The 288,358-nt window shown below is 41.8% G+C and overlaps 8 protein-coding genes and 1 long non-coding RNA gene across 14 annotated transcripts in view; 4 read left to right on the forward strand and 5 right to left on the reverse strand.

The window, feature by feature from the left end:
• Positions 1-17,169: 17,169 nt before the first annotated feature.
• faxcb (failed axon connections homolog, metaxin like GST domain containing b) lies at positions 17,170-50,211 on the reverse strand. 2 transcript variants are annotated; one of them, XM_028580854.1, is made up of 7 exons: positions 49,905-50,211; positions 48,013-48,134; positions 36,412-36,547; positions 34,698-34,894; positions 28,382-28,599; positions 21,592-21,708; positions 17,170-20,834 (listed from the first exon to the last, which is right to left on the reverse strand). In XM_028580854.1, the coding sequence occupies exons 1-7, from the start codon at positions 49,938-49,940 to the stop codon at positions 20,524-20,526; spliced, it is 1,137 nt and encodes a 378-aa protein (XP_028436655.1). In that variant the 5' UTR covers positions 49,941-50,211; the 3' UTR covers positions 17,170-20,523. The 2 variants fall into 2 exon arrangements, with proteins under 2 accessions (XP_028436655.1, XP_028436654.1); XM_028580853.1 differs by lacking the exon at positions 49,905-50,211 and having other exon boundaries at positions 48,013-48,272.
• A 603-nt stretch (positions 50,212-50,814) lies between these two features.
• Positions 50,815-65,951, reverse strand: coq3 (coenzyme Q3 methyltransferase). Its single transcript, XM_028580481.1, has 6 exons — positions 65,350-65,951; positions 63,220-63,357; positions 58,904-59,003; positions 56,565-56,831; positions 52,167-52,326; positions 50,815-51,344 (listed from the first exon to the last, which is right to left on the reverse strand). Exons 1-6 carry the CDS (start codon positions 65,541-65,543, stop codon positions 51,154-51,156), a joined length of 1,050 nt encoding a protein of 349 aa, XP_028436282.1. The 5' UTR covers positions 65,544-65,951; the 3' UTR covers positions 50,815-51,153.
• A 1,349-nt stretch (positions 65,952-67,300) lies between these two features.
• pnisr (PNN-interacting serine/arginine-rich protein) lies at positions 67,301-75,111 on the reverse strand. The gene is made up of 12 exons (XM_028581572.1): positions 75,009-75,111; positions 74,337-74,445; positions 73,992-74,168; positions 73,063-73,316; positions 72,506-72,668; positions 71,915-72,105; positions 71,665-71,799; positions 71,480-71,579; positions 70,845-70,898; positions 70,215-70,409; positions 68,160-69,267; positions 67,301-67,667 (listed from the first exon to the last, which is right to left on the reverse strand). Exons 2-12 carry the CDS (start codon positions 74,422-74,424, stop codon positions 67,634-67,636), a joined length of 2,499 nt encoding a protein of 832 aa, XP_028437373.1. The 5' UTR covers positions 74,425-74,445; positions 75,009-75,111; the 3' UTR covers positions 67,301-67,633.
• Positions 75,112-75,238: 127 nt separating this feature from the next.
• On the forward strand, positions 75,239-82,598 carry LOC114557876 (uncharacterized). The gene is made up of 2 exons (XR_003692857.1): positions 75,239-75,433; positions 81,283-82,598. It is a non-coding gene; the product is annotated as an uncharacterized LOC114557876 (long non-coding RNA).
• usp45 (ubiquitin specific peptidase 45) lies at positions 81,621-127,527 on the reverse strand. 3 transcript variants are annotated; one of them, XM_028581576.1, is made up of 18 exons: positions 127,220-127,527; positions 125,741-125,864; positions 125,002-125,171; positions 124,005-124,105; positions 123,559-123,659; positions 112,226-112,377; positions 110,744-110,839; positions 109,510-109,574; positions 94,825-94,912; positions 92,204-92,285; positions 91,704-91,795; positions 91,008-91,064; positions 89,793-89,924; positions 88,423-89,077; positions 87,565-87,662; positions 87,304-87,390; positions 85,874-86,018; positions 81,621-83,782 (listed from the first exon to the last, which is right to left on the reverse strand). In XM_028581576.1, the coding sequence occupies exons 2-18, from the start codon at positions 125,841-125,843 to the stop codon at positions 83,652-83,654; spliced, it is 2,355 nt and encodes a 784-aa protein (XP_028437377.1). In that variant the 5' UTR covers positions 125,844-125,864; positions 127,220-127,527; the 3' UTR covers positions 81,621-83,651. The 3 variants fall into 3 exon arrangements, with proteins under 3 accessions (XP_028437377.1, XP_028437376.1, XP_028437374.1); XM_028581575.1 differs by having other exon boundaries at positions 88,423-89,074; positions 109,510-109,640; XM_028581573.1 differs by having other exon boundaries at positions 109,510-109,640.
• A 4,990-nt stretch (positions 127,528-132,517) lies between these two features.
• tstd3 (thiosulfate sulfurtransferase like domain containing 3) lies at positions 132,518-137,220 on the forward strand. Its single transcript, XM_028580727.1, has 4 exons — positions 132,518-132,899; positions 133,022-133,189; positions 133,668-133,827; positions 136,998-137,220. Exons 1-4 carry the CDS (start codon positions 132,758-132,760, stop codon positions 137,044-137,046), a joined length of 519 nt encoding a protein of 172 aa, XP_028436528.1. The 5' UTR covers positions 132,518-132,757; the 3' UTR covers positions 137,047-137,220.
• A 1,180-nt stretch (positions 137,221-138,400) lies between these two features.
• Positions 138,401-143,840, forward strand: LOC114557615 (vimentin). 3 transcript variants are annotated; one of them, XM_028581177.1, is made up of 12 exons: positions 138,616-138,622; positions 138,928-139,184; positions 140,088-140,247; positions 140,445-140,594; positions 141,098-141,217; positions 141,342-141,437; positions 141,527-141,661; positions 141,753-141,863; positions 141,968-142,078; positions 142,211-142,335; positions 142,444-143,370; positions 143,557-143,840. In XM_028581177.1, the coding sequence occupies exons 2-12, from the start codon at positions 138,961-138,963 to the stop codon at positions 143,648-143,650; spliced, it is 2,253 nt and encodes a 750-aa protein (XP_028436978.1). In that variant the 5' UTR covers positions 138,616-138,622; positions 138,928-138,960; the 3' UTR covers positions 143,651-143,840. The 3 variants fall into 3 exon arrangements, with proteins under 3 accessions (XP_028436979.1, XP_028436980.1, XP_028436978.1); XM_028581178.1 differs by having other exon boundaries at positions 138,401-139,184; positions 142,444-143,376; positions 143,557-143,640; XM_028581179.1 differs by having other exon boundaries at positions 138,401-139,184; positions 142,444-143,386; positions 143,557-143,632.
• Positions 143,841-150,328: 6,488 nt separating this feature from the next.
• prdm13 (PR domain containing 13) lies at positions 150,329-155,820 on the forward strand. The gene is made up of 4 exons (XM_028581644.1): positions 150,329-150,472; positions 151,807-151,938; positions 152,046-152,166; positions 154,331-155,820. Exons 1-4 carry the CDS (start codon positions 150,329-150,331, stop codon positions 155,818-155,820), a joined length of 1,887 nt encoding a protein of 628 aa, XP_028437445.1.
• Positions 155,821-236,795: 80,975 nt separating this feature from the next.
• The window catches only part of me1 (malic enzyme 1, NADP(+)-dependent, cytosolic), a 152,712-nt gene continuing 101,149 nt past the window's right edge, over positions 236,796-288,358 (reverse strand). Inside the window, exons 4-14 of the mRNA XM_028579465.1 lie at positions 284,308-284,383; positions 281,595-281,756; positions 255,415-255,518; positions 244,066-244,175; positions 243,284-243,381; positions 241,851-241,964; positions 241,151-241,256; positions 239,542-239,684; positions 239,248-239,421; positions 238,973-239,071; positions 236,796-237,376 (exon numbers count right to left, since the gene is read on the reverse strand). Of these exons, the coding sequence (XP_028435266.1) occupies positions 237,209-237,376; positions 238,973-239,071; positions 239,248-239,421; positions 239,542-239,684; positions 241,151-241,256; positions 241,851-241,964; positions 243,284-243,381; positions 244,066-244,175; positions 255,415-255,518; positions 281,595-281,756; positions 284,308-284,383 (1,354 nt within the window). The 3' untranslated portion in view covers positions 236,796-237,208. The remainder of the gene's footprint in view (positions 237,377-238,972; positions 239,072-239,247; positions 239,422-239,541; positions 239,685-241,150; positions 241,257-241,850; positions 241,965-243,283; positions 243,382-244,065; positions 244,176-255,414; positions 255,519-281,594; positions 281,757-284,307; positions 284,384-288,358) is intronic.

A 288,358-nucleotide genomic window follows, 5' to 3' on the forward strand; every position in this document is an offset into this window, starting at 1 on the left:
CAGAATTACTGGAGAATTAGGTTATGGTTAGGGTGAGGGTAAGGGTTAAGATTAGGCATTTAGTTGTGATGGTTAGGGTAAGGGGCTAGGGAATGCATTATGTCAATGACAAGTCCCCACAAAGATAGTGAAACGCACTATGTGTGTGTGTGTGTGTGTGTGTGTGTGTGTGTGTGTGTGTGTGTGTGTGTGTGTGTGTGTGTGTGTGTGTGTACGGTGGTGGTCACATTTTGGCTGGCATTTGCATAGATGAATGACTTGTCCGGTCACTCTGTCTCTGCAGTGCTACGAGGCTCTATTGTCAAAACCAAAAGAGCCGATCATCTCCACAGACCCGCGGGCAACCAATCACGAGTTCAGCTCTCATTAGCTGGCATCCATTGTGGGTGACAGGAGGAGATAATTACCTTTGACTACAAGAGCTCTTGCTCTTTTTCTCCCAATGGAAACAATACTTGGCCTATCATGGAGACTGTGGGCCACTTTAGAGATAAAAAAAAATAAAAAATACACCCCAGTGTGACTAAATCAGTGTCTTTTTTTGATAGGAGGCATGACTATGACTTGCAAGGTGGTTTGATTGTAAGACTTTATAGTTCCAAAATATGTTGAATAATAAGTTACACTTTGGCATCAATGCATTAAATCCACTGCTTGGACGTTTCTACAAAAAAAGGATGAACTCTTCAAGCAATCCCTGTACCAGTTTTTCATCATTCTTTGTCTTAATTGATCTCTGTCTGAAACAGACCCATGCAGCTAAGACCACAACACAGAAACACATCAGAGAAAAGGATGCACCCCTCCACACACACACACACACACACACACACACACAAACACATACAAAGACACACAGAGTGTATAAACAGTGCCCAGCCAGATTTAGAGTTAACAAGATAGGATGATGCGAATGAGGGGCAGTGGGCATGCTCGGTGATTGACAGGCCGGGCCGCTGTCGGCTCCTCCAGGCAGGCATCAGCGAGCAGCAGCCCTGCTACTGTCAGAGCTCTGTTCTGGTCCACTGTGCCACACATACATATGCACATGGCCGAGCTCACACAAATGCAAATGGAGATGGACACACACGTAAAACGCACGCACAGCTACATGTGTATGCACACACACAGAGACACAAGCACACTTTTTCTTTTTCTTTCCGCGTCACTCACACACACATCCATGCACTCACACACGTCCTGTCCCTCTGCTATGCCCCAGCTGTCGAAAAGCCAGTTAGATAACGTATCTGCTGCTCTCCTTCCTTTTTGCATAGAGGCTGAGGAGCTGGTTATTGCTTGTATAGAACAGTATGCTTTTCTCCCAGCTGCAGCACGGTCAGCCCACATGGGGAAAAGTCTCATGAGGCTCTGAGAATATCCAGGCATGCCTGCCCATCTTGGTTTAGATTGAGGCAGTGGTAGGCAGCCTTGTACTGTAGCTAACCTTCTATTTTAATGGAAAAAAAACACGTAGCAATGCATCATGTGTATTGTCCTACTTTATGCACTGTGGGACTTTGCCTACACTAAGGAGTTGTAGAGCTTGTGATTTATAAACGGATCGTCATAAGTTATAGTACAGCATAATTTACCTCAGACAGGTCTGTGGTCAGTGCCATTATAAACATGACTTCCAGATGGCAGGGCATTTATTATTCACATACATTTAAATATATCTGAGAGTCCAACATGTTTTATGCATTTAGGCATGTCAGCAGTGCAAGCCCTGTATGGGCAGTTAAAGTGTGAAGTACCTGCGACTGAGAGGGTTGCATATGATTGACAACAGAGAGTTGTCAGAGAGTGGAGTGGGAGTTGGTGGTGCAGTTGTTCTCACGTGAAGATTTACTTTGCTGTTAATCATTCAGTAAAAGGAGACAGGGTTGAGTGCAAATGTAAAACTGTAAGACTGAATAAGCAATGTATTAAAATAATGATAAACGTTTTCATGTGTGTCCGTTCCAGAGTATATCCGAGCCTTAAGTAAGAGTAAGTAAGTATCTGACACAAAAAGCATCTGACACAAAAAATCCTGGTGTGACTATGTCGGGACCTGATACTTCAGACATTGTCCAGAGTTGGTATGTGAAAAAGGCTTAAGTCTTCAGTGACAGTGCTGTTTTACAGGCAGCATAGAGTCGACTATTATAGCACAAACTTCAAGGATCTCAACATTCCCATATTGCAGTGTTGCTCTGAAATCTGCTCTGACATCTGTTACATCCACACAACAGAAGGACATAGGTTAATAATGTGATGAGCCGTTGATGGCTCCTGACAGCAGAAAGTTTCGTTGAACCCAAAATGTTTTGTCACACATTTCTGCAGAGTGACTTTTAGACCTTAGCTTGCACTGTGAGCAGTTAGTCTAAGACAAGATTCTTTTACGAATGCTTATATATTTAGTGTTTGTGTTGCTGTGCTTTTTACCCTGCAGGCCTGAACTGAAGCCAACATCATCATGAGGTAATGTTTAGTTTTGCTTAATTTCCCCTTGCCCTCCTATTAATATTTATCATGCAAGGTGAAGAGTTCTGGTGATAAAGGTATGATGATGCTTGTTTGTTCAAAGTCTCAAAATGCATGTACTCTATCAGCCTGTGTGCATCTCCTCTCTTTGTTCAGATGATCCCCGGGGTGCATTAGAAGTCGCAGGGTCAGTGTCTCCTCTGTTTGCCTCTGAACTCGCTAACACTGGATTTAATTAGGCCTCTAATCAGCCACTAAACACACAATAAAATGAGACAATCTGTATCTGTTTACCTCCCTCTCAACTTTCTAACACACATACACACACCAGTTTGCATATTTGCATGTTTAGTTGGTAAAGAAAAAAAAAATCATTTATCAGGGAGAAAGATCAGGGTCATGACTCCTCTTCACACCCGATTCCCTGAAACCAATTAAACTGTCGGTCGGTGAAGTTCAGTTGGAGGACACCGAGTGGAAAACAATGGCAGATGACAGCTTCTCTCCGCTATCTCTGGCTGGGTTTTCTTGCAGCAGTAATTATATTTGCAGATTCTGTCATTAGGACAAAAAAGCCGGAGAAGTTTTGCAATCAGTCAGATATATTCAAACCGTTCTGCTAAATGGCATTGTCAGATTTTGGAAACAGAGTCAGATGTCAGAGATTCTGATGGAGGTCAGACCTGAGAGAAGACTCAAACGATGTACAAGATGTGATCTGCAATGGTAAATCAATTGTGCCGGCTTTATGAAATACAAAAGTTAGTAAAGTAACGTGAAGCATTCATAACTGTATAAACATAATTAATGACTGATGTCAATGTCTTTCATTCAAACTCCATTCCCAGTTTGTAACCTTAGCATTTCTATTATAATTGTTACTCCCTTAGCCTGAGTTAACCCTAATGACATCATCAGGGTTATTTTCCTAAACAGGGACAAATTTGAAATGAACAGTGTTGGGCAGAAGCGTCTATAAAGACATGCATGCCAAGTAACCAGGACTACAGTTGAAAATTAGCCGTCTGGCTAACACTGGTGCATTTACAGAAATGTTGATTAATGTGCATTGTCCTAATAAAATTAACAACTAACAATGCCAATAAAAAGAGGTTTTAATTAGAAATATGTGGATGAACATTTGAGAGAAATCAGTATGGATTACTGCAGTTTTAAGATGTGCAAAGAAATAAGTTAGAGATACAGCAGTACAGTGTTCATATGAAATGAACATATACCAAATATAGAAAATATATTCAATCAAAACTAAATGGAAAAGATGAAGTAAAGTAAAAACATTTTTGAAATCAATGCCACAGCATGTGAAAACAACATATTGCAGCTTAACATTACCATATGCATTTGGTGTGAAAAATATAGGCAGGTAACATATGCACAGATTGGTACGTAAGGTGAAAGCAAGGTGACTCTAGTTGTGTAAAAAAATCAAAAATAATCAGGAACCGTGCTGTATACAGTACACAGAAGCCGTAAGAGTGCAAAGCGTATCTGCATTGCTGCTATTGTCATTATGAGTAATCTAAACCAAGGGAGGAAGTTGTTTAAAATGAGCAAAAATATCACTGCAGTGGCCAAACCTTTGATTTCCATTTAGCTTGTGTTCCTCCTCAGGCTTGTGAAGGCTATTTCACATGCAAACCTCCCCTTTGCTACTCCCCCAACCTTTTTATTCCCCAACCCTCTCATCCCCTCTCCACCCCATTTGCGCCAACAATACCCCTCTCACCGCACCGCCCCACTCTCAACCGGCTTCTGTGGAATTTATTCAAATATTTTGACATTTCGCCTCCCCTCACTTCCCGAGCAGAAATGATTTGTGACAGCTGGAGATGGGCTCGGTCGGAGGAGCTTCCTCCAACACCCTGCCTTCTTTTTTTCCTCCCGTCCTTCTTTGTAGAAAGGCTGATTTTTCTCTTTTGACTCCTATCTTCCCCCCCTCCCCCTTTATTCACCGCCGCTCCTCCTGTCAGCTGGTGTAGGCCTTGAAAGCTCCTCTCCTCGTTGTTGTTTTTTTCTTTTTTCATGTGATAGACAAACTGGGTGATATATCTCTATTTGTTGACATTGTGTTTGCAGTCTTTTTTGTGCACAGTGCCCACCTACTGTCTGATCCTGTGTGACACCATGTATTGGCAGCACGGAAGGTAATCCTCCTGTGAAACAGCTTTCATCTGAATCCTCTGGGGCTACAGTGCAACAAAATGACTCCTTTATTTATTTATTTTTATAGAAGATGAGAATGTTAATTAGATGATCACTATCATACAGTATGGTCACCTGCAGGATGATGTGCACACAGTAGAGTAAGTGAAATCTGAACTACCATCAGTTTCAAGGTGCCTTATTTCCCACATGCATTTCAATAGAAGATAAACTGATAGAGCATCAAAATGAGGAAGTGGTGCATCAGGCGATGCAGACTACAGCGCAGTGCACTGACAACAAAGACTCTATTTGAATAATGCTGCTCATTAGTTGGGGTACAGGGCCTTTTTCTGTTGGCGCCTGTCCCTGGTCACTTTGCAGCGCTGCGATAGACAAACACACACACTCAACACCAAGGTTGTCATCCATCACCGCGCTGAGAGAAAGGTACAAGCTGCCCAAGACAAATGTGTCTTTCTGTTTTTTATTTCCTCCGCAATGATTAGACATTTCCTTCCGGTGGAGTATCACAGCATCCACACAGAGAGAATAAAGTGATGCCAGCTCTCTCATACTGTACACGGTGCCTTCTGAAAAGAGCTATTGAAGAAAGATCTGAAAATCCAGTGGAGACTTGAGCTGCTGGAAATCCTTTATCAGCTCTGGTATCAGCACATGAAACAATAATGAACCTTTTGGCTCACCAGACACAAAAGTGTCAGTACAATTTTGGCAACCAAACAGGATGTTTCTTTTGAGTTAGTCATATACTGGACTCTCAATTTCTCTGTTAGGCTTTCTGTTAAAGGAATGCTTCGACATTTTGAGAAATCCGCTTATTTGCTTTCATGCCCCCCCGTAGCTGCAGTTTTATCGTCACTGTGAGACAACTGTCTGAGACTTCGAGAAGTTACTGCACCCGGCCAAGAAATAACACCCTCCCAAAAATACAACACCACAATGTGTCATTTTTACACAGCCTATACGTAGGTGGCCTACGCCGGTGTGAGGATTTCTACTTGTGCACTGGTGTGTCTGTGGCGTTCTAGTGTATATCTTTAAGAGAATAGCAAAGCCGGTAAGTAGTGCGTGTGCGTGTGGGGAGAGTGTGGACGAGTGACGGAGCTTTCTAACCTCCGGTGGATTTGTGAGGACTATGGTTAACTGCTCCTCAGATCTGCAGGGTAAATCCAGACAGCTAGCTAGACTATCTGTCAAATCTGAGTTTTCTGTTGCACGATTAAAACTACTTTTGAATGTACACATGTTCGACCTGCCCAAGATGATTGTGATTGGTTTAAAGAAATGCCAATAAACCAGAGCATGTTTTTCTCCCATCCCAGAATGCTGTGTGGACTAGCCACACCCTCCTCTGCAGCGCTGTGGAGGAAGGTCTGGCAATGCGAGACTAGCTTCATATTTACATTTACTGTCAGCAACCAAGCAAATGACCAAATTTACCAAAAATATTGAACTGTTCCTTTACCTCTACAGTCTACAATTGGGATGTAAAGGTATAACCACTATAAGCAACGACACTCAGTATCAGGAAAATCCATCTGCAATGCACATGCACAAGCACATCTCTAAGAGAATTGAATTATTCAAGGGATAATCCTTTATGCAAATGAAAATCCTAAAAAATAAATCATTTGATTTAAAAAAAGAATACAGGAACATAGTGATTGTTTGAACAGACCTGAGGAAAATCCAACTGTAGCTCTATAAAAGGAGAGAATCAGTCATCTGCCAAGGACAGCCGGAGCTAATAAGTGTGTAACATGATAGAAAAGAAAATTAGTTCATAGCTGTCATCTTCTTGATGAAGAGGCAATCCAAATCAAAGTGAATCATTCCGTGAGGAGGATTGTGTTTTGGAATTCAAACGGGCAATGCTTCAATATGACAAATCAGCCAGTGTGGTGCATGTTGATTGATTCCATCCATGAAAACCTAATAGATTTAGCCCTCTGTGAATTTGGCTCTCATTAACCTCGCAGCGTTTTCATATGAGAATGTATTGGAGCCATTTTATCCACCACTCAAAGGCAATTCACTGGGTGATAAATCCTTTGGCTTATCTGGCTGCAGGTGACAGCACAGCAGAGCACTGAGGCTGACTGGGGCACAAACACACAGAAACACACACACGCTCACACAAATATTCACATCCCACATAAACACATGTACACACATTCTGCAGACACACACACACATTTTCTTGAAGGGGTCGCCATGGTGACCCACGAGCGGAAAAACCTTGTGATCCAACCGGAACCGAAGACATGCTCCTCGACCCAAGCAACGAGCCGCAACAGAAAAATCTTCCTCTCAGATCCCTGAAAAAGAAGAGGAAGAAGAAGAAGAAGAAAAAAAACAGAATTCAATTACACAGTCGAAACCCACTCCTTGCCCTCCGGGAGTGATATCAGCACCATTTAAAAGTCTGATTACTCACAAAACCAATAACATTTTGACTCCTTGGTAATGGACCAGTAGATTAGAAAATTTAGATTACATTTAACTGCCTGTAGATTCTCATTAAAACGCCACCAACTAGTTAGAAACAATAGGTAATTAAGAGTGTAATGAAGCGCAGTAGCGTTAGCGCACGTCGGGCTGTATGCTACTCTTGTGGGACCCAGCTTTACTTTGCACTTATCCTGCAGCAAAGCCATACCAGCGTCTCATTTGGGCAATACGACATATTTAATTAGATTAATGAATTTCGGTGGTGTCTCCGTGGGGTTGGCTGTGCTCCTTGCGGTGACAGTGTATCAACAGATTATGTATTAGGGGAGGCCTGCATGCTGCAGGCAGGCTGGTGTAGGTTGGTCCCTCGACAGAGGCGCGACGTGTGACAGTTTGGGTGGATCCTGTCTCAAGTTTACTCCTGCTAAATTGTCAAATGCAAATAATCATAAAAAAAAAAGTGCTGCAAGAGTAAACACAAACTCGTATCCTAAACTCCAGATTTGATTTAGCAAAGTAAGGCCTATTGAATTAAACATGGTTGATTGTAACACAAACAGAGGCACGAAAGCCCACGGTGATAAATGGGTTAGTGCCCGTGTTTGGCTTTAAGCTAGTCTCTGTGGCTCTGGCTGGCCACAAGTAAATGCTTTTACACAAAGTAAAGACTGAAGGAAATGAAACGGGGCATAGGTCTCTGTGGCCGACACAAACTAGTTTGAAATACTACAGCCTCCTGCAACAGTAATCACAGTTTTTGTTGTGAAATGTAAATTGAACTCTGAAATGCAGATTACACAGATACGCCAATGAATTTGAAGATTTCAAATACTATATGAATGATTTCATGATACTGTGATGTGTTTTACAATTAAACAGGCTAGCTGACAATTTCAGTCCAGTGTTAGGTTAGGCAACTGAAATAACTTTCTGTAATAATGAAGATTAGGTCATGTTTTCCGCAGTGTAGCATGAATATGCGTGTCCTTGGAGTTTGTGTCCTCCACCCTGACACTTCTGCATACCATGGCAGCATTTCAGTGTCACATGGCTACCTTTTTGTATCAAGTCTGAGCTCACTCAATCCTTTTGTGTGGTGGAGACAGACAGTAATTCTCTCTCAGCTTTCACACGCAAAGCACAAGGCAGAGTGCTCATTTCACAAAATTCCAGGTGACCAGGTTTTTGCCTTCTGCCTAAAGCTGGAAGTTAAGTTTACTAACTTTTGCATTACTTTCACTTCATTTTAAGCTTAAGCTCAGGTTTACATACATGTTTCTGCTTTTTAATTTAAGATCAAGATGTATATAACTGTAAGCTTTACCTTGAAGTGTATAGCTTTCTTTTTAGCTGTAAGCTATGTTTCAGCTTTAGAGTTAGCTTGAGGTTACATTTTAAGTTAAACTTTAAGAGTTGAAAGTTTAAATCTAACTAGATTTTAGTTTTTGCTTTGTTTTACAGTAGCTAAGATAGGTATTCACATCTCTAATTTAATATGATATTTACATTACACTTTAGGTTTGACTTTGGCTGTAGTTTTAACTTTAAAGCTACAGTATTTTTCGTGTTTAGTTTGATTTAGAATTGGACACATAACTTACTTTGTCTACAACCACATTTGTACAACACTTGACATTTTACAAAAAGAGTTTACAACTTAAATGTGCAAAAGAGAAAAGGAAAACACAAATAACCTCTTTAACTTTCAATCACCTTTAATGAACTGCTTTTGATTGGTGCTCTTTAGAGCTGAAGTCATTAGCAACAAACAACTCTGGAGAAATATTTACAGGCTGTCAATATTGAGCACACCTTTCTGTAGTTCCAGTGCTCGATGTTGTCTATGAAAACATGTTTAGACCGGTTTTATTTTGTAGTATAACGCTGCCCTCTATAGGGATGGATCCTAACTGCACTGCATCGATCCTCAAAACATAAGTTGTGCGTTATAACAGCACTACTGATTTACACATCAACACAGAGAGAAGCTGAGAAGCATTCCCCTCAGTTGAGCTTTATTCAGTGTATACTGTAAATGGCTGGCTTTATTATAACTTCTACACTGATTTCAGTGACACACGCAGATGTTGAACTGTCTATGTGTGTATACACAGACTGTATGTGAATCACAAGAGGACTATGTCTAGAAAACACTCTCATACACATACACACCGCCAACCTGGCAGAGTGTTTGTGCTTGTAAACACTTGAATAATTGAGCCAGATTAAAACACACCGCCGCTCCAAAAAGAGTCATGGAGGAAGATGAGGAAGAGGAGCAGGAAGAAGAGAGAGAAGGCCCAGATGGCCCAGTGCTGATAGACTCAGAGACCGGGAGCGAGCAGTGTTCTCTGAAGGACGAGGTCTTGTATTGTTGTGGCTGCGAGGGCCGCTCTGTCACACGGCGTACCAGGGGTCCCCAAAGAGCCAGGGTCTTATGGTGTCAGTGTCCCCCCAGTCCTCATCCCCAGCGCTGGCCTATTGTCATTCCTGTTTTTTAATTTCTCAAACGCAATCAAGTGTGACACAAACTGTTTACCTAGCGTGTCTGCCACAACCAGGAAGAGAAAAGGAGGGGGAAAAACCGACACACAAGCAGGATCTCAGCACAAAATAATCCTCCATAATACCAGAGAGTTTAAAGAGGCTTTGCCAATACCTCCCTGAACCCCCATCCCCCCCACCACTTCTTTTTGCTCTCATGAAAAAAGGGGGGTGAGATAAAGAGAAAAAAGGGGGGAAAACAAATCAGAAGAAAGCAGTTAAATTTGCCCCTCAGTCTCGCTTGGGATTGCTAATTATTGTTTTTACATTACAACAATTGGGGTATTAGGGCATAAGTGGCTGGAGATAACATCCAGAGGAAGGCGATGGGAGGGAAAGGGGAGAACAGGGGAGCATGAGGGAGAAAGATAATGGGTCGACAGAAGGGAAGCTATGATAGGGTCTTATCCATGGCGGTGTCTCTGTCTCTCTCTCTCTCTCTCTCTCTGCTACAACACATCACAGTATCAAGAGACTCACTGACTCACTCTGTCTCACAGCATCTTAAAAAGGGAAGGGAACTTGACAAGGAAAAGTTTTAATTGTTGGACAGTTTATGGATCGCCAAAAATCAGAGAACGTGAAGGAGAACTGAAGTTACCACATCCACGATAGGATACTTCTCTGCACATTTGACATAAAACACACAACTTTAAGACCTCGCATGTATATATATGTATATATACACATATACATATACATATACATATACAGGTAAGAATGTTAATCAACAGGATTGAGGATTTATTTTATTAACATTTGTATGTGACAGAGGTCACTCAGCGATGAACCCACAGAGAAGTATTACTTAATTACAACTCTGCAGTTTTCCTCAGTTCTACAGAGCTGTATAGCAATATTCAACTTATTGTTTTGACTTTCGAGCCTGCAACTGCACTGTTTTGGTTTTCATAGGGTCTTTTCAGCCACAGCAGGTTGACAGCTGACTTTATTCTACCTTTTTTAGCATTTACAGCAGACAGATACAGTTTGATGAATATAATGGAACAGCTAAAGAGACATTTTCCATTGTAGTTAGTGGGGACCAAAAACAGAGCTAAAAGGAGACTGAATATTGGACATTCTTCAGGTGGCCAAGAACCCAGCTCCACAGAGATCTTCAAGGTTGTAACTTTAAAGGGCAACTATTACATTGCTTTTTCAAGATAATATTTGTATTTTGTGTTTGTACTAGAACATGTTTACATGCTTTAATGTTAAAAAAAAGAACTGATATTCAAGACTGCACTACTGTACATGTATTTTTGTATGACACAGATGCTCATAAGCATACATCCACCAACCATCAAGCCTATTAATAAACCTTCTGAAGCTGATTTTAAACATGCAAAAAAATCCATCCAGAGGACTGTTTTAGCACAGACAGTCACAGTGATTTGAAGAGAATATGCTAAGAGTGTGTAGGATTGACACAGAGTTTATTGTGAACATGTACTATAGGTGGCGGGGATGGTGGTGTGGGAGGTAGCCACCGGCTCCAGTAGTCCAGAGAGCCACAGATGCTCCACTGCCCATGGCTGCTGCACCTGTATTCACCCTCTGTATGAGACGCTCTGTAGGAGCGTCTGTCTCTTTAAGCCCCTCTCCCGAAAAGCCCAGTCTGCTCTGATTGGCCAGAGTGTTTCCTGGAACTGGCTCTGCATTTCACTAGTATCAGTTGGAGCTACTGCAACGGATTAGAGTATATAGCAGGACTTTGCACCGTGAAAATCCACAATAAAGGCTTTTAAACCAAATACTACACAACCGGACATATCCGGCAGTAGTGTGACCCGAAATTGGGGAGAAATTACCAGCAATGCCCGCCAAAATTACAGCTATGTCGCGTTAGCATGCAGCTATTTAATATTTCGCACTAGGCTAACTAATTTGAATGGAACGAAACAGCACTTTCTACCGTTGAAAATGCAGATAAAGGCTTCTGAACCAAACACTGCTGAATCTGACATGTTTCAGCAGTAAAGCGACCCTAAATTGGCACTAGAATATAGCAGCACTTTCTACAGTCAAAAATGACAGATAAAGGTATTTTAACCAACATACTACATAACCGGTAACGTTTCAGGAGTAATGGGCCCCGGAATTGAAGAGAATTTAACAACACTGGCAGCCAAGATGACATTTTACTACCATTAGCATGTAGCTACATACAACAATGTTTAGATATGACAGAAACTACAGAAAAGCATAATTTGTCCACTTTAAGTCACATTCTTTGTGCTCATGTATGACTTATTCGCAATTTTCTTTTCCATTACACTTTGTCTCATTTTGTTGCTTTTGATACACTAACTTTTCCACCCCAACCAAGGGTAAAATCTTTTTTTGTGATATTTTGAGTTTGTTTTTCTTCGTTTTAATTCAAGGTTTTTTAAGCTGTCACGGCATAACCACAACCCTGGGAAAAAACTTGATACTACTGTTACTTGTCTAGGGGCTTCCAGAGTTTTGGCCGCCCGTGCATATGAATCTACAGAGCTGAACACTCGGCTGCCAGGCTACAGGTAAATTGAATGGGCCTACCTGAAGTCCTTTTGGCTCGGTGCTGTTCCACTCCGTCACCCGACCAGCCCTCTCTCTGTGGTCTGGTGCGGACAATAACGTTAACACAACTTGATGGGGGATTCTCCATCTTGACACAAAGAAGCACATGTCTCTCTTCCAAAATCCCCAGCTGTTGCGAGCAGGTAAGCCACACCCACCTACTACCCGGCAGCATGCAGAACAGCCAATAGAAAGATTGTGTCGTGACATTCCTTCCCCCCATAAACAAAACAAAACTTCACAGTAGACTAACATATAATGAAACACTTATCTACAAGATCATTATCATCATTTACCCTAAACTTTCTCCTTAATAAGAAAGGCTTACTCAACTTCTGCTTCGTAAGGTAAGCCACATCCAGTAACTCGAAGCAGAAATCAGTTGGATGTTTACCCAGCAGCCAGCCAGTGAAACTATAAGGGACTGTAAAATAAGATGGGTATCATCTGATTTGTGGGAGTTTATTACTCTATTATTGAGACAGAGAGAATATTTAGAAGTCGACTCTGGCTTGTATTAGTTGCCGGACAGGTGTCAGAGTGCCTCAGTTTTGTAAGAACTACAGCAGCTGCATATTGGACTAAACAAAGACATCTTATTGCTATCATGGGTAGGCCAGAGAAAAGCTCATTGCAATGATCAACTCTGGATGTTATAAAAGTACATTGGAATGCATCTTGGCTATACTATGTGAATACAACAAAGCAGATTTTGTGACATTCTTGATATGTGAATCAAAATTAAGAGAGAGAACAAAGACTATTCTCAAATTATTGACTGTAAGGCTCTGACACAATATGCAGCCATCAAGATTTATGGCAACATTCATTAAATCATTCATTCTGTTTTCTGAACAATCAAATGTGGGAAGCTGTTACATATCCAGTGACAAACTTCTGACAACCAGTTCCCTGCTTTCTCAAGCTGGGATGGGTCATTGGTTGTTACAAGAATATAGATTTGTGTATCATCGACAAAGCCATTAAATGTATATTGCAATTTTGTGAAGATGTGACCAAGTGGCAGCATGTGCACAAAAGAACAAAAGTGGTCCAAGTACTGATCCCTGTGGAACTCTGTATTTGTATTTGACCTCAGAACAGGAAGATACAGTATTATTGTACACAACACGGGGTTCTGTCAGACAGTTATATGACACAATATCATCTAACATAATTCATTTTGTTTCAGTAAAGCAAACTACTACACACATAAAATACTGGAAGGTAAATTATGAGTACTAAAAGGCAGGTGATGGCTTGTGTCCCATGGGAGAGAATAAAGCCTCCTGGAAGACACACACAGAAACACACACATACACACACACACACACACACATTGACTTTTATCCCGTGAAAGAGCAGGCCAGCCAACGTCATCTGGAAGCTTCAACATGCCAATGAATAAATAAAGCTGTAATTAGTAAAGAAAACAGCACCACCTGTTGGTGTAGCACCCATGTGAACCCAGACCATTATAGGGTGCTCTGGGAAACACCTGAGCCTGCAAAGGCTGTATGTTAAAGGGTTGGCACACATGCACAGTGTGTGTGTGTGTGTGTGTGTGTGTGTGTGTGTGTGTGTGTGTGTGTGTGTGTGTGTGTGTGAGGAAGTTTTTTCATGTGGACCTGTGTAACCATGTGTGTGTTGTATGGCTTCCATTTGTAAAGAAGCTTACCGAGCATATGTGTTGGTATTGTGATTGCATATGTGTTTGTGTGCTCCTCCGTGTGTGTTTGTGTGCTCCTCCGTGTACATGTGTGTATGTGAAGGGGTCCAACTGCGTGTCCTGGGGCCCACCTGGCAGCGCTGTGCACATTCTGGGGCCTGAGCAGCTGGCCTGGGGGCTGGTGAGGGTGTTCGGTGAGGGGGAGGTTTGAAAGCGGTGCGGGGGGTCTTCCATGGCCCCTGTCCCACCAGACCCAGACAGTAGGAGGCAGATGGACAGGCCACAGCCACTGCCAGAGGGCCAGAGGGGCCACGGGGCCAAGGGAGAGGGCCAGCCAAGACCAACTGAGCTCACTCATGAACACACACATACACACACACACACACACACACACAACCACACACACAGTTACAGATTAAATACATGTAAAACACAAAATGTAATGAATTTATACTGATTCTAAGATACTAATTATATAATTTGTTTTCATCCATTTTTTCTTAATTGCAAAATGTTACATGATGGGGATTAAACTATGTAGTTGTTTTGTACAGTGCAATGCATGTGTTATGTTATAATTTACCTTTTTAGTTGCTCCACTAACACCTGAAAATGGATAATTTCACTTCATTGCAAGTTGGACCTTATTTTTATAGGTTTGGCCATCATTTATATCAGCTATGATAGCATTAATTGTTGAGATCTGCGAATGCAGCAACATTGCCACAAATAAGTTTGACAGGGTAAGAACACGAGTAGTCAGTCAAACCCCCAGGTTAGCCAAACTTATTTTGCTAGAGAAAATGAAAGCTGTAAGTATCACCCAAACAGCCTGTAAACAACCATCACAGTTTACAGACTGACTTTCTGGTCAACTTTGACCTACTGTGCTTGCTGTTGTTGTTGTTGTTGTTGTTGTTGTTGTTGTTGTTGTTGTGCAGTGAGGGTTTAGATATTAGAGACATTTTTAATGCACTGACTTTCAGTCTCACTCACTCCAATATAAAGTAGTTAATTAGTTGAAGGCAACCTGTCTGATCGACCTATGCTTGTGTTTCTGGATGTCACTGTGATCCCAGATCTTAGCAATTTATTTTGATGAGTACAATGTTAACATAAATAATGAAAATGCATACCTACAAAAATAAGATCCAAGTTGTAACAAACTAGAATCATCCTTTAACAAGTCCCAACATTTCCCACAATGCCTTTTGGATATGGCCCAAGAATGGCTTGGAACATATAGAATACAAGCTGCATGTTAGGCTACTTGTCAACTGCAACTAAACTTTGTGAACAAATTGGTATTAGTGCGTCTTCGACAACTGATTTTCCCTGTATGAGCTCTACTTTAAAAAAACTACAGATAACTGCAAAACAAGAAGGTGCTGGAAGTAAAAAACAGTAAAGAATGAAGACCAAAACATCTGCACACTTCTCTCTATTGCAAACAGCCAATTCATTGTCCAAACGTTTGGCCGCATAGCAGTGATGTCAGAGTATATTTTTAGACAAGCTAGCTACATGTCTCTAGGGATGTCGGCCTGTCAGTTGGTCAGTAGGTCCACTACTTTTGTTCAGACTGAAATATCTTGACAACTTTTGGATTGATTGCCATGCAATTTGGTAGAGCCATTTATGCCCAACACAGGTTAAATTGTAATCACTTCAGTGATGTCCTTGACATTTCATCCAGCCCATTCATCAGGTCAAAATTTCAAGAGGTGAAGATGGTAAACAGTATACCTGCTATAATCAGCATGTTAGCATTTTCACTGTCAAAATGTTTGCATTTTAGCAATTAGCTCAAAGCCCCACTGAACAATAGCTTTAGAACAGATGAATGACACCACTACAAGACAACAGAGAAAGCAGGTGTGTTACAATAAAAAATCAGAACAGAATAGAACCCACTTTAGGTCTAATTGATATTCAAGACTGCACTACTGTACATGTATTTTTGTATGACACAGATGCTCATAAGCATACATCCACCAACCATCAAGCCTATTAATAAACCTTCTGAAGCTGATTTTAAACATGCAAAAAAATCCATCCTGTTTTAGCACAGACAGTCACAGTGATTTGAAGAGAATATGCTAAGAGTGTGTAGGATTGACACAGAGTTTATTGTGAACATGTACTATAGGTGGCGGTGATGGTGGTGTGGGAGGTAGCCACCGGCTCCAGTAGTCCAGAGAGCCACAGATGCTCCACTGTTTGTGTGTTGACTCTCTGTAATTTGTTTGCTCTAATTTGTTTTGCCGTGCCAGGGGAGTTCAGATTTTAATTTTGCTCTGTGTGTGTTTACCCCTCTTTGTGGATCGCTGATCTGTTAAGCATAGAGAGAGGGAGAGACAGTCAGTGTGGAGGGTGGGCTGTTCAGAGAGCCAAATTAAAAAAGGAGCAGTGCAGATTGTTTTAAGCTCTGGCAGCCCCTTCAGGCCCAAAGGCCTCGCTCGCAGCCTGCACCTGCTCCGTCCCCCGGGAGCCTGGTTCCTGATCCGTGGCCCTCGCTTCTCCTCCCCGGGCCCCTAGCCCAGCCGCCTCCTCCTCTCCTCTCCTCTGATTCCTACTCCTACTTTTAATGTCTGCTTTTTCTCCTCCCCATCCACTTCTTTCTTTTTCCTTCCCTTCTGCCACCTCCTTCTCTTAAACTAAACCCTCCATCTCTCCCCTCCAAAAACTCCTTATGCTTCTTTCCTCTTTCCTCCTCCCCAGTGACTTCCATCTATTCCTTCATTCCTCAGTGCTGGCCTCTTCACCCCTTCTCTCCTCTCCACCACCTGCTCCTCTACTCCTCTTTGTCCCTCCTTCTCCTCTTGCTCCTGGTTACTTCCACGTGTTGTTGTGCCTCTTTGCCCTGGCTCAACTTCCTCCTATCCCCCTTCATTGTTTTCTGGGAACCTTTTCCTCTTCCAGTTCCTGCTCCTCTCTCGTCCTCGTCTCGTCTCCAGCAGCTGGCAGACTCTTAATCAGCCCCCCTCTGCACCTGAATGATTGCGACTTGTTAGCCTGATTGAAAACACACAACCACACACACATAAAATACAGTCAGAGCTATGACAATATAACACAATCTGGTGGCTATATGATTACTAAACTACAGTGCAGAGCTCAAGAAAGCAGCATCATGACACCAACACCCTTTTATTAACCCAAGACACATAATAACGATGCAAATTCAACTCATAGAGGCATGTTTAAAATTGTCACAGCTATTCTTTATTGAAATCATGTAGTCGCTCCAGTTTATGACTGCACATCCATAGGTAGTTTGATCAGTCAGTCAGCTCTACATACAGTATGGTAGACTGTGTCACACATACAATATTTACATTACCCCAGAAGTAATGCTATGACATGGTTCTAATTAACAAGACATTTAGTTTTAATATGGCTTGTTTGAAGCAGTCCAATTCTACATGATGCCCAGACTGGATGAGGCGACTGAGAAAAAGCGCACAATCCAGACGAGGGCGGGTCGGGATGCGAACCACAGGGCGACATGATGGAAGAGGGTTGTCTCTGGAGTCCAAGTATCGGGATCAAACTCTGGCCTTCTGTCACTAACTCATCTATTGCATCTATCCAGGCTTCTCATTTAAAGGGTCACTTCACCCAAACTGCAAAAAAAAACATAAGTGGTATGTAGCCATGCAGATAGTGTTGGGCTTGAAGTTGGCATGGAAAACTTGTTAGCAAGCAGTTACATCTAGCAGACACGGAGCAACATTAGCATTCACTCAGTCGTGTTTCTGGCCACCTGATAAAAAAGTCCAATATTCCCTCTACTTTGTGCTCTCCACCAACTCCTGAGGGAAATATATCCCTCTTATGTGGCTAAATGCTCATGGTCATCAACTAGTCACTAACTTCGTCTGTTGCTGTTTGGTGCAGAGGAGGTAGCGTACGATGGGTTTTAAAAACTTTTTTGTTTTTTGATGCACATGTCCATTATTTTTACAGTCTATGGTAAAAACATAAACAAGGAGTAAGATGCTAAAACGCTCTGTAGAGCTTAGGGAATCTGCGGAGTAAGGTGATAATTCTCTGTGGGTTCATCATTACAAGTGACGGCCCCTTTCACATTACAAGTTGTCATTTGATCCTTAGTTAATATACAAATACTGACTATAGCAGTTTTAAGTAAAAGTCCACAGGTATCCACAAACCAAGTCACTTTTTATTCCAAATTCAAACAACCGTTTGAATGAGGGGGAAAAGCATTTTGGGTTTGACAACATAGTTGGAAAATCCTGGATGAAGATAAGGCTTGTAAACTATGTTACGGTAACATTACCACGAATAAACAGAACGCCAATTTTACATGGTGGTTTAGGATTACGCTGCAAGTGTTGAAAGGAATCACAATGATTTATGTGTTAGTCATCATTTGCTTGAACTGGATTCTTTCGTGATATTACAGTTTTCATTGGATGTAAGAAATCCAAAGTGACAGGATTCGCAAAATCTTACAGACACATATCTCAAAACCTGGAGAAATAAAACCCAAACTATCTGAATGGCTCAATACCATGAGATTTTGGTGAGAATGTTTTTTGTAATTTGAGTGTACTGACCCTTAAACTTAAGTCGCATCTACTCTATATGCACCACAATCTTTATACAGCAATCATATTGCCATTACGAGCACTTCCACCAAGCTTGACGTGACAGACAAAAGTGAACACTTCCCGAGACATTTTGGTCCATTTTATACCAAATGTTTTTGAACTAGCGATGTTCAGTTCTGTTTATTTGGTATTCTGACTGTCTCTGCAAAGACCTCATCAACTGCTTCATTGATGACATTCACGCCCAGTAAGATTCACATACACGACATACAGTAAGCAGCACAGTCCCCTCGCAGCACAATCATTATCAGGACACTCAACGTCCTGTAGGCTACTACTGATATACACATTTATGTTTCCCTTTCCTTTGGCCTACACTGTTCTCTACCTCCACAGCAGAATGCTCCCATTGAAATAATGTGAAAATAAATTTCCACTAGTGCAAAATAACATCTCTCTTTGGGAGCAATAAGAAAACAAAGTTTAACAAAATATATATTTGACACATAAGATCCTATAGAAAGAAAAATAAAGTGGCACAGATAAAAATTATATCACAACAAAAACTGTTGCAGACTATTTTCACCCATTTCTCTAGTCTTAAAGAACTAAGGCTGATTTGTTGCTGCGCTCAGTCACAGTGTGTAAGTACACAAACGTACGCACATTACACCTGCACACAGACTGACAGGTTACCTATGAATGGGAACCGCAATATTAAAGATTAGGACTGAAGGAGAAACGATTTGCTGTGTCCTCAGGGTGGATGTTACAGAATAAAGGAGGCATCAGGCTGACATCTAGTGGTCAAATATACAAATTACAGATCTGAAGAGATGTGGACATCAATGATCGAAAGCTCGAACGTCCCCAATAACAAAGCAAATCATTTCTACATGGAGAGAAATAAGGATAATAACCAGAAAATTAAACAGGCACAAATCTGCTCCTCTTTCCTTCTGGCCTCTATTCCATAGGACTATACATAGGATTGCATCTAGGGTTGTGGCCTGATGGAGACATACATCATGTTTTGATGTTGATTTGGGCTGGGTGTCGTTCAAAACACTTTTGATTCAGGTACCGATACCATTACCGTGACTTCAATACCGGTTCCTCAACGTTACTTTTTTCGATACCAATTTTATAAAATCCATTTCAACATAAATAAATTACAACATTATGGCACAAATATTTGTATTTATTTTTCAGCTTCACCTTTTACGATGTGTAACGTTAGACAGCCAATCGCAAGTAGCATGTTGGTAGAAGCATATTGGCTCACTGACACTGATAAGATTTGCTCCTTCGGTATTGGAATTTGGTATTGAATGACGTTACTCAATCCTAAGGAGGCAATTCAGTCGGTGCCTAAAAAGTATTGGTATTGGTATTGGTACCCAGCCCTATGTTTTGATACAGGTTCTTTTCGCATACAGTAGCATAAAGGATCAATCTAGAGCATGGACTAGCACTAAATGTCATCTGTGTTTCTTTTCCAGCACACAAATGCTTTACAGCCGAGACACAGCAGCTGTTCCTTTCAGCCACATGATCAATCTCCACCTGTTCCAATGGGTTTGTGCGTTAAGACACATGGCAGAGTGGTGATTAGTTGCATCGTTTCATAGCAAGTGAAGTGCATCCTGCCTCGTCTAGACCACTATTCTGTCGCTGCCGCACTTTTCAGGAGATGAGATGTTTCCTTTGTGTTAACCTATCAAACCAGCTTCTGCATCTGAGGACGAGACAAATAAGGCAAAGAGAAACTGCCACTGTGACAGTCCTGGTGTTACAGGAGGGGTGAACCATACAGTAGTATGTGTATTATGAGGTTCAGTTTGTATGCTCTGCATATTAATACCCAGTCGGTCCATCAGCAGGGTTTATCATCTTGGGTATTAGAGGTCGAGGAGCTGGAATATTCTTTCAGCTGTGAGAGCTGCTGTCTGGAAATCTGTCCAGACTCCCCCCCTTTTTTTTTTTTTTCAAGCTAACAGACACAGTTCTCGTCTCCTGTCAGTCTCAATCTTTCTGTCAATCACGACCATTCTCAGGTCAGACCTCCAGGTCCGGAATTAACTCCTCCTTCAGCTGAATGTCATTTTCAGATCCCGTGCCCACGTCCGAGTCAAAGAGCGAGTGGTCAGAGTCCGGGGAGTGTGTGTGCGTGTGTCCGGCCGAGTGGCTGCTGGCGTCGCTGTCGTCCAGTGTGTCAGTCCTGGAGAAGATGCCAAAGCCTGTAGGTGAGCCGCCGCCGCTACTCTCACTGTCTCCATCATAATAAAGATCCTCCACATCCACAAACCACTCGGGCCAGAACCTCCTTCGCATCCGCTCGCAGAACATGGCCAGGTTGATCAACTCTCCTGTAGAGACATCAGACACAGCAGGTTCACATGAACAAGCTTCTACAGGTAAAGTTCAAACCAGCAGGAGGGATCACTGGTGATTACTGACACTGAGTCTGATACAGAGGAAGACAATACATCTAGGATACTTTATTTATTTATTAAAGATGATTTTTTGGGGCTTTTCTGCCTTTAATTGACAGGACAGCTAGGTGAGAAAGGGGGGGAAGACATGCATGAAATCGTCACAGGTCGGATTCGAACCCTGGACCTCTACGTCGAGGTATAAACCTCTCAGTACATGTGCGCCTGCTCTACCCACTGAGCCAGCCCGGCCACGATCTAGGACACTTTATGAGGCATATTTTGTGTTATCTTTTCAATATGAGCCCTCTCATCATAAACAATGTCTCAAAACAACAACAGAAAACCTTAATCAGTGACATTACAAGCTCTGATTCTGATCTCTTAAAGACAAGAGACCCAAGTGTTCCCCACTCTCTGCAAGATTTGAAAGCAACAATCGAAGCCTGTGTCAGCAGCACTGCATTGAAGTAGAATATCACTGCCATCTAGTGGCTGGAACAGACAAATACATCTATGACAAAGAAGCAAGGAAAACTGTAAATGATGATGTTAATTATGCTTAAATACTGCAAAAGAGGGTAATAAGAAAGCTCAACCTGAAGAGACAGTATCTATTAATTCATTCATTTAGTTCATATGTGTAATATACTGTTCCACTTATGTCTGAGTACTTCACAGGCCCACTGACCTTTGATGAGTTGCTCCAGCCGTGACCCGGGCAGAGTCCACATAGCCTGGGCTAAATGCCCAAACACTGTGGCATCTAATGTCGACATCTTAGAGCCCATGAAGTACTTCTTATCTCCTACAGGACAGAGAATAAACAGCAATTTGAAGTTTTGATGCAGAGATTATTTTTTTTACTCTTTTAAAGTATTGTTTTAAATTTGAAATAATATGGAAATAAACAAGATAAAGGTGGTTAATTGGCGATAAAAACCTTTATTAATTTGTTCCCAATGTTTTATGTGGGAAGTAGGCTACCAAAGCCCTCTCAGATGAACTCAAGTAGCCTACCCTTTCATTCCATTGATTTTAAAGTAGAGGACCTCCACTGGAGGTTGAGTAACACAACAGAAAGTGGATATTGTTATAATATTTCTTCATACAATTTAATGTCCTACTACTACCACCACTTCGACTAGCAGAAACTGGATCTTTCATGACTTTTAGCTAACTGTTTCAACTGTTAATCCAGAACACAAGAGAAGGTAGCCTTCAGGACTTTCTGCCAGGAAGGGTTTTGAACCCAAACCACTATCTTTATATTGCCTAAACCTAGGAAGATTTCTTGCAGAAAAGGCTTTCTTCCATTCCGTTTATCCATTACCTTTAGCTAACTATTTCAACTGTTTATGTATTACTTTTATGTCATAATTTCAACTGTTAATGCTATGTATTTGAACTGTTTATTCTTACTTAGCTAACTATATACTGTATCCATTAAAACACTCTGCTAGCATGCTTACTAGTTTTCATGCACTATGGCACAAGGTGTTAAAACACACTTAGGTTAGTTGGAGAGGTGTACAGTGCAGTCAACCTATTGATTATCGGTAGTTTACTTACCTCCTAAACACACATGTGGATTTTAATATATACTATAACATAATTTACATTTTTTTCAAATGATTTGAGCTGCTAAAAATGTGTAAGCAATGTTAATGAAACAGAAAACACTACAGTAAGGCCAAGTACAAATAGTTGATATTATTAAGTATCTGTGGCCTACTGGCCTTAGATATGACGACTAAATCAAGTGCATTTGGACATTTGGTTAAAAAAGTGACTGGGAAGCTTGTGACTGGCAGGTCGTTGGTTCAATCCCCAGACCGGCAGGATAAAATCTGGGTGGGGAAAGTGAAAGAGCAGCCTCCCTCATCACCACCACTGAGGTGCCCTTGAGCAAGGCCCTCAACCCCAACCACTCCAGTGGCCAGCAGATCAGACTGTGGTTGTACTGGGCAGCTTCCAGGTATGAATGTGGAACTGTGTCAATGTGACAAGTCGTTGTTGCCAATGAGAATTCGTTCTCAATCAACTTACCTAGATAAATAAAGGTTAAATAAAATAAAATAAAAATGCTCTTCTCCTTCGCTTCAGAGAAAACTCTTAAAATAAACTGATTTCATTTTGAAGCTGAAAGACCTGCACTTTGAGCAGCAACAACACATTTTATATTCACACTTCTGGTACTTAAGTCTGGAAAGCATTAAAAGAGAAGCTGAGTGTACTGATGCTCTCACTCTGGGAATAACTTTCCGTTTTACAACAAGTGGTCGTTAGTTGAAATGGCACAAACAGATCGATGCAAATCACTTTTCATTCCAGCATCGGACTCTTTGCTCCCATCTGCACACAGATATTGTATCCCTGTGGCTGAGATCTGTTTTGTTTTTTTCTAAAATAAAAAGTTATTTAAATTTCACAATAAATTATATACAGCGGAGGCCATGGTGAACGAAGCATAGTTGAGACAGTATGTCAATTCCCCTCAAGTCCCTTACCCACCCGCAAACCAATCCAGATCAGGTCCAAACCAGACAGGGACAAACAACACAGACCCATGCACACAGACAAATTAGGGATGCACCGAATCCAGGATTCGGGTTGGGCTGAATATTGGGCTTTTTGACAGGGTTGGGTTTCTGCCGAACCTTTGAATTTTTTTCCACCGAACTGAACCCTACGGTTGCACTACGCGCGCTACGCTGGTTGACGTAATGACGGCGCCGTTGATTACGGGAAGGTGTTTACGTAGATGGACTGTTCAATGCAGTAGGCTGTGAGAAAGTGAAAATGGAACTTGCGAGCAGAAAAAGCAGCACCCTCAGCCAAATGAAGGCGACCCAAGCCGAGCCACACACCCAACCTGCAATGCCGACCTGTCCTGCCCCAGGACCCCAAACAACGCACAATATCGGCGCTGCCAAAACACCTGCGCATGAAACATCCAAAAGAATACGAGCCGCGCATGAAGGAATCCATAGACAGCAGCCAAAATGCAACAAACTCAGGTACGGCAAAGGAATGACAGTCACAGCTAAAAACTGGTGTTGACCAAACACTGTGTCTCTCTCCGGCTGTCAGCTGTTCTCTCTACAGTGGAAGCGGAGGAGCCGAATGGCCGGCTGCCTCTCGTTAGCTAACGTTAGCTTTCTAATTTCACCCACCCAACATGCCTTCATCATACACTGGTTAAAGAAAAATTGCCTAACAAATATGTCACTCATCCGGCGACAGCGATGTGCTTTCCTACAATGTGAAAAGAGCGTGTGAATTCAACATTAAGTTCTTACATTTAACTATTTTAGAGGCTGCGGACGTACTTCAGTGGTGTAGCTACGTGATAAGCAGGTATACGCTGTATACCCACTAAGAAAGCTCCAGGATTTCCATATACCCACTTTAAAATGCACAATGCAACAATAACAACATTTCATATATTTTGAAATGTCATCTGTGTTTTTCTTCTTCACATAGGCTTAAAGGGGTGATAGAATGCAAAACCGATTTTACCCTGTCATAGTTGAATAACGACAGTTCGGTGGGTAAATAGGACATACATAGAAGCTCAAAGTCCCACTGACACCCCTTTACTATGAAAATCTCATATTTTGAAACTGCTGCTGAAAACGGGCGAATCCCAACAAAGCTGGAAGTTGACGTCAACCTCCCAAAAACCGGAACCTTTGTCAGCCCATGGGTGTATTAAGAGAACGGTCACGCCCCAACATTTACATAGGCTACACAACTGACCTGAGATCAGGTAGTCTTCTGAATCTAGCTAGGTCACGCAGATCTCTGCTATTCCATTACAAAATTCACTTCTGAAACTTTTTTATGCGAGAAATCAACTACGTAAGGCTCAAATATGGGCCGTTTTACGGAAATGGATGGCTAATTGCAAATTTTATTCGACTGCGTGTCGGAGTTCAGCTGCCGGTGCTGCCTGTGTTGCTGCCTCACCTCCCAGCCTGCCTTCCTTCACACACCCCGGCCTGCTATGAGGTACTTGGAGCTCCGTCACGACTGGCAGCCCACAGCACTCCATACCCGCTCAAAGTCACCGGTTTTAGGATAATGGACTACTAAACGCTGGTGCTCTGACAGAGCTCCAGGGCCTGCAGCTCCCCTCTTCCTGCTAGCTAAATGCCCGGTGTGTGTGAGTGAGAGCGCGGTCAGCAAGCTTGTTACGCCAGCAATCTCTTACCACAGGTTCCAGTTAATCTTTTAATGTGTGTAATTATAATGTGTTGAGTTATTTAAACAAACGATTGGGATACGGGAATTACGCCAAAAATGAAGCTAACTATCCGTGATTTGTAGCTAGCTACACATAGCTAGGATTGAAGGGACAGTCATAGATAACGAAACCCCCACTGTTCACAAAAATTCATTAACAGGAAGGTGCATCCCTAAGACAAATACACACCAGTAAGGACATACAACATCCAAAAGGTTAAAAAAAAGCTGACATCGAGTGGAGCAGTCTAGAAGGAGCCCAGTCCTCCAAGTCAAGAGATAAGCTTAGGGAGTCAATGAGTTCTAGGAAATGGTTCCATGTCTCTAGGAATGTCGACATAGAGCCTTTCACTGAAGATCTAATGCCGCCTTCCCACTGGCACTTGAAATCAGCTCCGTAATACGCAATACGCCCCCAGTGGATGTCTAACTACACCTTTGAAAATCTTCAGAAGCGAAAAATGCCAGAGAGACTAGAACGACTGATGAGTTACATTTTTTGAACGCATCCGGATGACCAACTGACACGATTATTTTCACACCGCACCCATTCGGACCTGGTTCGGACCCATTCACATGTGGTCTGCGAATCTCCAGAGGAAATGAATGACTTCTGATCGTTTCGAAGCCGTATTGGAGCTGATTTCAACTGCCAGTGGGAAGGCGGCGTAACCCCCAATTTCCACCGGCTGCGGAACGTCTGCGGATCTGCTCCGGAACGGCGACGGAGTCAATAAGTTTCCATTAAAGTCAGTGGGTGTGTTTCCACTGACTGCAGAACGGCTGGGTTCCGACTCCGTCCCAGCTTTGGTGGTCCACAGCCCTCCGGAGCAGATACACAGAGCTTCTATTGTTGCCGGACGCCGGAGAGCTCCGCAGCAATTCAGCACACGGCAGATAGTGCGGGACAGGAAGTCGAGCACAGAAACAAATTAAAACATCTGGTTAATTTTCAAAATAAAATACAGCCTGCTCTCGGCGGATTATATTTCCCTGCACTACACCTTGAAAACACAGCACAGAGCTGTTTCCCCTCTAGTCCTCTGGATGGAAACTAACTGTTGTTGGTTTTGTGGTTCTATTCTACGTGAATTTGCGAGATCTCGTGGGTCCTCATGACTACAGCAGCCTATCATGGCCGCAGCCGTGCCACAACCAATCCGGACCTGGTGGGTACTGATGGACGGCGGAGCACGGAGCCGACACGCAGTGGAGCCGGTCCGCAGACGTTCTGCATTTGGTGGAAATCCCCGGTAAGCTTCCCAAGCTTCAAATTGTCGAGCCTCTTTATTCCAACAGTCGTGTGTAGGGGGGCGGGAGAGCCTCCAGTTGAGCAGGATCAGGATTATCATGTTAACGCTAAGGCCCGCCTCAGTGCAACAGGGAGGTCAGCGTCAGAGGAAATGACAAAAATGGTTGACAAAGGGTTAGGGGGGATAATGTGATCATAAGCTCTGCTCATCCAAAAAGACCAGAACATATGAGTATGGTTGGCAGGAGACTGGTTACACCTGTTACAGGCGTCCCGGACAGTGGAGTATATTTTAGACAATTTTGTGTTTGTGTAGTGGACTTTATGAAGGACCTTGCATTGGTGAGCACATATGGTGAACCATAGCCAGAGCAAGGTCCCATTGTTGGTCCGTAATATGTTCAGATCGCTCTTCTATGCAGCTTTTGTCAAAGTACGAGGGTTTGCGGAGGCTGAGCATAATGAATCGTACAAAACAGAAATGCATTTCTTTCGGTTCGGGTCTATCGCCAGAAGGGAATCAGTCAGGGTTTTGGGGGGGCGGTTTGGAAAGTGGGGGAGTGTCTTCTTGACAAAGTCCCTAATCTAGAAAAAGCAAAAGAGGTGTGACTTTGGCAAACCATAAAGGGAAGAGAGCTCTGTGAAGGACACAAATATGCCATTGTATAGGTCTTTGACACTGACAGCACCATTACTGTGCCAGGCCCTAAATGCCAGGTCTGAACTTGAAGGTGTAAAGACATGGTTTTTAAGCAGTGGGGTCAAGACGGAAGGGCCCTGTAAGCCAAAGTTTTTCCAACTTGACTCCAGATCTTGAGCGAGAGGGTTACAATCAGGCATGCGCCCACAGATGTTAAAGGCAGAGGGAGTTGAGAGCAGAGGACCGACTGCAGTGGAAGGTACCCAGACGGGTAGTGAGGTGCAGTCGTTGCTCATCCAGTACAGTAATTCAGCCAGGAGCGAAGTCTTGTGCTCTGCTAGCATAGCCGTTTGCACGGATACCATGGCGCTCAACAGCGAGTCATCCTTCTTTTGCTCCTCTTTCTTCGACCTGTTGGACATCCTTTCGACGTGGCAAAGTGCTGCCGAATATAGTTAGATATGAATGGCTAGTTGTAGCGCTTTGGCTGAACTATAGAGAAAGTTAAATATGAATAGGGTGGGAGCGTGGAAAAACTAGACTACTCCAGCATGTTGCTCACCGGAAGCCGTCCGAACTTTCCCTGTTTCATCTCTACTATACCTCGCTAAGAACAAACACAGAGGCGATGACAGATATGTGGAGGAAATAAAATACATTTACAGGCTTCTTAATTCCAGGACATGTATGTTAATTATTTATTGATATTATTAAACATGCATTTTAAGACATGTCACTGTGCATATGTATTCTGAAATAATTTGTGTCTATATAATTTGGGTCTATAGCTTCATTAGGCCACATTAGACTGCCAGAGCCACCCAACAATTTTCACTTTTGTCATTATCGCCTAGCAATGCTGTAACAAATTAGATTGATACAGATGTCATTGTCATCAACATGACAATACTTCCTGTGCTGGACTCATTGTTTTCTTTTGGCTGTCATTGGTTTTTACTTCTGATTTCCTGGGAAAACATAGCAACTGTTTTGGAAAAGTTGCCAAATTTATCAACACTTATCCACCCAACTGAGTATTTGAATACATTTAAGTCTATAAAGTGCTTTTATAAACAGAACAGAACTCATCCTACTATTACTGTAGTAATAAATGCATGTAATTCTATTATCCCAAATAAAACATCTGGTAATTCTGTTATCAGATTGTATAACATAACAATAATAATAAGTGGCTCCTAATGGAGTACATTTTAATGGAAAAGGTTTGGAGACGAAGCATTAGGAATGCTGATGCACATATACACACACACACACACACACACACACACACACACACACACACACACACACACACACACACACACACAGCCCGTTTCCTACCCAACAGTGTGGCCAGCGACCTCATGTCCTTCTCCATCAGAGCGTAGACCTCCTCCTTAGAGAAGCGTCCGATGCCATGGCCGTACATCTCCCTGCGCACCATGCTGCCGTTCAGGTGGCTCAGCAGCCACTTCAGCGTGTCGCTCAGGGGACCGCTCATCGCAAGAAGCTTCTGAGTTTCCTCCAGGTTGTCCACCCACTGACAGTAGGCTATCGTCCTGTAAGAACACACACCACCCACACACACCCACGCACACACACACCCACACACACGCTACATTGGTTACCTGATTGTGTCAGAGCAGGAATGGTCTGGCTCCAAACTACTTATATCACAGATCTCTAAACCCAGAATGATTCGCTGTAACACTTGCAGTTTGTCAGGAGTACAGTCTCCTTAAGAAGGAAGAGGTTCTTGCTCTTCTTCTTGATCTTTCTAAGATGTAACGTGGGCTGCAACTAAGGATTATTTTCATTGTCAATTAATCTGAGAATTTTGAAAAAAATCAAAATAGTCGGCAATTAATTTAACTGTTGACAACTAATCAATTACTCAATGTATGTTTGCAGCTCTAGATGTAACTGCAACTTCCCTATTAAACAACATTCACATTTCTGGTAAGATCATCATTCACACAGCAGCAGGGTCGTGAACGTTCGGTCTATTTCCAAACTGACAAAAGGTTATCACACTCAGCATGCTGTACACACAATCTCACCAGTATCAGGATCATGCTGCTGAAGGAAATGCCTGCTACCAAAGATGCTCCACCTTCTAACAGCCTCACCAATCATCTGGATCTTACAGCATCATCTACAGTAACATTTCATCTACACAGATGTGAACCAGCTTGGGGCAACATTTTAACAGCAGAAAACACAGTTCCTCAATATTCATGTCATGAAAGACTGGAGTCCCACTGTGGTGGGGGCTAATGGCCAATAGTTTACCTTGTTGCAGATTCTGTGTGCTTAGTCTTGACTTTTTAATAACATATTATTAATGGGGCTGGGTTAAAATAATTAATTGTTTGAGTGATCAGATATTGATTAATAAAATCCCCAAATTAATCTTTTAATATATGCCTTTTCACCATGGATGTATAACCCACCACACACTGTTTGGGGGTCAGTTCTTAATGTAAACATTAACCCGGTGCATTATACAAAATATTTGCGGGTTGCTTCTTGCTTGTACAGTTTACAGCATAAGTTCTCTGAGAATCTCTTTTATATCCAAGCTACATTGGTATAACTGACATTTCCCTAACCTAATTGATATTGAATCAGGACATGGTGAATCGAAATCGAATCCATTCAGGAAATCATTGGTGATACCCAGCCCTTACGGTGAGAATCTATAATTTCAGGATACCAAAAGCAATCTTTCATGCTAGCACACAATTCCTTATAACCAATTCTAGTTGAATAAAAAGGAAGTGACTGAGCTTGTCATGAATCAAACATGTAGGGTATATAGAGGTGTCAACAATAAGGCTTTCTAATCAGAGGTTCGGCCCCTGTGTCCTGTTACCAACAAAACTTTATGTCTATTGACAATTAACCTTGTCCTAATCAATAAAAGTGCGCCACCCACTTCCATCCCACTGCCCATTTATCAGCTATTCTGTTCTCAACTTGCCGCCGGGAGACAACATCATATATTCAGCCAGTCAAACTGTCAAACGGAGGAAATGCTTGGGGACTGTCGATGCCTTTCATCCAGAAATAAGTTAGAGAAGAAAAGGTGACTGTGCACACGCCCCAGACATTCCATTACAGATTTGGATTGAAAATCTCTTGGACAAAAACACCCACTTATTGCTGCAATGCTTGGCCTCTTTGTTGAGTCATTTAGATTCCGTCTTGCTTGTGTTAAAAAAGAAAGAAAGAAGGAAACCCGAGTAGCTACATGAGCCGTGGTGACATCAAGTAGAGATTTGTCTCACAGCAGTAGACAGACAGATCCTGTCTATGTGTGCAAACAAACCCTGTGTGCAATCCCTCTCTAACTCTGCCTCTATTTATCTGCATACCCTCCTTTGTGACCATTACAAATGTAATAAAGGAAACCAATAGAAGACAGTGATTTTACCTGCATTTATCTTATTACTAAATATAATAATAAGAGTAACTGTCCCTGCTATTTGGTACAGTCATTGTTGACTCTGCTCCAGCCAAGCTGCTTGTGCATGTACGCTCTAACAAGATTAAGCTAATTTATCATTACACACATGCACTTTCTCACACCACCTTGTTGGAAATAAAGACTAAGGCTCTCCCACAGCTCATCTGAAAGCCTGGAAGCATCATTCCATAATTCTGCTGTCTGAGCTGTGCTACAGCTGGAAAGGAGCCTCTGTCTCCAACCTGCAGTGTTCTGGATCACTCAAGATGACCAGTTGCTCAATGGGAATTAAATTAAAGCATCTGACCTACATCAGGTCTGGGAGTAGTGACTATCCAGAAGCCATATATTACTTCCTGTTACATTATCTGTTGTCCCAAGGGGATATACTGTCCTTTGTTTCAAGATTTGGAAAGACCCTGTTTAGCAGAGTAGAATTTCAAATCAATTTAAGGGTGTACAGTACACAGGCGATGCTTGACGACATAGTCTGTTTTTTGTCCTTTCTGCAAGATTTTTCCCACTTATGGTTGTGACCAACACAAATTGGTTGTATTTTATATTTTAAAATTGCTTTTATTGATTGGTTTAGCCACTGGGGCAGTGGAACAAGCTGATATAACATCCCCTTATACATTTGTGTATTTACACATCCAGCAGAAACAGAGCAACATTAGCATTCAATTGGAGTCTAAATTCTCCACTGTTCACCAGCTATAGTTGCTAATGTTGTCTGTCTGCCGTTGGTGCTGGGCTGGTTGTTGTACAATGCATTTATCAAAGCTTTTTCACTGAAAACAGCTGCTGCTGGAAACAAGGATGATGAGAGAGCAGTGTTTATGGGTCATAAAACCAATACAGGGGGCTAGAGAGAGGCTAAAAAGCTGCGTAGAGCTGAGTACAACTGCAGCCAGGTGATCATTCTCTGTGTATGTGTCACTAGTGACCCATTCCCATTACACAAAGTCATTTGATCCATTGTTAACGTAAAACACCTTAGATTAGTGCAGGGAATTGAGAATTGTTGAAAATATAACACTCTTTGAAAGGCTAGTTGTGTTTGTCAGTGGTGGAATGTAACTAAGTACAATTACTCAAGTACTGTACTTAAGTACACATTTGAGCTACTTGTACTTTACTTGAGTCTTTTCTTTTCATGCCACTTTCTACTTCTACTCATTTCAGAGAGAAATACTGGACTTTTTACTCCACTACATTCATCTGACAGCTTTAGTTACTAGTTACTTTACACATTAAGATTACTGCACACAAAACACATGTAGTTTATTAAAAATATTTTTCTGCATTGAATACTTTTACTTTTAATACTTTGAGTACATTTTCCTGATGATACTTACATACTTTTACTTAAGTGATATTTTCAATGCAGGACTTTTACTGTAACATAAGTATTTTACAGTGTGGCATTAGTACTTTTACTTGAGAAAGGAGCTGAAAACTTCTTCCAACAGTAGTCTTTGTTGACTTTTATCTCTAACAAATGAAAGCATAATAAAGCATAAAGCATAGTTGCCCCAGCTGCTAGTTCTTCAGCTTCCTGTTATCTTATTTTCATAGCAGCATCAATCAGAAGGGGCTCGTGGGATACAGTGAGTGTATGAACTACCCATCAGTTGCTGCTGCTGGCCAGCTGCTCTGTAGCCCTTTAAAGAGCAACCAAGACAACAAATTGCCCTTCCCTGACATAAATAATTCAATCAATAGGTCAATATGTGAGTCTAAACATGGCACGGGGTGGGTGGAGGAGCAGAGAAAGGAGAGCAAGGAGGTGACACAGAGAGGGAGGATGTGGGTTATATGCATGACCTCTATAGCTTTGGAGAAATGGTATGGAATTCCCTTTTTACAACACACAAAAGGTGCAATCTCACATTCGTATTTTATCCAATTCTTCATTTCTAAACATATTAAACAGTAAGGTTACACATGTCACATCCTCATTATCACTCCAATATGAACAAGCTGCTGTTTATGTAACAGTGGCAGTGAAACGGTATTTACTACTATGATGCTTAAGCTTTGCACTTAATCTGCGGTTCACATGCGTGCCGAACCGTAGGGGTGGTCCATCACACCACTAATGTATATTCAACATTACTGCATTTATTCATTTATAGAGAATGTATTTCTAAATAGAAAACATTATACTTCATAATGTTTAGTATTCATAACACTATTGTTTTATTGTACAAATTAGCTACAAGTATCATTGTACAGAAGTTACCTCATGTAAGTCACTCCTACATTTTTAAATTTTACAGCAAAACTTGCTCTTTGGGGAAAAAAAAGTGTGTTCATATTAATCAAACGAACTGGGCCCAATGCGAAAGCCCCCTTACATCATTATATTCCATTATAATTTATATTTTGAATTGTGTTTTTACTGTTTACTGAGAGTTTAGTGTCTTCCTTGAGATAAATAAAGATGTTTTCAAAGATGTATCAGAATGAAGGAAATTAAGTTTTGATGGTCAAAGTTTCCTGGGGAAACCCCAGACCCCCCAGTTAATATGGGTGTGGGCACACAACCCACTGGATCAAACAGTGTGAGATCAGTGTGTGTGTGTGTGTGTGTGTGTGTGTGTGTGTGTGTGTGTGTGTGTGTGTGTGTGTGTGTGTGTGTGTGTGTGTGTGTGTGCAGCTTCAAGCAGGCCTTTGAGTGGCCTAATTGCATTGGAATACAGCAGTCTGAGATCTGGCTCAAATGATGTGTGTGTGTGTGTGTGTGTGTGTGTGTGTGTGTGTGTGTGTGTGTGTGTGTGTGTGTGTGTCTGTATAGTGAAACATGGATGGAGCTTGTAGGTAATGGAAAACACTCGGAGCCCTTGTGGCCGTGTCAGGAGTGGTGAACGATTTCCTAGCAGCATGTTACTCACCCAGAGGTACTGGAGTGACTCACCACAGTTAGGAAGGCTGAAAACACTATACTGATGGTGAGGATAGAGTCAGCCTGGGCTGAAAGGCTGTATAAATAATGCTTAAAAGTTAAAAGATCCCAAAATATATTTTTTTAGCTGTTTAAATCAATCTGACATTGTTGTTTTTCAATGACATCGTAATATTGAGTGGTATATATGGACGATGTTCCACTTCCGGGATTGCTCCGGTGATGTCCCTCATTTCGACCTGATATCCCAAACCATCCACTTCCTTTGTGTTGGCATTTTAAACGCTGGTGGATTTCTGAGGACTATGGTTAACTGCTCCTCAGATCTCTGCAGGGTAAATCCAATCCAATGAGAGACTAAACATTGAGCTTAGCTGTTAAAATATGTATTTAAATATAAATATATACTTGTTACATGTGCCTCTGATGTGTGTCTTGTTTTCTCCCTCTGTCTCTCTCTCTCTCTCTCTGTCCCTCATTCTGCCCTCCTCCCTCTGCCTGTTGCACACCTGAGTGTAATCAGTGTTCAGGTAGAGTGGGGGAGGTGATAAGAAGGCAGAGAGTGAAGGGACAGAGGTACGTGGAGAGGACACCAGCAGCACACTATCACCTTTTTCCTCCACAAGGAGGTTTGTGTTTCCCAACCTCCATATACACTTAGGTGCTGGAGTTTTGTTATTTTAGTTTCTTGTGTTAGTTTGGGCTGGAGGTTACTGAGAGTTCAGTTATTCGTCTCTTTTGTTTGTTCTAGAATTAGTTTTACCATTTTTAGGTAATTTAGGGGGAGACGCGGAGAGCGACGGCCCATAGCGTGGTTGGTCCAGCGTCTTCCTATCTTTTGTTCTTTTTGGCCGGGATCTCCAGTCCCTTTTTCTTTCTCTTTGTGTGGTACTTTTGGGAATATTTTTGCATTATTTAATAAAAGCTTGTTGGTTAATTGTTAACCTTGTGTCTGGCATCCTTGTTTATAGGTTGCATCTTCCAATCCCTTTTGAGCCTTGGTTTGATTCTTTAAATGGAGGCTGTAACAATACTGTACATATAAATGTACACATTTGAGTCTGCAAATAAGTAATTTTAGCCTTCAAGTACATAAAATTTGGGAAAAGTCACTATTCTCTAAAATCTGCTAAAAGTTACTTAATAAGACTTCTCCATTAAATTCGCTGGAGACTGAAACAAGGTTGCAGCAGGTGGAATCCTAGTTTCTAACCGGTTTCTAAATACCTAGCTGTAACTAGTCCAACACTCCGTACTCTGTACACGTAGGAGTCCCCTACCAGTACAGGTGTTCCTCGACCATTTTGGTGACTGCTCTGGACACGGCTCTTTCTTGCGGCGTGAGGTTATTGTTGAGGTTGACACCCAGCTTCTCTTCCAGGAAGTCTACGATGAACTCTGACCCCGAAGCCTGCTCGTGGTTGTACTCGATCCAGGGCATCTTCCCCTGCGGCGACAGCTTCCCATCAAAGTAGTTCTGCAGAAGGAAACACCTTCATTTGAGAACTTGTAGAATTCTACATACAGTTTCTCGGCAAACTGAGCATGTTTTTGTAGATTGACAGGACAATTTGTTATGCAATGTTTTCCTGTTACTGACTTTTAAAATGGTGTATTGCAGTGGTTCCCAACCTGTGGTTTGGGATCCTTTTAAAGGTCACGCCAATGATTTTAAACTGAGTCCAATTTACTGATCATGAGGAATACTACTCAACCCGTGACAACAGTTGTATTATACCTTCTCTGACTCTGGAGGTTCAGAGTTTAAAAGACAGGAAAGCTCTACTGTTAGATGCTATTGAGTTGTGTTATGGGAATTGTAGGATCCATTGTTTATGGAGCTTAACCCATACACAGAACTTAAAGTTAAGAAAGCTTGGTCTCTGCTGCACAGATATTTAAACCAAGGTCATCCAACTTTGTGAAAGAGCAATACACAATGACTGGAATCCTTTTGACAAGATAGTAAAGCAACAGAAAACAATTTTGCTACACAGAATTATGTGTTTATTTTTTGTAATTTTGCTTACTCTAGTGGATTACTCAATCATTTCTGTTCAGGCCACTAAAAAGTATTCAGATAAATCCGTTTGAGAAGTAAAACCCCATGCAACCAGTGATGAAAGATCACAAGTAGAAATGGCTTCTTTCCAGGCAGTCGAAAACCAAATAGTTTAGGAACAAATAGTCAACGAACATGTTACGAATTATTAAGTTGGGCTATGAATTAGCCCAACTGTCATTAAGAGCATGATGACATCTTCATGGGATATGCATTTTGGTAAAACACCAAACCCAGAAATGTGTGTTACATTTCTGGAAGCCACAGCAGTTTTGCTTTGTATAAACATTGGAAGAACTGGGTAAGCATGAGCAGTCAAGGCTGAGGAGGCGACATTACAGACTACCAGAAACACAAGCTTCAAGAACAGAAAGAATACACTGAATGCTATATGACTGCCTGGTGATCTCTGGGAAGTGTGGTGCAGAAACACCACAGTAAGGAGCACATCAGACTCCTCTCCTGTAGCTCTGTGTGTAGTCTATATTCCACCAGTCTTCCCTTTTTTTTCATCCGGACGTCCATCCCCATCCTCTGTCTCTGTGTTGGCGTTCTAACCTCCGGTGGATTTGTGAGGACTATGGTTAACTGCTCCTCAGATCTCTGCAGGGTAAATCCAGACAGCTAGCTAGACTATCTGTCCAATCGGAGTTTTCTGTTGCACAACTAAAACTACTTTTGAACGTACACATGTTCCACCAAAATAAGTTCCATCCTGAGACTATTTAGCAGAGACACCGTCATTGAGTCTGGAGCCCAAGACGATTGTGATTGGTTTAAAGAAATGCCAATAAACCAGAGCACGTTTTTCTCCTATCCTAGAATGCTGTGTGGACTAGCCGGAGCCTCCTCCGCAGCGCCGTGGAGGAAGGTCTGGCAATGCAAGAGTACTCTGTGTATAATAAACTCTGAGACGGTGTGCAGAGTATCACCTGGTAGGGCAGGTCCACCATGCGCAGGTACGTCTCGATTTTGAGGCAGAAGGGTGAGAGGCTGGGCACGCCGTTCTTTGGCCTGGAGAACTGATGCAGGATGATGGCGTCTTTAGAGTCCAACTCCTGCTCCTTCCTACACAGATGAAGAAAACATCTTTAGTACATAAACAGTGTTGCTCGGACTGATCTATTTAAGTCAAATGTTCCCAGCTCAGTTTGAAAATTCCTATTGTATAAGATAACTGAATACATTTGTTTGTTAGTTTTACATATACTGGTATATTTAAATTGACAACTTTATTTTATCTGCTGTCCTCAAACCCACCTTAAATAAAATGACCTTGCTGTGAAAATAATTTTTTCTTTTGAGGAATTATTTGATTGACAATAAGCAGAAGGCAAAAGCACTTAAAGTGCTCATATTCTGCTCATTTTCAGGTTCATAATTGTATTTAGAGGTTATATCAGAATAGGTTTACATGGTTTCATTTTCAGAAAACACCATATTTTTGTTTAATGCACATTGCTGCAGCTCCTCTTTTCACCCTGTGTGTTGAGCTCTCTGTTTTAGCTACAGAGCATCTCACTTCTGTTCCATCTTTGTTGGGAGTCGCACATGCTCAGTAGCTAGGTAACGACTACTAGCCAGTCAGAAGCAGAAATGTGAGCGTGTCCTGACAGTACCTAGGTAAGGACTACTAGCCAGTCAGAAGCAGAGTATGAGGGCGTGCCCTGACCATACCTAGGTAAGGACTACTAGCCAGTCAGAAGCAGAGTATGAGGGCGTGTCCTGACAGTACCCAGGTAAGGACTACTAGCCAGTCAGAAGCAGAGTATGAGGGCGTGCCATGCTAGCAGCTAGGCGAGCATTATAACATGTGTTCCAAAGTGACCATGTTTGTCTCTGAAGTAAAGGCTGGACTATAATAGAGCTGTTTGGAGCAGTTTGGGAACAGTGTTTTCTGTTGGAGATGGTAAGTCCTTTTGGGGGGGACTTTGGGCTTTTTCACTTTGGAAGCCTATTACATTCACAAAAAAGATATATAACACAATAAAGGAAAGGGAAAACGCCAAAAAGCATAATATGAGCACTTTAACTCCCAAGCTTGTTTAATGCTATAATGGATTTCCCCACTTGGTTTAAGATACAGCAGCAAACAGCTGATTCTTCAGGGAGGAATATAAGCTTTGATATCCTTAACCCTGTTGATGATGTGTAGGAACAATAGTAAAGAGAGCATTGATACAAACTTAAAGGACAGCAATGGTAAAAATGTTATACAAATAATGTGATAAAAATAATGACAATTTGCACAAGTCTGGCTGAGAACAACTGGTGTTACTACCCATTTGCTAGGGCAGCCAGTGCTGTGAGATAAATACCAAACAGAACTCAGCAGCTAGCAGGACTTGCCGTTCGGTATCAGGCTCTAACAAACCTTCCTGGGAGGAAAGGGTCATACACCTGGAGTTTATTATAGTACGGTGACACTGCAGTAAGTCCCGGTGTCCCTGAGCTCTGCTTTTTTAAACACTCTCAACCACCCACCAACACACATTTTTTTATTTTTAGAGACTGCGGTGGCTTTACTTCATTAACTTCCAAACAATAGCTTTGTGCAGACCTACATTTTGTTTTCCTGGTGGAACTCCATGAAGATATATCCTTTCTATTAATCAGCAATGCTCAGTCAAATACAGGTTTTATGATTTCAGTCAATATTGCAACTTCCCTCGTGTAAATGATTTACTTCTTTATGTTTATGTAACCAATATGTCCCCAGCTATTAACCAAAGGTATTGTATTAACGAGAACTGTTTGTAGGGCATTTTAAAATGAGAAAAGCTTTCTTAGAAGTAGTGGTCGACCGGATTTGTTTTCAATGGGCGATATTTAGACAGCAGGGCGGCCGATATATAATGACCAATGACCATTTCATGTTGTTTTTTTGCACCTGATGAATTACAACAATAATAATAACAAATTAAAGCTGCGAGCAGCGATGGATGGGCCCTTCCTGTTGCCACCAGGGGGCGCTATGACTTTAAGTAAATATCGGCCTTTATTTGTCCTCAGTGTTGGACTCCTATGAATCCTGAAAAGTTTCGAGGTAATCGGACAACGTACACTTGAGTTACACCCACTTCCTGTTTCGGCGGCGAAATGCACAAAATGGCCGCCCCGCCACGGCCACGCCCTATGACGAAAAGTTTTTCTTTTAACAACTTTTCATCTTTAACCTCTTAAGATGGCACAGACCGAGTTTGAAGTTGATCGGATGAAATCTCTAGGAGGAGTTCGTTAAAGTACGACATGTGGAAATGGCCAAAATCGCATTAATTTCGAACATTTAATTCAAAATGGCAGACTTCCTGTTTGGTTTAGGGTATGGCTCTAATGAAGTGTTTTGTACATCTTGACATGTTACATATGTGTACCAAGTTTCGTGAGTCTACGTTAAACACACTGCAGCGGCTCAATTTTCTTAACTTTCTAGGGGGCGCTAGCGAGCCGTTTTTTGTGCGCCTATTCCCAAAACCCTTAAAATACGTACATTTTCACCAGACTTGATGCGGCCGCCAAATTTGGTGAGTTTTTGAATATGTTAAGCCCCTCAAAAAGCCAATTCATTTGACGGGAAAATAATAGAAAGAAAGAAAGAAAGAAAAATAATAATAATTCCTTCAGTTTCAATAGGGCCTTCGCCGCTGTCGGCGCTCGGGCCCTAATTAAAGCTGCGAGCAGCGATGGACGGGCCCTCGCGCCTCTGCGCGCGTCGGGGTTACCGGCGAACGCCACTCCTTGCGACCGTGCATTCGCGCGGCACTCAGACGCCGCAAATCGTCAACAATGAAAAGGGAACTCCCCGCCGAGTTCAACGATAGCTCACACAAGACTCTACGTCATACGGTTCATTAGCTGTGAAAGGGGGCGTGGCCAAAGCATAGGGGGCGGGTCCAACCATCACCAATTAAAAATGAAGCCTCTGCTGAGATGAATGATACCTCACACAAGACTCTACCTTAAATGGGTCAGCACGTATGAAAGGGGGCGGGCCAAACCATCACCGATGAAAAAGGAAGTCTCTGCTGAGTTCAATCACACCTCACACAAGTGTTTACATCAATCGGGACATTAGTAATAAAAGGGGGCGTGGCTTGAACATAGGGGGCGAGCCAAACCATCACCAATGGAGAAGGAAGTCTCTGCTGAGTTCAATGATACCTCACACAAGGGTATACCTTAAACGGTTCAAATGTTATGAAAGGGGGCGTGGCTTATGCATAGGGGGCGGCCCAAACCATCACCGATAAAGAAGGAAGTCTCTGCTGAATTCAATGACACCTCACACAAGACTCTACCTTAAATGGTTCAAATGTTATGAAAGGGGGCGTGGCCTGAGTAAGTGGTCGTGGTCATATTATAGGGGGCGGCTCAGTATCAGACGTAGACCACACATTCTGAGTTTCATGCAAATCGGATGATGTTTGTCATATAAGGCAGATTTCCTGTTGCCAGCGGGGGGCGCTATGACCAAAAGTCAATTTTGGCCTGTAGGTGTCCTCAGGACTGGACCCTTGTCAGTCGTGAGAAATTTCGGGCAGATACGACAACATACACTCAAGTTACAACAACTTCTTTGTTCATCGCTAAACACTCAAAATGGCCGCCAAGCCCACACCGTCTGACGAAAAGTTTTTCTTTTAATAACTTTTCATCGTTAAGGTGTTGGGATGGTACAGACCAAGTTTGAAGTCCATCGGATGAAATCTCTAGGAGGAGTTCGTTAAAGTATAGCACCTTGACTTTTAGGCCTACTTCCTGTTGCCACCAGGGGGCGCTATGACTTTAAGTAAATATCGGCCTTTATTTGTCCTCAGGGTCGGACTCTTATGAATCCTGAAAAGTTTCGAGGTAATCGGACAACGTACACTCGAGTTACACCCACTTCCTGTTTCGGCGGCGAAACGCACAAAATGGCCGCCCCGCCACGGCCACGCCCTATGACGAAAAGTTTTTCTTTTAACAACTTTTCATCTTTAACGTCTTAAGATGGCACAGACCGAGTTTGAAGTTGATCGGATGAAATCTCTAGGAGGAGTTCGTTAAAGTACGACATGTGGAAATGGCCAAAATCACACTAATTTCAAACATTTAATTAAAAATGGCGGACTTCCTGTTGGGTTTAGGGTATGGCTCTAATGACGTTTTTTGTACATCTTGACATGTTACATATGTGTACCAAGTTGCGTGAGTCTATGTTAAACGCACTGCAGCGGCTCAATTTTCTTAACTTTCTAGGGGGCGCTAGCGAGCCAATTTTGTGTGACTGTTCCCGAAACCCTTAAAATACGTACATTTTCACCAGACTTGATGCGGCCGCCAAATTTGGTGAGTTTTTGAATATGTTAGGCCCCTCAAAAAGGCAATTCATTTGACGGGAAAATAATAATAGAAAAATAATAATAATTCCTTCAGTTTCAATAGGGCCTTCGCCGCTGTCGGCGCTCGGGCCCTAATTAAAGCTGCGAGCAGCGATGGACGGGCCCTCGCACCTCTGCGCGCGTCGGGGTTACCGGCAGACGCCGTTCCTTGCGACTGCGCATTTGCGTGGCACTCAGATGCCGCGAATCGTCAACAATGAAAAGGGAACTTCCCGCCGAGTACAACGATACCTCACACAAGACTCTACGTCATACGGTTCATTAGCTGTGAAAGGGGGCGTGGCCAAAGCATAGGGGGCGGGTCCAACCATCAGCAATTAAAAATGAAGCCTCTGCTGAGATGAATGATACCTCACACAAGACTCTACCTTAAATGGGTCAGCATGTATGAAAGGGGGCGTGGCTTAAACATAGGGGGCGGGTCAAACCATCACCAATGAAGAAGGAAGTCTCTGCTGAGTTCAATGATACCTCACACAAGTGTTTACATCAATCGGGCCATTATTAATAAAAGGGGGCGTGGCTGGAACATAGGGGGCGGGCCAAACCATCACCAATGAAGAGGGAAGTCTCTGCTGAGTTCAATGATACCTCACACAAGGGTATACCTTAAACGGTTCAAATGTTATGAAAGGGGGCGTGGCTTATGCATAGGGGGCGGGCCAAAACATCACCAATAAAGAAGGAACTCTCTGCTGAGTTCAATGACACCTCACACAAGACTCTACCTTAAACGGTTCAAATTTTATGAAAGGGGGCGTGGCCTGAGTAAGTGGACGTGGCCATATTATAGAGGGCGGCTCAGTATCACACGTAGACCACACATTCTGAGTTTCATGCAAATTGGATGATGTTTGTCATATAAGGCAGATTTGCTGTTGCCAGCGGGGGGCGCTATGACCAAAAGTCAATTTTGGCCTGTAGGTGTCCTCAGGCCTAGACCCTTGTCAGTCGTGAGAAATTTCGGGCAGACACGACAACGTACACTTAAGTTACAACAACTTCTTTGTTCATCGCTAAACACTCAAAATGGCCGCCAAGCCACGCCCACACCGTCTGACGAAAAGTTTTTCTTTTAATAACTTTTCATCGTTAAGGTGTTGGGATGGTACAGACCAAGTTTGAAGTCCATCGGATGAAATCTCTAGGAGGAGTTCGTTAAAGTATAGCATCTTGACTTTTAGGCCTACTTCCTGTTGCCAGTAGGGGGCGCTATGACTTTAAGTAAATATCGGCCTTTATTTGTCCTCTGGGTTGGACTCTTATGAATCCTGAAAAGTTTCGAGGTAATCGGACAACGTACACTCGAGTTACACCCACTTCCTGTTTCGGCGGCAAAACGCACAAAATGGCCGCCCCGCCACGGCCACGCCCTATGACGAAAAGTTTTTCTTTTAACAACTTTTCATCTTTAACGTCTTAAGATGGCACAGACCGAGTTTGAAGTTGATCGGATGAAATCTCTAGGAGGAGTTCGTTAAAGTACGACATGTGGAAATCACTAATTTAGAACTTTGAAATCCAAATGGCGGACTTCCTGTTGGGTTTAGGGTATGGCTCTAATGAAGTTTTTTGTACATCTTGACATGTTACATACGTGTACCAAGTTTCGTGAGTCTACGTTAAACGCACTGCAGGGGCTCAATTTTCTTAACTTTCTAGGGGGCGCTAGCGAGCCATTTTTGTGCGCCTATTCCCGAAACCCTTAAAATACGTAAATTTTCACCAGACTTGATGCGACCGCCAAATTTGGTGAGTTTTGAATATGTCAAGCCCCTCAAAAAGCCAATTCATTTGACGGGAAAATAATAATAATAGAAAGAAAGAAAAAATGTACTGAAGGAAAATTTAAATTGAGCGGAAGTACATAGGAGGGCGGAGTCAGGCTAATAATCCCCATAGAATCCCCCAGAAATCAGTTGAAACAACAAAACTGATCTTGAATGTGTCTTTCCATATCCTTTTTGACGCATTTACCATTACTTTGTCAGAATTACCATCAAGAGGGACCTATAGTAGGACATATACAAAACAAGCAAACAAAAAGAAATTCAAATAACAATGTTTTCCTGATCACAACATGAAAACTTCATGCATTTATTACCATTTCCATGAAATTTAAACATGACCTGCCAAAGCTTTGTATGCCACTTAAGCAGCAAACAGAGAAAACCACATTTAATCTATAATGTCAAAGCTATGGCTCCCTGTGCACCATAAGTTATTTATGCCGCAAACAGGAAGGGGTAAAAGAGAGACTTTACAAACTAGCCTTAGTATCATTTTGCAGGCCGACAGACAGAACTTTCCCAGTCTGTTTAGCATATCTTGTCACTGGCCAAAGCTCTTCAAGTCTGAATAATTTAATAAACCTGTACTCCATACTCCACTTTTTACATTATTTCATGAATACTACAATTACCTGCCAGTTTAATAATACAACTACTTGTCTTTTTAATATATATATAACTAAAAATGATGCTTTCTAATACAGTTTTTGTTAAACCTGTTGCGTATTTTTTGTCCACCCTCAGGGATTTAAATGGCTTGGAAAAAAAACAATACAATCCTCTCAGAATAACACAATACGATTCAACAACACCCAAAACTACAGCCTCTAAAATGACCATAAAGGTAAATCAACACTTCTTTGGGTTGTAACTAGGGCTGTCAATCGAAAAAAAAAAAATTAACAAATTAATTGCACAATTTGCTGTAATTAATCGCGATTAATCGCTTTTTTTAAATTGAGACTGAAGCTTATAATAATTTAAATGCTAAATCACTTAACTTTGCAAATATGAAGTTCAGAATGTTTAATATCTTTCAGAACAACAGCAGCAACAATTTGGCTTATTTAGTCCTGCTGAAGGCTGCTGAAACGGCTAGAAACTGTCTGATTTGAGAGCAGATTTTTGTCACCGTCCCCGGCTGCTGTCGCCTGCTCTCGTCTACTTTACAGGCGAGGAGCAGTTCATCTCCAGCGAGCCGAGAGTTCAGTTCATCTCCAATGAGCCGAGAGTTCAGTTCATCTCCAACGAGCCGAGAGTTCAGTTCATCTCCAACGAGCCGAGAGTTCAGTTCATCTCCAACGAGCCGAGAGTTCAGTTCATCTCCAACGAGCCGAGAGTTCAGTTCATCTCCAACGAGCCGAGAGTTCAGTTCATCTCCAACGAGCCGAGAGTTCAGTCGCCGGCAGGGCAGTCGGGACTCACCCGGAAATGGCGAGCAGGATGAGGTGACTAGAGTCTCTCAAAATCTGACGAAAATCTTCTAAACTGACCTTTGTTGATCTGAAATGAAGACAGATTCAGCAACTGCACGGCCTATTTCTCGCTTAAAATGTTTCCAGAAACATGTTTCAGTGAACTATTTTAGTACAATATGAGATCGTATTCTGAACAGCCGCCATGACAGTCTGGCTTTGGATTTCCGGAGAAGACAAACCCATGTGACGCGTTCGTCCAATCAGCTGCCGGTTTTCATTACTTGGGCAACAATACAGTTTAGCGCCACCTGCTGTTATGGAGGCGTATTACGTTTCTCAGCCGCCACATGAAGTAAACAAACAGCTGCGTTAATTTCGTTAATATTTTTTAACGAGTTAAATATTAAAAAATTAACGCGTTAATTTTGACAGCCCTAGTTGTAACATGATTAGGTAAGCTCTAATACCCTGTTGAGTTGTGTAAAAGGCCTCAATTTAAAAGATGAAAATGAGAGTAAATCCATCAAAGCACAAATTGATTTCCCCTTTAACCCTACTGTTATGAAGCTCAGTGTTTAATCTTTTAGTTAAACTAACCAGATTTTGCCACAATCTCTGTGAGCTATCGTGTTGTTGCATCAAACTTGTTGTCAGTTGTCATTTCAGGCCAAATCGATGCAAAGAAGGTAAGAATAATGTGTGTTGATCTACTGTGGAAAAGAAACGGTTTGCGTTTGTGCCTTTCCAAATTGTGGCAACAGAATGAGAAAATACAAATACCTAAACTTAGGTGACAGTTAGGGCTGGGCGATATAGCTGAAAACTGTATCGCGATATAAGTGTTTCATATCGGTCGATATCGATAATTATTGATATTTTTTATGACCTATTTAAAATAAGGACCAGGAGAAAAATATATATTAAATTTAAACATTTTTATTTTAAACTTAACCTTCCTCTGATTATAATCCCCTCAGTTATAAAGCGGGAATGTCAACACAACCATGGAAAACACTCAAATAATTAAAATGTAAACATAGGTCTAAAATCAAAATGAACACTTAACAATTATCTCTTAACATTAAGGTGCAAACTTAAAGAATAAGTAAGAAATGCTTCATAAAGTGTAATAAAATAGTGCAAAATGTTAAATATAATAAACCTGAGAAACTATTTTCTGCAGGTTTAGTGCTAGGTTGGTAACCTGGCTTCTGAACAGACATGTCTGCCTCCGTTATTTCTTTGTATCGTTTAGTAAGGTGCTGATGCAGAGTACCTCTCCATGGTGGTCTGCTGCTTGTAGTGTTTAGTAAGGCGCTGATGCAGAGTACCTCTCCATGGTGGTCTGCTGCTTGTAGTGTTTGGTAAGGTGCTGATGCAGAGTACCTCTCCATGGTGGTCTGCTGCTTGTAGTGTTTAGTAAGGCGCTGATGCAGAGTACCTCTCCATGGTGGTCTGCTGCTTGTAGTGTTTAGTAAGGTGCTGATGCAGAGTACCTCTCCATGGTGGTCTGCTGCTTGTAGTGTTTAGTAAGGTGCTGATGCAGAGTACCTCTCCATGGTGGTCTGCTGCTTGTGCGGTGTAGCAGCTGCAGATGTTGTTGGACGTTGCTGGCGAATACGGCTGTGCTCCAAAGTGTGAGCGCGGCTAAAGTGGTAAAACTAGTTTGTGGTAGTACCAGTGTTGGTGGGGACGACGGTCTGACGACATTGGTCTGTCTACGGTCAGACTTATAAAATCCCCAAAAACTGCCATACTGACTTTTCCTGTTTTATCAACAATTTCCTCGCTCGCTGCGGCACTCACTTTCCACTTATCACTCCACGCCGGTTCTGTTATTGAAGAACACGAGACAGTGATGTGGCGCAACCAAACTTGATACTGTTACATGATTGGCTGTTAGAGTGTCACTCCCTACGTTGCTAGGTTACCAGAGAGCGAGTGCCTTTGTTCATGCAACCAAACTTGCTTCACAATCTCTGGTTTCTTCTGATGAAGAAAAACAAGTTATCGAACATTTTATCGACCGCATTTTCTATTGATATTGATTACGTGTCTATCGCGAGACATATCGTTATCGTTTTATCGCCCAGCCCTAGTGACAGTACCAACTTTGAATTTAAATGTTTTTTTCACAATGTCTGAGTTGAAAACGCATCTTGTTGTCACGTAAGGGCCCTGTTCATGTTGCACAGAATTTTTTTTTATTGCATTTAGTGTCTGTTAAGAGGCACAAAGGCACTCTTTAGAACATGCCCCCACACCTGGCATTTTAGCTAACTGGGAGCTTTGACCATTAGCTGCAGCAGCTCCAGTTTGCTAGCACCGATTTTGGTCGTTTTTTTTCCTATCGACAGTACTCTGTGACATCTAGCGATCAAGATTCAGGTAAAAATCGGCCGGATTTGTCCTTTAATTGCCCAATCTAGATAGTATCAGCATGTACATCTATGTCTGAATAGTATTCCGATGTATGTTTATTTTTTGGCATATCACATGATCTCTGACCATGTGATGTGATGACAACAGATAAGGGTTATGGATCACTGCAATCAAACACACCTGAGGAAGGCCAAATTGGGGGCCGAAACGTTGTGTGCCTTATTTTGCACTATTAAAGTATTTTTTCGGCACATTAAGCTTTAGACTTTACCTTCTTTGAACACTTTGGTAGATGTAGCTTGTGGTGCTGTTGAATTGGCCTACTGTCAGGTGTTTCAACTATTTTGTCGAACCGATGAATATCAATGAGGGTAGGCTGAATAACAGATGCAATACGGTTCAACAGCAGCCCAAACTGCCAGCCTCAAAAATAGTCACCTGTCTAAAACAGTGATTTACTGCAGGACTGTTGTATTAGACTACATTAGTTTTAGCTAGGTGTACCTAATAAACTGGCAATTTAGTGTGCAGTGTATTTATACAGTATGCACAATCTATGAACTGTAGAAGTGGGCTGTCCACTGTGCTGTGGTGCTGAAACCGATCTAGGTCTTGAAAGTCGCTGTCCACATTCACATGGTGCTGAAACCATTCCAACTCTCATCGTCCACTTTGCTTCATCTGTTCTAGGCATCCCATCATTTTAATGCGTCTGTCAGTTTAAATGTGGTGCTGAAATCTCCTTGAAGAGCCACTTAAAAAGCTCTCCGGACATTAAGGGTCTCTCATGGAGGAGACACGCAGCTGCCGCCAGTGCCAACAACACATCAAATGGCATGCACAGATGATGCCGGCCGCCTCAGCAGCATGCACGTGATTTAGCAGCGTTTCTGCACGAAATACAAGGTTACACAGATTATCACGGGGGAGGGAGGGGAGCGAAAGCACACTACCAGGCCACTGTTACAGGATGTACTTACTCCCCGGCACTGGCCTGGACAAAAATAATCCCCTCATTGACAGGCACGCATTCCCAGCACTAACAATAGTCCTGAGATAATCACTTTTCCATCGCGGGGATTAACCATATCTCGCTCATCCGCCATCATTACAAGGTAAAGGCCTAGCTGTAAATGTGTTTTCTTTAAATATTACAAAGCGGCAGATGTGTATCTCACGGCAGAGTGCATTAAAGGTCGCTCTGACTCCGCAGCGCCCGAGGAGCGCTCCGTTTCTACACGCTCAGGTGCCGACGGTGCTGGCACGGGAGCTGGCACAAGAGAGAAAACGTGACTCGTTTTTTATTTATTTATTTCATTCTCTCATCTAGTGTTGTGTCCTTGGAAAGAGGAAAACAGGGTTCTGAAACCTCAGCAACCACCGCGAGATCTGCACAGAGATGACATCAAGCGAAAGGACTCCCATGTCCATTCGTGGTTTTATCCCGGGTCATTCCGATGACACGGATCAGTCACTGTCAGCAGCTGGGATTAACAATTAGACCCGCAGCTCTGACGGCTAAATAATAAAAGAAGTGATGAGGCATGCTGTGTGGTTCCTACCTGATGGCGAGCAGTTCATGCAGTAGGTAGGCTGCAGCAGCCAGCAGGGCCCCCCCGGTGATGTACAGAGTCTTCTTCCACCAGGAGTCCGATCCCAGAGCCGACATAATGCCCCCGTAGTCCTGTAAAGGGAAGGCGATGATATAGCCATACAAAGACTGCTGCTGCTCGGAGCCGCACAGCCCGAGGGGCAGGCTGTGATTCCGCCCGAGTTCAACCACACACGGCCGGGAAGAGGCGAAGCCAGCAGCCCAGTACATCCTCCCTCCCTCGGTTACAGCACCCCCGCTCCCTTCCAGCTGTAGTCCCCGTTAGGCTTCATCTAAACAGCCGGCGGGTTGTCTACGGCATGGCGGCGGTGTGGCTAACGTTTCTCCGGAAAATCAAAAGGTGTAAACATCTTGGCTCGCCCTCCCCAGCTGGATGATGCTCTGCACCCCCCAGTCGTTCCCTTTGCAGGTTTTAGAGAGCGCTGTCAAGCTAAGCAGAAATTAAACAGCTACACTTCCGCTCACACATTTCAAAAGAAAATGCCACCGTTGGAGCTGGACGGTTTTTGATGAATTGTAGGCCTATACGACGTTCTGTCAACAACACTAATAGTATTGACATTTCACACTGCTCCAATGACATTTTATGTAAATAATAATAAAAAAAACGGTTTTTAAATCTACTGCTGAACTATTGAAACTGCTATAGCACAGGCTGCATGGTCTTTCACTGAACTGTCGGGACTCCCACTCATCCAGCATATATAGAGCCATTTCTTTCAATAGCTACACATACAGTGGTGTTATATAAATTATTATATATGACTGCAACTAACATTTGTTAATTATTTTCCAGATTCATCGTTTTGTCTATAAGGTTTGGCCTAGAGCCAAAAGTTATACATTCAAATAGCTTGTTTTGTCTGACCAGCAGTCCAAACCCTAAAAATATTCAGTTTAGTATCATATGAGAAAAAGAAAAGAAAAAAAGCGCATCCTCATTTAGAGAAACTGGAACCAGAAAATCTTTAGCAGTTTGGCTTGGAAAATAACTCACGATTATTTGATTATTAAAATAGTTGCTGATTTATTTCCGGTTGATGAACTGAGTGACTAATTGTTTCAGCTTGGAATGTTAATAATGTTCAAACTGGTTGTTGGCTTGAGCTGAGAAATGCTGTTTAAACAACCTTGTTCAGTGCTATATTAGTTTGCCTTTTCCAGTAGTTAGTGGACCTCGAGTTGGAATCCCCCATCTAAATACATCACTAGTAATAACCAATCAATCAAGGGGCTTGCTGTTTGAACAAAAATGTTTAATATCATACTTTTATTTTCACGGTGAACTCGGTCAATATCCGGTGTTATTGTGCCAAACTCTGCTACCTTGACGCAGCTGGCCTTTTGTCTGCTCCAGTGGAGGAGTCACCCCGCCCTGCCGCCTGCATCCCAGTGAAACCAGTGGCTCACCATGACACGCTGCTTATTGGCGGATAACCCTAAACGACAAGTCCTTTTGATATCATAAAATAAATTAAACCGAGTTTAGTGATCATTGGGCCACCTCACTGGAGGATACCTGCTGGAGATCTGTTTACCCGGGGTCTCTGGCCAGTGAGTGCGTGTTCAATGTCATCTTAGAAATCGGTAATTCTGACTGCTGAGTGAGTACTTCCACGTAGCTCGCCAGTATTTGAACGTAATTCGAATAGCCTACTGCATTATCAATTATAAACTATCCAGGATAGCAACCTTCAAAGCCTTCTAGTAATAAACTAATAATATTCGTTAAACGCAGGACACAGATCACCTAGCTAGAGTTAATAATTCTGAATATAATAATAATGAACACAAATGTGAAATAACACGTGATAATACAGGCAGAATGAAAAGTCTACTCACTCTGGAACAACTTCGGAAGTGTAAGAAGACATTCATCTTGACGGATAAATCCCCCGGCTGTTCTTTGAATCGGTTTGTGGAGCATGCCGAAAGGTAGATGTGGACAACTTCAAGAAAAAAATAAGAAAGTCCTATCTTACAGCACTATCGGTGACACACTGATGCCAGTAAATCAAATCAAATCCTCCGGTCAACCGGTAACACTCTGTCCTGGTCGATAACAGCTGGTGTGTTTAAAAAGAACAGGATGAAGTGATGATGTGGATTTAATCTATGTGATCTAGGTGATTGTACTTTAAAGTCCTCACTGCAGCCATGGCTACAGCCAGTTAGGTGCGCTCTCCCGCGGCTTTAGGGAGCGCGCATTAGAGCAGGAGAGATTTGTTATTGTAGACAGCTGAACCACTGTGGGGAAAAAAATCCACTGCAGACACTACTGTGTGGCAGTTCTAAAGGTTTTCCCCATTTCATTTTTTTATTATATATTATTATAATTTTAGACAATCAACACAGTGGTTATTATTGTCAACCTTATACACATTTGATAACTTCTAAAATGTGAAATAACAGAAGTATCTGAAAATCATCAACCCACAAAGTGTTTTGTTAGCTTCTGCATCAGAGAAAAACATCTTTGCAAGCACTTACAGCCTGGTTATTGGTCTCTCTAAGAACATCATGCAAGCAAGCATAACTAATTCTCCACCACAGGCTCGATTTGTATTATATAATCCTTCCACATGAGTCCCATTATAATCTTAAGACTGTCCCATCCCCGTGTGTGGACACGTCTTGGAAAGGCACTAGCATCTAAAGAGGTTTTCCAGTGTGCAGCCACAACCACGAACCATGAAATCATATCTATTGTTAGCAGCCACAACCAAATAAATCTGATGTTTCACTTTTACTGTACTTTCACTCCTCAGAAATACAACCGAGGAAATTACAATTTTAATACATACGGCAAATCACAAAATATTCCACATAAATGATTCAGATTCAGTACAGTATATACTGAAAATGATGACTTTGTGAACATAAACTCTGGTTTTAGCTCTGCTGAGTGAGACAATTAGAAGCTGCACAGCTGCCTTGTACAGCTCGTCTGAACCGCTGGTTCACAGTGAAGCAAAGGCTGACAGAAAACCAAAAGCTTAATGCAATCTCATTCTGAGTGTGACTCTGCAACTGCAGCTCATCTGAATGCATTTTTTATTTCATTTTCGGACTCGTTCTGCAGTGGTCTGGCTCAGACGTGTGTGGCTGCAGTGTGGTGGTCCTCTGGGTGGGTGCTGCTTCCCCCAGCCTGCTCTGTGTGGGGATCGTCTCTCACTTTGACAGCGTGGAGGGCGTAGTTGATGGCAGTGCTGTCAGTCCAGCTCCAGGCTCCTGATACCGGGTTGTACAGCATTCCTTGGACAGACTGCACTGAGAAACCATCTGAGAGAAGATACAATGGATGGGGGGGGGAGGAAGGATAGAGGCCAAAGAAGAGAGGGCATGACAGCAACACAAAAAGACACTTTGTTTTTATTTGTATATACCTATAATAGACATGGCATGCTAGTGCAGCAGCAGCTGACTATAGTGGCTGGTTACGACACTGAATATCAGCCTCTGAAGTTCCTAAAAAAAAAGAAATGAATGTGTATAAAGGAGAACCATTTCAACGCACTGTCTTCTTGTCTTTTTAACTGTCCATAAGGAAAAATAATGACCCTTAATTTATCCTGTTTAGACAGTGAAATGTTGCTTTATTCATTCTCCCATTTAGCTGGGAACAGAACATGATGTCAGCTCCTAAAAATGATGAAATCCCCATCTGGTGAGCCCAGTAATACATTTTTCTCGATTTAACCCAAAATCGCTGCCACTCGGAATGAGCCAATCAGTGACAGGCAATTTCTTTTCTTATTGAAGAAAAAAAAATAAACAAAGTGCTTGTACTATGGGGAGCAAACACTTTTATTAACCCTGCAGTTAATAAAAGACATCGGCGTAATTTGGAATCTCCCCAGAACCACTGAACGACATAAAGTAAAGGTATTCCAAAAATATAAATTGCTTTCCATGTTGAATTTGTATCTGCTGAACAGATTGTGTGGTTCAAACCACTTGCTGATACTGACGGAGGCTTTTACATGATTTATATTTATTCCTACAGAGCACTTGTGCTGAATTATTAACATTTGATAATCTGCTGTTTATCATTTACAAGGGAAATACTTCATTCTGTGTGATGTGGAAATGAGAGGGACTTACTGGACTCCAGGAGGCGCTCCAGCTCTACAGGGCTGATGAACTTATCCCAGTTGTGCGTCCCGCTGGGAACGATGCGCAGCAGCTGCTCGGCCACAACGATACCCAACGCGTATGACAGGTTGGTTTTATTTATAGTAGTGATGAAGAGTGAGCCGCCTAGCTGCGCATACAGAAAAGGAACAGTTTTAGTTTATAAAGTATTAAAGATTTACAGTTTCAACTGGTAATATTGCTTCACAAAACCTATTTCACAATGACATCACATCCCTACTATGTACACAAGTTAGGGGTGCACAGTATGAGGAAAATATGCCATGGCGTTGTTGAATATTGCGATAACGATATTACTAACTAACAGAAATTAGAATGTACTCCGTTCTGCTTAGGGTTGTGCCGATGGACGATATCATCGTCTGTCGTGATGCCACGGCCCCCACCCTGTCAGACACACGCTAATCCTAGTCGCGGGTGCTGGACGGGAAATTGACAAACTAGCAAAGACACTTGCATCGGGCTTTGCATTGTGCTGCGCCGGGTGCGAGATAGGGCCGCTTAAAGGAACACGCCGACTTATTGGGAATTTAGCTTATTCACTGTAATTCCCCCAGAGTTAGACTAGTCCATACATACCCTTCTCATCTCTGTGTGTGCTGTAATGCTGTCTGATGGCTCCAGCGACATCAGGCCAGCACAGAACATGCAGGTGAATGGTTCCAGTAATCCTACTGCTCCGAATAAGTGACAAAATAACACCAACATGTTCCTATTTACATGTTGTGATTTATAGAGTCACAGCGTGTACAAAAAACATAATATGAGACACAGCCGTCTTCTATCCCTAAACAAACCGGGAAATATATTCTCAGGCGGAAGAATATAGTACTTGGGTGGAGTGATATGCTCGCAGCAAGCCTGTCTGAGAATATAGTTCCAGGTTTGTTTACTGTTAGAAGATGGCTGTGTCTCATGTTACGTTGTTTTTTGTACACGCTGTGACTCTATAAATCACAACATGGAAATAGGAACATGTTGGAGTTATTTTGTCACTTTTGTCACAATTTGGAGCAGTAGGATTACTGGAACCATTCACCTGCAGGATCTGTGCTAGGCTAAGCTAATGCTGGAGCCGTCAGACAGCGTTACAGCACGCACAGAGATGAGAAGGGTATGTATGGACTAGTCTAACTCTGGGGGTTACGGTGAATAAGCTAAATTCCCAATAAGTCGGCGTGTTCCTTTAAGTTGAAGCTACTTTTGTGCAACCTATTTGTGAAAAAGACCATCAATTTGAACAGACTTGATTGGCTGTAGTGATACATTCTCTCTCTCTCTCTCTCTGTCAGTAGCAGCTTGAAGCTCTACCTGGACTAGTAACGTACATAGACTGTAAGGTATCAGCATGCGGTAAGGTCATGGTCTGCGCCCCGGCTTGGGCACAGCAGTCTTGAGCGAGAGAGAAAAAGCGTTAACGTGGAACACTATCACACTTTCCTTTCTCCCCTCATTGGACTAAGTTTGTCGACGCTACTGTGTAGGGTCGGGTACCGAAACCCGGTTTCACTATGGAACTGGCTCCCACGCAACCGGTAAGAATCGGACCAGATTAGAACGCAAATTTTGGTTCCTCATTTCGGTTCCACTTAATGTGTCGACTGAAATATTTTTCCTCTGTCGCTCCGAAACGGACGTAAAAATCACACTTTCTCTGTAGTCTACCGTTAGCTAGCTACCGTAGATGTAGGCTACTTTTATAATGCCATATCTTCCCTCTGGGCTCACCAAAACAGACGTGAAAGCATATTAACCATTCACTGCACGTGATCTAGTAAACATATTACACTATTTCAGTTTTTCAAGAATCAGTTTAGGAATCGGAATCGTTTTTAAAGTACCGGTTCGGCATCGGAATCGTAAAAATCCAAACGATACCCAACCCTACTACTGTGTGCGTGCATCAATGAGTAAGTCTGATGTCCTGTGGGTACGGGACGATGTTATGCATGATTTATGAATGTACGTTAGCAACAGGCTAATTCACCAGGGTGCTATTTTATGTGTGAGCTAATATCGCGCATCTGTTCATGTGCGCTGCAAGAGTTATGTTTCTGTTTATTGAATGTGTTATTCAGTGCAAATATAACGCAGAATGTAGTTTAATCTCAGTAATGATGGTGTATTAGGTTATTACTGTCGCGCTGTTGAAGGCAAACGTCCCACTGTACTGTCGTTACGCAGATCACGGAGATGTGATTGAGTCTAGACTTACGGCGCCGTAGTTAAGTGAAAGTGGGTCAAGTTGTAATGTACTGGCCCTACCAGCAGGCAGCAGCATAGCCATGTAATACTGTCTAGTTACAGAGGGCATTTTTTGTATGTCTGATCGTTTCTATGTTAACTGTTAGCCCATAGTAGTAGAAAAAAATATTTATATAAAAGAGATATAGTAAAATAAAAAGTGCTTCAACTAACTCAAAACATCCCAGAGTGTCTTTCGCAATGTGTTTATTGCTGAAGTTGATATCGAGAGGACGATAAAAAAAGGATTTATTGTGCAGCCCTAACACACGCGAGGTGCTACCTGAGTCATAAGGGTATTTATAGAATGGATTAGATGGACAGTCCAGTGTAAGAGACCAGGAAGGAGCAGTGCCAAACCTCAAGGTTTAACCTAGGTCAAGATGAACCATTTCTACAGGAGGGGAGGAAGAAGGAGAGTGGACAGGGAGAGACAGAGTGGAAGAGACAGAAAACAAAAGCGAGGGAGTGCAGTGAAATGAATGCAAACAATACAGGAAGTCTTGCTAAAGCATCCCGGCATAGATGCCCTGAAGCAAGACATACTTTAAGGATTTTCTTAGTAAAAGAGCAGAAGTGAGAGATTTGCACCAGAGAGAGAGAAAGTCCAGTCTAGGGTAGCCAATTCCAGGAATATTCAAGGGGGAAACTTAGCATGGAAATTAACAGGAATAAAATGAAAACATAGGGTTTATTTGCTCAGGCTATATTTTTCATGTCATATACAGGGAGAAGCAAACCCTTTACCATACCATAAACAGACATAATCCATCATTTTGCCAAATGCATACAGTGTGAAATGTGGCATGTGGTGAGTTAGTTAGCTAGCAAATTAACTAATGGGTAAAGGCGCTTAGTAGCTGACAATGTGGGCAACTGTGTGCAAACAAAGGGTTTAAAGTGAAATTATAAAAGAAATGTTTAAACTAAAGAATTAATGTCAATAGATTAATTAAAACTCCTCAATTGTCATGCTCAATCAAGCTACATCCCACATGGTAACAGCTAGCAAAAACTAGCAGAAGGTGTAAACATGTTATAAAGTGTGTACTTTGCTTCAGGCCACTATCTGTTGGTTCACTGAAATATCATAAGAAATATAAAATATATTCACTCCAGTAATTTAATCCAAATGTGCCTGAGAGCATGTAGTCCCTTGGCTCACACAGTGCAGTAGAGTTGGCAGTAGTGTGGGCTGCACATGGGATGGGAGAATGCACTGTGCATACAGAGAGTTGTACATTTACTGAATTCCTGTTTAATGGGATGATGGCAACTGATCTGTACATGTGATGAAAGAGTGCACTGCTTGCAATTCAATAAAATGGGCATTTTTAAACAAAACATGCCATAAGACCTAGTATTGTCTTGTATGAGTATTTTACCCCCAAATAAATTCATTATTAAAAGTTACAGATTTGAAATTTATGCACACTTTTCAAACTTCCTGAGCTTTGAAATTTCCAGACCCTTTGCAACCCTGGTGCAGATTAGCTGTCTTTTTTCCCTCCGGCCCACTGAACTGGGAGATTACAATCATCTGGTCTCAGTATTGATGTACAGCTTTCACTAAAGCTCGTCAAGGTTCAACGCAACCAAGACACACAAACACACTAGGGCTGTCCTCAACTAAAGAAATTCTTAGTCGACTAACACTTATACAATTTTGTTGACTAATCGATTAGTTGATTTAATTGACAGAGCTGTGCGCTTTGAGAGGTGGTTAAGACTAGAAAAGCACAATATAAATGTAGTATACAATTAATCCTGCAAAAGCACCACTTTAAATCTTGTGTTTACCATAAATGTGCTCATAAGTTTCTTGGAAATGAGTAATTAAGCATGAATAAGCATAAAAAATGACTAATCGACTAAAGAAATCTTAGTCGACTAAGACCAAAACGACCGATTAGTCGACTAATCGACTAAGAGGTGGCAGCCCTAGAACACACATGCTAACCCTATTCCCAGTGAAACACAGCAGATGCAAACAACAAAAATAACACAATCATCGTATTATGCACATTAGCACACGCTCAGATGAACACACGGACACATGAAATATGTGACATGAGCTAACACACGCTCTGTCCCGGCACACACCTTCAGCACTTGGTTGCAGCAGAAGGCGAAGGTTTCCAGGTCGGCCAGATGTTCCACCACCTCAGAGGCTACGACTGCATCAAACTGGCCCGCCCCCTGCTCCTCCTCTGCTTCATCCTCTTCTGCTGCGAGCTCCTCGAGAGTGCTGGCCCGGTAGCACACCCGCTCACAAAGGTCCGGGTCAATGGATGAGTGCAGCTGGGCTGTACCGATGCTGTCGCCTACTGGATCTATACCCAACACATTAGCTCCCAGGCGGCCTAGGGGCTTGCAAGGGACAAGGAGGAGAGAGGGGAAAGAGAAAAGTCAAAACGAGATGTACTGTATGTCAATTTCTAAAAGCAATCCCATACTACAGTAGAGCAAAATTAAGTTATAAACTATATTCCACATTATAGAAAAAAAGTGTCTTTAGCTCCATCACATAGTGTAAAATAACAATACAAGACAATTGAGGACGACAAACAGCAGGAACAGTGGATAGTGCTACTGTTCCTCAGACTACATTTCCCATAAACCATGTTACGGTCTGTGATAAAGAGGATGTTGCTGCTAGTCAGTCTCCTAATTCAACATTTTACTAGGCCTAAGCAATGTCATCTTTTTTTTTTTTTTTTTTTACAGTCATTACATTAACTGTATGTAACCTAGAACGGCAAATCAGCGCCAAATCAGGGGCGCCAACAGTTTGTAAAAAAAAAAAAAAGTTATCACACCATTTTACAGTTTTTATGCACCAGAATTATTTTAGCAGTTTTTTTAGTTTTGTTTTTACAGTAGGTTGCACACATTTCTCTATGTCGAATGTTAAATGTTCCAAAACTCTTGACGCAGTTCTCATTACCAACATGGAGCTCAGCATAGCAGCTAATGTCAAAAATGCACTCATCATATACATCTCCGGATCAAGTTATGTACCAGAACACTGACAACATTTGTCTACCAACAGTAACACTCGGTCACTCCTTACACAATGATCTAACAAACACTAACACCTGGTAGCATTACAATATGGATTATGGTTGTCTTTGTTTTCATTTATAATCATTTTGTTGTTGCTGTTTTTGCATAGACCAAGATTCCATTACAACAAAAAGAGTAGCATCTCTTTACTGCATGGATTGTGCCACCTCAGTACATGTTACAGAAATTAATCAGAAAAGATGCAACCGGTTCCAGTAGGGTTTTTTCTCAACTTAAGTCATTCCAGTAATGCACAAAACAAACATATATATCTATATATACACTAAACATACAGGGTAAACACAGAGATAGATATAAAACAGGGCTAGTTTACCCTGTCTTCCTATCCACATCACAACTTATGTTTTTTCTTGCAATACACCAGGCAAAATTTTTTTTGCATGTCTGTTAAGTTAGCTTTTTAAATAGTATGTAAGTGTGCTAAATGGACTTTAAATACACAGTCTTGGTGGTGGGTGAGCTTGAGTGAAAACCAATGCATGAAATATAAATGATGTGGACACTGATTGTGTTTTTGTGTCAAAGCAATGAAAAGTGATCCAAAGTTTAGTCCACAATGACTGCTGCACTGAGCAGCAGTGTGAAGTGCACTGTGAAGTGCTCAGAAAGAGTGAACTCTGTATAGAGAAATGTGTGTTGTAAACAACTGTTAACAGCATTTTATACCAGGGAATAAGCATCACAAGTGGTTGGTTGAATGTGAACAACAATGCCCTCTTCTGGACAAAACTGTGAACACACAGGCCTGTGTGGCGAGCTGCACTTGCCCAGGGGCCGATCTCCGCCCTCCCACAGCTGATCCCTTCTGATGGGAAAGGGGTGTAGTGACAAGACATCCAGAGACGCAACCACAGTTGTAATCTTAACAGACACTGTTTTTGTGTGTATCTGTGTCTAAATATGACAGCCTGTGTGACAGAGCCATACAAGTACAGGACCTGATTTTGTCTTGTATGTCCTCAGATCAAATAAAGGCAGAGACAGAAGCCCTGTCCTGGCTGCCGAGCTTTCAGCACTAACAAACAGATAAACAAGTTTAAATGACCGACTGTCCGCTCCACCACACTGAGACCAGTCAAATCAAAAGGGCAGCAGAATTAGGCTGACGTTTAAATGTTTTTTTGAGCACTGGTATGTATGTGAAAGGACTGGCACTATAATGCACTCAGAGCAGAATGTTACACTGAAACAGACTGCTATCTGGAGAGAAAAGAACTCAATGTGACGTGAAAGGTAGCAACTGAAACTATTGGGAATGGACAGAGGAGGGATAGGGGCAAAGCTATTTTTGTCTGCATGTCCTTGTTTGCACTGGATCTGCATCTTTCTCACAAAAGACACGTGCACCCACTTACCTCTGTGAGCAGGCCTCCTCCACAGCCGACATCCAGTATTCTGAGTCCTCTGAGAGGTTTCCCAGGGTGACGCACTCTGTGCACATTCAGCAGATTATCCCTGAACAGGTAAACCAGAAGTGGGTTAAATTTCAAATAAAAAGGACACATATCCTCCTCTTACTCCCCAACATACAGTACAGGCCAAAAGTTTGGACACACCTTCTCATTCAATGCGTTTCCTTTATTTTCATGACTATTTACATTGTAGATTCTCACTGAAGGCATCAAAACTATGAATGAACACATATGGAATTGTGTACTTAACAAAAAAGTGTGAAATAACTGAAAACATACATAATTCAACATACAACAACATATATTCTAGTTTCTTTAAAGTAGCCACCCTTTGCTCTGATTACTGCTTTGCACACTCTTGGCATTCTCTTGATGAGCTTCAAGACGTCACCTGAAATGGTTTTCCAACAGTCTTGAAGGAGTTCCCAGAGATGTTAGCACTTGTTGGCCCTTTTGCCTTCACTCTGCGGTCCAGCTCACCCCAAACCATCTCGATTGGGTTCAGGTCCGGTGACTGTGGAGGCCAGGTCATCTGGCGCAGCAGTCCATCACTCTCCTTCTTGGTCAAATAGCCCTTACACAGCCTGGAGGTGTGTTTGGGGTCATTGTCCTGTTAAAAAATAAATGATGGTCCAACTAAACGCAAACCGGATGGGATGGCATGTCGCTGCAGGATGCTGTGGTAGCCATGCTGGTTCAGTATGCCTTCAATTTTGAATAAATCCCCAACAGTGTCACCAGCAAAGCACCCCCACACCATCACACCTCCTCCTCCATGCTTCACGGTGGGAACCAGGCATGTAGAATCCATCCGTTCACCTTTTCTGCGTCGCACAAAGACATGGCGGTCGGAACCAAAGATCTCAAATTTGGACTCATCAGACCAAAGCACAGATTTCCACTGGTCTAATGTCCATTCCTTGTGTTTCTTGGCCCAAACAAATCTCTTCTGCTTGTTGCCTCTCCTTAGCAGTGGTTTCCTAGCAGCTACTTGACCATGAAGGCCTGATTCGTGCAGTCTCCTCTTAACAGTTGTTCTAGAGATGGGTCTGCTGCTAGAACTCTGTGTGGCATTCATCTGGTCTCTAATCTGAGCTGCTGTTAACTTGTGATTTCTGAGGCTGGTGACTCAGATGAACTTATCCTCAGCAGCAGAGGTGACTCTTGGTCTTCCTTTCCTGGGGCGGTCCTCATGTGAGCCAGTTTCGTTGTAGCACTTGATGGTTTTTGCGACTGCACTTGGGGACACATTCAAAGTTTTCGCAATTTTCCGGACTGACTGACCTTCATTTGTTAAAGTAATGATGGCCACTCGTTTCTCTTTACTTAGCTGATTGGTTCTTGCCATAATATGAATTCTCCATTGTCCAAAAGGGCTGTCGGCTGTGTATCAACCTGACTTATGCACAACACAACTGATGGTCCCAACCCCATTAATAAGGGAAAAAATTCCACTAATTAACCCTGACAAGACACACCTGTGAAGGTAAAACCATTTCAGGTGACTACCTCATGAAGCTCATTGAGAGAACACCAAGGGTTTGCAGCGCTATCAAAAAAGCAAAGGGTGGCTACTTTGAGGAATCTAAAATATAAGACTTGTTTTCAGTTATTTCACACTTTTTTGTTAAGTACATAATTCGTAATAATGTGTTCATTCATAGTTTTGATGCCTTCAGTGAGAATCTACAATGTAAATAGTCATGAAAATAAAGGAAACGCATTGAATGAGAAGGTGTGTCCAAACCTTTGGCCTGTACTGTACATCCATCATGAGGGAAGGTGTGTGTATTCTTAAACATCCACAGCCTAATGCTGCTAAGTATAGAGAGGTAGGCGTATGGAAGGTTGGAGACCATGAGAATCTCTTAATTTTTGCTTACACCATCCACTGTCACAAAAATCTTCCATTTCACCGTGGGCTACAGTGTCTGCCAGCTAACAACCACAAATATCCTCTGGCTACAAATTCATCCCAAGCTCGCTCCTCTGTTCCTTCCTTCCGTCCTTCCTACCTTCCCTTGCGCACTGTCTGCCGACTGTCTGCCTCAGGCATTAAACATGCAGAACAGGCCGAGATCTGGGTATACATTGTCCTCATTATAGCACTGCTGGGGTTTAGGAGCATCCATGCAAACAGTGAAGGAGAGAGGATTAGGTGTTGGCAGACATTCACCTAACTAGCTCCCAACCCCACCACAGCACAGAAAGACGCAAACAAAAGCTAGTTAGCCACAGTTTGAGTGGAATGTCAAGCCATCTCCACATGAGGAACTATTACTCACTTAAGAACTATTATGCTAGCAATGAAAAATTAATACTGACTTGTCAAATTACTGTGAAAGTGTAGTTATAAAATAAAGAGATTTTAAATTGATATGTCATTCTCTTTCATTTGAAATCATATACAAATCAAAACAAAATTTCTAATGGCATGATTTCAAGATTGCTGCAAGTATGGATGGTAGGCTAGTTTTCACAACAGTTTCAATGTGCTAAACTATTATGGCAAAAAAAGCCAAACTGACTTGCTAAATTCTTACCTTTAAACAGAAAATGCGGTCCGTTAAATACAAAGTGCAAAACACTAAAGGCTTATTACTAAGCGTACAGAATCAATTAGGGATGCACGATATGTGGAAAATATCTAATTGCGATTATTTTCCCTGAGGTTGCGATTGTTTTTGTATCATTACTCATTTTCATTGAAAATGATTAACATTGAAAGAAATTAAAATTATTATAGTGTGATTTTTGTGAGCCAAACGAAGATGTTATCTTTAGTCTGTAGGATAGCATTTGTAGGCCAGTACTTATCTGCACCACAATACTTTATTTAAGAATGGTTTGACACATATTTTGCCATTAACAGATATTGTGCCCCCCCGCAATTTGGATATTGCACCAGTCCATACTACGATTTTGATAACATTGCAATTAATTGTGCAGCCCTAAAATCAATGCGAAGTGTTTGAATGCATTTTTCCTTATTCTGGCATCTCCCCCCCTCAAGATTACTGTCAAAATGTCTGTGATTCATGATTAGAGTAAATTGTGGTTTAATATTAAATATGTTCCAGGATTAGTGGAACTTGCTGTATTTCAAGTTATTTCAGTGATTGAAATATTTAAGGTTTGGTGTGGTGAATAAAAACACAAACTCTGTGGTCAATACGGAACAGAAAAAGTAAACCAGTGAAGTTGAAAGACAAATTTGCTTTTTATGAATATAGGATTTACTGTAGGGCTGCTTGATTATGAAAAAAAAAAAAATTATAAATCACAACTATTTTGGTCAATATTGAAATCACAATTATTTAACAATTATTTTTTACTCATTGACTTTTGGAAAGATGTTGCATTTATTTAACTAAAAAAAAAACAGTGAAACAAATCAACAGTGAAAACACCTTGAACTTAATTTAATTAACTTTACTTCATACTTTTCCCCTTTAGAACAAAACACAAAGTAAGAGTTTATTGCAAAATGCAATTTGCGAAATAATCGTTTTTCTCGATTACATTGTTTTTGTCATTGTTAGGAGCCGAAATCGCAATCAAAATTTGATTAATTGCACAGCCCTAATTTACTGTAGTGTAAAGTGGAACTCAAGACTCGTAGTAACGCAGCATATTCAATAAATTGAAAGTTTTCCAAAGTCAGGATTGACTGAATCAGTGTAAGACTGCCGGAGTCTCAGAGGGTGAACAGCAACAGTGGTGCTGCTGCTGCTGCGTCTCATTTAGACACACCCTTAGGGCACACTCACATCAGGCAAATCAGGCACACTCAGACATACACTGGCACTCAATCTGTCATGCTGTCACCATAAACACACATCATCACCACCACTACCACCACCACCACCACCAAGACCACCGAGGGGGGAAGGGCCGAGCAGCAGCGGGCTCTTGGCTGGATGGGTAATGTCGTGATTATCTCGCGGGGCCCCTGCAGCACATCTTATCAATCAAAACAGACGCAGCCACAAAACATGTAGGCTACTGATGTAGCGTTGGGGCAGTGGAAAACGCTCCTGAAAATGTGCTGATGTGTGGAGGAATCCTGTCACTTTCAATTCATGCCACTTCAATGTATCCCTGATCCCTGATGTGTTGTTTTTGCTCTCAAATACCACAAGGCTGGATCTCCTCCAGGTTATGTTTTGACACAATTGCTTGACGCCTCTGCCTATCCATCCCACGTTGACAGTGACATAGGGGAGATATTGACATGCATATTTAGTACAAACACACACCGTATGAAAGGCACCCTCAGGTCATTCATGGCATGGAGAGCTGCGAATTCTCCCTGTTGGTCCCACCACTTGCTGGCCAGAGACTGGAACCTCCTCACCTCTTCGGGGTCCACTGTGGTTTGGGAGGCTGACCGAGCACTGCGCATGGTAAAATAGACAGGACGACATCAACAGTGCACAGGCCTAAACACAACACCTAATACAGGGGACACACAACAGCCAATAACACATACAACCATGGAAACATTTCTCGGGACCATGGATTCAAAAGTCCCTATCTAATAGAGCTCCAAAGATGAATCAATTAGTTTTCAACTAGGACTGGGCGATATGGAGAAAATCAGATATCGCGATATTCTTGTCCTAATACCTCGATATTGTGGCAATATTATAGGGTTGACATTTGGTGCTTTAACAAAATATCTTCACAATGAGAATTAAGATAAATAATCTTCAGTAACGTAGATATAATGACTAAGTGGATAAAAGGTAAAAAAAAAATAATAGAAGAGCTAGAACAGTCTGGGAACACAAAATGACATCACTTTACTGTAATGCAGCCTTTAAAACCAGGAAAAGACAACACTTAAGCTATTTACAATATAACGATATCTAGCCTCATATCACGATATCAATATAATATCGATATACAGTATTGCCCAGCCCTATTTTGAACTATTAAATGAATCGCAAACTATTTTGATATTTGATTAATCAGTTTCAGTCATTTTTCAATTAGAAATTCTCTGATTTCAGCTTGTTAAATGTGAATATTGTTCTAGTGTCTTATCTCCTCTGGGACAGTAAACTGAATATCTTTGAGTTGTGGACAAATCAAGACATTTGAGGATGTCACCTTGGGCCTTTGGGAAACACTGATCCACATTTTTCACCATTTTCTGACATTTTATGGACCAAACAATTAATCCAGAAAATAATCAACAGATTAATCGACCACGAAAGTAATCATTAGTTGTCTTCCTACTATCTAGATGCTTCAGAATATTACAATTGGTGCTGAAATGATTAGTCGATTAGTCCATTGGGAGAAGAAAAAAGTAACAATAGACAGCAATTCTAATGATCTATTTAGTCATTCATTTTTTGAAACTTTTGTGGTTTATCTTCTCAAATGTGAGAATTTTTTTCTCACTCACACACACACACACACACACACACACACACACACACACACACACACATATATATATTACTGAATATTAAATATTTTTTGGGTATTCTCTTGGATAACACAAATCATCTGAAGCCACCTTGGGCTCTACAAAACGGTTTGTGATGGGCATTCTTTACAATTTTCCGACATTGTTTATAACAATTGATTAATCAGAAAAGTAATTGACAGGTTAACCAATACTGAAAACAACTGTTGGTTGTAATCCTTCTTTAGCCTTTATTTACTCAGGAAAGCTTCTCTTTTGCAGGGACACACTGATCACATTCACAGGAAGCTGCCCAGTACAACCAGTCTGATCTGCTGAGGGCCCCCAGCACAAAAGGGAATGATTTATTTCCACTATCATTCCATCCATTAGGAACACAAGGGCAAAATGTATGACTATTTTGTCCATGGGTTTGATACACTTTCTGTAATAAAACATCTAAAAGCAAAAATACAATCAGGTGTTGGACCCTGGGACAAATTCTTATTAAATGTCCATGGTCTAATTTGTGTCAGTTTAGGGGTATTTAACAAGGAAAACGTTGGAAACCACTGTATAAACTACTACTAGTAAAATATAAACAGAACATGCTTTATACATTAGACAAGTTAAAGGTCAGTTTAAGTGACCTGTATTTGATTTGGCAACTTGAACCCATTCATAACGATTTCAAGAGATCAACATTTGATCCTTTAACTCACGCTTTGTAACGTTACCGTTACACATTTCGCCCAAAAGTATTAGTGTGGCAGGTAGAAAGACACAGAGCGGATAGAAAAGCAGCCACAAGGACATTCGGACGAGTGGGCTCCATGCACACTTCTCATACCACTATGGCTGCGAGCAAGCGTTGACATTTTAAGGCAAGTTAACGTCAATTAAGTAGAAGCTGTGACTGTATTGCGCTGTGAAGACAGGTGTGTCAATGCGAGACAGTCTCAGACTTTACCTGACGTGACAGGGCACGGTATTTTGCTGGGTGTTCAGACAGGCGCTCCTCTGCAGCCACAGTGTCCGCCGTTTACACACCGCAGTCCAGCTAAACCCGCTTCGTCCCGCCGCCCTCTGGAGCCCCCCGCAGCCAGTGGCCGTCCTCCGGCTGGACAGCCCTAACGTGAAGCGAGCAAACTTATTCGCGTACATGCTGTCACAACAGTTTTGCAGCTAACTACTGTAACGTTAAACGAGTAACTAGACTCATATATATATTGCCATATATGCCAATGGACTCAACGCATCTCCAACCGTTGCTGGTTCACTGCCACGAATGTGTTGATTGCACTTGAAACAGTGCGCCTGTCCTTTCTGCTCGGGGAGAAACATCGCACACTTTGGTACCTACTGTCCCGACACTTGTTGCAAAGTACCAACGGTAAACAAGTAGCTAAAAAGAAATGTTGTATATAGCATTTTATTGTGTAATAAATGGCTGATGACTACATAACATTGTTAACAATGTTAGGGTTGTGCTATGTGACATAACTTAGATAAAAAATTCCCGCAAAGAAATCGCTGTAAATTTCAACAGTGTTGGGCGCAGTAATCTTACAACCTTACAACCATATCGACAACCTCCACGCTTTTTGTAAGGTGCAAGTTTAATGTTAGTGTTGACGAACTGACCGAAGAGCCGGTAAATTAACCCGACTCGTGTCACTGAGCCGGGAGAATTGAGTGCCATACGTCAATGAACCGACTCACTCCTGTATTTTTCTTTTACTTCATTCGTGCCGTTGGCATTATATGTCAGTGGTTGGCATTTAAATGTCAATGGTTGGCCGTTGTGTAGCTGGTTTTCTTCTGCTACTGTGTGTTGTAATCTAGCTCATTAGCGCCTCCGCTGGACTGGAGAGGTGGTGCTAGAATCAATCAGGAAATGAGCTACTAATGCCTAGACCCTATGCCGAACGAGACCGAATGTAACCGTGCAACCGGCCGGCCGCTCGACTCTAATGTAACCGTGCAACCGGCCGGCCCCTCGACTCTAATGTAATCAAGCGGTGTCTTGGTTCTCGGCAACTTTGAGTTATTAACTGAGCCTTGTTTCTGGTGCATCTTAGAGGATTGTGTTCACGGCAATTCACACATTATCGATGGGGAAATACAGTACATCACATACAAATACACGTCATGTTATCTTGGTAGTTATGTTAAGTTAAATGTTAGAGAAGTGAATGTTGCTACGTGGTAGCTAGGCTAGGTTGTCACGAGGAGACCGCGCACCAGGCCACTGAACGAGACCCTAAGGACCGTAACCGAGGGTAGGCTACTGCACGAGTCTATATTCAAACGGGTGTCTAGATTCTCGGCAAGTTTGAGTTATCAACCGATAGCAGAAGCCTTTATGTCTCGTGCATTTTAGAATTGTGTTCATCAAAATTCATATGCTACATTACCAAGGGGAAAGTATTAGGCCTATATCACATACAAATACACGTAATGTTATCTTGATAGATATGTAAAGTTAAACGCGATCACCCCCCCCGCGAACCGGTGACCGAATCTATTAACTCGGTAGGCCAACGACCGTCCGATTGAACCGACTCTCGTGAAGGAGTCGGTTGTCCCATCACTATTTAATGTAGCGCACGGCGGGAAAAATGATATTACGCAGCACATTAAAACAGCGGGTCCATGGTCTCACTCACTCCCCCCGCCCCCTCCGTAATTACATCTTTCTTTCTAAAAATGTACCTCGTCTTCTAATGAGAAATGACATTAGCTTAAAGCAGCTTATTTTAGAACAAAAACCTTCAGCTGCACTAATGTGAATGGGATGACATTTTCTGGCCCTTTAAGTGTTTTGATCTCTTAACCATTTACAAATGTAACATTAATCCTCCTGATGTGTGAAGTTTGCTGTTAAATGTAGCATTATAAGAAAAGACAGCGAGGCAGGACAAGGAACACACAGTTTTATTGGACATTTACAATAATGTTTGGAGAAAAAGTTAATCCTGTTACGGTTTAAAATGATACAACTTGAGTTTTTAGTGTCCACAGAGTCTTATTAAGCTTTGCATAATGATACAAGTGAAAACTCCTACCATTCAAAAAGTCTTGTTCTTCAGTCACACTTTTAAAAATAACAACATATTTACAAAGATGAAAGATGTATGGGGGGGTGGGGGGTTCACCTACACAACTGCCTCTATAATGAGACAAGCCTGCTCAACTCATGGAATTTAAAAAAAAATGGTAAAGTGCACAGATCAGGAGGTTAACTGTGCTCCTCAGCGTCTGCTACGACGGGAGGGGGACGTTGACCTGAAAGAGAGGCGTGGACATGACATTAATACTGCACCAATCACACTTACCCACGCAGACTACAATATACAAACATGCACAACCCCCCCACCCCCCACCATACTCCCAGAGTACAAAACTGTTTATAATCTCCATAAAAACTAATGTTCTACAGCCCCCCCTCCCCTTGTGCTACCAAAGAGACTATACTAAGACAACAGCGGGGATTGTTGAGACTTCATGTGACTTGTTAGAAATTCAGAAATGGTAAATTTGCATTTGATAGATAAGACATGAATCATTAAAACCCTTTATTGCAGCAGACTTGACTTGACTTTACAGTTACGCAGAAGTGACTGCATCTGACAGTACATTTTCATAACATACAGTAAACAATTTTCCTATTTAAAATTATTGCAAATGCGTTGATTAAAAAAGGACTCCAGAGAAATCACAATGAGACATACAGTGACAAACATACAGTATGGAAAAATGAGAAAAAACGAATACTACCTTGATCGCGACTTAGACTTGTGTTTGCGGCTTGCCTTCTTACCAGACTTGTGAGATTTTTCCGTCGATCTTGAGCGACTACGTTTGGATTTTTTAGATTTCTTTTCCTTGCTAACTTCAGGGCTAGGGGATCTACTTGAGTCAGAATCGGAGCGCTTCTTGCTAGCTTTGGCGGAGCCCCTCTTGCTGGCTTTGCTATCCTGCCGGGAGTGCTTGTCACTCTGGGAGTCCGTGCATGAGTCACTCTCTCTCCTTTTCTTCGATTTGCCATTCTCCTCTGTAACTACAGAGCTTCCTTTTTCTTTCTCCTTCTCTTTGGCCTTTGGCTTTTCCTTCTTTTTATCTGACTCTTTCTCCCTATCCTTATCCTTCTTTTTCTTGTCTTTCTCATGGCTATGACTCCTTTCCCTCCTTCTCTCTCTGTCTTTGCTGGAGGCCTTCGGCTTGTTTTTGCTACTACGACTATGACTGCCGTCTCTGCCATCCCGGCTCCTTTTCCTCTCCTTATCCCTTTCTTTCTCCTTTTCCCTCTCTCTGCTGCGACTGCGGCTGTCTCTGGCCCTGGCTCTGGCCCGGTCTCGCTCTCTGGATCTGGATCTACTCCTGCGGCTCCTGCGCTCCCTGGAATCACTGCGATCTTTCCTGTGGCGGCCTGACCTCTCAGCGCTGCTGCGCCTCCTGTCCCTGCCCTTCTCACTGCGATGCCTGTGGGAGCTGTGGCTGCGGCTGCGCCTGCGGGCCTTGTGGGAGGACGAGCGGCTACGCCTCCTCTTTCTCCGTGGGGAGGAGGATCGCGATGAACTGCGGGACGATGCAGAGGAAGAAGAAGACGACGAGGAGGAGGAAGAACGACGGCTGCTGTGGCTGGAGGTGGAGCGGGAGCTGCTGCTGTGCCCGTTGGCCGGGGAATGGCTGCCGCCTCGCCCGGATCGCTCCTTCCCTCTGCCCGAGTGCTTGCTCTCGCTACCCTCCTTCTCACTACGGGACCTACGCCTCTCTACCAAGGGCTCCGCCTCCCTCTCATTTACTTCCTGTTTGTGTGGATTCTCTGGCTGGCCCTCATCATAATCCCCCTTTTCTCTGATCAATCTCTCCTTCACCATCTCTTCTGTAGAAACAAACAACAAAAGACTCATTAAAAAAAATACACAAGGAACAACGTGACATCAGGACTTCACATTTATGCACACACACACACCACTTGGATAGTGGTGTGTGTGTTCGGACGGTTGGGTTTAGGAAAACAATAACGGGGTTGGGTTTAGGAAAAGAAAGCGACGGTTGGATTTAGGAAACGTGACCCGATCCCCGGTCTCCTGGGTGAAAGTCCTGTCTTTGACCCATACACCCCGACCAACCTCCCTACGCAGATTTTCACCCTTTCGTACTACTCTCTATGGCGTAAATTTAAATAAAAATTTAAAAAGACACGCAATCGCAAGGTAATGTAAGTCAATGGTGACCAAAAGGCGTTGATAAACACGCTAAAAAGCGATTATGCATCTTGATAACACACGCCAATAATGGCATACGAACTGGCAATACATACTACATTCATTCTCTGCATGCATTTGTTCATGTTTTATAAAAGGGTTTAACCTGAGCCAGGCCATACAACAAGGATAGCAATAATATGACATCCATACAGTGATAGTAATATACATCTGTTAAAAAGAAAAACAATTAGATATATGTATTAAACGCACTGGTATCGGATCAGTACTCTAGCCTAGGTATCAAACTCGGTATTGACTGTAGTTGAAATGACTTCCCAACTTTCACACTTATTATGGTTGTAATCTTGAGCGATGTTCAAGATGAGATCAAGTCAGCACTAACTTTGATCATTTAACTCCTGGTCACGGTGAGCATTTCCACAGCTTTAAATATATATTCCACATAAGTATCAACATCTTCCTTTGTTGTTGGATTACTACTACAACTTTAATGGAAACAGAAAAAGCCAATTCATATGCAAACGTAAAAGTTGTAAAATATGCAAAAAGTTGGGGGAGTTCTTTTTTATTTTGTTCCTTGTCTAACATCGTGTCTTACCACGTGCAAGCAGAGCCTCCTGTGCTTGTTTGTCTTGCAGCTGCTGCGTCTCCCGCTCTTTGCGGCGGAAGGCATCCTGCTTCTCTCGGATGCGGTGGCGCAACTCCTCCTCATCGGTGTCGGAGGATTCAGACCCTCGCACGCTGCGCTCATCCTCGTCCTCACTCTCGTCTGAACCATAGTCACCAAGCCCACCTGCCACAACAGAACCCCCGGGTTGTTGAGTGTTGGTAAGGACGAGGAGATATGTTCTCACAATCAGGTCTCACTTTTGAAAGCCCCCAATCCCAACCCATAGTCCCAGCGAAAGGCACCTTATCCTGTACAACTTCAGATTTCACACTGATAATCCCTTTAAAAACAAACTAATACATATAATCCCTCAAAGAGAAACTAGACATACTTTTGTATTCAAGAGCATGCTTCTATCATCAAAGTGCAAAACTAAAGCCAAATCCATCATTGCGATTCCCCTAATATTGGAAAGTGTATTTGGGTGTACAGGGGTGTACTAACAGCTTTTCCCATGTTCCTATACCCTGCCATTAATTAAAAAAAAAAAAAAAAAAAAAAAAAAAAAAAAAGTAATTTCCTTCCCTCCCCCCCAGTGACAGAAAAAGGGATACTCACTGAGACCGGTCAGAGAAGCCAGTGCACTTGACTGTGCCAGCTGTTTTGCAGGAGCTTTGATTCACATCAACAACAGGAACAACATGTTAAAACACATTTTCTCAAAGGCAAGAGAGTCGCTAGAGAAGGGGGGGTCACAGGTAAAGCACTATTCACAAGAGCTGCCATTGGTAACAAGAGAAAAGAAATAAAACAACAACAAAAAAATGGAGAAAAGAGAGAGGGTTAAACAAAATTCTGCCAAACAATCCAAGTCAAACAGTCGGACGGGAGGGAAAGAACCAATCTGTACTAATGCACATGTCACTTCAATGGAGGAAGTCACTTGTTATCTACAGGTGGAAGCTGGTCAGATTCAATGCTGAGACTTTATTCACTCATATCGTACAGTCTTTCAGCAGGACCTTCAATACCATGTACCAGAAGACCACGTTTTCAAATACTGTTTGTGAAAAGCAATGCTCTGCTCTCTCTCCTCCTGATGCATTAGCAGAGAATGGTTGAATATATGCATATCAGATATACTCCCATGTTTGCCGCTCAATCATCCTAGCTTACAGGGCATCATTGAGTTTCATTTAAAAAGATTATTACGCACACATATGATGTATGAACTGGAAAAGACAAGAGCAGACCTCGAGTGGCTCTCCGGTGAGTCTCTTTGGCCACATGCAGGATCTCTTCATTGGTGACCTCGAGAAGGATCTCTGTCAGTAGGGTTTTTGTGATGATCATCTAAAAGAGGGTACATATGAATTTCATTATTTTCAATAAACCATCTCCGTCTCCATGCAGAAAAGATCTGAATGGTCAAACTGACCAGCTGGAACTCCTTTTCCTCCTCCGTCATTTCAGGTTCACTGTCCTCTGCAGGAGGCGATGGGCTCCGACCAGAAAATTCTTTCTTGATGGAGGCCTTTTCTTCGTTGTCGTCATTCTCCTCATCATCACTGTCCTGATGCATACAGAAGCATATTTATGTTTATTTAACACTATTACTACACACTATTCACACACACACAAAAAAAAAGGTAACAATTACTGTCAAGAAGAAAAACTGAGTTGCTTACAAATTTACTCTTGCGGGGCATACGTGGCCCATCACCTCCCTCGTCTGCCTCGTGCTCTTTGCCATCATCTTTGGCCATTTTTGCACGCTCCTTCTCCATTCGTTCTCGCTCCAGCTTCTTCTGCTTTTCTCTGTCCATCTTTTCGAGCCCCTCCCGGATCCATGCAGGTAGTGTGCGCCTTTTTACCGCATCTGAAGGTGAAATACCAGGTCAAAGTGAGTTCTCCAAATACTGCCATGTTGTTAAGACTGCACAAACTGCTTTTGTAATCTACTATGAGAATATTGGCCAATTTATTTTCTATCGAGTGACTCTAATGTTATAAGTACTATCACTTGAGAGATAAAAGGGTGTTGTAATGTTACCGTCGGTTACGACTTTCACATACAGGTAAGGGATGACAACTAATACATAATGGCAAAAAAATCTAAACAGAACTTAATAAACAGTAATGTACGTCTAGTCTGGCATGCCTAGGTGCGAGTCAATTTTCATACTCTGTCATAAGATTAGGAGCATTATTTTATGTTGCATAAATAATAAAAAAATAAAAGGGAAGTCACCTGCTTTGAGGTGAACAAATACACTCACCTAGCAGGGCTGGGGCCTCCTGTTTGACAGGGAGCTGGATAGGGGATCTGGGCCGCTCTCTGAAGCCGGGTGGTCTGGTATCTCGTCTGCTCTGAGGAGGACCCTGCCAGTATGGGGAGTGGAAGCTTGCGGGTGTGGGGGCGAAGGATGAGGCAGCTCCATGCTGTGGAGAGAGAGCACAAACTGAAAATTAAAAAGGGAGTTCAAAGTACAAAAGGTCCTCTGTTAACTGTGTGCGGGGTTGTTGTTGCCTTTCCCCAGATTAAGTTAGCTGACATTCATCCATCACTCCTGACTTGGGCTAGAATGTTTGTTCGTTTTTTTTTTCTCTCTTTTATTAAAGAAAAGAATAAGAAAAAATGCTAATAAATAATAAACAAACCATGCTGGATCCTCAAAAAGCCAACACTTTCCTCTGCATCTCATCAAGAAAGATAGCTGATAGCTCTAGATGCTGGGACCCGGCACAGTTTCTATGGATTGTTCCTTCTTGTGTTACTTGGTTGTCACACTAAAACCCCAACGCTTCAACAGTTTCTACTGTAGCATCTGCATACCTGATAATCAAACTGGTTCATGGCCATGGGGGCCATGGCGTAGCTGTCGGGCTGTGCCCCATACCCATGGCTGTTCTGGGGGTAAACCCCGTGGTGGGCTTCAGAGTTGAACTCCACGCTGTCCTGGCTGTTGCTGTCCTCGCTGGGGTTCACCACATCCATCGGTCCGGACCCTGGAGGGATCCAGGGCTGGTCAGGGGGGGGTGGAGGAGGAGGGGGTGGAGGAGGAGGGGGCTGGCCATGCATTCCCCATTCTGTTAATGACAACATCATTGATGTGAAGCAATGTGTACAACTTATGTTTTTTCTTCTTCTCAGTGTCTACTCAAGAGGGCTTTGGTTGGTATCCAGTAGGGCTGATTTGAGGAAAATATGCTATAACGGTATTACTTGTGATAAATAAACAGATATTAAAGTGTACTCAGCTCTGCATTTCGGCTGCTTTCAGTATTCTGCAACAAAATTGCTTGTTGAATTTAAAACAAATGAAAGAAAATCGTTTCCAACATTGTATTGAACAAGTTGAACATTGAATTGGATATAAAAAAGGAACCACTAAAAAAGAATAATAGTTACATTTTAAAGTGCAGTTTTCTACTGTTTTTTTCTTTCAATTAGCACAAAGAATCTTTGAGTGTCTGTCGCGTTATGACGCAGCCTTTCGCAAGGGGTTTATGGCGCCAGTTGATATCGACGATAAAAAAACGATATCTTGTGTAGCCCTAGTATCCAGCGGTTTATCCAAGTGCACAAATACACATGAGAGATCACATATCATGTCATAAATCACAATAATTCTTTTCAGTCTAATAAATAAGAGTAAGTCTGTAGTGAACCATTTCCAGTACCAGAAAAATAACAAAGAACAGTGGAGAAAAATAACAATAAAATAGAGAAACTTCCTAAGATTCAAAGGGTTAAAATTGTACCTGGCTGCCACATTCTGCTGAATGCTGGGTCACCCTGGAAGGCGCTGTGGTTGCCCTGTCCAACTGGCTCAAGGCCTGGGATGCCCTGGCCATTAGGCTGAATGTTCTGCTGCTCTGTTCCTGTCGACTCCTTCTGGGCTATCCATGCTTGTGCCAGAGCAGCCCAGTCTACTTGACCTGCACACACCCAGAAAATACACCCAAAGAGAAGCTCTTACAGATGCTAGTGAAACTAGTGAATCAATGCTGCTTGAGCAGTGGGAAGATGTGCAAAGATGCCCTGCAGAGGCACATTTCATTTGATGAAAAAAATGCGTTCATGGTGCATGTGCATCACTCGCTGACCTGGATCTTGCTGGTGCTGGAAGGACTGCATCCACTGCTGCTGGCTCAGAGGCCACTGCGGCCAGGGCTGTCCTCCCTGGTCCCACATCGCTCTTCTCTGGATTCACACCTGGAACATCCAGGCCGGCAAGATTTAGATTTGCACCATTAGCATCTCTTTTGCTGACACGGAGAGAGCTGCTGCAGTTTATGCGCTATAACATTACACCCGAGTCTCCTCTAACGTTAATCGCCAGAAATGAACGAGCTTTAGCTTCGATTTATGTGCTAACGTTACGTTACATCTAACGTTAGCTGACCCGGCTAGCTGTATTTAGAGACTCCCGTTAGCTGGAAACCATTTCCCCAGTTAGCTAATGATGGAAACAAACGCTATGTAGCTAGTATACGGTAGTATATGTCATTACTGACGCATGATGCTGGAATACATTTGGAGCCGGAGAAATCCCAGCATCTAAAGTTGCCTGTGGTCATGCGACTGTGAGCTAACGTTAAGGGAGCCCACCCGAGCTAACGTGAGCTAAGCTATCACAATAAATTAAAGCTAAAAGATCGTAGCACCGTGTTCTAACCGGGTGAACAAATATGCCGTTGCATTTAAATTAAATTCCACGCTGGCGGGAACGTGTAAAGGAAATATCAGCGTCGTGCTTGGAGTAACATAATCCCCACCTTTTCCAGACAGTTTCTCCTCAGCGCTGTGGCTCCAAATCAAAATGGCTGCACCAACTACTCGGAGAGGAAGTGTGAAACGAGGCGCTGCTGCTGCTGCCTTCAAAGGCGCTCGGTAATATCACCACTCAGCCGAAGCGTTTATTTGGTTATTATTTTGTGACGCTGCCTGCCTCTTAAAGCAGATTGGGGGTGTATAGTTGCACGTTCCTAAAATGGAAAGGGGAAGAGGTTCTCTAGCATCTAGCTGGTCTCCGACTCTGGATCTCTACACTGTTGCTCTGCTGCTATTGGACTTTACGACTGCGTTCGATACAGTCGACCACCAAATCTTATTGTTTCGACTGGAGAACTGTGTGGGCATTAAGGGGTTGGCCTTAGCCTGGATTAGGTCCTATTTGGAAGGCAGAAGTTTTTCAGTTCAGGTTGGTGATGCTGTGTCCTCTACGGCTCCTCTGTCATGCGGAGTTCCTCAAGGGTCTGTCCTTGGGCCGCTACTTTTTTCAATGTACCTGCTGCCTCTTGGGTCAATCCTCAGAAGTCATAATGTTTCGTTCCATTTTTATGCTGACGACAGCCAAATATATGTACCGCTAAGTTAGTCAAAAACTCTTTTAGAGTGTCTAAATGAAGTGAAAGCATGGATGGCTATGAATTTTTTGTATTTAAATGAGAGCAAAACTGAGCTTGTGTTAATTGCTCCTAGTGACTCGGCTGCTGCGGTTCCTGTTGACGTAGGTTGTCTAACCGGACACATTAGCCCTGTGGTTACTAACCTGGGTGTCAAGTTGGACGGTCGTTTAAAACTTGATGCGCAGATTGGTGCAGTGGTGAAGACCGGCTGAGGCAACTACCCAAAGTAAAACCGGTTCTATCTAGACAGGATTTTGAAATTTTAATCCATGCTTTTATCACCACTCGTTTAGATTATTGCAATGCACTTTACACTGGTATTAGCAAATCTAACATGGCACGATTACAGCTAGTCCAAAATGCAGCTGCTCATCTTTTAACTGGAACTAGAAAATTTGACCATATTACACCTATCCTCCAATCACTCCACTGGCTCCCTGTGCACTTTCGCACTGATTTTAAAATTATGTTATTTGTTTTTAAATGTCTGCATGGCCTGGCCCCCCAGTACCTGTCTAATCTGCTCGTGCCCTACACCCCCTCTCGTTTGCTCCGGTCGGCTGACCAGGTACTACTGGTCGTCCCCAAGACCAAACGTAAATCCAGAGGGGACCGTGCGTTTGCCGTGGCAGCTCCGAGACTCTGGAACGAGCTGCCTTTACACATCAAACTGACTGAGTCTTTTGGTGTTTTTAAATCTCGTCTTAAAACTCATTTATTTTCTTTGGCTTTTAACTCAGTTTGAGGGTTAACTTTGAGTTTTGTATTGCTGTATTCATTTTTATTGTTTTATTAATATTGTGTTGTGCCTCTGTTGTATGTTATTGTTTATTCATAGACTGTGTTCAGCACTTTGGTCAACAATGTTGTTTTTAAAGTGCTTTATAAATAAAGGATTGGATTGGAAAGGATTGGAAATGTCAATTGTAGCATGTTAGGAAAATAAATGCGAAGTTAATCCTCGATGTTTTAGGGGTTAGAGCAAAACAAATTAAGTTATTAAACCTACAAATAGTCAGCACATTAATCAGTCAATCAATAGGCCTATATGTTTAATGTGATTACGTTATTAATCAATTCATAATCAAATGTATTGCCAAAGTTTAACGTTACACTTGTTGCAAGGGATTTGCCTTGGTGTATTTGGTGCATACAATAAACACATCAAAAAGAGAATAAACAATAAAGCAAAGCCTACTGCTAACAGTCAAGCCTAGGCCTATCCAACATAAATACAGAAAAGACACAATAAAAGTAGTATATGTAAATAGACACTATAACAACAATGTACAATAGGCCTATCTGTTTTAGAAAGGGAAGAAGGAAGGATGTACTATACTGTCAGGGCACGCCCTCATACTCTGCTTCTGACTGGCTAGTAGTCCTTACCTAGGTACTGTTAGGGCACGCCCTCATACTCTGCTTCTGACTGGCTAGTAGTCCTTACCTAGGTACTGTCAGGGCACGCCCTCATACTCTGCTTCTGACTGGCTAGTAGTCCTTACCTAGGTACTGTCAGGGCACGCCCTCATACTCTGCTTCTGACTGGCTAGTAGTCCTTACCTAGGTACTGTCAGGGCACGCCCTCATACTCTGCTTCTGACTGGCTAGTAGTCCTTACTTAGGGACTGTAAGGGCACACCCTCATACTCTGCTTCTGACTGGCTAGTAGTCCTTACCTAGGTACTGTCATAGACAGTATATAATGGACCAATAGACCCCGTTGCTCTGGACGGAGACCAGTGAAGGCTATTAGAAGCACTTTTCCAGTGATGGCCAGCTTTACTGCGCAGCCTCCAACTGAGAGAATGTGACGTGAGCAACGTGTCTGAAAGTTGTAAGTCTTCTGGTAGCTGTGCCAAGAGAAATCTCAATCATTCCCAATCTTACAGATACGGAGACTGTAGGTGTATGTAAGGAGATAACATGGGCACAGGCTAATTATTGCTAACTAACATGCTAGTTAACATTAGTAATTAAACCTAAACAGCTCAAGTAAGTCGAAACTGCCTGCGAGCTTCTCCTGTACTATACGGTAATTCCTCTACTATGCGACAGTAAGTCACTTGGTTATGACACAATCGTTAGCCTATTTTTACAAAAGCGTCTGCTACGGAGCCATAACGTGAGGTACAAGGTAATGGAGCCTTTTATACATTGTCGTGTTTCTTTGGAACTAAACAACGGACAAATAGAGTCTTTAAACGCTTCAGATGTAAAGTTATTCGCAGTCAAGTGACGTAAAAAAAAAATGGCGGTCAGCGGAATGCTAACAGGAGGTGATGGCCAGTTAAAAAACAAAATGGCGCCATAGATGGCTCGAGTTCTGAAGCGAAGCTTACCCCCTTGGGTACTGTCAGGGCACGCCCTCATACTCTGATTCTGACTGGCTAGTAGTCCTTACCTAGCTACTGAGCATGTGCGACTCCCAACAAAGATGGAACAGAAGTGAGATGTCTCACTCTGTAGCTAAAACAGAGAGCTCAACACACAGGGTGAAAAGAGGAGCTGCAGCAATGTGCAGTATAACAAAAATATGATGTTTTTTTAAAGTTAAACCATGTAAACCTATTCTGATATAACCTCTAATACAATGTTGAACCTGAAAATGAGCAAAATATGAGCACTTTAACGCAGCCTCCTGTTTATGTCCGGAGTGGGAGGGATTGGAAAAAATCAATTTGCAATTTAGCTTTCCCCCTAAAACGTGTCAGCCGGTGTCATCATTGGATTTAGTGCATTTGCCCATTATTGTAGCTAGTCTTGTTTGAGGGAATTATGTAGCTAACCGAGTTTTACTTTTCACTATTGCTTCTTTGTTCTGAAGTATAGGAGCTTACGAGCAGCACGTAAAGGCAGCATAGATCCATTCAGATGCTAATGAGGTTAATGATAATGAGCACAATACTGAACAATTTAAAACGTGTATGACAGTCACTCAGATGATCAATGTAATTATCTATCATCTAAACATGATGTGGTCAATATCAGTTAAATGTCTGGGCACCTGGGTAGCTCACCTGGTAGAACGGGCGCCCATGTGCAGAGGCTCAGTCCTTGACACAGCGGCTCAGGGTTTGAGTCTGACCTGCGGCCATTTTCTGCATGTCTTCCCCCTCTCTATCCCCCATTTCCTGTCTACAGCTGTCCTGTCTATTAAAGGCTAAAATGCCCAAAAAAATATCTTAAAAGAAAAAATGGCATGCCTGTATGCTTATACCTCCTTAATATGATCTATTAAAACTAAACTGTAGATTTGGGCCTTTTTACAAACACACAGACCCACATGAGCATTCAGCCGGCATTCTTGCCCATTACCATTAGAGCTCAGAGTTATACTTTTTAAATGATCTACACTGTAAAAATGGTAGGCCGATATTGTCAAAACTTCTACAAGTTCAAAAGATGCATACAAAGTTCTACAGGATGTAGAGGAAGGGAGACATTTGCACCAGATTCATATTTATTAGTCATCATCTGATTACTGACAAATATAATAAACTATTTTAGTGTTGGGCTCTTGCAACAGTACTTTGCAGTAGGTTGCAGTGCCAAACAGCATACAGCATTTGGACTCTAAATGTGTACTTTAATCCCATCTTGTCTACAACATGATTAAAAAAGAGCTTAATAATGTCATATTACATTTTTGGTAACGGTAAAACAAAGTTCATTCTAGAATGCAGGATGTATCCTGTTTAAAGATCTGTATACAAATAAAGCAATGTGTAGTTGATTGACTTGATAAACTGTGAGGATGCCTGATCTTAAAAACAGAAGTTGAGAAGAATGATTTTAATGCCCTTTTCTGAAGACAAAAAACAGGGACAAGTTTAATGGGTTGAGTACTTCCCCATACAGAGTTACAGTAGTGTATGTAAGCATAAACCATAGAATAAAAGCATGGCAACCTCTGTGTTTATCATGGAATGGAATTTTCCCAAGATCTTAACACTTTTTGTAATTTTGGTTTGAAGCCAGAAGGCTGCTTACGGTATCGCACCAGAGTCCCTAAAGAGAGGCCACCTGACCACACCTGAGACAGGGACCGTAAAATAAAACAGCCTTGCATGGTAAGGAACCAGCCCCGTTCAGATGCAGTCAATCACCCACTTAGAGGCTATATATACAGCCCTCCTCCGTAGCTTTGTTCACTCCAACCATGATGTGTGCTCCCTGTAAGTTGCTTTACTTTAATGTTTGTTCTGAAGTGTTTTTAAAACCATCATGGCTTTCAAATAAGCAAAGTGGCAGTTGGTAAAGGCCACACCCCCACCCTCCTCCCGCCGGGAGGCTGGTGCCGTGCTCGAGCTTCGACTTTTCAAAATAAAAGCTCGCGTTTTGTCGGCTCGTCTTCCTTTGGTGTTTTGGATGTTTTTGAACTAAACAGTACGGCAATCATGATAATGAATACAATCACTTTTTCAGCAGATGTCTTATTTACAACACAATGTAGCAAGCTAAGCAGTTTTGTATTTATGTGCAGGCGGGATTTATTCAGTTTGAGAAATCCCACGGTAAATTGGCTGGTTAACTAAAAAGGGAGGGACTATTTTAAATAGTCGATTTTTTGTATTTCAAGAGCGTATTGCTCCACAATACGAATACAGATTGGTCACTTATTTTGTTGTATAATCACAATATTACACTTAGCAGTGGAACAGCTGATTTTGTTTGGGTTGGGGGAGAGCATAACAGTCTGAGATATATTTTATATATATATAAAAAAGACTTCAGATACAGTATTAGGGGACCACTAAGGTCTATATAAAAGAGACTTCAGATACAGTATTAGGGGACCACTAAGGTCTATATAAAAGAGACTTCAGATACAGTATTAGGGGACCACTAAGGTCTATATAAAAGAGACTTCAGATACAGTATTAGGGGACCACTAAGGTCTATATAAAAGACACATGATGGTTTCTGGTAATCCAGCCATTTCATTTATGTGCTGGTATTTCCTAAAACATGTCTATATCAGTAGAGGGCAGCATACGCTAAGCAGGCATTGGTTGCCTGGATCAATTTGAATAGCAATGATTATCACAGTAACAAAAAAAGCCAACAATGAAATACAAATACAGTACTGATGTCCGGTCGCTCTGAAGCTCTTACTGGGTCCCCATTTTCCTAAAACATCGTCTGAAATCTATTTAACACATCCTGTTTTAGGAAAGAAAGGGTTATGTGCAGGTGTTGTTCAGTGCTATGTTGGTGTTAATAAAAGTGATGTTTATGCACTGTGAGGAGCAAAGCCTGAGGCGTGTGTAGATGCTTTCATGACAAAATGTGTTGACTGGGTTATGGATTAACGCAGGATACGTGTGGTTTGGTATCAACCTAGGTGACACAGACAGTGACAATGGCGTGCATGGTGACAACAGGAACATGTAACCTCCACTGCTGGTAGATAGGAAGACAGTAATGAGCATTCCAGCATTAGTTTCTTACATCTGCCTCACACAGGGGGAGGGTGTCTTTCATTAAGTGAGATTAAATCACATCTAATGCTTCAGCAGCATGTCCCCGAGCCAAAAGCCCCCCCCACCCCCGCTTTAAAAATAGACAAATGCATTTCAGAAAAGATTTGCCATTTTTGTTGGTGGCGGCTTGACAACCTGTTTTAATGTTCCAGCAGCATGACTCGGGTGTCACAGCGTGTGGGAACAAGAGGACGTGCAAAGCGATGTTTTTGGACGTTGCCCTTTTCCTGATTCCACACCCACCTCCTCTTCACCAGCTCGCGACATGTTCTGAAGCAGTGCTGCTTTACTCCAGTCAGGGCCGATCACCGGTGAAGATGGGTTGAGCGTGGCATCCATGGATCCACAGCGACAGCCCACAGCGATGCTGGACAACATCTCGCTGAGAGTAAAAACAGGATGACATCAAGTCCAAAGCAGAAACAGTAAACCCCCCCCCTCGTGCTGTTGCACAAGGCTAACGCATCGAGAGAAAGATGAGCCTTGTAGAATATTCAGTTCATATATTAGTTTTATTTTGATACAGTTTGTAGGTATACTCATTTCAGCGTTTTCTCTTTTTTTTATAAATGAAATTAAATGATTTTCTGGAAACAAAAAGCCGTCTTGAGGAAAAACCCTGCACGCCTTAAGCACCATGATTTTGTGTTGTTTCTAGTATGTACAATTACATATACTCATTATTTTTCCTTACAGTAACTTCTACTGTACATAAATACGGTCTGTCATAAATATCCCTCTTTGCATTTGACTATGCATACTATGTTTTTTTTTTCATTTCACCATACACAGGTTTCCTAAACCTGAAGCATAGGCACTGAATTTGTCCTCGTTTGAAAATAAAAATAATCAACCTCTAGATTCTGATGCACATGTTCAACCCTTTCCCTTTTCCTGTTGTGGCAAATGGCCCAACAACCAAGAACAATGTTTTCATCTAAAATATTTTCATAGAAAAAGATGAACAGCTCATTTGACAGACATTTCAAGAATAGGCAATACATTCATTGGAGCATTAACCCATGCACATTACAGCAAAGACAGTTTTCTTCTAGTCCGGCTTAAAGCCTCAAGTTTGCTTCTTTGTTATAGTACTGTTTTGGTCAACCTTACTGATCATATAAGGGATATTCACAGCGCTGACTTTTTGTTGAACATCTTAATGGGTTTCTGAGTGCGCCTACACAGTTGCAGTACAGCTGAAATACAACAAAAGGCAGACATGGTGCTTTGTTAGTCTGATAAACATCGAGTAGGTTTGTTTGTGCATCAACACTCGAGAACCATACTCACGGCCTTGAAAGAACAAATGTTAAAGAAACTGTATGAAGTAAACTCCTCGTGTGTTTGGTTTGGATTTTCTGCTCTGACTTGCAGTTGCAAAACTTGTCTTTGGCAAATGTAATTCACTGATAGTCTTACATTTTTACATTCTGATGTAAAAAAGAAAATAAAAATATGTTCAAAGGAGGCTGTAACATAACTGTTGTGCTGTTCTTTAAAGGTGCTTTGTGTAACAATTTAAACCACTATGTCAATGTAAACTACTATTAGCTGTGATAGCTTGGTTATCATCAGTAACATAAATAAAGAGGGCAAAGGCTGAGGCTATTACCAGCCACTATTTAACACCATTGGTGCTGTATTATTAGTGCTTGAGTTTCTCAAATGAACGCCCATATTTCCCATAAACTCTGTCACGAATGATATTGCTACTTGTCCTCATGCATCAATCTCTTTACTGAAAAGAACAAACATGTCTGAAATAATTTTTCTCTTGGCATTTCTTACCATCTATAATCTGCCATTGTCAGAAACAATCAAGCACACATCGGAACAAATCTGAGCCAGTGCCACACAATGAAAAATATTTTGTGTAGAATGCAGACAGAGGAGCCAATCTTCACGAGGGTTTACGTTAATTACACTAACTATAATACTAACTCAATTTATTGTGGCAATGGTTTTACGATGTGAAAATGATACACATAGCACCTTAAATCTACATTCTCCTGTCTCTTACTCATTCACTCACTCATACATGTGTGTATCTGTACATACATACACACTTGACATCAACTAGTCAGTGCTGAGCGCAGTTTAGCATGCGATAACTCTGCTTACTTCCTGTAGTTACTGTAGAAAACTCCTTCATGCAGATACCTCAGGCATGTCATCGTGACAGACATTAAACTTAAAACAGCTCAGGTTCAGTAACACTATTTTCTCCCGAACTCTTCTTAAAGGGTAGGATTTTTAAAACATGAATTATCAGAAAATAATAACTTTAACATCTGATGTTCATCTTTTATATTTAAGATATTCAGAGGTGCCAATTTTATTTGAGAATTTGTATGCAAACGATAGTTATTCCTCTAGTAAGAAAAGTGAGCGTACAGGGAAGTCTTTCCCTTTTCTTCCCCCCACTTAGTAACAGATAGAGCATGAGGAGTAGTACAGGCATATATCAAAAACAATAGGAAGCAAAATGGAGATCTAGAGAAAAATACGTCTGCTAGACACATTACAGCAGTTCCTCGTAGAAGAGCAGGTATGCCTGAGAGTTGAGTACCCTTGACTCTGGTACCATCTGAACAGTGGTATCACTGATGTACACCCACTGGCCCTGGAAGCTGCTGCCGGCATCTCTGGCACCTGAAAACACACACACACAGACAGACAGACAGACACACACACACAGACAGACAGACACACACACACAGACACAGAAATAAGCTATGTGGTTTTGTATTTGTCTCGTGGCCGTGACGTCATTAAAGGTACATTTAAAGGCACTAACTCTTTGGTAGTGGTCTTCTGTTATTTTTTTAAGTCTGACTAAAGGCCAGTGTGTTTTCTTGTTCAGTGTACAGATATGTGGAGAAGCGTCCCTTTTACATTGTAACATTGGTCTATAGAGAAGTATGATTGCGTGTGTTTCAAAGGTGTCAGTCATGAGGGTCCAGATTTGTCTCTCAACATGTTTGTTATAAAACACAAACAGCCATGTGGGAAGCAACATGTGACTCCTGTCCATAAACTAGTTTAGCATTTGTGAAATTCATTTAGAAGTCATTTAGATTTCCTAAATAGCTAATAGGCTAATAAGCTTATATAAATGTTCGTCCCTTATCTTGATATTATAATAAAACTATAATGATGCAAATCTGTGCACTTCATTACTAAATTAGGTAAATGCAAACAGAGTGATTTGGCTAAGATACTGCACTGGGTAAAAATTGCCCTGGCAGATGTTCATCTTTCTCATCTGGAGACATAATTTATTGCTTTTTTTTCTGAACTTGCGTACTTTCTGGGCGTGTATCTCGAGCACTTTATACAGGCTGGTTTGCATAGTACAAAACTATTCATTTGCATAAGTTTGGAGTACCATGGTTGCATAGACCCGCATCAAGCTCCTGGACTATCGCCGTGGAGTTCCTTTAGTGCATTTACCGGAGGAGATATGGAGAAACTATCGCCGCGGCAGGAGAGTGGGTGTGAATGTCAGAGAGAAGTTAGAGAAGGAAAGAACATTTAAACCTTTTCTTTCCATCGATCATTACGGGGAAGGTAAAGTCCCTCGCCAACAAGATGGATGAAACAACGACTGTGAAGGTCTGGTCCGAGGACACTGAGGAAACCCTCCAGAGTGTTTCCATGTCACAGATTGGGAACTGCTCCTGGAGGACTATGGGGAAGCTATTGAGGGTCTCTCTCATTGCATAACGGTCTCCATTTCTCTGAGGACACCATTGTTCCATCCAAAAAGGTTCACTGCTTCCCCAATAACAAACCCTGGATTAACAATTAGATGAAAAGCCTTCTCAACAAAAAGAAGAGGGCTTTCAATGTGAAGGCTGTCAAAAGAATAAAAAAACAACAACTGAGAGGCCAAGAACAGCTACAAGGAGAAGATTGAGGAACTGTTTCCGCACCCTCGTGTTTGAGAGGGTCTGCACACACCCCTATGTTGACGTATGTGTGCAGCCCATAATTTGGGACGGACTGTACCCATAGCAAGCGTGCCAACTGTGCATGCTCCATCTCTTGTTCGGTACTCCAGTCCAGTTAAGGGATAAGCTTCTAGGGATTCAACTGCACCCCGACACTGCATTGTGGAGTATAGACTACCTCACTGGTCGGCCTCAATATGTCGCAGTGGATGGTTGTGCCTCTGAAGTTCTGATTAGCAACACTGGTGCACCTCAGGGAACGGTTCTGGTGCCATTCCTATTCACATTCTACACTTCTGGTCTTCCGGTTCTTCTTCCCTGTATTATGTTAATATGTTACATTGACTCTTGCATTATATTATATTAAGACAAACGCAACATAATCATACCATATATTAGTCTGGTCTACACTGTTGACATAGACTTGTTGACTGCTGCTATTAATCACACCACTGTCACTTTACCATGTCATTTTTTCTTAAAATACTTTTGTATAGTTTTTATTTTTATTCTATTCTTATTTTAGATTATGTACCTTTTATTATTTATTTTTGTTACCTTCTACAGTATATATTTATCTGTATTTATTTCTTTCCTTGTACTGCTGCAATAACCAAAATTTATCTTATCTTTATTAAACAGAAAATATTGCATTGAGTTAACTAAAGCACCTAAAGGGCAAAAAAGAGAAGAAAAAGTGAGGACTACTGCATAATACTGGTCACTTTCATGAACAGCACACAAACAAGATAAAAGGTCTTTAAGGAGCTCAAGAGAGCCAAAACCTGACCTGACAGGTTCCTGTGGTGCTGTTCTTTTTTCCTCTGGGGAGCACGCACTTTTACATATGCAGTGTAGTGGCCCCCCCGCATTGAGCCACTATGTTCGACAATCCCATACAGGTTGTAGAGGACACGTTCACCAGCTGCCAGGTTCTAGTAAAAATGAGAGAGGGTTAGCAAAAAGGTAAACGGAGCTAAGAAAAAAGGAAATATACAGAGATGGAAGTCTCCAAGAACACTACCAACTAAGCACTTTCATTACAAACTGAACTACTATAGACCTTAGTACAGAAATAGTAAAGTAGTGGTGAATGTAAGAGAGTTCAACTTCTTGCAGTAGTACCCACTGCTGAGGGGCTGTAGCGGGCTCGACTTCAGCTACAGTGAAGATATTGGTATCATATGAAACTAGACGATCTAAGAAACTATACCTACCAACCATAGCTTGTCGGAAATGGGGGCTAAATAACGCTCCAACGTAAGGCTCAATTTAGCGAGGGAAAAACTGGCATGGACATTTTCAAAGTAGGCCCTTATCATCTCACCTCAAGATATCTGAATGAAAATGGGTAATATGAATACCCATGGGTCTCTCCTTTACAGACATGCATCTTTCTCATGCAATAAACATTTGTTATTTTCTCCTATATTAAAATGGTATATTTGAATACTTCTGCCCAATGGGGTCCCTCAACAGTCTTGGGGTTGCGTTATGATGGAACACTGAGACTCTTATGGATTAATTAAGCACAAATGTATTTATGTGTGATGTTAGTCCCCATAGTAGCCATTTTACTGTAGTAAGACCATTTTTTTTAAATTTGACCTCACTGTATAAAATGACCTGTGCCTGTATATTGACAATAAGGGGGTTTCTAAAGCAGTTTCCAGATAAGAAGTGCTCCCCATTCAATCGCTGAAGTTTTTGATACCAAAACACGGCACTGATTTTTCTATGGTTTTCCTCAAGGTCTTGGTGTCTTAGTGTGGTGTTTTGGAGGGATTTCTGACAATTTTTATCAATTCCCCAGTGGTACATTTTTTTAATTTAGCAAATATGTGTAACAAATTGTATCAAGCCAGAAATTGCCGCAACTTATGAGACATAATTGAGCATAAGAAAGGGCATCATACATTTGCATCATGTTTTAAGCCCCTATACACATTCACAATTTATTTTAAATAATGATTTATTATTTATAACTAGAAAAACTTGACACGCAGTGCTGAGCTGCATCTCAAATAATTCTTTAGGTTCGCAGCTTTTAAATAATCAACACCACTTCTATTTGGCATATACTGTTGACTTTTTTATCTACCTCTGAACATCCCCTGTCCTCCACCCCCAGCCCTTTATGCTAAGAGGTTAAACATCTTTTATCACAAGTTTGACAAAGTACACTGATCATTTTTCAATTTTGGATTAGAAGTTTTATACCTTGCAGGATGCCGAGCAGAATGGAGCCAGATCCAAGATCAGGGGAAAGTCAACATGGCGGTTCACTTTTCGTAAGTTCATCCCTGCCTTGAAATACAAAAACAGAACGGCGGCACTTTAACGGCCTGTAGACCACAACAAAACCCCCACAACGTCACTGTTTAGGATATGTAAAAGACACACACTACTGCATCCAATACACTATTGAACCATCTGCATGATTGTATGGATGGCAAGAAAAGGCAGTGTGTGGCTTCTCACCTGATGGAAGCGTTTCAGATGCAATGTGATGACAGGAGGCAGCAAGGATATCAGCATTTGCTTCCTAGCACTGGTGTAAATCTTCTCCACCTTCTTGTCTATGCCAATAACACAAAACACAAATAATAATAAATGTCAGGTTTAACAGTTAAAACATCCATACCGTTTTATTTAAACTAAATCAGTCATGAATCTCTGGAAAAAAAGATTTGAGTGATTAAAAAAACACACTGAAAATAGCAAGTGTTGATTACAGGAACATCTCAGGTCATGGAGAAAATGACAAAAAAAAGTGAAATTTTAGCCTTTTATTTTGACACTAGTAAGAATTTGCACTTTCTCTGGCGTGTGCAAACACACCCTGCTACTGATGATCTCAACACGGTCAGTTGTATTATGTCAAAAATATGAGAAGTAAACTATGCCACAGGAGTGGATTAAGAAGTTTCTATGGCTGTTTTGATACTTTTTTCCAGAGCAAAATCTGGAATTGTTGGAATATATTTCAAATGACAAGAACTCAAGCTCAATATAGGAGGAAACTCCAAACTTTTTACAGCCAAGAATCAAGCCTACAGGGGATGAGAATTCAATATTCTAAAGATTAATTCTGTCTGTGGAGTGTCACTTTAAATAATAATAATTTATAATTTATACTCTTTACTGATCCCCAATGGGGAAAATACAATTAAAGGGCTCCTATGGACAACCTCTGATGTAATGATCAGGTGTATAATATTCTGGCAATAATTCTGAAAATATTTATGTCAATCATTTGCAGGTAGGCAACTTGCGGACTGTTGCTCATTCTCAAAGCTCCCAAAAAGCTCTTTATTGTTTGCGGATGTGTTTTCTTACCGGCTGAGCTGCTCTTGAGCAGCTGTTTATGTCTGCGTTCAGTGCAGCTCTCACACAGCAGCTTGTTGTTGCCCATCAGCAGTTCTACAGAGGTGAACTGGTGGAGGCAGGACTGGATGGAGCACTCCTTGGAAGTTGGTGTGTAACTGTGGGACAGCACCTGGAAGGCCCCCTGGTGGTGTTGATGGTGGAGGTTATCTCGGGACTGCGTTTCTCCCTGCTCCTCTGGAGAACAGTGTGTTGAAGGAGGGCAGTCCCCAGAAGTAAACCCAAGGTTAACTTTAGACACTGCAGTAACTAGCTGCTCTACGGCGCCACCTTGCCTCTTGGAGGACGATGCCGAGGGGGAGGAGGCAGAGAAGGGCGTAGGGGATGGAGTGAGGGTGGATGATGGGGTGGACATGTGCCCGTGGCTGGAGGGGGAGGTGCGTGGGGCCCACTCACTTTCAGAGGCCTCACTGTCGGCGTCATTACTGCTGTCCTGAGCACCTGAGTCTCTCTCACTGCCGTCTGATAGGCTGCCAGCAGCGGCCATCTTGCAGACCGAGACACCACGGGCTGATCCACCAGCTACCCCCTCCTCCTCTGGTCGCTCCGCGCTGCAGCATGCTCCCTTCTCCTCCACAGAGCTCGAAGACCTCCTGCTCTGCTGCTTCTGGGGGAAAAGAAGAACAGATACATCAGCCCCTTTCAGAGATGCAGACTCGTGGAAACTTGACATGTTTGTGTCAGGGTTAAAAAGGATCTTGATTCACTTGCTCTGGCCATCTGCCAACATAATTTTTTGCACAACTCAAATGTGAATTAAAGCATTGTCAGCAAAGGCACGTGCTACAGCAGATATACTACTTTTGTAAGGATGACTGGAAACTGACACTGAAATAAGAAAACGTATCTCTCTGGCCCCATATACAGTAACACAAAGATATAGCAAGACAGCTTGGTGACTCGTTGCAGTAAACAATCTTTTCCTTTTTTCCACCCTGTACATCATCTGAAATATCCTGCGTTGTTTATTCTGATGTTCCAGATGCCAAATATTGTGCAAGCGTTGTGGCTCTATCTGTAAGCAGAGTCAACGTGGAAATAGGGCGTGACATGGATGTGAAATACTTGAGGGGAAGTACCAAATTGGATAAATATGTAGTGATAATTACACATCAGAAAAACATCAGTTATTAGCTTACCCATCATGAAATGAATATAATGTTGGCCCATGCTTTGCACATTGCAAAAATATGTGTGTATATCTATCTACATCAGATTGCAGATATTGGAGAGAAAAAAAAACATGCAGCATGATACAGAAAAACAAAAAATGAACAAACCCGGCAGATAATTTCACTGAAAAGCATGAATATAAACAGTACCTGTCCGTTCAACTTCTTAGTGTTTCTGTTGACCGAGTGCGCTGCAGAAAGAACCTGCTCATTGTGAGTCACGTGGGTGTCTTGCTCCCGGTTGCCCTTACCCAGCTTACCAGGGTTGGATGGTTTTGATATCTGAGTACAATAAATAAAGCATCATCCAAGTGGAACCATAAACAGTATGTGGCAGAACTTGTTCTGCAAAAAACAATTAACGAGCAAAGCCTTGCATATCTTGCCATCGGTCAAATAACTGTGGCACTTTGTTTTTCTTACTCATTAGGTTAGGTATACTCTATGATAGTAATACTCATCATTCTTTAAAGTGATGGTTTGGAGTAATTTCACCCTAGGGTCCACCCCAGAAGCTTTTTTCACCTAGGTCGAACATTGGGAGAGTTAGCGTAGAGCAGCGTTATCAGCGGAATAGCTTAGTGCAGGGGCTAATGGACCCACATTTGTATCTTGTAAGTTACCCCACTAATAATGCCCGAAATGATACCAAACGTCTACAGTAGTACAAATAAGTTATGCACTCATAAAACGATGGATTGTAAAGTTTCTAAGTACACCAGCTCTCTTCTGCTAGCTCCTGCTGCTGCCTGCAGTTAGACGAGTGCTAGGGACGTCTACAAGTTACAACACCGAAAAGAGATACAACAAAAATATTTATTAATTTAACTTTTTTTTAAAGTAAGTGCTGTAGTATAACTAGCAGTAGACAAGTAATAACTGAGGTAAGTTTGGAGACATCACCTTATTTAATCATTAAATTAATAAATATTTTTGTTTTTTCGGTGGAGTAATTTGTAGACGGCCCTAAGCACTCGTCTAACTGCAGGTAGCAGCAGCAGCAGCTAGCAGAAGAGAGCAGGCAAGTGTTCATAAACTTCTGGTGTACTTACAAACGTTCCAATCCATCGTTTTATGAGTACATAACCTATTTGTACTAGTGTAGAAGTTTGGTATCATTTTGGGCATTATTAGTGGGGTAACTTAGAAGATACAAACGTGGGTCCATTAGCCCCTGCACTAAGCTATTCAGCTGATAACGCTACTCTACGCTAACTCTCCCAATGTTAGACCCAGGTGAAAAAAGCTTCTGGGGGGGTGTTTGGCTCGAGGTCATGGTGCAAGGACCCTAGGGTGAAATTACTCCGAACCATCACTTTAATGTTATATGCATTTATTTTCTTATGAACAATTGTAGCAGCTCACCCTCTCCTCTATGATGGGTAAAGATATGTCTATGAAAGCCTCCTTCACTGTGGAGATCTGAAAGAGAAATCACAGGTCAGTGTCGGCAGTATATACATTATAATGGCCAATCAGCTAATTTGGCACCTGGTGCTCTCTACCTTCAAGGATGTTCATTAGTTTTCATAGTGGCATTTGCTTTGTTAACAACTCTGAGCTCCCACTTTATTGTAAATGCCTGCTGCAGTTTTGCTTTTTCTGTTGACTTCAGAATTCCTCTGATTTATTTTTCGGTACATCCTTTGGTTGTGGGTATTGAAGTTCGAAATGTTCCCTGAATGTAACAGCTAGAAGAGAAACGGCAACTTAATGTTGGTTAGCTTCACTTCAGGTCAGTGACAAATATCTGTCAATTCATGATTTGAAAATGCCAGTCTTGCTGGAAATCGTCTGGGAATCAATCGTCCTTCCTGCAGCAATATTTTAAAGCAGTAGTGAAATAAAATTAAATATGAAAAAGATGGGGAAGCTTTCACAACAAAGTATTAGGTAGTAACTGGGTTACACATTTACTGCATTCAAAAGCTCTGAAGATCTGAAGACAAGGTTGCCTGAATATAGTGTGACCCTGTGCTTCCTAAGTGTTCCATTGAGCTATGCCTTCCTGAACCTGATTGGCTCACACAGACTATTCTACAGTTCACCTAGTACACTTACATGCTCACACTCTTCACACATAATTGTGTTGGTCAGCTCGCCTACAAAAATGCGGTCAACGAAGTTCATCTTCACACCTTCCTTTCCGTATGCTAGTGGGAAAGATAGACATAGTTTTCAATTGAACAATGTAATGAATAGTCTGTCAATTCAATCCACTTAACCATTCTGGTCACTATACCTCCAATTAAGGCTGAGAACTAGTTGTGTTAACCTGTCTTGGACTAAAAATGCATATGTAGGCTTACTTTTTGAAATTAAGATGACATTAATTGTCTAACTTTTCAGTGTTAACAGTGACATAAAGGCCAGGTATACAACTGGGTTTTATTGATAATATGAATACAAATGTGACAGTTAAGGTTTGTCGAACATAGACTAGCTCTGTCTTCCATCAAACCACACTTTGCCGGATTAGTAACCGAGCTGTATTTCCATTTACTGCCACAAGATGGGACTATTGATCTTGGCCATCTATCCACTACAGCGAGTATATGAACCTTTGACTTGGCGTTTGGTCTCCTCATCCGCTGTCTTTTCTGTGGGATTGTTGAAAGCCTTCAGAATTCCCGCTTTCACTCTCTGGACACAACAAAAACAAAATAATATAAAAATGGTCACTTAAAGTGATATTCCTAGATGCAAAACAAATACATGAATTAAAATAAAACTCACTCTGGGATATTTTTCTTGAATTCCCTCTATTACATCCATTAGTGAAATATCAAAGTCTAGCCTATAGCTCAGTTTGACAGGTATGCCTATTATAAGCCTCATTAGTGTAAAATAATTATTGTGCATGTCTAAAAACGTTACCATGTAAATCTCTTAATGAACAGTGTTTGTGTGTGTCTATATGTTCTTCACAGGGCCCACCCATTGAAGGTGACATGGTCAGTGAGTGTGTTGGCAACAGAGCTGTGAAGAGGCACAGCCACAGTAAAGCACCAATCAATAGATAATTGGCCATGGTCTATGTCTGTGGTCGAGACCAGTCAGCCCCCATCGTCCCGGGACCCACGCACTGGAATGGCTATTTAGGTCAAAAAGTCCTGTTAATCCCAGCCTGGCCAGCGTTCACCCCTCAGTCAGCAGTCAAACCAGGCTGAGGCTCTCCTACTAATTAATTACCAGTAACCCCCACCCTCCCTCTCTCCCTCCATAAAGTAACAGCGTGCACTGTCCCACACAGGATGGGCCGAGGGAGGGGGGTTAGAGGGGGTAGAGAGGGTTGCTGGTACAAGGGTGCAGGGGTGGAAACTAAAACGAAGACAGGGCGAAGAAGGACAGTCCATGCCCTGAGAGAGTAATACTTACCGTCTCAGCTAATTGGTGATAATTGACTTGGGCCAAATTAGCATATTTAGATCTCTGATACTAATGGCCAATCAACACAAACACTTAGGGCCTCTAAAAGGTTGGCGACACCCACTGCAAAAATGCCTCCCTCAGAGGCAAACACGCAGGACAGTGTGTGCATAATATTAAAACGGTAAATATGAATTACTCAAATAGGCCTATTCAAAATGAATGGGTTTATTCTGGCTCACTCAGGTATAGATTAATTGCTGTCAGTTTAAGGAAAAATATTCATGTTTGTCCAGTTTTTGGACACGCTACATTAAGAAACCTTCTATAACATTTCATATTTATTAGTAACTAGTTTAATGTTTGCGTTCATTTTAAAAATCATTCAACAATGTAGGCTAAAATGCCACTTGTGCTTGGCTGTATAAATTAGTTTCTGATTGAATGAATAGATGAGGCTGAACCCCCTCCCTCTTTACCTCCTTGATTGGATTGGGAGATGGGCTGATGTGTGTGTGTGTGTGTGTGTGTGTGTGTGTGTAGGAGGGGGCTGTGGGTGACAAGCACAATGGGACGGCCCTGGAGCTCATTCAGCAGCTGTGGGTTTCCCAAGATCACACAATGATGCCGGGTGTGCCACTTGCAAGTCCCCTAAGTGGCACAACTGTCAGTGTTCACAACTTTAAATGGGAATAGGGGAGCTCAGCCTGCGGCCCCTCCTGGGTCTGGGCCTGACCACTAAACACACCCGCTAACTTCTCCTCCTTGGTTCACATAACCACTGGTGGGGCCACAGGGGCCCTGCAAAGGGCTGCTGTAGGGTCTCCTAATTGCCCCGTGAAGGCCTGGGGGGGAAGAGGTTCTCTGTACTTGCCAAAAACATGGCACCATAAGGTTTAAACACAAAACTGGCTAGAGCCAAGATATTGGGATATGTGAGAGAACACAGCCACCCACAAACACACAGCTGAATGTCTTACACGCTACTCAAGGATGGCTTTCAAAAACACACAGAATTCCATGTGTGTTTGACATTTCTTTTTCTAGATTATTTTTTGGGCATTTTTAGGCCTTTATTCGACAGGACAACTGAAGAAACGAAAGCGGAGATAGACAGGGAATGACATGCAGCAAAGGGCCACAGGTCGGAGCCGAACCCGTGGCCCGCTGTATCGAGGAGTAAACCTCTATATATGGGCACCTGCTCTACCAACTGAGCTATCTGGGCGCCCGTGTTTGACATATCTGTTTATGGTGCTACTATCAACTTATTTTGGATATTAGCATGAACACAATTACAGCAATCCAGCAATCCAATTTTAAAAAAAATTGGAAAATAGCAAAATTTTAAACAAAAATACAATTTGCCAAATCAAGAAGAAAACAAATTAAGAGTCTACAGCCATGCTAACAGCTCTGTGAGGCTGCACTTAAGGACAGCAGTGCTTTGAGCTAAATGCTAATGTCAGCATGCTTTTCAGTTACAGTGCTAACATGGTGATGTTTAGCAGGTATAATGTTTATTATGTTCACCATTTTAGTTTTGCATGTTCACTTAGCATTAGAGTGGCTAAAAAATGAAAGAGTTTTAAATCCCCAGATTGCCTCGAGTGTTGTTATAAACCGACTAACTATGTGGTGTCTTCACTTTTAGTAAATTTTCCTATACCAAACGAAAATTAAAACTTGAGCAAAAAAACATGACAAAAGATCCCCACCAAATATATTCTAGACTTACTAGATTCTATAAAAACTATGTGGGTTCAAGCTTTTTACAGCCAATACAGATGTATGTATAAATAAGTAAGCTCACTTTAGTTTCCTCTACTCGTATGGAGTCCAGCAGGTAGTGCAGAAGCTCCTGGCTGTCTTGCTGTTGGTAGCCCTTGAAGCGCGGAGCCCTGGGAAAAAAACAAAATAAAAACATTGATGAAAGTCAAGAAAAATAGTGCGGACCTCCGCCAAGGCATGCTCTATCTCACAATGTTAATACAGTGTGAATTTTCCCAGACGCAAACAAAAGTTTAGAATTATTTGTGTGTCCGCCCTGTGATTTGGATCCGCTGCAAAATGTAATGGGTTTTTCCTTGGCCCATGCATCTACCAAGTTTCCTGAAAATTGGGCCAGCAGTTTTTCTGTAATCTTGCTGAGAGACAAACAAACCAACAAACCGAATCGAAAACAGAACCGGCGTGGTGGAGGTAATAAAGCGATCACTAGTACAACAGAGGTGTTACAGAGCTGAGCAGCGGTATAACAAAGTCACAAGTTAAGACAAGTCAAGTCATGGTTGATTAGGTGTCCATTGAAAAGAGTGAAAGATCAGTTCAACCACCTTGGACCACTCAGATTGTGTAGAACCCCAAACATCTGTATCTAATGTCACCCCCAGGTCTCTATCCCAATTGCTTTGAAGGACACTCCATCTATCTGCCTGGAAGCTGTTCAACAATTTGTAAATCTGGGAAGCAATACTTTCTTTCTGTCTAATCATGTTTTGCAGATCCCCTTCTAATTTTGACAATTTGGGTATACTCACTGTGGCAGTATAATGTTTTCAGTGTTACAAATCTGTGTCTTCAAAAGTTTAAAAACTTGCTCTATCAGAGATTTAACTCACTTTTTTCTCTTTTCAGAGATTCAAACCTGCTCTTTCAGCTTTGTGTAACCATCGTAACTCAAAACCTAAATGGGAATATCACAATAACCTGTATTAGTGATATTTAAGTACTAGAAATCAGAATTAGGTTCGGCTCTTGAAGTGAATTGGCTACGACCACTGTTTGAATAGCAAAAGTATCAAAACATTTATTTTAACATTCCTCAAGGAGTTTAAAACATACATAGAAAATACAACAATCAGAAATCCCCCCAAAAATATAGTCAGTCAGTTTAAAAGAAAAATCAGTCCAGTCAGTTAGTTCAATGTTCAACTCAGTTGAGTTCAGTTCAGTTCCTGTGTGATTTGTTTAATAAAAGGCCTTGTTTCAAATCACTACCCGGGCAGTGTGTGATAACGTTGGAGATCTCATAATCTTATCTGTATGATGTATCCAAGAGCGCGCAGTCCACCAGCTTGGCGGGTTGATGGCCACTGGTTACAGTCAACACTCCAGAATCGCCGAATCGCTGGCTCGCCGTGGAATCTCTCTCTCTCTCTCTCTCTCTCTACAGTTGCAGAATATGCACCCCAAAAAAAAAAAAACAATCGGAGATTCTTTACATATCCAAAGGAAAAAAAAGAATAGAAGAAAAAAAAGTGTAAACAGCAGTTCACAACAACCAAGGCTTCTTGACACTTCCAACTATACCAACGTTGAACGTTAACAGTGTGTTAAGTGGTACGTTTCTCTAAACTTATCTTACTCTGGGCCTGATTTACTAACACTAGCGCGGTTTGCGCTGCATCTGTTTATGCGAGTTCGTTAATAGCGCACGCTATGCTTCCACATTTTGCGTAGTATTTATCAACCCTGACACCCATCAGGCAATCAGCGTCTTTCTCCGCCCACTATACCGTAAATTGAGCTGTAACAAAGCGGTACTTGTGCTATGATACGGCTGAGTGCAGACTGCGATATTCCCACTGCTGATGCTATGACTGTTTGAAATGATCCTGATGCCAGTATATTTGTAATGTAGCGAGGAGTTTAACAACTGCTGGAATGGGATGTGAACGCTGAGTGTGGGAGATTCAATTTAATCTTTGATTTCTTCCAGTAACTCTAATATTGCACGGCTGCTTGATCTGTAATGCTAAATGATGTTGTGTTCACTGACAAAGTGTGATTCTTGTGTTAAAAATATTTTCAGTCTCGCCTATGTCTTCGTCTTGCTCATATTACTGTTGCCATTTCACCAGCGGCATGAAGGTCTACGAGGAAACTCGACTGCGGCTGGTTTAGACCTGCTTTTAAGAGGCGGAGAATTTCCCCCGCAGAATAGAGGTGCGCTCTTACTGACAGTCTTTGTAAATACCACGGAATATATAATTAGGTGCACTTTGCACTTATCCTCCCACCTTTTTGGGTGGAACTCCCACTTTCCCCACGACCCTCCCACGAACGCATATTGAAAGCGCAACTCTCTTCTCGCTCATGTGGCAGACAATCTGCGATTTTACCCAAGTGCGCCCTGTTTGTAAATAGCCCGCATCGGTTACGTCCGTCTTTGCGACCAATTAGCGCCTGGAAACAGGCGCAAACGGCTTGATAAATCTAGCCCTCTGTCTTCATCTAACGATTCACTTGACGAGAGGGAAAAAAAAGGGAAGAAAAAGAGTCTTTGCTCTTCTTTAGCCACGCAACACAGAGTGATTATGCCAACAAACACTATGCAGCGCCATCTAGGGGAATGGAGAGCCACAGCAACTACAATACTTTGGCCCTGTGCATTTTAGGTGGGCTACATCCTCCCCCCCTGAATGTGCATGCGTCTCTGCATTTGATCTGCTCCTAAAGCTGTAAACATCAGTGTGGGATGTAAGTCTAAAGCTTTTGTAAAAGCCTGGTCAAGACCATTCAACAAGGAATGCATAACTAAAGTCAATGGGTTTCCTAACGTCTGGTAAGTCAGCCGGTCGGGCTCTACCCTATGTCTAGTTGATCTTCGCACTTCTGCGTCTTCTTGTTGTTGGGCATCATTCACACTCAAGTCCTCAGGTTCATGTGGCTCTGATTGTTCATCATGGTTTTCTTTCCTCATAGGTTCCTCTTTGTCTCCATGTTCTTTTTCAGGTATGGTTTGCGCCACATCATCTTTCTCAATTCCAAGACTCATCTCATCCTCTTCCTCTCCTATGTCATTAGGAAAAGCATTACTCTCTTTCAGCTCGTGAAGCTCTCCTTTCCAGTTCCCTGTTGGCTGGAATACCTCAGCTTCGGGTCTCAGGCTTGATTCCTCAGGGCTCGCGTCGGGATCTTTCTCTCCTGAAGAAGGCCTAGGGTCATTCTGAGGGATTTCACGGACAACAGTGACAGGTGGGTAAGTTGTCACCAGCATTTCCTCTGGGTAGTCGCAATCAACTTCCTCCTCACTCTCATATGATCTCAGCGGTTCGCCCTCTTCAGATACTGGACTCTGAGCAGGTCGCACTGTGCCTTTCTTTTGCTTATGCTGACTCACTTCTGCTTCGATGGATGGAGCCAGGAAGCCACAAGGTAAGAGCATGTCACGATGTAGTGTCCTATCAGGGCCATCAGAGTGAACAGGTGCTACAACATAGACAGGAGAATCATTTATGTGTTTCACTACTTTGTACACAGTTTGACTCCAACGGTAAGCTATCTTGTGTTTGCCCCGCACTCCAACGTTCTTGACGAGGACATGGTCTCCTACTTCCAAGATGGTCTCTGTTACTTTCATATCATATCTCTGTTTGTTTTTCTGAGCGATTCTCTCACTGTGTTCCACTGCAAGTTTGTAGCTCTCCTGCAGATTTTCCTTGAGCCTTTTCACATATTCAGTGTGAGTGGTTCTGCTCTGCCCCTCTGGGTGTAGTCCGAACGCCACATCAATAGGGAGTTTTGGCTGTCTCCCAAACATTAGATGGTAAGGAGAAAACCCTGTTGTGTCATTTTTGTTGCAATTGTATGCGTGCACCAAAGGCTGTACGTAGTCACGCCACCTGGCCTTACTTTCTTCTTCTAGAGTCCCAAGCATCTCCAACAGCGTTCTATTGAACGTAGATGCTCAGGTATGCCATAGTGAACAAAGAAGCTGTTCCACAATGTCTTGGCTACGGTCTTGGCCTTCTGGTTTGCGGTAGGTACTGCTACAGCATACTTTGTGAAATGGTCAGTTATTACTAGAATGTCCTTTGTCCCGCGGCCATCAGGTTCCAAAGACAGGTAATCCATGCAGACTAGTTCAAGCGGTCTGCTGGTCCTAATGTTCACAAGACGGGCTGTCCTCTCAGCTTTTGCTTTGCGACGAATACATCTCTCACAGGTCCGCAGCTTCTTATCTATGTCGGCAGACATTTTTGGCCAATAAAAACGTGTGCGGACAAGGTCTATGGTCCTCTCAAATCCCATGTGTCCAACTGAATCGTGGAGACCTTCAGTTGAGGATTGGCAAAGCCCAAAATTGGAGCAGTTGTTAACTTTCCAATGACAGTCCTGAATGCTTGTTCACACTTAGCTGTCCACTTCTCAGCAAAGGGTGACTTAAGGTCGACAGTGGAAAAGGGCTTAGTTTTGCACTTCCGCCTTGTCGGAATGAAGCCGGCTGTGAGATCGTTGAGGGGCTTTGCAATTTTTCAAAAGTCCTTGATGAATCTCCTATAGTATCCTGTAAATCCAAGAAAGGACTTGAGCTCTTTAATATTGTTTGGTCTGGGCCAAGTCGTGAGTGCAGAAATCTTTTCAGGGTCAGTTTCTACTCCATTCTCTGAGACAACATGTTCCAAGTATTTTACAGACTTCCTAAAAAAATGACACTTCTCAGGCGATAACTTCAGCCCAAACTCCTTTAGTCTGTTCAAAACTCGCATAAATCTCTCCTCATGCTGTTCAAGGGTTTCTGAGAACACAATAAGATCATCAAGAAAAACAAGGACTTCTTTTTGGTTCAAGGAGCCCATTCATTTCTCCATAACTCTTTGAAATGTGCTTGGAGCACTGGTTACTCATTGCGGCATCCTATTGAATTCCCAAAATCCCATGGGAGTGACGAAGGCTGTTTTGGGCTTGTCTTCCTCTGCCATTTCCACCTGATAGAAGCCTGACTTCAAGTCCATCACAGAGAACCATCTCGATCCTGTCAGAGCTGCAAAAGTCTCCTCAATATTTGGCAAAGCGTATGCGTCTTTGATAATCCGAGCATTACATTTTCTGTAATCAATGCATAGTCGAATTTTGCCACTCTTCTTTTTCATGATTACAACTGGTGATGCAAATGGACTCTCAGACTTTCTTATGATGTTTGCGTCATACAGCTCTTTCAAGTGGAGACGGACAGCTTCGTAATCGGATGGGTGGATGGGTCGCACTCTCTGCTTAAAGGGTGTTGGATCAGAAAGATGGATTTTGTGCTTAACTGCTGTTGTATGTCCATAGTCAAGGTCCACACTGGCGAAGACTGCAGGAATTGAATTCAGCCTCTTTGTTATCCTTGCTTTCCACTCCTTGGAGAGGGGAGAGTCACCAAAATCGAAAGTGATGGGGCTTTCTGAAGCCACCGAGTGCAGTGTGTAGCACCCAGTCGTGGTGCTAGCAGAGGGTGACTGTTTACTCTTGGTTAGGTCTTCACTCGTCAAAGAGGTAAGTGGGGAAACAGATAACGGAGCTGTGAGTTCTGCCAAGACGCAATGTGCTGGCACTGTGACGCTGTGTGTGGTTTCATTCTTGCGCAAAACAGGCACTTTAAAAGATGTCCGTCCGGGGCTTGACATGACATAACTGCAAAAAGTCAACCCGCTTGGTAGATATGAATGAGATGGGAAATCTACCAATAGGGGAGTGCCAGGGAGGCTATTAACGTTCCTCGTATAGCCATCAACTGCCATTTTCTGGCCTGCTGGGATGACTATTGCCTTCTTGTGAAGAAGTTTGACTTTATTTACTCTGTTTTGGTCCTGTGTTTTATTCTTATACAGGCTGCGCAGGTGTTGGATGAGAACAGCATATGCACAGTTTTCAAGGACAGGCCCATCAATCTCCTCATTGAACCCTTCATACAAAACGTCCAGAGCATTAGTGCCAATGAGAATAGAGACATGAACAGAGGCACTTGAATCAGGAACGACGAGGGCTAGTGTGCTAACTGTCTTGGAGTTACCCGTGAAAAAAAACGGGGAAGAGTATATCAATCTCAATATAGCCAATATAAGGCACGGGCTGGCCTGCTGCTCCCTTTACTTCAATGAGGTTATCTAAAGGGCAGATTGGATGAGAAGCTAAGTGGGAGTCATGAAACGACTTGGAGATTGTGGTCACTTGTGAGCCTGAATCAATGAGGCACTCATGTTGAATCCCTCCGATGGTGACGTCAACTAATGATCTTGATCCAACTAATCCATTCATGAGATCATCTCTAGTGGGTCCAATGGAGGAACACTTGGCTTTTTGGTTTTTCCATTTGTTTTTAGGACTACTGTCTCGGTCATTGGCTCCAGGACGTCCCTCTACTGGAGCCTCACCCAGTTTAAAGGAGAGTCTTGCTTTGCTTTCCACTCATCCTGCTTTAACTTCAGTTCCTTGTATTTCAGGTCAACCACAGCCTTGTTCATAGGGTTCTCACACATTCTGGCTATGTGGCCGTCATCTCCACATCTAAAACAGAACCAGGCCTTGGGCTGTGCTCTAGGTGCAACCTGGGGAGTCGCTTGGTGAACTTGAGCCTCAGCTCGGAGTGGGGGTGGATGCTGGCCAGACTCCAGAACTGCAGCCTCACGTCTTCTCTCTTTTTTGGATTTATTGGTGTTGAGCTGCATTTGCAGCTCAGCAACTTGTTTCCTCAGGCTTTCAGTCCCAGATATGTATGCTTGTAACACACTGGCATTGTGATCAGTAAGGCAGGAGAAGTTGGCTACAGTTTGAACATTCATTGAAGATTTTCCTTTGGAGGTCCCCAAATGACGGCTCATATGGTCAAATTTAGTAGCTCTCGTCTTCTTCAGTTCTCAGCTGCAGTAAAAACTCAGCAAAGTTGAGGGGTTCATCAGTTTTCAGCTCTAGTTGAAGAACAAGGTCATGGTCCCAACAGCCGCGCTTGAACTGTTTCAACAGGTGCCGGTTTACATCGGACGGTCTTACCCCTTTCCTCTTCACTGCTGTGCTCAGCAGCGTCTGTAATCTCTGCAAGTAGGTGGAAGCCTTTTCCCCTGGATCCTGGTTTGTGTTCAGGAATTTGGCAAATATCTCTTCACCGTCTTCTACCAGGCCATAAGCAGACTCCAACAGCCTCATGTAGTCTCTGGGATGACCGGATGAACCTAACTGTCTGACGACATCTGAGGCAGGAGGAAGCAAGCTCTCTAATATTCTCCTCCTCTGTGCTTCAACAGAGACATGGTCATGGAACATTAGCTCTACATGGAGTAGCCATGTTTCAAAGTCGGCTTCACCTGGTGGCTTAGGCACTCTGCCAGAGAATGAACGCAACCTCTTGGATTCATTTTGAGACTTTGATGCATCATTTTTAATCACATGTTCGACAACGATGCGCCTCACCTCTGGTGGATTCAACACTTTCTCATCCAGGTCATCAGCTGAAGTGGGAGCGACTCCTCCCTTAGCTGTTGATTTAGGTTTTATCTTCGCTTGCTTGGAAGCATGTGGGGAGGGCTCTGTAACGTCATCTTTCTTCCTAGATCTACGAATGAGGGGCGTCATGCTATGATCAGAGTCAGTGTCGCTACTGCCATCGGAGTCGCTAGAGTCTGTGACAGTCTGTGTGAGTACTTTAATGCTATCAACACGCCATGTTATTTTGGCGTCATTGACATTCTGTATGTCAAAAGGTAACTTGGGCTCAATCAAAGCGTTAACAGTGACAGATTCAAATTCTACAATGGCATTACATTTATCCTCTTCTCCTGTGTTTGGCAGCCTAACTACTTTAGCTACGGTGCCATACTTTAAGGGTTTCAGTAATATCTTTGTCTGTATCAGTGTGAGCAACTCCTTGGACCGCCCTGTCTTAATACGGAATTCCTTTTCTACATCCATGTCTACACTGTAAACAGTTTCACTCAATGCAATCAGCAATAACACTTCACAAAAAAATTGGAAATAAGTCACTGAAGTAACAGTATATATCTAGAACTTTGGAATGTACATTTAACTGACTTGGTCGTGCTCAAAACACTCCTGGCTGGCTCGCCACTTTATGTAACTATCGTAACATAGGAGGAATATCACAATAACCTGTATTAGTGATATTCAAGTACTAGAAATCAGAATTAGGTTCGGCTCTTGAAGTGAATTGGCTACGACCACTGTTTGAATAGCAAAAGTATCAAAACATTTATTTTAACATTCCTCAAGGAGTTTAAAACATACATAGAAAATACAACAATCAGAAATCCCCCCAAAAATATAGTCAGTCAGTTTAAAAGAAAAATCAGTCCAGTCAGTTAGTTCAATGGTCAACTCAGTTGAGTTCAATTCAGTTCCTGTGTGATTTGTTGAATAAAAGGCCTTGTTTCAAATCACTACCCGGGCAGTGTGTGATAACGTTGGAGATCTCATAATCTTATCTGTATGATGTATCCAAAAGCGCGCAGTCCACCAGCTTGGCGGGTTGATGGCCACTGGTTACAGTCAACACTCCAGAATCGCCGAATCGCTGGCTCGCCGTGGAATCTCTCTCTCTCTCTCTCTACAGTTGCAGAATATGCACCCCAAAAAAAAAACGGCAGTTCACAACAACCAAGGCTTCTTGACACTTCCAACTATACCAACGTTGAACGTTAACCGTGTGTTAAGTGGTACGTTTCTCTAAACTTATCTTACTCTGTCTTCATCTAACGATTCACTTGACAAGAGTGAAAAAAAAGGGAAGAAAAAGAGTCTTTGCTATTACATTTTAGTTTCAATGTTTTGATATGTGACAGTAATCTAACCTGATCCCATTACAGCTTTGTGTTACATACAGCATTTACCATAGAGACTTGTCTATCACTTCTGACAGACCCAGGTAGTTACATTTAAACAAACATGTTCAATACCTTACAAGGAAAGGCTTAACAGTTTGTTATATTCTGGTAAAAGCTGAGTCAATGTATAATATGCAATCTACATGCTGCACCCCAGCTGGCAAATTAAACTAGCCTCTGCTTTAAGTTGCACCTAAAAAAGCCTTGTAACTGTAAAGATGACTCTAGCTTTAATTTATTTTCCAGGAGGACCATCTGTTTCCTGCTAAACAGTTAATAAATGTGAGAAATTAGGTACATCTCAAATAAAATAAGACACCTCTTGTTTAATGCCCCTTTTTCTACTTAGTCATTATCTTTGTTGTCTGTCTTCAGACACGCCAATAGGAGAAAACCCCCACAATGCCTTTCTCAACAAAAAACTTTTTACAATTTTGACATGCTTTTGATAAGCATGAAGGTGTCATAATTAAGCACACCATAACTCTCCATCCCAGCAAAAAGTTCAAATTATTTCAATCAATTATTTCATAGATTTGTTTTTAACCTGTGTTTAACCAGGAATGATATATTAGATCCTCATGCATTTTTCTTTGTGTAATTCCATAATTAAAAATAATTCCACAGACTTTCAATCATAATTTATGCTGGCAGGAAGTCACAAAAGGTTCAAAGACAAGGCTCTAAAATGAATAGCCAATTTACACAGTCTTTCTTCCATTGGGTTATCTTGGTAGAATACAGAGGTCCATTTCAAGGAAAAAGTGCAAAAAAAGAGCAAATAATGAAAATCAGTAGTCAAACCACAGCTGAACATGTAATTGCCATTTAGTTGGTGGATATCCGTCCTGGACATTAATGCCAGAGCGGTTAGAGGAGAGGCTCTCCTTGGGTCCGTCCCCTGGCCGTCCGCAGTGAAGCAGATGTGGGGACAGATGCCAGGGGCAGATGGGCAGCCAAGGCTAGAGCCACTGCAACCTGTTGGGTCGAACCAGCCACATAACCACAGGACAGGTTGGTCCGACGGGCACAACTTCACTGGTACTTTATGGATTACACCAGTAGCCGTCAGTTCTTCATGGTGTAGTAATAACAAATCTCCTGTCAAAGAGATCTCTTTTGTGTATTGTGGTTTGACAAGGGTTTTTTAAATGGGAATCTTGGCCACCAATTATTTGACAGATAGCCAGCACCATTTTGATAAATATTTATTAATATACACAGTAATAATATTCACAGCCATTTGTGTTTTCTGGCTGCAGTGTTTTGTAGCCATCGTTTTCATTAATGCTGTCCATTATTGAAAGAATTCACTTTAAATGAATCATCCCTCTGAGACACGCTGACATGTGGCCCAAGAATGGATATCTGTAGTTGGGGGAGAGATAGCCAACCACCTGCCCTCAACACAGGTCATAACCAGGGGGTCTGGAGGAGCCTAAAGTCGTCTCCCCTCCGACATATACAGAAACAATCTCTGTCTCTTCTGCCCTTTTCGTGCAGACATATGGAGGGGGGGAGGGGGGCTCTAGGGGTGAGGATGGTAGATAGCACACATGCAATTTATTCGCCAGCCCCAAAAATGAACAGCATGCGAAGGAATGTTTCCCTCTTGTTCGCCTAACTAGTCTGTCAATCTCCCAAGAGAGAGACACAGAGATGAATATAAAGCAAAACTGAGAAGGACTGAGACAGAAAAAGAGTGAGAGACAGAAAAAGAGTGAGAGACGGACGCAGAGAAGTATAGAGAAAAAAAATGAAAAGGTTGGTGGGGATCAGTGGGAATGAGGAGATCTGGAAGCTCATCCCAGTGGAGAAAAGCAGAAGGGCCCTGTAGCACTGCTCTCAATCTGGCCAATGCAAACAGCTGCGGTGCTAACACAATTAATAGCCGGATGAGTTAGTACCAGACACAAGGCCACACAAGCTCCCCCCACAAACACACACGCACTGTATGAGCAACACAATGCACACAAACACAGTTCATATATTAAATTCATCCATCATATCTCACACATAGGCATACAACAATGATTTACAATATGTTAATAAAAAATGTGTATTGTACAAATATAGAGAACAAAAAAGCTATACACATATCTGACTTTGTTTGGTGCCATGCATTGTACATTTCGTTATTAAATTTCCTGATTGTATCTTTACCAACAATAAAACAGGCAACTGCCTTGTTTAAATACAGGTTTTAAGATTGAGAAAAAAGGTTTACATTACAGGTTTACTGGCTGAATATTCTGCTGGTGACAGATATAAAATGATTAAAAATGCAAAGTCACATTTATGCATGCGATATCATGAGATATTGGTATATTTTCTACTTGCCTCACTAAAGCTAAATAAAGCACAATGATATGGTGTAGTATGTAGACCATACCACATCTTATCATATCACCATAACATACTCTATCATACTCTCATAGCTATACTGTTAAAAAAACAACAGGATTATCATGTTATTTGTATTCTATTTTTTAGGGGAGCCATGTAATAAGCATTTTTGGTTCTGCAGTAGTGCAATATTTGTGTCATTTGCTGCAACTTACACGATTTTAAGGATAAGTATTTGCCACCTTTTCCCTCGTGTCTCCCTCTAACAATGTATTTATCAACTTGTGCTCATTTGCATAGGTACTATTTTTTCCTATTTTGGACATTAAGACTGTCAATATCCTTATTTTCAGGTTTCCTGAAAATTCACAAGGTAGACCAAAGTGAATAGATTCTAATCATCAGATTGTAAAGTTAGAATCCCTTGACTGCGCTTCTCGGCTCAGCATATATATGCGCAAACCAATATTTCTATCACTTTTTTGAGCAACTATGAATATCTGCCTCTTTTGTTCAACATGAAAGTGGTCTTCCTTTTGAGCACATCAGCATGCCAGCCCTGCCTCTTTGAGCGTTTACTGCATTTATGTCCACGTAGATATGTGTGTGTGTCCTGGATTCCAGCCAGAGCACTAGATGAAATATATTGTTGTCCTCTGCTATTTCTATCAGGGCTGTAAGGCTTCCCACAAAAGCTGATAAACAACATTTGAAAGATGTGGGTATGTACACAGCACATGGATAGAGCAGAGAGCCAGCACAATTTTCATGTTTTAGCAATACAAGTTATACTAGTGTCCAGTGGCTGTTCTGAAAATTGAATCAGTCCCTGAAATAAACAGGTGTAGATGAATGCCTCTGTACGGCCTTTTTGTCCAGCTTATGCATTAGATATACATAGAGATTGGATTTGATTCACAATAACACAGGCTGTATAAAAACCTCTGTCCCTGACTTCAGACTCCAGGTGCCCTGGAGGATGTAAATAAATATTTTATTCTTTAATCCAGTGTGCCAACAATGGTAGTTTGGTAGTAAAAGAAAAAAAGCCTGGGTACAAGCTGGGACCCTCTCTGGCACCAGATAGAGTGTGTGGTGCTGACCATCCAACCCACATAGCTTGGCACTGGTCCAAGCCCAGACCAGACCCCTTCCGCTGGCAGGAGGAAGAGGCAGGCTGTGGAGTACTCAGCTGGTTGAGGTCAAATGCATGTGCACACACGTGCAGAAACACACATACAAACTAGGGCTGAACGATTCATTGTTTTCAATTGAAATCTCGATTTGAAATTGAATCGTAATCGCATATCTGGCAGAAAAATTGCAATTAGAATTTTTCCCTAAATCGTTCAGCCCTAATACAAACTATTGGAAAGAGCGGAATAAATAGGCTGAATAGAGCTCCAGTATTGCACATAAACACTCAAACAGGCTCCCATTGTAGCCAGAAATCCTTATTAACCTGCCTGTCAACATCAACATACTGAGAAAGACAGTGAAAGAGAAATGGAAAAGCACTCTCTGCCCCCACAGGCCAAGTGCAGACACAAACCTCTTGGTGTGACAAAAGCTTGCAGCGACAAGTGAGGATGACAGGCTATATTCACAGAGTGTAGCCATCATAAAGGTCACTAAAACGGAGAAAAATAGCTCTGTAAACAGGAGCAGTTATTGACCCTGTCCTTTCAGTTCAAAGCTTTAGACCTGACTGAATGGAAATGAGTTGCTGTGTGGAGGAGTGTATTACCAGGGGATTCCACTAGGCGCATATGTGGCGCACTCCGGTTGTGTTGTGCATTTGTTCAGTCATCCGCCATGCACAATACCACACCAGGAGCGTCTTGCCTGCCCAACTCAGAGATTTTGTTGTGGATTTTTGTGTTTCTACCATAAAAGTAAGTATTCTACATAGTTAAATGGTTTCTTGCATTTAGTCCAGTTATGAACATCATGGAATAAAGATTTGTGGCTGTTTTAGTTGTTAAAATAGTGATGCAATGGGATATACGATCAGGAGTCTCCACAGGGTTGTTATTTTGAAACCTGACTAGATGATTTAGCCCTTACACTTCCTGTCCGGCCTGTGCAACACCCTGCGGCTCCATCAAAAATATAATAAAAACATAATAAATATAATAAAATAACTGGTATTTTTGCATATAGCCCATTCGAAAAATTTCTTTTCAAGAAATGAACAAGTTCACTCAGAACAAAGACTTCTGACCACTTTTTAATTTTTGGTAAAAGTTGCTCAAAGAATTAGATCCCCCCCCATATACAGTATACCTGGATACCTTGCAGCTCCTGTGAAGATGTAGAGATTAAAATAAAGAAAATGAGTTTAAGTGCTCAACTTGATCAAATCTTGGTTCTTTCACTGTTTTTTCTTTTTAAATCAAAATTGTTGCAGATAGATTTTTTTTGTTAATCGACTAATGGATTCAGCTCTATACCTATGCAACAATGGATTTAATTAGAAAATGCTTGGACGTTTTAAAGAGGGCTGTACCATTGTTTTTCTTTTAAAATATCTAACTTCCCCACAATTCTTGTTGTTTGCTACCCTTTTGTATTTGACAACAGTGTGTGTGGATATTTGTGCTGCATATTTGCATTCACTTTATGGATATATAAAACAACATACTGGCCTTGATAAAAGTTTAGTGGTATAAGTGTACCATACTGTATGGGTAATGGGTGCTGAGGCAAAAAGTAATATATATATATATATATATCTATTTAAATGCATGTCACTGGAATAGATAAGCCCTACTTAAAATTAGACGCATATGAATGCATAAAGGTGTGTGCAACGCTTGCTGTCTGAATGCACAATTGCCTGAGGTGAAACCAGGCAACACACACACTTACTTTTTGATGAAAGCTAGGTACCAGAATAACTGTCAAAGCCGCACCAGAGATGAAGGCAGTCATCCTATGTCAAATGCCCTGGTCACCCACCTGCACCACTAAACAGTGCCCCCCCCCCCCATTTACTCAACACATGGGGTGGACCCAACCAGCAGTATACCATGCTCAAACAAGAACCTAGCCAACTGAAAATTCACACTGTTCATAAAAGAGAATAAAACTGTTCGGTTCATAAATGTAGGGCTGTTTCTGCCTGTGACACAGCCTGTTAGACCTCGCTCTGGATCAAATGTGACACAGGTGGCACAGCAGTGTGGCAAGTGGCAGAAAGAGTGACACATCAGCAGCTACTGCTACACACTTAATAAGGTACAGTGCCTGTATTATGTTTTGTGTATGTTGAGCTTTGAGTGCGTCAAAGGCATTGAGCTGGAACCAGGTGCTACCTGGGTCTGGCTGGTTAAAGTGGTCACAACAGCAGTGAGGGGATGAAAGCAGGGGAAAGCTGTGGCTCCTGTGTTGTAAACTGCTATTGTGATGATGGAGAACTGCAAAACTAACAATTATGGTACAGTTTAACAACTTCACTGACCCTGAGATAAAATATATCAATTGAGTCTGAAGCTAGTGTATCATCAAGGGGGATTTTATGGTAATTGATATGAAGAGTAGCGTCTTACTTCTGGCAGAGCTGGTTAAAGAGGATCTTGGGATTGACCGGTCCTTTCCCTGGTTCTTTCATGCTCTGGAGGAAGAGAAACATGGCCGTAGTCAGGGGCTCTGGACTAGGCAGCGTTACGGTCAATGGACTCTGGAATATGAAGAGACCAACTACAATTAAGACATTAACAAAACAGGATCCAGCTTTAACTTAATGTGCCAATACAAGTTATATAATAACAGTTTTGGAAAACTCAGAATTACTTTAGTTTTAATTATTTACTTATATTAATTAGGATGATATTTAAAAAAGTCAAAAGTAAAATAACAAAATTAAATGTAATTTAATTTTTCACAAATGCTCATAAAGAAGTTTCAAATTTACTTCATAAAACACGTTTTAAAATTAGACCGAAAGTTGCCAAAATACCAAAACATTTACTTTACATAGGATCCATTTTCAATTAATTAATTAAAACTATTTATTATCAGAGTCAGCTGTCACTGATCTAATGAATGCAAACGGGGAACAACGTTGAACTAGTCTGCAGCATTAGGATGATCATTTCAAAAGCAAAGTCATTTTTCATTTGTTCAATCTATTGTTTAGTTTGGAGGAGACAACACAGGGTTTTTCCTGCCATTATACAGTGTAGGCGTACCGCCTAAGCTTATGAATGTAAAGACAATCGTTGTCTTCTGCACGAGTGCCGCATGATGGTTCGCATACACAGTGGCACAAACAGTGTCATACACACAGCATGTTGTGCACACGGCAGCAGCTGCAGCCCACACATTAGTGAGTGGAGAGAGAGGAAGGAGTGTGCGTGTAGGTAACGTTATAGCTGTGAACGTAGCAGTGCAGTCTGTGTACAGTTTATCTGCCGGTGAATAAATGCTACAACTCCTCATGACCCAAGCCATGTTCCCTGTCTTGCTTGCTACCTGCTGGTTAAAGTGAAGAGGCTTAGCAGCCACGAAGCTAGCGACAACTTTAGCAGAGGCTAACTAACTTAAGGTGGGCTGACCTTTATGGTCGTCCAGCAATTGTCATTTTAGCGACAAGCCACTCCTCCAAGTTTTGGAGTTTTAGTGATCTCTCCCTTGCTGCAACAGACAACCACTAAGCTTCGTGCAAATAATTGCCTGACGTCACCAAAATGTGCAATTGAGCGTATGAGTTCATTTGCACCTAAATCCCAGGTAAACCCTGCTATAGCTTAAGAAGTAGAAGAGATGGACAGCAGACTGTACCACATTGGTATCGACAGTGGGGCTGATCCTCAGTTTGTAGCCTTTGTCCTTCACTTCCTGGATGAGGTCGATGAGCATGTGTGTCTGAGACAGGTTCTGTGGAGAGAAAAGAATCATTTTAAGACTGTGTTACTAACATTTCATTAACAATTTTCAATCCATCTATGCATTGAATGGCAATGGGTAAAGGTATTGTTCATAAGATCAACAAATGTTGCATGTATTATGTATTAGCATTATTCATAAAATCATTGGATCATCAAATCGATCATAAACAGTGGTTTTACTATTCATCAAATTAAAAGACCAAACAACAATTTTTTCGACAAGAAAAGTGAACAAAAAGTTATAATCCTTCGAAGATATTAAACTGTATTGATACTAAGCTTGTAGCAATCCAATGTCGTCAATTACAGTAAAATACCCTTGTGAAATGTTATCTCCACTGTAGTAGGACTTGGAAAACTTGTGGTGAGTTCATTATTATGAAAGAGGCTTTCAAATCTATCTATGATCTGTGAGTTTGAAATGACGAGAAGGTCCTTGGGTGAGGAGAGTCTGAAGCAGTCAATGCCCCTTCATGTTAGAGAAACATCTTTTCCTTCCCTTTTCCTTGTCACATCCTGGCAATGAAGACAGTTGCTATGGAAAACACACAATGGAGCTGGCATTGTGAATGCAGACACAGCTCACCCTTTGACAATTATGTGTTTTCACCAAAAAGATTGCAATTTTCAAGAAGACAATACAAAAAGACAGGGAGAGGGGAGGCAGAGGGAGGGAAAACCATGTAAAGCGCACTGACTCAAATTTCAATCAACGAGGAAGGCCCCGAGGGTGATGAACAAAATGGCGGAAAAAACCCTGCTTCATTGTTGAAGAGGCATGTTGGTTGGTTTGAAGTCACCATGACACAGCCAGAGAAAACCTGGGAAGGCTCTATAGCTGTGTTGTATGGTGAACATGCCCTGCACACACTGAGTGCCACTAGCGTTTGGGAAGGTGAATGTGTCCAAGCCGGCACTGCATTTACTTTTGCGTTAAATATACTTCAAAATGACCTCAAGGCCAAGCCTGTTTACACTCACTGTCATTGTAAGACTGGTTCACTATAGGCCAGACACCTCAGAGGCAGCACTTGAGTGTTTCCAAATTGTAAGAGGCATTCATATTCATATTGCCATGTTACCATGGAAATCCCTGTGACATATGTGTCATATGGTCTCATTAAATAAAGCAATGACATGCAACCAGGTGATGTTCAGTGAGAAATCCACCTTTGAGAAATGTATTCATGCTTCAGATGTATAATAACCGTGTGCATTACACCAACTTCTGGGATTTCCTACGGTAATTATTTTGACTAAATACTGTAATATAACTGCACCATATTTCATAATGCACGATAAAATGCCCTAAGAGTATAGACACACACACGCACAGAAAATGTTCATGTTTGAACCAACTCATAGTTATACCAACCTGCATAACAGCATTGAAGAAGCAGGTGTTACCAAGGTTATTTATGCCTTTGACAGGGACCAAGGTGCTGTTGATGGCTGGGCTCTTGCCCTTGGGCGAGTCAGTGTAATCTGATGGTTCCTCTTGCAGCTTGATGATCTTGGGTGATGCTCCTGGAACACAGAAAAAACAAAAAAGGTCAGTGATGCAATAATGTATATTTGTAAAATTATTCAATAGAAATACAAGCCTGGAAATTACAGATATATAACGGGGGATATGGTGTGTGGGTGGTCTTTGAAATTGACAAATGATTCTGTTTCTGAACCCTGATTTGGCTTTTACTTTAAGGTTGTTGTCTTTTTTGTATTAAGAATTGGCAGCCAAGCTTCAAGATAGAGCTGAGATGGTGGCAGAGTTGGTAATTTGGTTGGAATTGAGGGTAGAAGTCGGCCTCCCTTAGATTGAGATTGTGGCAGGATACAGAAAAAAATTGGGCTTAGCCTTGAAGCGAGACTAGGGCTGGGAGCAGGGTGCTGGGATGGCAGCTGGAAGGAAAGCTGGGTCATTTGGGAAAGCAGATGACAGCTGTAGAAGTTTCCACTGGTTAGTGAGGTGGGGGTGGGGGCTGGGGTTAGAGAGATGGCTCTCCAGAGCCAGCTGTTACTCCTGATCACCAATGAAAACTAACATTTAACAGTAAATCAGACACAGATGGTCAGAATCTAACGGTGACATACAGATAGTCTGCTGGGGGACACACTAGAGTAGGTAGTGTAGCTGTGCGAACTGATGGTGTGCCAGCATTTAGCAAAAAAGCCAACACCATGATGACACAATACCAATAACAGTGTTACTGACACGTTAGTAGTTACGGATTTGCTTACTAGTAAGGAATCCTGAAAATGGAGATTAGAGTAGAAGAGGGTTCAAGCCCTCATGCACAAAATGTGTATCTATGGATCTGTCAAAAACCATTACCAGCAAGTTTCAAAGGAGCAAAACAACCCTTTGCTGCCATACTCTTTGTACTAGTGATCACATAATGGATATTTCTACGTTTTTCTAAAGTTTGCATTGTTACCCAAGTGCCATAATGGTCAGGAGAGACAAAAATGTACATTAGCTCTAAGCAGCGGTTCATGTGCAACAAGTTATGGATGCCGGCATCAGGTTTTTTGTCACTGATCTGTTGATAGAGACTCCTGTTCTCCTGTAACAACTTACACATTCACATAGAACACTTAAAGTATAATTAAGTCAGAAAAAACAACCAGTGATTAATATACAATGTAGAACAAAATATGCAATTCAGTGTAATGGCATCTGCTAAAACACTACTGCAAATTTCATGAGTTGAAATATGTCTAAGCTGGACAAAATATGGATCATTTAAAGGTAACATTAATTTAAAGACTATTGTAATACTATAGTCTTCAATAAATGATAAAAAGACTTTTCACTGCTTTCTATGTTGAATTGGTAGTTGCAGTTGGGGAAAGAATGGCTGTGTGAACACACTATAACATTACATTCAGAGCGAATGAAGAAATGGAGGTGGTGCTAATGAATTTGTTAGTTAAGGGAGGGAGATGAGTAAGGCAATGAATAGAAGTTAGAAGGTGCTTATTGAGGCATAGAGCTGTTCACTCAATATATTAAAAAGGTTTGACAGATCCAGAAAATCCCAGCCAGTTGGCTTCATGCAGAATATCTTGGGCTCTATGATGAATGACAAGCTCAGTAAAGTAATACATGGTGCCTCTGATCTCTTTGGCACAACATACATTAACTTACAGTGCTGCTCATGAGTATAGGAACCCATGCTAACCTTGACTAAAAAGAGGAATCTTCTTTCAGATATTTACCTTAATGCCTTAATTTAAAAAATTAGGAAAAATCCAACCTTTAAGGACACCAATTTTCTTTGTGAATGAATAATGTAATAAATAAATGTTCTTCCTTAAAATACAGGGGGCATAAGAATAGACACCCCTATGTTAAATTCCCATAGAAGCAGGCAGATGTTTATGTTTAAAGGCCAGTTATTTCATGGATCCAGGATACTATGCATCCTGATAAAGTTCCCTTGGCTTTTAGAATTAAAACAGCCCCACATCATCACATTCCCTTCACCATAACTAGAGATTGGCATGGTTTTATTTCAGTTAGCCTAATAGTTGGTTTGATTTGCATTGAGAGATGATTTTATGGAAAGTACCCCATGCCAATCTGTAGGTATGGTGAAGGGTATGTGATGATGTGGGGCTATTTTAATTCCAAAGGCCAAGGGAACTTTATCAGGATGCATAGTATCCTGGATCCATGAAATAACTGGCCTTTAAAAATAAAAATCTGCCTGCCTCTATGGGAATTTAACATAGGGGTGTACTTGCTTATGCCCCCTGTATTTTAAGGAAGAAGATTTATTTATTTACGATACATTATTCATTCACAAAGAAAATTGGTGTTCTCAAAGATTGGATTTTTCCTAATTTTTCAATTACGGCATTAAGATCAATTTCCAAAAGATGATCATTTTATTCCTCTTTTTATTCAACTTTAGCATGGGTTCCTATACTCATGAGCAGCACTGTACTGGTATTAAGAGAGATGTAATCATTAAGGAAACAAACATAGAAAAAGGTCCATTGAATGGATATAGTTTCAATTAAAATAGTTTTTAAACATGCTCAAATGTTATCAATGCCAATTTCACTTGCTTACTTTTCAGTCAAATAATCATGTATCAATATTGAGCATATCACAATGTGTGACTAGCCAGCCACAATTACCGCATAGTTTTAAACATATATGGGTAAAATTCACAATAAACAACTCCCAAAGATTATCACTTCTAATTTAACTGGCATTAATCTGGTAAGTGAGCAGAAAAACAACGGGGGTTCAATAACATCATACATCTATACAGGCATTAATGAGAAACCAAGTGTGACATCCGGAACCCTTAACCCTTGTGTTGACTTCGGGTCAAATTGACCGGTTTTCTATTTGTTTTATATCAGAAAATATGGGACGTAGAAATAAGCGCTGAAAATGTGTAGAAGAAAAATTTTACAATTTAAAACGTTGGAAAAAGAAAAACAAACTGAAAAAGGCGTCAAAAACGTGCATGTATTACACATTTTACACTATTTGTGCTGCCTTCATGCTCCTAACGTTTGAAGTTACTGAACACAAGCAAATGCATTCACATACACCTCTAACATACAGTACATATGCTTGCTGTACCACTTGCTGAATACTGAATGAGAGACACACTGATGGCTTAAAATATACCAAATTATTAATATTTGATTGATTGAATTGGTAATAATTAACTATCTTTTAATAAGAATGCAAAATTGTGTAAGAATTCTTATGATTGTTTTAAGCAATATTGTGAGCAGTACGATTTTTCTTTTTTATCTTATGGTTCTGGTAAATGCTCATGATGTTTAAGCCCATTAAATACAAATTTTGTATATTTCCCAATACTGTTGACCATTTCTTTTTCGATGTGTGTCATAAAGTTTTAGATTGAGTTTTTTTGACATTTCACGAAAGATTCTTTATATTGCAAATAAAATTTCTTTCAGGAACTGTCTCTAAAATTTCAGATTTTGGAGAATCTTTGAATACACCAACCAGCGGAACAGTAGCTGCTCTACTGGCCACATGACATGGCAAACTAGAAATACTGCCTTGTGGTTGTATGCCTCCACCAACCAGTCAAGTTGCAGTTTACATTCATGTCTGTCCAGACTCATATGTATTGAAGACTTTGAAGGTCTGGTCGTGTCACCATTAAGTTTTTTTTTTTTTGCTAAATTAAAGTTATCACTGTATTAATAATACTACTACTAATAATAATAATAATAATAATAATAATAATAATAATAATAATAATAATAACAACTTTCATTTATATAGCGCCTTTCAAGGAATGGAAGGTTGGAGATTGGCCAATAGTTGTTTGCATCCTCTGGATCCGATGCTAGATTCTTGAGGATAGGGGTAACTGAGGCAGTTTTAAAGTAGGTGGGTAGTAGGTCAGATTCCACGGAGCAGATGATGACATCCACCATGATGGGACACAGGACAGGCAGACATGCTTTGACCAGGGCTGTAGGCATTGGATCCAGGGAGCAGGTGGAAGCCTTTGCTTTTGTGACCAGCTTGGTCACTAGATGGTCGTCCAAAGGCGTGAAGGAGGAGAGGCAGCGCTGAGGCAGATGAGCAGGGGAGGGAGCAATGTCCTGTGGTTGATTGGAATTAGAAGTGGATGGGGCACACACCAGGAGTTGCTGATAGATAAGACTTGTCTTGGCTTTAGAAAGAGCTTTTTTGTAGGAGTTCACATGTTCTTTGTAGGCTTCCAGGTGGACAGTGAGGTCAGTTCTTTTATAAAGTCTTTCCAGTCTGCGACCAGAGGCTTTCATGGAGCAAAGTTCAGCGGGGCAAGGGGGGCAAGAAAGTCTGGGCTCAGAGACAGAGCAGTGTTGTAGTGGGCGTCCACTGTGGTCAGTGCTGTTCTGGTGGTCAAGTGGGTGGCTAACACAATTGTTAGGGCTGGAGTGCACACTGATTTGATGTTTCGAAATGTAATGAAATGTACGTGTAGCACGTTGCCTAGGGAGAGAGGTGGGGACAGTAAAAAGGATTGATGATCTGAGACAGTATATTGACACGCAGTGCTGGGCGGTGTACCGGTTGATCTGGTAAAGCGGTTTAATTTCCCGTACGGTTTGAATGTTTTATATACTGGTACATAGCACCAAAGAGCGCTACGGTTGGGGCAAGCCATAAGTGTATTGAATGAGGAACCCTAATAACTGCGTACCCTTCTCTTCTCTTCGAATCAGCCAAAATAAAAAAAAAAACTGTAAAAACGTACACTGTAAGAATCCTTGTCCATAACATTCTCTGCACTCATATTTTTACTAATGGAAAAGTAGCTAGTTTGCAATACAAGAGAATAGAACAAGGAAGTTTGAGAATGGCACTGCGCTGCGCAGCTACATGTACCAAAGCTAAAGTAGCACTCTGTAGTTCAGTAGATTTTGCAGGTGCGGCTGGATGAGCCCCAGATACACAGAAAAAATGCATACTTTTTTACACCATGTAAAAAATGTGAGTTTTCCCTTTAATAATAATGTGCACATTGAGCACTTCTCCCATGTAAGCCAGTCAAGAGAGCAGGCTAGCAGCGAGGTCAATGGCCTGAACCTGTTCATGTTTAAACAAAGGAAATTCAATTGAACCATAAACCATCAAAATAACCTGCACCTTTACTCTCACCACTCAACATACAGCGGCCTTGCCCTTGAACATTCAAGTCACAGAACCACTCCTTGTGCACAACACATTTATTGAAAAAGCCATTCACCCTACAGTGTTGGTAACTCCACTGCTGGCTGCTACCTCACAAGCTTTTCCTCTTCAAGGCCAGGACATAAGCGGCAGTGCCCTAGACACAGTTGCTGGAATGTGAACCATAGGCTTTTCACTCGTGGCCTGGCAACTTGCATTTTAGACTCAATTAAATTCCACTCATGTGGGTGAAAGGACAACTTCTAAGTTAAACAGATTTGCGAAGAAAAAAACAGATACTTGAATACACACACATACAGTACAATCTCTTTCAGGTCTGCTGCATTGATATATTTTTCTCGACTGCACCAACTGTGTTGCGTTAAATGTCCGTGCTTTAGGCCTAACTGAAACGAAAGAGAGAGAAATGAAGAGAGCATTTTTAGGCTTGTCTTGTAGTTTAGGTTCAGCTTGTTGGGACGGCTTTTGTGGCGCTCCACCCAGCGGTGCGAAATGCATCTGGCCTTCCGTGCTGGCAACATCTGGAGGCCTATTTCCAACTTCAATATGCAGCCATAAGGGAGCTCCCATATGTCAACGCACACAATGCATGGAAAACAAGTGGAGATGGGGTAAGACTGCAGACCTGATCAGGAAAACAAACAATGTATTTCTGGATTTGGTGTGAGACAAAGAAGGTGTGAAGAGATGGGTTTACAAAATGTGAACTGAGCAAATGAGAAAGCAATTGAGAGAAAGAGTATGCAGATGTATGTGCCTACTTGTTGTGTTTGTAAGAGGATCCACAAAATCAACAGACTGAATGCAACTTGAGTGTAAGAGCTGCTACTGGCACTTTGGCTAAGAGGGAGCAGAGGAATGAGAAAACTAACTGGGCGGAATGGGGATGCCGATGGACACACTCTGCATCTGGGACCGTCACCCAAGGTAAACAATGTTCAGGGAGCCATCTGGTTGAGACTGGGGAGAGGGGAACAGAATGAGGCAGTGGGATGGGGGGGCAGTAGGTGGAGGGAAGGGTTGCAACGAGCATAAACATATGGAAAAGCAGATTTTTCCTCTCCCTGCAGCAGTCAGAGAAGGCAAATGTCAGCATGCGCTGCGTCCACGCTTGACTGTGCTGCACTCGGCACCACCACCTGGCCCTCCTTGCTCAGCCACCGAGTATGGGCAGCAGTGACACTGTGGAGCCTTTCCCCAGGGTGGAGGAAAGCATCACGGTGCTCAGGATTGTCCACATGCACGCATATTCACTAACACCTCCTGCACTCCCTGCTCTTTTTCACACAAGAGATACACAAAGAAACATGGGCCTTGTACTTTTACAGAGAACAGTGCTAGGGTACTTGCAAAAGAAGAAAAAAAACATACAAGCTTAACTGAAATCTTTCAAAAAGCATTATGTTCTGTCATGCATGTGTCTGCATTGTTTTGACATTTTGTGGAGCTGAAGCAAGGCCAACACCAGGCCTAAGAAGAAAATTCAAGCTCATAAAACAATGCCATAAACAAAAAGCATTCTTTTCAATTGTTTTACACCAAAATGTGCTGCTTTCTTAAATTTACAAGTGAACAGGATCTAACTAAATGCCAGTTTTTTGTCTCACAGCCACTTTGTTCATATAATAAAACAAAAAAACAGGAACCTTTAACAGTACATTTTTTCACAAAAAGGCTTATTTGAGTGGCTTTTTCATAGCCTTCCTAATCTGGTCCACAGTTGTGCTGAGAGGCCGTCAAATTGTATGGCCAGTGGGCTTCATGACTCCATGTTCACTCACAGTGCAGCAGTGTGGATTTTCAAGGCCAGCTCCCCTCATGCAGAGCAGGCAGTCAAGAGGAAGGCCAGGCAACACCAAATGTCTTATTAATTCACTAATTTGTTGTGACTGCAGGGCACAAAAAGCCTGTTTCCTTGCCATCTGAGGCAAAGAGAACCCAGTGCCATGTTATACACACACACACACACACACACACACACACACACACACACACACACACACACACACACACACACACACACACACACACACACACACACACACACACACACACACACCTTTTGCTACTCACTATCTGGCCTACTTTCATGTGCGGTGGTGGGAATAAAGACAGGATCACCCTTGATTACCTCCATGAAAGCACCACCAGGGGACAAGCATCTTCCTGGCTACTGACTCGGCTGAGCTAAACTGACAGATAACTGAGGACTACGCTTTTCATAATACAACAACCAGAGGCAGGAAGCCAGGTGAATAAAGGTGCAGTAATCATACAACACTATCACTATCATCTACTTCAGCCAAGGTTAGTAACGAGGAGTTGTCTCCACCGCAGTCTCTCTGATCTGCTGTCTGCTGACTTTGTTCCGTGTGTGTGTGTGTGTGTGTGTATGTTTGTATGTGTGTATTTTTGGAGGAGGTCAGCCCCGAGCAGGGGAGAGGCTGCAGCAGGATGATAAATACTACAGTTTTTAGCCCCGGGGCCCATTTAATCTGGGTTTCGAAACCCATCCCTTAATAAAATGGTTTTCCTTATTCATCGCGTTTCAGGCATTTCAGTCTTTTGTGATGTGTTCTAGCACACGTTCATACCGCAATGGCGGTGAAAATAAAATTTTTCGGTCAGCATTACCACAGATTACATTTAATATCTATATTCAGTCTTGTTGGGATTTAAAAAAAAGCAAATCCTTTTGCAAAGCCATTTTGAGGAAAATGCATAAATATTTATCTAAAGATATTAAAGCTTGCATATTGTAGAAGGGCCCAGCTCTACCACACACAAATTTTGCTTTATTATCTATATCACACAAATGTATTTGAAAGATGGACCAGGCCCTTTGAAATCAATTATAGTGTTTCTATAAATTCTGAATCTAGTGACAACAAAGATAATCAACTTTTAAAATAGAACTACAGTATAGCATCAAGCTAAAAAAACATTTACAGATACTTTAAGCTGCGAAAAAAAAATTTAAAATGAAAATACACAGTATGGCAATATAATGAATGATGTAGTAATATAGCAATTGATAACAATCACTACCATAAAATAAGACAGAATGTTACAGATTCCAATGAGAAGCAGCCTCTAATGCCATTTCAGATTCAACATTTTAATTAGTTCCACAAAGACTCCCCAGCCGTGTGACAAGCATGAGTCTAGGTCCCTGAGGTCAATTTGCTTTTTACTAGGACTCTGGTACTAGAGCTGAAAGCCTTGATGGTGAGAGAGCACAGTTAATCAACTTTCTTTCTACCCTTAGTTGCTGTTGTACAAAATTATTATAGATTCTGGAAGAAAAAAAAAAATAAATCCTTGCTGGGGCTCTTTTGTGCTTGGTGACTATATAGGAAAAATAGTACAATAGCAGCTTCTTCTGAAAACATGGCCTTCATACCAAAATTCAATATCACCAACAAACCGCAAATTCATCAGGTCTGTAATGTCCTCGGCAAATAAAAGTTATTCAGATTCCTTTACGGGGAGAGCTTGTGCTCTGTTTCGAAGAATACATTGTGCCATGAGAATTCCAATAATTCTTCTTCTTACTGAAACATAACACCATTTGTGACAACTACCAACTACCATAAAATAATGTATTTGCTTGAGTTAAAAATTATTTTCAACATTCTGCGAATGTGTATCTGTGTGTGTCTGTGTGTCCACTGAGAGGTAGTGTGCTCCAGCTGTAAGGATCCAGTCGCTCTGACTTGTTGAGGACCCTGGCTCCCACTAGTGCAGCACACAGGCCCAGAGGTGGTGAGACATCCAGCGGCTTGACAGAGGAAGCAAGGGACAGAAACAGATAGGGATGGAAAGACAAAGAACAACAGAGCAGTGGCTGAACCCCACGCAGCTGCTCTTGTTCTTCAGGGAACCCAGCCGGGAAGCATCGCTCAAGCGCCTAATTCCGTTAATGTGTGCAGTCATGCGATGTGAAGGGTGAGGGTGGAGGCGGGGATTGCTGCAGCATCAATCCTGCAACTCTGAAGCTGTGGCTGAGAGACTGATGGGGAACCAGCCTGACTGGGCCTGGATGGCTGGCCTCTGGCCACCGGGCTAAGCTGAGGCGGACAGTGAGACCGAAAGTGGTGATGTCCACCACCCTGATCAGCTACAGCCTGTTAAGAGGCCTCTCAGCATGCCAGCACAAAGTAGGAGAGGTAGGGGGAGGCAGGAACAGAAGGTGTATGAGTGTGTAAGTAAGGAAAGAGAGTGGGGGATAATATCTATCTGGTTGACTGACTGGGCAAGGAGGGCTCAGGTGGCTTGAGTGAGGTGAGAGGACATTAGACTGAAATTAGGCAGTCAGGCTGTCAAATATCAGTGTGAAAGCAACCTGCTGCGACACAACTCTCATCAAACTCAAATTTTCACGATTTTACTGGGAAAATCATCAAAATCAAGTAATATGCAATATATATGTAATATGTTTCTTTTGACTTTATAGTGACAGTTAGACTGCTCTTCAGTGTGAAAGATAAATTTGAATTTGATGACCATCATAAAGGCTCAATGGTGTTATAAGCCCCCAATGTCTCCTTCCAGGCAGCGCTGCGACCGTTGACTTCAAGGCACCTAACCCTAACCATTGCCGGCAGCGCTGCCTGGAAGGCACAAGATTAGGAAATGGTTATGGTGACATTGGGGGCTTAAAACACTAATAAACATCATAAAGCATGAAAAATGGCTCTTCAAGCCCTAAGTGGCTTAGTAAATCAAAAGAGAAGCAGCACCCATAATAAATAACACACAGAGTGGTCTCACTCACCGTCACACTGCAGTATTGCCTAATAACGCACATGTAGGATGACAGGTTAAAGCCAGGGATTCAGGTGACCACTACCACCAGGGGGAGTAGGTGTACTGCAGTCAATTCCTGGCAAGTAGTTGTATCACTGACAATAACACATTTGAACCTACAGTAGGTGACCAAAGGGCTGTACTACGAAGCAGGATCAACATGCCCTGGAATTATTTCAGTTACCGTCACCTAACCTAACAACGCGGTCCCGCATAAGCTGTTTCACGACGGTGGTTAACAACTAGTTCAGTCAACCATCAGGGTTTCCCAATCCAGCGACGGGTGCGTTCACATAAAAGAGGCAGTGTTTGCACTACATGACCAACAGCCGCATATTTTACATAAGAGGAGCAAACTATAATTCTACATAAATACGAAGAACACAAACACGGTTTAACAGGCAAAACCCAGGAAGGAAAGCTGGCAAAAAAAAAAAAAAAAACGCTTATCAATATCACTTCTTCATCAGTCAGGCCCAAGATCGGACCACACTTGTGCTTTTCATAAACTGTTGTTGCTTTAGCCTATTATTTCAGTTGCAACCCCCATCAGGGAATGTTAAAGAGGTTGTCGGTCTCTCTAAATGTTTTAACTTTTCTGAGCACACCTCTCTCTCTCTCTCCACGCACCGAGCTCCACCGGTTGTTCTAAGAACGGTGACGCCGTTATCAATCAAGTAATGATTGGTCAGTAGGCAGTGCTTTTACACCGGTTGATCTCTGATGAACCAGGTAACAAGTGATCCACCATTGTGATACACATAACCCTGGGTTGAACCTAAAGTTACCTCGTTAATGCCAAATCTTGATTCGTAGTACAGGCCTCAGGTAAGCCAATTCATCGTCTGGTACACAGTCATGGTGTTATTATGCGGTTAGCTTCTGGTGAATTGGTGTACTGCGGACACTAAGACATTAAGCATGTGAAACCTTATTTCACCAGTGCAGATGTTTACACATAAGCCATTAATAATTAATAAACCATTAATATAGGATTGTTTTCTTGAACTCTATTTGCTGAGAACCACTATAGGTTGTCTGTGTTCAAGGCCAATCATTTTCGTCTTCAACTGAAAAGGTTGCTAAATTATAAGAATGTTTGTACAAAACTCCAAATGAATTGACTTCAGCCTTGCTGAAATTGCAGTTAGGACCCACATGTCTAATAAAAGCTTTAGTACGGTGCCAAGTTTCCAGGATGAACACCTTACCTGATGTTGCCTTGACAGAGTGCTTTTGTAAAAAGTCCAGGGTCTGAGCCAAAGCCTTCTTGTTGCAGTGAGTGGAAAGCTCCTCATTACATTCAAAACACCTGTTATAATGAGACAGGGTCATAGACAGACACAGGAAACCTTACGTTACTGTGGAATTTAAAAACCCTTAAGAAACTCTTGCTGAAACGAACCATTATTTAAGAACGGAATTACTTGGCTGAAGTAGAAAACCATTTATACACACAATCAAAACAAAAATAATGGAGTGAAATAATGTCAAATGAAATATCGGTCTGAAAACAGAAACTGCACTGTAAATCTATGTAAGCCCACACACTGACAGCATCTTGTCATGTGTCAGTGCAAGTTGACACAAATTGGCAATGTGTGCAATCTTGGCTATTCATTACAGTTTACAATGATTGCAGTTTGAGGTTTCCTACCAGGCCTTCCAGGTGCTCAAGCTGATGGTGATGCAGTGAGACTCTGGATGGAAAGCTTGGTGGTGCTTGAGAGCATGCTGGATCCCTGACTGGTTACAGCCCTGTAAGATAGGTAATTTAAAATGTTTTAGTTAGAAATCTTTGCTAACAAGCACAACATACATTCACAGTGCACATGCCTATATTTAAAGACCATGACTAATTTTCCACCTCAATAAAGCCATGTGGTAGAGCTAGAGCTAGAAGGAGAAAAAATAATATAATTTTGTAAGCCTTTTGGCAATATACAATGCACACAGTATGTGCATATGCATGCATCTCTTGAATTTTTAAAAAGGTATCTGTCTAATTAGAAAAATAGTTTTGTGTGTCAATTACTGTTTTTAGAGTTATCAGTATTTATGTGCTGTTGGCAAAAAAAAAATGGACATCAAGATTTATCTGTCATTATTTCAATGTAGAAATTGTAGGTTTAAATCTACATGTGTGCTTGCCTCTTAATAATTGCTGGTGCAATAATTCACTTGTCATGTGACAGCCACTAAATATTCATACTAAATATGTTGGTGGGTGACAGAGCAGTACTAGTAAACACACATACAAGAATCAAAATGCCCATGATGATATTGGCACTCTAGGTTAATAACGATAATGTCCTTCTGTGTACCGACATTGTGTATATTCAAAAAGTATATTGGCAATATCCAGTATATAGCTGAGTCCCAATGTGTGCTATGTATTGTGCTGCACATTTAAAAGACAATTAAAAAAATTGGGCTCCTGGTTAGCTCACCTGATAGAGCGGGCGCCCATATATAGAGGTTTACTCCTCAATGCAGCGGCCGCAGGTTCAACTCTGACCTGCGGCCCTTTGCTGCAGGTCATTCCCCCTCTCTCTTCCCTTTCAAGTTTAAGCTGTCCTATCCAAATAAAAGCCTAAAAATGCTCAAAAAATAATCTAAAAAAAAAAAGAAAAGACAATTAAAACAATTCTTACCTGAAAGCCACACTTTAAACACACCAGGATGTCATGGGATGCTGCCGGCTCTCCATCGATCATGGTCCTCTCCTTTAGGCACTCAGAGCACACCAACCACACGCTGGAGAGCACTGATTTCTTCACTGAGCTCAGGTCCACTGCCTTACTCACATGCTGACAAGTCAACCCTGGTTAAATACAAAATATGCTGTAATGACAAACTGACCTGCCAATTGCTTCTAGGGAACAATTTAGAACTCTGACTGAATAGGTTTCAAAAGGAAGACAATGTGCACACACCTGATAAATAAAAAGGCCAATAAAATATATAATATATATAAAATAAATTAAAATAACTATCCATTGTAAAATAAATTCTCCATTATAGATATTCCACTTGTGTCACACTCACAGGTTTTCATTAACATATAGCTGTGTTGTCCTGGTCTAGTTGGACAAATTTATAATTTTAAATATTATCAACAAAAAAAGACAACAATTTTAAAAAGATCACTGTTTAGTTGAAACCAATGTGGTGTTTCAATCGAGTCAACAGTCAAGGGCAGTGGATGAATGTACTGTACTTAATGAACTTGATGAACATTTTTACAGAAAGAACTTTCATAAATACGTACCCTGCTTTTCATATCTTAAAGAGTTAATCCCATTCACTATCCACTGTGCTAGACTCTGCCAAATCAAAACTCACAGCCCGGACTTTAACAGTGTGGTGCCCTGTAGTGCTTCAGAGACTTACCACTGACTTCATCTGATGACTCCTCATCTCGAGGTTTCCTAGGTTTATTAGTCCGCTTAGTCATTTCGGCGGCTTTTAAAGAGAAGGGGTCCTTTAGCCGCATCTGGAGCTCTGGATGGAAAGACTGAGGACACACATAGGTGTTACTATACAGAATTAAACCACCTCAACATAACTGTCTTTCAACAAAGGTACTTGAATGTATCAAAGTTTGCACTAATCAATAACTGCCATATTATTTATTAGAGCACACAATACTTTGAAAACCAGCTACAGTGCAGTCCATAATAACAATAATAATAATAACTTTATTCAGGACACAAATGGAAGAAATATACAGTACAATTCATATAAATTAATAAAAGGTCAACCACCTTCACCTGTAATTTACAAACAGGACCACCAATGTCTCCACAGTCTAGATGCATACCTAACAGAGCTAAAATCATTGTGGGCTAAAGCTTGTATAATTCTGTTTTCTGAGACAGACATTCTACACATGTATCGATAAATAAGCTTTCTTCTTAAGGCAGAGCATGAAGGCACACCAACGCTAACAAACATTTGACTAGCACTACACCGTCTTGGTTGCTGTAGAAGCAGTCTCCTGTGATCATTATACGCTACATTCAGTCTGTAGTATATACAGCCATAACATAAGTATCTGTACAGTAACTTGTTTATTGTTAACTTTGTACTCTAACACAGTTAATAAATGACTGTGAGACATCCTAAAGTGCTATTCTGAGGGTATTTACATTTGCAACAGATGAACTCATACCAAAATTACCTGGATAAGTAAAGGTAAAAAATAAAAAATAAAGTCGTATTTTTTAAATCTAGGTGCAAATCCTATGCAACCAATGACTATCTTAGGTCTACATCCTACAGACATCTGCCAATACTTAGTATATTCCTAGTCTGTACTGCAGCCATGTTCATTTCTTGCTTTCTTGGGGGGCTTTACAACCTAAGTCTTGTCTTTAGCATGTGAACTGCTCAGGTGGATTGAGGTCAGGTGAATGACTCTGCCTGTCAAGAATATTCCACTGTTTGGACCTTATATTTCCATGGTAGCTCGTAACCCGCAGTCAAATTCATTGTATGCATAAGCACACCTGGCCAATAAAGTTGATTCTGATACATGGGGGCACCCTCATCCATTCTTAAAGCTTAAAGTAACCTATCCCCAGTCACATTACTATTTTTAAAACATTGTATCGGAGTACTGTGCAAAAACAACAGAAGGTGTGTAACTGTACAAATAGTTAAGGATTGCATAGCAACGGTATGTCACCAAGAACAAAAGTTACTAGGATATATTAAGGATAACTACCCAGTAATGTGAAAATAACACGGTTAGGAAGCATCAATTAGCCCCAACCGACCAATGTAGGTGAGCGTTTCGTGTCAACGAAATTTAAAAGAATGAATTAACACTATTCCAGTTTGATCTGGCGAAAAGCCGTATGAACTCACCTCTTTATTTTTGCTCCTATGTTGACTGTGTTAGCTAGCTAACCCGAAGCCAACAGTGAGATGTCAACTCTTCCAAGCTAGCAAACAGGCTAGCTACATTAGCTTGTCAGAATAAATAAAACATTAACAGTTGTGTTGTATCCAACAATCCATTGAGATATTAAGGCATGTCAAAGAAAAGTAAACACTACCGACAACAGCACGCTTCTCTCAATAATTGTTCGTTTTTTACTTTGACTTTCTAAATGTGTTTAGGCTTTCGGTAGCATCAACTAGCAAACCTAGTCAACATGTGACGCACTACGGCAGCTCAGTTGGCCTAATGCTGCATTCATGTACAATGGTAAATCTCAAATGACAGAGCGTCATAGGTTCTAAGGCATTCAATAGCTTTTCCAAAGTTGAACTATAAATATCGGGTTGTTGTCAAGTTTTATTTTCACAAAGACCACATCCATGACAGAGTCCAAACATCTGGAATGTTGGTGAAAATATCACATAGTCCTACTATGTCCCACTATGATTGAAAACTTAATTATTGTATGTGGTGTTGCCTCAAGTTCTTCTGTTAATTTAATGTGAAATTAGTGGTATCATAAACACACACACATCATCAAATCCAATCCTTTATTGTCAGCAATAATTGAGATGCTGTAGTTTATAATACCTTTGACCACACCCGTCGCTATGGGCGGGCCATAGGGGCCGGGCCCGCCCCCAAAAATGCTTGTGCCCCCCTACTTGAGGCACAGACCTCTTAAAAAATTACTTTAATTTTATATTATCATAGTTGCTAATTTTGTGTTGCATTAATGTTGCATTCTTTATCATTAAAACATTAAAAATATAAATAAACAATGGTGTGATTTTTGTTTGATTGATGGGAATCTACACTGCAACAGCCTATCACGGCCTTACTAAAAAGAAAGTTAGGCTACGACGTGACGTAGCCTACGTCAGGGAAGCTGGATGAATTTTCGCCTGACTTTAAGACTGAGGTCTGGCGACGGGTCTGCCTTTGACTACAAACAGATATAGGCCTAAAAGCAGGGTCATTTGTTTAGTGGCCAGTAAAGCTAGTAGCATTAATGTATTATGTTTTAGTATGATCTATTATTTTAAACAGTCTATGATTATGTTATGAGAACTCTTGATAAATCAAGGGTCAGATGTGGGACGTATGATTGTCAATTTTCCGTCTTTCCCACGACATTGAATGCATCATGAATATCTAGTTTTAGCTACGTTTATTTACGCTATTTTACAAAGTAATTGTCCCACATTTATACCGTAAAATTACTTCAAATCTGGTCTAAAAAACTATTTTGCTCCATAAATCCAGGCAATTACTAAAATATTTGAGTTGACATCACTAAAAACACCAATAATTAAAATCTAACAATTTAACTGTATGAATATGGAGGTTTTTCCAAGTAAAGTCTTGTAAAATGACTTCAAATCTGAAATTGTAGGTGCAATGAAACAACGTTGCTCCATATTTCCAGACAATTACTGATATATTTGAGTACACGAAAGCTTTGACTACAGCCTTAATGAAATAAGGAATAAGGAATAAGGAATGGCCGCCTCTCCCTCTGGTCTAGGGTTAGAGTTCTTCTAGTTACCAGGGCCATTCCCCTAATACTGTATCTGAAGTCTCTTTTATATATGCCTTAGTGGTCCCCTAATACTGTATCTGAAGTCTCTTTTATATAGGCCTTAGTGGTCCCCTAATACTGTATCTGAAGTCTCTTTTATATAGACCTTAGTGGTCCTCTAATACTGTATCTGAAGTCTCTTTTATATAGGCCTTAGTGGTCCCCTAATACTGTATCTGAAGTCTCTTTTATATAGACCTTAGTGGTCCCCTAATACTGTATCTGAAGTCTCTTTTATATAGACCTTAGTGGTCCCCTAATACTGTATCTGAAGTCTCTTTTATATAGACCTTAGTGGTCCCCTAATACTGTATCTGAAGTCTCTTTTATATAGACCTTAGTGGTCCCTAATAATACTGTATCTGAAGTCTCTTTTATATAGACCTTAGTGGTCCCCTAATACTGTATCTGAAGTCTCTTTTATATAGACCTTAGTGGTCCCCTAATACTGTATCTGAAGTCTCTTTTATATAGGCCTTGGCCTTGACCAACTGCCACTTTGCTCGTTTGAAAGCTATGATGTCTCTCTCTCATGGCTGGGCCAAATTCTCTGGGTGGGCAAAGCAGAGAAAGGGGAGTTAACTTTGCTCCTTATGACCTCATAAGGAGAAGATTCCAGATCGGCCCATCTGAGCTTTCATTTTCTCAAAGGCAGAGCAGGATACCCAGGGCTCGGTTTACACCTATCACCATTTCTAGACACTGGGGGACCATAGGCAGGCTGTGGGAACACATATTAATGTTTAAAAACCTCATAAAGTGAAATTTTCATGCCATGGGACCTTTAAGGAACAGAGCCACCGATGCAGGAAGGTGTTACATAAATTGTGACTAAACGGGAAAACATTTTTGGAGGCTTCTCAATGTGAAGCACTTCACCTGGAAGAACAATTATTTTAGGTAACCAAGTTCTTTAAGGCGGCTGATTAAATGAGTCAGGGCCAGTTAAGTTTTTGATAACTTTGATATTTACACTTACAAAGTCATCCGCACTTAATTTTAAGCTGCTTACTCCATGTAGGCCTACCTTGGATACTTTACACCAAAGGAACACGTTCCCTTTTTGACGTACACTGCATTTACAGCACTGTTAGCTGACACAGAGGACCACTAGTAGTGTTAAACAAAGACACAGGACATACTGTATATGTGGCATTATTTTCTACACAAACAGCAATCCCAATCACCTGTATTCACAGCATCAAGCTGTTCTGTGTCCATCTGTAGGCACTGAGCATGAAACCGCCGGCAACAGCTGTCACACTGAATCTGTAAAAGGTCAATATATAACCACTTTTAATTGAAAAGACAGAGCTTCATGCTGTCCAATATTGTTTAATATAATTTTTAAATGCAGGCCTTTAACAAGCTTTAACGTAATTTAACCAAATGTTTCATTGCAGTTGTCATAGTCACAGTTTTACATTTTTTATTTGGATTGGTTGCTTGTCTTAGCTTATCTCAAAATGATATGTTTTACTTAATATGACCCTGTCAGCTGCCAGAGGGCATATGCCAGGAAATGAGCAAGGGAAAGTAGAGATACAAGGACATATGAGCGGACCTGCTGCAGATAATTGCAAAAAGCAACTTTTCTTAGAGACTGTGATGAACAAAGGATAACTGTCATCCCAACATGCAAGTATTCTGGTGTAGTATATGCCTGTGTCTTTTAGGTATGGGATTTTACTTGGTAACATCTCCTAAATTATACAGTAAAAATGTTTGATTTACAGTATGGGTGTAGTCAGAGATGTCCTGTACTCAGATATATCAGTCATTGTCTGGAATTATGGAGCAACGTCTTTTTATAGCACTTCCAGTTTCATATTTTTAGTCATTTAACGGTAGAGGTATGGGATTTTACTTTGAAAAATCTCCATATTTATACAGTAAAATTGTTTGATTTTCAGTATGGGTGTAGTCAGAGATGTCGTGTACTCAAATATATCAATCATTGTCTGGAATTATGGAGCAAGTCTTTTTTTTTATATAGCACCGCAGTTTCAGATTTGAGGTCATTTTCCACTAGAAATGTGGGACTTTACTCCATAAAATCTCCAAATTTATACCGTAAATTATTATGATTATTATTATTAATGTTATATTCTTGTAAAATCCAACAATACATTCCTTTCACAATTCAGTGGAATTTTATTTGTATTGTAAGGGACACAGGTTACATATATTTACTTCTGGTGAATATAATCTATTAAGCTGAACCCTGCAGCTTCCCGCTACATCCAGTCACTGTTCCATTATTAATGTGACTACTATCGCCACTGTTCATCACACCCCCAACCGGCCCGTCAGACACCGCCTACCAAGAGCCTGGGTCTGTCCGAGGTTTCTTCCCAAGAGGGAGTTTTTCCTCGCCACTGTCGCACTGCTTGCTCTTGAGGGAATTACTGTAATTGTTGGAATTGTTGGGGCTTTGTAAATTATAGAGTGTGGTCTAGACCTACTCTATCTGTAAAGTGTCTCAAGATAACTCTTGTTATGATTTGATACTATAAATAAAATTGAATTGAATTGAATTGAATTGAATTGAATTGAATTATTAATCTTGTTTTTATGTATTGACACCTTATTTTGAAAACCGGTAGTAGTAGTGCACTAGATTTGTAGTGTCGGCTGATTTGAGCACGGAGATCCGAGTGTCGGCTGCCAGTATAGTACCTTCTTTACGGCGGAGCAGTATAGTTTTAATGATGCACTTGTCGACTAAGCAAAGCAGCGTTGCAAGTAAGAACATTTACGTGGCTATTCCTTCTTCCCTTCCCCTCTCTGTCACTCTCATCCAAACACACACGGGCCATTGTAGCTGTCTCGGTAACGTTACCCAGGTCTGATGACGGGTCACGTCCGGATGGTTGATTAGCCTACCGCTCCGAGATAAATTGACAACGTGCTCTCGGTAAATTTAACCCAAAACGAGTCAAGAAAAAAAAATATGAGAAAGCGTCCCTTGCTCTTCGGTTCATATAGTAAATTCTTCGAGAGACCAGTGTGTTTTGTATTGACCATTGGCATCTAACAGTAGAGAGCACATTAGAAATAACCATGTAGCGGACCCATAGACTGTATATTAACAGTCTATGAGCGGACCTAATAACGAGCGCTGACAATCATGATCATCACACTGACGGCACCCGCATGCGCAGCTGATGTTTCAGAGCGCCGACGCATCGGAGTTCCCCTCTGTTGTGCCTAACTGACCAGAACACATCAACACACACTCAACTCAAAGCGTCCTAGCACGGCGTAGCATGTCTTCTGCTCAGTCTACAACAAGTCCCTTCAACTGCGCCTCCTCTCTCCTGTCTTGACTGGTAGCCTGTTAGCCTAGCTCCACATCTGCCGACCCAAACTAACTTTCCAAAGGCCCAGCCCTTTATTGCGTATACTTGTCTTTTTTATTTTATTTTAGTGCGCTATGGACCTTTTTGTGTCCTTAGTAGCCTAACGTTTATTATAATAGTTATGATGATAATAATAACATTAATAATAATTATTATTAGTTGTTATTATTTAGTTGTAGGGCGTAAACATTTTTACCTCCAAAGGGGGGAAAGGCAGAATATGTTTTAGTACTAGCTATGTTAATGATGTATTTGCGTTTGATAAGAACTGAAAGGTTTTTGGTCCTTTAGGGGATCCGTACTTTTGCGCACGGGCAGGTCACTCGGCGGGGTCGTCGTGCGTTCCAGCCATAGGCTCTATATATACATATTATTACAGTCTATGGTTGCAGCCAAGGAAGGGATCTTTAAGTTTCCTTGGGCTGAGAATAGTTGTCGTACGCAGTATAATTGCGCCATTACGGGTTTATGTTGACAAAGCGTTAAGAGCGTGTCGGTAACCGGGTCACTAATATAACATGGCTCTCAGAAGGGGGTGTTGGGGATTTGCAGGGGTTGTTCCGCGGCTGTTCTGGAACACTACCGTCCTGTCTGGGTCTTCCGTCCCGGGAGCACGGAGCTCTGTGTTCAGCCTTGTCAACACGCACCACGGTTACAAAAGTGAGCTTCACTTCCATTTAGCGTCGCATTAATGTGTACTTGTACTGCCCATGCGAATGTCAGCTGGTACTATCATGTTGTGAATGAGTTGATATGTGGCGTGCTGTCTGTGTTGCTTTCAGCTACAGAGTTGCTGCACCGCGGGTTCAGCTCCGCGCCTCCGAGCACGGATGTGAGTTATGAGCAGCTGAAGCAGCTCCTGGCTGGCCGGAAGGTCGTACTTATAGACGTCCGAGAGCCCTGGGAACTCCGGGAGTACGGCGTCATCCCCGGCTCAATTAACGTTCCTCGTGAGTGTTCTTCAAAATACACAAGTCAGTGTTAGGGCAGGAATGTAACGTCAGACCCACTTGTTAGACCAATATACAAATGTGTGTGTCCCAATAGTTTAAGTTTTCAGCGGGTCATTAATACGTTTGAGAATGTTCCTGAATCATATCAAGTCTGTCACACGTAATATTTAGGCCCTATACATTAAATAACCCAGGGTCTGTTGCTGCTCTGCCTCAATTAAATAATTGCAGGATTTTTTGATATGGAATAAACTGCTTTAATAGTACATTCCCAGTCAAATTAAAAATTATATATATATATATATATATATATATATATATATATATATATATATATAAATATAAATATAATAATCCTGATAAGTGAAGAGGTACACGGCTTACAACAGTTACAACCCAAAAACCACCAAAGTTTTGTTTGATGTAGATTTAAGTGCTAAACACTTGACCTATCTGTGCTTCTCTGACTTTGCAGTGGGACAGGTGAACACTGCCCTCCAGCTGGGTCCGGAAGAGTTCAATGAACAGTATGGTGGTAAAATGCCCCAGCAGACAGATAACATTGTGTTCACCTGTCTGAAAGGGATCAGGAGCAAGGACGCACTCAACACTGCCGCCTCGCTGGGATACAAAGAGTGAGACATGTTTCCTTGGCATATCTCTTTCAAAATCGTTGCTTTACACCTCATTATTAAGCCTATCAATTATTGAACTATTGTAGTAATGTAAATCAAATGTTGAACAAAATGTCTTGCTATTGTTTCTTGTTTAAAAAAATGTTTCAAGTCTGTGCAAAGGCTAGAGTACCAGTACATTTTTATGGCTGAGTTTTATATGCGACTGTTATAATTCATCACAAGACAGTATTAAGTTTAACCAACTTCAGATTTTGACCTGTTGTTGCATAATGCTAACCCATCATGCAGTTCTCTTTTGAGAGCTGCCGCATACCACATCTCCAGTATCTGGTTGAAAAGTAGAAAAAAAGCTACCGTAGAGGCTAGCCTAAGCGTTAAGCCCCTGAGGTGCTGTAGTTTAGTTTAGTGTATCTGTTTTACAGAACATAAAAAAAAAACAAATTACATTAGAGAAATACAAAAATACATGCGAGGGTGTGGTAGAAACCTGTAGCGGCTTATATAAAAACCACAACCCTAAGTATATACACAAATGTAGACATACAAAATCAAAAATACAGGTATACTGTACCATGGGTTGAATAGTTGACACACTTTTTACTTTGTTTGATCAGTTAAAGTCCAAGTTGTCAGTCAAAACCAGTAGTTCCATTTATTTCCAGTACAGCGCCCATATTATGCTAATTTTCAGGTTCATAACTGTATTTTAAGGTTGTACCAGAATAGGTTTACATGGTTTAATTATCAAAAAACACCATATTTTTGTTGTACTGCACAGCTCTCTCTCACTGCTGCAGATCCTCTTTTCACCTGGTTTCTGTTTTAGCTACAGAGTGAGACCTCTTTTCTTCTTCTTCTTCTTCTTCTGTACTATCTTTGATTGCACTCGCACATGTGCAGTAGCTCAGATGTAGAGCATGTCAGCTAGCTAACTCTAGAGACCGTAAAAGAAAGCCTGTTTCTCCAACTTTGGTCAGTTACAAGGCAGGATTAGCTGGGAGACTTCTAAATGAGAGAGCACATGTACTGTAAGTAGTTCTTTTGTAGATTATGGTGAACTTGTGTGTGTGTTGTAGCAGTGCTTTGCTATTGAGAACGAGGTAGCATGCTAGCGTTAAAATAACGCTACGAGCTAATGGTTGTGGTTAGCCAGCTCCAAGGGGGTAAGCTTCGCTTCAGAACTCGAACCTCCGATGGCGCCATTTTGTTGCTACAAAGCGATCACCTCTTGTTAGCGTTCCACTGACCGCCATTTTTTTTTTACGTTACTTGACAGCGAATAACTTTACATCTGAAGCGTTTAAAGACTCTATTTGTCCATTGTTTATTTCTAAAGAAACACGACAATGTATAAAAGGCTCCATTACCTTGTATCTCACGTTATGGCTCCGTAGCAGACGCTTTTGTAAAAATAGGCTAACGATTGTCATAACCACAAGACTTACTGTCGCATAGTAGAGGAATTACCGTATAGTACAGGAGAAGCTCACAGGCAGTTTGGACTTCCATTAGCTGTTTAGGTTTAATTACTAATGTTAACTAGCATGTTAGTGATCAGTAATTAGCCTGTGCTTATGTTATCTCCTTACATACACCTACAGTCTCCGTATCTGTAAGATTGGGAATGATTGAGATTTCTCTCGGCACAGCTACCAGAAGACTTCACACTTTCAGACACGTTGCTCACGTCACATTTACGTTGTCTCTGTCAGTTGGAGGCTGCTCAGTAAAGCAAGAGATCACCGGAAAAGTGTTTCTAATATCCTTCACTGGTCTCCATCCAGAGACACGGGATCTATTGGTCCATTATATATATGTCAATGGCCAGCTCGTTTCGGCTTGTGATGTCACAAGCCGTGCCGATTTTGAACAGCTCACCCAGAGACTGAAGGCATTCAGAAACCGTATCTCACTCAAAACAGCATGGATGGGCTTTTTTCAAAGTTTGTATGCATGTGGAAGCAACAGAGACACAAAAGAACACCCCAAATCCCAGAAAAAGTGTTTTTTTTCATAATATGGGCACTTTAATGGTTTCTCACACAAATGGTGACTGTGTTTGTGTCTGGCTGGCTGTGTGTGGCCTTTAGTTGTGTGGGGGTCAAAAACTGTCTGTGCTTCCAGGTAGAACACCTGGCTAACCAAAGATTGGTTACTATTTATCCCCTGAGCGCTAATTGGCTTTTGCAGCTACTTGGCTCAAAAGGCTAACATTCAGTACGTTTACATGCACTCCAATATTCCACTATTATTCTGAATATGACAATATTCCGAATTTGATACAGGTCATGTAAACAGCATACTCCGGTTGGATATTCCGGATAAGGCATTAATCCGAATATAGCATTTTCTGATTAAGACATGTGGGATATTCTGGTATTATTCAGGTTTTAGAGGCATTCTTCAGACAATGGATTGGAATATGCGTCTCAATCGGGGTTTTTACCGCAGACTTATGGTCAGCTCTGTGCGTTGCTATGGTTGCTGTAAACAAACCAACCAGCCAACAGTTTGCAGGGCTGCAGACCCGATAAGAAGGAGAAACACAGCTACTTTTAAACATTATCAAAGACTTGGATATCAACAGGTTTTTGGATATGCGCACACATCGCTACGTCGACCTTTTCAAGAAGCTGGTTGAAGGAATTTAAGAGAGACGCTGTGTTCACGCAGTCCAACAAGTCCTCCACCGCTGGTAGACTTTGAAAAAATCCTATTTTGCCCGGCTACATGTAAACAGAAATATTAGTGGAGGATTCCCTTTCATTAGCCATGTAAACAGCTTAGTCGGAATGTCGTCTTTTTTCGGAATAAGGGTAAAAACCGGAATATTATGTGCATGTAAACGTAGTCAATGAAATCATTAAATCCAGCATATTACTATACAGTAAAGTCAAACCCAGTTAAAGACAGTGTTGGGGTGACCTGTATCTCACCTGGTAGAGCGTGTACCCCATGTGGGCTGAGTCCTTGGGTGGTTCAGGTACAGGTTCACATCTGACCCGCAGCCCTTTGCTACGTGTCATCCGCTCTCTCTATCCCCCTTTCCCTGTTATTCTCAAGCTATCATAAAGGCAATTTAAAAACCACAAAAAACAAATGCTGTTTTTTACGTACCTGTTTATGCAACATTTCAATCACTTACTTCCTTTTTCTCTCCATTTCAGTGTTAAGCATTACCCGGGTGGATGGCAAGACTGGGTGAAAAATGAATGAAATGATCCAGTGATAACAAAACAGAAAAGAAATACGCTTTTTTTTGTTCCAGACTACACAAATGACTACTTAACTGTATGATTGTGAGTTAAAATGAAGCCACAGATGTATCTGCAGTTGTTGCCACAATCATTCAATAAATTAAATTATAGTTTTGATTAGCAGTGATATTTAGTTTGTGTTTTGTCATTTTTTCTTTTACTTCTTATTACAAACGACATGAGAAGACATTTATTTGAATAATTTGTGTTTATAAATAGGCATAGAGTGGCTTGCTGAGGTGACAGCCACTAGGACTAAGATGATCTATGGTATTGAAGGGCCATGTCTAATATCCACTGTGTCTCAGTATGAATTTGCCACCCACCCTCCAGGGAACATTAACAGATTCCTTCTTCATCGACGATTATAAATGTGTTTGTTTTTAACTGAGAAAAATTCCTCTGCTACAAATTTCGACCACAACCATGGACCTTGTTTCCTATTAACTTTCCCTTTTACAGCTTATGATGAAACTCCAAGCAGGACACATAAATTCTATTATCTTGATAGGAAATAAGATAAGATTTCTAAATTATCCAAGTGCCTCACAGGAACAGGAAAAACTAAATGTTCATGTTTATATTTAACTGTTCAAGCAGGCCTGTGAGGCTCAATACACCCTCTCATTTGGCCTGTTCAATTAGGAAAACACAAAATGTAATACATTACTCTGAAAGAAAGCATTAGCTTAGCGGCTAGCTGAATGAATAATTGAATGTGGGAGTTGGGGTTGTGTTAGCATTTGAAGCCAGGCTTCGTAAATACTGTAATGGAAAATACCAGAGTGATGAGTGATGTTATTTAGTTGCAACATGAAAAGAGCTGTGGAGATTGATTGTTCACATGACATGACAGATTCCACCTCTTCCCAAAAGTCCCAAGCTGCTGCTAGATCTGAGGTCAGTGGAAAGGAATAGATGCCTGCTTAATCCATCAAGACGTGTTCAGTACAATAAATTTAAAACAAATGTTATAACTTGGTTTGTACGTTTTCAATGTGCTGAAAACCAATAGCATCTGGCTTTTGGACAGGTTACAATGGTGTGTGTGTGTGTGTGTGTGTGTGTGTGTGTGAGAGAAACCTGAGTGATAGGTGTTCTACAAGGGTTAATGTTGCTAGTTAGTTAATGTTTACAGTAAATTTTAAGGACTGACCCAGGACCAAGTGACCCTGTAGGAGCACCGTTTTCTCCCCTCATATCACTGTACCATGTCAACCGTGAACTCCAGACTACCCCCCTTTTTTTTTCTTCTTCTGCCTCCTTATTTCCCTCAGAAGCAGTTAATTTAATTCTCTTTTTTTTGTGATTGCTATGGTTTTAATATGTTGAAAACATCAGACAAATAAGTACTAATTTATGTCAAATCTCGGGGGGGCTCATCAGGTCACCCTCCAGCTTCTGCTCAGCATTCAATTAAAGTCCCTCATCCCATCAGAGCAGATCACATCAGTGCTGCACCTTCTAGATGCTACCGGACCTGGCCTGCTTGCCTGTCTGCTGCCAAGTGCCGTATTGGACACTTGGACATTGGGGTGGGTAATACTGGCAAACCCCACTAATAGTTGACGCCCTCTGCCACTATCCCAGCCATGCTCTGCTCCTCACAATCGGCTGACAGATATCTGAGCAGCAGGTCAGGCCTGAGTTGGTGCAGAGGTTCGAGATTCCACAGGTGTTGGCTCATGAACTGGGCTGTCTTTGACAGAGGTGGGGTATGGCTGGCAATGGCCAGTATAAAACCTGAGACAATCGGGGAGTGCAAACAAGGTAGAACAGCCCTGAAGTGCAGTAAACCACAGACAAGCCCTGCTTGAGTATTTCTGTCATCTTCGTTCAGAGGACCAGAGGAAACACCGTCGCTGCCGCCACCATGAGCCGCAGCCCAGAGAGGATCTCGTCCTACCGCCGTCACTTTGAGGACAGCAGCAGCTCGTCCTACCAGGTCAGGGTGTCCAGTCCATCCCCCACCAGGAGAGACGCCCGTCATGCCTCCGCCGGCTACTCCTGCAGAGCCGGGGCCAGCGGCATGCGTGTGGAGTCAGTGGGACGAAGGAATGTCTCAGCTGCACGCAGGACTCGCATGGTTGGAGCAGGGTAAGCTGTGTCAGTTACAGTACAGGGCCTACACATGTAAAGACATGACAGATGTCTATGTCTATACAGTTAGATTAGCCTCTTATACATCATTGTTAGTGGTGGAATGTAAGTACATTCACTTAAGTACTGTGCTTTAGTACACATTTGAACTACTTGAGTCTTTTCTTTTCATGTCACTTTCTACTTCTCCACTACATTTAAGGGAAATATTTAACTTTTACTCCACTACATTCATCTGATAGCTTTAGTTACTAGTTATTTTTGATTTTTGTTGTATGTAGGCCTACAATGTTTTGTTATACATTAAACTACTCAACAATATAACTGCCTACAAGTAGCTGGGCTGATTAGAAGATTAAACACTTAGTTGATTGACAGAACTGCTTGGATTGTTTCTAAAATGATGTGAGGATTTTTCTGCATTGAGTTCTTTTACTCTTAATACTAACACTAAGTACATTTTCCTGATGATACTTCCATACTTTTACTTCTACCATTTTCAATGCAGGACTTTTACTGTAACAGAGTATTTTTACAGTGGTATGAGTACTTTCACTTTTACTTAAATAATCTGAATTCTTCTTCCCCCACTGGTCATTGTTAAAAAAGATGTACTCAGGCGCCTGGGTAGCTCACCTGGTAGAGCGTGCGCCCATATATAGAGGTTTACTCCCCGACGCGGCGGTCATTTTGCTGCAGGTCATTCCCCCTTTCATGTCTTCAGCTGTCCTATATAATTAAAGGCCTAAAATGCCCAAAAAATAATCCAAAAAAAATAACTTTATGTAAAAGTATGTTCCTCTTTCTCAAGCTGTCATTCAAGACATTTAGAAAAACATTCACATCTCCTCATGATACCGACCCCTTCTTCAAATTTGATATTTTTGTGTAACTTTTCAGCGTGAGTGCAGGAGCCTTGGTCTGTGTCGGGCCAAGTGGAGAACCTCCTATAGATCTGGATGTGGCTGCAGCTGAAAACCATGAATTCCTCAACACCCGCACAACAGAGAGACAGGAGATGATTGTCCTCAATGACAGACTGGCTGTATACATTGACAAGGTAAAACAACCTTCAAACTAACCCCATACTTCTTCCCTCAGTGCTGAAAAATCGACATTATTTTTAAGGAAAAATGCCTTTTGGTGCAAAATGGGAGCATATTACTGTCACTCTGCAAGCACATGGACAGGAAACATATTGTGCTTTCTGGTTCAAACGTACTTGAAGTCACAGAGGAGGTTTTCTTATGCTTACAGGTTCGATCACTTGAGCAACAGAACAAGCTATTGGAAACAGAGATCGAGGCCTACCAGAACCGCTTTGAGAATCCATCCGGTCTGCGTGTCCTGTATGAGGAACAGCTGAGGGAGCTGAAAAAGATCGCTGACCAGATGAGAGTTCAGCGGGTGAGAAAGAATTCTACAAAGCCACACATCGCCTCTGTTTCTTTCTTTTACATTTCAGAAGCTCAATAAAGCAGAAAGCCTGAATTCTTTGTTTCCGGCGAGGTTTACACCTCACTGGGTTGTAGAGGATCTATCCAGGCAACGATACGAGACGTCAACTTGGTGTTTTCAAGGTTCCTTACCTGGTAACAGGCTTATTTCTGGCAGGCAAATGGAGAGGTGCCTCAGCGTGTTAAGGGTGTCAGGGAGTACAGCTGTCTTCAGCTCTGTTTTATGCACAGATGAGATGGCTTGATTGTACATTTGCTGACACACACACACACACACACACACACACACACACACACAAATGAATTAAGTTAAGATATAAAATGCAAAATTCTCCCTGAGCAAGACACTTAATCCCTAGTTGCTCCAGAGGCGTGTTACATCTGACATATATAGCAATTGGAAGTCGCTTTGGGTAAAAGCGTCAGCTAAATGACATGTTTTCTTGGTTGTAGGACATTTCCTTGGCAGCTAAGGAGTCCACAGCTGCCCAACTGGAGGCAATCAAAATCAAATATGAGGAGGCAGTGGAACTGAGGAGGAAAGCTGAGTTAGACATTGAAACCTTCCGTCCAGTAGGTAGCATTTAATTATCCAATATCTCTGTCCTCATCAGATTCATTTACAGTCCCAAACCCATGTGATAATCATGGTGTGTGTGTGTGTGTGTGTGTGTGTGTGTGTGTGTTCGTTCCCCAGGATGTTGACAAAGCCACCTCCTCGCGCATTGCCTTGGAGAAGAAGCTGGAGCAGCTGGAAGTTGAAATTGAATTCCTAAAACGGGTCCATCAACAGGTGGATAACATCTTCACGTAAGAATCACATATTTTGTTTGGTCTTTCCATTTTTAAGATGACTAAAGATTTCTTTTCTCTTTTTTCCAGGAAATTGACGAGCTCATGAAACAGATCTACTCGGCTCATGCGTCAGCTCAGAGTGCATTCACCCTCCCTGACCTGGCAGCCGCTTTGAAACAAATCCAAACCCAGTATGACGACATCGCAGCCAAAAATCTCCAGGTCAAATAATCACACATCCGCTCTGAATTCAAATTTTTTGTGTTTTACATTACATGTATCATCATTTGATTTTTTCACCCCTTATTTTTAGGAGATGGATTCGTGGTATAAAAACAAGTTTGAAGGGTTGACCAGTAAGACGTCAAGGCATGTGGATAAGGTTCGAAGCATTAGAAATGAAATAGCCGGTGCCAAAAAGGATGTGAGTATCAAAAGAATGAATAAATGAGGCTGGATTGACAATTGATATTGAATGTCTATAATGACTAATAATCATATGAAAATATCTCTATCAATCTATACCAGATCCAAGGCAAAGACCGTGAATTGGATGCCATGAGGAGCAAGAATGAAGCTCTTGAGGCCCGGATCCGAGAGACACAGGAAAATCACAAGAAGGAACTGGAAGACCTGCAGGTAAAGAAAGGCTCATGTAGTCCCGGGGTGCACACCTGTGCACACATATACGCCTACTCTCATGCATGCAGACTAAAAGCCACCACAATAATTCATTCATAAAGTAATTGTACAGCTCTGTTAACCTAATAGGCTCGGATTGAGGCCCTGCAGTTTGAGCTGAAATCCTACAAGGAGAAAATTGCACTGCACCTGCGTGAGTACCAGGACCTCCTGAATGTCAAGATGGCTCTGGAGATTGAGATTACAACATACAGGTGAAGAAAAAATTACTTAAATTGATTTTCTGCCATATATGAAATATATATTTAAATGCATGTAAATTGTGCCCTTTTAAAATATTTGTTGTGTTTTTTTTGTTACAGAAAACTCATCGAAGGAGAGGACCTGCGGCTCTCTGGCATGATGCAAACCCTGTCTCTCACCAGCTGTAGCGTGAGCGCCATTGGTGGTGGGATGAGCTTCAGTGGAGGCAGCATGGGTGGTGGTGGCATGGGTGGCGGGATGATGGCAGGTAGTGGTGGAGGTGTTGGAGGCACGGGAAGTGGAGTGGGAATGGGTGGGGGCATGAGTGCAGGAGGCATGGGCACAGGTCCAGGCAGTGGTGCTGGAGGAATGGGTGGAAGAATGGGTGCTGGAGGTCCTGCTGGTAGGGCAGGTGGGGCAGACATGCGCGGTGGTCATGGATTGGGAGCTGGGGGTGTAGGAGCTGGCGCAGTGGGTGTGGGTACTGGTGGAGGCAGTGGAGGAGTGGGTGCCGGAGGAATGAGTGGTGTTGGCACTGGTGCTGGCGGATTGGGAGCTGGAAGCACTGGTGCTAGTGCTGGTAATGGTCTTGGGGGATTGGGCTCTGGAGCTGGAGGTGTGGGTGTTGGGGGGAATTTGGGGTTCGGCACCGGAGGCAAAGTTGACAGCAGCGTGGGTGGTGTTGGATTGGGTCCAGGTGGGGGCACTGCAGGTTCAGGTGGCATGGGCACCGCTGGCAATGGTTTCAGTGGAGGAAATAGCGGTGTTGGTGGAGGCACGGGGGACGGAATTGGTGGAGGCGTGAATGGGGATGGACGTAAAGATCGTGGTATGGGTCCTGCTGGAATGGGTGGTGGAATCGGAGGGGGTAGAGGAACTGAGGGTGTGGGTGGAGGTGATGTAGGCGTTGCACTGTCAGGCATTGGTGGAATGGGTGACAGCAGTGTTGCCGGGATGCGATATGGATCCGATGGATATGACGGCAACAATGACCCCTACGCAGAGCAGGCTGTGGAGCTGACGGAGAGGAGGACGGTGCTCATTAGGTAAAGGTACCATCAGGTATCATCTTTCTTTTTCTGTTCAACATTTGCATAAATAAAATCAGACTTAAAGTGTCTTAACCTGCTTAGGGTTACATATATACATAAGGCCAGCCTACAGCTATTTGGAGGTCCAACAAGCTTCATGTGGTTACTTCAGCCCTCTGCATTTTCTTTTCTCCCCTGCAGAACTGTTAAAAATGAGGATGACGTGCTGGAGATGGACCACCAAGAACAAACCTACACCATCACCGGTGCAGCCGACGACTCTGACGAGGAATAAGCAGCATGAATTCCCAAGTGACCTCCCCTCGGCCTTAAAGCTCCACACCCCCCTGAGCTTTGCACTGACCAAAGCCCATGTCTGGGCACTGACCTTCGCCCTTTGCCCTGGACAAGAAGACCATGAATGATCCTTTGCCTCACAGGGTTTAAATATAACACTCAACATGGTCTCTAAACGTTTGTGTGCCTTACACTCCCTCCCTTTTTTTCTACTTGCTGCGAATAAAGCTATCAGCATTCAATTACCTTGTCTTTCTTTCTAATTTGATGTCTTTTTCAGTGTTTACACAGTGTTATTAATACTACTTTCATGAAATGCTGGTAAAAGAAAATCTCTTCTACAACTGAGAGAGAGCAAAGTAGCTTATTTTGAGAGCTTTGGCTTGTGAGGATAAAGAGGGAGAAAAAGGGAAATGAAGTAGTGAGGGAACAGCAAAACAGAGAGAAAGGCAAACTTACCTGAGGGTCAAGGCAGTCGCCCTGACACTTTCTGGAGGGCTAAGGAATCCGTCAGTCAGATTCTGTCCTGCAGCAGAGTGATGGCACACAGCCGTTTCCTGTCCTCATTCCATCCACATCCACACCTTTTCCTCCTGCTGCTGATTGGGAGCGATTGGATGTGGCCAGCAGATGCCAAACACACTCAGTGTCCTGCTCAGGGGCTTAGAGCAGAGACATGCAACACACCAATCCTCTGAGAGAAGCTCAAACAAAAGATAGGAACAGGGCTGCTGTTATTATAGCAGCAATAATATTGCTGTGCCATTATTATTATTATTATTATTATTATTATTATTATTATTATTATTATTATTATTATTATTATTATGAAACACATCTGATTAAAGTCAACTGAAGATCAAAAACCTAATTTGATTTTTACAGTGGAATGCTTCTACATTACTGGAACCCTTAAATATTTTTGCTTTTGCTTATGAAGATAAATGATCAAAATGCACACATTTAAATATTAATTGCCAAATGTGTATTGCTTCAAATGTTGGATTAAAACTCTAATGTTCTCCGAAATTGGAATACAATACAGCAAGCATTAGTTTTAGTTTTAGTATTTGCAAATAAATTGCGCAAATAAAAATGTTATACAATCAGACTTGTGATTTAAGTAGCAATATAATAATAATAATAATAATAATAATAATAATAATAATAATAATAATAATAATAATAATAAAAACAAGCAAGATTAAATGAAGACAAAACACGAAATGAGTCTACTTTAAGCATTATTAAAGCCAATGCGCCGCTCTTATCAGCATCTCACTGTATTATATCATTGCTTAATAAATCATTTTTACGATGATCATGCAGAGACTTCATTTTGAAATTATCAATATTTCTCTCGGACATCATTTCCACAAGCTGATCCCACCCGAACACGCAGGACACAATTAGTTCGAACCTAGAACTGTCAATCGGAGATATAATGAGGAGCCGCGAGACAGTCATATCATTATAGATTACATTTTGTTATAGCGAATTATTAATGTGCATCCAACCCGAACGATGTAGGATCAGTGTAGGCCTACACTGTATATATATATATATATATATATATATATGCACATTTCATCAATATGATGGGATGGAATTTATTATTAATATAATTAAAAGAGTAGTGCGTGCGTGCGTGTGTGTGTGTGTGTGTGCGTGTGTGTGTGTGTGTGTGTGGAATGCGGAGCTCTCCATGGTGCTTCGTCTTCACAGAAAAATTGACGCATTGGAACAGAGTGTAGTTTTACCATTTAAATAGACTTGAATAGATTAATAAAAGGTCAATTTGCCACATTTCATACAGTCTAACCCTTCTTTCTGAAACAGTTTGTCAAAAAGCCTTCTCTAAACATTTTCAAATCAGCAAACATAACGCAGATTTTATTAAATTTTTTTTGAATTATTGTTATTGTTATTTTTATATTATTATTATTATTATTATTATTATTATTGCAAAACCACAAACAACTTTCTACAAAACTGTTTGGAAATTATACATTTTCCCCGCGAAAAGGGAAAAATGCAAAATAATTCCTGTAGGCTATTTGTTCACATAATAACCATGACTTCGGCTAAAATATCTGGCTTCATTCAAACATATAGGCCAGTCAAGGTTACGTGTCTTTAAACATGCTCTTTGCCATTAGAGTTGTTTTGCTCACTCTTTTAGTTCGCAGGAACACACCGCATAGCCAATTGGGTCACTAACCTCCATATGAGAAAAACGCTGTTTAACTCTGGGCCGAGGGAAACAGCTCCTTATATTCACCAAGAAGGCCAAAAGTTGTGACTTTCTTTGAAAGCTGCGGTTTTCTGTCACTTTGTGCATATGCTTTGGGTGGCTAAATCCCAATTAGGGTCGGCTGACACGCTGCTCTATTCATGGCCGGCCCTCTCTGCATACATTTGCCTAGGAATGATCTGCTCAAATAGATCTCCTGCTAAATGCGTTGGACAGCAGAGAGAATCGGCCTGACTGACACTTTCTTTCTGAATCAACCGAGTGAGAAAAGGTATGAATTTATAAGGTACACCGAAACATATCAATTCACGCGACTTCACACGCTTTTATCCGCGTCTCCTCATGCGAGACAAAGTGAGTTTAAGTCAGGGAAATGTGGCCTGAAAAAGCCCGGCGCAAAAAAAACTTTGTAGAGACTTTGAATACCGAAATGGTGCAGCCCACTTCTGGGGGAGAAAGAGAGAAGTCATTCTGAATGAAATCACGCATGAACAGCGTTGAATCAGGTGCCGTTTATTCGGCTCCTCTCTAATGCGATTTTGAATATTAGTCTGGGTTAAAATCCCAATCATGTCATCTGGTGGGAGTCCCATACAAGCATAATTACTATTCAAACGCGTCGCTAATGTCCCACCCGCAACAAGGCAGCTGGTCTGCCCTGGGTGCAGCTTGCTTCTTTCCCCAGGTTTCTCAGAGAGTTCAACACCTTTAATATGACCGGTTGTGCTTCTACAGAAAGACAAGAAAAAAAAGGCGAGGAGTAAGATAAACAGGCCTGTCCAAAGATCTGAAAGGAATAATAAGTTCTGATTCTTTTGCTGCATGGACAGAGTTCAACCTGTCCAGAAAACCAAAAGCATGAGGATTTAAGTTTTTCTTTCTTTCTTTCTTTCTTTCTTTCTTTCTTTCTTTCTTTCTCTTTTCTTTCTTTTTTCTTTCTTTTTTCTTTCTTTCTTTCTTTCTTTCAATTAAAACAAGTGTGACCAAATGAATGTGTGAGGTGTCGAAGGTGTGGGCTTACATGTGGAGAAATAAATGGATTTAGACAAACAGTCGTTTCTAAGACGTGGGAATCGGTGAGAAATAGGCCACTTTGCTAAGTGGGACAATGATTGGGCTCTTCTGAATAGACCCAAACAAAGTTTATGGGTCGACGTAAAAAATGTGTTTTCTTCCGAGCTCAGAGGGGTCTTAAATGGTGGGCCATTGAAACCAGTCCGGGAGAGGTGGTGGTGAACCCTTGGCTCCCCTCAAGTATAGTCAGGGAGCATGAATGGAGATCCCTGGTGGGGCATTGCTCTCTGTATTTACCGCGTAGCTTTGCAGACAGGTTGTTCCTCTATATTCATGGCTCATTAATGGCCAACCAGTTAAATCAGAGCCCCACCGTTTAGACACTTAAAATCCAAAAAAGGCTGGCAAGAGCCGGGCAGAGCCGCCCATAAAAACGTCTCCCCCCTCTCCCGACTCCGATTCTTCTCAGCTTGTTATTTACGTTTATTGAAAAAGACGCGGAGTGCATTGAAGAGAAGAAGCGCACTAGCGGAATGCTGTTGATTGACTCCGCAATATTGTCCCAGAATAAAGATCCGAGCATGTCATTAATGGGTCTTTTCCCTTTTTCTTTTTTTTCTTTTTTTTTTTAAAGGAGGAGGAACAATAGCGCCAGTCAAGCCATTTACTTCCAACCCTGTTTTCACTCTGACACCGAGCCTTTGGCCCGCTCTTCAGGGCACCAGAGCTGGGGGATTCACCCCAGCGACTTCTCCGCAGAACAGAAAGGAAACGTCTTCTCCCCCCCACACACACACACTCCCACCCCCACCCTCCCTCCTCGGAGAATAATTAATTTCACTGTGGAGAAGTGCAGGGGATTTTAAAGCAGCGCAGGGGTGGATGGGAACCAGCCGCAAATGGCGAGGCGTTAATAAATAACCCCTCCACACAGCCAGGCGCAAACATTGCGCCCATTGAGGAGATTGTTCGCGTGTCGTTCAGGCTCTTTGACTGCCAGTGGAAGAAGAGAGAGAGAGAGAGAGAGAGAGAGAGAGAGAGAGAGAGAGAGAGAGAGAGAGAGAGAGAGATTAATGTCTATTATTTATTTAGAGCATTTTTTTTAATGAATGAATGCAATGCACTGATTTAAATTGAATTGTGCGATGTGTTCTATTGTTTATTCTTTATTTGATTCTTTCTTTAGACAACATATTATATACTGCTGGGAGGCATAACACCTATCACTTCTGGACATTTGATCATTTTACATTGTTTGATCTAAAAAGTCATATCATGGGGATTTTTGGCATCGAAAGGATAAGCTATGTCCACAGGTCATAGGTCAACATGTTCACGGTCTGAATGCATCCCCCCGCAGGTACTTCTTCTTCTGCTCAGACTCATCGCCACAGCCATCACAAGGCTCCGACTACTTCAACAACCTGCTGCCCAGAAACACATGCTACTCCCTGCACGTCTCCCATCACAGTCCCTCTGTATACCATTCATACCACTGGATGGTCAAACCAGCAGGTCAATGTGTGATAGTTCAAGGCGTTTGGAGTCTTTTGCCATTAGAGTCATGTGGTCTGATATATTTACAGTATGATAATATGTCCATGGTAATGTGAATGGAGTTACAGTTGGGCTGATATATAGTGCCATAAATCCATCAAAGTTCTGAGTCGAAAGTTGCACTTGACTGTTGTCTTATCTGAGCTGTACAGTGATTCAGTCATCCTTCTGAGAAAATCCACCTACTGTCAATAACATAAACTAAAAGAAAAATGGGACAAAATTACATTTTTCAGGTAGTCTTTTTTGTTTTGCAGGACTGCTTTTCTTTGCCCATGATTTTTAGATTTAGATTTTTTATATTGTAAAATCAATCAATCAACTATTCAACCAATCAATCAATCAATCAATCAATCAATCAATCAATCAATCAATCAATCAAGAACCTCAAGTCAATTAGTCAAACAAAATCAATCATTTAATCACAATAATGTATATCTTATTCATATGGTAACGTTGGCATTGATCATGGTTTTAAAATGTCAAACAATATTGAAATATTGTATTATCGTAGTAATTCTATATTCGCATATTATTCCTGTGAAGCTTTTGTATTGTTCCATTTTTGTCATTGATTTATAGAGGAGCAGCTTTCAAAAAAAGTATAAGTTAATATTTCGTCACTAAAATAGATAGCTGAATTGAGCTATCATATTAGGTCAAATAATGGAAGTATTTTTCAAAATAATATCGTTCAAAAATTGCTCGCACTTGCACATCGATACAGCACAATGTACGTGTTGAATAAGACAAGACAGGAAAACCACGTGTGTGTGTGTGTGTGTGTGCGTGTGTGTGTATGTGTGTGTCTGTGTGTGTGCGTGTGTGTGTATGTGTGTGTCTGTGTGTGTGCGTGTGTGTGTTGGGAAGATGCTGATGGTTATTCTCTGTTTTTTTCTCTCTCTTCCTGCTGCTGGTTCCTTTCAGTACCTGCCTGATCTCAACCCGGCACACGCCGAGAGTCAATAGAAGTTAACAAGTCCTCTAAACTTTCCTGCTCTTTTGTTAAACTAAGGACACAAAGGAGGAGGGAGAATAAAGCGCTTTGAAGTATATAAAACCCAAAGAATGCCAGCCAAGTAGATTTAAAGTAGCCGCTGATTTCCAAAAACTGGCTTGAAAGGAAAGAATGGAAAAGGGTGAGGATTTATGGACAAATTATACAGTGGATTTGTCAGTTAAAATATCGGAACTGTCTGGAGGACAAAGCCACATGCTGAGGATTAATGGTCGCTCTGGACCTTTGATTCTGCTCCATCTTTTCTCTGGCCTTGACAAATTGGATTTTGGGGATGGGAAGGTCGCCTGGCCCTTTGTGTCTCTTGACCAGTTTGGAGCAATTCATTATGCGGCGGGGTGAGGGAAAGTCTCCATGTGACCACGCCGGCCCGTTTTCCCTCTCCTCACAGCTGCTGGGAGAGCCCAACTCTCTCACACTCACTCACACACACACACACACACACACACACACACACACACACACACACACACACACACACACACACACACTCCTCGCTGCTGCTGCAAACTCAGGACCGCTCCCCCCTCTCCTCTTCCTCCCCCTTTAAACTACCTTATAACACAGCATCACCTCTTTGCACCCCCCCCAACCCCTCCTCCTCCTAGCCCCCCTGCACTCACTTGCATCCTGAGCTGGAGAGGTCGGGGAGGGGTGGAGGGGTGGAGGGTGTGCACCGTCACTAGAAAAGCCGGAGAGCATAACGCCACCGCGTCACTTTGAGTGCGGATATCAGCCGGTCCTCATCCTCTCTTCCTCCTACTCTTCCTCCTTCCCTGCACTCTCCCACTCGGTCTCCATCAGCCTTCATGGTTCTGATCTCAGCCCACGCCATGCAAGCCACCCGGGCGTCGACCACCGTCAGTGTGTTTGCAGACTGCAGCATCCCGGCCGGGCTCCGGATAGGACCGGTACCGGGCATCTTCAAACTTGGGAAATACGCGTCGGACCGTAAGGAAGTTGGACCCAAGAAAAAGGTAAGAAAACATTTTTCAAAATATGTTTATCTTTAATTTTTCATTTCATGTTTTTGACCAGGCCAGCAGCCCAAGAAATGCGTCTAATTTTGAAATATTTAATTAAAAGTTGCATTGCTATATTTTTAAATACACTTTTCTTTTCTTTTTTTTTTACCAATGTAGTCATTCCAAAATGGCATCAAACATTTTTTTCAAACAATTTTACTTTAGGCTACTTTGTTTTTGTTTTGTGAGCATAATTTACGCAACCGACTTCGATTAATAACCCCATAATAAATCTAAACACTCAATATAGGCCTATAGCCACATATTAAAAACGAACGGACTGATTTGGATTTTAAAGCTGCACTGTCAAACTCCATCGGGCCATCGGTTATTAATTGGTTTGGCCTGTCAAGTTGGAAATAATTGAGCTCCATTAGTCGGCCGACTTGTCAGTCTGTGCTTCTACTTAACCGGCCTAATGGGCGACCCGGCTCTGCTGTGTGGGATTTCATGCCCTCAGCCGCCTCACATTTCCCCGCATGGCTGGCCTGTTCTCCCGACGAGCCGTTTAATGTTAATGTAATCCGGCCACAGAAAGATGCCACAGAGGCCGGAGCCGCAGCCCGGGGCTACGGGAAATCATTTGAATAATAACACTGATACAAGATCAAATGAAACGAACTGCATCCATGTTATTGGAACGGGATTGGTGTAATGAAATCCAGAGGAGTAAAGATTGAAACAGTTATCTACCTCCGCAGCCCGTTATTGTTGCCGCTGTCAGCAGTTGTGATTGATGCGTCTAAATGCTTGGCCCCGGGCTGCCGGCGATCATCAGGTGCAATCTCTGTGTCAAATGTCACGCTTCGATCTTTAATGTCCTTGAACAGTTTAGAAACGCTTTGACACTCCTCAAATTCGTTTCCCATATCAACTCAATTAGGCCCGAGTGTCATTTTCTTTAGTGACTTCTCAGCAGAGCGGATAAAGACGCATTAAGCGCGCTTTGGTCATGCGTGGCCGCTGCACCTCCAGGTAGAATAGCACACATTTTTTCTCACTCTCTTGGTGAGAAAAATAGTTCAATCAAATACGAATAAACGAATAAATGAATAATAATAAAAAAGAAACAACCAGGGGGATTAATAAAAAAGGTTTGGAAAGAAAACGCCAAAAAAAAGAGGCCAATGAGTTTTTAACAGCTGTAGTCTGCTGTATTCCTTTTAATTTACAATCTCTTTATTTGTCTGCGAGGTTGCCTTGGTGTTCATATTCCCCATCATTATCATACTGTATGTTTTGTCAAACTCATGCTCACTCTTTGCTTTGTTTGTTTGCTGTCTTAGATCCGCTTGGTACGGGGAGAGTTCATGGATGAGTCGGCCTGTCCCGTGCCAGACTGGATCGGATTCATCCGAGCAGCCAGAAACAGTCAGGAACAAAACCTGGAGGCTGTGTCGGACTTACCTGGCGGACAGGTGAATTTTCATCACATCTCACTTTTAGTCGCAGTGTCAGATTTCTTCTCCCAGTTGGACACCTGACTTCAGTCTCTGTGCTTCCTCTTCCCTTCTTCTGTTTGAAGATTTTCTACCGCGTGCTGAGAGAAATCCCTTCAGGAGAGGAGCTCAGTGTCTGGTACTCCAACGCTCTGGCTCAGTGGTACGACATCCCCACCACGGCCACTCCCACACACGACGAGAAAGGTAAATCAGACCGCTAATGTTGATCCAGTGGGCCCATTGTCTGGGAATAAAAAGATGGGAATTATAGAAAAAAAAAAATATGACTACACGAGCTCTGAATTATAAGGTTATGTCTGGCTGTGAACAGATGTGGAGCACTGAGGATTTTATGAGATCTATGAGATGTAGCCTATCAATACTAGTAATAATAATTCCAAATATCACATTGTTTGTTTAGATGTTTTTATTGCATATACATAATATGTTTATTTTTTTTAATTCTGGTGACATGCAATAAAGTGTGGGCCTGCGCTCAGCTTGACACTGACACAACATCGACATGCTGAGGGCTCCATCTCGGCACACTTAAATGGCTTCCAATACCCGTCATGTCCCTCCTTTATCGCTCAGAGATGGAAATCAATTGGATGTAGTTTTTTCCCCTCAGGCAGCCTGGATATTTATTTATTTTTGTCATTTATTAACTTATTTATCCCGAAAATACCACACGTTTCAATAAATGAAAACAAATTCAACAATCACTTCTTTAAAATAAGAAGAAGAAGAAAAAAAGAAGTGAAATTCGGTTAAATAATAGGATGGAAGTTTTACTTCAGGCCTACAGCAGCAATGATTGAATCGATATTTCCCCGAATGAAAGTGTAGCCTTTATTCATTTGATGCGGGCCACTAACAATTCAATATTGACTAGCAGAAATAAATCCAATTTCAAGAATATTAGGCATCACAGGACATGAAATACACAGCACGATTAATGAGGCACTAGATTCTAATCTTAGCTTTAATTACCACAGATAATATTTCCTTTCAGAATGTCTGATGTTCCTTGTTTGGATCAGTTTTGTCATCAGCCTGTTTGGACTTTTAATCGGCTTGTTTGGGCTAGTAGTGGTCTTGGGGATTAATTCCTAATCTGGGAAAAACACCATCTCAGCAGGAACTAATCCGTTGGGGAAAAAAAGATGATTTACAGCAGGGAATTCACATGCTTAATACATTTTATTTGGACCTGTAAGGGCCTCTGAACGGACTGAATAAATGTGAAAGCAAAACGGCGAAGCTTCGAATTATATCAAATTTGCGTCGAGTCAAAAGATAATTGTGATAAAGTAATTAAGGTGCTTGAAGCGAAATAATAATAAAAAGCAATTAAAAGCATAAATTAACGTGTCTCGGCGACCACGGAAGAAGAAGAGGCTGGTTATTCAGTTGCGAGACAGAGGTTAACAAATGTCAGCGCGTCATTAATATTCATGTATTCAAAAGCAAATAAATTCAAAAACAAGTGCTTCACGGTAAATTAGGTGGGTGCGTCAAGGTATTGTGGCTTAATGAATGCTAACTTTTATATGGGGTGTATATTGCCCTGATTCTCCGGTCCAACACCGTGTGCGCTCCTGGACATACGCTCTCTCCCATTATTAGGCGTCAACAGATGGGCCGGCGCCATTGTTTCTGGAGACTTGCGATTTCAAGCAACAGCTGCTGTCACTTCCACGGGAAAGCGCACATAGAGGGAAAGTCCCGCATTCAATGCATCGGTTTCTGAGCGCCAGATTGGGCAGGGCGTTTGCTCTTTTGATGGCGATCATAAACAATGACCCGTATGAGGATTACAAAATCATTACATCTATATTAACCTCTGAGTGCTCGACTGGGGGTCATTAAAATGGCCTTCTGTGTCTATTACCATTTGGCACCAGATCGTAGAAACCGGATCACACCCATTATCCTTACATTTAAATTGAAGGTGATGTGCAGTGAGTGACTGATGGAAATGTTGCTCTTTAAAGGGACATTTTCAAAGTAACATTGATACAATATTACAATGTTTAAATATGGCAATCTCTCGATTTTGATGTCAAATGTATGCGTTTTTTATTGCATCACACCCATCAATTTGTGTGCGCGTGTTGTGTGTGGTTATGGTGGTATTCGGGGAAGAGGGGGGATCACTTGTCTGTCTAGGCGCTCACAGGTATTTTTTCTACAGGTTGCCAAACCTGTTATTTTCATGTTATGCACAGACCTGGCATATTACGCACGGGAATATATTGTAAATTGTCATGTCATTAGTATTACATCTGGCTTCACGCTGTGTTAGGGGACTTAATGATCCGCATCCATCTGATAATTAATGCCATGTTTGCTGTTGTCTCTACAGGTGAGGAGCGTTACATCTGCTGGTACTGCTGGAGAATATTCAAATACCCGAACACACTCAAGGCCCACGTCCACTTCCACTGCGCCCTGAGCAATGGGCGGGGGTTTGTGAACAGCGAGCAAGCCAGAGGCACGGAGACCTTCAGCAGGTCACCAAAGTCAGGAGACATCCCCAACACTTCCACCTCTCCGAGGAGCGGCCACAGTATATCCTCCATGTCAGAGTCTGGCAGGCGGGGACTGTCCTCCTCGACGTTTTTACACAAAGTGGGACTGTCAAAGAAAAGCAGCTCAGAGGAGCAGGACAGGGCCCTCGACATGAGCGTTACCTCTGCCAGAAACCAAGGACACATCCTCGGCCTCGGCGCCACATCCTCAGTGCTGAGCAGCATGGGCTTCCACCCGGGTGTGCGCTCAGCCTTCAAACCGACCGGCGTCTCCAAAGTCCCGGGCGCGGACGCCTCCAGAGAGGACGCAAATGGGAAGCTGAGCGGCCTGGGATTCAGCAAACTCATTGGAAACATGAAACCTATGCGTAATGTAGGTGAGACTCTAAATGGAGCAGGGAACCCCCCTCCCAAGTGCACACCTGCAATTATGGACTCCGCATCTCCAATGGTGCCATGCACAAACGCTATCCGAGGCTTCCCGTTGCTGCCTCACATAGAGGAGAACTCAGCTTTTAAGCACGTAGAGAGTCGGATGCACTCCAGCCTGTCCCCGTCCCGTTACCCCCAGATGCCACCTGGACTCCAATTTGAGAGGTTCTCTCTCCCTCACTTCGACGGCGTCAAAACATATGGTGGAGACTGTAACATCCCACTCATGCCCCTCACTGTCTACAACGGGGAGCTCCTGTACAGCTCGCCTTACTATCCGCTAAAATTCCACTTCAGCAACCTCCTCAAGTACCCGGAGTCCATGTCCTACTTTGGCCCGCCCTCACTGAACCATGACCTGGGCGCCATCACCAACATCGACCGGGAGATCGCCATGCACACGCAACAGCTGTCCGAAATCGCCGCGGAGAAGAACCGGACAAGGCTGGACTCGATGCCCACCGGGAGCGCCAGCAATGCCGGGTCTGGCAAACCGAAAAAGGGACACCTGTGTCTGTATTGCGGCAAGCTGTACTCAAGGAAATACGGCCTGAAAATCCACATGAGGACTCACACAGGTTACAAGCCGCTCAAGTGCAAAGTGTGCTTCAGGCCGTTTGGAGACCCCAGCAACCTGAACAAACACATCCGGCTCCACGCGGAGGGAAACACGCCCTACAGGTGCGACTTTTGTGGCAAGGTGCTGGTGCGGAGGCGGGACCTTGAGAGGCACGTCAAGTCCAGACACCCGGGGCAGACCGTCAAGAAATTGGAGGACAAACCGGGCGGCGTGTTCGAGGACGCAGAGCAAAAGAGCGACAATGACAGTGATGTGGACGTGTGCTTCACCGACGACCAGAGCGACCAAGAGTCGAGCAAAAATAATGACTGAGAAGTTGTCATGCCCACGAGAGAGACTGCTCGTTGACTTTAATTTATGTACAAAAGAAAACATGTCATTTAGTCTTCTACTGAAGCTTGAATCTTTACATTTTAGACATTGACCCAATGGCGTCTGAACTACATGGCACCTTTTGGCATTACATGGCATTTCTTTTTTCTTTTTTTTGCAAATGGCAAATCTTTCTTTATCTACTGCGTCTCAAAACACTGACAATTCTACAGAACAATCACAGCATCTGCACACAAAACCGTAACAATGATCCAACATCACTTCCAGACAGTTTCAGTCGCTTTAAGAAAATAAACAGTTAGGGCTGAATATGAGACTAAATGACTTAAGTTAGATCTATTTTTTTGCAGTGTAAAAAAGGGTAACGGCTGTCTTTTGTAATATGTCTCCCGCTGAGAAAGGATCTATAGGTTTATTTACCTAAAGGCATAATAAAAAAATATAAAAATAAAAAAAAGAGCACTACATTCCATCACACTGGATATGGACGTATTCCGGGAAATGATGAGCTGCAAAAGAATATGATTCTTTTCTATTTTGTTTTATTTTTATTGTGAAAAAAAAATGCATCATTCTCACGTTCCCTTCTTAACTATCAGTTGCACTTTAAAAACAACAATGGGCATTTCATTTCAACAAAACAGATGCATAATGATTTATTACAATCCAACTTATTGTCCATTAAAGATCTCGGATTCCCTGCGCCTCACTGAGTAACACACTGTACTTACATTTGCACTTTCTTGCCGAGGCCCGCTGTTGTTAGAAAAGCAGCCAATAGCAGCAGAGCCCAGTTTATTTAAGGAACTATTTCTAGAGAAAGAAAATTGTATTGATTGCAGTTATAGCCTATGTAAAGAAGTGTAAAGTATGATATTTCACATTTCGGTGGAGAAGTGTTGTATACGTTTGTTTATAAGTGATATTGTCTATGAGCACAATGTTTACTCCTGTGTCCAGTACGTCGTTGGTTTTTGAATAAATTTAATTTAAATATCAAGAAACAGTTGTTTAAGGATTTCTCTTTTTGTCTCCCCGGGTGATCAGCGCTGTCCGTGGATAAGTCCACGATGTCCTGCTCTAATATTCATGAAGTCTGCTCTTTAGTTAGGTGTGACACAGACTGCACTCGAACACAACGAGAGACGCTCATTGTGCAGATGGAGCGGACTAGTAGCTGCAGTGTGTTCGAAATCCGCACCGAGGCTCAGTCCGTCGGGCCTGCTGCTCTCATTAATGCACAGCAAAGCTAGAAACACGGTCTCTTCTTTTTGTTGTTGTTTTTCTTTTTCTCTTTCTTTTCTTCTTTTTCTTGTTCTATTTCAATTTCGTCTGTTGCAATCAAGGAAAACGTTACTTAATGCACTTGCTCTTCTTTTTCTTCTTCTTCATCTCCTGTTTCTTGTTCGTTTTTTTCTATTTGTTGTTGTTTTTCTTCTTCCAATACTACTATTACTACTACTACTACTACTAATAGCAATAATACTATTTTTACCCAGAGAAGAAAGTATTCAGATGCTTGTATAGGATAAACAAAAGTAACAATACCGCAATGTAAAAGTACTGTTAACAGGATTGCCGTTCTTTTGGGTTAAGCTGCTGAAGAGTCAGCGTGTCACAGTGCTACGCAGCAATACACACTTTAATTGAACCATGGCCTTTTCACAATGAGAGCCATGGCCAGACCCGGAGCCTGGTTGAGAATGGCTCATGAGGCAGAAAACCTTCATCCTGTGCGTGTCCATTGACACTGGGATCTTCTCCTTGACACTGGGAGCACTGATGACTGACACATTACACACAATGGAGCCAGACACATCTCCCGTACACGGTGTGATAAACATCTGTATGTTTCCTGTCAGGGTAGAGACTAAATCCATTTAAGACATGGATTTGAATAAAACAGCTTTAAAGAATGAGTTCACATTGTTTTCAAGTCTGTCATTAAACCAGTGCCTGAAATGGGCCAGTACTCAGCGGTACTATACTGGCACTTCACATGAACACCTTTACTTCTGATCCTCGTACCTCCATAGTTCCTCTTTTTATTTATTTTTCATAAATCAATGCTATTAGTCACCTCTGCGTCTTTCTGTGGGGTTTACACATATTTAAATATTGTTATTTTTTTTCTTCCAATACTACTACTACTACTACTACTACTACTACTAATAATAATAATAATAGTAATATTTTTACCCAGAGAAGAAAGTATTCAGATGCTTTTATAGGCTAAACAAAAGTAAAAATACTGCAATGTAAAAGTACTCTGTTAAAAGTTTAAACATCCTGCAATAAAATGTTACTTAATTAAAAATAAAATCTTTAAAAAAAAGCTTAAATATTAACAAATTGGGTAACACTTTACTATAAGGTACACAAACATGTAGGTAGTTACTGAGGAATTAATGAGGAATGAATGGTTAGTTAATGAGTAGTTACTGATTGACTGATTCAAGCTTAATGATTAGTTACTGGTAAACAGAATGGTAGTTACTGTTAAAAAAAATGAGTTAGCTGATGATTAGCAAAATGTTGTAGTTAAATCCAGAACTTGAGTAAATGTATGGAGTTACATTCCACCACTGCTACAGTCACCCTGTCCCATGTTGACCATAAAGTCCCTGATCTGGATGATTTCTGAATTATTAAGGCACGAAGTTTTAAGATGGTAAAATAAAAGCTGCCGCCTCCTTTTTGCATGGATAGTGTGTGAAGGAATGAGGTTGCAGATAAACGCGATCAAATAAGATTTTACCACAGGGAACTCAATCTTCCCATTTCGGTGTTTGCTTGGTGGGAAGAAATTTTCTAAAAAAAGACAAAGTCCTTTGCAGTTGAATGTAAAGTGATGCATTTATTTTCTTGGAGGCTCAGATTTATTCCTTTGCATATTGTCAGTTTAGGAAAAAAAGAAGAAGAAAGGGCCAGTGTGACGCACATCCAATCTTTCCCCAGGATGTGTACCAAACATGTATTCTCATTATGATGGGCCACAAATGCACACCACGATTCAACCCACAGGAATGATTGTAATTAACTCCAAAGTGTTTTCACTCTCAGCAGGGCAGCGGCAGGCTACAGAGGCTTGGAGCTGTCTGTCCCTTTATGTGTCTGCTCCCCTGTGTTCACTGTACCCTGTATTATAGCTCATACTCAGGGCTCTGTGCTGTGGGCCCCCACATCAGTCTGGACTGAGTCCAGGCTCTGTTTGTGTTCAAACCCCCTTTCACTCTCTCACACTATAACACCCTGCTCACTCATCCCCTCCCACCAGCGTTTTCAATCAATTAGTGCCGTTCATTAGTGGGAACATTGGGGGAAAAAGAGTTTGATTGAGAGAGTTTGACTCCCAGCCTAGAATTTGATCCAAAACCAGACTTCAACCACCACACCGAGGCCGACTTGTTTCCAGGCTACGATTTAGTCTCTTCTAAAGCCTGATGTGGGTATCCTTGATCACAGGAATCCTTTTCAGCCGCTTGCCTTGACTGACCAAGCACAATATAAGACATGATAAAGACAGTGGATATTTCACTTGAGATTTTTTGCTACTAAATATGCTATTTACTGCATTCACTGTAAAGGCTGAACACTGTAGAGCTGAAAAGGAAATGTTTCAGAATCGGTTCAACTGAAAGTGTTCAGAGGAGTCTTGCGGAAGTGAGGTTCTGAAGAAAATCTCTTGTCGAATTATTCAACAAATATAGTTGATGGTAAAAAACAACTGACAGCTGGTATCTTAAATACTGTTTGTAATCTCAGTATTAATACCACATTTAGCTGGTTTAAATGGTTGAATGAGACTGGAGACAAAATAAAAAAAAAAAAAAAAAATGAATATGGAAATTCTCATTTGTGAATTCAAATGAGATGCAGAAATCAGAGGAAGTACCTTTATCTTTTCTTTTTCTCTCCCACTGACTGTTGTTGTGGTGTGAAATCATTTAGCCTCTTTTCAGCAGCTTCTGATGTGATAAAAAGGAGGTTAAACAAAGTTAGTATTGCAGCTATAAACCCTGTGTGTGTGTGTGTGTGTGTGTGTGTGTGTGTGTCTGGATACCAGCGTATTAGAAATGTCTCCATTCCATAAAGTCTTAGAGTGACTCTCTGCAATGCCAGCCAACAGGATTGCCGTTCTTTTGGGTTAAGCTGCTGAAGAGTCAGCGTGTCACAGTGCTACGCAGCAATACACACTTTAATTGAACCATGGCCTTTTCACAATGAGAGCCATGGCCAGACCCGGAGCCTGGTTGAGAATGGCTCATGAGGCAGAAAACCTTCATCCTGTGCGTGTCCATTGACACTGGGATCTTCTCCTTGACACTGGGAGCACTGATGACTGACACATTACACACAATGGAGCCAGACACATCTCCCGTAAACGGTGTGATAAACATCTGTATGGTTCCTGTCAGGGTAGAGACTAAATCCATTTAAGACATGGATTTGAATAAAACAGCTTTAAAGAATGAGTTCACATTGTTTCAAGTCTGTCATTAAACCAGTGCCTGAAATGGGCCAGTACTCAGCGGTACTATACTGGCACTTCACATGAACACCTTTACTTCTGATCCTCGTACCTCCATAGTTCCTCTTTTTATTTATTTTTCATAAATCAATGCTATTAGTCACCTCTGCGTCTTTCTGTGGGGTTTACACATATTTAAACAGTGACGAGGCGATTTTGTCTGACTTTGTCTGAGTTAAATAGCTATATAATTTTTTGTCAAATGTATTACCTTTTTTTTTCATTTCCTGACTAACAACTTTTTTAACAAAGGTTTTCACCCGACTGTGACAAAATGTTAATATGCCATGCTTTACACAAATGCTAAAATGCTAAATTAAGATTCTGGCAGAAATGATTAAAAATAGAGAACATTTGGAGTCATTGTGTTGTTGTTTCCACTGAAAAGAGTCCTTTAGTTCTGTGTCACTACCAACAGCAAAAACATGGAGCTGAGAAATCTTAAGGCTGACTTCTTTCTAGTAGAATAGTCAAGGCAGCTCGAATTTCTTCTTCAAATCACAGGCTACTCATCATTTGACAGATGCAATAACTTTCCTTCTCTCTTCCCACTCAACACACACAGACCTATTGACCAGTGCACACACTCTCACACACACAATTTCATGGGATCTTAAGTTTGTTTAAGGTCTTTATGCCGAATGTGCAGAGCTTCAAGGAAGACTGTTAGATGGTCAGTCTCTCAATTAAACCAAAACCAGTTTAGTTCAGCAAATGTAGCCACATTAAAGGATCAGGTCACCCAAATTAAAGAAAAACACATTATTCCCATACAACTAATAGCATCTAGTCATGTGGAGCTTTTATCCGTCCAGGTTTTGAAATCCTGGTTGCTGAAATGTCTGCTCTCACTCCAATACAATGAAAGTAAATAGAATTTTGTCTTTGGCCCTCATAGAAATGACAATGTACCTAAAAATAAATTCAGCAGCAGCAGCAGCAGCAGCAGCAGCAGCAGCAGCAGCAGCAGCAGCATGTCTTTACAGAATCACTGTCCTTGTTGCCTTGTAACCAATTTTGAACTACTGAACTTTAAACTGATAAAAGCTATTCACAGGGAAATAACAGCGGGATCACAGAGTTACTGAAAATACACACTGCTATTGATTTCAATTCATTGATGGCTAGTGATTTGATTCTTTTGTCATTTTAATGTTGCAAGCATCATTGACAAACAGGTATCTTAAACCCTTAGCAAATACAGCTAAAACAAGAGCTGAGTGAAAGAATATGTGTTTAATAATACTACGTTTTTAATATTAGTAATTTGGATGAACCAACCCTTTAAATATAAGGGTATCAAATGTTACGATGAATGAATGTATTCCAAAATCATCATTACAGGACTATTCAATACATCAGTGTGTGCTGTGATGCAAACAAATTCTCCTGCAGCAAATTTGAGGCAGTTAAACAAATGGATTAACACTGAACTTAAAGTGCTCCTCTAGCCAGACATGTGTTTGCTTATTGTTACTTGACTTGCGTGTGAGCTTCACTGTGCAGTGTGATGTATGTGAAGAGTTTGACCGTAGAGGACTGTTCTCATAAAGGGAAGATTCTTGGAGCTCACCTTAAATCTTTTGGTTTTAATCACAATTATATATATATATATATATATATATATATATATATATATATATATATATATATATATATATATATATATATATATATATATATTATATAATCAAAATTATTTTGGTGACATCACAAGTAGTTTGGAGCCAATCGTGGTCCTATGCAACTTACACAAGTGTGACCTCCAATGCACATTCACCGAGAACTCCCTTTTAGTGAAGTAGGAGACACCTTGCGTCTAGGTTATTATTTGCATATTTATAGGATTCTAGATTTTTCAATGAGAGAAAAGGAGTAGATGTAATTTTAAGATGTTTTTAACAAGGGCAATTGACCATATTATAATAATAATACTCTGGTTGGAATAATCATTTGTGTTTTAGTATAAAAAACATGTATTAAAAGTTATCATAAGATTACAGTTGTGCTTGATAGATAGATAGATAGATAGATTTTTATTGATCCCAAAAAATGGGAAATTCCAGTGTTGCAGCAGCAAAATATCAGACACACAGCACACATACAGAATATACCGGAAATAATAGGATACAATATACGTGAAATAATAATAGCAATACCTGTGGTTGCTGAGGGTATCATTATTATTATTATTAATACAAGTTCCACTGTTTTATTAGAAATAACACACAATCAGGACAGGAAACATGCTTAGAGCAGATATTCTGTTCGGCTGTGATGAAAATTCCTCTCACAAAAATCCTTTTCAAAATGTCCAGGAACCAGCTGTTCTACTATTGCAGATTGTGTGATTACATGCATGTGCACATGCACTGGCTCTTGTCTTCCAAACAGTGCACACTATGAATCCCTTGTGCGTGTGCATTCCACTCCGTGCGGGAAGTATCTGCCAATGACAATGAAAACCGTGACCTTGAGCTAACACACCAATCACTTTTGGGTTGACAAGTGGCATTGATTTGAATTGCGGAGATAGCCTATGTATTTTTTAAACGTGACTATAACGTTTAAAGCTATACAGTGGTCTGACCTATCTGACTGTTTCTGCTGTACTTTTTTTCTGTACTGTGTTGCTTTGATGGCGTCTTCGATAAACCAAATCTAGCATTATGAACAGCAACATCTCACCGCCGGTCGGACTGACTGCTAGTTTTGCGTGGTGTCATTTTCTTCAGTCTGTGGCCCAAATTAGGTCTCCAAACTAATGTTAGTGAAAGTTTTGACATATGAAAGCATCAAACATGCATTTCAGATGAATGAAATGAGAGTATATCTAGTTGTTCTTCAGCCCGTTTGCTCAGCGCCTTTAAAGCTTTAATGTGTAACGTTTTGATATTAATAAACGTCTGTTACATTCATCCGTTGCCAAATGAGTTGCTACAAAGCTAATGAAGACTATCAGCTCCACACAACTCTCTCTGGATCTCTCAGTATGACTATGTTCAGAAGATTGTGGCGTCCGGCGACTTTCTCTTTCCTCTTCTAAAGAGTCCATCATGTCTTTTTAATCCTCCGTGTCCTCCGTGGCTACAGGCAACTGCGTGGAGGAAGGGTGCGGGTGGTGCATTTTTACAGAAGGCTTGCGTCATGTGGATGCAACAGTCATTACTTAGAATTCCTCATGAGGGCGACAGAAACTACGCACTATAGCTTTAAATTGTGATTGTAAACAAACTTTGTGATTGGGTCTTTAGAGAGAGTCTAAATCTTATTTTATGGCTAAAGTAGAAGAAATGCCAAACATAAGTAGAATCAGAAATTGGATTTGATATGATAAAAATTGTGTAACTTTTAGAGTTGTGGTTTTAAGCAGCAAGAGCCTCAAGTCCGTTATTTGAGCCGAGACGCTAGATGAATGCTTGTAAATACATGGCAGGACAGACATCTAAAAGCCCCATTAAGGACCAGGACTGAGCCACTGGTTAAGGTATACAATATCTGCCATCAGCAAGGAAATAGATTGATTAGTCTTTGTTCAGTACCATAATGCTTTTTCAGTCTACTGAGCACATGTTTTTCTCACAATGGAGCACAAACAAAGAGGAGAGAAGAAAGAACTAGAAAACATAGTGTTATTTCAAGGCCACAGTCCAAGTAAAAAAAAAAACATTCTTTTCTTAACATGCAGCACAAGATTTGCTACACAGCTGAAAATTTCAGTTGAAGCGCAGTTGATAAAATAAGAACGTGTCTTTGACAGGGAGGCAGCGAATGCTTGTCTCAGTTTCTCAGCCTGTTTTCGGTTTGACAGAGCTGATGTGGAGTGAGTACTCCGCTGATGTCAGCCTGGTCTCCTGGAGCAGGTAGACCAGGAGATGAACACAGGTAGAGTCAACACGCACATCTGGTCAGATAGAGCTTGAAAGAGATGGAACAAATGGCTCCACGAGTACACATGCACACAAACCCATGTGCATCATCTTCAACTTAAAATGACCCAGCTGTACACCCAGTGTCCAACATGCAGACCTCCTGGCAGTGATGGGGGATTGACAGAGTGCATATGAAGTGACGGGGCTGCTGCTGGCAGCCTGCTCTCCTGGAGCAGGTAAACCAGGTAGAGTAAACATACACAGCTGGTTTGACAGCGCTGCAGAGACACACACATACAAGTACAAAAAGCATGGAGGACCATAAAAAGACACCCTAATGCATGTTGACATGAATACACACAACTGTAGGGAGTTTTACAGGGAGGTAGGGAAGGACACAAGTTGTAATCGGAAAGATGGACAGCTGGACATCTGCACTTCACTGCCTGTAGCGTAAAGGTGAAAGGAGCTGGCTTTATTTTAGGGACAAATTAAGGAGGACACAACCCAGCATTATACCAAGGGAACACCATGTACAGGAATTCAGCCAACCAAGGGTCTGGGGGGAGATTTTTCCTCCGATTTACAGCAGCTATATGCACTATTTTTCAAGCCATTTGAAATAATTGAATGTACATATTACATCATTTTTGGTATCTAAGTGTTCTCCAACTGTTATCACTTTAAAATCAGGACAGGACAAATGTTGACTGATTTTCACTCCTGCCACCTAAAAAGGTAGCCTCGTGAGACCGTCCTGATCTGGCGAGCTCCAGTTCTCCTCCCAGATCAGTCTGGCATCTTGAGGTAGAGAAAATTTGGAGCCGTTAGCCAAACGACCGGGCCAATCAGCGTTGGTTTTGAGGTGGGTTAGGTGGTGATAGACAGATGGTTTATCCAATCAGCTAACCAGTATTTTCAGACAGCGGTAGCCCTAATTCTGTTAGCCGCTAGCTAATGCTTTTTTTCTCTTGGATCCTTCTTTTGGAATATGGACCGGGAACCTGAAATGGTGCCTTTTATTCCTAAATTCTCGTTACACAAACGGCAAATCTCCTTTACCGACATGTTACTTGCATGCTGAGCTAACGAGCTATGCTTTGCCTGCAGCAGCAGGGGCGGGCTTGTGGTTGTATTTTCATACGCTTCGTGGATCTGATTGGTTGATTTGGCCCGTCTATCACCAACATAGGTGATAGACAGACGGATCATCCAATCAGCTAACCAGTATTTCCGCCCCTTCCCAAAAGTTCTCCAACGGAAAGTTCCCAGATGGATATGCCGAGCAAATGCGAAGCAATCCATCTGGCGGAGTCAGGTTACTAAAAAGGGACAAAACATGTCTGGTTTTATTATTTTTAAGTTAGGCTACATAACATAGGTAGGACAGGAGTTTGGCGACAGCATTACTAATCTTGAATCCTATTTTTCTTATAATATGCTGGAGTAGAGTTCACAGAATGCATGGCAGTATTCCCCCAGTAACTGAACACTACGTTGAAGTAATTTTAAAACCCTGTAAGGCTCGAGGCTTTTAAGAAAACCTTCGGCGATTGAGCCCCAGGAGCAACCCGTCCACTCCGCCCTCTGCTGGAATTTGTAGTCATTCTCGCTAAGGCAGACAGGTGAGCAGACAGGCTCGAAAGACAGCAAGAAAACCAGCTGACAACTCAGGCTCAGATTGACAAGCAGACAGTAAGGTAGCGAGGCCGAGTCCATGGCCTCAACTACAGTAACAGCAAGACTATTAGTCCCTGGTTGTGGCCCAGCCTGTCAGTTGTGATGGGAGCAGGTAGAAGGTTGAGACTGTGGCACACCAGCTGTGGCTCACTGGTACCCTCTCCTCCTCCATCCCTCCACCATCTCTGCAACACAAACACATGCTAAACAGGACACTGTCTCCACTGCCTCCCACATTCAGCTGCAAATGAGCCCGCTTCGGGCCCCAGCCCTGTTTGATGTCATGAATAATGAGGATGAATTTTCATTTGTGCAGGTTTCTGAAAACTATAACCCCTATTGTTTTGGTCCCTCACATCAAGCAGTCAGGTCTATGAGCTCTGGAGTCTATTCATGTCTAAGTTACATTTAAGCCCACACATTAACAGACAGATTGTAGAAAATAAATACACTGATATTATGGCTATATCAGACAGGATTGGTACATTCAGTATCTCAGTGAAGAATCCATCTGAGGTACACATGTGGACCTCTTGGCAATGATGGACATCTGACAAAGTGGATGTGAAGTGGTGCCTTGCCCGCTGGCAGACACACCAAAAAAACACAGCGCTCACAAAAGCACAAAAACAATAAACCAAATTCACATTTAGAAGAAGCATGTGCTTAACTTCAATGTTGGACGAAATGGCCAAATTAAGACCTTTATCTCATGTCATTCCACTCTCAGTCCACCAATGTGTCTGTCTCATTCTATTGTTGACCATGTGAAATGACGGCAAAAAATAAAGAAAAACAAATAAATACATCAAAAAACATCAGTAAACAACAAGCACAAACCCACATTAAGATGATGGAAACCACAAACAGCACACAACACATCATTTCATGGCCATGATAAGATTGATACCACTCTCCAGGCTAGCTGTTTTCCCTGCTTCTAGTCTTCACACTAAACTAAGCTAAGCTAAGCTAAGCTAAGCTAAGCTAAGCTAAGTTAAGCTAAGCTAAGAGACGGTTAGCTAAATTAAAACAAGCTTAGCCAAAGCTGTTCTATAACTAAAGATAGCGCATTACAAGCTGCAATCAATGGTATGAAACGGTACACACTTCCTGTCTCCTAAATGGGCGTGGGCTCGTTTGAATGTGTAGTGAACATCATGTGGATGGATGAAAACTTCTATTTGCACTACATAAGATATTAGATATTTACACACCTGAAAAAGCCATATTTAGCACTAATAAAATTAGTTTTATTACGCCGTTTGTGAACGTTAGTTGCTGATAGCTAATCTGTGAGAGTTTGTTGCTGAGTCAGAACAGGTCTCAAACTAAGTAAAATTGCTCCTGATGTGTCTGTCTGAAAAATGCCATTTTAGTGTTAGAATGTTCGGGAGATATGTGGTTTGTGAAAAATGGGTCCAATATTTACTTTGGTGACTATGGGGCGAAAGAATCAGTCCTAATCTGTGTTTACATTCAACTCTCCCATTGGAATCAATACACCCAGGCCGCTGTGGCAGTAGTGAAAGCCACGGGACACAAATATAGGAAATGACTCTGAGTTGGGGCGTCTCAGTTCTAAAACGTCTCTAGGCGGACAGATATTAAGCACATTATTTACCTCTTATAAATGGAAACATAATTACACATAGCATTACATTCTTGTATTAAAAATAATTTAATTCAAAGTCTGCAGAGCTTCTCAGTCACTACGGCAATGTGTAAATTTGTCAGGAAGAGTTGTAACATTACATAGAAATTCTTTAGTATACTGTATGGATGTGGCGCAGAGTGAGGGAAAGTGTGAGGCAGTAAAAGTAGCAGGTCTAGCTCTCATCGACTGACTGGCGGGTTAAAAGTTGGATTTAATTGAAGCCTGCAGGCTGCTACAAGCTACTATTGACAGGCTGCTTACGCCAGTCAAAAGGGAGTAACAGTTAACTGATGAACTTACCATCCTTGTTGACATTGTTAAGGTGTGACTCAGCCAATGCATTTGGACTTGAGTTATTCCATGTCATGTGTTTGGTACGGGACTGTTAGGAAGATGTTACCATTACTGAGAATGAATGAGCTGTACTGCTAAAAAAAGCTCTTTTAGTTGTGTCTGTGGCTAAAGATGTGTTGAATGTGGTTCATTGATTTCCTCATTACCCTCAGCCTACTAAACAACCAGGCGACTGCTAATGCACTGGTCATTACCATCCAACTTGCTGGACTCTCTGTAGCCAAAGCTTTCTCCAGAATCCCCAAGGAGATTTGCTGCTGCGTTGTTCCGTATGTAGCGTGTAGGTAGCGTATGTGTGCTCCGTTTACATTAAAGAAAGTAACTCACTGTAGAAGTAATCAAAATGTCACTTTTCACTCCAACAGTCTATCTTTGTTTCATTTTGCATTAGTTTCGGTGTTGGGTCTAAATTGAAAACCATGAAAAGAAATCTAAAAAACATCACTTAACTGTGATGTGATCACAACATACCATGGACTGAAGAGATTTTGCTTTTATATAACATCAAGTATGGCAATATAAAAGTCACATTACAATTTAAATATATTTTTATTAAAGGTCCCATGACATGGTGCTCTTTGGATGCTTTTATATAGACCTTAGTGGTTCCCTAATACTGTATCTGAAGTCTCTTTTATATAGGCCTTAGTGGTCCCCTAATACTGTATCTGAAGTCTCTTTTATATAGACCTTAGTGGTCCCCTAATACTGTATCTAAAGTCTCTTTTATATAGACCTTAGTGGTCCCCTAATACTGTATCTGAAGACTCTTTCCCAAAATTCAGCTTTGGTGCAGAATTACAGCCACTAGAGCCAGTCCCACAATGAGCTTTCCTTAGGATGTGCCATTTCTGTGTCTGTAGCTATTGAGGAGGAGAGAGGGAGGGGCAAGGTGGAGGGTGGGGGTGTGGCCTTGACCAACTGCCACTTTTCTCGTTTGAAAGCCATGATGTCTCTCTCTCTCTCATGGGTGGGCCAAATTCTCTGGGCGGGCAAAGCAGAGAAAGGGGAGGTAACCTTTCTCCTTATGACCTCATAAGGAGAAGATTCCAGATCGGCCCATCTGAGCTTTCATTTTCTCAAAGGCAGAGCAGGATACCCAGGGCTCGGTTTACACATATCCCCATTTCTAGCCACTGGGGGACCATAGACTGGCTGGGGGAACTCATATTAATGTTAAAAAACCTCATAAAGTGAAATTTTCATGCCATGTGACCTTTAATAAAAAAACAATTTTAACAAAAAAATGATCTCTTCTGGGCTGGCTGCTGAGGCGGTTGCTATGGAACATAGCCTAGCAGCTAGCACATTTCTTTTTGCATCACAGGCTGGTGTTATATTGATTACATATTTGGCTATTTATTTACATTAATTTGCATTTTGCCACTGATTGTGCAGCCACTGAGAAACTGTCCAACATCAGTAGAATCGTGGTGCTGCGGAGGCAGTGATTAGTGTCTCTGCATTCCTGCTTGCTTGCGAATTCTTTGTGGCATTGTTGCAAGATGATTGACGCCCATTGGTCATTAGTGTACCTGTAACACACAGCAATTTACGCTTTTTACATGTGGGTCATTAACAGCCAGGATAGCCAATAGATTACTATATAGATTGTTTTTAAATGACTGTAGGCAGCACTTTTTCATTAGTCATCGCACGTTTCTAATGTATGATTTATGTGAGAGTAAGAACTGGATTTTACACACACACACACACACACACACACACACACACACACACACACACACACACACAGCCAGCCTATATGTAAACAGAAATGATGTACTTGTTTATTTGCATATAGAGCAGGGAAGTCAAGATGCATTTGGAAACACATTTTACTACTACTACTGTGTGAACCCACGTTCCTAGAGCTGTTTACTTGTGATCACTCAGGACCAATTTTTTATCTTTGACTAAGATATGTTTCTAGCTATGACATTCATTAAATTCATTAAATTGTTTCAATGGTGCAACCTGATCACTTTATGCATAAACTTAGTGATGGGTTAACTTAACATTCTTCTAAATATACACACAGGAGGCGAGCAACAGCAACAAAACCCTCAGCTATGCTTTGTTTTTCATTTTATGAAGTTCTCCATTACAGCAAGCGGTATAGGTCACTATTGCTATCTTACATTTACAAGTTATCCCTGAGACTCCATAGGTTTCCACCTTGAATCTCCTATTTAGCCATGCTAGAGATTAGGCTCATAGGAAGGCAGGTCAGTTGGTTGGTCCACCGCTTTGGTCCAGACTGAAATATATTGATGGTTTGTTTTATTTTTGTTTTATTAGACATTCATGAACCCCAGACGAGAGGATGAATTTGACTTTGATGATCCCCTGACCGATTCTCTGGCACCACCATGAGGTTGACATTTTAGACTTTTATTAAAATGTCCTGACAACTACAGACTTCCATGTCCCCCTGCTCATTAAATCACAATGTCAATTTGTCCAACAGGCTACAACAAGATGGTGAACATGGTAAACATTATACCTGCTTAACATCAGAATGTAAGCCTTGTCATTGTGAGCATGTTAGCATGCAGCCATTAGCATTTAGCTCAAAGCACCACTGTGCCCAAGTCCAGCATGGATTAACACACTGCTTCTGTCTTTTCAAATACAGTGAATTGACTTTAGTTTATTCTCATTTTCTTTTCACTGTCTGTCTATACTGTGTTGTGTCTTTCACTCATGGTGTCATTGCCATGTCAATCTAGACTGTGTTATTCTCGGGTACTCAACTGGGAGAGGTCCAGGTTTTCTTTCAAGCAACAGCTTGGACGGAAAGGTCAAATTGAAGACAATAAGTCAGAATTATTGATATGAAACATCCAATGGTCCACAAGGCTGTGCAATGAATGCAATGAAAGTAAATGTATAGCACACAGTACTTCAGTTAAATTTAAAATATGTGAACTCACCATTCACCTAACTATTTGACTATAATAACCTTGTGTTGTGGGCAAGGGTGTGTGTGCCTAAAAGAACAAAATATGTTTTCCCTTTTCTCTTTCACATCCTCAGGGGACAATCATTACCAAACATTACAAAGGCTAACTATTTAAACCCTTGCTCCTTTTGAAAGCCAATTCATACAGACTGAAGAAGAGACCTAAAACAAGAAAGAATAGGAGGAAAAAAGGAAACAAAAGCCAAGATAGACTCTGAGAGAACGTGGAGGAGAGAAAGAGGATGGGTAAGGCACAGAGAGAGATGGTAAGAGCGAGACACGTATAGAGAAAGAGATGGTGAAGAGGAGGCTCTTTTGGGGTGCAGTGGGCTGTAAGACAAGTCCATTCACTCTGATCTAAACACTGTGTCCCACTGTGCATCAGTGCTCTCACCCAGGCAGCCAACACTGTGGCCACAGACTCAAAGTTAACCAGTCAACTCCATTACAGTGCAGGGGGCGTGTACAGACCTGCCACACCAAAGGGATCACGCCGGCCGGCCAAGAATATTAATTGCTTTTAAATGAAGTGGAAGTCTCTTTATTGGGTGTCTGGTGTTGGTTTGTTATCTGCAGGGCTGAAAAGGCTTCACTGCTCTTTGGTCTCGCCGCCTTTGAAAAAGAAACTGACTCTGGATGAGGTCATTGATCAGCGGGGGCTGTATACTCCCAGTGGGTTTTTGTGTGTCCTGCCCCTTTAACTACCGCTATTGTACTTTGCCCATTCAATCCTCAATGCACTGCAGTCAATAAACATATTTGTTAGTGATGCTTCCTCCCAAATGTAGATTCAGTCCAAAGTATGTGTGTAGACCATGAAATATTTGTTAAACATGCAACTTTTAATAAAAAAGGAACTGATGCTCAGTATAGCAGTTTAACGCACTGCTTAGTAATATTTGTGCCTAGTTCACACTCCACAACTTAAAACTGGATTTTCCACTCGCCAACAGTTTTTGGCTGCCGGTGCATCACAAACGCATCCCAGAAGCATCCCAGATATCTAGCAAGCCAAATATTTTGACCTGTCAGGGAGTCTGTCGGTAAGCTACAGCCAATGAGAGTGCAAGACACGGAGTGAGAGAAAACCTTGGGGAGGGGTCGCCTAAAACAATAGGCACTTTACTGTACATGTTACATTTGCAATACTGACCAAAGTTGTTGTTGCACCTAGAGGAAAAAGGCTATAAATAGTAAAGACACGTGGAAACAAGAAAGGTTTCACAAAGTGCTTGAACAAAACTCCTGTGGCTGTGTGTGTGTGGTGGTATTACGCCATTTCCTGTTTCACTTCTTGCATTGTTTTCGTAAAAAGAAATAGTTTGAAGACGAAAAATTCTCAACCTCCTGGTTATAAGAGGAAGTTGAAGTGTGCGACTCCCTGTCAGCAGTCAGTCATGTAGCATGACTACTACGACTTTGAGACTCCACATGCAAGACAGCAAGTTGTGTTGGGTAAACAGCACAGCGATCTGACCAGTCGTGTAGTGTGAACTAGGCGTTGCAGTAATGTGATTGTTTTATTTAGTTACGAGTGTAAAGGATCAAAATCGAAAATAGAAATCCAGTAGTTTACATTACTAATCCCACTAATGTCTTGTTACTCCGACAGTTTGGGGGTCAGCTTCTTCAGGTGACAGGGTGGTCTAGCATGTGTCAGCTTGGCACACAGACAGGATGTTAGGAGTGGCTACAATGAGGAGACCATGTTGGGACTGCAAATGAAAAATGGATCTGGACTTTTTGATTCAGACCAGCCCACAGGTTTAGAGTTTGAGGTTGTATGAGCCCTGTGACTTCACCATGAATTTCTGGAGAACTACGTGCAGTCACTTCATGGGGCTATAACGTTGAGCTAGCTGTCGACGATCTGTAAATAACTCCAAAACGTAGACTGACAGCTTGAGAAACCAAATCACCTGGCCTGAGTAACGAAAGCAAAGTAATTATTAATGTAAATCATTTTTCCATAAGTACATTTGTAATATGTAATGACATTTAATTAAAAAAAAATTCACTTTCCCAACACTGCTGATGCTCAGCATTTCTATACACATTTATTGTTATCTTAATTTTGTATTTTACATTTTCCCATCACAACAGGTACTGTAACAAAACAAATATGAGCACCATGTACTGCATGCTAGGCTTCATTATTTTGTCTTGTGGGTAATTTGTCACCGCCTGGCTGTGACTGAATGCATTTCCACCTGTGAGCCCTGTCAGGACTACAATGGCTGCTGTAGCCCGAATCATGTACAGTGTGTCCACCTCTCTGGTCCCCACTGAGCTCTGTGTCTGAGGCCTAGCAGGCTAGCAGGCGGAGACGATAGAGGACATTATCTATAATTCCCTGCACCATCTCTCTCTTAAAAGGGGCCCGCGGTACCAAACAAAGCCCTGCTGCTAGACTAGCTCTGGAGATGAAGACGAAGCAGAGGTTCCACATCCCCATGAATGAGGTTAGATATTAATCCAGCCAAGAGAAGAAAAAAACATGCTACAGGTTGCTTTCTCAGCTTCCTTTGTGGGAGTATTTCTTTGTGTTGCTGACTGTCTGGCTTGTGAATAGGACCCCCCTCCATCTTACTATGTCCATTGAAAAAAAATGGCTTCTAAATACAAGCCATTAGAATATTTGTGTAGATGAGTAATACGTTATTAGTTGCAATTACTGGTCATCTATTAGCCTGGTATAATAGACTGATTAGGCAGCGGGCCTTTTAACTTCTGAAGAAGTAATTTGGAAGACAGCCTACCTTTGAGGCAAAGAAAGGTTTCTCTTATTCAAGCCATATCTGGCTATTGTACTAACAGACATGTTATAATGGGATTACTAGCAACTACATTGGACTCATAAAATCAATGGTGAATGCATCATCTTGTATAATTCACAGGTACTGGAGATGAGAAGAGATCCTGGCTAGTGAAAGGACACTTCAGACAGGATGAATAAGGAGAGGTATATGCATTACACAACCTATATTTAATGTAATTTACTGCATATGACAAATGGTGGCAGGAAATTTCATTCAAGGTGACTTCAGCACATTTTTACTTTTGGGGGGGGGGCTTTTTGGAGTCATGATTGCCTCAAAATGTTACATTTTGGCCGGTCTGTGTTTGACCTCGGATAAATTGGAAGCATAGCCTCCTCTGTATAGGTAGTACTGGTCCTTTGTCAACGATGATGACAAAACCTCCATTCATATTCTGTATGAGTTTTCCAAGGACACTCCGTTGTTGTAAAATATTTCCCCTGCCTGAAATCATTCATAATAAAGAACAATGGCAGCTCTTGTGGACATGGTGCTTGGACTACTTTTGTTTCCATCCGTCTTTCTCTTGCCTTCCCCATTATATTCAATCCAAGGAGATGCTGGTAAATTTTTGCCACTGTATTAACCAAACTGTTTGCTCAGTTTGCAAGAAAAAAACATAAAAATATGAGAGAAGTTGTGTAAGGGAAAATCCTGCTCTGAAATAAGGTGCCATGGACTTGAACTATTCCAAAAGGGTATCAGAGCTACAAAAAAAAAGTTTATTAGACTGATTAATTATAGGCCAATCAGTATTCTCCCGACAGCATCCAAAATTGCGGAGAAATGGGTAGCTGAGCAGATTGTTGTCCATCTAGAAAACAGTTCCACCCCTCTCCACCCAATGCAGTTTGGCTTTAGAGCCAAACACTCAACAGACATGGCTAATTTAAAATAAAATCATCTCTGTATTTGGGTGGTGTTGTAGGTGCAGTATTTCTGGATCTTAGAAAAGTTTTTGATACTGTTAATCATAAAGTTCTGCTTGCCAAGTTATCCGCATTTAATTTTTGTGATGGCGCAATGACATGGGTAGAATCTTATTTAACAAACAGGTCTCAGTCAGTTTCCATTGATAATCATAGATCGACATTGATGCATTTACCTACTGGTGTCCCGCAAGGATCCATTCTTGGTCCGCTCTTGTTCAGCATATATATTAACGACCTTCCATCTGTTTGTCCTGAGGTTGAAACCATAATGTACGCAGATGATACTGTTTTATTTGTACATGGCAGATCCAAAGCAGATGTTGCAGATACGCTCACAAGATCCATGGCTAATGTTACAACATGGTTACAAGAGTGCTGCCTGCAACTGAATGTCTCTAAAACAGTTAGCATGGTCTTTTCTAAAACCAATAGATCCACAAGTGATCATCACATAATGGTTGAGGGTGCAAATTACAGGTTGTGAAGAAATTTAAGTATCTTGGGGTGCTAATTGACTCGAACCTCTCCTTTAAGTTACATGTGAAAAAAATCATTAAAACAATCAAGTTAAATGTTGCTAATTTTCGTTCCATCAGAAATCACATGTCTACAGAGGCTGCCAAAATGTTTTTACATTCTATGATTTTGAATCAATATACAAACAAGCCATAAAATCTTTAGACAAAAAAACTAAGCGTTTCCATCACTGCTTAAGTTTGAAGAAGTACCAGCTTTTTAGCTGGGAAGACCTAATAAAATATGTAAACGTATGTTTGGTATATAAAGTCATTTATAACCTAGCTCCACCGCCATTTGTTGCCTATATCAACAGAAGATCAGATACTGTTTGAGTCACAAAAGGATCCTTAAGAGGAGATTGTGTATTCCGATGCGGAAAAGTTCTTTTAGTCAGTCAGCCTGGTCCATCAGAGGGTCAAGAGAGTGGAACTCAATCCCAAACCACATCAGACAGTTAAACACATATACGTCTTTTGCTGATCAGCTAAAACACTGGATGGTCAATACATATACTTGTCAGCACTAACACTATTTATGATATGTATTATTCTGTTAGTTTGAGTCAACATACATTTTGTTTCTTCCTAGTTTAATACTGCTTTTAATGATCTTAATGGTTATGTCTGTTCTAATTTATGTGTATGTGTATATGTGTATGTGTATGTATATGTATGTGTGTGTATATGTATGTATATATATATATATATATATGTACATCCTTCTGCTTTTGTGTTGTGTCTTGTTTTGTGTTACGTTGTGTGTTGAGCTCTGTTTTGTTGTTTTCTGTTTTTGTGATGCTTTGTGCTACGTCTTGTTTGCTTGTGTTTTTTTTGTTTGTTTTTTTTGTTTGTATTTTAAAAAGCCTTTTTTAACATCGAAGGCAGGGGACTACAGATGAAAAATAGCCTTTTGGCTAATTCTGGCTTTTTTAAACCATGGGAAATCATGTGTTTTATTAATTTGCACTGTCCCCTTTTATAAATAAACTAAATTCAAACTCAGGTTCACTGCAATATTTATATATTTACATTTATATTTACATTTATATGTTTGTGATTGTTAACACCTTGCCAAAATCACAGCATCAACTTATGTGGTACCCCCCACCCCGAGATACAATCTGAAGATGAAAGTCTAATAGGCAAACATACTTTTCTTCATGCAGGTTTTGTTATGAACAGTATTAAAGTTAGGACTGATAATGAGGACATTAAAGCGTAACTCTCACCAAAATGCAACCTAGAGTCTTTCTGTGAGTGTACCCAAGTCAAACTTTCGTTTAAAAGCATATTTAGAACAGAAGCGCCACTTTTAAGATTTACCATTTTTTCAGTCAAATGGCCTTTTGAATGGGAGTGATAGGGGCACTTTTATAACGACTGTATTTCCAGACTTTGACATTTGATGATATATGCACAGTATTAAAGACATACTTAGCTATTTACAATGTGTTCTGCCGTTATCTAATGCTAGGGTATTTGATGCTATCCTGTAGGCCATCCACTCCTCCTGTGCTCTGTAGCAGACAATGTGACGGTGAGACAGTGCTGATTAAACATTAATCACAAATTTGTATTAAAGATTTGAGTTGTATTTTACAAGGTGTTTATGGAACAAGTATCACTCAGTACAAACACAAATAGCACTGCTGGATTTAATCTTCATGGTAAGTGGATGATATGGAATGAAAAAATGTGCGTAAGACATCAATACTTGGACATATTACGAGTAATCGTTATTCCCACATGTACTTTCTGCAGTCTGACTTCAGTTCACCACCTCACCATCTGCATCGCCAATTCCCATTGTCTCCAAAATGTGCGTATGCATGGGTCAGAGTTTGCGTGGAGGACCGCACATTCTCCCGTCAATTTTTTTTTTTTTATGAATCACAACCTTTAAGTGGGAAGTGGTGTACGCACATTTTTAGCCCCGATGTTGAACAATAATCTCAAGTTTTTTTGCTGATAGTATTTCATTTGACCGACATATGATAAAGTTCAAATGCGCATACTTTAACGTAGCAAAATTGTTTCCATAACTTTTGGTCAGGTCCATCTAGAGGTGGTACCTACCAGGTTTCATGCAGATCGGTTGCACGGCCTAGGATGAGTTCGAAAAAGTTGGTTTTGCGCATTGCACGATATTGTGAAAAAAACTTCTTAGCAGAAATGGGTGTGGTGTATGTAATTATTTAAAAAACAATGAATGAATACATACCAACGATGCTACTCTAGGCATAAATGTAGGCAAATGTAGCTGTAGTTGGCTTGCTACACTACAACCATGAATCACTGAACCTTTAGTTTGTAGCGTTTGTTTACTTCCTAACTACCGCTCACGCGACATAGCGGTTACCAGCTGAGAGTCTTAAAGTGACAGCAACATAAATAGAGAAATTAACTTCTTACTTTTAACAGCTTATTTATAACAAAACAGCCACCTAGTGGTCCACATGTGTAATTTTTTTGTAGGTGAGGTCCGTGACCCATTGTACATCTACCATGTAAATTTAAAGTTGCTCACATCAGTGAAAGTGGTTAATCCAAATGTGGGCCCACTTTGACCAATCAGTACCCCACTGTAGGGGTGGCCTCAGGAGTAGCCCTAGATGGTACCCTCCAAATTTCGTAAAAATTGGATGAGCCATTCATGAGATATAAACTTTTTGTAGTTGTAGCGCCACCTAGTGGCCAATCTTCGTAGAACGTGTGGGGCATCTCCAGAGGGTCACGGCAAACAAGAATCTAAAGTTTTGTGTTGATAGCATTTATTTTGGCCGAAATATGGCAAAGTTAGTGTTTTCATAGTTAGCTACACAAATTTGTTTGTGTGTAATATGCACAATTTTTATCATAATATTATAAAAATTCTTTTGATAACTTTTTGTCAGGTCGGTCTGGAGATGCTACCTGCCAAGTTTTTTCTTCTGTAGCATCACCTAGTGGTGGATGTGGGTCAATTGTTGCGCCTGAGTTCCTTGCGGAGTTGTGGACCAGTCCTGAAAATGTTTTTTATGTGAGTAGCAGAGAATAGGGCGTTATCCATCGAAGTGATGTTTGGGGCTGTGGTGTTTGTTTTAGACTTTGGAGAGGGTGTTTTTTTTGGAGCCAATGTTCGTTCAGCCCCTGATGTCCTGGAGGCCGGTGAAGGGGGGTGGGAGAAAGGGCAGTGGTGGGTTTAGAGGGAGATGTAGACCTGTGTATCATCAACGTAGAAGTGAAAGTGGACACAATGGTGGCAGAGAATTGTGCCCAGGGAAAGGAGGTAAATGATAGATGATTGATGATGAATAGGCATGGACCCAGTACTGACCTATGGGGTAAAACCAGTGGAACAGCAGAACACCGTAATCTGTGGGTCCTTAGTTGGACATATTGTTGTCTGTCTGTAAGATATGACAAGAACCATGACATTGCAACACCAGTGATCCAGCTGTCAGGTGGAAGATGATGTTGAATGCAGCAATGAGGTCAACAAAGATAAGGATGTTTCAGCAATCCAGAGTGAGCTGCAGGGAGGGTCGTAACTAGAGGTTGAAACTAGATTGTAAGGGTTCATGGATGTTGTTTGAATTTTAGAGATGAAGAGAATGCGTGCAGTGGTTCAGGTCAGCTGGGTCTCTTTTATTAAAAGCTGTGATGCAAAACACAGATGAACAGAGGAGGCTCTCCATGCATTTCCACCCTTAAGTTACTGGCTCAAGTTGTGCTTTATGCCTCCTCATTCACGAACAGCCGCAGATGGAGCACAGGGTTGAATCTGGGCCAAAAACCCAGAACAATATAATCTTTCCATTGGTGGCAGACAAGACAAGTGTATTGCTTTCTTTCCTACCCACTTGTCTCCTCTCTTTATACCTCTGCTTCTTCCTCTCCTGTTTATTCTAATGTGGTCCCGATGGAGCAGCTGGTGGTGACATGGGGTTGATTATGCTGTTCCCACAGTGACATATTCAAAGGAGGCAGAGGAAGGCACCATTGTTGCCTCTGATCTGTGAATGACAGCCCTGCCTGTTGCACCAGCTCCACACTGGCGAGCTCATGGTGAGAGGGGAGCACGGCGTCTGTGCAGGGACATGTACAGTACATGCCAGACCAATATGGGCTTTTTGAAGGGATATATCAATACCAGGACATTTGGTATCAGTCTGCTGATTACCAGCACTTTTTTTTGCCAGTTTCAGTTATTAACACTACAGTGATTACCTGCTGCATTTGATTACTATTAGTATGGAGACATTTCTGAAACAGCATCAAGGTATACTACAACTCTTCACTTCTTTTCTATTAAGCCCATCAATTATTCATGTGACTTAATAACCACCAAAATATGAGGAATCCAAAACAAGCATATCTTACCAAATAAAATATTTAATAATAGATTAAGAAAAATATTTACAATATCATCCCCCATCAAAGGATACATCAACTCATTAATCAGCGTCAACATGTTGATGATGTCCTTAGACTAGGTCAACGGAAGTACATTTCCAGGATAAAGCCTGACATCCTGTCCGCTCTCTGTGTGTTGCTAGAATGTATGTTCTAGAATGTATCTGTGGTGTACCAGACCGTACTCCACAGCATTGTGGAGATCTGGAGGTCTGGCAATGCGAGAACTAAGATGTCCTTAAAGTGCTCAGAAATTTGAGCATCTACAAGGCCATAGTCTGGCTCAACAGATATATATTGCTGGAATAAAGCCTGACACAGAATGTCCCTACCCTCCCACTATCGCCACTATCAGAGCTTGACGCCGCTCAGGACGGTTATGATTAGTTTAAAGAAATACAAACAAGCGTTTTTTTCCCGATATCCCAGAATAGATAGTCGGTGTAGCCAGACCTTACTCTAGCGCTGGAGTATGGTCTGGCCATAGATATAAAACAGTTATATCTTTTTGTTAATAATAATAAAAAAATAAATAGCTTATGGGTATGGGTCTGGCAATAAGGGACTAAGAATTTCATGACAACTGGCAAACTCTATCTGTTGATGAATATCATGTTGTATGATTGAAAGCTTCAGAAGAGTTTCTAAATGGACCATAAAGTGCAATTGTTTTGTCAAGAGGTTCAAATTCCATCCTCATTCTATCTCATTTTCCAGACCCAAACTTACTTTGAAGTACATTTATAGCTGACCCAACCGGTAACCCATGTATTACGTCCATATTGGACAATTCTGCACCTCACCATTTACTCCCAGTGCCACTATTATAAAATAGTTTGTGACTTTCTTGCAGGACACAGTTTGCAGCCCGTCACAAACCTTCAGCTAATGTTTGCCTCTTTACTAATCCTAAAGAGAAAATTTCCATAACTTATCCAGGTGTTTTAATTTCCTGAGCCTATTCTGCTCTGAGTTTTCTTGTTTCTTTATCTAAATATGCTTTTCCACGTGGACATTTTCCCAAATAAATGTCGTCCCTTGTGTTACATGATACTGTGCAAAAAAAATCAATCAAGCACACAAAAATCAAACAGCATGTCGAGGTTTTCTGTCACAGAAAAACCTCAATCGCTTATTAGACTTTTCCTAGTTCATGCAGCGCATACCCTTACCCTCACCCAGCAGCTCTATTCTGTTTAAAAGCATATAGGATAGTAGTCTACCGTGCACACAAGCAAAAAAGAATAGTGCAGCTAGTCACTTAGTCAGTACAGCTACTTCATCACAAGGCCCAGTTTGGATCATTTGGTCTGTAATTGCTGCCCACAAGTGAGCCACTCCACATGAATGGAAGTGCTGTAAAGCGTCAGCGGCCATGATCAGTGTCTACTCCCAGGTAATAGCCCCATCCCCTCCCCCTACTCCATCCTTGCTTCCCTCTCCCAGTCTGCTTCTCCTGTTGAATGAGAGGATAAAAGTAGTGAGGGTGAGGGCTATTGCATGGGGGTGTGGCGGGGGTAGGGATGGGGCTATTACCTGGGATATATGCAGTCCATAATTACCTGTAATGAGACTTTTGTCTTGGAGTATTATAGGATGTTCTTGAAGTCACCCCAGGGGTGGTTTTCAGATGGAGGGAGAGCTGTGCACGCCTCAAGTCCTCTCATCGCCCATCTCATCCATATGTGCAGTAATAAGTAATTACTGAAGTCTCATTGAAGTCCATGTGGAGTATTCTCTCTCTCTCTCACTCTCTCTCTCTCTGCAGATGAATACCCGCCACTCACCTATTACACAAAGTGACACTCCTGGAAATCCGACGTGTCATCTCAATCTTCCTCTTCAGCCTTATTTCTCCCGTCCCGTCCCCCCCCCCCCCCCTCCCCCTCCCCCTCCAGTTTGAGAAAACAGCTGGCACCCTTTGATGTCTGACTGGCCTCTCACTGCTGCATCTGACAGGGTATCTATTCATGCTATTCTCAGGATGTTGAAATAATTTTCTATATGGCACCATGCTGCAAATATCTATCATAGGCTTCCTGTGCTGCTTCCTGACACCTACAAATTTATAGCTCTTACCTAGAGACCACAATTACAGAAATGCTTTGACTGTTTGGTCTATTGAACCCCTGTTTTCTATTTTTGCCAAAAGGATCCACAGATTAATTTTAGCGATAAAAGAAAACACCAAAATCATCTTAACTTTCACCGGGTGAAACCTCTATTTGTTCTCAATTTGCTGTAGGCGAATTCCCGTTAATTATAACATGAATTGTTTTTTTTACCTGTGGTCATCATTGACATCTCTTTTGATACTCGACGTGGCGAGAAACAGGCGCTAAAGTAGGTTGACTAAACAAGTTGTTTCCAACCGCCAGGTCACAAACTACCAGGCCGCACTCTAACAGGCTGCCAGCAAACTGTACGATCTGAAAAAAGCTGATTATTAATCATAAAACCTTGTTGGCTATTTGTGTGGTAATTATCTTGAACTTGGAGTGGTCTGTCTGTGCTACATGTGTCCTCATCACCCACACAGCCTCCTGATCTTCATGTGCTGTGCCCCTGTTACTGTTGCTACTAGCTCTAACATTAGTTAAGAACAAAAAGACATGTTGCCTGAGAGTTTTGGGGAGATGACAGGCCGAACATCATTCCCAAATGTTAGATCTTCTTAGTGTGTAACCTTTATATTGATTGTGATATTCCTTTTCAAGTCTGCAAAACATTATCGGTAGTTTAAAGGTAAAAGGTGTGTTTTGTTCCTACGTTCCTGAGACTTTATGTTGCACAAGAACGTTTCTGAAATTGCGACCTGACGGTCATAGGTGCAAAAAAAGGACAGAATTACCATTACAGGGGGAGGACAGGAATAAAATATTCACTGTGTTCACTGGTAATTTAACTGATTGTTCCAGACAACATTTTAAATATGCTAAAATGACAGGCTATGGTCTGTAACAGACATGGACATTCTGTTCCCCAGGGAAGCATGGGAGAGTTTAAGGTAAGGCAAAGATACTGCATGAAGTGAATTGAGTCACAAATAAAAAAAGTCAAATCTGAACACACAGACATGAAACACAGATTGATATCATTCAGTGTGATTGACACTTTCTGTCGATATCATCGATCTTCAATTTTTGCAAATAAACGTCCATAAATCACAGAAAAAAGATGCATCAGAGTTCGCCTGAGAGTTATCACATTTTTAAGTTTTCTTCAGTATCAAATTAAGCCAGTGTGTTGTGTGTAAATCCACTGGCATATTGCAAACAGGAACGGCTAATAGCTAATTTGACATACTTTTAATGGTTCCAGTTTGTCAAAATGTAAATAAATGTAGCTAAAACACAGGGCTCAAACAGAATACCAGTACCTACCAAGCTGATATTACTACAGCACATTTGATATGCTATTATGGGGTCCTGCTCTCCTGATGGCTGTATTTTTTTTCTGTCCTCATGTTGGTTCCCAAATAGGCCCATATGTTGATGTCAGTGTGTTTCCATGTATCAGATTAGCAAAATTATGTTTGACTTTCTCAATTTTCACACAAAAGTCAAATTTCAGACTGAGCTGATAAATTGTGGAAAAACCTCAAAGATCCACTTTAAAATATAGGCCTGTCACTATGTACGGAAGTTAAATAACAGCAGGAGCAGCGAGTTCGCTAAAAAACAGTGGGGAATTCCATCTGTAATTGTGAATGGGGTGGGAGTGAAAAATGACCCACATACATGCTCCGAACGGAATTAAAATCATTAACTAGCGCAGATTATGTTGAAGTCACCCTACTTCTTTCAGAGACATGAATCCAGTCTGAATGGGGCTTAAGGTTTGTGCAGGCAGTGACAACTAAAATCAGTGTGCAAGATGTACATGTTATTCTGATCTAAACCTGTGTTACTTATGTGACCAGATTGTACACACAAAATCACAAAAAGCCATTGTATTACATGGGATTTAGTTTTTTTTAAAACGGACGTGTGTGAGACAGTGGCCTTTGCCCTTTTAATTGATAACTACAAAATATTACCACTGGTGTTGGTGATAACTGCTCGAACCCTCTGCGAGAGTCTCTATGTAAAGTGTGTGTTTGTTTCTTGTCGCGCATCTGTGTTAGCGTGTTTTCATTTGTGTATGAATAGATTATGACTGTGGCGGTGCACGTGTCCTTGAGTGTGTGTGTGTATTGTGTGTGTGCCCGTGTGTGAGTGGCAGCGTGTGTTGAACATGTGCTGGCGTTCTCAGAGGAACAGCAGGGCTCTAATAAGGACTAGTCCTGGATGGCAGCTGGTAAACTCTGTCCTCAGAATAGGTGTCTTTTATTCACACACAAAGGAATGCAAATTAGTCCCAGTGCTGAGTAGACACTGAGAACGGATCCACATGGCACACACTTTCACTCTCAAATGCGCATTGAGAGTTGCACCGCAATGCAACTTACCTCAATCAAAAGGAAAACAAGCAGGACTAATGACAAGGCCCACCCGCACAGCTGTTTTGTTTGTTTGTGGTGTGCATGTGTGTTGTGTGTGTGTGTGAGAGTCTAAGCATGCCGGTCACCAAGGGTTAATTTTCTGCTATGACAACAAAAAGTCTGGTAGAAGTCACAAGAACTTAAACCACACACGCACGCACGCACGCACGCACGCACGCACGCACGCGCACACACACACACACACACACTTTAAAACCCCACCTGAGAGCTAAGTTTGGAGTGCTCTGCTTTTTCACCGAAGCAGATGGCAGATAAATATCTTTTAGTGATTCCAACAATAAAACTTTAGCCCTACAGCTCAATTTTTAAGTTCATATAAATATCAAGTGTGTGGCTTTCCAAGCAGGTCAAATTATGCCACTCTTCATATGGCATTCACACTGTTCCAATTCATCTTAATAGAAACCCCAGCTTAATTGATTTAATAACGGTTCATGGTCTGTATTAGTAACTGAAGGTCTTGAAAATAAGTTTTGTGCACACGAGAGGAAATGAGCCCTTGAGAAAATACAGTGTTGGTGTGGGTTTGTGTGTGCACTTCAGGGCTCATTGTAACAACAACTGTCTTTGTATTTTCATATCCATTCAATTAATATTTAATTTGCAATATTGAAATCTAATATCCAGCAATTTCAAAAATTACTGAACTAATCAAATTTTTTAATATTACTGTAAAAATGAAATAAACTACCATGTGCAATGTGAGTTTATCTATGTTTTTTTGCCCCCAACAGTGCCTTCCAGGCAGCGCTGCCTGGAAAAAGAGCTGTGTGCGTGTGCACATTTGAATAATGTCGTTAGGCAGTCTCGTCTCTTTTTTCTTTCTCTCCCTTTTCCACCAAGTGGTCCGCTCAAGCATGTGTCCGCACTAATCTCCGACATGCGCTCTAAAGCCGCTGACACACCAACCCGATGGCTGACCATTGGCAGAAAAGGCAGTCGGACTGATCAGTCTGCTCCCCGAGGTCCAAAACGTGCCTCAGAACACACCGAAGCGACGCCGTCTTGAGCGTAGGTTCTGCGTGTGCACGAGACGTAATACAAAAAATTAAAACAGGAAATGACAAACGCGTTACGTGGGTCTGGCTTCTCCAGCCAATAGTAATGGTGGCTTGTTCGAAATACGATCTCTTATTTTACGAAAATAGTTCACTGCAACTTGTTTCTGAAAACAATTTAAGTGAGAAATAGGCCATGCAGTTGCTGAATCTGTCTTCATTTCAGATCGACAAAGGTCAGTTTAAAAGATTTTCCTCAGATTTTGAGAGGCGTTCATCACTCATCCCGCTCGTTATTTCCAGGTTAGCACTCCACCGATCAGATTGGTGGAGTGAGTCCGACTGCCCGCCCTCTGACCCAGCAAGTCAGGTCGTCCAAAATGAAGACCGACGGCACGGAACACACCAAACAGGACTAGCCAGACCCTCCACAGCAGCGCCTCAGTGGAGGAAGGTCTGGCAGGCAAAAGTTGTACAATTCCAATGACATGATTCCACTTCACAGTAGCTTCAATGAAAAAAAAGAAGAAAAAAGCTTTCCAGTCACAAAACAGATATTTCTCTTTTTCTTCTATCCATCCATCCATCCATCTTCGTCCGCTTATCCGGTGTCGGGTCGCGGGGGGAGCAGCTCCAGCAGGGGACCCCAAACTTCCCTTTCCCGAGCAACATTAACCAGCTCCGACTGGGGATCCCGAGGCGTTCCCAGGCCAGGTTGGAGATATAATCCCTCCACTTAGTCCTGGGTCTTCCCCGAGGCCCTCCTCCCAGCTGGACGTGCCTGGAACACCTCCCTAGGGAGGCGCCCAGGGGGCATCCTTACCAGATGCCCGAACCACCTCAACTGGCTCCTTTCGACGCAAAGGAGCAGTGGCTCTACTCCGAGCTCCTCACGGATGACTGAGCTTCTCACCCTATCTCTAAGGGAGACGCCAGCCACCCTCCTGAGGAAACCCATTTCGGCCGCTTGTACCCTGGATCTCGTTCTTTCGGTCATGACCCAGCCTTCATGACCATAGGTGAGGGTAGGAATGAAAACTGACCGGTAGATCGAGAGCTTTGCCTTCTGGCTCAGCTCTCTTGTCGTCACAACGGTGCGATAGATTGAATGTAATACCGCACCCGCTGCGCCAATTCTCCGACCAATCTCCCGCTCCATTGTCCCCTCACTCGCGAACAAAACCCCAAGGTATTTGAACTCCTTCACTTGGGGTAAGGACTCATTCCCTACCTGGAGAAAGCATTCCATCGGTTTCCTGCTGAGAACCATGGCCTCCAATTTAGAGGTTCTGATCCTCATCCCAACCGCTTCACACTCGGCTGCAAACCGATCCAGTGAGTGCTGAAGGTCACAGGCCGATGATGCCATCAGGACCACATCATCTGCAAAGAGCAGCGATGAGATCCCCAGCCCACCGAACTGCAACCCCTCCCCACCCCGACTACGCCTCGATATCCTGTCCATAAATATTACAAACAGGATTGGTGACAAAGTGCTGCCCTGGCGGAGGCCAACCCTCACCTGAAACGAGTCCGACTTACTGCCGAGAACCCGGACACAGCTCTCACTTTGGTCGTACAGAGATTGGATGGCCCTGAGTAGAGACCCCCTCACCCCATACTCCCGCAGCACCTCCCACAGTCATACGCCTTCTCCAAATCCACAAAACACATCTAGACCGGTTGGGCATACTCCCAGGCTCCCTCCAGGATCCTTGCGAGAGTGAAGAGCTGGTCCGTTGTTCCACGACCAGGACGGAATCCGCATTGTTCCTCCTCCACCCGAGGTTTGACTATTGGCCGAACCCTCCTTTCCAGCACCTTGGAGTAGACTTTACCAGGGAGGCTGAGAAGTGTGATACCCCTGTAATTGGCACACACCCTCTGGTCCCCCTTTTTAAAAAGGGGAACCACCACCCCAGTCTGCCACTCCTTTGGCACCGTCCCAGACTTCCACGCAATGTTGAAGAGGCGTGTCAACCAGGACAGCCCCTCCACACCCAGAGCCTTGAGCATTTCTGGACGGATCTCATCAATCCCCGGGGCTTTGCCACTGTGGAGTTGTTTGACTACATCACTGACTTCCGCCTGGGAAATCGACGACAATCCCCCGTTATCCTCCAGCTCTGCCTCTAACACAGAGGGCGTATTAGTCGGATTCAGGAGTTCCTCAAAGTGCTCCTTCCACCGCATTATTACCTCCTCAGTTGAGGTCAACAGTGTCCCAGCCTTACTGTACACAGCTTGGATGGTTCCCTGCTTCCCCCTCCTGAGGTGGCGAACAGTTTTCCAGAAGCACTTTGGTGCCGACCGAAAGTCCTTCTTCATGTCTTCTCCAAACTTCTCCCACACCCGCTGCTTTGCCTCTTTCACGGCAGAGGCTGCAGCCCTTCGGGCCCTTTGGTACCCTGCAACTGCCTCCGGAGTCCTCTGGGATAACATATCCCGGAAAGACTCCTTCTTCAGTCGGACGGCTTCCCTGACCACCGGTGTCCACCACGGTGTTCGTGGGTTACCGCCCCTTGAGGCACCTAAGACCCTAAGACCACAGCTCCTCGCCGCAGCTTCAGCAATGGAAACTTTGAACATTGTCCACTCGGATTCAATGCCCCCAGCCTCCACAGGGATGCACGAAAAGCTCCGCCGGAGGTGTGAGTTGAAAGTCTGTCGGACAGGGGCCTCCTCCAGACGTTCCCAATTTACCCACTACACGTTTGGGCTTACCAGGTCTGTCCAGAGTCTTCCCCACCCCTGACCCAACTCACCACCAGATGGTGATCGGTTGACAGCTCTGCCCCTCTTCTTCCGAAAGTGTCCAAAACATACGGCCTCAGATCAGATGAAACGATTATAAAATCGATCATTGACCTTTGGCCTAGGGTGCTCTGGTACCAGGTACACTTATGAGCATCCCTATGTTCGAACATGGTGTTCGTTATAGACAATCCATGACACAGAAGTCCAACAACAAACAACCACTCTGGTTTAGATCAGGGAGGCCGTTCCTTCCAATCACGCCTCTCCAGGTGTCTCCATCATTGCCCACATGCGCGTTGAAGTCCCCCAGCAGAACAATGGAGTCCCCCTCTTTTTCTTCTAGAGCAGGGGTCGGCAACCTTAGGCACGCGTGCCACCATGGGCACGTGGGACCTTAACCAATGGCATGCTGGCAATATGTGTGCAAGAGAGTTATTGAGGTGTTGAAATCATGGTTGAAATGCTGAAGCACTCTCTCATCCGCATGCCAAATTACAACGTTCACAGTTGCCGACCTCATAGGTGCCGATACCGTGGGTGCTCCGGAGTTTGAGCACCTACGAAAAATACTGAGCACCCACATGTGCCAGACTGCCAGTTCATTTTTATATTAATTTAATATTAAACATTGCAGGTGGTGCTAAGTGGAGCGTCTGTCATAGTGTGATTGGTCATGTCGGTGGCATTGATTTATAATTTCCCACGAAGCTGATTAAACTTCTCATCTCCAATCCTATCTGTGAGAAGTGGCGCTGTCCTGAGTTGAAAGCTAGCTTACTTTACGGCGTGTGTGTTCGTGTCGGCCGCTGTCCATTTCCTAAGGTTCTGAAATGCAAACATTGTTGACTACTTTTACTGTGTGCGTGTGTGAGCACCCACGGAGGAAAACATAAATCGGCGCCTGTGCGCGACCTGTTATTTACGGTAGTTTGATTGACTTATATCTCTGACTGGGAACAATACAAAGAGGATTACCAACGGCCGCTGGGGCAGATGAACTAACGCTAGTCTCGTTAATGTAAGGAGGCTACAATTAAACCTTCGTTAGTTAAAAGTCAATACTTATCAGTGCACTCACCTGTGTAGACCGGCATCAACATGTAGAAAGCAATATTTCAATTTGATCTGTCTGCTCAGTCCACTCTTGTCCACCGCACTGTTTTACGCAAACACAGCTCTACTCTGCAAATAGCTAATTTTAACAAAACAAGCTAAAAGAAAAGCTGTCGGTTTGTAGTCTCTTTTTCTTAGTTTGCAGGGAATCTTGAAATTTGGACAAATTCTTATAAACTTAAGCTGTCTGAAGAAACCATCCTCTCCGCTGGAGCGGTAAATATGGATGCATTATTAGACCTAAACAAATATATGTGGCTACTTAATATGCACGTGAATGACACAATCGTTATGTTCGTGTTCTTCATTCTTGATAATGATGCTGGTCGTGTTATTATTATTTTGCCACAGCATCATTTCATTGAAAATGAGGCATACAGGACCTGCTTATCAGTCCATTCGTCATTAAAGCTGGGCTTTTCCACAACTTTTCGCTTCAGGCTCTTTGACAGTGATATTTTTGTCAGCCCATTTTCCACCAATCAGGACTGCATACTAAAACCATGTTTCCATAATAATAATATACAATAATAATAATAATTACAAGGTCCTGATTATTACAGATTCCCTGGATATTACATTTTGATGTGATGTCATAAAAAAAATTAACATGGCACACTAATAAACAAGAAATTTTGAAAAGGGCACTTCATATCAAAAAGTTTGCCGACCCCTGTTCTAGTGTGTCATTATTTGTGCACAATGTTTTCCAAGGGACCAAAATTATTATCTCATGCTTAGTTGCAAAATTGCAAAACCTCTACTAGCTTGTGTGTGGCTTACAACTTAGAAAAGCCACAGATGCTAGACATTTCAGAACGGGCACTTGTTCTATACCAAGAAGGCTAGCTGCAGAGTGCAGACTATGGCTAAAGTGTAGTCTACAAGTAAAACACATGACACATTCATAGTGTTACACATTGTAATGCTACAAATGCTTTTTTACAACTCCCATCTTAATTTTGTGTTGGCTTGAAACATTTTTTTTTCTTCATGATAGACCTCAACAGTCCCGCCCGTCCTCCGAGAGACCGTAGGTTCTGGAAGTAAGTTTCCCATTCATTTCTCCCATTGATGTCTGGAAAAATCCATTTATAAAGAGTTTTAGACCATGCCTTAGGCTAACCAACTACGACGTGATAAGCATACAACATATAATTTCGAGTGAAAACAAACAAACACAAAATCAAAAAAAAGACATTCATTCATTTCCGAGCGAAGGAACTAATCATTCCATAAACCACCACGCACCACTGAATAATATAGTCGACAACAACTGCGAAAGAGCCTCTTGAACAACTTCCAATCCGACGACAGCCTCACACACTTTTTCCTCCAAACATAGTGATTTTTATATAGTGAATGTACAGTTCACTTTCAGTTCTATCAGTAGTACTTGTGTAATGATTGATATGACTCATACAGTATGAAGACTAGAGTAGCCTAGCTAAAGTGAACGGATAATGTTAACTAATGTTACCAATCTCCCTGCAAAACTCACCATGCACAACTTTGTAGGTCTTGTCCCTCATGCTGGCCCTTACAAAACCCACAAGCTGACCCTCGGACACCCTACATTCAATAACGTGACCGGATTTAAAGTGGTTTTCACCCCTTTGGACACTCTTATTCTCATCCTTGAAAAAAGCCATCATGGCAGCCAAGGAGATCATGATTGCATTGATTAGTCTACCATGCAGAAACGCTTTATTTCTTCTTTTTATTAAAGATTGCACAGTAGACAGTAATGTTACAGTAGCCTACACAGTACAGCAGCAAAGACTCTCACGGACTTTTGCGAGGTTTAGGGTTTAAACAGCATAGACAGCATATAAAATGGACCAACAGATCCCGTGTCTCTGGTCTGAGACCAGTGAAGGATATTAGAAGCACTTTCCCGGTGCTGGCTGAGCGTTACTGAGCAGCCTCCAACTGAGCTTGAAGACGTAGATGTGACGTGAGAAACCTGAAAGTTGTAAGTCTTCTGGTAGCTGTGCCGAGAGAAATCTCAATCATTCCCAATCTTACAGAGACGGAGAGCGTAGGTATATGTAAGGAGATAACATGGGAACAGGCTAATTGTTGCTAACATGCTAGTAAACATTAGTAATTAAACTTAAACAGCTAATGTAAGTCGAAACTGCCTGCTAGCTTCTCCTGTACAGTAATTTTTTTTAATAACGTGAGCTACAAGGTAATGGAGCCTTTTATACATTGTCGTGTTTCTTTCGAAATAAACAATGGACAAATAGAGTCTTTAAACGCTTCAGATGTAAAGTTATTCTCTGTCAAAGTGACGTCAAAATGAATGGGATTCAATGGGATGCTAACGGGAGGTGCGCCATAGGAGCTACGGGTTGTTGACAGACGCTTACCCTCTTGGTTTAACCAAACAGTTACATGAGTTCCACCAATCAGAGGCATCACTGTGGGATTGTGGGATTGTTCAGGATTGTGGGTAATGAAGTACTTATCCAAGACATTGCGAATAAAAGACATTTATCTCAAAACAAGGCTGGTGCCCCATGAACTTTTGGCGTCTATATGAGCATATAAAATCACTTAGTCATGTCGTATGGTTTTAAGTCACCGATGGTTACGATTTTATGGCTTATACTCCAATTGTCAATGGAGAAATTGTATTGTATTCTTACTTCCGAAACTGGCTGTTGAGGTCTACAAAAATAATTAAATAATTTTTTTTTTTGTATTTTATATTACTTCCAAGCTAAAGGTGTTCATCTTAAAATACATTTTGTAAATGTATTTTCTCTTTTGAATGTGGTGTTAATGGACAGCAATGCATGGCACCACATAAACAATCTTATAACAAACTGCAGACAATGATGACAATGCTCCAGTATTATCAATACAATAAATAAAGAAATAAGAAAGCATAATAACAAAATCTCTGAAAAAGCTTTTTCAGAAGGTTTCCAAATCTAAACTTGTAAACATCATTTAAGAGTTTGGCATCCATTGGCTCACACTGTGGTTCTTGTTAGTACAATACACTGAAGATGTATGTGAAGCCAGAATATAAGAGAGGATCCAGATTGCACCGTTTTTTATTCAGGAATGAAGTTGTCCATAAAAAGCACACTGCTACAAATAGCACCTTTAACTCTTCACTGGCAGTGGTGATTGTCAGTGGCACAATTCTGATGTGCTCGTGTTATGAAGAGCTACAGTAGGAGATCTATCAGTGTCACTTGCTGTCACTCCTCTGAATGTTAATGACTGTTAGATTAGGGGATTATATGGGGTATAAAAGAAGAAACACATTTTTCAATTTGGGCTAATTAGAACTGAAAATGTAGACACTGACCAGCTCAGCCTTGGCTTGAATACCTAATTATAGAGTGGACAAATTATCCAGCTCGCTCTCCAAAATTACAGTCAGGTTTAACAAACACACTCTGACCCTGACCATCTGAGGGACAGGCTCTCAATTTATATTTTATGCTGCTGATAAAAAAGCATACACTTCACCCCCTTTCTGAGCACATGTACATGTATAAATGTGTGTGTGTGTGTCTGTGTGTGTGTTGTGTGTGTGTTGCGTGCGTGTGCATGTACTTGTGTTTGTGAAGTGGTTGCTGATATTCAGGTTCATGTAATGTGTTTTTCAGCCAATATTATCCCACTATTGTTAGAGTTTTCTTTATGCCTTTCTTTTCACCAGTTCTCCTTTAATCTATTTTGCATTAATTGCATCTCCCTTAATTGTTCGTCTGTTAAATAGAGAGTTAGTATGGCGCACGACAAGTGAGAAACGACAATGGCACTTTAGAAGCGTTGCACACAAGCTAACACTCGAGAACACTTCAGGGCGAGAACAAAGTGCAGCTTTTAGTGCACTGCATAAAGTCCTTCAATGGTACTGTCCATACGACTTTATTTTAAAATGTTTCAAATTTCTTTCAATAAATTAATTTCCTTTTATTTTGCTTTCAGTTTAAGTTACAGAAAAATGAAAAGTGTGAATGTTTTAGTAAGCAATTTTCTACTATAAAATTGATTTTGTTGTATTTTACAATATTGACTTCACAAAACTCAGTTTAAGGACTTATGGCAAAAGTAATTGTCAGGACACGCCAGAGGTGGGTAGTAACGAGTTACATTTACTCTGTTACATTTACTTGAGTAAGTTTTTGAAAAAATTATACTTCTAGGAGTAGTTTTAAATCTCTATACTTTTTACTTTTACTTGAGTAGATTTCTGAAGAAGAAACTGTACTCTTACTCCACTACATTAAGCTACAATGAGCTCGTTACTTTTCTTTTTACCTCTTTGGTATTCTACGCGTCATTGTTTTTATCCCCCCGCGTACGCCTCATTTTAATGTTTTATGTTGACAGAGAGAGAGACTTCCGCTAAAGGCTCTACCACGTGACTGTGTTTCACCAATCAAACGTAGTTGTGCAGTCTCGTCTCGTCACCATACTGAAGCTCAGCGGCGGGATGGGTTAGCTTACAGTCGCAGCAAAAAAAAATGGCAATGTCAGAATCAACCATCGGCAATGCAGACACAGACGAGGAGGAACAGGCCAGAGGCCAGATCAACATGGCCTGGATTTCTTTCAGTTACCCGGCTTCACCTAACCTAACCACCGCGGTCCCGCATAAACTGTGTCATGACGGTGATTAACTACTTCAATCAACCCAGGGTTTCCCAATCCAGCGGCGGGTGTTCACATAAAAGAGGTGATGTTTGCACAACATGACCAGTAGCCACATATTTTACATAAGAAGAGCATACTATAATTCTACATAAATACGAAGAACACAGACACGGTTTTACAGGCAAAATGCAATACAGTCGCTGCTTCCTAAAACAGGACAGCTGGCAAAGACAAAATAGCCGACGCTGTAGATGCGCACAGCTCTTAGGCTATCAAATCCCTTCCCCATCAGTCAGGACCAAGATCTGACCATAATTACACTTGTACTTTCCATAAACTGCCGTTGCTTTAGCCTTTTATTTCAGTTGCAACCCTGGCAGTGGAAACGATCGTGAGAGCAAATAAAAAATATAAAAAACATAATTCAAACCGCTGTGCGCATTACACACGGCAAATATAGCCATCAGGGAATGTTAACGGGGCTGTCGGTCACTACATTTTTTTTGTATGAGTTCACCCCTCTCTTTTTCTCTCTCCCCCTCTCTCTCTCCGCGCACCGAGCTCCACCTGATCTTCTAAGAACGGTGAAGCCGTTATCAGTGGAGTATTGATTGGTCAGTAGGCGGAGCTTTTACACCAGATGATCTCTGATCTCCAACTTAACCTGCTCCCGACCAGGTTCCAGCATAAGTTACCACGGCGATTGAAACCCAATAACAAGTGATCCACCTTTGTGATTGAAAGCATGGTTACCTTAGTAAAAGTGCCAGACAGCAGCTACATTACCTTGTTCTAGTTCTGCCTGCAGAGCCTGGTAAAAAAAAAAAGTTTAACGGTTTGGAAATTTGTGTTACTTGTGCTTATTTATTTTTTATGTATTATTATTTTATTGATTTTATTTTTTAAGTACTTGAATTTACCTGGATTATTTTAATTTAAGCTATTTTGTAATTAATTAATTAATTAATTTAAATTTATTTAATTGATTGGATGAACTATAATTTACCTAAATATGATTATTTTGTATTTTTGTCCGTCTGATTGAATGCTTGTTAAAAAATAAATCAGACGTTACTCAACAGTTACTCAGTACTTGAGTAGTTTTTTCACCAAGTACTTTTTTACTCTTACTCAAGTAATTATTTTGATGACTACTTTTTACTTTTACTTGAGTCATATTATTCTGAAGTAACAGTACTTTTACTTGAGTACAATTTTTGGCTACTCCACCCACCTCTGGGACACGCCCACAGCAACAGGAGAACGTGTCTGGGCAAGTCTCACGCCGCCTTCACATTGGCACAGTAGATACAGCTGCGAAACGACCGAAAGTCATTAATTTCCTCTGGAGATTCGCAGACCGCATGCAAATGGTCCAAATCGATGCGAACGAGTGTGGTGCGAAAAAAAATAGGATACCTGCTATGGCTACTATTGACATTGTACCGCTCTATCACATTTAACCGACCTGACATATCAACATCCTGGGCAACTTTTCTCCACGCAGCAGCCTTTCTGTTTATATTTATAGCCCTCAGATGAAAGGTCATAGAGACACATTCAGACACTGACAGAATAAGTTGTTCTAGTCTCTCCGCCATTTTTTTTCTACTCGCTTCCAACGCTTTCAACGGTGTAGTATGACGTCCACTGGGGGCGCATTGTGTATTATGGAGCTGATTTCAAGTGCCAGTGTGAAGGCGGCGTCACAAGGACCTGAAAATGTACTGAGGATCTATGCTTGGCATGAACCAGATGCAGTGGGCATCATCGAGAGAGAGAAACCCAGTGCTTACAAATGTCTGCAATCTGGCCAGAGCATGCTGCTTTGTACTCAGGGTGACATGTGTGCTGACTTTCCAGTATCCATGCAAAGTTTGAAAACTATTGAGGTATTTCAAAGACGTTTTGTGGGACTTGCACTGCACCCAAAACCAACCTCCAAGTTCATAAGCCTCAAAAACCAGCTTTGTGCATAGTAGGGTTGGGTACCTTTCGCATCTGAACCAATACCACTACCGATACCGGTACCTGAAATTCGGTTCTGGTACCCAACGGTACTTTATTTGGTACTTTCCCTCTGTAATTACGAAAATAAATATTTCAGTTGTAAAAATAATTCCAAACCTATTTACTTAGAACATTATGTTATTTATTTAGAATATTTTACACTGACAGAAATTAAACAAAACAAAAATAAAACCCCTCCCTATTAAATTGAATAATTATTCAACTTTTATTCTTGTAATTGTATATTATTATATTTTAGCCTGTTTTATTTTCATCATGACCGTTTTTAATTGCTCTTTAATGTTTCATGTAAAACACTTTGAATTGCCTTGATGCTGAATGTGAGTCCTGCCGATAGCAAAAACACAAGCCGAATCGTTGCTAGCAACACGAAGCTGCTGCAGGTAATGCCCAGAGCTCCCACTTAGCTAAAATGGCAGTTTTGGGGGCATAAGATAAAGAGTGCCTTTGTGCCTCTTAATAGACACAAAATGTAATTAAAATGTCTGTGCAACATGAACAGGGCCCTAACGTGACAACAAGATGCATTTAGCAACTTAGCTATTGTTTAAATTCACCTACCCTGTTAGCTGCTAGCTGCTGTCTGGGATGAGTGAGTGTGTTCAGCCAGGCTTCGGTAGTAATCATCACGCAGCAGTTCTGTGTGTATTTGTAGCATATATATCCATTTTGTGTGTGATCCATCTGGCGTTGGTGAGTAGGATTCTTGTCAATGTCGATCGTTGTGGCTAGCAGGCCTGGCCGGCGTACTTGCTTCTGCTTCCTCCCCGCCCTCCTGGCTTACAATCCAACGAGCGCCCGCTGGTCTGGTGGATGTCCTCCAGAAGACCGTTCATGCTTTCGCGGTGAAATTTTGAAGTTTACCCCCCCCCCTCAAAAATAGGTAATTGAGCACTCTAGTGGTTATGATCATATCAGTGACTATGTAACTACATGGAAACGGGCCAAATGATGCCTGTTTCTTGTACAGTAATAGCGTTAGTGAAGGCTAGCTCTGGCGCCATAGTTATATGACTCCAGGCTTCTTCCATTGTGAACACCTCCACTCTTCACTCTTCACACACTACGCTCCTCCAACCTGCACACTATTTACCTTTTTCCTGCTACAACTGACTTCAGCGCGAGACTACAGCTAGCCGTCTGTAACACTATTTTACTGTACAAGGCACAAACATAATTTGGTCAGTTTCCATGTAGTTACATAGTCACTAATATGGTCATAATCGCTACATTGTTCAATTACCTATTTTTGAGGGCCTTCTGGAGGACATCCACCAGACAGTACTACCACGCGGTAAGCCAGGAGGGCGGGGAGGAAGCAGAAGCAGGGACGCCGGCCAGGCCAGCTAGCCACATCGACATTGACAAGAATCCTACTCACCAACGCCAGATGGATCACACACAAAATGGATATATATGATACAAATACACACAGAACTGCTGCGTGATGATTACTACCGAAGCCTGGCTGAACACACTCACTCATCCCAGACAGCAGCTAGCAGCTAACAGGGTAGGTGAATTTAAACAATAGCTAAGTTGTGTTAAAGTTAAAAAGTTAAAACCCGGCTTATGTTTTAAAAACAATGTACTTGCTAGATCTAATCAAATAACTACATTGATTAGCATTGGTCTGGCTCACGCCGTCTGTAGCTTCAAAAGAATTGATCAGGTCATGTCTGACATTTAGCATATGAAGAAGACTCATTGTCCCCACAGGAAAGGTAACTATTGTTTCTGGTTTTGGGGAGCCACTCCCTGCAGGGCCAGACGTGATTAGACAGAATCGGCACTACCATGTGAAACGACCTTTGTCTGTGACCTGGAGTAAACCTAAAATCAGAGGTGTGTCTTTAATCAGAGACCCACAATTCCACAGGAATATAATTCGGTAACTGAGGTGATGTCGACACTTCAATCTGTGACCCCGCAAGAGGAAGCAATTGGAGTCCGCTGTTTATAGCGAGTTTTTTTTCATGTCACATGACTGTTCTTCTGTAACTCCGCAAGGAGAAGCATGAGATCAGTCCGCTGTCAGCTGCAGTGTTTTATGTTTTATGTTTGATTGTGTTTTGTCTTGTCGTTTTCATGCAGTTTCATTAAACCTTTTGCTTAACTTTCAATTCGACCCCAGCCTCTCCTCCTTCCTCCAGAAATCAGAACGAACACGTCTTTTAGTTATTTCTTAACAGTTGCTAAACACATCTTGTTGTCATGTAAGGACATTTTAATTACATTTTGTGTCTGTTAAGAGGCACAAAGGCACTCTTTATCTTATACCCCCCCAAACTGCCGTTTTTAGCTAAGTGGGAGCTCTGGGCATTAGGCCTAGCTGCAGCAGCTCCGTGTTGCTAGCACCGATTCAAGATTAACGTAAAAATTGCCCGGAGTTCTCCTTTAAGCGCTTAAAAATTGGTTTGGACATGCTGGTCAGGGAAAGATGGGAAGAAGGGAAAAAGGGAAGATGGAGTAAGCAAGTGAGTGCAAACATGGAACAGAATAAGAAAAGCATTTCAATTCTGCGAAGATGGCTACTGTGATGGTTTAAATTTTTGCAGAAATCACTATGGAAACTCAAAGGAGGTTGTGAAGAACAATATGTCTCTGTGAGCCACTGGGTTGTTTTGTCAAGACAGAAAATAAAATGCTTTTCCAAACTCCCCCAACCTGCAGCATCTTAAAGCTTCTGTGCATCTCTTCAGCACATCTTTGAGGATCAGGAGGTCTGCAGCTGCACAGATGCTTTGCCCACGTTTTCTGTGCAGGTCAGAGTACATGACAGAAAAGGGATTTTTGTTTCCACACACGTAACTTAAAATGATTTGTGATAACTTTACAGATTGTGTTACTGAAGGCTTTTTCCTCATACAATTGGCCTTCTCTGAGTTAAAAGGCTTACAGTTCACAGAACAAATTGATACTGGTCATCCAAGGACCATGTCTGACTGCTTGAAGCATTCCTTGCATTGTTAAATACAAATAAAAGATTCAAAAATGTGTCTTGGTAGGAGGAATCGAGCAATAGATTATTACCTTTTGGCAGCACCAAAGCTGCAAAAGATTAATTAGAATTCCTGGATCCAGATTTGTGTAATTACAAATGTGTGTGTGTGATGAATGCAAATGAGAGGTAGTCATTCAACTAAACGTATTCTTCTATTCACAAGTTAAAGGTGGTATGGGCCTGTGTAGTAAATAGACTTTTTCCTCTGCTCCGATTTTGTTTTTTTTCACCATTACTCCGATTGTAGGATACTCATAGCTGAGAGAGGGGCTATGTGATGGAGCATGACCGCTGTCACAATACAGACAACAGAAAGGCTCGGTGAAAAATGTAATTTCCCCTCTGTGGAGCTGCAGCGGAGGGGGAGAAAAAATGAACCCGGCAGAATAATTCGCCCGCAACGATTAGAGCTTGTGGTAATTACTATAATGATGTCTCCAAGTCAAGGCACAGCCAGTGCCGTGATCACATAGAAGCTGATCAGAAAATAAAAATTTTAGGGGGCACACAAGGCAGCTAACGTCATCTCATTAATACATGCTAAATAAGGAGAAATAAGGAGAAATGACAGAAGGATCCTTCTTGTCCTTTCACAAATATTCCCATTGTATTCTTATAAATGTTATGAGGTTCGTATGCCTAAATATAATCACTTGTGTGACTGATAAGATAATTACTGTAGCCTATATTTGTACACTACAGCAGATGACACAGAGGTCCGGTTTTCTGTATTTTCTTTAATTGGAATTTGTGTGGGTTTAATTACCTAAGGAGTTTTTATTTGGAGGAGTGTTCACAGGCAGGCTTTTTTTCAAGCGGATTTGTTACACTGGATTGCTTCAAATGTGACTCTTGGTTTTAGTATACTCATCTATATTATCAATATTACAAAGCATGTGGAAAATGTTTTGACACAGCATTTGAGATCTTCATATTGGGAGAAGATAAGAAAAGGAAAATATACTTTAAATAAATGAATAAATAAAACATAAAAAAGGAAGTTTTTTATGGGTATAGAAATTTCCCATGGAGTATGGTCTTCAGAGTTTTAGCAATCTGGAGATGTTGTACACTAAAGACACATAGTGGGTATTTATTTAGCTGATTCTAACATTATTAGATCCAATTTGACAACATTTTAAGCCAACAAAATGAATAAATAATGGCAATTTTACTATTTTTCCCCACCATAATTTAATTTCTGGCAGTGTAGAGAATGGTTTAAAACATCATTTATCATGATATCTGTTTTGTTTTTTTAGCATGAGCATTTCAATATAAAATACCTGCATGAATGGATTATGCTCTAATGTGTCGATTAGAGGTCAGTTAAGGAAAACTGTTAGCTAGCTTCAAACTAATGTTGACTAGCAAGTGAAGATTTCAAGTAGCCTGCAACGTAATTGAAACAAAACAGCACGGTATGTACAGTAATGTAGAAACAGCTTGAGTATGCCTTCTCTGTTTTAATAAAAAGTCAGGTATTACAAGAATGTAGCTTGGCTAATGTAAATGCTACAGTAGCTAACATTGGCCTGAATGCTACATTGGTTATCCCTCATTTTTGCCAAGGGTACATGTGTAACGTTACATCGGTTATATGAACAAATGATGGGTAAACAAGGACCTGGCTACATGGCTGTTAGTAAGAAGCTGTAATAAATGTGTTACTAATAAATAAATCAGTGTTTGTGTTCTGGTTTCTTAGATTGGTAGAGGAAATCTGACCTTTAACTCAGAAACAGTTCCCAGTAAAACATTCAGATGACCAACATGCTGTATCTTTTACTCCCACATACTCCTGTATGTGGGCTCCTGCCCATCATTTCTCACATCAGACCAATCAAATACAGCAATCAATGACTTATTGACTGATCTAAGATTTATTTATTTGCATATTTTGGTGTTGCACTGACCGCTACAAGAAATCATTCCTACCGCAAGGCAATACAACTTTTTAACACTTCATCACTAAGTGTTAGATGAGACTCATATACATCACAATATTGCACTAAGTGCAACTTGCACAAACATAGGTTTTACTAACATCTTTATAACCATTATTTAAGTAGTTGCACATTTTTATTCCCAATTTGTATAGGCCTATAACATTTCTTGTATACTTCTTTCCTTTGTATTTTTTGAATATTTGTTCTTGGATTCTATCCTATTTATTATTTCTTGAATGTTCTGTATGCGTGCTGTGTGTCTGATATTTTGCTGCTGTAGCACTGAAATTTCCCAATTTGGGATCAATAAAAGTCTATCTAATCTAATCTGATCTAATTTACTTAATTGGGTGTTGTTAATCTATTCAATATTTGGATTACTTTTTACTTTTCATGTAAAACAAAGTATTCTCCTCATCATTATCATTGATTATTATTATTATAATTATTACATCCAATAAAATTTTGTCCGTGACATTAAGAAAGAATCTTCAAATGAGCTACAGAGTTCGTAAGCGTTTAAAACGCACCTTCTTAAAACCAGAGTATAGTTCTAAGAGTGTGGGTGAAGGGATTTTGGGAGAGCGGAGATACGGAAGATGTAAATTGCAGAAACTAGGCTTCCCTAAGGAAGACAGCGTTCAGAAAACAGTGCTCTGTGACCAAAAGCAATTTCTTTGTGACTGTGCGACTGGCCCGAGAAGACATGGTGGACATGCTGATACGCACAGATGTTCCCCCTCATATCCACAAGCGTGTGACCACAGTCACTGGTTCGCCCTCGCCTGGCGCCCGCTTACGCAGCTTGCCTCTTGGTCCTTCCACATTACACGCTGCCCTGTTTGATTCTGATGGCTCCTGAAAGCCAGGAGACATACGTGGCTGTAACAACATCAATGCGCTTCGCCAGGTTTTCAAGTCAGGGACATGTCTTATTATAATTACTACCTATGTATTATTTATTTTGCTCCAGAGAGACAAATCGTCATGGTGCTCCCTGGACGGTTTTGTGTTTTCCTTTCCTCCCTCCCTCCCATCCTCCCTCCCTCCCATCGTCCCTCTTTCCTGTCCTCCTTTCCGGTCCTGGGAGAGGAGGGATACCACAGTTTGGGAAGAAGACAAGAGGAAGGGGGGAGAATGGTGGGGGCAGCAGTGATCTGCAAATCATTTATTTACGTTTGGCATCTGCATAATGAGCTAGGGAGCCAATGGCAGCCCTGGCTGGCTGGAGACAGGGTGGCATGCCTTCAGTTTTAATGGGCACACTGAGGAAACTTCCAATCCTTCTTGACATTTCTCATAGCGAAATAAACGTGCTCTGGGTCAGAGTGTCTATTAGGAAGATAAGAGACGAACAAGTCAATTATACTTCAATGACTGCATAGCCAGGGGACCTCATTAACATGATCAGGGAGGGCCAGGCTGCAGCAGTCCTCTCCTGTGTGTAGCTCCTGATTAAGTTGTGGAAGAATGACATGGCCCTTTTTTTGCCTGCTTTATGTAGAGAAAGACAGAAAAACACAGAGACGTAAATGTATTCAAACATACATAAGCAAGTTCAAACACTCACATGGATCCACATATACACACAGTGGCCCACACAGTGGCACACACACACACACACACACACACACACACACACGGCAGACATAGCCAGGACGCCGTGTCTGGCCAGCCAGCCAGAAATTGTTGACACATTCAAAAAAGTGAGAGGCACACTCCATCAGGGGTTGTGGGGAGGTTTTATCTGCTGATAGGGTCACGGAAGTATAGATGCTTTGGGAAAACATTTGTGGCAGGGGATGTTGCGAGCTGTCATGCACAGCCTGGACGCATGGCCTAGGGTTGCGAGTGGAGGGTGGGTTGGGAGGGGGGGGGTGCAGGCGAGCGGGCGGAGCACGGGCAGAGGCGGAGGCTCGGGTTTAAAAAAGCAGAGCCTGGGGTTTGGTGGGCGGCGTGGTGCATGTTCTTTTCCCCCCTTTTCCTCTGTGCTGGCTTGTTTTCTCAGTGAGGACACTGCGATCTGTTGACGTTGATGGGATGAGTGCAGACAGGGTACAGGAAGCACTGGCTTGTCTTTTCTAGTGCTTGCATAGTGTGCATCACATCCAGCCACTGCGCTAAGGCTCTAATTAATTAATTTAAGTGCTTATCTGGACCAGTGGGAATTGATCAGCAGTCATCTTATCAGTGAAGTGTTGGCTACTACTTTTGACTGGAAGAAAAACATCCATTCATCCAACAATTTCAGCTATTATATTACTGTGTGCTATCCAGTCCATGCCTTCTTTTTGGTTTGAAAACAGAACAAAAGCAGTATTTATGAGTAGCTGTAGCAATTGTAAATGGATTTAAGGAAAAATAGATTTAATTTGAAAGCAGTATAATTTTCTTGATAGCCTAATTTGCAAACATTGGCCAGACTTTTAGGATTTGCTTATATTTTATGTCAACTGTAAGTAAAATTATTTATGTAGCAGCTTTTTACATCAGACGTCAAGTCCTTCACAATAAAAGACAAGACTTGAACTAGAGACAAAATATTAAATGAATGAATAAGATAGAGATACAAGTTAAAAAACTAAATTAAAATATAACCCCTTTTCTGAGTCAAAATGCTATTGACATCTTTCTAAATTTTTTGACTTTTTGAAATTCTCCTGTACTGCTGGATATAAAGAGTCCTCTGCTCAGCTGTGCTTAATGGATCTATGAAATTAATTTAATGGCCAATTGATCAGGATTATCAGAATCCAGCTTGTTTGCTGTAATGTTTTGATGATCTCTGGTTTGCATATTTTTGTGTGTGACCATTAAAAAAAGAGAAGAAGAGACAGTAACAAGCCTTTGTCCACAGGCACACCAAGCACACACAAAGGCATCCCACTAGGAAAGGTCCTGGACATATCTGCTCACATACCTCCATTATTGCTCTCTGAAACATGAATGATTTGATTATTTGATGACAGCTTATTTCTTAAATCTGTTTCGGCACCATATGTGTCTAATATGCAGCTCGCCCGCCATATGAATGCCTTGCCCTGGGGTCTGAGGGAGGCCAGTGCAGTTTTCCAACCTGGAGGGAGGATTGGTTTGTGAACTCAGACAAGCATACTGTGCTGTGCAAAAGCGCATTGGACTGGATTCAAGTGCATGTTCAAGGAAACATCTTCCTATTGCTATACATCCTGTGTTCTCTCTCTCTCTCTCTCTCTCTCTCTCTCTCTCTCTCTCTCTCTCTCTCTTATTGTGAATTAATAAAGCTGTTTGAGGCTTTAAGTGCTGTTTTTGAATATATTGGCCTCAGCAAACCAACCAAATCAAGCAGAATAAATCTATGGAAGGCCTCTCTTTCGTTATTTCCATTGCCTTCCTCAGGAAATATTCTCGTTATCATAATTGGTTCCCCAGTCTTTTCCCCTGCAGGGATTTTAAAACATAACAATGCTTCACCATTCAAACTAACTTTAACCAGCTTTGCAACCTGTGTCCTGTCACTCTAAAAGGCTCTTTAGTTGATCTGACTGGATGACATTGATGACCTATGATAACCAATGGCAGACGGTTCGTACTATTGACACAGACTTTAAATTAATTGAATCAAGTCCTACTTCTTACAGAATTTACTTTCTGACGCAGTTTCACAGAAAGAAAATGCATAGTCTTTGGTGATTGAAAATATAATATAATTAAAAAACATATCATTGTTATGTTTAAGTGCATTTTAGTAAAACAAATTATACTCACATTACTGCAAGAACATTCTTTCTTCTCCTTTCAACCAAGAGCCATTATGCAAATGTCAAAAAATAATAATTGGCAAAATTGACAAATTATAATCAATTTTCTGCCACAATGTTCCGTAATTGAGGAATATTTATATTATTTATATTTGCTGTATTTTTTTCTCCATATATGCACCCCATGGCAACTATTTTGCAAATTACCCTTTTGCACAAATACCTTCAAAATAAAAGAATAATTTGAAATTTTCTTTTAAGGTCATTATTTCAATTAGATTATTAACTTTATCTTATTATTATTCATACTCTGTTTTCATGAGTAGCATCAAATAGACAAACAATACTTGAATATTGTAATCCATCCATTAATGAATGGTGCTGTGTGTGTTAGTGTAGTGTGTTTATTGCCCCTGGGGCTTAGATGAACGCCGCTGGGCAGCTGGAGGCAACACAGGTCAGGACACTGAGGCCGCAGAGAATTGCTCGCTAACGAGCACCCCGTAAGAAGTGTCTGTCACTGCGTCCCCTCTTTCATTCACACCTTGTATAAAGAAGAACCTGACGGATCTCCTTTAGAAATCACTCGGCTGCAGATATATCAAATGACTTGTCAAAAGAAATAGAGAATCTTACTGAACTGGAAATAGAAAGGATTGGCTCCAAGTTATGCGAATGACCTCAGGAGCAGTCAGAATCATGTCAACACATTCATCTCTATTGAAGCGTGCCATACAGTGGCTTGACAAATACCCTTTTTTTTAAATAATGTTTTAAATATTTCTTTTTTATGTTTCAACAATTTAGAAAATTACTGGCCTTCAAATTCTCCACAAAATAAATGACGGAGGTCATTCTGGGGTCTATCTGTATCTAACTGCAAATAAAGCTTTGTACAAAGAAGAATCCAGAGGAGAAAACTACAACAATGGCACATTCAGATATTTTTGACAAGAGGCAAAGATTCTAGCAGTTAACCTGGCAGTACTTACATGTTTAGTTCACCCATACAGTGAAACCGCATTCTCAACTATGTTTTTAGGTTAAAGTGATGGTTCGGAGTAATTTCACCCAGTAATTTGCACCATGACCTCGAGCCAAACAACCCCCCAGAAGCTTTTTTCAGCTTGGTCGAACATTGGACGAGTTAGCGTTATCAGCTGAACAGCTTAGTGCAGGCGCTAATGGATCCAACTCTATATCTCGTAAATGACCCCACTAATAATGTCCGAAATGATACCAAACTTCTACACTAGTACAAATAGGTTATGTACTCATAAAACAATGTAAAAAAGTTTGTAAGTACACCAGAAGTTCATTTAAATAACACTTGCCTGTTGGCTTCTGCTCTCTGCTCTCTGCTGCTACTGTTACTGACAGTAAGACGAGTGCTTAGGGACGTCTACAAATTACTACACCGAAAAGAGATGCAACAAAAATATTTACTAATTTAATGATTAAATAAGGTAGTGTCTATAAACTTACCTCAGTTATAACTTGTCTCCTGCTAGTTGTACTACAGCACTTACTTTTAAAAAATAAGTTAAATTAATAACTATCTTTGTTGTATCTCTTTTTGGTATTGTAATTTGTAGACGTCCCTAAGCACTCATCTTACTGCCGGTAGCAGCAGCAGCAGAGAGCAGAAGCCAACAGGCAAGTGTTATTTACATAAACTTCTGGTGTACTTACAAACTTTCCAATCCATCGTTTTATGAGTGCATAACCTATTTGTACTAGTGTAGAAGTTTGGTATCATTTCGGGCATATTTTGGGGGGTAATGTACAAGATACACTCTTGGATCCATTAGCGCCTGCACTAAGCTATTCAGCTGATAACGTTAACTCTCCCAATGTTCGACCCAGCTAAGAAAAACTTCTGGAGGGTTGTTTGGCTGAAGGTCATGGTGCAAAGGACCCTAGGGTGAAATTACTCCGAACCATCACTTTAATGTATTTTGTTTCCAGATTGTGTCCCATGTGAAACCAAAAGTCAAGGTTGACTTGTTTTTTGTAACGTTCTGAAACTAAGACTTGTGGTAACACTTTGTAACCTGCGTAACTTCAACTACATCACAAATATACTTATTTTAACTTAAACCATCTTTTTCTAAACCTAACCAAGTAGTTTTGTTTCAGTTCATTTTGATTTTGAATTTTGTTTGATGCAGCGACTCTTTCATAACGTGCGCTGGTCCCTGGAAAAAAAAAAGTTTCCGTCAAAGTGTAACTGAGAATGCAGTTTCGCTGTACGGGAATTTCATTTTTCAGAAGACAGTGTTGAGTTTGTAGGTGTCATAAAGGTGATAGGTGCCAGAAATGCTCTGTGGGACTGTGTGTATGTGGCAGAGATGCTCACAAGTCTCTGACCTCTAGTCCAAGTCAAGTGTCAAGTCTCTTGTGGGTATAATGAGTGTTGTATCACTTGCTGCGTTCCATCCAGGCTGCTCAGAACACTAAAGCATGTAATATATTTACGTGTTTGGTAGGTAGGTTCGAGGTTAGGCAGCGATAGGAATAACATTCAGCTCAACAGATGATTCCTAAAAATAAAGATTGTTCACGAGTCCCGCATCTTGAGTCCAAATAGAGTCTGAAGTCTTTTCAGGACGAATCTCAAGTCAAGTCTGAGGGCACTGTGTGTGCGACTTAAGTGTGACTCGAGTCCAAGTCTCAAACTCAAGTCCCCATCCCTGGTATGTGGGGGTTATGAGTGATTTGGGGGTTGCTGTTATGGCCACTGGGATTGTTCTTGGCCATTTAGCCCAGCAAATGGCCTCTCTGCCATACCAAATCGCCCTTCTCTACAAATATTTAGACCTGAACATCCCTCAGGGGACAGAACAAGCTCTTTAATTGATGTACTGTGCATCCCCAAACCTTTGAATTTAGAGGAAGGAGGAACCCGATAAACTGGTGTAAATAGAAGAACAAAAGGCTTCAGCACAGAAAGAAGCATTTATCTTCTTCTCTGCGTTGCTGGTGTCATGCTGAATGTCCCTGCTGCCTCAGATCTCTGCTGAAGAGATAACGCTGGCTGTGCCCTAACAAGACGTACAGTTATGGTTGACTTCATACCTCTCAGGTCTTCTAATCAAGGCGGAAGAAGAACACCAAATGAATTCACTTTAAATGGGATAAGGAAACGCAGCACTTTGCTTGCTTGTTCAGTCGACATGTGAGAAATAAACATGCAAGCAAAGAAAAATCACATGTACAAAAGACCAAAATCACCAGCAGGAATTAATACAATGTCTTCTTTGACACAGACTTTCATTTGGATCACCGGCTTGTCTGTGACTATTTAAAGTAGCTTGTTACTGTGGGGAACTGAAGCATTAAACCTTCATCTCTTCAATAACCTCTGAGCCATACGAAAGCTGTTATGTTTGGAACAGAGCACAGCACGAGTGTCACTTTGCTCTCTCACGGCAGGTTGTTTTACTCGGCCTCTCCTGATAACACAGAGACTTTATTAGACCTGTATTTTGATGCTCAACAAGATTGCTAGTTTAGAATGGTTACAGCTTTTATTTTGATGAACAATTAGCTTTTACTGACTTGTAAAGAGACAACTGCACCACTTAACGCACCTTGTAATAACCCTAATAGAATTTGTGTAAATTACCATGTTAGCTTCCAAAGATACCAAATGTGTCTAATTTTGGGGAAATGTGTATGAAATCATGATATTTTTCATTGGGGATGTTGCAGCCATAAGAAAATAAGGTTGTATGTGAAACTGTCAGGCACTGTAGAATAAGGTGCTTTTTTTCAACATTAACCCATAATATTTTGATTTGATAGGATGTTGCAGCCATAAAAAATAAGGTGTTCAATATTTCACTTACAGACCTTGTCTCTCCAGCGAACAAACACAGTCAAAGTGTTTCTTTTATTGCTAGCCCATTCTACCTCCTTAATTGAGTCACTACTCAAATGAATTGATCATGTAACCTTTGCATCGTTGGTTTGAAAATGATTCAAGACTAAAAGTATAAAAAATAATGAAGTAAAAACACTTTTAAAACGTTCTGTGTCTTGTAATTAACACATCTGTAGAAACAACTGAGAGTTAAAGGTATTTCGGATTGTCCCTCTGTGTGTGTGTGTGTGTGTGTGTATTGTGAGAGGGTGGATGCCCCCTGAAGGCTAAAACAGGTCACAGTGTCAAAATGCTCATTTGAAGATCAGGGCCTGCTATAATTTTCACACTTCCCCTCGTGCTGGCTAATTGACCCTAATTGCCCAATTATCTGGTCAGTGATTTCCTTTTAATTATTCAGTTTTTTTTTTTATCCTCCCACTCCTTTACTTTTCTATATATTGCTAGAAATAAAGACAGGCTTTGTTTGGCGTGTCATGTTCAATAAAGTGGGCTGGGGTGGGTCCCAATTAATATGCTGAGCTTAACCCTCATACAGAGGAGAAAAATTGGAACTTAATGGGGACATTTCCTCAGGACATAGTTTAATCTGATTACATCAGCTTTCATTTGAGCAATGCTGCCTGCAGGGTATATATTTGTCTTGAAGGTATGCTTGTTAAACTAAGAAAAGTCTTAAACATCCTCTGATCCTAAATTACTCACCTGTAAATGTCCCCATGTCCTCGAGCAGGAAATATGTGTTCTGAGACATCATTAATTTGACCCCATTATGACCAGATGTTGTTTGGACCAATACAACATTCTTAGAAAGGCAATACACTGAAATACTGGAGCAGTTAATATAAAAAAGAGCCACTTCACTCAAATAAAAAAAATATTTTTTTTTCACTTACCCTCATCTGTATGTAGATACAACATCTTTAATATCTGGTTTTGTATGCCAATGTTTTGGAATATCCAGCTCTGACTTTTGCATCAAGAGTCATCTGCTGTCTGTGGACTATCTACAGTAACTCAGTAAAAAAAAAAAAAAAAAAAAATATATATATATATATTTGACACAGCAACCCATTCCTGTAACACTTCACAATAAGGTACACAAAAACCTAGATAGTTACTGAGGAACACATCAGGAACAGATGAGGAGTGACTGGTTGTTAATGAGAAGTTTCTGAATGACTGGGACTCAAGCACTGATAATTAGTTACTACAATCGCTAAACACACTGTAAACTCACAGTCCTCTCTTCCTGATTTATAGCCCCCCTCTCTTGGCTTAAAATAACTCACTGTTGTCGGCTACGGCCGCTGAACAGGCTACACATTGTAAACGTCTCCATCTTTCGTCTCCAAATACGCAAATTTACCTGGGGCTTGTTACATCTCTGGTCACGCAACTGTTAGAAACATGTTGTTTGTTTTTAAGGGCGGGTAGAATCTTTTTCCGTTTATCCCGTTCGTTTGTTTGCTGCTTCCATGGCTGTTCTAACATTACAGCTGTAGCGCGCTGGGTTTATGTTTTTACAGGTATATCTGGCAACCCGGCCTGGCTGTCAAACTGGGCTGTTGATAACCACACACAGGCCAAAACATAAACAGAAATTCCGTCACAGAACGGAAATTTCAAACGGAGAAAATACTGGAAGATCCAGGTAGGGAATGAGTCCTTACCCCAAGTGAAGGAGTTCAAGTACCTTGGGGTTTTGTTCGCAAGTGAGGGGACAATGGAGCGGGAGATTGGTCGGAGAATCGGGTGCGGTATTACATTCAATTTATCACACCGTTGTGACGAAAAGAGAGCTGAGCCAGAAGGCAAAGCTCTCGATCTACCGGTCAGTTTTCATTCCTACCCTCACCTATGGTCATGAAGGCTGGGTCATGACCGAAAGAACCAGATCCAGGGTACAAGCGGCCGAAATGGGTTTCCTCAGGAGGGTGGCTGGCGTCTCCCTTAGAGATAGGGTGAGAAGCTCAGTCATCCGTGAGGAGCTCGGAGTAGAGCCGCTGCTCCTTCGCGTCGAAAAGGAGCCAGTTGAGGTGGTTCGGGCATCTGGTAAGGATGCCCCCTGGGCGCCTCCCTAGGGAGGTGTTCCAGGCACGTCCAGCTGGGAGGAGGCCTCGGGGAAGACCCAGAACTAGGTGGAGGGATTATATCTCCAACCTGGCCTGGGAATGCCTCGGGATCCCCCAGTCGGAGCTGGTTAATGTTGCTCGGGAAAGGGAAGTTTGGGGTCCCCTGCTGGAGCTGCTCCCCCCGCGACCCGACACCGGATAAGCGGACGAAGATGGATGGATGGATGGAGAAAATACTGGCATTAGCATTGTTAGAAAAGATAGTGTTTCAACTTAGCATATTTCCTTAATATCTAATGATGATAATGATGGGGGTCATTTTTTGATTTATTACAGTAAATATATTACATATTGGACCTTTAACAAAGTAGTTTTACACTATGGCATTGCTACTTTTACTAAGGTAAAATATTGCAATCTTTCTTCCACCACAGACCAACACAAGGGAAAACATACAAACTCCACACACAATGGACCAAAGGCTAAGATTGATTTAAACCCAGGAGCTTGTTATTTTGAATGTTAACATAATGCATGACCTAAAAACTTGCACACGCATTACCATACACACATATTTCTGTTAAACCCACAATGTTTTAGCCAATGATCAGTCCAGAAGTGTGAGGTTTGTATGAATGATTTTTAACTGTATTTGCAGGTCTGAAGAGTCCTCTCATCTCTTAACCCCCCTCCCAAACTATCTCTCTCTATGTCTGTCACTCTGACTCTAATAGCTCTTCTCTTCCTTGCTAGTCTTAGGAGTATCTCTGTGCTGTGAACCTTCGAATCATATTACCCAAGGCTAGTCCAGACTCTTGAAATTGTAACCTTATGATCCTGCAGGCCAAACTTAATGGGACACCAGAGTCCCAACCCGCCCCAACCAGCCCAGTGGATTAGTGCTACTCGGATCCGATCACATCCAGGCCCGTCAGAGACGCCCTTCAGACCAACTAACTGCAAATCTGAGGCGGCACCTCTGGGCCCAAGACCTGCCTGAGTTTACCCATAGCCTCAGGTCATGTGACCTCACTGACCAGCCTCGTTGCCCTCAGGGAACGTACACCGCAGCAGCAGAGAGGGAGAGAGAGGCTGACCGACCCAGAAAGACCAGCATGGTCAGACACATGATGGTCACATGATGGCCCCTCCCCATTTTCTGTGGCCAAAGATATGAAATAAAAAACATCTGGAGAGCATCGCTGCAGGCAGCAAGAGGCATGTCTTTGGCTGCAGTGAGGCTGGTCAGCAGGAAGCGGAATGAATGAGAGAGAGAGATAAATAGACATCGAAAAAATGAAGAAATAGAAAGATATCAAGTACTCAGTTGTGTTCCAGTTATGGGATCTCAACTGCAATTTGTTCTACACATTTGAAACCTCTGATTTATTGAATACACACTGCTGTTCAGCTAGTCTCGCATTCAGGGCCGGCTCTAGCCCATTGGCTGCCCTAGGCGATGCTGAGATTTGTCCCCAACCTACCACCTAGGGCCACTTTAAACCACATCCATTCCATGTAATCATTCTGATATACATTATAGGTACACTATGTTATATGTATTATACTGTACATTTATATTTGATACATGAACTATAGGAAATATAATGGTCTCAGAACATTTTTATTTTTAGTAACTTTGGAACTTTACAAATTCCAACAACAACTGAATTAGCCATGTGGCTTTAATGTGCCCCTCATTTATACATTCTGCGCTGTCCCTGCCAAATAAATGAAAATAAGATTTATCCTTCGTCCATCCTGTCGTTTGGGAAAGGTGAAATCTGGATTGGTATGTTATGGTCCTCTACTGACTAATTCAGTCCTGACCGTGTCAGACAGGGTTGGCCAGTCTACAGAATCAATAGGTTCTCCCCTGACAGACTCATGGAAATCACAACTTGTTGTGGAGGATAGGGGGTCTGCAGGCTGTAGTGTAGAAGCAGGGCCGGTTGTGTCTGTTGCTCCTTCACCTGAAGGAAAATACATACAATTGATGTTAATCTTTTAATACAGATACATGATATATATTTTCATGATGATATCACATTTTGAGACTTATCACTGATCTTGTGAGTCATAATATGACAGGCAGTAAATACATCTAAATCATATTCTTTTTTTAAAAGATCAGTGGTGTTTGATGGAGTGAACAATTATTAAAACATTTGAAATTAGCATTAGGTGTAAATAATTAATTGTTTTGTAAGCTTTTAAGTGTAAAGTAAAATAAAGATTATTATTATTAATATTAAATAGACTTACCTGCTGCAGGCTCTGTGTCCCCGGTCAGTGTTTCACTGGTTGCTGTGCAGGTAAATAGAATCCAGGCAATATATCGTGTGGTATGCATACGTAGCAGATTCTACATTAAGATAGAATAGAATTTGTCAGCAAAATAGCCTGACGTCTCCCAAGCATGCCACAGCTTTCCACCTCATAGCACCATCACTATGTTTTCTCTGATTACTTTGAATGTTTACCTAGCTGGAAGGCTAGACTAATGTTAAATGAGAAGAGAGAAGAGAACACTAGCTAGGCTACACTTTAAAGCAGTTTGGCTAACAAGGCTAACACTAGGTTTTGTTGCTTGTGAAAGACAGTTTGTGGATTAAGCTATGTAAACAATAGCCCACAACCAAAGTGTTTATCCAAAGAATCCTATGTGTGACATAGTTAAAATGAACTTAAAGCTATGTGTCAACCTATGTCAGTCTGTTCATCTTATTCTGTATGTTTATATCACTAGTGAAACTGCTTGGAGAAATAACGACACATGAGAACATGCTTCCAAATATTGGTCATCTACAAACATTCTTGAATAAGTTTTGATCAGGCTAGCTAGCTCCAGGGACTGAGTACCCATGAATAGCTGTGGATGCGGGGAGGGGCCCATAGAAAATGCCTTTCTACAGGGCCCAGAATTTTGTGCTACGCCCCTGCCCCCCTTACACATATAATATTTTTATTTCCACAAATGGGGGGGGGGGGGTGCCATGTTCATTTGTTTTAATGAGGGTTTTATTCAAGAGGGTAAGCTTCTCCTCAGAATGTGTAGCTCCTATGGCGCCATTTTGATGCTAACAAGCCATCACCTGCCGTTAGCATCCCATTGACTCCCATTCATTTTGACGTCACTTTGACAGAGAATAACTTTACATCTGAAGCGTTTAAAGACTATTTGTCCATTGTTTATTTCTAAAGAAACACAACAGTGTATAAAAGGCTCCATTACCTTGTACCTCACGTTATGGCTCCATAGCACCATATAGTACAGGAGAAGCTCGCAGGCAGTTTTGACTCACATTAGCTGTTTAAGTTTAATTACTAATGTTAACTAGTATTTTTAGTGATCAATAATTAGCCTGTGCCTATGTTATCTCATTACATATACCTACACTCTCCGTCTCTGTAAGATTGGGAATGATTGAGATTTCTCTTGGCACAGCTACCAGAAGACTTCACACTTTCAGACAGGTTGCTCACGTCACATCTACGTCTTCAAGCTCAGTTGGAGGCTGCTCAGTAACACTCAGCCAGCACCGGGAAAGAGACTTCTGATATCCTTCAATGTTCTCCGTCCAGAGACACGGGCTCTGTTGGTCCATTTTATATTGTATGTCAATGGTTTTATTTCAATAGGGTTTTATTTCATTTTTTATTTCGTTAATCAATGTTGTTAAAGGTCCCATGGCATTAAAATTCCACTTTATGAGTTTTTTTTTAACATTAATATGCATTCCCCCAGCCTGCCTATGGTCCCCAGAGGCTAGAAATGGTGATAGGTGTAAACCGAGCCCTGGGTATCCTGCTCTGCCTTTGAGAAAATGAAAGCTCAGATGGGCCGATCTGGAATCTTCTCCTTATGATGTCATAAGGAGAAAGGTTACCTCCCCTTTCTCTGCTTTGCCCGCCCAGAGAATTTGGCCCACCCATGAGAGAGAGACATCATGGCTTTCAAATGAGCAAAGTGGCAGTTGGTCAAGGCCACACCCCCACCCTGCACCTTGACATTGACCATTTGCCAAGCATCATCCTCCTTAGTTACTGTTCCATGCCTATCGAGCTTGCACTCTGCTGTAGCATGGCCCATGCAGTTTACAATGATAATGGTGCCAGATAACATTTGACATAGTAATACTCAGTAATAGTAATAAACAGTAGGTCCTTGGTTTCATACAGAGGCAGACAAAGCTTCTTAATTGTGGAAGGCGACCGTTGATTTTGCCAGCTAAAACAACTGTCGCTGGGAGATTTTATCATGGCTAGCTAGCTGATTAATTTTCGTTAGCTCCGTGAGTTGGTTGAAAAGTCTGTGTCCAGCTGACTTATTTTGAAATGAGAAGCCTGTGAAATGGCCTACAACCAGTGTATTTGATGGCAAGTCCTAAGACATGGGCAAGACATGTAAGATCAGGCAGTCATTTGGGTGTGACATAACCGTGTTTGAATGTTTGTTTACCTTACAAAAAAGCTAATTTGAAACCGCAAGTCAGGCTATGACGCTTATGAGATATATGCTTTCATTGTTTGTATTTTCATAATGTATGTTTTACTTTTATCTTTAAAGACTGCTGGAATATAACCCCCTGAAATCAGGACAGGACAATTGCTGATTACTTTAGAGCAGATAAACTGGTTTTGAAAAAGGCAAGAAAAAAGTGAATGGTTACAGTTTTTTCCGATTGCTAAACAACAGTGGGCACAACTGGAGTCACATGTGCAAAACTCAAACTACAGTCTGCACTACCAACAGTCACCTGAGCTAAACAGTTCACATCAGCTGCAAAACAGGCTCAGTGCAGCCAAACACTATGCACAATCCTCACTGAGATAACACACACTGTCACTCAGAACACACTCAAGGTAAAAACACTAGCATCAAATACCACAACAGAAATTACAAACTTTTTCATCTTTACAGTTTGAACAATTTGAGTGACTTGACACTGCTCAATAGTTTATTTAAGGAAAAAATATAGATTGTATAGCATACCAATTTTTACATAAGGTAAAAAAGAAGGAATGAAAATCAGCAGTTTTCTTCAATAAAGTATTTTGTCTCTAGTAATTTATGGAATTACTGGGGGGAAAAAAAACTAAAGGTACATACGTAACAGTACCAAAGAATAGTGTGACTAATCCTGCCTCTCTCCAGCATCATGTGGCAAGTTTTCTTCATCACATTGGATGTCTGCATCATCTCTAAATAAAAATGAATGTCGTGTGTTTCTATCTTCTCCGTGAACCATCACCTTATCGTGGTGGAGAGGTTTGTGTGTCTCTGTGAACCTGAGGGCTGTGTTGTCTGGAGCTTTGTGCTCCTGGTAGGGTCTCCCAAGGCAAAGTGGTCTCAGGTGAGGGGCCAGACAAAGAATGGTTCAAAAACCCCAATGAATAAACGAGGTAGAGATGGAGTGACCCTGCCCGGAGGAAGCCCGGGGCCCCCGTCTGGAGCCAGGCCCAGACGGCGGGCTTGTCGGCGAGCGCCTGGTGGCCGGGTTTGCCACGGAGTCCGGCCGGGCACAGCCCAAACAAGCTACGTGGCTCCCATCTCTCCAGCCCATGGGCCCACCACCTGTGGGAGGAACCACTGGGGTCGGGTGCGCTGCTACATGGGTGGCAGTGAAGGTCAGGGGCCTCGACGGACCAGACCCGGGCGGCAGACGCTGGCTCTGGGGACGTGGAACGTCACCTCTCTGTGGGGGAAGGAGCCGGAACTGGTGCGGGAGGTGGAGCGCTACCGGTTAGATCTGGTGGGGCTTACCTCTACACACAGTCTCGGTTCTGGAACCGTACTCCTGGATAGGGGTTGGACTCTTTTCTTCTCCGGTGTTGCCCAGGGTGTGAGGCGCCGGGCGGGTGTGGGGATACTCACAAGCCCCGGCTGGCGCCCCACGTTGGAGTTTACCCCGGTGGACGAGAGGGTCGCCTCCCTACGCCCGCGGGTTGTGGGGGGGAAAACTCTGACTGTTGTTTGTGCATATGCACCAAACAGGAGTTTGGAGTATTCTGCCTTCTTGGAGACCTTGACTGGAGTCCTGCATGGAGCTCCAGTGGGGGACTCCATTGTTCTGCTGGGGGACTTCAACGCGCACGTGGGCAATGATGGAGACACCTGGAGAGGCGTGATTGGGAGGAACGGCCTCCCTGATCTAAACCAGAGTGGTTGTTTGTTGTTGGACTTCTGTGCTAGTCATGGATTGTCTATAACGAACACCATGTTCGGTTTATATGGATGCTCATAAGTGTACCTGGTACCAGAGCACCCTAGGCCAAAGGTCAATGATCGATTTTATAATCGTTTCATCTGATCTGAGGCCGTATGTTTTGGACACTCGGGTGAAGAGAGGGGCAGGCTGTCAACCAATCACCATCTGGTGGTGAGTTGGGTCAGGGGGTGGGGGAAGACTCTGGACAGACCTGGTAAGCCCAAACGTGTAGTGCGGGTAAATTGGGAACGTCTGGAGGAGGCCCCTGTCCGACAGACTTTCAACTCACACCTCCGGCGGAGCTTTTTGTGCATCCCTGTGGAGGCTGGGGGCATTGAACCCGAGTGGACAATGTTCAAAGTTTCCATTGCTGAAGCTGCGACGAGGAGCTGTGGTCTTAGGGTCTTAGGTGCCTCAAGGGGCGGTAACCCACGAATACCGTGGTGGACACCGGTGGTCAGGGAAGCCGTCCGACTGAAGAAGGAGTCTTTCCGGGATATGTTATCCCAGAGGACTCCGGAGGCAGTTGCAGGGTACCGAAGGGCCCGAAGGGCTGCAGCCTCTGCCGTGAAAGAGGCAAAGCAGCGGGTGTGGGAGAAGTTTGGAGAAGACATGGAGAAGGACTTTCGGTCGGCACCAAGGTGCTTCTGGAAAACTGTTCGCCACCTCAGGAGGGGGAAGCGGGGAACCATCCAAGCTGTGTACAGTAAGGATGGGACACTGTTGACCTCAACTGAGGAGGTAATAGGGCGGTGGAAGGAGCACTTTGAGGAACTCCTGAATCCGACTAATACGCCCTCTATGTTAGAGGCAGAGCTGGAGGATAACGGGGGATTGTCGTCGATTTCCCAGTCGGAAGTCAGTGATGTAGTCAAACAACTCCACAGTGGCAAAGCCCCGGGGAGTGATGAGATCCGTCCAGAAATGCTCAAGGCTCTGGGTGTGGAGGGGCTGTCCTGGTTGACACGCCTCTTCAACATTGCGTGGAAGTCTGGGACGGTGGCAAAGGAGTGGCAGCCTGGGAGTATGCCCAACCGGTCTAGATGTGTTTTGTGGATTTGGAGAAGGCGTATCACCGGGTCCTCCGGGAGATACTGTGGGAGGTGCTGCGGAAGTATGGGGTGAGGGGGGTCTCTACTCAGGGCCATCCAATCTCTGTACGACCAAAGTGAGAGCTGTGTCCGGGTTCTCGGCAGTAAGTCGGACTCGTTTCAGGTGAGGGTTGGCCTCCGCCAGGGCTGCGCTTTGTCACCAATCCTGTTTGTAATATTTATGGACAGGATATCGAGGCGTAGTCGGGGTGGGGAGTTGTTGCAGTTCGGTGGGCTGGGGATCTCATCGCTGCTCTTTGCAGATGATGTGGTCCTGATGGCATCATCGGCCTGTGAATTTCAGCACTCACTGGATCGGTTCGCAGCCGAGTGTGAAGCGGTTGGGATGAGGATCAGCACCTCTAAATCGGAGGCCATGGTTCTCAGCAGGAAACCGATGGAATGCCTTCTCCAGGTAGGGAATGAGTCCTTACCCCAAGTGAAGGAGTTCAAGTACCTTGGGGTTTTGTTCGCGAGTGAGGGGACAATGGAGCAGGAGATTGGTTGGAGAATCGGCGCAGCGGGTGCGGTATTACATTCAATCTATCGCACGTTGTAGACAAAAGAGAGCTGAGCCAGAAGGCAAAGCTCTCGATCTACCGGTCAGTTTTCATTCCTACCCTCACCTATGGTCATGAAGGCTGGGTCATGACCGAAAGAACGAGATCCAGGGTACAAGCGGCCGAAATGGGTTTCCTCAGGAGGGTGGCTGGCGTCTCCCTTAGAGATAGGGTGAGAAGCTCAGTCATCCGTGAGGAGCTCGGAGTAGAGCCGCTGCTCCTTCGCGTCGAAAGGAGCCAGTTGAGGTGGTTCGGGCATCTGGTAAGGATGCCCCCTGGGCGCCTCCCTAGGGAGGTGTTCCAGGTACGTCCAGCTGGGAGGAGGCCTCGGGGAAGACCCAGGACTAGGTGGAGGGATTATATCTCCAACCTGGCCTGGGAACGCCTCGGGATCCCCCAGTCGGAGCTGGTTAATGTTGCTTGGGAAAGGGAAGTTTGGGGTCCCTTGCTGGAGCTGCTCCCCCCGCGACCCGACACCGGATAAGCGGACGAAGATGGATGGATGGATGGTGTTTCTATTGCTTTCACCGCCATTACTTTCTGAAAAACAGTAAGAACACAGTTTTACTATTGTAAAGATATAGTGTTGTTCACTTTTTTTATATCTGTGTACATAACCTCAGACATCTTACCTGGACATGTTGGTATCTTTGCTCTTTTACCTGTTTCTCTCAAACGGTATAGTGTATAATTGTTTCATTATTATTTGGTGTTTGTATACAAAAAAAGGCTTTCTGAGCTTTCCCTGCATAAATACCGTATATGTTCACTAACTAGTCTAAAACAAGACACCTACTTAGGCTTTCAGCTAAAATTGCAATCAGCAGTGTTTGATAGGCACCAGACTGAAATCTATTCTGTTTTGAATGTGTGGTTAACAGTTCTGACAGCAGTGTGTTAGCATTTGAACAAAGTGCTGTAAATCTACAGTGTTGTGCATGTTGTGGTTAAAGTCATGGGATAAGTGTGTAGAGTTTTGAAAACTGTGTTCAAGCAATGAAAAACGAACTAGAGTTTGGTCAACATGAACTGCTGCTGTGCAGACTGGAGTTAGCGTTTTGCACATGTGACTCCAGTTGTACCCACTGTTGTTTAGCAATCGAAAAAAACTGTTTTTCTCAGAATAGCCCAAAGCCATTCCTCTCAATGTGAATCTGAATTGTATTTATTTATTGTTTTTTGATGCTGCTTTCTTGCCAAGATCTCTCTTGAAAAACAGATTTTACTCTCAGTGACATGTTTACATTATTACATAAGGAACATTAAAAATACAAAAAAAGAATTAAGAAGTATTTTTCCTTAAACAGATATTTAGTATTGCATTTCCATAAACATGCAAAAGAAAGACAAAGAAAAAGAAAGGTTGAAATCTGCGCAAATAATCACAGAGGAATTCCAAGCACTTAAAACAATTACCCACAGTGCAATTAACTTAACTATAACAGATCATTTATATCGGTTTGTTTATTTATTTGATTAGGACAATGCACATTAATGAACATTTCTGTAAATGCGCCAGTGTTAGCGTCGGCAAATTTTCAACTGTAGTCCTAGTTGCCTAGTATGCATGTTTTTATGGTGGGAAGAAACCCACATACTCTATATTCTTTTGTATATTGTCTACTTATTATTTTTGATGTATAAGGGACTTTACGTATTTTTCAAGCTCCAAAAAAGTTGGATCCTACAATTCCCCTTAACGCAGCTTGAAAGCATCTCTTCATTAGACAGTAACGCAAATGTTCTTTTAGAAATATGTAGTCTCCATGACAACATAACCTTAGTGACAGCACCAGAGTTATTTTTAGAAACACTTCCAAAAGCTCCTTCAGGGTCAAAGAAGCCATTATACAACTGTTCTCACAGTCTGAGTAGCACTTACTGTAACTAGCCTCTTTAACGAGGTGTGTGCATTCCAGTTTTTCTCTACAATACAGCAAGTCTCTGTGTCATTTCGGAATATATCTACAGTATGACACAAAAGGGGAGTTAGATACTTGGAGCTTTGAACCTTATAAGTTCCACCTTTGTGTCACCAGCGTTTCATCTAAACATCTGTTGTCCATTTCACTGACCTTCGATACAACCTGTCCCACAGCTGATCAACAGCATCTATGAGCCACTAGCCATACTACAACGACCAGCCTATAGCTTTGAATGCAGACTGTTTTTCAGTGACAGAATTTCAGTGTACAAATAAGGACAAATCAGAACAAGCATAGCAGCCACTTGGTTAGAGAGAACAAAAGCTATACAGTATTAACAGAGTGTGGAGACAGAGATATGGCTGAGGCTCTTTATTGCGCATGAGAGAAAACAGAGGCAAATATCTGAGCCTAATTGCAAATCCCACTTAAAGAACAGCGTCAAAAGAATTAGGTCTATAACGTTAGAGCTCAGCATAATGGAAGCCAACAAGTTGACAGGGAACTAGATAGTTTGTGGTGGGCACGCAGCGGCTGAAATATCCGGCAAAACTTGTATGTTGACTAGTCTTTCATCTGATTGGATTACTGTTACTTAGCCCACATGCAGTCGAGCGTGATTAACACAAAGCTCTTTTTTTAGATTTCCTCCCTCTCTCCTGTTCTGTTTAAGATCATGGTGGGTGGAGATGATGGATGGATGTAGACTCACTGACCTACATAAAGGACATTTCCACACTCGTGTATGTCATGTAAAGGACATATAGGCCTCATTTGGCCCGTACAGGACGATTATATCTCTAATTTCAGTGCCTAGAGGCTCAAATGAGGGGCACATTGGTACCAATCAACATGAGGGTTGAATGCATTAGTGAGCCGATGCAGAACATTTTAAAAGCAAGCAAATCAATGCTGTGTGTCATCTGATTCTACATCTCATGGGGGGCTAACATGTGTAATCATGAATGTACAGTTATCTAAAGTTAGTGGGTTCAATATTTTTATTTTTATTTTAGTGCATCCAAACAACATCCACTGTGAAATATATTGATATGAGCAACTGTAGTTTGAGAACCAGTCAAAAAAAAAAAAAAAAAAAAAAAAAAAAAAAAATATATATATATATATATATATATATATATATATATATATATATCTGACAACATGTTTGAGGTTACGTTTGATACTTTCACTGCTGCAACCTTTAATTTGGAATACACTCCCACCTTTCAACTGATTTTTTTTCTGTTTTTTGGAAAGCCTATTCATCAGCTTTGTCATTGTGAGAAAACATGGTGATGCTGGACTGTGTTTTCAATTAGGTTGCTCGCTGTTTACAGGTATTGTGCTGGGGGCTGTTGGGCCAGCGTAGCCTGGCCTCCAGGCCATTGTGGCTGCCGACAATAGATAATGAGCTATCCACCCATATGCAGCCAGCATAAGACAGATACACATACATACTCATACAAGCACACAGATATAATTTTACTAAGACTGGGACACAAATACTCAGTTTTGTCCTCAGTTGTCATTGATTGATTTATTCTGCATGCATTTTTTTTATTCCATGAAATAATTTGACCTGAACTACTGAGCGTTTGCGAGGAGATTGGGGTGTGGTTAGTGTGTCATCAGTTGCTATTTACAGGTCTGTGAGACATTCAATGACCAGCACAACAGATGAATATTTTAAACAACCGTTGGGGTATAAAAGTAGTTACCTCAGGCTGTATGTTTGCAGATTATATTGTAGAAAATGTTGTAGAGGAATTAAAGTTGCATCACAAATATTATGGCAATCCTGTGTGGTCCTATGAACAGTTTGTCTATCCGATTGTTTTGGTCTGGTTTTTAGTTCTCCAAAGCAGTCTCAATTATAAATGAAATCTTTATTCTATTTTGTGAAGACAGTAACACATTTGTCATTTTAAATTGGCATGTAAAATAATGGCATTTTGTGCCTTGGATTTTTTTTAAAGGAGACTTGTATTTGAGACCATATTGCATGCAATGAGCCCCTTACAAGATGGAATATTCACTTTTCTTGACCACTTGTGGGCAGCAGAACCCAGTTTTAAACAGAACACTGACGGTGTATGGTGAAAATGTTAGCAAACAATTGCAAATTTACAGATCCAACAGGTATGAATATTAACATTGATTAAGAGTCATGTTCTTGCCCATAATTTACTCCATTTTTTTACCACTAATTCCTTAAAAAAATCTCTGGCCTTTTTGCAGCTAAATGCTCCACTAAGTTCACCAGCTAGTTGATAATTTTGTCTCTCTGCCACTTGGTGCTGGCCAGGTAGCTCATGGCAGGTTGTTTTTGGTTGGTTTTTAGTTGTAACAGCAGCCTGCTGCATCTGAAAACGATCTAGGTGAGAGGTGTTGTGAATGAAAACAGTATGTTATGGACCATAAAACCAATGATCCAATGTAAATATAATGATTTTGATTGTAGCAGCTTTAAAGCTATAGTGCGTAGTTTCTGTCTGTCCCATGAGGAATTCTAAGTAATGACAACAACACTGTCGGCTGTTGATACAAGCCTTTCGTCATTGATGCCACAATCTTCTGAACATAGTCATACTGAGAAATCCGGAGAGAGGTGTGTGGAGCTGATAGTCTTCATTAGCTTTGTAGCAACTCATTTGGCAACGGCTTGAATGGAACAGACGTTTATTAATATCAAAAAGTTACACACTAAAGCTTTAAAGTAAACAATATAGTTTTTACCTGTCTCTAATTTTAAACATCAAGTTCATTTACTTGTCATAACAGTTGTATAATGTCTTCTGTGGCTCTAAAGGGAGATTCCAAAGGCTTAAACAATCTCCCTGATGATGTCATCAAGGTTATTATTTTGGTTTGGGCTAGAATACAACACATTTTTAGCAGAACACCTGCATTACAAACCGGGGGAGTAGTGTTGCTAGATGTGGACATGTACCAGGTACAGAAAGTTTAATGAAAGACTCGACTGAGTTGCATTGTGGGAAATGTAGAATCCAATGCTTTTGGTGCTTAACCTATACCTGAGACTACAGGTCAGGATATCTCGGCCTCTGCTGCTTCGATTTTGATTATTCTTTTTTCAAATCTATCTCTTGGAAGTACCCCAACTTTATGGCAGTGCATACTTAATCATTTGAGTGTAACATGCAACCATTACTTATTTTTCAAACAAGAGGAACTGGCCTCAAATGCCAAGCCTTCAACATAATTTGAAATGGACACAATGTTTTCCGTATTCATTCTATGCACCCTTTGCACCACAGTGTCAGAACAGATGTTGGCTTGGTACAGGCCACTGTGACATATTGATCAAAAAGAAATAAATACAGGTTCTTTAATGTATCTGTCAGGTGAACAAACTCAGGTGGACCCTTGAGCAGATAAGGAGATAACACAACGGGCAGATTTACATGCCGCAACTGATGAAAGCAAAAGGGGCCACCTCGCTCATGGTGGCCACATCAAAGCCAACCTGGTTATTAATGGGCAAGGAGAGCACTGAAGGCCACATTACCATCACACACAGACACACACACACCAACACACACACACACACACACACAAACACACACACACACACACACACACACACACACACACACCTTGCTGTCACACACGCACTGAACATACAGACGGCAGGACGGTCACGCACCATGACCACACAAGCAAAGAGGGACAAAATAGTTTCTACACACACTACAACCAGAAGCTGTTGTTGCCTCTCACAATTCATTAGGCAACTTATTGAGCTCAAGATGCAATATGCATGTTAACTTAATGGGTTATGTCTGGTTTCAGAAAAAAAGGGAAAATGCTTTGATGTTTTTCAAAACTTGGCAGTAAATCACCGGCAGCGAACAATTACAGAATTAATGAAGATCCAGAAACAATAACCACGGCTATTGTTGCAAATGCATGCATGTTAATATCTTAAAATGCATGCATGTTAAATGTGATTTCACACAATGGTGCGCCTGTATTCAGGCTTGTTACTGGTCTTAAGTGTCTCCAGTGTAATGGTGGGCTTACCTTCCTTTGTCAATCAATAATTTCAATTCATTTTGGTCCATGGTCCACACTTGTTGAAGATAAAATTCAAACTTTGAGAACATCCATTTATCACACACAATACAAATTATATAAAAGATACACACATTACATAACACAATATGGTTAAACGATGCATTAATTACAGGCCCACAATTTTACATTGTACAGTATTTAGGACGATATGCATACAAGTAGCACTATGAACACAATAATATTAGACCTGAAAAAGGAATTGCTCCAGCATCACCATTTGTTGAAGAAACTAACGTCTCGGAAAGAGTGAGGGAGCTTCCTTTCTCAAGTCTAATATGCTATTTTCCAACGCATTGAAAAGTAGTTGGATGTGCGAATTGTTTCTTTGTAAAGTACACATTTAAAGATAGTGTACCATGATGGACTAAATCCTGTAATATCTAAAAGAGGTAGATTTGTCCTCCTCAAAACAATATGAAAGACAACCCAATCCCCAAAAGAATTAAAAATAACTGTTCAGGGGGCTCAAAACATGTACGGACAACAAGAATTGGGTCTACTTTGCAACACTGAGGGGTTAAAGAACACAACAGGGCCATGTAAACTAAAGATAGATTTAAGTAGATTCAAACTTTGGAGCTTGTGGCTTTAACAAGGTCTCATTCTCTAGCAGATTTGTTGTTGAGATGTACATGATTCCAAAAAAAAAACATCCTGAAAGACGTGTGATGTTTTGAATATGCATAGTCTATATCCACGACATTCCACTTCCACTTCCTCTTTCTTTGTGTTGGCGTTCTAACCTCCGGTGGATTTGTGAGGACTATGGTTAACTGCTCCTCAGATCTCTGCAGGGTAAATCCAGACAGCTAGCTAGACTATCTGTCCAATCTGAGTTTTCTGTTGTACGACTAAAACTACTTTTGAACGTACACATGTTCCACCAAAACAAGTTCCTTCATGAGACTATTTAGCAGCGGCACCGTGGCTCCATCCGGTGTTTAGCGCCGCCCATGACGACTGTAATTGGTTTAAAGAAATGCCAATAAACCAGAGAATGTCTACCCATCTAGCACCATACCATCCCAGAATGCTGTGTGGACTAGCCAAGGTCTGGCAAAGTGAGACTAGAATATGCAGAAATGTTTCAACAATACAGGAGAATAATTATTTCCTTTACATTTGCACCATTTGCCTGTACTGATCTTTCAGCCACAGCAATATCACAAGTGGCGTTAATTTCCAAATGGGATCCAAGATATCTAAAAATATCAAAAAAGTAGGCAGAACTTAAACTATTCATACCTGTTTTGATAGATATAACTTGTCTATTGTAGTAATCAACCACAATCTGCTAATTTGAATACCCAGTGTTGTGGAGTGCAAATGTTCTGATCCGAGGTCATTAAATAATCTCTTTGGACTGACTTGTTTGCATGGTGGAGCAGAAGTGAAGGGATTAAGGTCACATGCAAATGTCTTGCTTGTAATATTTTCAGCATGTGTTGATCCATCTGGAGCTCGCAGCAGAATAATAAGCACAAGCCCGGCTAGCATGTGCCGACATTCAAAAGGCGGCAAAGACATGCTCAGCAGCTAAAGGCAACGTGCTGTGCATAGCTAACTAAACTAGGCTAAAACATGTTCAGTTTCCCTACTCTTGAATTATTGCATAGATGAACAGAATCCTTGTCCTAAAAACCAAACATCTGGACCTGTCACTGGTTGAATTATGACTGAAATAAAGGTTGAAATCAGCAAACCTACACCTCACAAATGTAGCAAAGTGGCCTATTTTAGTAGAACGTGTGGTGTTTTTCAGTGATGAGCGCTGCAGGGAATGATGTCTGTGTGCGCCCTGTGTTGCAACAACATTTAATTAAACCCGACTTTGGGTCGTGATCACACATGTCACATTGGATTTCAGTGCAAGAATCCCCGCGCTGAGTGCAAGGCTTCATCTAATTGTGGAAAGGTTGTCAAGGCGTTGGCGCTCTTGCTTGGTATCTGCGCGTGGTACCCGCCTGAGATACAGCAGGCTGTCTGAAACCTGCGCCCGCCACTGCCTCTCAGGCTAAAACCTGTGCGACGTGCAGGGCCTCACGAACTGTCTGCGAAACGGAGGCGTCTCTCTAAATTACTCACAGAATCATTCACGGGAACAGCAGAACGGTATGAAGCTGCTGAACAGAGGTGGTTTCTTGATAATTGTCCTCATTCAGTCCACCACCAGCCAGGCAGGGACCTGAATCTGCTGAGGAAATAAAGGTCACTTGGTGTAGCAACTTGTGTCGTCTCACACGACAACAAGTACTAAGAAGGCTTATTTTGGCTTATTTTGTGCAGCCTTCTGAAAAATACAATTATGTTGCATGAAATAAAGAAACAAAGTAATAAAGTAATAAAATTAAATGAATGCTATTTAGGGTTATCCCTACCAGTATAAGGCTCAGGCGCAGCACCCAAGCCGTTGTGGGAACCACCTGAGCTAAATGAATGTAAAATCAACGTGAGCATCAAAACTAAATAAACTAATTTTCTCAGATCTGATGAATGTAGTTGGTCCCCAGTCAAGCTCTTTAGTCATTTCTGAGTCTTTTTTATTTATTGTCTGCACTAGCGTTTCCATTAATTTAAACATGGATACAGATATAATAATGGTCCAAAATGATCTGATATTGCATGTTTTTGATTAAAAAACGTCACAAACAAGAAATGTAATTAGATCTCAAAGCAGCCCATGACAATGACTGAATATAAAAGATTGATACTGGATAACTGCATTAATTATCCAATCATACTTTTTGATGTTTGTTTCTTTGTGTCAAACACATTTGGTACCTTTCAAGCATCAGCAATAATACAATTGTTTCAATTTCTAAACAGTTGCATATTGGTAATTTCAACCAAGTACAGGAACTACAGTAATTCCTTGACAAATCAGATATTATGCTGTTTACACTACTGTTTCAGCAGATCGTCTGACACCTGGTGTGTCTGCAAAGAAAAAGTAATCCATAAGAGTGCTTCAGCTCATCTGAGAGCAGACATCAACACTTCTGCATTGGCACAGAGCCTCTGAGATCATAGGCAGTTATGATATATATATAGATATACACACCACCAGCAATATGCCGAGGCATAATCCAATTTCAATCATGCCTGCTTTTTTCAAGTGGTCGCTGCTGTGAAACTTTGATTTCTGTTGACAAAGTTATGCTTTTTATTTATTCAGCAGACAAAAGCAAAGTTAGAGGCAAAGGTGTGCTAGTTCAATGGTTCTCAAAGTGGGGTCCGGGAAGCCCAGGCAGCATACAGCTGACCATCATGAATAGGTTTATTTCAAGAAGGGCATAACTAAGTTGCATGTTGTTCACATTCTACTCATATTTACTGGTTGTATTGCAGTCTGTAATCAATACGTTTCAACTCTTCATGCAGCCACCTTGAGCACAGATATATGTTGCTCTTTGTGAGAGAACAAACGTATAAAACCCTTCAAAACGTGATCAACTGTTGTCCAGCAGACTACAGCGCCGATTTATCAAAGAAAAGATTTTAGACTGCTAAAACAAACAGCTTTTAAAGCACTTCTCCCAAAAAAAATTCACAATCTCATGCTACAGTACATTTCTATTATATTTCTGCCAAGGCGTATTGCTCTACTTTTAGAAAAACTATATTCAAAGCAATATTTATTGTAATATTTAAGATGAGATGTAATTCGACAATACATTGACAATAGTGGCATGTTAAGTCTTTAGTGGTGTGCATAAAATATCATTTTGATTTGGATTGTATTAATAATAACATATTACAAAGCTGTCTAAATGTTACACTCCAGAACTCCAGACAACTACAACTGGTCAGCTGATTAAGAATTGGTGACTGTAAACAGGTTTCTGTTGTTGGTCTAAACTATCTTGGTTTGGTAAAAATATCTAAATTCATAATTATTAATGTTAATAAAGGTTTATCCTTACCTTGATCAGATGTTTGATCTTGACCTTACGTCTAAATTTCTCTGAGCGATAGCAGCAAATATGAATCAAAAATGACATTTTCTGAAGTGAACAGAGCCCACAGTAAATAATATGTTACCATAATGTATTTTATTCCATTTAGCCGATTATAGACTGTTATAATATCCGCATAGGTTTTGTCCAATTTACCCATCATCATCTCAGACTATAAAGCCTATTCACTGGCCAAGTCATACAAAGAGCAGGAACAATACAGTCGTCTGGACTATTATATATATATAAAGATGTAGCTGGTGAAATTAGCCCAGAGTGAATGCAGTGAGTTTGGCGTATTATATTTTCTAGTCATTATATTGTGTCATTATATTACAGTAATTCATTAGCAGCACAGGTTGCAGGAAACCTACAGGAGAAGGTAATGATGGAAGAAACTGCCAGCGAGGAGAGATGATAATGTGTGCATTCAAATCATTATTTTCACAAACGTTGCACTAATAGTGCTTTTTAAGGCCTTTTACTGATCTCAGCTCAAACAACATGTCAGAGCACCCTCTGCTGGTCTTTAACAGCAGGTTGGTGTTCTTCACATTTCAGCCACTGCAAGTGAAGAGTATCAAGTAAGGGAGTACATATGATAAACTATAGTTAGAGTTGAACATTAATCAGAATATCTGCAACATTTCTTTAAGGTGAAGTGGCAAAATTAAAACAAATGAATCATACATTGTGAAAGGAGATAAAGCAAAGGGCCAAATCATGGACCCTGAGAGGAAATGAAATGATGGGGTCTGTCTGCTGTGTCTGTGGTTACATACAGTAGGAACGCAAGCTTGGGGCTTAATGGCAGACAGGCGGCAGGGAGGATGGGTAGACACGCGATATTCCCTCCGGGGCTGTACTGATTGGCACCGATCACAAGGTCTCAGCAAGGTGCCATTTCATGTGAGACTGTAAACAAGGTCAAAATGATGTGGGGTTACAGCTGGCAGTCACCCAGCCGCTCAGTGACCAGCAAGGTGCTGCAGAGGGCTGCAGGGTGACGGGCGAGCCACGGACACAGAGAGAGAGTGATGCACTGCAGATTTCCTGCTTTAGTAAAGAAGCATGCTGATTCCCAGAGGTATTGTAGAGTAGCTCAATTAATTTGAGCTATATTTTTAATTCAAATTAATTTGAACTATAAATTAGGATTTGATGGAAATATGCATCCACATATTAAGTATACAACCTGAACACCACATATTGTGAACGAGAGTGTGTGAAAACTACATAGCAAGCTAGCAGAGACTTCTAAAGTGAATGTGGCTAAAAGTAAAGGCTAAATGTTTGAAACAGATAGCTAAGGAAATGAATAAACAGTTCAACAAGTTCAAGCCAAAATAAATGGATAAACAGTTGAAAAAAAAGTTGAATATGGTGAAATAGCTAAAAGTTACAGATGGAAACAGTGGGTATAGCTAAACAATGGTAGAAATAGATGGCTGAATTATCCGTTAACAATTGTCTAAAAGTTACAGGTACATGGTTAAAATGGTTGAACCTAGCTCAAAGTAATGGATTTGTATGAAATGGCCAACTTCTGCCAATAGTAAGAATGTAAACTTGACCAAACCAACCTTAACACTGAAAGTTAAATTACCTTTTTTGTAGCTAATAGTAATAACATCAAACTTAAAAATCCCTTCAAATGAATACATTTGGAGCATTACTGGTGGTGTTGATGAAGGGACAGTTGAGTTCATTTGACACAAAACAACAACAAAAGAAGAACGGCTGATAGAGAACATTCAGAATTTGGCACACAATCTCTGGAGGTTCAAAGTTCACCCTCCCATGTCATGTCTTCCTCTTACTCTAAATCTTTCCTGTCTATTTTAATCCATTCTGCAAAGCAGATATGTTCAACTTTATCCTGATACACCACCGATGGACAGCTGTTTATGTGTTGGAGTACTGATATACCATTTACAACAGATGGTGTTGACATTGAGACATATTGATCATAGGGTCAGAGTGGTGGTTGCCCAGGGCTGAAATAAAAGGGAGGGTGAAGCTAATCCTGCCTGTGGCGAGACGCTCAGCGCTGAATGCTGACTGGTCTGGTTGCTTCTCTATTGATTTCAGACTGGCTTGGGCATCAGGCCAGCCAAGGCCTCTGGTACTGACTGTCTGGCCTGTGATTGATTCATTAATGTGAAATCATCCTGTTTTAAAATCAGACAGCGGACAGACACAAAATACACTGTTGGACCATAAACAAGTTTGATTCACCTGCTGCTTTTATCGTGGCTTGCATGTACACACCACTTATTTGATATGTGTATGGCTCTGTTATGTGGGCTACACCTACCACGATTTTATTGTGTTTATTTGTATAGGGACTAGTTACCCTCTCCCTCTGGAACTGTCAAAACTCAGCTTTTGGAGCTGCTTTAATAATGTGTGTATTTTAGTGTGTGAATTTTTGTACTATGTGTATTTGTCTTTTAAGCATTAAAAAAGCGCTATATAAATAAAATGCATTATTATTTTTATTATTGAGTTTGTAGCATAAACCTATGCAGCACCCACAGCATTCATAGCCTACAATAATTTGTAATGTCCATCCCTAGAGTGGCATCTAAAATACAATAATTTAAACACAAAACACAAACTCAAAAATAGACAATTATGCATTTGTTTGCTTTTAAAATTGCATGAAACTGATAATAATGGACATTCAATTGTTTTATAGTACATACAGAGAGGTTAATTAATTTCCTAATAAAATATGATGATAAAAATCTGCACGGATTTGATAATGAAGCCATAGAGAAGTGGCTAATTGTATTGCAATGACAGAAGCGGGCATCTGGAGGGAGCCAGATCACTGTAAGATGCATTGGAGAAACACCTTGCCCATCATTTTCAATTCAGTCACTCACAGTAAAGCAAGTGAGAGGAAAGACATTTATAAAAGGGAAGAGGTTTACACTGAAATGGCGAGGGATAGCTGCATCATGACATATCCATACCAGCTTTGGTTTCACAGACAATCACAAGCAAAGTCTCATCTCTCGTCTAAAGAATATCTGATTACAATCATTTCTCTATTTGTGGTGAAGAGAATAGGCAGAGCAAATCATTCCTCTTCACACAGATCAAATAGGGCAAAACAGCAATATGTCTGTTCCATTGCCATTAGTCTCACTTAGCCAGACCCTCCTCCAAAGCGCCCTGAAGGAGGGTCTGGCTACTCCACATAGCATTTGGGGATGGGAGCAAAACGTGCTCTGGTTTAATGGCATTTCTTTTAACCAATCAGAATTGTCATGGGCGGTGCTAAGCTCCTCACAGAGCCGCTGCAAAATAGTCATGCAAGAGAGAACTCTAATTGGACAGATAGTCTAGCTAGCTGTCTGGATTTACCCTGCAGAGATCTGAGGAGCAGTTAACCATAGTCCTCACAAATCCACCAGAGTTTAAAATTCCAACACAAAGGAAGCGGAAGGTAACGGAAAATACATGCATCCGGCGGAATTTCCTGCAGCACCAGAGCAATCCCGGAAGTGGACCGTCAAGGATATAGACTACATTGCCATTAATCTGTCGGTCTGAGGCCCTTGTTTAAAGTGAGACCATGTAACTTTTGAAAGAAGAAAAAAAAACAGAATCTTCCTCTTGTAAAAAAGGACTTTATAAGCAATAAAACACACCCTTGCTCAAGTTATTACACTCTGGGGTTTTGCTACTTCAACCTGACTTTTCAAAAACCATGCCATTTTTCTCATGCAGTATACAAATGTCTTATTTACGCATATTAAAAAAAAAAAAGGTGTATTTGAATATTTCTGCATACTTGGGTCCCTAAACAGGGATTACATACATTGGGTATGACTGGAAAGCTGAAACTCTTGTGGATTCAGTGAGCCCAATTGTATCCATGTGTGATTATGTTAGTCCCCATAGCCATGTAATTTTTTGAAACTTGACCTCACTGTATTAAATCACAGCCTCATGCAACTTTACAACCACAAACTAGAGACCTAGGGCATTCAGAGAAAGTATGGCTTTCCTACATATAAAGGGGGTTCCTGAGCAGTTTCCAGAACAGAAATGCTCGCCATCCAATTTTTGAAATAAATCCAGTTCTTAAAGTTTATGATACCAAATCACAGCAATGATTTTTCTATAGTGTTCCTCTTGGTGTCTTAATGTGGTGTTTTGGAGGGATCTTTGACCATTTTCATAAATTCAAGTGGTCAGAAATGGTTAAATGTTGCACCAAATCTGAATAACAAATGGTATCAACTAGTGCTGTCAGTTAAACGCGTTATTAACGGCGTTAACGCAAACCCATTTTAACGGCGTACATTTTTTTATCGCGAGCTTAACGTTCTTTTTGGCCTAGCAAACTTTTTTTTCACATGCTATTGCAACAACTAGTAATGTTAGAAAAACTACAACAACACACCGGATCTAGCTAGACCGGAAACACAACAACAGGCACGCCACACACACTGGTTTGGGCTTGCGAGCCGGCCAAAGAGCAGTAGGCTAACGTTACGTTTTGAGTCGATGGCGAGCGCGAGACGCCAAAATGGATGCCAATAAGATTCTGAATGGAAAGTTTACTTTTAAAAGGTTGCCAAATGGTTTCATTGACAAGACCAAAGTTATGTGTGCATTTTGTCATTGTGAACTGAGCTATCATCGCGTCCAGTCTGAAATGCCACTTGATGGCCAAGCACACAGCTGATGCCAATTCTCCGCCCCCTCGTCAAAGCCAGGAGACAATGGATGACTTCAGACAAAAGCACATGGATACCATAACTAAGAACAAACTTACTGTGAATGACTGCTCCAAGTGAGAATGTTAGTGTGAAATGCACAATGTTGTTTTCAATAAAAAAACATTTGCACAAAGCAAGCCGATCCACTTTTCCATGTTGACAAGAGCATTAAAATGAGAAAAAATAATGGGACAAAAAGAAATCAAGGGACATTTAGAATAGATAAAAATGTGTGATTAATTGCGAGTTAACTATGACATTAATGCGATTAACCGCGATTAAATATTGTAATCGTTTGACAGCACTACTATCAACCCAAACATTACTGCAACAACTTATGAGACATAATAAGAGTATGGGAATGGGCATCATATACTCCCATCATAATGTTCTAAGCCCTTACACACACTAAACTTTACCTAAAGAGTAAACAGAAAAAAAAGTTACAGTATACGTGGCCTGAATGTGTGGGATTGGCCTGGAATGCTGTTAGATTCCCGGCCCTGATTTCAGAACCACCTTGCAGAGCATTTTTAAGTTGGTTACTCACAGTAAAGCAAGGCAGTTAGTGTCACTGGGCAACACATTCTCATGAATGGGATCGTACAATATTGTACGAAAATGTATGCACATCCATGCACACCGATACATATGATCAGGGTGCGATTTGTGAAAAAAGCAGATTGCCATGCTAGCAGCTAGGAGAGCATTATAACATGTGTTCCAAAGTGACCCACATTGGTCTCTGAAGTAAAGGCTGGACTACAATAGAGCTGTTTGGAGCAGTTTGTGAACAGTGTTTTCTGCTGGAGATGGTAAGTCCCTTTGGGGGGGGACTTTTCAATTTGTAAACTTATAACGTGCACAAAAATATATATATAACACAATAAAGGAAAGGGGAAAAGCCAAAAAGCATAATATGAACACTTTAACTGTCATCTCCGCATGACGCTCGCTTTTTCTTGCTAAACTCCACTACCATGGCCCATGAAAGGGGTGTCATCTGGCAGTGCCTGTACCTGGCTCACAGTCACCTGTTGGCGGCTAAACAACTGCCACTGGTAGCCGGCGTGCCGGCACTCTGCAGCGGCTAAATATAACTAGCGACTGCCGCTCTGATTTTGACTGTTCCCGTTACAGTGCTTTAATTAGTTTAAAATACTACTATTTTGGGTATATAATGGTCTATTAGTGAAGTAGCATTGATCACTTTGAGGGGGGATACATTTTGTCCCCACCGGGGATAAAAATAATTCAGCAGAGGCAGGGATATGTAGACCAGAAAGGGAGAAATCCCATGCAATCACCACAGCAAATCGCACCCTGCGTATATATTACAAAAATAGCTACAGAGATCTGTGAGATGTCGCCGAATCAGCGGAACTTGGTAGTTCAGTTTACCTGATAATTAGTTATTGGAGAAACCCGGCGCAAACTGAACCTAGGGGTTAATAACACATGTGTACCGAGTCAACCGTTCTCTGGGATATGTTTTCATGCTAATCGAATGTGACCAGTTTTAGCGCAAACTGCTAATTAGCTTATAAAGCTAGTCGTCGGGGCACGGGTAAAGTAAAAAGAAATTGCTATTTCTACACCCCTAACAAGGCTCAAAATAGCACCACACTTCAACGGTAACATAATGAAGGTCCCTACATGTAAACCGAAGCATTGAGAACTTTGTACAGTTTATTAAAAAGATAGTTTATAAAGACGTATACAGGCGGGCGCTATCTTGTGAAAACAGTCACGATCAGTCGAACGCCAAACGCCGTGCTTGAGCCATGTTACTGGTTACACGGCATTCGTCTAATTAGCGGTTTGCGCTAAAACTGGTCAAATTCGATAGCATGAAAACATATCCCAGAGAACAGTCGACTCGGTACACGTGTCATTAACCACTAGGTTTCATTTAATTTAATTTTAGGTGGCCAAGAGAATATGTGTTGTTGTAAAAATGTATTACCTTAAATTTTATACCTTTATTAGAAGTACCTTTTATATCTAATATTCAACGGGACTGTCCTCCCCTGAAAAATGGTCCCATAGGTTTTTTGTTCAAGCTACATTTCAGTCCTAGTATTACTTGATCTCAGTGCTGCATTTGACACGGTCGACCATGACATATTACTAGACCGATTGGAAAACTGGGTTGGCATTTCTGGCTCAATACTAAACTGGTTTGAATCCTACTTAAAGAATAGGGACTACTTTGTGTCTATAGGTAATTATGCATCTGAGCATACAAATATGATGTGCAGAGTTCCCCAAGGCTCCATTCTGGGGCCTTTTCTGTTTAATATCTACATGCTTCCACTGGCTCAGATTATGGAAAACAACAAAATAAGTTACCATAGTTATGCGGACGACACACAAATTTACATAACCTTGTTGCCAGGGGACTATAGTCCAATACAAAAACTGACTAAGTGCATAGAACAAATTAACTACTGGATGTGCCATAACTTTCTTAAATTAAATGAAGAAAAAACTGAGGTGGTTGTTTTTGGAGCAAAAGAGGAACAATTAAAGGTCAACACTCAGCTTCAAACGACAATGTTAAAAACAACAGACAAAGCCAGAAATCTTGGTGTAGTCATGGACTCAGACCTGAATTTCAACAGCCACATTAATACAATTACAAAGTCAGCCTATTATTACCTTAAGAATATATCAAGGGTTAAAGGGCTTATGTCCCAGCAGGATTTGGAAAAACTTGTCCATGCTTTTATCTTCAGTAGACTTGACTACTGTAACGGTGTCTTTACAGGTCTACCTAAAAAATCAATCAGACAGCTGCAGCTGATTCAGAACGCTGTTGCTCGAATCCTCACTAAAACCAAGAAAGTGGATCACATCACTCCATTTCTGAAGTCTTTACACTGGCTTCCAGTGCCTCAAAGAATTGATTTAAAAAAATCTTTTGCTGGTTTATAAATCACTAAACGGTTTAAAGCCAAAATACATTTCTGATCTGCTAATACATTACGAACCACCCAGACCTCTCAGATCGTCTGGGACAGGTCTACTTTCTGTTCCCAGAGTCAGAACTAAACAGGGGGAAGCAGTGTTCAGCTTTTATGCTCCACATATCTGGAACAAACTCCCAGAAAACTGCATGTCTGCAACAACTCTCAGTTCTTTCAAATCAAGGCTGAAGACTTATCTTTTTTTTGATGTTGTCTTTCTTTCAATAATCGTTAATTTATAAGTCCTCTGGGAGGCCAGGTTTTGAACCTCTGTTGCAAAAGAAAAAGAATTAAAGTATAAGTCATCTGAGAGGCCCGAGTTGGACTCGGTTAACTTGTTAAGTCCTTTGTAAGGCCCAGTTTGGAACTGGTTTAGTCCTTTGGGAGGCCAGGTTTGGAATCTGAGTTGCAACAGAAAACACCAGTCCTCTGGGAGGCCCGAGTTGGACTCTGTTAACTTGTTCTTATACAGCACTGTAAATTTTATTCTCGTCTTTTATCGATTTTTTTTTCTCTTTTATTTTTTTCTCTTTAATGTTTACATTTTTTTTTAATCGTTTTTAACTCTCTTTAATGTTTTAAGTAAAGCACTTTCAATTACCCTGTTGCTGAAATATGCAATACAAATAAAGCTGCCTTGCCTTACAATTATGACTGATATTTATGTTTATAGTGACAGCGCTCCCTAGTGGCCATAGTACTTATGACCGGACCAAAGCTGGAAGTAATGTGACAAAGTTCTGCTTAAAGAGGTAGGTTGGAGTGGTGGATGGGATAAAAAAAAACAACACAGGACTTTCCCCCAGGAAATCAGAGTTTGTGTCCTGTTTGAAAAAAGAAAGTAAACAGCAAGTTTTTAAAAACTTTTAACGGAACTACGTCACGTTCAGCGTCACTAGCGTAACCAAATGTAAACCCAAACCACAATCTCTGGAGAACTTGTTGTACTCAACACACCCTTGTCTTCTTTCAGTACAAATGCCATTAGACGTGAAAAACATGAATCAAAACCATTTTTATTTGACAAAGAGTTTTTGGATTATAGCTGACAATCATAAAAACTGCCTATTACAGTACAACTAAAAGTAACCTGTGAAGGACTTTCCCCAAATGTATTGTAAAATTCAATGTGATAACAACCATTAGTGGAATATTAAATATATAAGTTCTGCAAAGTGCTTTCTGTTTCACATTTTGTCAGCTTCATTTGGTTCAGTGATTATTAAATATTGATTTTATCATAACTCGACATGTGTTGCCACCATTAATTTCACAGTAATATATAAATGAGATAATTCTACACACAGCCTCTTTCATATTCCAACATTGTGTCTTGTGGTGATATCACATGTCATGTCAGTATTTATTTTACCCCTCCAGCGTTTATTCCGTCTCTCTGTCCAGTGTTTTAAAGTTTGCACGACTGCATATTCATACTGTCCTCTGGCCAGCGGTACGAGTCCACAGCAAACTCATCATAATCAGTGCTATAGGTAAGGGAGTCGTAATATGCTTCTTTGTCAGACGGCTCCGGGTAAAGTGTCGCCATGTTGTGCTCATAGGCATACTCCATGACCTGTAATGCACAGCATTGGAGAAAATCAGACCCCATACAACTAGACTCAAAGAGACATGGGTATCACTTATAATAACCATCATTAATAAATGGTAAATTGATAGTTAATTAAACTTTAGTTAATAGTTAGTTTAGTTTAATGTTAGCAAATGTTAAATGAAATGATGTATGCTGTTTACTAACTATTACTAATGTTTTAATGTATGTTATTTTATTATTAGTTTAGTGTATTATGAAATAAAGAGTTCAATAATTTAGATAGATAGTTAATTGTAATGTCAATTGTTTTGTAAACCACACATTATTTGGATGGCTATTATAAAGTTGCAACTAATGCTGATAATAATTAGTTAATGATTAATTAATACGTAGGTTAATAAAGCATCAAGTAACATTAATGTGGCCCCATTAAATCTTTATTTGGTGATCTATAAAAAAGAAGCTCTGATTATTTGTGCACTGATAACAACCATCTAAACAATATTTATAGATGCTTTACAAAGTATGTATTAATCATTAAAGGACAATTGCGGCGCAAAATGAACCTAGGGATAATAACATATGTGTACTGAATCGACCATTCTCTGGGACATGTTTTCATGCTAATCTAATGTGTCTCTACCTTGAAAGAAGCTATCGCTAACTGGTGGTTAGCTGCTAATGCTAGCCTTCGGGGCAGAGGGTATATTGCTATTTTATGCCACTAACAAGACTCAAAATAGCACCACACTTCCACGGTAGCATAATGAAGGACCCTACATGTAAACCGAAGCATTGAGAACAGTCAAACGACGAACGCTGTGCAACCAGTAACCAGTAACATAGCTCAAGCACGGCGTTTGTGGGTCGACTGGTCATGACTGTTCTCCCAAGATGGCGCCTGCCTGTGTACGTGAACGGTACTGCCTTTATAAACTATCTTTTTAATAAACTGTATGTACACTTACAAAGTTCTAAAAGCTTCGGTTTACACGTAACGACCCTCATTATGCTACCGTGGAAGTGTGGTGCTATTTTTAGCCTTGTTAGTGGTGTAGAAATTTACCCTCTGCCCCGAAAGCTAGCATTAGCAGCTAACCACCGGTTTGCTCTAGCTTGTTTCAAGCTAGAGACGCATTCGATTAGCATGAAAACATGTCCCAGAGAACGGTCGACTCGGTACACGTGTTATTAACCCCTAGGTTCATTTTGCGCCGCAATTGTCCTTTAACAAGATATTAAAAGCATAATTTTATGATCGCCATCCAAATAATGTTTATTGACAGTTTACAAACGATTCCGTAAAGGTTTATACATAATTTTGTAATCATTAACAAATACTTAATATAACATATAAAATGTTAGGATGTGTGCAACAACAAACTGTAAAATAATAACATGAATTATAGCATTATAATTCATATAATTATAGCAATTATAGCAATAATAATTTAACGTTATTAATTATCATGACATTGTTTGTTAACAGCAAAATCACTTTTAACTTAAGTTTGATTAACTATCAATTTACCATTTATTAGTGATGGTTATTATAAAGTGTTACCGAGACATGGCAGCGTACATCTGCTTCTCCTTGTGTGTACATTGAGCTCTAACCTTTACAGCCAGTTTGAGAGAGACGTCCCTGATGGAGCTGAGAGGAGGATACAACCTTCCCTCCGCCAGGTCTTTCTCCGTCACCAGGTGAGCAAGAGCCTGTCGAATGGTAAACACTCAGCTCAAGTTACGGCAGCGAAGAAAGTCATCACAACATGCCGACTTGTTTTTCACGAGTCTGACTTCGCTCAGCTAAGTGTATGACACTTATCATTAAATAATAATATAAAATACATGAAAAGGGTGAGTATGTACTGATTATGTCAGTGTGTGACCTCTGCTGCAGCAAGGAAGATTCCCTCTGTAATATGTCGGATGCCACAAACGGTGACACTCAGGCCTACACCGGGGAAGATGTAGGCGTTGTTACCCTGACCAGGGTAGAACGTCCTCCCATTGGACAGGGTGACGGGGTCAAATGGGCTGCCACTGGCAAAGATGCCCCGCCCCTGCAGCACAATGAGGATTATTATTGGTTTTATTCGCCCATTGATTAGAGATGACCAAGGACACCATTCATGGCCATGTATGAGAATATCACTGCAACGAAGAGAGTCCTGAGTGAATACCTCTGTGAGTGTGTAACACTGCTCAGCAGTGCATTCTGCTTTGCTGGTAGGGTTGCTGAGGGCGAAGATGATTGGGCGTTCATTGAAGGAAGCCATGTCTGTGATGATCTGCTCGCTGAAGGCTCCGGCAACAGCCGCCACACCTGAGACAGAACGCAGGCCGTCAATGTGCAAAATATCCCATTTCAGTAATTATATCGATATTGTGATTTGAGGCTTGACATCATCTTAGATTTTTAAAATTTGCCTTTACCCAATTAGTCATTATATCCATATTACTGATGATTATTTATCAAAAATGTCATTGTGTAACTATTTTGTGAAAGCAACAATCATCAACCCTACATTATCATTGCACTATCAATATCAAGGAATTAGGTAAAAAAAAGGTGTTATTTGATTTTCTCCATATCGCCCAGGCCTATTTCAGTCTGCTTCTTTAGGAGCTTTCCAACAGCTGACGGCGTCGCCTCCGCCTCAGCTTGTCAGCCAGTGGCTGGTTTTGGAACAACAGTCAAGCAGCTCATAGCAAGTCAGCTGGTCGAGTCAGTTACAAACCATGAACTGCTTGAAATGTTTTTGACCGAGGCTCAACGAGTGCCTTTCGAGCACAAGCGAGTGGTCGAGTGAGCTAGAGTGTAGATGAAGACAGGGAGCGGCGTTAAACAGAGAAACAAAACATTGTTTTTGGCGTTTCATTACTAATACAAATGCAACTGTAGCAAGCACCTAACTATCACTATGGTTGTTCATATTCTATGACGCTACAAATAATATCCAGCTACGAAAAAGCCTTGAAAATTCGGAAGTTAGAACGGAAGTACAGAAAGTCGTCGCTATGGAGATGATACACAGTCTCGTTGGTGTAAACTGGCAGGTTTCAGAACGTTGCAGACGGGCAAATTGCAAGTAATGGCAAGTTTCAACTTGTCTCGTCATCTTCAGCATTCCCCGTATGACCTTAAATTCTCCCTCAAATGTACACATGTACTATCAGTCCTTTCTTTCAATGACTCCTTGCATCCAATTTATCACTGTCATCTATCTATCATCTATCTGTCATCTATTGATTATTCTATCTAACATGCAGTCTGACAATCTGTTTAACTGGCTGTCTTATGAAAACATCCGATGCTTGTTGTTTTACCGTTGATAGTCTTGTTTTGCCAGACCTTCCTCCACAGCGCTGCGGAGGAGGGTCTGGCTAGTCCACACAGTATTCCAGAATGGGAGAAAAATGTGCTCTGGTTTATTGGCATTTCTTTAAACTAATCACAATCATCTTGGGCGGAGCTAAGCGCTGTACGGAACAACGACGCCTCTGCAAAATAGTCTCAGGAAGGAACTTGTTTTGGTGGAACATGTGTACGTTCAAAAGTAGTTTGTCATGTAACCGAAAACTCAGATTGGACAGATAGTCTAGCTAGCTGTCTGGATTTACCCTGCAGAGATCTGAGGAGCAGTTAACCATAGTCCTCACAAATCCACCGGAGTTTAGAACGCCACCACAAAGGAAGCCCAAGGCAACGGATACCCGGCCTAAATGAGTGAAAATTTCCGTCAGCAACGGAGCAATCCCAGAAGTGGACATCGAGGATATAGACTATACCGATGATAGCTGTGGGTTTCAGTTCCCGAACCACATCCTCCAGTTTCTTCATCTGTGGATGCTCGTGAGCAAACCTCTCCTTCTCATGAGTCAGCTGGTCTCGGCCCTACGGAGATGGAGAGGAAGGGTTGAGGAGGAGGACATGGAAGACATGAGACCATCTGTAGAAATACCAGACACTGTGAAAAACATTCTTATTGCTCCCCAACCATTTTTTAGCGCTGAAGGCATGAAGGATTTCTTGAAAGTGCTCCTCTGTACTGGAGGATGACCAGTTAGAAACAAGAGGGAGAAAAGAGGAGGTGAAAAGAGGCGAGTATGAAGAGGAGAGGTGGGATAAAGGGGAGAGGAAAGAGGGAGCGTTGTTGGTGGAGTGAAAGAAGCAGCGAGAAAGCAAATGGTGGAGGACAGCGAAGAGGAGAACAAGGATTGAGGGATGAATAACATGGATATGGTGAAAAAACAGGTGTAACAGATGTTGATGTTGCATAGTCTTTTACAGTGATTCCCCAGACAAACCTATGTCCTATAAATTAACAATGGGAAATGTTTCCCTTGATTGTTCCTCTGAGGTTTTTTGTAATTTTTAGGATTTCTTCCTACTGGACCAATCATTCTGATCGGCTATCGTGGTCGGATTACAATGGATTAATGTATTTATGCATACAGTATGTACATGTGCAGTATTTTATTAAGACACCTTGACAATGAGGCCCTTGGAATCAACCATCCAGATCTTTTCCAAACACTTTTCCTTAGCGAGTCCCTCCTTCTCCATGGCCATGGCGATCAGCTCAGCAATCCCCATCGCTGCCTGGGAGCAAGACAAAAGGAGAGGGAGAAAAGAGGAGGGGGAGAGGAAGAGCATCATGACATCTCCATACCAGCTTTGGTTTCACATGCCAATTACATACAATAACTCATCCATCTCGTCAAAAGAATATCTGATCTGAAATCACAATATTTTCTCTCTGTTTCACTAATTGTAGTGATGACAAATTAGGAATGTTATTAAAGACAGAGGAAATCATTTCTCTGCACACAATTACAATACAACCTGGTTTAAAATGAGACCATGTAACTTTTGAAAGAGGAAAAACAGAATATCCCTCATACAAATAAACAAATAATCCCATCTCACTCTGGGGTTTCCTGAATTAGTCTGAAATGAAGAGACGCTTAAAATGGCTACAGATAGCATGCTTCAATTAGCAAACTTTATATATATATATATATATATATATACTGTATATATATACTGTATATATTTATATATATATTTCTTCTGTGTAACTGAATTTAATAATCAATTCGCTGACTTTGACTTTTGCTACCTTTTTGCTACATTTAAAGATGTCACAAATACACTTTTCAATCGTTCAATCGAAGAAACAAAATCTGAATTAAACACTTTGTACTTCACCTGGAGACATGTTTGTTTTGCCCTAAATAATGATGTCTTCATTTCATATATGTCTTAAAGAGTAAATCTGGGGAAGTGATCTGACATGAGAAATAAAAGGACAAAGTTGGAAAAAAGGTCCTAGGCTGGGCTCAAATGAGGGTGTAGCGACAATCCTGACCAGCAGTCATCCACTCGGCTGGGTGCGGGAGAAGACCTTGTTTTTTTTACACACTTCAACGAGTACATATCCAGTCATCGTCATTTCCAAAGGTCTCTGTTTGTGCCCATCGAGACTACAAAGCAACCCTGGAGTTTTCAAACTGAAACGGAGGCAGCATGGTTTCCAAACGTCTCCGTTTTAGGGACTTAGAAATGCCGGAGTAGTGTGGACACGAGAAGTAAACGCGAGGTGTAAACGTAGCAAAAGATGTAGACGTAGTCTGAAGCGCGTCAAAAATAAGTTATTCTCCCGCACTCAGCCAAGTGGCTTATTACTGGTCAGGATAGTAAAAACGCTGCGATCAGACATAAACAAAGACATAGTGGCTTCTGCACAGGGTAACTGAGACTACATAGTCAGCATCTTGAAACCCTATAACACCAGGATGATGATGTCTTTAAAGCATCTGACTCAAGAAACACTTGGATTGGATTGTCTTCTAATGAGCTTTTTGGGCCACAGCCTGCTGTTCAGCCAAACAGTCTTGTTTTAAGTGTGCTGCACATACCTCCCCTGCACCTTGGAACACAATGGTATGGTCACACATACTGCTCTTGGTGACGCGGAGAGCCGCCAGGAGTCCAGCTACTGCCACTGCAGCAGTACCTAAGGAGTATTATAGAGCAACATCAACACGGGCAAAAATGGGCAAAGAAGAAGTGGAGCGTGGTGGAGGCAGCAGACAGTTTAATGAGCTAACAGGAGAGAGAAGGGGAGAGATTTCTCCTTCAGGAGACACAACATACAGCATGCCAGCTAAGCTTTCTTTCTGAATAAATGTTAGCATTCATTCATGCTAACATTTCACACGACAAGACATTTTAGAAAACAATTAGGGGTTCACATAACAACATATTTCCATTTTTACCGTTTATATACCTAAATCTATAGCTACATGTCCTGGTTCTGTATTTCCTATTAGTTGATGAAAAAATGTTGCATTCAATTATTCATATAGCATCAGAGTATGTTTACGGGTTATGTTTTATGTGATCAGTGATGCCATTGTTTACGAGAGTAATATCAGACAAATAGAAATACTTGAGTGAAGTTTCCCTTAAACATATCAAATGTACAACCTGCATTTCAAATTTCTATTCTCTCTTTTTTATGGTTCAAAGAAGATATGGTTGTAACACAAATACAATATACATTTGTACAACTATTATTCGTATTTTACACGTCATGTGGTTTTATGAGAAATAAATGAATAGTTGAGATGGACACAGAATATGTCAATTGTGTGTGTGTGTGTGTGTGTGTGTGTGTGTGTGTGTGTGGTTGGGTTACCTTGGATGTCATCGTTGAATGTGCAGTACTTGTTGCGGTACTTGCTCAGCAGCCGGAAAGCATTAACATTTGCAAAGTCCTCAAATTGAATCAGACAGTCCATTCCATACCTGTAAACAGAAGAGCAATTAATCTGGCTGAATGGACAGATGATCTGAAATGGACAGAAAAAGGGAAATAAAGGAGTTAACAGAGCTATATGTTCACTCAAAGGTTAGGGGTCATTTAATAGACCTTTGCACACACATATACAGAGAGCAGTCTCAGCGGTCCTGGGGGGGGCGCTCTCTCACTACACAGGGCGAGAAATGAAGAGAAGTGATGCTGGCTTATCCGTGCCCAAAGTTATGACAATGGTTTTGATTCAGTTTTATGAATATGCACAGTTATATTAAAACATTTCAATAAATAGAAAAGGGATACTCTGTTATGTTAGAAGGCATGTCTGAAGTCAAATGTAAAGCCCCATAACTGTACACAGTTTTGTTTAATGGACATTTGACAAGTTGACACCTGTTTTCCCCAACTTCACAACAGCAGCTCACAATGAGTTTCAGTGAGGCAGGTCAAACCTTTACAAAGGACTAGAATCACAAAAACACCCCCATTTGAAGGAAAAGAACACAGAGCCCACCCAGGATCCCAGTAAAGCAGCCGTCTTCATTTTTACAAGATGCTGCTCAGACCACCTATCACATACAGGAACACAGGAGCCTGTGGCTGTAGGCTCCTACAAAAACATCATACAACCAAATGAAGCCATAAGGCCAGCATTATGAGTCTGTAAATTTGATTCAGCAGTGACAAAGAGGAATCCCAAGTTCCCATGCCTTTCAACAGATGGAACTTTTGTTCTAGGAATTTACGGGATGTTTGCAGAGCGACTGCTGCTCTCCAAGATGAAAGGCTTTAGGCTGTAGGAAAAGCAAAGAAGGGCCTGGTGAAGGTGTACAGTATGACATTATGTCTGAAAAACTAATGATTGTTGCTAGCTTCTGGGGAGTTTACTCCCCGGAGTCCTTATGTTTTTTCCCCCAGTTTATTTCCTTGGAGAACGTTGGCACCAAGATCCTGGTTCCAGCTGTTGCCGTGGTCCTGCTGCACTCCCTGCTGAGCTCAGCGGTGCCCTGCAATGTCATGCTGCTTCCTGCTGAACCCTGCAGCTTCCCGCTACATCCAGTCACTGTTCCATTATTAATGTGACTACTATCGCCACTGTTCATCACACCCCCAACCGGCCCGTCAGACACCGCCTACCAAGAGCCTGGGTCTGTCCGAGGTTTCTTCCCAAGAGGGAGTTTTTCCTCGCCACTGTCGCACTGCTTGCTCCTGAGGGAATTACTGTAATTGTTGGGGCTTTGTAAATTATAGAGTGTGGTCTAGACCTACTCTATCTGTAAAGTGTCTCGAGATAACTGTTATGATTTGATACTATAAATAAAATTGAATTGAAATTGAATTGCTGAAAAAATACTTAATTCTGTATATTAATGGAGATTTTTTTTTTTTTTACAGTGGCTATAGTCTCGCTTTGCCGGACCTTCCTCCACACAGCGTTCTGGGATGGGAGAAACATGTGCTCTGGTTTATTGGCATTTCTTAAACCAATCACAATCGTCTTGGACGGGGCTAAGCACCTGGCAGAGCCACGGTGCCTCTGCTAAATAGTCTCAGGAAGGAACTTGTTTTGGTGGAACACATGTACGTTCAAAAGTAGTTTTAGTCGTGCAACAGAAAACTCCGATTGGACAGATAGTCTAGCTAGCTGTCTGGATTTACCCTGCAGAGATCTGAGGAGCAGTTAACCATAGTCCTCACAAATCCACCGGAGGTTAGAACGGCAACACAAAGAAAGCATAAATAACAGACATCCGGCCGAAAAGAGTGACATCTGGCGGAATTTGCGGCGGCAACAGAGCAATCCCGGAAATGAAACGTTGTGGATATAGACTAAAGTGGCTATAACGGCAACAAATCCAATCTTTAGCATTAAAATATTCTGTTTAAAGTGGAAACCGACAACGTTTCAACACCGTCTGTTTGGAACCTTCTCAAGTCCCAGGGCTTTTACCGTGAATGGAGCCTTCCTTTTCTCAGGAAGATGGTGTCATTATTCTATAGCCATTACAATAAACAATCAACTTTACTTCATCATGATACATTTAAAAAAAAAATGTCTATTGTCACTTTAAGGAAAATTCTCGCACAAGGTGAAATTGCATTTAAAGTTTGATATTAAAGGTCCCATGGCACGAAAATTTCACTTTATGAGGTTTTTCAACATTAATATGAGTTCCCCCAGCCTGCCTTTGGTCCCCCAGTGGCTAGAAATGGTGATAGGTGTAAACCGAGCCCTGGGTATCCTGCTCTGCCTTTGAGAAAATGAAAGCTCAGATGGGCCAATCAGGAATCTTCTCCTTATGAGGTCATAAGGAGAAAGGTTACCTCCCCTTTCTCTGCTTTGCCCGCCCATAGAATTTGGCCCACCCATGAGAGAGAGAGAGACATCATGGCTTTCAAACGAGAAAAGTGGCAGTTGGTCAAGGCCACACCCCCACCCTCCACCTTGCCCCTCCCACTCTCCTCCTCAATAACTACAGACAGAAATGGCACATCCTAAGGAAAGCTCATTGTGGGACTGGCTCTAGTGGCTTTAATTCTGCACCAAAGCTGAATTTCGGGAAAGAGACTTCAGATACAGTATTAGGGGACCACTAAGGCCTATATAAAAGAGACTTCAGATACAGTATTAGGGGACCACTAAGGTCTATATAAAAGAGACTTCACATACAGTATTAGGGAACCACTAAGGCCTATATAAAAGAGACTTCAGATACAGTGTTAGGGGACCACTAAGGTCTATATAAAAGAGACTTCAGATACAGTATTAGGGGACCACTAAGGTCTATATAAAAGAGACTTCAGATACAGTATTAGGGGACCACTAAGGCCTATATAAAAGAGACTTCAGATACAGTATTAGGGGACCACTAAGGTCTATATAAAAGCATCCAAAAAGCAGCATGTCATAGGACCTTTAAAAAACTGGGAACTTTTTGCAATACAATTACAAAAGCCGGAGATAGTTGGGATGAACAAATGCCATTTTAATGGCGTGACTGCCTGAAAGTATTTATTAGCAGTATAACTTTTAGAAACAATGATAGGAAAGGGTGAGGTTGTCTGAAAACCTGTATTAAAAACACCAGGGATCATGTTTCAGTGAGTGAGGAAGGAAATTGGGGACAGGCCGAGCAAACAGGCCGAGCCGTCCCAAAATCACCCCAACAACACCTACAGCCCCGTCAGTTAACTGAACAATAGGGCAACATGAAATCCTTCCTCGTCACCTTTCTCTTTTACAGTTAAGACACTGTTTTTCTCTCCATTCCATCTTTAACTTTGCTCTTTCTTTCTGTGGCTTTCTCAGCCTTTTCATAAAACCCCACCTCCTACCTCATAAGGAAAAGGATCCTTGTTTGCACCGTTATTCTACAATTCACTAAAGCTCTTTCCCACTTGTTACAGTGGCTGCTAAACTGCTTAAACCTTCTGCAGTAGGAGGATGAAGCAGAGCGGAAGCGGGGCAAGAAAGAAATGCAGGACGAGAAGTGACCTGAGTTCAACTGCAATAAAAACTTTATGTCCTGATGAGAGAGTGCCATGCTTGACTGTTTATCCTTCCCTCTGCCACACTGCAAGACACTGCTTCCTAACACAGAGACTGACAGCCCGGCTGACTTACTGCCAACACAGCGGTAGCCTAGTGCTGAGGAGAGAAATGTGTTTTCTATCAAGCTGAGAGCACTCATACAGCAATGAGAGCTTGTGCGAAGAGGAGGAATAATGAGGCCAAGAATGGAGCTATAAACTTTTCATTGTTTTGGGGCTTTAGGAGGCAGAGACAGGCGACAGGCGAGGACAGATGTGGCCTTGCCCCACTGCAGCGCCCTCTGGTATGGTGTGGTACTGGAGAGGTCACACCAGTTCACGCAGAACCAAGCTGCCTATACAGAAAGGCCATGAGTCCAGAGAGATAGATCTGGGAGTGTTAGTCCTCTGCAGAAGTTGAAATTCATACTCACATGCTATTCTCATTAAGTATTCTCAGTAAAGACAGAGGATTAAGTTTTAAGGCTTTAGGTGAGAATGAAAAACAATGTGGCCTGTTAGACATTGAATTCTATGTTTTATTTCTAAATGAGAAAGGTCAGAGACTCCTGACACAGACCTGAGAAAGGCTGAGCTGTTACACATGCATATTTATGGGCATCCACTGACCATAAACTACAGAGTAACTATCTGTGGTTGTGGTACTGCAGAAAGAAAGGAACATCTTCCCAATGCAGAAAAAGCTCTTTGGTCCTTGGCCTGAGCCATAAAGATAGGGGGAGTGTTTGTGACAGTGTGTGTGTGTGTGTGTGTGTGTGTGTGTGTGTGTGTGCGCGTGCGCTGCAGAGAACAAAGCTCATCTTGGAGGCCATTTGTGTTCATTGGCCCATTTTCTGCCTGAAAGTCTGTTGTCTTTCCTTGACAACCCTCTGAATGGAACGCCAAATCTGACAATGCACATTTTGCCATCTGAGTAGTGGGATTATTATTACTGGGTAACACAGGAAAAGTGGAAATAAATCTGGTAAAGGTGGCAAAACTGGAATGAAAGTTATATGATATAACTAATTGTATATGTACACTTATAATACTTAATTACATTGTAAAAAGATTTTAAATATAAATTACTTCTTATTATGGTGTCCATGATCATTTTTGCTGGGAAACAAAAGATTGGGCCCCTGGGAAGAGGGATGTACAGTATATTATTTATATATATATATATATATATATATATATATATATATATATATATATATATATATATATATATATATATATATATATATATATATATATACAGTGGGGGAAATAAGTATTTGACCCCTTGCTGATTTTGCAGGTTTGCCCACTTACAAAGAATGCAAAAATCTACAATTTTAATCATATGTACATTCTAACAGTGAAAGACAGAATCCCAAAGAAAATTCCAGAAAATCACATCATATGAATTTATTAAAATTGATAACCATCTGAGGAGGAAAAACAAGTATTTGACCCCCTGGACAAACAGCATGTTAATATTTTGTAGAAAAGCCATTATTGGCCAGCACAGATGTCAAACAGTTTTTATAGTTGGTGACAAGGTTTCTGCACATTTCGGCTGCCTCACCTCGTTACTCCTATAAAAGCAGACAGCCTCCAAATCATTCAGGTTCCAACATCACCAACTCGAATTTTAAGCTCCCCTCCAAAGATTTTCAATCGGATTCAGGTCTGGAGACTGGCTTGGCCACTCCAGAACCTTGATGTGCTTCTTCTTCAGCCACTCTTTTGTTGCTTTGATCGGTGTGCTTAGGGTGCAGTTATCAGGAAATGGTTGAAACACCACACCACCCATCTTCCTCGGTCTGGACTGAGGGAAGGAGATCTTGTCGGTCCAGAATTCCCACGATACATGGCCGGTGTCCATCATCCCAAAACCACACGGGGAGTTGTGAATCCCTGAAGGGCTGGAACCACAGTTACAAAAAGCATGATGTTCCCACCACCATGCTTGACGGTGGGGATGGTGTTCTTTGGGTTGTACTCGGTGTTCTTCCCCCTCCAAAAGAAGAGTTGATGTTGAGGCCAAAAAAGTTCTATTTTGGTCTCATTGACCACCTCACCTTCTTCCAGGCCTCTTTGGAGTCGTCCAGGTGGTGAATGAGACCAAAATAGAACTTTTGGCCTGTACATGTTTCTTCTTGAGCAGGGGGAGGGCAAAGTGCGCTGCAGGATTTCAATCCAAGAACAGTGTGTTACCAACCAAGTTGGTTTTGTAACTGTGGTGGGGTGCTTTTCCTTCAGTTGATTCATCAGTTCCCCCTTGTGGTTTTGGGATGATTCCTCGGGGCCAGATGATCAGGGACACCCCTGGAGGCAAGATCTTGTGTGGAGGTCCAGACCGAGGGAGGTTGGGGTGGTGTGGTGCTTCTTCCATTTCCTGATAACTGCACCAAACAGTTGATCTTGGCTCTCCAAGTTGCTTTCCGGTTCTCTTGCCTAGCCCATCCCAGCCTTGTGCAGATCAACAATCTTGTCCCTGATGTCTTAAAAGAAAGCCTTTGGTCTTGCCCGGATGGTGGTGATTTGGATGCTGGTTGTTTGGGTGTTGACAGGTGTCTTTTATACAGGTAACGAGGTGAGGCAGGTGTATTTGATGTAGATAATTGGTCGGATTGGGGCATCTGTCTTAAAGAAAGACTAATGGCTTTTAGGATAAAGAATACTTGCTGTTTGTCCAGGGGGTCAAATACTTGTTTTTCCTCATCAGATGGTTATCAATTTTAATAAATTCATATGATGTGATTTTCTGGAATTTTCTTTGGGATTCTGTCTTTCACTGTTAGAATGTACATATGATTAAAATTGTAGATTTTTGCATTCTTTGTAAGTGGGCAAACCTGCAAAATCAGCAAGGGGTCAAATACTTATTTCCCCCACTGTATATATATATATATATATATATATATATATATATATTCAAAACTGAGTTATATCCTGTCATATATCACTCAGAAACAAACTATACTGAAGTTTATTGGCTAATATTCAGTATTACGAGCTATTTATCACTAACAAATGATTATTTAGAGTTTAATTTCTAGGTCGCTCCTCAATGCAATTTTGTTAGCCCTTTGTATGCTTGTAACTAAGGTGTTTATTATTCATTTATTTGTTGCTATTCAAATTCCATAGTTTTGTCAAGTTTGACAAGTATTACATTTGGGGATGAGTGACTTTGAACTCAAGACAAAGTTCATGACTTGTTGAACCCGACTGCCAAAACAGCGACTTTGTTCCACCTCTCACGGCTCTTATGAAAGAAAGAGACAGTGTATCCCTGCTGTTGAGATTTGGCAGTGAGATGACGTTCCGTCTCTTTGTCCAGTGCTTTGTCAACAGCAGTGTCTGTTCAGTGACTTCAGAGACCAAAGAAGCCTGGGTGGACAGCACTCGGTCACTAGGATGAGACAACAGGCAATAGAAATCCTGCCTACACCTGCTTAAGGCTGTGAAACTGACAGTTGTTTCTGATATGATCTAATTGAGAGTAAATGTTGGACGTTGGGCATTAATCATGTAGACACACAACACATAAAATTGCTCCGAATCTGCTCAACATGTAACTAATGGTATGAAAAAGAGTGTGAGACATGAGACGCTCTCCCATGTGGGGAATAGCTCAGACGTTGCTGTTATGTCTGGGCCAATATGCAGGACAGGAGAGTTAACGAGTGACCCAGCTCCTTCAGGAAACACAATCTGGCTTCATCGGCGACGCGATGAAATCTGAATCTCCAGCTAATAGGAAGTAGGTGGATGTCATACATACTTCCAACACTGGGGCGGGGGGGGGGGGGGGGGGGGGGGGGGAGCTCTTTTAGTTGGAGTCTATGCAGAGCCAGGGAGGACCTCTACAAAGAAGGTCACACATAAGGGTGCTCTGTCCAAACACAGCTGTGAAACTTGTGTGCATATAGTATATGCATTTGTGTACACACACACACACACACACACACACACACACACACACACACACACACACACACTTCATGGCTGAAGCCTTAATAAATCCTCAGCCCCCTCTCACTCTCCTGCGTCTCTCAGCAGACATTATTTCTCAAATCCCCGAGCCGTCATTGAAGACAAAGACGCATTCTGCATTCTTTCTCCTCTCTGTTGCTCCTTTCATCCATCCGTCTTTCTCTCTGTGTCTTATTCTCTCGATGCCATGAGTTTAAAATAGTTGATGGTAGGGCTGAACGATATGACCTATAAACTTTGTATAAAGTTTAAAAAAACATCTTTTGCATGATAAAAATGTAAATAGGCTATATAATCTATTTCTTAACTGCTAATTAACTTGTTAGTCCTTACTTTGAACCAGCAAGTTGCGTTTGAAGCTCCTCTTTTTTTCTGCTTGTGGAGAGCTACATGACACATGAAACTATATCGATGAGGACCGGCGAGTTAAATCGGCGGTCTGAGAGTATTCCAGGCAGACACACAGTTGATAACGCGGGGGGCCGCTGTGGACTTGTATCAGTCTCACAATGTGTCCGACAATGCACAAAACATCAACATCGGTACAAGCCTACAGCTGTCCGTGGACACGGAGTGCGGAAAGTGTGTCAGAGCCTCCCGGACGGTGAACTGAGACTCCGTTTCCTGTGCTTAATGATCGGTTAACATTTCATTTCATTGTGCTTTCTTTTTGAAGGCTGGCTGCCAAAAATCGCCACTTACTAGCTAATTAATTAGCCTGAGGTAAACGCTAGCTATCAGGAAACAGAAGGTGGCTGGTGTCTGGTGGCTGGTGTGTGCACCAGTGTTTGTGTGTGGGTGTGTGTCGGCCCACCCCCGTATTTGGCGACTGCCGAGTGTTAATTTTGGACCTGCATCAACAGAAATAACTGATCGAAATTCGTCATGGGAAAAATACGTTGATAACAGTTTCAGAATTCCAACATGAATAAAGCGGAAGGGGACGGACATCCGGTCGAAAAGAAGGGCATCCGCCAGAAAAGGACATTTCTGGCGGCACCGAAGCAATCCCAGAAGTTGAATGTTGTGGATATAGACTAGATGAGAAGTAAATATAGAGCTACTGCCAGCAGCTGGATAGCTTAGCTTAGCACAAACACTGGAAACAGTGGGAAGCAGCCTGGCTCTGTCCAAAGGGAACAAAATCCACCTACCAGCACCTCTAAAGCTAATTAACAAACAAATGAACACATTATAGCTCATTTGTTTATAAAAACGGTTCATTTTAGTTTTACAGGGTGTATGAGCTGGACTATATTTTAGCCAGGTGAAGTGACTTCTGCTGGTTGCCTGGTAACGTCAGGATGCACAAGCATATGCGCCTGTGCCATATTAGATACTGATAGAGCAGCATTTAGAAGAAAAAAGCTAACGTGTTGTTGCTGCTATCTGACTAATGACACAATACAGTTAATAGAGTTTGTTCACAAGTTTTCACTTCACATTCCTCCAGTTTGCTCTCATGTGCTTCATGCAGTAGCATTCTGACAGAGAGAAATCTGCACGCACCAACAGAAATAACATTAGGGATTAAATGTAATAAAAAAAGGTTAGTGTTTCCACGACAAAAAAGAGAGTTCAGAGTTTTGAAACCATTGCTGAGCCTTGTGTTATGGGCGTGTGCAGGAGGAGCAATGAGATTAAGGGATCATTCTTTTCTGCCTGGAGACAAAAGCAGTAGACAACACCTGCTGATTGTTCAACAGGAGCAGTGGCCGGAGAATTGGAGGCTGATCTGAAATCATACAAACACTCGGTTGCATCACGAACCATTCTCCTTCAACTCAGAAGCATTTTTAAACGGTGGATTAAAAAAATCCCTCCAGACTTCTGCTGTTTATTGATGATGAGTCAATCCGGGGTATTCTAGTTCACATTTAGTTTTAAGAAAACTAAACATGAATATTACTTAAAAGACTGCAGAGCTGTAATCATTCATTGAATCTCTGAGCCCATAATTACTCTTTTTCCGCCAATCTGGCTCCTTCGCTTCGCTTCGCTGTTCCCTGTAGTTGAGAAGCCACCCGGTTATTAGAGTCATAGCTTCCTGTTGCCAGCTGGAGGGGCCCCAGACCCAGGCTGATCCTACTGGACTCTGGACACTCTGGGTTAGGACAAGTCTTAACCAGGCCCATGTGTGCGTGGCTGTGATGGCTTCACGGCACACAGGGACACAGAGATGCGTCAGCATGCATGCAAGTCAAAGTCCATTAAGGACAGAACTGCAATAAACACATAAAGTACAAGTCCCAAAGGGAAGCAGTATGGTTAACCTAATTTCAGCTCAAAAAAGAGGGAAAAGATAAGATCAGTGTATGAAAACAAAATGAATGACAAAATGGAATATTAAACAATTCAATGCCTGGCTGTGCCTCCAAGTCAAACACACCAAAGCTAACCCCTCACTGTGATCCACTGATGAATCAAACAGGGTTTAGCATGTCTACATGACACAAGTCTGAATTATCTCTGTGCTTGGGAAAGATATGGTGAGAGATGTTCCTTCGACTGGGACCACTAGAGTCATACAGAGAATAAAACAGCTTCTTCCACAAACCAGAGGTCTCCCACTATTCCTGTAAGCTTCTCTGTTTACATGCTCAATCATATTCTTTAAGCATTCAGAATAATCATGTATGACATTATTTAAATATGCTGTTTACAACAACAAAAACCCAGCCCTCCTTTCACCCCAGGTCGCTTGATCACGTCCCTCAGCGTCTGATACAAGGCACCCTTTGGCCCTGATAACCCGACCAAGACGTCGGCAGAAAAAACGTCGCCAGCAAAACACCTACCCACTTCGCTGTTTTGCCTGACGCGCTTTGCAAATGCTTTTTTGAAGCAGACGCATCTGTACCAACCTAATTCGGTGGGATCGCCCCCTTTAGTGCCGGTATGAGACGCATCAGGCTTTAAACTATCTCTAATGTTAACCCATCTGCGGCAATATCAGATGCTAAGAGCAACTGCACCAGCTGGCCATTCCCTTCAATATTAACACACCACAGCGCTATAAGGCGACGTAGTACAAAGAGCGACAAAGTCAGCGAAGAGATTGGGGTGGATGGATGGGTCAAAAGACTGCTGTACGTGTCCCATGTAAAACCAAGAGTCACACTGACATATTTTAACTTACGTATGCAAAATAGGTTCCTTAACAAACTCACTTATACTAACCCAAACCAGGATCTTTTCCTAAACTTAGCCGAGTAGTTATGTTTGAATTCACAACATCAACCATCTGTTGAAGTCTATTGGAGTACCCTGCATGTTGAGAAAATGACACTAAGGGGTCCTGACCAAGTGTCCTTACGTGATGAGTAATAAGCAAGTCAGATCATTGTGGACAGTTTGAAAATGGTATGCTGCCAAGAGTAAAAAACATACATGTGTCCAGTTCAGCTTCTGAATAGTTGATTAGCTGAACCCATGCCACTGAAATCAATAGCACTAGGCTCTCCGATCACTTTTCAATGAGCTCATGTTGCCATTCAGCCAGTATGTAGATTGAATTGCTTAGCAACCAAAACCTGATTTAAAGAAGGTTACTGAAGTTCCAGACCCCTGAATCCCACAACATTTTGGCTCCATCTCTGCTTGACATATTTCTTTTAAGACACCATGTGCTGTTTGTATTAAAATGACAACAGCAGACTGCATACAGGAATTGGGCAAATGATTAATTGAAGGCCAATATGATCATACCTGTCTGACACAGCCTTCATAAATTCATCCAGCAGGTCGTCATAGGCCTGGCCTCGCACTCTCTTATGTCTCAGCCCAATGTAGAGAGGGTCCTTCAGCAGCACCTGCAAAAACACATGGCGACAGAGGACAGAATGGCAAGTGAGAGGAAAAAATATATAAAACCAATAGGAAGAAAGGAAACTTTGTTTTTAATGTTCCATCTCAACTTAACATTTGTGTCTTTAAAGCTGCACTATCTGGGCCAAGGAGAATTGTTTAAACAAGTACTTGACTGATTTAGCATTGCACTCCTTTAACATTGTTGGATTAATGATGGACAGTTATGGACAGTGAAAATGAATGCAGCTGATCCAGAAGTATTTCCTTTTTTATTGCACACATTCTTTTCCTTATGAAAAAAAAGGCACCTACATTACCCACAATACAACTCGGCTGCTCAGTTTAGTTCGTGATTTGGGTGTGTTATGCAAGTAGTGGATAGTGTAGCCTTAAGATGATAACCTCAAACAGAAATCAGGAACAGGCTTTGGACGTCTGTAATCTCACTTCTTTCTAACTCCACACTCCCAGAATTGTTGTAGTTTTCAGCCCCAACTGACCGTGACTCAAGTAGATCATCTAAGGCAATTAAATAATTGTCTGGCCCTAAAAGATTCTTTTGGTGAGAAATGATGGATTATGTACCATTACCCGGTCATAACTGTGCTTGCAAGTGAGAGCAGCAGGAAGAACTAAAGGCAGTTCCTGAAGAAGGATGATTTCGAATGAAGAATGTAAATGTGTGACATATGTGTGTATAGGAGCCATTGGAATCAAGGCTGAACAGCAAAGGTAAACTAACAGTGTGACGGAGATGAGAGAACAGCACCAGTGAACTTTGACCTAGTTGCACCAAGAATTTTTAAGAATGAGAAGGATACAGCAGGGAAGGGAGAAAATGAACAGAAGAGATGGATGTGAGTGACAGAGAGACCTAAATAGAGAATGAAAGATAAAGTGAGACTGTGATGAATTAGGTGGAAATAACTGCCCCTACAGTAGCAGTGATAGATTGCTTACAGAATTTGCTTTGGGCTATCAGCACATATTTCATCAGATCTTTGACATGCTGCACCTGCTTGCTATAACATGGTTCAGCCATAAAAATAGAATGAAAGTAGAACAGACATTTCCATTCAAATCAACATAACAGGATGGTCAGAGCGTCGGCCATTTATTTGTGTCCCATTTCCATAGCTAATAAGTGTTAACGTTGTAGCAGGCTAACTTCCGTATAAAATTCCGTATACACCAACTTGCGGCAAGTCGCAGACTCACACTGAGGAAGTTTTGCAGTAATGATCAAATGAGCTGTAGTACAAAACAGTAGAAAGCACATTGCTATCCCCAGATAAATAACTTTGTTACTTTTATATTACTGTAACCAGTGTAGCGTTAAAGCACAGCAGAATTTGCAAGCTAGCTTACTAGCCAGCCATCCACTAGTTAGCTATCTAGCCTGCTAATTCCACCATGCTTTAATGCTACAATGGTTACAGAAAATGAGCCAAACAGCGAGCTGGTCCAACAGTCCCTCCACCTCACTCCCCGCCGCTAGGATTCAGACAAGCTAACTAGCCAGCCGTCCGTCTCCGGAGCTGCCGTCCGCTCTCTTCCATGGTGAAGAAGTCTGCATAACAACTAACAACAATTGCCCTTTTCTTTTGTCAAGTGAAATGACCATGGAAACAGTTCAATGTCCGCACTATTCTCATTCTATTTCTATGCTCTTAACATACGGTACTGTAGCTGTAGATTCCTACCTAGACAGAGTTTGGAGGACAGACTCATAATCTAAATGTGCTACACTCTGTAAACTTTGGCTTCCAGGAAATTTTGATCCAAAGGGGTGGCAACCTAATCCGGAGAGTTGTCATGCCTCATTGGGACGGGCAACCTTTACTTCTAGAGATGGATAATTAGAGGGTGCCACTAAGATGAGCGCGGCAGCAGCCGCCTTTCCATGGCAGGGTCAAGACTTGCCATGTCCAAGAACAGCTCAAAAAGTTTATATAAAGGCAATATTTATTTGAAGTTGCCTACTCCTTTCCTGGCAAGATTTTCATGGACAGTAATAGGCTTGAGGTGGTTAAGATCAAAAGTAACTAAAACAAGCAAAACATTTTCTCGTGATCCCGCTGAGAGGTGGATTGATCAGGCAAAGCTTTCGGTGGTAATTTCACAAGATGATGCAAGAGCATGCAAGGAGAAAAAAGAAAATGCTATTAAATCCAGAAGAGTTGTTCACCTCTGGAGTGGAGTTTCACATGCAATTCATGTGCTGTCTATTAATTGCATCATGGTGAGGTTTTGTTTCATTATTCTGTCCATTTAGGGTTAGGGTAGTCCTGAGTGAGTTTCAAGTGGGATGACCTTGTTGACACTGTGCTGAACTGTTGACATGAGTTGTCTTTCTGTCCCAGATTATCTACTGTTGATTGGCTAAACTGTCCTTTGTGTTGTACAGCACTTCTTTCTCTCAGAAGGGATTAGTCCTGGTGTATGGCTTTAGAGTTCATGCTTGCTACATACACAGAAGCTCCTTTTTCACTGTTGCAACTGTTTCTAAACTGATGACTTTTGGACTTCAGGAAAATAATATAAAGTTATATTTGACTGCTTTGTTGTGCTGGACTTTTAATGAGGGAGTTTTAAGTAGTTTAACATTGAAACTTTCCATGTTAAAAATGTGACTGCAGCATTTACGAAAACGTTAATTCTAAAGAAGCACTGGAACAAGACCAGGGATCAAGAACAGCCTGGACCTGTCTGAGGTAAAGGACACCCAGCACTGGACAAACAAACAGCATATTGTCCTGGATGACATCATTGACTCTAAGGTCAGCATGAGTGTTAGTGTTGAGGTCATTCCAGGTGACATCGGGTCCAGGGATGCACTGACAGATACAGTCCAGGGAGATAACCAAATGATGCCGTAAAAAAAATGGACTACATGCAAACTGGTTTGTTTTTCCTTATGCTGCTTGTGTTTCTGTGCCTCTTTCCCTGCAGATATGTCTGTGTTTTTGTGTGTACTTTATGTAAGTCAGAGATAAGAGCTATCCAGGTAGTCAGAGTGTATTGCTTGTTTCCACACAAGAACACAGCCACCACATTCCTCTTAAGAAAAAAACAACTGGTGGCTCACTTTCTAAATGTCCAAAACAGACGTTTTGCACACTGAGCCTTATCCGATAAAAGATTAAAGCAATAGTTTGAGTTTTTTTGACAAATATGCTAATGCATTTCTTGCCAAGAGTTAGATAAGAAGATTGAAGTCCATCCTCATCCAGGAAACCACCGTATAAGACGATTGTGCAAGAAGCTCATAACGACTCATATTTACTTTAGCAGTTGGCCCTCTCGTGGCTGTAGTAATTATCGCAGAGAGCAAACGAGGAAGTGAGGTCACAAAGTGTAAGAGCACTAAATTCTGCAAAAGAATGCAGATTGGGGTTGTGGTCAAACAAACAGCACTTTGACTCAGGAGACCGAGGATCGTGTCCCGTGTGAAACCAAAAGTCAACAGTCACTTTTTGAAATGAACTGCCTTTTACAGACCTTAGTCCATGATGCAGTGACGTCCGTGACGCACTTATACCCTCATTTCAGTAGTTTTATGTGACTAATTTTTAAAACAATCCCTGATGATTGCCTAACCCTAAGTATTTTTGTTACTTTAGCGTAACTAGCCGCGTCGCAACATTAACTACGTGTTTAAAATGGCGACTGTTATGTTAAATAGAATGGCACATGATTAAAACTGTATTTGCGGTCATGTTTCGAAACGGCCACCGTGCGGCAGTAAATAGAACAATCATATACTGTATGTTGTTTTGGGAGTCATTCGAAATGGACCTATTCTGTTGTTTAGGTATGATGATGTGTTGCAAGATTGATACCATTATATCTGTACACTAAAAATGAAGCTACAGTACAGCCAGCAGCTGGTTAGCTTAGCTTAGCATAGAGCATGGAAACAAGGAGAAACACACAAAGTGCCATTTTAACACTTAGATTTGTGTACAAATTAAACAAATGAGATATACAGTGTTAATACGTTATTTTTCAAAGTGCTACTCGGCAGATCCTGTTACATTTGGACAGAGCCAGGCTAGCTCCGCCCTGTTTCCAATCTTTTGCAAGGCAAGCTGTAGCTCCATATCTACTGCATAAATATAAGAGTGGTATCAATCTTCTCATCTAACTCTTGGCAAGAAAGCAAGTGAGTGTATTTTCCAAAATGTCAAACTATTTGTTTGGGAAAAAAAACAAAGTATGTCTTAGTCAGGAGGTTTGCCTGCTTGCCTCTCTCTCTAGCCCCATATCCACTCAAGGACAAATATAATCCCATAATAACAGTCATTTTAATAATTAGCTAGAGCTACCACTACCTCATAGCCTCTCAACTCCATCTGCTCTCATCATGCCTTCACAGTCAGGACTGTAGAGTGAGGCGGGGTACCAAGGGGCAGCAAGCTAGCCTTTCTCCCATATAAAGCCAGCCCAGAGAAACTACACATTAGACACATACACACATATTTATCCCATTACAACTCATTTAGCCTGTCATCTCTTATAATAAAGAAATATACCTGGCAGACTACAGCAAAATCTCTTTTATAGCTATTTCTTTTAAAGCATCAATACTGTGTGTGTGTGTGTGTGTGTGTGTGTGAGTGTATACATAATAATAATACATTTTATTTATATAGAGCTTTTCATGGTACTCAAAGACACTTTACAGTAAAAACCAGCACATATATCACATTAAAAACAGATAAGCAATAAAGCAGTTGAGCAGGTCTTTGAAGTAGGAAGGAGCCTGGTTATGGAGGGCTTTGTGGGTGAGGAGGAGGACTTTAAACTTGATGTGTTGGGAAACAGGGAGGCAGTGGAGGTTCTGAAGGACGTGAGTGATGTGATCACAGGAACGGTGTTGATGAGGAGACGGGCAGGAAAGTTTGGGATGTATTGGAGTTTATTTAAGGCTTTTGCAGGTGAACCATAGAGGATGCTGTTGCAATAGTTAATTCTGGAATTGATGAAGGCATGAATCAAAGAAGGTGGTTAATGGGCGGAGACGGGCAATGTTTTTTAAGTGAAAGAAGGCAGTTCTGGTTATTTGGTTGATGTGGTTTTCAAAAGTGAGGTTGCTGTTGAAGATGACTCCCAGGTTACGGATCTGTGGGGATGAAGACAGGGTGGAGTTGTTGACAGTGAGACCGAAGTTATGGGTGTTCTTTGTGAGGGATTTCGGGCCGATGAGCATCAAATTGGATTTATTGTAGTTGAGGTGGAGGAAGTAGGTTTGCATCCAGGTTTGAATATCGGTGAGACAGTTGGTCAGGGTGGAGGATATAGTTGTGGTGATGGATTTGGTAGAGATGTAGATCTGGACATCATTGGCGTAGCAGTGGAAGCTAAGACCATGTTTGCGTATTTCAGAGTGGCAGGTTGTAAAGGATGAAAAGGAGAGGACCAAGCACCGAACCTTGGGGGACGCCTTGTGACAGAGGAGCAATGGAGGAGGTGCAGTTGTTGATGTGTATGAACTGTTGTCTGTTGGTGAGATAGAAACGGAGCCAGGAAAGTGCAATGCCACTGATGTTGCAGTAGGTTTCCAGTCTTGCGTCTTTTACATTGTTCATTTAAAAACAATTCGCCACTCCACACGTCCCTTTAATTCCATTACTCACGAACAGCTGTCCTTGCCACTGCTGAGCTATCTCAGTATCCATTGACTCATCCCACTTCGTTTCCTGGAGACATAAGATATCAAAAACAACAGTCTTCAAAAATGAGTCCAACTTGGATTTCGTCCTCAATCCATTGGTGTTAATGGAAGAAAAGAGCAACATTAAAGAAAGTAAATGCAAGTGTGTCATGAACAAAAGCTGAAACTATTCCTTCTCATAGAAGTGGCCTGCCACTCTAGAGACTTGTTTTCTCTCAATTCTTTTTTTAAATTGCATGATTCAGAGGAGAGGGTGGGTCTCCTCTGTGTTAACAGAAAAAACAGACCGCTGGTAGCCTCCTAGCCACTGCAGCAGTAGCAAGAATGAAATACGACTTTTGGCAGTGGATCAGGCGTCCAATTATTAAAATAGGTGAACCGGATTAAAGGTGGACTTATAACAGACCAGGATAAAAAAAAAAGTGTGTTCTGAAGTACAGAGAGGGGTAAGCATCGTACAAACAATGCCTTTCTTTCCAAGAGTGAAGAACAGTGAGTCTCATGCCTAGTGTAATAACTCAACATGTCTCAAAATGTAACAAATTACACAATACTTGTTACCTTAAAATGTACAGTAAAGGTAATTAGCAAAATTACTCATTTTATTACTTTGGTTACTCAGCCCAGCACTGTCAAATGTGCCTTTAAACAACTCCATAGCCTCCACACCCACATTAGTTCTGTATATGTATAAAAATAGAAAGCAAGACATCAACAATGGTTGGAAGGTATTTACTGACCATTAACAGCAAGCTTAAGGTTGGCCCCAGTGACTGCACACAGCAGCACTCAGAAATCTCATTCACAGTGAAGTTGGTAGTTTCACACACCATCCTACTTTAAACAAAACCAGGTGATGCTAAATAGGATTACCAGTGGCTAACCTTAGCAAGCTTTAAGAATAGTCAACATCTAAAAGGTAAATTTTGGAGTTACCATGAGTTGAATTTTTTCTTTTGTATGCTGTACGTGCTAATGCATCCCCCACGCCTTCATTCCTGAGCTAACACAAAGCTACTTGTCACTGAAGAAGTATTCACATTACTCGTTACAACCTTAAACTGCACATATCTGTGCATTAGGGCAGAGCACCCATCCACCCAGCACTACCGTGCAGCATCTGCATCTATTTTGCCATTTGCAAATATTCAGCCAGTAATTAAACAAATGATTTACAATGTGTTCATTAGGTAGCTTTAGAGGTCCCTGCTTCCAGTCTTTATGTTACGCTATAGGCTAATCACCACCCGGTCAATCATTCAATGTATGCTGAACTATTCCTAAACATCTCTACCTTCAATATTTGAAGTTGTAATGAGCTCTGCATCAGTGCTCACTGATACACACTATACACACAAAGTGTTTCTCTTCCTCTTATTTTGGCAACAGATACAAGGCAACTGGAACTATGAGACAGCTTGTTAAAGTTGCATTGTGATGCCCATAAATGTCTTAAACTGCTGCCGTGCAACCAATAATCTAATCTACAGATGGTATGATTGCCTTAAACCAGAATCACTTCAAACAGAGTAGTAGACTCAATGTGGAAACTAAAGAACGCATGAAGATGCCAGTACAGGAAAAGGTCAAAAGGACACATACTGTAGCTCTATAAAGATAAAGAGCTGAGGTGCAGGACTTGGCAGAATGAGAGACGATTTTGCTCTAAATCCAGCTTCAATGGCAGGATGAGGTCTAATGTAGCAATGTAATATATTTCATGGGCTATCTGGGAAGACTGCACTGTTTCTGTTGTTATAATGCAAGATAATTCTGCCGGGACCTGGAGAACTGTGATGAAGTGTGTATTGGGTAAGTGCTACCACAGAAGCATCAAAGGCCATTAAGCATGCTATCGCCTGCATGAAATCAGTGGGTTTTTAACTAATCTTGCATATAATTTCTGCTAAATACATCTTCTTAATTTTATTTGGAAACACATCTATCCTCAGCAATATCTCTAATCCTTAATCCACTTGTGACATTTGCTTGGATTAAAAGTGAACCACAGGGACTGAGTCAGGTGGAGTCTTGGAAGATGGACAGCATCTGACAGGCTGAGCTCAGCTGTGTTGGGCAAACAGGCATCTGAGGCGGCCACGCCCTTGGCCAAGACCAAAAGTTGAGTATATATAGATGTGCACACAGACTATTCTTAGTCTGTTTAAGGCTACAGACACATGTGTTGCCCTGCCCAGAGTTTGAATCATCTTTCAGAGACACTGCCATAGAGAACAGGGGACATAGGTGGGTAACTCTAGCTCTGTTGGCTGCTACACTCACATGCTGGCAGCAGAGAGAGGTGTTTTCCCACCTGGCATCCATCAATGGAGCTGCTTACCTAACTTACGTAAAGGGTGTTTACTGGTTCTAAAGTGTAGGATTTGGTTTCTTTTTCTTGGCTGATTTCTGAGGCAAGGCTTACCTGGCTACAGTGGATAAGGAGCATTTCCCTTCTGGCATATGCCATCATACACTCACGGCATGTTAATTTGTTGCAGCAATGTTTTGAGTTTGAGCAGTAGAGTTGAGAGGTGAGCAGGAAGACCAAGCACACTTGATCATTACTCCCTGGGGCTATAATGACCTAATTTCTCCACAGGGATTATTTAGAGTTTCATCTAATTTAATGTAATCCACCTTTAGTTGAGCAAGACACTTTACCAGCCCCCGCTGCTCTGTAGCTGACCTTTATTTCTGGCCTCTGTGTGAGCAAAAAAAAAGCGATTTTCCCCTCACAGTCTTAGTTTCACTGTTCCCTACTTAAGTGACTAAAGGTTAGAACTGATGTGGTAATCTGTAAATGTTTCTGAAGTTGAGTAAACGTAGCAGCATCACACTAAACATACTCCATAACAAGTGATAGAACTACACTAGATGAGAAGATTCATACCACTCTCATTTTTGAATGGTAAATATGAAGCTGCCAGCCAGGAGCTGGGTAGCTTAGCTTAGCATAAAAACTGGAAGCAGGGAGTAACATCTATCCTGTCTCTTTAACAAAATCTGCCTAAACTCACTAATCAACACGTTAATGGTATATGTTGTTTGTTTAATCTGTAGGCTACTGTCACAACCCGATGTGAGTCGAGTACAGATGTGAGTTGCGCATGCGTCACTTTGCGACAATGACCTGATTTCCCGCAGATCTGTTTTGCTGTTAGCAACAGAATAATGAGATTACATAGCAGTAATTTATTATTTAGCATAAGGCATCACATTTTCATAGCATGATCCCTGATGTCAGTTCTAGATTAGAGACTGAAGTAGCCTACACAAAACTGCTAACGAGAAACTTCTGTAATGTCAATAGAATAAAAATGGACCTACATAACAAAGTTCGTTCACTGCTGGCTACAAGTTAGCAATCAAACACAACAAAGGCTGTCACTTGAATGGTGTTTTGAGCTATCTTTAGCAATCAAACAATCATAGATAGCTAAAACATTTGCCGGATCCCTTGGCCTTATGCCGTAAACCTTTCAAATCATGCATGCGCAAACCACATCTGCACTCAACTCACATCGGGTAGTGACAGCTACTTTGCGCTAGTGCTAATTAGCAAATGTTAGCATGCTAACATGCTAAACTATGATGATGGACATGGTATACATTAAACTAAATATCAGCATGATAGCATTGTCTTTGGGAGCATGTTAGTGTAGCAGTATGAGTTTAACTCGTAACTACCTGGCATTCTTTTGGCCAATCACTGCTGCAGGCCCCCTATGAAAACCCCATAATAATGGCCCCATAATATGTAGGCAGTGCCAGCAGCCTGCCCATTTTGCCAGGGAGTGCGAAGGAGAACGTGTCCCTGCTCATGCACACTTTCCTTCGCCTGCCCCTCCACCTTCTAACAGGCAGGCTCGCCCTGCTCAGGTATCGGAAAACTAGCACCCGCCAAATTGCAGAGCCACAGTTCGGAGGCTCGCCCTGCTCAGGTATCGGAAAACTAGCACCCGCCAAATTGCAGAGCCACAGTTCGGAGGTGGCAGCCATTGGTTCAGTTGTTTTTAATGATCTGGCGGAAACTTCCAAGCTGATGTCATCTTGCCCACATTTAGAGGTGTGTGTGGGTGGGGTTGAGGTCCTCTGCTTGGTAGACACCGGTTCAATGGTTTCTACAGTCACAGAGAGCTTCTTTCTCCAGCAGTTTGAGCCATGGGGTCAAGAGAGGCTCCAGTCTGGTCACTGGCTGCAGCTCAGGGAAACCAATGGGTTGGCCATTCCCTACATTGGCTACTTGGAGCTCAACATTGAGCTTTGTGGTAAATTAATGCAGCGGTGTGGGTTGCTGGTAGTCAAAGATCCCCCTGGTGGTGTGTCTTCACAGATCCCTGTTGTTTTGGGGATGAACGTGATGCTACAGAGAGCTTTTCAGTCAGCATGGCTTAGCCATGTTTGACTTACCTGTGGTTGCCAACAGCCCAGAGTCTGTTGTGAAGGCGTTGCAAAAGTGCCAGCAAGCCAGCACTCATTCCCCTGATGATGATGCTGGTAAGGTAAGAGTGTGAGGCAGGAAGGCTTGTCGGATTCCTGGTGGTGTGATGAAAATTGTCACCGCACCGTCTGATGTGTGCTGTTTGAACCTCTGAGCTCTGGCCTACCAGCTAGACTTCTTGTATCTCCTGCCTTGGTTCAGGTTGTAAGGGGTACTGCCTACATCCCAGTTGTAAATGAAGGTACCACTGATGTGTTGCTCTACTTACACACGGTTGTAGGTACATTGGATGAGGTTTGTGTCATCAGCCTGCTCACAGGAGTCACAGAGGTGCCTTCAGGTGTGGCCACAGTGGCATCTCAGACTGCTGCTCCCACGGTGCAGGATCAGATAGATGCCATGGACCTGTCGTCATTGTTGAGGAACAGGGTCCGGTGAAGTCCCTTCTTGAGAGATACAACTCTGTCTTTTCTTCCCATGATGGAGACCTTGGTTGCACCAACCTGATTACCCATGACATCCCTCTCTTAGACAACGTTCCTGTCAGGCAACGCTACAGGCGTATTCCTCCATCTGAGTACGAGGTGGTTAAAGAGCATATTCACCAACTATTTGAGGTACAGGTAATCAGGGAGAGTAGCAGTCCTTAAGCCAGCCCCATTGTAGTGTTAATTTCGTCAGACGAGACGAGACTAAATGTTCGTCAACGACCTTTTTTTCCATGACTAAGACGAGAAGCTGACGAGACTGCACCAATGTCCAAAAACGCTGACTAAGACTAAATTAACATGCATTATTGTTGACGAAAAAAGACGAGACTAAAATGTTTTGCATAAAATAAAAACTAAGATAAAATCTCTCTTCATTTTCGTCTACAATCGTGTCTACTTTTTCATCATGAGATAGAATATTCAGCTGTTACTGAGACCCGGTGCTACGGCACCGACAAGTGCCCTAACGACCGTTATCTACCGGACCGAATGGCCTGCGCTTCTCTCTGATGCTCCTAAACAGACGTTAGAGTCAACCGAAACATCGCTGCACGGGGCGCTAGTTAACACTACACTTGGCAGCAGGTAACGTTAGCATACCGTTAGCTAGCAGTTGGATTTAACACAGTTAAAATGCTGACAGCTAAACGGTGTAAAGGTTTGTCTCTATTTCCAACACGAGACGTACGACAGTCTGCAGCTGCCGTTGTCTGAAAAACAACATGTTGCGTTCACTTGAAATACGCCTCTCCGGTTTCGTGCTGCATTTATTTTATTGTAAAATATCCTTTCCCCATGCAGTGGTTGTTTTTGTCGTTTACTGGTGAAATAAGGAAGAGGCTATAATATAACTTTATAGCATTTATTTATTTTTATAACTATTTGACTGAAATGGTTATCAGAAATAATTTATTTAAAAAAAGACTAAAATGTTTTGACTAAAACTTGACTAAAATGACGAGACTTTTAGTCGACTAAAACTTGACTAACAAAAATGTTTGGCACAAGACTAAGACTAAATTAAAAATAGGTGACAAAATTAACACTACCCCATTGTCCTTGTTAAGAAGAAGGATGGAACTCTAAGAATGTGTGTTGACTACAGGCAGCTCAACTGCAAAACCCGGAAAGATGCTTTCCCTTTTCCTCGCATCGAGGAATCCTTGGATGCACTTACGGGTGCCCACTGGTTTTCTACCTTGGACCTGGCCAGTGGGTATAACCAGGTCCCAGTTACTGAGGCAGATCGGTCCAAAACTGTGTTTTGCACTACTTTTGGGGTTTTTGAATGGAATTGCATGCCCTTTGGGCTCTGTAATGCCCATTGCACCTTTCAGACATTGATGCAATGGCTGTTTGGTGACCAACAAAACCACTTGCTGCTTTACCTTGACAAAATTGTGGTTTTCTCCTCCACAGTCCAGCAGCATTTGGAGAGGTTGGAAGTGGTGCTGGGCCGGCTTCAACGGGAGAATCTAAAGGCAAAGCTCACCAAATGTGCCTTTTTCCAGCAAGAGGTATGTTACTTGGGGAATGTGATCTCCTGCAAGGGGGTTCCCACAGATCCAAGCCAGGTAGAGGTGTTAGCCAACTGGCAGTCTCCCGCTACAGTTTCAGAGCTTCTTGTGTTCGCCAGCTATTATTGCCACTTTGTTGAGGGTTTTGCTAAGTTGGCAGCCCCTCTACACAAGCTGGTGGCACATCTGGGGGCCACCAAATCTAAAGCCGCTTACACATATAGCCAACAGCCGACCGTTGACAGAAAAGCCAGTCGAAATGATCAGTCTCCCCATGTTGGTCCAAAAAGTGCCACAGAACACACCAAAAAGACGAGACGAGACGTAATACATCTCTATAACAGCAGGCGGCGCTAATCTGTATTGTTGCCCAAGAAATGAAAACCGGCAGCTGATTGGACGAACACGTCACATGGGTTTGTTTTCTCCGGAAATTCAAAGCCAGACTGTCATGGCGGCCGTTCAGAATACGATCTCATATTGTACTAAAATAGTTCACTGAAACATGTTTCTGAAAACATTTTAAGCAAGAAATAGGCCATGCAGTTGCTGAATATGTCTCTAGTTACCTCTTTCTGCTCGCCACATACAGAAGTACGCCAATGACACAGCCATCGTTGGGTGTATCAGGGGTGACAGAGAGGAGGAGCATTGGAGTCTGGTGGGGGATTTTGCTCTCTGGTGTCACACTAACTGCCTAAAGCTCAACACCTCTAAGACAAAGGAGCTGGTCATTGACTTTGGGAGGTCCAGACCAAGATTGCGACCAGTCCAGCAAGAGAGAGCTGAGGTGGAGGCTGTGCAATCATACAAATACCTCGGGCTGCGGCTGGATAATAAACTGGACTGGACAACACACACCAGCCATCTGTACAGAAAGACACAAAGCAGGTTGTTTTGCCTTCAGGTTTAGTAAATTAACGCTCTACCGGCCCTTTAAATTTCTTTTAGTTTGATATGCACTTTGACCCAGAATAGGAAGTCAGCCATTTTAGTTTTTAGTATGCAGCTGTATTTTTGCTGAATGGACTCACATCTTATCTGCTGCAATCCTTCCTTTGTTTATGCCTTCGAAAGCATCGTCTGTAAGTATTAGTTTAACACAGACCATAGAACAATATCTTGACATTATTTTTGTGATGAATGTTTTACTAAACTTTATTTTTATAAATTAGTAAATCGTAAGCTAAACCACCTGTACGTTAGCAAGTTATCAGGTTAACTGCATGCCATGTATACTGTTGTTGGGGACCAAGAGTTTGGTTAAATCTTTGGTTAAAAAATTATAATTTTCCCGCAACATATTTAACGCCCCGTGCGAGCGTTGAATACCAGCATTAGTGCAACATGTATGCATAATTGTCCATACCTTTTTTTTTTTTTTATTTTAAATATTTAAAAAAAAAAAAAAAAAAAACTTTAACCCTTGACTGTAACGGCTATTACTCAACTGAGGTGTCCAGGCCTCTACGGCCACCTGACACGATCGGGTTGGTGGTAAATGGTATTAACTAGCTTAGTTAGCAGTCAAGATTTCCACGCTCTACTCGATCTTAAAGTTATTAATACTAACACTCAGATTTTTGACAGTAACAGCTATTACTCACCTGAGGTGGTGCGACCTCTGCGACCACCTGATAGAATTGGGTTGGTGGTAAATGGTAGTAATAAGCTTAATTAGCAGTCAACACTTAAAACTAAAGGAACTACAGGTTAAGCCTTTCACCTGCTCCTTGAATCAACTTGTTCACAGTTAATTTTCCTTTGTCACCACAAAGGAATTGAGCCCTGGTAGCAATCTCTTTACTACAGGTAAAATGAGTCGCTTTGAGTACCAGAGGCTGGAGGCAAAAGCTTCCAAAGGGCCGACCAACACAGTCCTGCAGAATGTGGTCGCTTGTCTCATCCTAGACTCTGAAAAGAATAACCGTGATGGTTATGAAACTACCTGCGATGAAATACTCCAGGAACTATTGGCTTACAGGGCACAGCTGTCTTGGATACCAAAAGCTAGCTGAGCAGCACAAAACAGCCTGGCTTAGACAGAGAGTCCAAGCCAGGCGTGATGAGGTCTGCCGGTTAGAGGAGAGCCGTGAGGACCTCTCGGCACAGCTCCGGCGTGCCAAGCAAAGAACAGCGTTCTATTCTCCTCCTCCTTGGTCTCCTCACAGTCAGAGACCCCATTTCTCTCCGCCACCTCGGCGAAAAACCCACTTGTCTTCTTCCCAGAGAAGAGACCATTCTTGTTCCTCTTCTTCTCATCCTCCTACTCGGAGAGACCGATCTTGTTCATCTCCGCTACCTCGGCGGAGAAAACCCTCTTCCTCACCTTCCCGGAGGAGAGACCCTTCTTCTTCTTCTCCTCCCCCTTGGAGGAGAGATCACCACCCCCCTGCCAAAAGGGGGAGGAATGTCTTGCAACATCAGAGGAACACAGGTAGAATCAGAGTGTAGCTCACAGGAGTAACCATTTTTGGAGTTGTTTTATGTGTTAGAACTACGATCGACACCGCCCCCTCCCTTTTCACTCACCTTCTCCCACACACACACTCACACACACACACAGACACAGACGTGTCCCTGCTGCGTTGTTTTGTTTTTGCTTTGTTGTTGGTTGTGATATTGTAAAAAGGTATATAAGTTTATTATTGAAGTATTATTGATTAGCTACTGATAATTGTGACGTTAATAAATCTTATTATACTTAATTAGCAGTTGCTTGTGATTATTTGTGTACTTGTTGTAATAATTGCTGGTCAATCAGGTCCGTGCTTGGATTCACCCCTTCCTTTATTTCCTTTTTAAAGGATTCACACAGAAATGAGACTGTTCCACAGTTTGATTATTGGTCCCTGACTTGCAGGGTGGTGCCCCGTTTTGATTGTTTGTCGATTTGATACAGTTATTAATAACATATTCATAACTTTATTAATATTGATAAAACATCTTTGATAATTTGCCAATGATCAAATCTGTACCCTACGAGAATCCTACACTGTATACTTAAATCACTATACAACTGATGCATAGAAGCTATGTGGAGTTTATACTACAGTGTATACTTTGATTGTGCATCTTGCTTATTGTATATTTTTGTTTATGTTCTACAGTTTCACTCTTATTCATACTGTATATGACGGTGACGCCAAATAAATCACCAGGAGCTTGGACGCTATATCCTGACTCCCGTATTCATTTGAATGGAGTTTGGCTTACTGCTGAATTGTGTACACACACACACACACAAGGAGAGCAGCATAGTGAAAAGACGGATACGCAGCTGGCTAAACAATGCTACAGCAGTAGATCGCAGTGAGTAAACAAAACATAACTATCATGGATGACAAGTACTTCCAAGACCATAAGGAAACTCGGGGCTCACAAGATGGAGCATCAGTCCATAGTTCCCAGCGTTCTTGTTCATCACGATCATCACGATCATCAGTGGGTGTTGCAGCTGCACGAGCAAGAGCAAAGGCAGAGGCTGCACGAGCACGTGTTGAATTTGCAGAGAAGGAGATTGCTATTAAAGTTGACAAAGCTAGACTAGAGGGTAATTTGGAAGCTCTGCATCTTGAAAAGGAGGCTGCAGCTGCTATTGCCCAGGCAGAAATATTGGAGGCAGCAGCAGAACATGAGGGTGAGGATTTTCACAGCGGAAAAAGCTACCTAGCGTCAGGACAAGGCACACACGAACGCGTGTCTGATTATGTTAAGGACCAAGCTACACGTCTGAGCCAGCAATCTAAGACAGCCTTAAACTTCCAACATGAGCAACAAGCAATGCAGCCTGTTGGGCTTACCTCTCAATGTTCTCTGAATGCTTTGGAGGAAGATGATAACCAGCATGTTGAAGGTGATGTCTGCCCCTTACCACTTAACCCTCAACAATGCTCAGAGAAACCCCAGAACTCACAAGTACTTCACAACCCTCAGTCATCTGTCCAGCTGCAAGGAAGAAATCCCCCTCAGGTGAAAAAAGAGACATTACAGACCGACAATATTTTTCATCAAAAGCCCATGTTTAATAACACTCAGTATTCAAATAGTTTACCTGTATGGCAGCCAGAGTCTTTAGTTATGTTGGATATGGCAAAGTATCTAGCACGCAAAGAGCTTGTCAGCACTGGCCTATCACATTTTGATGACCGCCCATAAACCTATAGAGCTTGGAAGTCATCTTTTCTCAACACAATAAGGGATTTGGACCTTACTGCTGGGGAACAGTTGGACTTGCTGTCAAAATGGCTCGGTAAACAGTCAGCAGAGTACGTCAGGTGTTTGAGGGCAGTTCCTATAAGCAACCCACAAGCAGCTCTGAAAATGACTTGGGAAAGGCTTGATGAGTGTTACAGCTCTCCCGAAGTCAAAGAAAGTGCTCTTTTTAAGAAGCTTGACAACTTTCCAAAGATCACAAATAAGGACAACCACAAGTTAAGAGAACTAGGGGATCTTTTAATGGAGCTACTCTCAGCTAAGGAAGATGGCTATCTACCTGGCTTGGCATACTTGGACACCTCCCGCAGCATCAGCCGCATTGTGGAAAAGCTGCCATATGGCTTGCAGGAGAAATGGATTTCTCAGGGATCAAAGTATAAGGAGGAGTATCGTGTTTCTTACCCCCCCGTTTTCCTTCTTCACTTATTTCATATGCCACCAGGCTAAAACAAGAAATGACCCGAGCTTTGCACTTCCAGGCAACAGCTCTCCAAGGAGTGAGAAACCTCCTTTAAAGCGCGTAAACTTCAGAACTTCAGTGTCGGTGCATAAAACTAATGTTTCCCCCACTGCAGCTCAGAACAAAACAGCACCTGAAGATGATGTAGCTAAGTACTGTCCCATCCATAACAAGCCTCATCCACTCAGGAAATGCCGTGGCTTCAGATTGAAAACAATCGAGGAACGCAAAGCCTACTTGAAAGAGCAAGGGATCTGCTTTAAGTGCTGCTCATCATCTTCGCATCTCACTCGCAACTGCAAAGCTGCATTGAAGTGCGATGAATGTAACAGTGATCGTCACCTTACAGCTCTACATCCTGGACCACCTCCATGGGCTCTCATTGCCTCAAACTCCCCATCAGAGGACGGCGGGGAGGAAGAAAAAGAGGATGCTTTGTCAACACTTGCTGTGAACTCTCTGTGCACTGAGGTTTGTGGCAGCGCCGTTACCGCAAAGTCATGCTCCAAGATTTGCCTCGTCAATGTCGATCCTAAAGGGCACAATGAGAAAGCTGTCAGGATGTATGCTATGCTCGATGACCAGAGCAACAGATCATTAGCCAGGTCAGAGTTTTTTTTATCTGTTTGGCATCCACAGTTATACGCTTCCCTACACTTTGAAGACGTGCCGGCATGAGAGAGAGTTCAGGCCGAAGAACGTCTTGCTATCAGATTGAAGTGCTGAATGGTGGAGTTAGCCTTACACTTCCGACACTGATTGAGTGCAATGACATACCAGACAACCGTGAGGAAATCCCAACACCTAAGGCTGCTCTCCATCAACCCCACCTTAAGAGCCTTGCTGCTGAGATCCCAGCTCTAGATAACGAAGCACACATCCTTCTTCTGCTTGGGAGAGACATTCTTAGAGCTCACAAGGTGAGGAAGCAGATCAACGGTCCTGGCAACACACCATTTGCTTAGAAGCTAGACCTAGGGTGGGTCTTGGTGGGTGATGTATGCTTAGGGAATGTCCACAAGCCCACTGTTAGCACCTTTTAAGACGAACATCCTAGAAGACAGAAGACCTACCTTGTTTGCATAAGTCATGTCCACCTTAAAGAAAAAGTCAATTCCAGCTCATTGTATGGTCTTTCTCATGACCGCTGGAATAGTAACATGGATCAAGACCCCCTTGGGCTCACTGTCTTCAAGAGAACAGTGGATGATGATAAGTGTGCACTCTCCATAGAGGATGAACACTTTTTAAAGATCATGGACGAACAGGTTTTCCAGGATGAGTCTTCCAGCTGGGTGGCACCTCTCCCCTTCAGGTATCCGAGACCACCTCTGCCAAACAATCGAGAACAAGCGGTGACCCGTCTCTCTTAACTACGGCGCACACTAGAGCGAAAGCCAAAAATGAAGGAACAGTTTGTTGATTTCATGCAGAAGGTGTTTGACAACAACCACGCAGAGCCAGCACCTCCACTGATGAAGGGAAAAGAGTGCTGGTATTTACCAACTTTTGGAGTTTATCACCCCAGAAAACCAGACCAGATCAGAGTGGTTTTCGACTCCAGTACGCAATACAATGGCATCTCTCTGAAAGGCGTCCTGCTCACTGGACCAGACCTGAATAACAGCCTCATGGGTGTCCTGGTTCGCTTCAGGAAGGAGCGTGTGGCCGTGACTGCAGACATTCAACAGATGTTTTATTGTTTTGTTGTGAGAGATGATCATCGGGACTACTTACGCTTTCTCTTGTATCATGATAATGACCCAAGCAAAGATGTGGTCGAGTATAGGATGAGGGTCCATGTGTTTGGCAACAGCCCATCGCCAGCCGTGGCCACCTACGGCCTCAGAAGAGCTGCTATGAAAGGAGAACAGCAACATGGATCAGACACCAGACATTTTGTAGAACGTGAGTTCTATGTGAATGATGGACTGATTTCTGTGCCAACTGACGAGCAGGCAATTACCCTGCTAAAGAGAACACAAGCCTCTTTCTCTGAGTCAAACTTGAGACTTCATAAGATAACATCAAACAGCTTAGACGTCCTGAAAGCATTTCCAGTGGAAGACCATGCAAAGGACATCAAGGACTTTGACCTGGGTGGCGAAACCATTCCCACACAGCGCAGCCTTGGTTTGATCTGGGAAGTTGCTGCTGACACGTTCACTTTCCAGGCATCTGTCAGCGATAAGCCATTCACATGTCGTGGAGTTCTGTCCACAATAAACAGCCTTTTTGATCCTCTTGGGTTTGTCGCTCCTGTCACTATTCAAGGGAAGTTTCTACTCAGAGAACTGTCTATGGAAGTAAGTGACTGGGATGCTCCACTTCCACAAGAGAAATGTGGTGAGTGGGAGTCATGGAGAGACTCACTACAAGACCTGCAGCAGCTTCATATCCCTCGAGCTTACACAGTTAGCTCTCCCACAAATGCCAAGCGAAAGGAAATCTGCATCTTCTCAGACGCTTCAACCAAAGCCATCGGTGCCGTGGTATACCTCAAGACAACGGATGAGGATGGTCAGATCAACATCGGCTTCATTCTAGGAAAGGCAAGACTGGCACCACAAACAGAGCCCACAATACCCAGACTGGAGCTGCGTGCAGCTGTACTAGCAGTGGAAATGGCCGAGCTTGTGGTCCAGGAAATTGACTTCCAGCTTGATGCGGTCACTTTCTACTGTGACAGTAAGGTGGTACTTGGGTACATATATAATGAGTCAAAACGGTTCTATGTATATGTCCACAACAGAGTTCAAAGAATTTGACTATCCACACAGCCAAAGCAGTGGCATTATGTACCTACAGAACATAATCCGGCCGATCATGCTTCCAGGTCTGTTCAAGCATCTCAGCTCACCAATACCAACTGGCTCACAGGACCAGCATTCTTGTATGAACCACAGGAACCACAGGAAACCTACAGTGAACAGCAAAATGTGTTTGAGCTCATTGATCCAGACTAAGATACAGAGATCCAACCATAAGTGTCAAGCTTTGCCACTAGCACAAGGAACCAGCTACTCACACCAGAGAGATTTAACAGATTCTCTTCCTGGAACTCGTTGCAAAGAGCAATTACAACACTCATTCATGTAACTCATTCGTTCCAGTCCTCGACCAGAGTTCCTTCTCAGTGCAATGGTTGGCATCAATGTACAAAACCCCACACAGTCAGTGATCTGTCAAAGGCAGTGAAGACAATAATCCTCTCTGTGCAGAAGGCAACCTCCTCTGAGGAACTGGACACTCTTTCCAAGGGAGGAAGTATCAACAAGAAAAGCCCACTGGCCAAGCTAAACCCACTCATAGATGAGGACGGACTGCTTAGAGTTGGTGGCAGACTAAAGATGGCAGATCTGAGCAGCCGAGAGAAGAACCCTATCATTTTGCCTGGTAAGCATCATGTCTCCACACTGCTCATACGTCACTATCATGAGCGAGTGGAACACCAGAGCCGTACTTTCACTGAGGGAGCCATTCGAGCAGCTGGAATATGGTTCATAGGTGGCAAGAGATGCATAAGCAGCATTCTTCATGGATGTGTCATTTGTCGAAAGCTACGTGGAAAAATGGAGAGGCAGAAGATGTCAGACCTACCAGAAGAGCGGCTAAACACTTCACCACCTTTCACTTACACAGGTCTGGATGTCTTCGGTCCTTGGACTGTGGCTGCAAGGCGCATGAGAGGAGGTTTATCCAACAGTAAACGTTGGGCAGTGCTCTTCACTTGCCTCAGCACTCGCGCTGTTCACATAGAAGTCATCGAGTCCATGGATGCTTCATCCTTCATTAACTCACTCCGAAGGTTCTTTGCTATCCGTGGCCCCTCCAAACAGATTCACTCTGTCTGTGGAACCAATTTCATTGGGGCCTGCAATGAACTAGAGTTCCACAAGGTAATGAAAGAGTCTAAGGTACAGAGGTATGTCAACAGTCAAGGTGGCACATGGGATTTCAATCCACCACACTCTTCTCATATGGGGGGTGTATGGGAGCGCATGATTGGAGTAGCACGGAGAATCTTGGATTCTATGCTGATGCGCACAGATTATTCCAGCTTGTCTCATGAGGTCCTGTGCACCCTGATGGCGGAAGTGACGGCCATTATCAACTCCAGGCCTCTAGTTCCAGTCTCTACAGATGCAGACTGTCCTCTGATACTTACCGCGACAATGCTCCTTACTCAGAAGCAGAGCATGCCACCTCCACTTGGGAAATTCACAGAGAATGATCTCTATAAAAAGCAGTGGCGTCAGGTGCAGAGCTTAGCCAACCAGTTTTGGAGTCGCTGGAAACGAGAATATCTGCATACTCTGCAAGTTCGTCACAAATGGCAAGATTCATGTCCTAACATCGAAGAGGGTGACGTGCTGTTGAGAGACAGCAAAGCAGCTCAAAATGACTGGCCAATGGCACTCGTAACGAGCACCTTTCCGGGCGTTGATGGTAGAGTTCGCAAAGTAGAGCTCAAGGTGTCCAAGGAAGGCTCAAGCAAGAAGTTCTTCAGACCTGTATCTGAGATCATTCTTCTTCTGAAAAAATAGGGCTGAGGCCTGATTAGTTGTTTAGTTATCTATGTGTGGCATATTTACAGATACCAGGCAGGGAGTGTTTTGCCTTCAGGTTTAGTAAATTAACGCTCTACCGGCCCTTTAAATTTCTTTTAGTTTGATATGCACTTTGACCCAGAACAGGAAGTCAGCCATTTTAGTTTTTAGTATGCAGCTGTATTTTTGCTGAATGGACTCACATCTTATCTGCTGCAATCCTTGTTTATGCCTTTGAATCATATATATATATATATATATATATATATATATATATATATATATATATATATATATATATATATATATATATATATATATATATTTATCTGTAGTTTATTGTTGTTTACTGTTATTTTTTTGTTAAATATTTAGCTAAAAGTTTATTGTTATTCTTATACTGTATTTTTTCTATACTGTGTTTTTTTATACCTCTTTATTTAAAGGGTGTTTTGTAAGCTGCTAAAATCTGCTGCTGGGAATCCAATTTCCTTGCAGGAGTCATCCCAAAAGAATCAATAAAGAGAAGTCTAAGTTCATATCCGGGTGAGACCCGACTGCCCTGCCAGCGACTGAACGTCAGGTCGGCCAAAATGAACGCCGACAGGCCCCCAGACTGACGACGGCGCGGGACACACAGAACAGACTCGAATCACTGACCTTGCCAGACTGTCCAATGGCCAATAATCTCCTTGGTGTGTCAGCACCTAAAGAGAAGGGCAGAGCGAGCTGTCATTGAACACTGGACAGAGGAGGGCCATAGCAGCTTTGAAGCACTGAAAGCCAGGCTCACAAGTGCCCCGGTGCTTGAATATGTCGACTTTTCTCTTCCCTTCATCTTGGAGACGGACGCAAGTCATGGTGGCTTTGGGGCCGTGTTATCGCAAGAGCAAGATGGTAAGGTTAGGCCCATAGCCTACGCTAGCCGGGGTCTGAGGCCCACTGAGCGCCACATGGTGAATTACAGTTCCATGAAACTGGAGTTTGTGCCACTCAAGTGGGCCATGACGGAGACATTTTGGGAGTACCTGCTGGGCCATAAGTGTGTGGTCTCCTTTTGCAACGTTGGGCAGCCCAGCTTGCATCATGATTTTGAGGTAAAGTACCGCTCAGGCAGAAGTAAAAAGAACACGGATGCTCTATCCCGTCAGTACCCGCCTGGCCCAGCAAATATGGATGCTATACTTCCTGGCACATCACTCCCCAAACCTTTGCAGCAGGCCCTCCAGGAAACACGGGCTGAAGCAACTCAAACTGCTGTCATAGCCCTGCCTCATCACACAACTTCCGATATCTGTGCCCTCCAGCAGGCAGATCCAGTTATTCAGGAGGTCTTTGTGTTCTGGAGACTCGAGCAGTGTCCCAACTTTGAAGAGCGTCAAAGAGCGTCCCGGCTAGGGTTGGGTTCCTACGCAACCGGTAGGAATCAGACCAGATTAGAATGCAAATTTTGGTTCCTCATTTTGGTTTCACTTAACGTGTGGACTGAAATATTTTCCCTCTGTCGCTCCGAAACGGACGTAAAAATATCACACTTTCTCTGTAGTCTACCGTTAGCTAGCTACCATAAATGCAGGCTACTTTTAAAATGCCATATTTTGCCTCTGGGCTCACCAAAACAGACGTAAAAGCATATTAACCATTCACTTTTCAGTTTATCAAGAATAGGTTTAGGAATCGGAATCATTTTAAAAGTACCAGTTCAGCATCGGAATCATAAAAATCCAAACGTTACCCAACCCTAGTCCCAGCCTGCATTGGCGTTACTTTGACAGTGGGACAGGTTGGTTGAGAGGAGTGGTGTCCTGTATCACCAGGTGTTTCATCCTGATGGCGCGGAAGTAGTCTTGCAGGTGGTAGTGCCTGCTTCCCTAAAGGAAGAGGTGCTGACTAAGGTCCATCAGGAGCATGGCCATCAGGGCATAGAAAGGACGTTAGAGCTCCTACACCAGCGCTGTTATTGGCCAGGTATGTCTTCAGACGTGTCTTAGTGGTGTCAGGCCTGTGAGAGGTGCCAAGTTGCCAAAGACTCTTGACCTCTCAATTCTAGTTTTATGGGGCACCTGTTGGCCTCACGGCCTAATGAGGTTATAGCCATTGACTACACAGTGTTAGAATCCACCCAGAGTGGGTTAGAAAATGTCCTGGTCATGACTGATGTTTTCAGTAAATACACACTTGCTGTTCCCACCTGTGACCAACGAGCCCCCACTGTGGCTCAAGCTTTGGTGGTAGAGAGGTTCTCTAAGTTTGGTGTCCCTGCCCGCATCCACTCTGATCAGTGCCGCAACTTCGAGAGCTCCCTTATCAAACAGCTTTGTCGCCTTTATGGCATTGAAAAGTCTGGCACCACGCCATACCATCTGGCCGGTAATGGCCAATGTGAACGGTTTAATAGGGCACTCCATAACTTGTTGCACACTGTGCCAGTGTCTCGGAAGAGGGACTGGAGTTCCTGCTTGCCACAGGTCCTTTTCTCTGATAACACTACTCCCCATCAGGCAACTGGCGAGTCTACGTAGTTTGGGCAGGAGCCCAGACTACCATTTGACTTCCAGTTGGGTAGAGTTCAGGATCCTGTGGGTGGAAACATCCATGAGTGGATTCAGGAGCACCAGACCCACTTGCAGTTGGCCTTCAAGGCAAGGCAAGGCAAGGCAGCTTTATTTATATAGCACATTTCAGCAACAGGGCAATTCAAAGTGCTTTACATAAAACATTAAAGAGCAGTTCAAAGGTGCTACAGAGAAGTTGCGGGTTGCCGCACAGCACCGTAAGAATAACCCTGATCAGCGGGTGAGAGCTGTGCCCCTTAAATTAGGCCAGCTAGTGTGCCTTTGTGATTTTACTGCAAACGGGCGTCATAAGCTCCGTGACCTCTACGGTCTTGTGCAGTACAGAGTCCTCAAAGTGCCCAGAGAGGGAGGGTTAGTGTATACAATTGCACCAGCGGACTAACCGACCAAAGCCAGGTAGGTCAACCGTGCACTGTTGAAGGCTGTGGTTGGAGCGCATCTTTCAAGTGGTGCTGCCTCACCTTGTTCACCTCTTGCTGATGCGCCTCAGTCAGAGGACGAGTTGTCAGGGGATGATCTGTTGGTTGTGAGGCATGAGGCTCCTCTGGTAACTCCCACTCAAATGGCTGCTCACTCCGTGTGTGTCGTTCTGCTGCGCTACAGGTGAGGTAACAGCTTTACTGTCTCTGCACTTATTCCATTATTATCAGCTGCTGTCATGTTTACTATGTATTGAACGCTCGTAGACTTCCGGTTGGCAGGCCAGTCTTCCACCCTGCAGTTCAACGCATTCATATAGCGGATATCACCGATAGTTGCTTTATGGTTTGCACACTTTGAGCTGCCTCCTTCGGGTCGATGCAAACGCTCCTTTATCGATATGTAGGCTAAATGGTGTAGGATTTATTCTTTATTATTATTTTGTGTTAACTACCATTTTCTACAAATAACAGGAACCGGGCTGGTTCAGCTGGAGATCGTCTTCAGCTGCATAGCATTTACCCACTGGCTGCTGTTTTGCCTGGGCTGCTGTTTTGCCTTAAAGTGCATGCTCTGAATATTGTACCAGCAACTTCAAAAGATTGCTGCACGCCTGTCCTGCCTTCACGGCCACTGGGCAACTACGTCACGGTCATACGGTCAAATGTGTGAGCCACATGTTTTATGAAGGGGTTGGCCCTCTACATTATAATTTGGTTGATTAAGTTGTTTCTTGTTCGTTATTTTGTTTTCAATTTAGTCAAAAGTTGCATTTACATTTTGTTTGGTTTTCTTTTCATTAGTGAGTTTAGTTTTCTCCCTAAAAATTTGAGTTTCTTTGGTTAAGTTCTTATTGTGTTCTAATTATAATTAGTATTTAGTTTTTTGGGGGGTTTATTGACAAGTGTTTTCTTTCGAATTGATATTATTTTGCTATGCACTGCCTTCCTGGATCCACTGGTTATTCTGGCAGTGTATATTGTGTTCTTCCAGTTTGTTCTTTTCATCATAATTTCATGTATTTTGTTGAGAGCCGAAGGTGGTGGTGCTGGTGTCCGGGTGGTGGTAAGCCTCAGCAGCAATTCTAATTCCCCCGTTTCCCCTCCACAAGGTATTAATGTGTTTTAAATTGTTTTAAAAATCAAAATGCAATTTGTTGTTCCTTTAAAATTGAACCTCGTCTCTGGATACATTGTATACCTACCTGTGTGTCCTTAATTGTATCAATAACATTGCAGTTAGGAAGTAAGATCATTGAGTGGGTGAAATTCCCAGGGTGGCGTTGTCAGTGTTTTTGGGGCAGGTTCCACCTAGACCACAACCTCCTCTGTTCTGTCCACTCTCATGCCGCCATATTAGCATGCTGACGTTAGCATTTAGCTAAAAGCACTAGCACTAGAGCCCCTAGCATGACTGCAGACTAGTTACTTATTCTTTAACAAACTATAATGAGCATATTGTATCTGTTGTGTAGATAGACAGATAAATAGATAGATATACTATACTGGCTACAGTTCATGAATAATTTCCACCTTTCCACCTCTGTGGATGTAATATAAAAACAACACAATATAACAAGTTGCTTATAGGCCAACGTCTGTAATTAGTCTTTCACTTGTATTTAAGGGTGTAACTATATTTTTAAATTTCCACGTTATATTTATTCTTTTTGGTAGAATTTATTTTATTTATTTTTTTTTTTTATATATTTAGACCAGCTCTTACCTCATTGTCTGTGCCCACATCCAGCATGACAGGCAGGCATTGCTGTGGCGACACACCTCCACAGGCTGTGTAGAGGGCCAGCTTACCCACTGGGATGCCCATGCCACAGCAGCCCAGGTCCCCCAGCCCCAGGATCCTCTCTCCATCCGTCACACACACCGCCTGTCAATCAACATAACTGTCAGCCAGAGACTACAGTAGCCACACCAACCATCTCATCAATATCAATCTGTGTATGATGCTGCTACATGTATGATAGGCAGCTTATTAGCATTAGGGCTGCACGATAGGAGTAAAATATCTAATTGTGATCATTTTGACTGATATTGCAATTGCAATATGATTCACGGTATTGAAGGGAATGATCATTTTTGTATCATTATTCTCATTTTCATTGAAAAAATTATTAAAATTACAAGAAATGAAAACCATTATAATGGGATTTTTGCGAGGATCTGTTCCTGATTTTTTCTTTAGTCTGTAAAATAGGATTTGTAGGACGGGACTTCTCTGCAGCACCATAATACTTAATTCTAAATGTTTGAACACATATTTTGCCTTTAACAAATATTGCCCATGCTACCCAGAAACATGTTTATTTCCTCAGTGTAAGCCAGGCCCTCCTAGACACTCCTGGCTTTCCACTCACTAGTCATTTTAACTCATTAAGCAATAAATAAGTCCCTCTGGGTTGATTCCACAGCATGAAACAAATCAATTGTGTAACACTTAATATCACCAGCATAAGTGTTTAATGTTAAATGTTCCTAATGCTCAGGGTTTTTCTCTTTCCACCATCTGTGTGACACAGATAACTCTGGCACAACATTTTTACAGCCTGGTTCCTCCCACAATCTGACAGGTTTAAAGGGTGTCATTAGTTTTCCCATTTGAATGTTTAAAATCTATAATGACCATACTTAATACTATTAAGAGCCCCCCCCCCAACTATCACTTTTAATTAATTCTACAGCTGCAAAACCTTTTTACAAGCTCAAATATTAATGACCCTTATTTGAGTCCATATAAAAGGCTGCAAGGCTCATCAGTGGATGGTTACCTTGGCTCCCGTTTGCCCTTTCTCTATGGAAATGTTAAAAGTCGGCCATATTAGGTGAGTTAACGATAAGACCACCCTGACAATGAACGGCGGCATGTCAGCAGCGAGGTAAATGCCCAGCTGTTGACAGCTGTGAACAGGTGGCTCAGGCTGCAGGTATATTTGACATGCCAGGAATGCCTACTGGTTTCGTCATTCTAAATATGAGTAGATTATGACTTGCACATAGTTGCTCTATACAAAGGATTAGAGGAATATGTCAGTCTTTTGGGAAATTGGCCAATATAGCAGGTCAAAAGAACCAATGCCAAAACCATCCACGGATCCCCAGGGGATCACTGGTTTATCTGTATCCATTATTGTTTGAGACAGCCTGGTGTGAGATGACTGGCCTTTCAGTTATGCACACATTGTGCTTTTTTATCCTAATATCAGCCCAAAATAGCTTGCAGGTTTAATTTATAATTGTACAGTCTTTAACTTCCCACCACCTTCAGTTCACAATGCAAGCTCCCTGATAGTTTAAAAAGTATCTTCACTACTTTTACGTCTTCAGTATTGCTGATCATATTCTACAGATAATTTCAAACAAAGCCAAACAACAATGCAAAGCTATTATAGTGTCTGTATGTCACTTAGGATTATATTAAAGTAAGTTCTCGTTTTCTTACTGTTATCACCATAATTGTGGCCACCTATCACTCAACATAGTTTATCCTACGGTTGTGAAAGCAGTTAAAATAGTCTCTTCCTGGAGGGAGTCCATAGAGATAATCTACTTTCCAAATCATTACAACATGTGTTGTTGCTATGATGTATTCTATTTCCTACTTTTCTTTCTTGTATATATTCATATTTATATAAATATCTTGATAATATATTGCTTCTAATATATTTTTTGTATGCATTTCAATACATACATTCAGGGCTTGACATTAACTTTTTTTGGTGATTGCTGGGGTGGGCCGGTCATCATGGTCCAGCTGTGGGCTGCGCACTGGATCACAGCTGTGCTCCTGTGTTGGGCAGTGGCACAGTAACACAGTAGCCTTCTCCAGCACAGGGTTACAATAATATGTTTATCTAATACAATTATCCATCCACATTTTCAGTGCTGTTTTCTCAACATTCGGCTGCTTTGTGAGAGACATGCAGGTGTTTTCGTGTGGTGCGTACCTACTCACCCCAGGAAGTGGCGGTACGCAATAAGAAAGTAAGGGTACTCAAGTGGACAAAAATCAGAAGTGCCGGCACTGCTGTTGTTTCTCAATTTGTGTAAACTGCATTGTCATATAGAACAATATTGTATGCTAAATGCATATACATTAAATGATAAGGCAGGTCATATTCTATATTTTTATTTTTGAATTGTCAGCTAATTCCAATAAAAGACAAATAAAAAAGGCACAGATGGATTATTTCTGTATCCTCATTACTCATTTTGTGTTGGCCACTGACCCAATCAACCAAACATTCAGGTTCCAGTTCACATTTTTGCAAACATTATTATGTTCTGTTTTATTGATGCAGTCATACAGAACAATACTTAATTTCCATGGGTTTTGTGATGTGGTCGTGCAGGAACAACATAAATACATTAAATATACAGATGTAAGACTTCACACCATGCACTGTTTGAGTGACATAATTTACCCTGACGTCCTTTTCTGGCCAGTTCTGGAGAATTGTAGAGATGTGGCCTCGGTCATGAATAGTGATGAACAGCCCCCTGGAACATAGAAAAACAAAAGGAAGAACGTAAGTTGGCAAAAGGAAGAGAGACGAGAAAGAGACCACACATTTTGCATCTTCAAAAGGCATCACAGACCGCCCTGGTCAATTATCCCCAAGTTGTATGTCATAGTCCACTCTAATTAGGCAAAATGTCACTAAAGTCTTGGCAATAACAATGTCAAAACAAGAACTCAAACTCTGACTTAAAAAAAAATTCTTATCTAAGATTTGAGGGGAAAACAGCTTCAAGCTGTACTGCAGAGATGGTTTGAAGTTAAGCTGCCATTTCTTTTCTGCTTTTGTTCCTTCTGAACCAAGACTTTATTGAAATCTGATGGCACCTGGGACTTTAATGTTGAGTCCAGAGACTCTGCAGAGAGTTGGCTTTAGACCCTTGAGGCTCCCCAAATATTCATCCATCTAAGTATCTCCCCCCTCCTTCTAACCCTTACTCTTTCCACCAACGTCCTTCCCTCCGGTACAATTTCCGGATAAAGAGATCATCTCTATGCGTGGGGTCCAGCTGTAGCATCTTTCCTACCCAACACACCCATCTGGTTATAGTATTGGGGGCAACACTTCCTCCATGTGCCAGTGGCAGTAACATCACTACTATTTGTAAGAGTCTGCTCATAAAGCAAAAACCTGGTCAGGTCAATGCTCGTGGAATAAAACGGTGGATAAATGTCAAACGCAAACAGTATGACACATTGTTAAAAGTACGAATAAAATATAGCCAGATGAAGATAAAGACATTCAAGTGTCACATAAAAATGCTTTGATAAGTCTGAGGAAGGGTCGACTGTCGGCATAGGTTTCCACTTAACAGCAGTAACAACGGTTAAAAAAAAGAAGTCTACAGCCATGTTGGCAGCTCTGTGAGGCCGCACTAAGACATAAGTGGTGTTATGGACTAAATAGTAACATCTGCATGCTAACAATGACAACATACTGATATTTAGCAGGTAATGTTAACCATGTTTACTATCTCACATTAGTTTAGCATACTAGCATGCTATCATTTACTAATTAACTAGCACTAAATACTAAGGACAGCTGATGGGAATGTCAGTCGTTTTTCAGGTTTTTTGGTCAAGAACTAAGTGTTGGACAAATTACAATTTTGACCTGCTGATGCGCTACAAGAAAAGTTGAGGGATCACCAAAAGTCATCTTGAGGACTAAATTGTCAATCGCATAATTCAAAAAAGAATCATGAAAATAATTATTGGTTGCAGCCCTACATTTGATAAAAAGCAGAAAAAAAGAGGAGTGGAATGGGTTGAAGTGATAGAAGAGCTTGACTGACCAAGAAGCAGACACTGACAGCAACATGGTCCTTCCTATGCAAAGAGTGCTGCAGGTCACATAAAGGCCACGAAGCCACAGACATCTGGCATTTGAAACACCTTTCAACTTCTCTGGCAATACAATGACACACATCTGCATACAGCTACATACATCTGTGCACGGAAATGTATAAGTGCTGCTTGCAATGCACAGAGGGTAGATCATTTAAAGAGTTTAAAAAATGTAGGCACAGCTGTAATGGACTGTGGGGAGCTGCACACATTTTGTCTTTAAACACTGGATGTGGTGTGTGGAGAGGAGGAAGAGGGGAGAAAGTGCAGCCTCAGCCTGCTGTGTGTGTTTACCTTAAGCCAAGAGGACATGAGCCACAGCCGACAACGGGCATATAAGGCATTTGGGGAGAAAGGGCGGCATTAGGGCTGAAAGGTGGACCCACAATACGAATGTTGGACAACAACTTCCTGAGATGGATCAAAGCAGACAGGCAGTAATGCCTAATCTCTGTCAACATGAAGGTCAGCAAAAACATTTCAGGTTCAGTTTGCTGTTATTCCTCTTCTCCTCCAACCTCATTTTCTGCCATTCTGTGTTTGCGGAGGAGCTGACAGCCTCATGACCCTTGACCCTGACAAGTACAATGAAGTAGAGCTGCAGGAGTGCCTGTTATGCCTTTTAACAGTTAGATATGGTACACAAACTTATGCACATAAATTCGTATGATATCCTACAAAAATAGGCGACTGCCGGCTGGTCACGTGACGACCTGTCACACGACAGTTAAGTTTAGCAGTCTTTACAGTTCAATTCAGACGAGAAAAGGTTACTGCGAGCTGGGTACAGGGCGCTGGTCGTTTCAGAGGCCGTTGGAGTTGAGTTTAGCTGACAAAAGGTGGCTGTGAGCCGGGTACAGTGCACCGCAAGGTGACAGTCCTTTACAGTTAAGTTTAGCCAACAAGACCGTCATGCAGCGACGACAGATACGTTTAGAAAAAAGATCGTGGTTTGGATGAAAACACTGGTCCCCTTAAGTAGTAAGCCAGGGACACAAACACACGTTTCCTGGGTGAAAGTCTTGTGGTTTTTCTGACCCACCCATCCACCTCCCATTTTGCGCTCTTATACAGCAGCAGTCAATGTGGTGCATACAGCAATAAATAAGTGGAATACAGACAGATAACAGTGCATTACTTTTTCATAGCGATATGTACAAATTGTCCATGAGAACAGCCTGAAAACACAAACACACACACACTGCGACATATGCCATCACATATCTACAGTACCCAGAGGAGCAAAGAGCTAATCTACAGTATCTCATGATGTCAGGAGTCATGCTGTTTTAAATCCATCATCACTGTCTATGAAGATAATGATGACTTTTTCAGAGCAAGAATTTTACAATGGTGAAAAAATGACTTAACGGATCTTTGACAGTATACAGCAGCTGTCTTGGGGATGTGTATGATATGAAAGATTTTCTGTCCACTATCCACAGAGTGGCTAGACTGTGTGTGTGTGTGTGTGTGTGTGTGTGTGTGTGTGTGTGTGTGTGTGTGTGTGTGTGTGTTAGACCGAGGGTGAGGCTAATAAAAGACCAAGGGGGGAAAGAAAAAGATGCGTTCTACATATTTTGGTGTGACCTTTTAACGCTGCATTACGTGCTGTTGGTGCATAATGTGTGAAAATGATGTGTCAGCATGATAGCAAGTTTACATATTGAGACAGGTGTTACAGCTGATTGAGTCAGCTATAACAACTTTAATTATATTTTTTTATTCAAATCAAAATTTCGATTTTTTCAAGAGAGTTGAACTACTCCATGTAGCCCCAAACAATGAATACTGGGATACAAGTAAGGCAAGGCGAGGCAGCTTTATTTGTACAGCACAAGTGCTTTACATAAAACATTAAAGAGCAGTTAAAAATTATTACAAAATTAAAAACAGATGAAGTACGAGAATAGAAGTTACAGTGCAGTATAAAAAATGTAACATTGAAGAGCAGTTAAAAACAATTAAAAATATAAAAGCAGATAAAATACGAGATTTTAGGCTGCTAGTATGGGTTCGGTACCCCTGTTTGGGAATGCTATATATATATATATATATATATATATATATATATATATATATATATATATATATATATATATATATATATATTCCCCTCATACTGATGCTTCTAGAGTTGACATTTGTGTGTCTTTGTGTGTGTGCGTGTGTATGACTGCTGCGCCTGACATAACCACAAAGAATAGCAGCGGCCTTATTTTCTAGATGAGAGGACGGCCACAAAGCATGGAGCTGCCATGTCTGGCTCCTCCTGTAGGAGAGTGTGGAGGGTAAAGAAAACAACGTGATGTCCTGAAACAGCACTGCCGCTGACCTGCAGCCCAACACAAAACACACCCCAGGGACTGTGGAAAGGCTGCGGGGGCCAGCAGGAGGAAAAGCTGCTTTCCACACCAAGACCCCAAAACACAATCTGAGCCCCGTGAGGAAGCCGGCCTCCGATCGTTGACCCGTGTCCACACAAAACACCAGCAGCACCATTCTTCACCCCTACCGCATAACCTTAATCCTCCTACTCCACTGTGCTGGACGCCATCAGTTAGCAAGCCACATGGTTCAACTGACACAGTGGACACAAATCACTGAGA

This window comes from Perca flavescens, chromosome 6, assembly GCF_004354835.1.
Source record: "Perca flavescens isolate YP-PL-M2 chromosome 6, PFLA_1.0, whole genome shotgun sequence".
NCBI classification, from domain to species: Eukaryota; Metazoa; Chordata; class Actinopteri; order Perciformes; family Percidae; genus Perca; species Perca flavescens.

What these genes read in the sequence shown, in the direction of transcription:
- LOC114557615 (XM_028581177.1), top strand. Translation starts at nt 138,961, where the DNA reads ATGAGCCGCAGCCCAGAGAGGATCTCGTCCTACCGCCGTCACTTTGAG. An exon ending in TCGCAGCCAAAAATCTCCAG is followed by an intron (nt 141,662 to 141,752) that starts GTCAAATAATCA and finishes CCTTATTTTTAG; the next exon opens with GAGATGGATTCGTGGTATAA. An exon ending in ATTGAGATTACAACATACAG is followed by an intron (nt 142,336 to 142,443) that starts GTGAAGAAAAAA and finishes TTTTTGTTACAG; the next exon opens with AAAACTCATCGAAGGAGAGG.
- pnisr (XM_028581572.1), bottom strand. Translation starts at nt 74,424, where the DNA reads ATGTGGGACCAGGGAGGACAGCCCTGGCCGCAGTGGCCTCTGAGCCAG. An exon ending in GGCTTCTCTGACCGGTCTCA is followed by an intron (nt 70,410 to 70,844) that starts GTGAGTATCCCT and finishes CTGTTGTGGCAG; the next exon opens with GTGGGCTTGGTGACTATGGT. An exon ending in AAGTCTAAGTCGCGATCAAG is followed by an intron (nt 67,668 to 68,159) that starts GTAGTATTCGTT and finishes CCTCTCTTTCAG; the next exon opens with GTCAACGTCCCCCTCCCGTC.
- prdm13 (XM_028581644.1), top strand. Translation starts at nt 150,329, where the DNA reads ATGCAAGCCACCCGGGCGTCGACCACCGTCAGTGTGTTTGCAGACTGC. An exon ending in AAGTTGGACCCAAGAAAAAG is followed by an intron (nt 150,473 to 151,806) that starts GTAAGAAAACAT and finishes TTGCTGTCTTAG; the next exon opens with ATCCGCTTGGTACGGGGAGA. An exon ending in CGGACTTACCTGGCGGACAG is followed by an intron (nt 151,939 to 152,045) that starts GTGAATTTTCAT and finishes TTCTGTTTGAAG; the next exon opens with ATTTTCTACCGCGTGCTGAG.
- tstd3 (XM_028580727.1), top strand. Translation starts at nt 132,758, where the DNA reads ATGGCTCTCAGAAGGGGGTGTTGGGGATTTGCAGGGGTTGTTCCGCGG. An exon ending in CACGCACCACGGTTACAAAA is followed by an intron (nt 132,900 to 133,021) that starts GTGAGCTTCACT and finishes TGTTGCTTTCAG; the next exon opens with CTACAGAGTTGCTGCACCGC. An exon ending in CGGCTCAATTAACGTTCCTC is followed by an intron (nt 133,190 to 133,667) that starts GTGAGTGTTCTT and finishes CTGACTTTGCAG; the next exon opens with TGGGACAGGTGAACACTGCC.
- coq3 (XM_028580481.1), bottom strand. Translation starts at nt 65,543, where the DNA reads ATGTACGCGAATAAGTTTGCTCGCTTCACGTTAGGGCTGTCCAGCCGG. An exon ending in GAGGAGGCCTGCTCACAGAG is followed by an intron (nt 56,832 to 58,903) that starts GTAAGTGGGTGC and finishes GTCCCTTGCAAG; the next exon opens with CCCCTAGGCCGCCTGGGAGC. An exon ending in GCTGCAACCAAGTGCTGAAG is followed by an intron (nt 52,327 to 56,564) that starts GTGTGTGCCGGG and finishes CTGTATGCGCAG; the next exon opens with CTAGGCGGCTCACTCTTCAT.
- usp45 (XM_028581573.1), bottom strand. Translation starts at nt 125,843, where the DNA reads ATGCGGCTAAAGGACCCCTTCTCTTTAAAAGCCGCCGAAATGACTAAG. An exon ending in GACCAAACGCCAAGTCAAAG is followed by an intron (nt 91,796 to 92,203) that starts GTTCATATACTC and finishes CTTTCCCACTAG; the next exon opens with CATACGGAAAGGAAGGTGTG. An exon ending in GCACCACAGGAACCTGTCAG is followed by an intron (nt 83,783 to 85,873) that starts GTCAGGTTTTGG and finishes GTGTGTTTTCAG; the next exon opens with GTGCCAGAGATGCCGGCAGC.
- faxcb (XM_028580853.1), bottom strand. Translation starts at nt 48,272, where the DNA reads ATGTACTGGGCTGCTGGCTTCGCCTCTTCCCGGCCGTGTGTGGTTGAA. An exon ending in GTCGAGGAACACCTGTACTG is followed by an intron (nt 28,600 to 34,697) that starts GTAGGGGACTCC and finishes GTGTTCTTACAG; the next exon opens with GACGATAGCCTACTGTCAGT. An exon ending in GTCGCTGGCCACACTGTTGG is followed by an intron (nt 21,709 to 28,381) that starts GTAGGAAACGGG and finishes TCTGTCCTGTAG; the next exon opens with GAGATAAGAAGTACTTCATG.